Source organism: Syngnathus scovelli, chromosome 4 (assembly GCF_024217435.2).
Source record: "Syngnathus scovelli strain Florida chromosome 4, RoL_Ssco_1.2, whole genome shotgun sequence".
Taxonomy (NCBI): Eukaryota; Metazoa; Chordata; class Actinopteri; order Syngnathiformes; family Syngnathidae; genus Syngnathus; species Syngnathus scovelli.
In genome coordinates this window covers 19121769-19410126 of record NC_090850.1, presented here as the reverse complement: position 1 = coordinate 19410126, position 288358 = coordinate 19121769, and the positions used below count along the sequence as shown (strand labels likewise).

At 41.9% G+C, this 288358-nt stretch overlaps 5 protein-coding genes and 6 long non-coding RNA genes across 14 annotated transcripts in view; 7 read left to right on the top strand and 4 right to left on the bottom strand.

The window, feature by feature from the left end:
• Nucleotides 1-74271, bottom strand: part of LOC125966950 (uncharacterized) — a 145986-nt gene extending 71715 nt beyond the window's left edge. The window contains exons 1-2 of the long non-coding RNA XR_007480626.2: nucleotides 74023-74271; nucleotides 22293-22396 (exon numbers count right to left, since the gene is read on the bottom strand). This is a non-coding gene — a long non-coding RNA (uncharacterized lncRNA). The remainder of the gene's footprint in view (nucleotides 1-22292; nucleotides 22397-74022) is intronic.
• Nucleotides 74272-76930: 2659 nt separating this feature from the next.
• Nucleotides 76931-80003, top strand: LOC125967272 (uncharacterized). The gene is made up of 3 exons (XR_007480691.1): nucleotides 76931-77235; nucleotides 77999-78091; nucleotides 79459-80003. It is a non-coding gene; the product is annotated as an uncharacterized lncRNA (long non-coding RNA).
• Nucleotides 80004-117990: 37987 nt separating this feature from the next.
• Nucleotides 117991-123723, bottom strand: LOC125966871 (uncharacterized). The gene is made up of 2 exons (XR_007480556.2): nucleotides 122267-123723; nucleotides 117991-121689 (listed from the first exon to the last, which is right to left on the bottom strand). It is a non-coding gene; the product is annotated as an uncharacterized lncRNA (long non-coding RNA).
• Nucleotides 123724-123802: 79 nt separating this feature from the next.
• Nucleotides 123803-126655, top strand: irx5a (iroquois homeobox 5a). Its single transcript, XM_049717370.2, has 3 exons — nucleotides 123803-124406; nucleotides 124850-125282; nucleotides 125668-126655. The coding sequence occupies exons 1-3, from the start codon at nucleotides 124110-124112 to the stop codon at nucleotides 126351-126353; spliced, it is 1416 nt and encodes a 471-aa protein (XP_049573327.1). The 5' UTR covers nucleotides 123803-124109; the 3' UTR covers nucleotides 126354-126655.
• Nucleotides 126656-129677: 3022 nt separating this feature from the next.
• On the bottom strand, nucleotides 129678-239452 carry LOC125966874 (uncharacterized). Its single transcript, XR_007480559.2, has 5 exons — nucleotides 239299-239452; nucleotides 239025-239156; nucleotides 144579-144798; nucleotides 142044-142089; nucleotides 129678-133337 (listed from the first exon to the last, which is right to left on the bottom strand). It is a non-coding gene; the product is annotated as an uncharacterized lncRNA (long non-coding RNA).
• LOC125966873 (uncharacterized) lies at nucleotides 184958-188610 on the bottom strand. Its single transcript, XR_007480558.1, has 2 exons — nucleotides 187865-188610; nucleotides 184958-186184 (listed from the first exon to the last, which is right to left on the bottom strand). It is a non-coding gene; the product is annotated as an uncharacterized lncRNA (long non-coding RNA).
• Nucleotides 207628-212247, top strand: irx6a (iroquois homeobox 6a). Of its 3 annotated transcripts, none has more exons than XM_049717369.2 (7): nucleotides 207629-208018; nucleotides 208827-209085; nucleotides 209972-210081; nucleotides 210303-210598; nucleotides 210831-211478; nucleotides 211554-211656; nucleotides 211841-212247. In XM_049717369.2, exons 1-7 carry the CDS (start codon nucleotides 208005-208007, stop codon nucleotides 211842-211844), a joined length of 1434 nt encoding a protein of 477 aa, XP_049573326.1. In that variant the 5' UTR covers nucleotides 207629-208004; the 3' UTR covers nucleotides 211845-212247. The 3 variants fall into 3 exon arrangements, with proteins under 3 accessions (XP_068506641.1, XP_049573326.1, XP_049573325.1); XM_049717368.2 differs by having other exon boundaries at nucleotides 208777-209085; XM_068650540.1 differs by lacking the exon at nucleotides 211841-212247 and having other exon boundaries at nucleotides 207628-208018; nucleotides 208777-209085; nucleotides 211554-211660.
• LOC125966872 (uncharacterized) lies at nucleotides 239421-241241 on the top strand. The gene is made up of 2 exons (XR_007480557.2): nucleotides 239421-239952; nucleotides 240173-241241. It is a non-coding gene; the product is annotated as an uncharacterized lncRNA (long non-coding RNA).
• Nucleotides 241242-247468: 6227 nt separating this feature from the next.
• On the top strand, nucleotides 247469-255762 carry mmp2 (matrix metallopeptidase 2). Its single transcript, XM_049718205.2, has 13 exons — nucleotides 247469-247767; nucleotides 247854-248080; nucleotides 248651-248799; nucleotides 249367-249495; nucleotides 249590-249763; nucleotides 249998-250171; nucleotides 250697-250870; nucleotides 250945-251100; nucleotides 251179-251305; nucleotides 253202-253338; nucleotides 253802-253961; nucleotides 254031-254140; nucleotides 254781-255762. The coding sequence occupies exons 1-13, from the start codon at nucleotides 247633-247635 to the stop codon at nucleotides 254882-254884; spliced, it is 1956 nt and encodes a 651-aa protein (XP_049574162.1). The 5' UTR covers nucleotides 247469-247632; the 3' UTR covers nucleotides 254885-255762.
• A 708-nt stretch (nucleotides 255763-256470) lies between these two features.
• Nucleotides 256471-263933, top strand: lpcat2 (lysophosphatidylcholine acyltransferase 2). The gene is made up of 14 exons (XM_049718363.2): nucleotides 256471-256776; nucleotides 257002-257144; nucleotides 258784-259001; nucleotides 259155-259267; nucleotides 259358-259418; nucleotides 259768-259826; nucleotides 259909-259943; nucleotides 260058-260112; nucleotides 260296-260378; nucleotides 260451-260576; nucleotides 260643-260796; nucleotides 261084-261182; nucleotides 261563-261704; nucleotides 262399-263933. Exons 1-14 carry the CDS (start codon nucleotides 256666-256668, stop codon nucleotides 262566-262568), a joined length of 1569 nt encoding a protein of 522 aa, XP_049574320.1. The 5' UTR covers nucleotides 256471-256665; the 3' UTR covers nucleotides 262569-263933.
• A 917-nt stretch (nucleotides 263934-264850) lies between these two features.
• slc6a2 (solute carrier family 6 member 2) lies at nucleotides 264851-287654 on the top strand. 2 transcript variants are annotated; one of them, XM_049718276.2, is made up of 16 exons: nucleotides 264851-265017; nucleotides 267233-268809; nucleotides 269082-269490; nucleotides 272406-272537; nucleotides 273784-274021; nucleotides 276608-276746; nucleotides 276813-276947; nucleotides 277997-278100; nucleotides 278865-278989; nucleotides 279078-279190; nucleotides 279843-279971; nucleotides 280839-280938; nucleotides 282481-282581; nucleotides 284841-285008; nucleotides 285732-285803; nucleotides 285895-287654. In XM_049718276.2, exons 3-16 carry the CDS (start codon nucleotides 269193-269195, stop codon nucleotides 285916-285918), a joined length of 1878 nt encoding a protein of 625 aa, XP_049574233.1. In that variant the 5' UTR covers nucleotides 264851-265017; nucleotides 267233-268809; nucleotides 269082-269192; the 3' UTR covers nucleotides 285919-287654. The 2 variants fall into 2 exon arrangements, with proteins under 2 accessions (XP_049574233.1, XP_049574232.1); XM_049718275.2 differs by having other exon boundaries at nucleotides 264851-268458; nucleotides 268693-268809.
• Nucleotides 287655-288358: the final 704 nt, after the last annotated feature.

The window sequence follows — 288358 nt, the reverse complement described above, 5'->3', positions numbered from 1 at the left end:
TATGTTTGCCTGTGTCAATGAAGAATGACACGTCGGCTGACTGCTCATCAATGCTTCATAGGTTAGATCATTATATCCAAAGTGACAGCAGTACACAAGCACGGGGGAGTGAGGCTTGCGAAGATAAAGATTGGCAAAGTGGTATTGATCCAACACCCTGGAGCTTCTTCTGTTACCATATATATGCGTGTGTGTGTGTCCAAGATGTAACCAATTGTTTCATATTTTGACATAAAAAGAAAACTATGTCACAATAATGGTCATAAATGGCCATTGTTGTATAGATAAATAAAATCATTTGAAAATGTATTTTTACGACACTCTCATTTGAGGTTTTCATAAAGTTTTGAAGACTATAAAATATTTTCTTGTGAGAATTGAAGTGCATATAGGCAAATAACAACCTGTATGCCTGTAACTGTGACCCGAACAACACCTGTGCACTTTAGCCATGAGTCAGAGATTTTATTGCAAGCTGAGAAAAAAAAAAAATCCTGTCAAAGTTCTTGTTGGACTGGCTAACTCTTCAGCTGTCCATCTCAAGTGGGTTGAAATAGGAGCCGGCCTCAAACGTCGTTTGATCTTTTACTGGTGGGTCAAGGCTGAGATGACACATAAATGAGGGAGGAACACATTTTCATTTTGTCAACCTGTTTTGTTTTTGTAAAGAAAGACGAGCGCCTCAGGTGTGATGTGATGGCGTTTGTTTTGAGTTGCCACACGACCTGATTGACCCAACACGTTTAGAAGTTGCCGGGAAAAAGTGCAAATTTTGTTATTGGTTGATGCAAAACAAACAACTTGGACTTGTTGAGGTGGTGCCGGCGGGCAAGAACATCAATGGGGGAATTTGTGTGTGTGTGGACGGGAAACCCCAATTTAAAAAAAATGCCCATATAATAATTATAGGAATATGATGGCAGCCGTTTTTTCAGATTAAGTTGATAGGGAAATATGTTACCAAATCCAAACGTCAGTAAAAACTCACTGACAAAAAGAAATTCCCAAAACAAGAAAAACAAGCTAATGGAGTTTAGTGTTTGTATGAAACTGACATAAAAATGCCTTTTCTCCCCGATAAACGAAACACTTTGGTGACATCTGAACAGCAATGTCACCAGCCGCCACTTCTTTCATGCGCGCGAAGAGCGTCGAATTTTCGTCTCCGCTACCGGCTGTGGAGCGCTCGCAGAGAGATGAAGAGCGAGCATCCTCCGCCGTCGCGACACAACAGCAAAGCGGCAACAGTAAAGACTTGGCTGAAAAAAAAGGGGTGGGGGGGGAGCAGTCTGTTTACAGCTCAGATTTCCAGAACCAGTGCTTGAGGTGCACAAAGCTAGCAAAAACACGATCATTACGGGGGGCGCATTTGTACTCAATCGCTGTACAGAACATCTCCTTTTCTGAGTACCCGACATCACCCCCGCATTGTTTTGACTACAGAGGGGAAAAGCCCGGAAAATTGCTCGCCGTATCCATCGCTCAAGTCTTTTTCTTTCGATATTACACCCACTCCACCCAGGTTTTTGATCTGAACTTGACAGTTGCCTCAGAAGCGGCATGCTGCGTATCACAGGGAGGAAAATGAGCGTGCTGAATTCAGCAAGCTGTGAAAGGTGAAGTGGGTTGGAGAAGGGGGGGGGATCCACCTAACCCCCGCCCCACCATCTTCCAGAACACCCCAAACATAGAGTGAAAACAAATACATAAATAAATAAATCAACAAAAGGAGATGCGCAAGCAAGAGGGGGGAAAACATCGGCAAAAAATTGCAGCAGGGAGATTTTAAATTGCGATGGTATCAATAATTCAGCTACCTGAGACACTGTGTTTTTGTTCACCATAAGGTTTGACGCGACTGGCAGCGGGAGTCAAGATTAGGGAGACCTTTTTATTATTGATGCAACGGCGCGTAGCTCACATCTGCTGTTGCCAACAACCCCCCCCCCAAAAACGGCACACAGGCATTCATCCTGCAAAATGACTGCGACACACTTATGTGCCTTGAGTGTTCACACACCAATCACATCATTAAGATCCAATAACAAATGCTTTCACAAAAATGTTCAGTTTTGATTGCCGGTGTGCTTTTCACAATCTTGAGTTGCAAAGGCTTGTTATGCCGAAATACATTTCAAGGGCTTTTCCAGACTCAAAACCTCAAACTCTTGATGGATAGGTGTTTTTGAAATGTTTTAGCCCCTTGTATTTTATTAGATCACAAAACACCTAGCTATATATCACATAATGTTGCTCTTTTTATTAGACTGTTTTACAGGATATGTCTCATATGCAGGTGTTGCTAATAAAGTGGCAATATGAAACTCCCAACTATGTATCAACTGTCCATCCAATTAAACCAAAATGTATTGCTGTCTTTAGTGTTGAAAAAAAAAAATGTTAGATTGTGTTCAAGGTCTATTTTACTGTCTGGGCAAGCTAGTGGCTAAAAGGCAAATAAATAAATAAATAAAAATTGGCAATCACTTCGGTTGACTGCGTTGACATTGAGCCTTTAGGACAATTTTCGAACAAAGGCGCAGCCAGGTAGGTGAAGAAATGAAAAGCATATAAGCTTTCTTGTTACCTTGACTGGACTTGCGGCACAGCACAGATATTCAAAGTCCTTTTCTATGCCTCACTAATGCCGTGTCAGTACCAATGCTCACGGTTAGCATCACTCCTCCCCACCTTCATCAGAAACTTGGCCGAGCACAAATGACCCTTACCAGCGTACCGGGGGCTGGCGTGAACTTAATCACTAGAGCAAATTGAAACCACTTGCTCTGCACTATTTTTACAGGGGTAAAGCATATGCCCTTAGTCTACACTGACTGACCTCTGCTTTTGAAAGGATTCGAGGCCTGCAAAAAAAAAAGGTTGCTTTGCTCATGCCATATTTGGGCAGAATTCCTGCCATACCCCACGGTTATACTTGACTGTTGTGATCTTCCTGTTGTTGACATATAGTGGACACAGATATAGAGGAGTCCACGGTGTGTTTGTCATCGGGAAGATTCACCTCTCTTTGAAGACTTTCCTCATGTCTGCAATAAAAGCTTCTGACCCTGATTATCCGTTTCCAGGACTGTTTCCTGTCAGAAAGACTAGTCAGCAACCATTAAAAAAATTATGGACAGTAGGGCTGTTTTTCAGACATGGGAAAATGTAACGAATGTTTTTTATGTTTGTTTTGAATGAATAAATGGCTGATGTTTAAAAAAAAAAGGTTTTCTCTCCATCCAACGCAGCTTGGTTATCCCTCCTTCTCTAAAAGTAATTATATTTCATTAATTGGAGAATGTACTGCGACATCATTTCACAGCAACTGTGTTGGTCACGCATAAACTGCTTACAAAGTGTGTATGATCAAAATGAAAGTGCTTAAAAAAAATAAAAACACACTTCTATTTCTTGGTTGTCATTCGGCAATGAGTCATTGAAAGACAAGTAACTGTCAAAACTCCAAACAAAAGAGCAGAAGCAGGTCGACAAGGACCAGGCTAGCTGTTAGCACATGTTTACCTTTTAGCACGCTTTTGTTCTCAATCCCAGCGCTCAGAGGCAGGATGTCAGAAGGTATTGGCGGACTTGTGCATGGGCTCACCGTGATCTGCTTTCACTCAGGCTTTGTCACGTCATCGTGTTGTTGCACAAAAGACATACATGTTCGCACAAACACCCTTCCAGCGGCTACTCCTTCTCAAGTGTTGGAATTCCAGAGCACACGGGGGCACCCTTATAAAATCCCCAATGAAATCCCCGATGCTGGTTCCCGCCCCCGCTTCTCAATCGTAAACAGGCTAGCACGTAGCGCGACTACCGCACCCTTAATAGCTCTTCAAATAATACGTAGGTTTGATTTACGGAGGCTGTAAAAGTCTTCAAAGTGCAGTGTAATCTTTCATTAGGGATCTCGATGATGATGTCGGCCATATCTGTTCTTCATTATGTGATCGCTCTGTGTTTTACCTTTTCATTTTATGGCAACAGAGATCATAAAAACAGCCTTGTTAAAGAAACACCCTCTCGACATTTGGATTATCTTGTTAACACACACTATGCGCTAGTGTTTTGTAAAATATTATGGAAGGTATTAAAAAAGGTTAATACGGGTCAGGTATAGTCAAAGACTTGATTCGGAACGTGATAATGTCTTGATGACAGTAATCTCTGAATGTTTGGTCACTTCCTGGGAAGGATCTAGGTTGGGTGTGTTCAGGGTCCAGCCCATGACACTGACCACCGCATGTCAATGTAACAAGAGGGGGGTTCCCAGCCAAGGTATTTGACCCACATCACCTTTGACCCCAAGATGATTGAAGTGGCGGCTTTCCTTGCTCTGGTGCTCTGGCCTCGAGACAAGGTGACGAGTCCTTTAGGAACTCTCTGGTTGCACAGTTTTTGAGACAATGTAGAAAAGCGCAAAAAGAATGGAGAAAGGGTGGGGGGTAACAGGCGCCGGTCTTTGTTGGGAGTGACGTTGTAATGCGTCTGCCGAAGCTTAGGCCTTAAGACATTCCGCCCAAGCCAGAAGGAAGGCTCGGCCATGCTGTGACCTTGAGTGGTCTTAATCGTCACCGTGACTGCTTTGCTGGGGGGCAACTTCGGGGTCAAATAACCTGGATGAGTCACACTTACTGCAGCAAATAATGATACTTGATTTGCTGTTTGTTTGTTTGCCAACATTCAAAATATGTGTGTCACAAATGAAAATTCTGAATGAATCATCTGCGTTTGTATGGTGCTACACAGCATTTTCAGTTGTATTCTGCCGGCCATTTTTTTCCCCAAAGGAAGTATTGCTTTTTGTGAAATTCCCCCTTAATGTTATTTACCCCTTTTAGCACCGATACATCAATTGTCATGTTACACTTCAACTAAGCCAATAATCTCTTTTAGTTTTCACCTTGTGTATGCCTCAAGGTCAAACGACTTTTCTCCCTTTAGTGGTCTCAAATGTTACTTTGCTGCTCCCGGGGTCATGCCTACTAATCCCCAGTTACTCAAGTCCTGCTGGATTTCTCCCAAGGGCGGCAGAAACCAGATCCCCAAACCCCCTGAAGCTGGCCCAAGATGTCCGCACAGATAAGCATCCTGAGCTCACTCCCAGTCAGGGGGTCTTAGGCAAGAATTCAGAGACACATCATCACAAATCCATTAAGTCTGGCCCACTAGTTTAACAACAAACCCCAGCTGCAGCCACTACACCTTTTAAACCTTGCCAGTCCCAGGAACTTGTCTGGAGCAGGTACTGGATCCGACCCCCTTTAGAGCTCTACATTTTGGAATCAATGCGGAGAGTAGGTGTGGGAATCGGCCAATTCAAGCAACTGGCTATTGTATATTATTGCTATTTTCCGCCAACAATAACATGGCAAAGTATGAAGATGAAAGGAAAACAAACACTAATATTTCAATAGCACTGATGTGGCCAATAATCTTTTGAGCAAGGAAACAAGATACGTTCTTTCGGGTGACAGAAAGTAGATTGTGCTGTATCCTCCCACAACAGCGCAACCCCCCCATCTTCTATATGTGTAAGTAGCAAAATACCAAAAGAGAGAAAACTCCACACACGCTACTCGAGTGAGAATAAGTAGCACGGAACTCCCAAAATCAAAATCAAACAAAATCAAAGCACATTGGCTGTATGACTGAATGTTCTTTTTTTTTTTTTTTTTTAACAGAATGTGTGGCTGTCTTTTTTTTTCCAAGCTGCAATTGCATGTTGAATTCAGCTTGTGTGGTAGAGGCCACTTTAAGTGATGCTGCAAATAAAATTGTCTGTTTGAGGCCACGCTGCATCATGCCTGTGGCCTTGGCAAGTGCGCGACGCCTGCATGGGAGGCATTCGGCGGTTGGGCGACAAAATATAGAGAGCGGCAGCCGACTACTCTGTCGTTTGCGGTGCGGCGTTGCGCTCGTAGTGCCGGAGCACAACACTTGTGTACATCAACCATAAGTGGGAGACTGCACTTCATTCTTTTCCCACAATTTAGGCTTCTGTGCTGTGTTTTGCCTCGTTCAACTGCATTGTGTTTGTGTGTATTTGTCTTGAGAGTGTTGTAGCCTTCAATTAGCACAGCGTTTAGTGGCCATCTTTGAAACCATGATTGTGGAACAAACAAATCAATCCAGAGGATTTCCCCAACCATTTGGCTGAGTGTTTTACTATGTGGACCATAAAATTGTATTTTGGGTCACTCATTTAACATTTTTATTTACTGTTGCTATCAAGTTTATATTTGGTTTATGAGTGATAATTAAACACCTTTTGTGAATGCTATTATGTTGCATTTTTTTAAGGACCCTAAGTTTATGACAAAGTTCCATTGCAACATAACTCAATTTTAAAATTTTGTTATTTGGTGCGAATGGTGGTATGTTTGCTTTAACCGGTAAATTTAAATAACACTAACTATTTTGGTTACCTCATTGCATGTCGTTGAGATAAAAGTACAAATTGGAAAAGCATTTCATTCTATGATAAGATTAATAATCTGTTTTGATTAAATTTAAGAGGAACAAAATACAGGTGTCCCTCCAGTCATGATGGTTGCAGCATTTTGTTGTCATGAATTATTAGTTTTAAGACTTCTAGTGGGGAAGCTAATCACAGGAGTAAAAGAGAATTTTTATATTGTTCTGATTATTTTGTAGTTATGGCCTTGAAGTTTTTTTTTTTAATCAATGTTTCCTCTACTTAAGACTTAACTGTCATGTTAGCATTGGTTAGTTACAGTGTCTGTTGTGAATTATATTTTATGTCATAGAAACGGTTGGTTGTAAACCAAGGATCCTCTGTAATTAGTGTCTCATGCATTTTTAGGGCAACCCTTTGACTTGACTAAAGGTTAGAAATATTTTACAGACTCCAAAAAGTATGTGGTTTATCCTAGCTGAAAGAATTACATGTCAAAATTTGGATACTTCCCCTCATAATATGCCAAAAAAATTTCAGGACAAATCACAACAATGTGGTGGCCTCTCATATTTGAAGAAAACTCCTCCACACATCATGTTCTAATTTACCAAATAAGGAGCGGAGCAAATGGGGAGGGAAAAAATATCAATAGCAGCAGATCAGTAACCCTTCTGCCCCCAGAGTGTGACCGTGAACCCTTTTGGACACTGCTGGGTGTTGAGGCCACACATGTCATCAGTGGTGTTTCTTGGATTATCCACAGACAACTTATGTAAAAGTTTTTTTTTAAACTATGTATCTACCATGGAAAACTGTAGCAAAATGGTAAGAAATAAAGCAAGAAACATGTAACTGAATAACTCCCACAGTGTTGCTGCCCAGACGATAAACACGGACTCACAACATCGTGGAGAGACCACATGACAGAGTCTGGTAATGCTAATGCTAGTTCTTGTTAGCGGTACCTTGTCCGCATGATGTTTTTGCTAGGAACTTGTTTCTAACATGTGGAAGGACCGATTCCACAATGTTGCTAATGCTGTTTTGGTTAAAAACAAGCTGAAAATAAAATAAATAATATAGTGTCAACAAACACAAATACTGTACATTTACGTACTGTTACACTTGTAGTTATGATGTCTTTGATTCATATCGAAAATAATGACGACCTGATCAATAATTTCAATTTACAAGCATCCTTGTGACCGTGCATTCTTCAGCCGCTGTACAAAGTACTTCAGCATGTGCTGTTTGTAACCTTGAATTATTGTGGCAGGATGATAAAAGATGACATGCTGTAATTATTTACTAACTATCTGTAGCTCATACAAAAAATATCTACACCCTACTTTTGCATCCAGTTTAGGTTCATTGCAGTTACTTTTAATGGTAGACCCAACAAAATGGAGAGAGTGAGAGGTTAAAAGTAACATGAACAGTTTTTTTTTTTAAGTTTATCAAAGGATGTCACACATGTACAGTGCATGTACAGTCTGGATGTTCAATATGTTCTACATTACACAGTCCAGGTGATTCCCGGCCTCGGAACACGATCTCCTCCGGGCCACGGCCCTCGTCTTGTTAAAGCGGCGCAAACCCGGCGTGGATCGAGTTTAAAAGTAATAAAAAAGGAGCAGACCTGGCGGCTAGGTGCGATCGGATTCCCGCGAGCCACGTTCCTTTTCATGTGCACGCGGCATTCAACGAAGCGTTTAATTCAACAAATCCACGGTTGTGATCCAGTCCAAATGGACGGGGGTGCTTACTTCAATTTGTACCAAAGCATCTCTGCGTGATCAAAGCGTGGCCGCCCATCCCCAACATGCTGCTTAAATTAACACTAACACCACAGTCCTGTATTTGGAATGGATTACCAGCGGTGGAATTCCTTCACACACATATGGTTTCAATAGGGCCGCCATGCCAGCTTCACATCTTTAATGGGCTGACAGGCAACTTTGGTGCAAACTCTCTCGACTCTCCAAACTTTTTTTTTTTCGGGCTGTCTCACACACGCCGTTTTTTTCCCCCTCTACTGTGAATTGCAGAGATTCTGTCTGAAGTGTTCTCAGCATGCTGCACACATCAGCTCTCTGGGAGGATGTCACTTCACTGCACTGTGTGCGCGCGTGCATGTTTTAGCCAGGAAGTAGGCAGCCGTACTCCACGGTAACTAACCCAACTTACTGAGTTACTCTCATTTTCTTTCTCCATTCTCGTCTTCATTTCATTTCCCACACAATTTAATTTCTTCCTCCATGTTCCTCGTGTACGCATACTTTCCCGCCACCATTTTCTCTCCAGAAACCACCTTCACGTCGTCACCACTTTCAGCACATCATTTTCTCTTGCACTTCTATCCTCCACTTCATCACTCATTGGTTTTCCATCTCCAAATCTTCATCATCGCCTTCATTTGTCTTTCACTCCTCATGTTCACTTTCACTGCCTTCCTAATTCTTTTTCTCCACTTTCTGTCTCTTCATTTACCCTTACTATACTCTTCTTTGGCGTACTCCTGTTTTGATTTTTTGGGAGGTGGGTGGTTAAGATTACTTGCTTTAAGTCTTGCCAAGCAAATTTTTCCAGTTCTATTAAACAAAATATTATTAATATTACTAAATTTAAATAATACTAATATGACTAGATTTAAAAAAAATAATAAACTAATATTACTAAATATTACCACATCTAACAACAAATTTTGATTTTTCAAGGTAAAGCTATTAGTGCGAGTAATGTGTTGTGGGCGGTTTCAAGTGTGTAACACATGCCGACTGGGTTAGCTGGACCGGTGTTACTAATGCACCTCGGGAGTTTACACTAAGATTGAATCAGCCGTTAGGGACACTCGTAGTGGAAAAAACATTCTCATAACTCATAAGACAACTCATCCTGGCAGAGCGCCGAAGAGTGCACTACTCACAGTACTAGTGTATTTGGAAAAATAGACTAACGGCTAGCTCTTCCTTATCAGTACTTGGAGGCCACCAACGCCAAGTAGTGCAATTTTGCCTTATTGTCACTTCAATGCACTGTTTGTGTTTTTGTTCCAGGAACAAACACAATCCCGCCAACGAGAATCTTTTTTCGTTGCCTGACTGCTCTCCATGTGCAGGGCATGTGAAGGCCATGGGTGCGGTCGTTCTCGTGTGCGTGTTGTTAAAAAACCTCTCTCGTGTCAGCGTTACATATGGCGGCGTGTGCTCTTCCTGGCACCAAAGTTGGAGATACCGCACCCCTGCACTCCACTTGTTTGGCTGAGCCGGGTGTCACAGGCATTAAAGATATAAACGGAACATCACAACGAGGCGCAGATCCTTCAAATTTCACTTAGGGCTCTCGGGGGAAGAGTTCACAATGTGACATTTTTTACTCAGCGTCTGCACTTTTTATTGCAACAGGCATGAGGCAAATCAGAATAGCGAAGGCAGCGGGGGGTCGGTCGTCGGGTGACTTTTTTGCGGGTTGGGGGGGACGTCTCTCCGGGAGTGCGTTCAAACTCTTGCAGCTCTATTTCTGTTCTCGTGCAATTAGACGGCTCCCTGAAGACATGGCGATACATGAATACATTCTTGTCAGCGTGTCACTCCGGGAGTGCCGTATCGTATAGTGCCGGCTCCAGGTGTGTGTGAGCGTTTGTGTTTTGTTTGCGTTTGAGTGTTCGCTTTATGTGTCGTATTATATCATTTTTATTCCGTCGTATACTATGTTGACATATTTTAAAGCACGCCTCGGGGTAGGTAGATATGTCAGGTGAGGTGGCGTTCACCACTGTTACGTGATATCGTGATTTATGTGGACACTTAATGTACACTTAAAAGTTTGCAATGTAAACGAGTCTTGTTGAGTATCACCGGACAAACCAAGAGCTTAGATAAAGATAATTTATTTTTGAACCCTGATTTGTTTTGTTTTTGAGCAATTTTTACAGGAATTAATAAAATAATGAGCAATCTGAAAATTTGGTGACATAAAATGCGGGCGATTATCTGAAGCCATTTTTTGTACACAGAGTTCCTCCTGTCACTTTTACTAATAAGATGACCTTGTGCAAGCTCTCGTCTTTATATGACAAAAAACAAAGTTGGTGCTTCCCACTGTTTATTATGATAACAGAAAATATTGCCATAACAGTAATTAAAAAAAGTTTTTTTTCGGCATCACTATCAATATTATATTTACTGGTAGCAGTGATGTAGTGTTCCATTTCTCTGGTTGTTACCAAAGTAAGTCACAAGTACAAGAACATCAACCTGACACATAAAATTCAAAGCATATTTAAATGTATCAGTCCCGCCATAAGTAAATCCTACTCGTCGACTTCAAACATCTAAAAGTATTTTTTCCTGCATCGTAATTTATGCATAAAGTGGCTTTTAGCAGGCAGCAACAAAGTGACTTTGATAAATGCCCCTTAATTTATCGTCTTGCATGTGAAATCAAAGTGGAACATCAACAGGCTGCGTACTGACCAGAGAAATGAGATGGTGGGTGGGGCACTCTTCGCAAAAGTGATTTTTTACTTTTTGTCTTTGTAAACTTTTCCTCCCACCTCCTATGCAGACCTCGGGGTTAATCAGTGGCATAAAGGTTACGACGTACGCTTACTGACTAATGGCAGGGTGATGCGCGGAAATGATGTGCGTGCTAGTAACGTGGGAGCAAGACACAAAGCAGGGTGGGAATTTTGTTGAAAAAAAAGTTCATCTTTGCTCCAACATACTTTAGACAGGTCTTTGACAGGTTTGAAAAGGCCCTTTAATGGCATGTTTATATTATTCATGTGTTCATCTTTAGCTGCTAGTGCTAACAGCTAGCTCCCAATTCAGCTACCTACCTGATGTAACACTGTTAAAAATCAAATAAAACTTATTATTTACACATCCTCATTTTTCTTTCATTTTAAGAGTTTTAATATTTTTCTTTAATTTTAGGTTAAGTTTTGTCTTCTTTTGTATGACCAAGAAAGGCAGTTAAAATGCCACATGAGGGTTAAATGATGGCAACACTTTAATCCTAGAAGGTCTAATTTATCTTTTGTATTATAGTATATTATCATACTGTCAAAAAGTTTTAAACTTGGAGCAAATCACAGAACAGCTTGCATTCGAGCTTGGAGTTGTGTATGAATGTAAGCTTACAGACCCTTTTGTTGGCAGGTTAATGTTCGCCCAGCTGCATGTGAGCTGTCACAGTCCCCCCCCCTCCCCTCCGTCCCCCTTAAACATGTGTCTAGCCTGGACATCTTGCTCATAAGCAACTCCTTGAGAAATGCACACCCACTTGAAAAGACAAAAAAGGCGACCTAACGCTGCCATTCGCAAGCTGACCTCCGACGCGACCTCTCGCCTGTTTGCTGACATTTGCGCAATGGAGGCACTTGAACGAAAAAATGGAGGGCAGCCGTGAAGGCAGGGGGGTAAGAGGAGTAAGAAAGCCGGAGTGTGGAGAAGGGGGGGGGCGGTCGGCGTATGGGGGAATGCGACGTTCTGATGGATGAGGTCTTCTCCTGTTACATTTGGAGAGAACACAGCTGTGAGGAGCTGTTAAGTACACGCAAACAAGCCGTCTGCTTCAGACAAGCCTGCCGGGCACCCGGCCCCGCATCCCACTTGTACCACTCTGACACATGATCACAGCCAGACAATACATGTGGGAGCAGAGCGTGCTCCGTGCAAAAAGTGAGAAATATTTCCAAGCAGAACAAACCCCCACCCCTCCCCCCCCCCCCCCCCCCCCCCCCCCCAACCACCCCTCGCAAACACCCCTCAATACCGCTGGGACCCCACTTGGTATTATAATTCATCTTGTTTCCCTTTGTCTTTCGCCGTGTGTTTGCGCGCCGTCGTGGGGAGGGAAGACGAGTGAAGGGAGCAAAGGGGGCGCTTTGGTGGTTTAGTGACAAGGAAATAGGTTGGGAATGGAGAGAACATCTGCCAGCGTGACAGTGTCACACTCTGTCTAATGCGTTCTGAATAGGCACGGCTGTCCCGAGCTGTGTGAAGGCAAATTGTTCTGATCCATATGCAGATTACAGGAATTAATATGTTGTCTTTAAAGCACAAGTAAAGAATAGTAGTAACCCCCCCCCCCCCTATAGAGTGCACGGGTTACTTTCCCTATGGTAAACGCAATTGGACAGCAATAAGTCAATGATTGTGTTAGACAGTAGTACAACAAAACTAAATTCAACGTTGTCTAAACATTTAATTTCAACATTAACAGCAAGTTTAGAAGTAAACAAAATGTGTCCAGGCTAGTCCGCTATAGGATTATTAATCAACACTGAAATGCTCTACTTTTTAGTCAAATTTAAGTTATGTGTGTGTGTGCTGGACTTTCAATATTGAATTAATTATGAAATAATTTTAAACAATCTTTATTAATCATATCTAAACAATTAAAGTGTACAGGTGTCTTAATAAAATGTCATTCTTTGGTTAAAAAAACAACAATAAGAGCAACAAAGGATCAAGTACTATAGCACACATGGCAACCTCTTGTAATAATGTGGTTGAAATGAGGTTTTTCTATTCCTGTGCAGTTAGCTGGATATAGATTTTCATTACCATGATGATGACAAAGATTGTCGATTGGACGTGCCGAACAAACAAGGCCTACTATAATCCAAGTATGTGAAGAGAAAAGTAAAGATAATTTGTATTTTCATTAGCTGGTTGCTGAAAAAAAAATTGCCATTAGCCTACTTCTGCAAAGATTTGGCTAACCTTAAAGAAATCTCAGATTGAGTGATTGTCAAACTTAAATGTAAATATAATACTGTTAAAACCATAATACCATTAATAAATACTATGTAGTTGACATCTGAGTAAGTTATCATGTCAGATATGTTTATTTGAGTTTACGAGTTTCCAATAATCTGCATGCATTCACATGCATGTGGAGTATTTCTTCAGTGACATTTTTTGTTTTATTCCGTCACTTGTGAGCAAATATTGAGATAATGTGATTTGGATGAGTCAGACATTTTGGCATGTGACGATGTAACGACTAAGCGGCCACGTCGGTCGAGTGTGTTGCCATGTGGGGACGTGGAAGTTATACGATGGCGACGCTTGCGGTGTACCGCGAATAAGCTGACAAGCTTCACTTTTCTTTTTTTAAGTGCCGGACAAATAATGCATAAAGCCGGTTTGGATCAAGTCGTGCCGGGAACATGTGGCATTGCGCTGGAATGAGTCATACTCATGACTCGGAGAATCACGGAGACAGTGTGCTGACAGACGGATGTTGCGGTGAAATGTGGATCCCAAAGACAGACGTGCAAAACCCTTTGTCGGATTTTTAGTAATAATACATAAGTGTGAGTGAAACTTCAGACTGCTTGGCTAATGGGGTAATGGTTTTTGTGTGTGGTGTGTGTGTGTGTGTGTGTGTGTGTGTTGTGCTGATGCAGCACTCATCTCTGCTCTGCCACAGCTGGTTGTGTTTTGTGTATAGCGTTCTTTTCTTCCTCACTTGATTTGAACTGTGAACTTTAAATGACTTCTGTTGTGTACATGGCAGCAGTTAGACTAATACTGGACACATAATGATTATTACAAGGGCACAGACTCACTCCCCAAATCCCAATTTGTTATTCTTGTTGACACTAACGAATTACTTACAAATCAGAATCATATTGTTAAGTCCGTTTTGGCCATAAATCCTTGCTAGCTGGGATTATTCGCCTCCTTTCGAGCTAGCTAGTTCGCTAGCTGGCTATACAAGCTAGGTTTCACTTTGCTGGATCAACCTCAGCGATAAATACAAATATTTGTTATTTTTTAAAGTGAGTTCTGCTTGGCCCCAGTTGCACTTCCACCTCTTTTTGAGTCTTCAATTAACCTAACGTGCGCGTTAGACATAACCTCTGAACGGTAAATCGGTGAAGCTGATAAGGCAATCTTTGGAGAAAGAAGAGGACGCGTAAAGTTGCGGACAAGTTGATGTCAGCAGCTGAGGTTCCAGGTCACAGGATACACTATTGTTGTGTCTCCATTTATCACAGGTCTCGGGTGAAAGAGTAAGCCCACTTCCTGTATCCCAGCACTTCACACTCAGCTGAACTGTTCTGCAGAACCATTGCAAACAAAGACAACCTTTGCACAACCAACAAAAAGAAAATAAACACGTAGATGAATAACGCACGTGGGGGGGGGCAATGGCTAGGAGGAAACATTATTGTATAAATAGCGCCCGCTGTTATTTTTCCACAACGCGGCGGTACAACAGCAGCTACGTGCTGTTTGGCTGCGGCCTGAGGGCGATGAAGGAAATCCACGTTTGTGCTTCTGTCATGGCGTCACGCTGCCGACTGACGACTGATACCACGGCAAGTGCCGTCTTATAATTAAAATGAATTGCATTTCGTTAGCTGTCCTTTTATATTTGCATCTTGTCGTAGCTAATATGCTTTTTGTGCAATACGTGCAATGACAAACATGAATCATATCAATGAATTCTCACTCAAATGTCCTTTAATCACAATCTTCTCAGTGTCATGCACTTCTCCAGATATTCATTTGGCTCAATTTTATCGTGGAGAAACATTCTGGGCAAGTTTACGCGAGCATAACCTTTGAAGTGACACTATGAAATAATAAATCCTATTAAATATGAATCACAAGGGTGATGTCAACAGTGGTGGCTCTGATTCCCATTTTGGAATTTCAAGAGCAAACACATGCGATCGTTCTCTTTGCCATATCCCCCACCATTACCGCCCCCCCACCCTTTCATCCCACTACTTCACCTCTAATTGAATATGTTTCTGTTGTTGTTGCCAAGCGAACCCGCCCCGTCGCCCCCACCTACTTCCTCAAGCACGTAATGCATGCAGTAAATAATTCAAATGAAATTAATTTTACAGCACCTTGTTTCCACTAAGCATGCCAACATCTGTTGTCGAGTCACAAGTTTACATTGTTGGTCATTACTTTCCACAATGAGCAAAATGTTTTATTAAAGCCCAGTGGGAGTCCCTCTAGGATCAGTCAGACCCGACGGTGCTGCTGACTGAACCCTCCCTGAACTCTCGACAATCAGAGATTGGCTACGGCTCGACTGGGCCGGGACGCCTGTGTCACCCACCCCAAAAATAGACCGCCATTTAATATGATGGAGGCGTCAGGCGCGCTCGCTCCCTCCAAAAACCGCTGACCACAGACAAACTGTGCTTCTGCTGACTTTTGAAGACCTATAAATCTAACCCTACTGTCATCTTAGATTGCTCAACACACCAACAGAACTGTCAAAAACTGTAATCTCATCTTGGATGCATGGTTTTTATTTCTAGCTTCTTTATTTTTTGCTCTCCCTTATTACTGACGTCACAGACGTGCATGGTAAAGGCGGTTTGTTCCGAAATCTCGGGATATGTGTTTACATCCGCACTGATGGGATTATCAACAGACAAAAAAAACACCTTTCTCATTCTGATTCTAGTGAAATCTTAATTGGAATTTTCTTGTTCTGATCAGAATATTCTGTACGTAAATTAAGCGTTTTATTCCAATCGGGCTTTTATTAGGAATAAATGTGTCCATTTAACCTTAGCAAGTTCCTGCAGTTTGTAAGTTTCAGCCATGGCAAAGCACATTTTTCCCCACAAAACTTTGGCCCCAAGATCGAACCTAATTATCACAATGTCAACCTTTTGAGGCCATGCTATGAAACGAAAATGCCAAAAATGAATCATGAACCATTTTATTTGTAAATACCATAAAGAACACATAACATTACTTTATAATAATGCTTTCCACTGGTGCTCAATGGAGGAAGTTAATGACATCCATTGTAGTAGAAGGAAACATACGAACACATTGTATAATATGCTAAAAAGATGTGTGCGCACATCCCAGCGTGAGAGAAAATGAACAAAGTTAAACACGTCGACTCCGCTCAGGAAATAGGCAGTTTACTTGCAACAGTGCACATTTAAACAACCCTTCAAAAGACGGCGCATTTTATATTCATCAATTTTAGTACTTGCGAGAAGGGAGGGAATAAGCAGACTGTGATACATAAATTATTAAAAGCAAATAAAATATATCAGGAGATGAATGCGGACAATAACCAGTGGCGGGGTGTGAAGTTAAATCTTTGGAAGCAGTGCCACACGCTCAAGTCTGCGTGCGGGCTTTACCCGAGCAGAAAATCAGGAACTTGGCCAGGCGATGGGTGTACTTTTGTTTTTTGGATGCACCTTTTCTCTGTAGACTTGGCTGTAAAATGTGAGGGGACCCGGGACGCACCCCTGAGGAGCTCCGAAGTGCTCATCACCTCAAAGCCCCGCCCCCCCATCTTGACAGGCCCGGCTGCTGGCGAGCCGCACCAGACTGAGTGGGTCGTCCGCGCTCTGGGCCTTTGCCAGTAACAGATGTGCTCAGACAAATGACTAATTGAAAACCTAAAACAAAATCAGCAGCTTGGGCTATTTGGCCAGAGTAATGACGGGCGTGCGCCGATAAAGAAAGCGGGAGCAAACACACACACATACACACCCCTCTCATCAACGGCGCCATTAACAATCATGAGCAAAGATGAAAACAACGCTTGGTTTATTCGGCAAATGAAAGCACATAACTAGATGCTGTCCCCAGAGTCCATTTCCAATTTTAATAATACATCAAGGAGCTGCCGGAAAAAAAAAAAAAAAAAAATCTACCACGACGCAAGCCAAAGCACACTTCTTCATTCAGCTTCAGCACTGGGGAACAACTCCCATGGCTAGGAAGTGAGCAAACGCATAAAGGTACCCAACATGATAACTATTAGCTAAATTAAAAGAGCCATTAGAAGACTACTGTCTGGATTCACTTACAAGCAAATAAACACACAAAAAGATCAAATCTACATCTTTTGGCTTTTGCTCACCTTTTTTTTTTCCCGTCCTCAACAGCCTGAGCTCGCCTCAAATTATGTGCATGAATAATAAAACACCTTCTAATTAAAAACTGTTGTTAAATATGCAAAAATCTAATCATAATAAGATTGCGCAATGCCTCAGAGTAAAAGCGTATTATAAATTACTTAGGAGTGCAAGTTGGCTTGACCCAAACATCGTATTTTGAAGGCTATGTGCAATTTTTCGTCTGGGGCATATGGCGTTGGGGGGAGGGGGGGGGGGTACCTCTGAAATTGTTTGTGTACTCGCACATGCAGTCTGTGTGTGTCTGTGTGGTGCATAACATATGTGTCTGGGTGTTAGCGGGGGATTAAATGTATGCAAATACAGTATATATGATGTCTGGCTCACTGCTTCTTCAAGGGGAAGGTCTTGCATGTGCTTGATTTAAACTTGAATAGTGTGACCTGAATTCATCGAGTTTAATTTGATGATAAGCAGGTGAAAACTAAAATGATCATCAATTTACATTGGTCGTCAGACATCAACTTTGCAGTGGCAGCTAAGCAAATAAATCTCCACGCCTCTCAATAAATCCTCTATGTTTGCATCTCATCATCGATCACGACTACTTTAGCGTAGTCCTTTGATTGAGCTGTCTTCACGTCAACCCGTGACAACGTCTTTGTTGGCGAGATAAATAAAAATAGAATTTTTCCACACTCCGATGACAAATGTAGATATGAGGATTGTCATTTTGTACTCCGAGCGACAGTAGTAACTAATATTGATTTTATGTCATGTTACAACCTGACTGTGATTTTCTTGTTTTTTTTTTTTTGGGGGGGGGGGGGGGTGTCTTATCATAAGTACCACAAAAAAAATGTTTTCATCATTCATTTTATGAATAGTACACTCTATAAGAGTTCCGTTTATGGTTAAAGCTACGTTCCGTCCCAACGTGTACCAGTACGAAAAAAGTCATGCATGAGAAAGTCTGTTATGGCTCTTGACTGGTCTGCACAGAATCCAGACCTCACCAAACACCTTTGGGATGAATTAAAGTGGAGACAAAAAGCCAGGCCTCATCCAACATAAGTGTTTGATCTCATGACTTTTGGACTCCCCTAAACGCTGAGACAAGCCTTTCCAGGAAAGATGAAAAAGTTCAAACTACAAACAGTAAAGTTGAAAATTCAGGACATAAATGGGTTTGATTTTGACCCAAATTGATGTTGACCTGAACTATACACACAATGTTGCTGAAAAAATATCAAAATTAGTAGTAAAATAAGAAAGGCTATTATCACATTTGCTGTTCTGACTTTTACTAGCCTATTCTAAGCTACTAATTTATAATTCACTTTATGGACCTGAGTCTTTCATTTGAATGAAAAGGAATAAATAGCTTTGAAAAAAAATTTGGATTCTGAGATTTTCATAGCATGCTATTGGACGTGTTTATTCCATGTTTGGCTAGTCAGCAGCGGGGGAAACAAGGTGCGTATTTCATTGGCACTCAATAAGCCTCAGCCATGTTTATAAAACTTTTAATGGGACTTCATCAGCTATTCAAAGCCATGGCACACATAAGCCCCCATTTCTCTTCTCCTTGCTCGTGCCCCTGACCTTCCCCGCATCCGTTTGGGATGACTTTGCATAGGGTCTTTATGGGCAAATAAATAGCCGTGCGCAACGCTATCCTTCGCACATCACAATCCTGATTGTTTTTATGTTTTCACCATAAACAAATACTTGATGATGAGGGAGCCGAATAAATCAGTTATATGAGAAGCCGAGTCAGACGGCGAAACGGATTAATGAAGCAAGCGGCGCTGGCACAAACAGACTTGAAGGAGGATCGGGATTGTAGTTTAGGTGAAGCAAAACTTTCCTTGAAAATATCCCAATCATATATTTTATCTTTAAGCTACGTCAACCGCCGTAAACTAGTATTTGGCATTTTATCCATTTGCATTTAAAAATGAAGTCTCGTAAAGAGACACTTATTGTTCCAACATTATAATTTGATGCCGTATTTACCTGCAGACATATCGGACGTTTGTTTATTCGTTACAATCCTCACACCGTTTGCTCATCAAACGAGCCAAGCGCACCCTTGATGTGCAGACTTTGACACAGTTAAATGTGGTGACGTCAAAAAGCCTCATCCAGAGTCAACAGTGAGACTAGAAGGCGTCTTTGATGGCGAGGCATCATGGAGAAACAAAGGCCTTTTGGTGAAGGAAGGATGAAATGCGTTTGCTATGCGTATGCGGCGTGTTGCTTTGTGTTTGTGGCTGTGACAAAAGCAAAGAAACAAGGGGAGTGAAATTAGATGAGTGTGTGTTTGTGCGGAAGTCATTTTACTCAAGTCTCACGTTCAATCCTTCATGCGGCGGATGAAGCGGGGGGAGGCAGTTCTTTAGGAAATAAAATCGGCTTCGTGCAAAGCCAATATTAATTTAGCTTTTCCGTTCCAATGAAATGTTTTTGTTTTGGGAGGAAACGACCAAGCGGTAATGAATTTCTCCCCCTTCGTGCCGCCGTGTGGCACCATAATTTAACAGAGCCATTGATCACACCGCCGAGCGTATACCCAAGCGTCTAGATATTAAAACGTGCAACTTTTAAAATAAGATCATTTTGCCCGCTTTCAGCGCTCGAGAAGAAGAGTTTTTATCACGCCACGAGACAGACGGCATAACTCCAAATGAGCCTGTTAGCAAAAGAGATATCAGAGCAGCTGTGAGTCACTAGCACGCGACAACGCTCGCGTTTTCAAAGCATCCATCAGCCGTCATCGCAAACCCATCGTCACTTTTCAACATTTCTTTTGTGCCGCAATGTTTACACGGCCGCTCTCTTGTTGTCTGTGTGATCACGGCTTGCTTTGGCACCAAGTTGGCGTCAAATACGCCGCCGTTTGTCGACTTGAAACGACATCCCTTCAAAACATATCATATCACTTTTGTTGTTGTTTTGAAATTAAGTTTTTAGAATCCGGGATGTATTTCGGAAGTCTTTTAATGTGCTGCTGTTGTTTGCTTGTCATCTTCTCAGTTTTACACATTTATGAATCACTACATTAGCTTTGTGGACAAACAACTGGAGTGGCAAATCAAAGCAATTGGAGCAGTTTTGGAGGAGTTATTTGAACTAAATGTCAAGGCACATTTGTGGACAACAGAAAGGCATTTCTAAATCTCAAACTTTTTTGGACTGTCAGTTGTGAAACCTGGCTATGTTCACGATTTACTCCTGTGATGCACCACCATACAAAACCACTAATCTAATTCCCGAAGACATAAACCTGAGGTAGCGATGGTACCCCCTTCCATTGTCTGGTCCAAGAATAGGGGCCCCTGAGCACCTGCGAGTTTCATTTGGCTCGAGTAAATCGGCATGACAAGCAGATGATCAACGCAACAAAAGCCTCTGCCTAAAGGAGAGAAGTGCTCTTCAAAAGCGTTCGGAACATTGGAAGGAACTCATCTGCTTCCAGTTGACCAATTATTGTGGCTTTTTTTTTTCTATAGTTTGTCAGTCAGTACAGAGATGAATGAGTCATCTCAGCCTTTGAGTGACTTGTGGGAAAGACTCACACAAGTATCAATCAAGTATCATCATCTACATCAGGGGTGTCAAACTCACGGGCTGCATTGTCGTCATAGTTTTCTTCGGAGGGCCATTATGACTATCAATCAAAATAAATGTATGGATGGCTCGTATTATATACAGTGTAGCGTACATAACAAATGGACGAAAAAACAGTTTTTCAAATCTGAGAAAAGTAAAACAATTATCAAATATTTTTAAAAAGATAAATAGTAAAAAATGCAATCTCTCAATTTTTTCAAAAATGAAGACAATTTGCAATTTTAGCACTGACATGAATTTGATTTGTCATCGCGGGCCAAACAAAATGATGTGGTGGGCCGTATTTGGCCCCCAGGTTTGACATAGGTGATCTAAATACTCAAGCAAGAATAACTAAAACTAAGACTTACATTTGCTACCAGAGAGGAATGGGAGATTAATTCAAGATCACAACATTGCAGAATTACTTGCGTGTTTGCAAAGCAGACAGATAGAAGAAGCTTGTCCAGACAAACTTTAAGCGCTGTAAATGGAAGTCAAAGTGCCAGCACAAAAAGGCTGCTTTACAAAGTGTTTTCTGTTTCAGGCATGCATGTCTTTTGCGTAATTCACGGCCCCGCTGTTTTAGGGCATTTTAGATTAGCCCGCGTTGGCCGATATCTCATTCCCTGTTTCGCTGCACGAGGCTCATTAAAACCGGGAACGAGCCGCCTGTGTCACCGTCTCATTTGGCCTAAGATGCAGAAAGCGCCAATCAAGAGATTTGGAGCTGCTTCACAGCGTAGGTACATTAAACTGGCAGCAGATCAAGTCAATGCACGGGGGTGTGTTTGGCGACACTTACGCCCAATAGCGTGACTCGCCTGTGTGAAGTTTTGGGGGGAAAACACCATTAAAATATAGTGCGGTAATGACTCTGATGTCGTCAAGAGACAGAGAAGGGGGGGGGGGGTGATGGTGCGGTTAAATGCATGAAGGCGTGCTCGTATTATTTTCACTGTGTGTTGGATCTATGGCGGCAATTATGCTTTCATTTCCACTCAAGTGCACTGTGTGCGGTACCAAGCATCAACCAAGTCATTAAACCAGAGTTTGGACTAAGGAGCAGCTGGGGTTTTGAGTTTGTGAGTTTTCCGGAGGTTTATGGTCCATATTTGGGGAAGACACTTATGTGAATGTGTGTTTGGGGATGTGTTTTCATTCTCTGAATAAAGTCATTGGCAAGAACAATTTATGAATTTAGTACACAACCATTTTTATCTTCAAACAAACTACAGTTAGAATTATGTCAAGCTAACATTAGGATCGGTTTAACAGGTACAATACGATATATTATTATGAAAGTAAGTATCAATTGACAGGAGTTCAGCTATTCTATTTTAGTTAAAAATATTTTGACAAGTCACTCCTTACCTTAACTTCAAGGCCTCCATCTTGAATCCAACATTTTCCAAATCCTATGACAACATGGTCACCGTTCCTTCTCGTACACTTCAGATCATTTGCGTTGTTGGTTTCTGTAAGGTATAAAGAAGGTAAGGAACAGATCGTTCGATTCCATCCTACATTATGCGTTAAACATGGTGAAGGCAGTGTTGGCCTTTAGACGTGGCGTACAGTAGCTGTTAATAGAGCAAGCTCACTGGTGATTATTGATCGTGTGGTTACTGAGCCAAATCCTAAAAAATGGCAGAGGATGGCTAATGATCCGAAACAAACCATGATGGCAAGTTAGAATGTGAAACTGAGTCTGTCACATGATTTAAACCCAATCGAGCATGTTTTTCACTGACTGATGACAAAAGACTTGGCAGCAAGAACCATAAAAATGACAGTATTAAAAAAAATGTTATATTCACAGTTGTGCAACCTCTGAAAATGGCATTTAGCATAAACTCCTAAATAGTAAATGACATTTTTATGAAACCTGTAAAGTACTAGACCTAAATTACATGTGAAATCTTATTTAAAATCTGCTGTGGTTGTGTATAAACTGTAAGGCCCGTCTTCCAATAGTATAGTCGGTGCTGATATTCTCTGTATCGTCCACACAATTTCAAAGTAGTTGTTTGAAGGTCAAATCACTACATATCAACTCGTTTTTGTAAAATCACTTACACAGTTTATGCATGTTTGCGTTTGTGCTGCCTTGAGCCTCCCTTGTGTTTTGCAAGTTGACCTCACAGTGTATGTGACCCGTGCGGGTATACAGGACAGTTTACAGGGAAGCGAATTGGGAGGACGCCAGCCTTCTCATTAGCGAGGCAGATGTGAGGTCGCTCTGACCAGATTGCTGGCTCGCTTCCTTATAAAAACAGCTCACCAATGGCCTGGCCTGAGACCCGCAGGAGGTGGTGGGAGGGGTCATGGAAATGTCCTGTGTTCCTGACATATTGTAAAATAGACTGGGAGGTGAGGAGGGGTGTTAGGGTGGAGTTTTGTTCACCGGCACCTTCTCACCACCCTCATCTTTGCAACATCCTTGCACAAGAAGGACGGTCAAAAATAACACAAGCGGAAAACTGCAATGAGCTGCTTACTTTATCCCTGCCGGAACCCTGCTGGGATGATTAGCAAAATAAACTAAGGGGAGAAATGAAAGCGAGATCTAGGGAGGGAGCAAAGGTGGGTGAAGGGGCAAGCAGGACCAATTTCACACATATCTCCTTAAGTCTACTGGGCAACATTTTTGGTCCAAAGAGTATTTATTGACTGTAATTATGATGCTATTGCTGGAACTGACCTCCATCATAAATCGAGGACCTCCAGTAAAGTTTTTACTTTCAACATTGGAGTGCATTTAAATGTATTCTGCAAGTGTGAACACAGTCTTAATTGTACCACCTGTTCTTCTTTAAGGTTACATTTAGCAACGAGGGCATATTTAGTTAGTATTTAACGCGTTGGATTTACAGCAATGAGGTGACCAATAAAGTTGAACAGCAATGAGTCATTAAGAATTAGCACTTGGCAATTTTTGCATTATAACCGCTCATTCAATTCATGAGGAGGTGGGGCAAGGGGGATAGTTGTTGGCTGACTGAGCTAATGGCTCTTCAGCCCGTCTGTGTGTGTGTGTGTGTGTGAGGCAGGCGGGAATCAGGTAGACAGGTCACGCCGTCACATGGGGAGCAAAAAAAAAAAAAAAAAAAAAGAGGGGTCAAGGGTAAATAGATCGCCCTGGCCGCTCTTTTTGAGATGACAAACACGCGCCCCTGCCAGAAGGGAACCATTAAAAATAATTTACAAAAGCTTTATGTTGGCTGAGCTCTTTTTGATGCAGCGCTTCCCCTGGCAATTAGGAACGTGGCGCTGCTCCAGCCATATGGCCGGCCGGGCAGCGGGCCGTACGGCTCAAGAATACCTGGGTGGTTAATTAAGAGCCGTTGCCAGGGCCATAGGAGGCCGGTTTTAGATCTTCCACTCTGCTAACACTCACTTCCTCCTGCATGGAGCCTGTCCACGGTGACCCGCTGTTGTTTGCTACCCGCTCACAAGTCGCCACCGGTGGGGACAAGGGAAGCCGACGGTAATTATTTGAGATAACATCCCCAGAGCTGAGATGGTGAAGTGTGTGTATGTGTTTGTGTGTGTCCATACTCCCGGGCGCAAAAGGTCAACATTTCCACTTTCCCCGTCTCGTGCGAGCGTAATGCTTCTTTAGGATGGAGGACAACGTGGCTCAGTTTTTCATAAATACCTCATTTGGCATTCAGACGTTTACCGTCGTCTGCTCTCGGCCGCCCAAGACCAATTTGAATAAAGTATTCTCACTTGTCAGGCGGCACTCGCCTCGCGGGTGACTGACATGTAGATTTCTCAGGGAAAAAAAATGTAAATCCAAATGCACCGGTGCGTTAGAGACTATAGTGTGATGAATAGAAATGCTGAAATGTGTTTTATGATCAGGACACAAACCCGCAGCAGAAAAATGAAAGACGAAGCACCTGCTAAGTTGCTAATTTGCAATTATCATTACGCTTCTAACTAGCTACTAAATGACTGTGCTTCCTTTCAGGAATAAGCAACATCTTGCAGTCATATTTTTAACAATATAATGTATTTCACAATAATTATGACCAAACAGCAGTTAGCTTCATGCTAACACACAATGGCAGTTCTCACTAAAAGGCTCATGGAAATAGCATGTTTGCAGGCATTGTAAATCTATGTGAATATATCAGAACAATTCAGTTCTTGTATAGTCTTTGTAAAAAGTGTGTTTGTTTTTCCATCTGTTTTTATTTTTATTTAACAAACTAATTCTGGTTCCAAAGAGAATAACAACTGGACAGTACGATTTTTGGTTCTGGGGAATAGGCGGCACTTCTGACTTAATGTAGCTGAAATTTACATTGTTTGTTGTATGGTGTGTTCATTTTTATTTTTTTCTGAGTAATTAAAAAGATATACATCACAACTCATCATAAAAAGACATTTTTTGGCTCCTCTCACCGTCTATTGACCTGATTGCTGTGTTATCACTGTGGCTGTTGTCATAACATATATCTTTGACCTTGGCTGAGGTCTTCACCAGCCCTTCTGTCTAAACATATTGATATTCATAAAAGCGCCATCACTCTATCAAACTGCGAGACAGAGATCTAATACAGTACAATGAAGCAATAATGAGGAATTTTCTCTTGTTAAAATGTCATTTATGTAATGAATAAAAGATGAAGGGTTCAGCTGTCCCCGCTTTGTTCTCAATCACTCTGTTTTTTTTTTCTCTCCCCCCCCCCGAGCTCGGGCCAGTATGCTAACAATAGCGTCATTGGCAGACATTGTCGTGATAATCAGCCAAAATTGCCTCATGTTTCCGCTGTCTAAACAATCATTAGCGCGTTTGTTTTGTTCATTCGTTTCGCCTCAGCCTTTCATTTGCAAGCACAACAACATCGACGGCGGCGACAGCTTTCTAATCGAAACGGGTGACGTGACTTCAGACTGTCCTATGACACCGTGGACAGGCGCGTTTTGCGATTGTGTTCGGTTTGATTTGTCATTGTGTATCTGTGTCTATGTGTGTGTGTCACGCCTCCTGCTGACTCTTCATCTCATCACCATACTCTTTTCTGGCAAATGTAAATGGTGACATGATTATCCTGACACGGACTTCAGCAGGAAATGGGATCCTCGACTTCACGGTGACTGAAGAAGAGGAGGAAATGTTACGGCAAATGAGGCCGGATTTACACTGTGCACCATTCCAATTTAATACTCATATTGACTGTCTATTTCCCAGCTACATTTCAAGTGACACATATCCAATTTGGTTGTGTTTACATGAACAAAACACATGAAACAAATGCCAATACCCAAATTGTATGTAAATAACTTCATAAATGTCAAAAGTCAAAGACAACATGGATTAATAAAGGGTAAAAATTGTAGAAAGAACTAGAGTAGATCCAAAATATGAAAAAATATTTATAAGTAGATGTGCCTCTCATATTGCATGTTTAAATCATTCTTGAACTTTAGACACGGGTGTGTATGTTAGCAATGGCTGTATTCCATGACACCAAGCTAGCATTAGCGGCGTATATATCAAATTTGTGTGTTTACACTGCACTTGCGTTGACAGATATACGATATGTGTCTTATTTAGATCCACATTTGGAAGCGGGCTGATTGTGATCTAAAGATATATGATCCCATAGTATTTTTTTTCTATTGACACCGCCATGACCCATATCCAAAGTGTGCCATTTGAGCGCAAAATAAAATGTCACTTGAACCATGCAGTGTAAATCCATTGGTGTCATCTTCTTTTCTTTTTGATAACCTCTCCTCTGCATGTGTGTGTGTTTGACATGCCCACTCCTCCAATGACAACAAACAACATGGGCTGTCTGCTTCCAGTTTTGGCCCGTCTAAAGCCCGAGCGTGTGAAGCCGGGGCTGATAAACGAGACGCTGAATAATTGGACATTTTCGTTGCGGGCTCCCCTGCTTCACATTACAGTGATAATGAAGGCCCTTGCTGAATATGGTGATAAGTGTGTGCATCTGTCATCCGCTGGCGTGTTTCGGCGCATCTCTCCTGAGTCGGGGGGATTATTGCGGATAGATGATTCCTCCAGCCCCCTCGTTATCACCGGATCAAACAGACGTGTAACCCGCAGTTCATCACGCCATTCATCCTCCTCTTTTAAGACGAGCTCTGGAGACCGCGTGAGCAGAGGAAGGATGCTGGGAAGTGTATACAAGCAGTCGGTTTGAGCGAGCGAGCGGGCGCTTAATGCCGCTGCGCTGGGACCCTTTTGCATAATTAGGAATGTTCATGAATCTGGTTTCACATGATGAATAAGCACTCAAGTGTCGGTTAGTGTGAGGGCAAGTGGAAAATGCAAGGGGGGAGCACAGTGGTCCAGTGGTTAGGTTTCCGGTTGTGGCCTTGGGAATGTGGACTTATCATGTTTGGGTATGACTAAAACAGGGATGCCCACACTGTTGTGCGCACACACGAGTGTCCCCTAGGGGGTTGGCAGTTTAAATCCCTCGTATAATAATTACACATTTCCTGTACATAGCACCTCACATAGTTTTTCCCCACTAAATAAAGGTTTAGGAACATGAATTTCCTAAGTAGATAACAATAATACCTCAAGTTATGAGCTTAATTGGTTTCATGTGGCGGTAATTTGAAATGTTCATAAGTCAAGGTAATGGTTTCTACTGAAATGAATGGAAAAGCAATTAATCCATTCCAGCTGCAAACTTACATTATACAGCACGTGCCTTTATTTATCCCACTTTCATTCACATCCTTGAACAATTTAGAGTTTTCAATTAACCCAATAATGATGTTTTAGAAGTAAAGAACATGCCAAATCAGACAGAAAGGCCTAAGGCAAGATTTAGACCCAAAACCTCTTTGGCCCGGTGGCTTGTCTCAAACCTTGAACAGGATAAACGGTCTGGAGATAACAACAGAGTGCAAGCGGCTCCTTTAAATATTCCTCTCATATTTTCCATTATTGCTGTCTGGACTGTCTAGACTGCAGTTACAGTCCATGTTATGGTGTGATACTGTCTTCACATGTCCTCATTACGAGTTGAAGGACAGCCGCTTTGATGCTCATTAGCGAGCACCGGCGTGTCAGTGGTCGAGCTGGCCGTGATGTCACCCTCTCCTGCGTACACCGCCACCCCGAGACAGTTCCTCTTTTGTCAGGGGCCCCTAACGAGGTCATCACTGTCCCCGAGACAGGGGTCTCCCTTACATTTGACCCCTGTCCCTCGCCGCACTCTTATGTCAACATCTCCTCCCGTCACCTGCCCGCCACCGGAGTGGTGGGGGGGAGCTGTCACGGAAGTGCGCGGCCAGTGCGGGAAAGGAAGGCTGATGTCTTTTAATGAGACAGACGCACAGGGCCGCGCTAATGTCCCCGCCTTCGTTAGGCAGGACCCAGCTGCAGCCTGTCAGCCCTCTTGTTAAACCGGGCCCTAGTGGGACGGCGCGGGTAGGGCAAGCGCCGTTGTCCCCTCCCTCGTCTGTCCGTCAATTGGTCATCCTCTGCCTCCCGGGGTGGGAGGCGAGTTCTGGCTGCCTGATGGCGTGATGCTGTATGACACTTCTGTACTCTGTCGCTTCCTCCCCTGAATACGAGGAGGTGGTTGGCTAATGATGCGCCGGTAGGGCCTAGGGGGGCGCTCGGCTGCATTTTGTTTGCTGATTAGAATGCGGCGGCGGCGGCCTTTGTCAACACCGATGTCAGCCGCTGTAAGGACAACGCATTGTTACCGAGGAGCATAATTAAATGTGTTTCCTGTGAATGTGCCACCTGTGTTGACCGGGCAGTCAGAGAGTCACCTCCTACTCCCACCGATGTTTACTCGCTCTCTCCTCCCACTTTACTGTTGGCGCTGGCACAGCCTCAAAGGTGTGTAAATCCAAGCAATGCATACAAAAATATGTAAATTTATTTTCAGTGGAATACACGATTTATATGAATGCATTCTGCTGGTATAATTTGCGAATTATCTCATCTTTTGTTCAAACAGCTTTATACCTGCCTTTTGCAAATGCTTCCTTAAAATTATATCATTTTATAAAAGTATAAGTTTCAGAAGAAGCCGCCTCACAATAAATAAACAAATAAATACACAAAAAATAGATATTAAAAACAAACTAAATGAAGGACTGTACTTAATACTTAAATAACACATATATAGTATATCTTGTGATTTGTAAAATAATTATATATATATATATATATATATATATATATATATATATATATATAGATTGACAAAGATCTAAATTTTATAATTATGTTGTATTGGTGGTTAACACATTTGTCTCCCAATTGTGACTTTTGATGCTCAACTTGTAATTGTAATTAGGACTAGCACTAGAGGAGATTCAGTGGATTGCATTTATTGCTTGGCTCAAGAGCAACTCGACAGTGCTTGCAAAGCACACATCTTACTGCAAACAACCAGTCCAATTTTCTTCTAAACTGGATTACTTGGAATTATAGCTTTGTTGTTATTCCATCAGGAATATATTCCTCCTATGCATATCCATTTTGTAATTATAAATGTTCTTTTGTCAGACCCTGTTGCAAGCAGGGAGCGATGTGAAACTGAGCCCATTAAGAGCAACAGCCCTCATCAGGATTTGGACCAATCAGAAATTAATTGGCCCCATGGCTGTTTGAAGGCGGCATGGAAAATAACTTCTAGGACAGTATCAGTGACTTCCTCATGTAAAATATGTCAATTTTCTTTACTCAAACCAGTCACAGTGATAATGACCTCGTGGTGCCGTGGAATAGTGTGACAACACAAATGACACTACACTGTGTGCTAATGACATGGGATGTAGTCGCCGGGTAAACACGGCAATTAAACAAGAGTCTTAGACTGGAGTGGGGCGCAAACGGGAAGCCCTCACAGACCTCATTGAATCTTTGTCTTAGTCCCCCCCCCTCCAACCCCATTCGCTCCCGCTCTCTTTCTCTGCGAGACATTTGCATGCTGAAGGCATAATTGGCTGGCCTCACAACGGCGTTAACGGTGGCAGGCTTCCGAGAATCAGGACATCTCAATGCACCTCACACTGTCACCAAGGCTTGCCGGCTGGAAGTGGCGCCGACACAAACACGGCAAAACCCTCCCCACGATGGCAGCAGTGTCTGCTCCCACTCAAAACTACGCTGCCGTGACTAGATGGAGCTGAACTAAGCACATTTCTCTACCTCGGCGTGCACTTTCTGAAAGTTCTGAATTACCGTCGGCAGGCAGAAGTTTGGGAGGGGGATTTCCGGAGAGGATGTTTTGAGAGTGGAAATTGATGGATTAGCTGCAGCACTTTGCTGTTGAGTTTGGCTACGGGGGCCAGCATTAGAATGCCCCGTCACTTTGAAGTGGCACAGTTGGTATTGCACAACTGACTCAAGTCAAATCTTCTGACAGTTACCATATGAAAGGAGAAACACTGAATTGGCGAAGGCGGGCATACCTGGAGGAGCAGCACAATGACGAGATTTTTTTTTTACATTCCAATTACATTCCTATTAATTCTTATTGACGTCAATACTGTATATTATGATTGGGTTGAGATGTAATGAAGATGCATTTTGCATTTTTTTTGTTGAGGAGGGCAAATGTGTTTCCATTCATTTCAATGGCAAAAGACGATTTAAAATACGAATGTTACAAGTATAGGTAGAAAAGTAATACAGCCGAGGGTTCCACCTAGGTAACATGACATTTAACACCAAATTCCCCCAATTTTTTTTTAGGAATGTTTTTTCTTATATATATATAATCCGACAAAACTATTGTCAGAATTAAATATTGACAGATCAAACACATCAGAATGAATACACACCGTATGACACCAATACATAAATCACGGTGATGATACAGCGAATGCACAGGTGCCCGAAGGTGATGCTGCCAGAGAGGCCGCCGCTCCCTCGCCCGCCTTGATGGAGTACCCTGGCGGAGCGTTACCTCAATCACCCGTGGAACAATTAGCAATGCTGAGCAGTTTTGCAATTAAAGGCCCCCATAACTGTCACATTGGCCCAATTTTAAATCAGCAGGAGTAATATCTGTTTTAGAGCAAAGTTTAATTACAAAGTAAAGCATTAGCATGGTGGTGATTAGCATTTTTTAATGATGTTATTATTAGTTCCCCCCCACCCTCCCTCTACTAAGGCCTGTGGGCAAGTAGTTCTTTTCTATGTAGCTGTCACTCAAGTATACATTCCCTCCCCTTCCTGCGCGTCGATAAAGAAGTTTTTTTTTTCCTTCAGCCGCTCGAATGAATGAGCACCGGTGCCAAGAGGAATAGTGTTTACTTCAGGCTTGACATTCTCCATCAAACCGCAGCATACTCTTGTGAACAAACAGTCTGTCTAAAATTCTAAATAGGCTCAGTCCAAACGGATGCGAGAGCCCAGTCAAGGCTTAAATCATCTCTCCGCCGAGCTCAAAAGGGACGCGTTGGAGCCAGAAAATAGAAGGAGCCCGGCTGATGGAATCTGGCGCAAACACGTTCCCACCTTTCCAATCTTATTTTCGTCTCTCGCCTTCTGCCTGCTTCCCTTTCGCGGGGGCTTAGTGTACTTTTTGTGTCCCCGGTGCGTACAAAGTCTATCAGAATGCATTTGTTTCAGGGAGCCTCCATTCACTTTCAAAGGGTTAAACAGACCATTCAGCGGCCTGTCAACATTCCCTGGCCCACCGCACGGAAAAGTCTGCTCGAGTTTTGTTCCCCGTCTACACTTGTCTCCTCGGCCCGTTGTTGCTTGTGTCATGTAATATCCATGACAATCGTGTTGGGCTTTTCAGGGGGCTCTGTAGCACTCATTCTGTGGGGGCCACTTTCAGGCCATAAAGAGCTTTATTTGTGCGGATTTGAAAGAGTCATGTGAAGTGCCCTCCAGGCTGGAATCCTCTTCAGCGGGTCACCGCCGTCTCAATGGGGCTTCGCTCACATCAGTACTGCCCTCACGTCCGTGTGGAACAACATCAACGCCACGGTTGCAAGAAGTTCTTAAAGTCCCCTGAAAGGTTCACTGCAGGCGGAGGCGAGAAGCGAGGGCAGGAGGTAGTAGGTGGTGGGGAGTTGGGGGGGGGGGGGGGTGCTGGGTAGAGCCCAAAGCACACATGAGCAACATGACGGAAAGAGGAATGTTGGCTCACAGGTAAAGAAAGAGCGCAACCATTTGGAGCACTAACTTGGACATCTGCAACTTTGGATTCGATTACGTTTTCTGGATTGACAATAGAGGAACTGATTGACAACAGGGAATAATTAATAATGTTTTCAATAAGAAAGTTGAGAGATTTTAGGCATAGCCACTATACCTCTTAGAGTTCTGTGAATACATCTTGAACCTTCCTGTACTGAGTTTCCATGTTTTCTCTGTGCTAGCTAGCTTATCGTTCGTTACCGTCTATGCTAACAGGAAAGCTTAATGATATTTTGACCCGAAATTCCAAACTGTCAATCAATAGTGGAATTCTACATATCTATAGAAAGAATATAAAGCATGGCAGCTCAAAGCCAATCCTTAAGAAAAAAGGAGATCAATTTTCATGGACCATATGGAAGTTCTGTTGTGTGAGCCTTTGCCGCGTTACACGGCAGCGATCTAAACAGCCTTGCTGAATGGCCGACGTTTGCACAAAGCCCCCGCTCAGCTAACTCCCCCTGACCCTCAGCATATGGGCTTCCATTCCAAACGTGGCTTTTCACAAACACGACCATGCTGCCGGGGCCCTTTGGGACTTTGATTTGTTAATGAATTGCTCTATTGACTTGAATTTTCACTTGCTTCATTAGAAGACACCAACAACATGGCCATCTTGCTTTCTTTTAATTCCAATCCTGAGTGGCTGCTCGGAGAGGAGGATGTGGGCAGGACGAAGGAGGGGCTCATTGTATTTTTAGAGTTAAATCTGCAGACTTGTCATCTGCTTCACCCCTCCCTCGCCCATTCTTCAGTTTAGCTAATTTGTATTGTGGCAATTTAGACAACTCTTCAGTGCTCAGTGATGCAAGAGAACAAACCTAATGCCCCCATTCCCACCTCCCTCTACACCCCCCCCCCCAACTTCCATCTCAGGCCATGGCCCAGGACCAGCCTCTTCTAAATCTATTTCCCAGTCCCTCCCCAGTCCTCATTACCATATGGACACAATAATGGTTGTGTCAGGACGATACCTGCTTTACAAGTAGCAGATTATTGTGTCCCCGCCAGTGTTAACACAACAAGTACAAGCTCTCTGTCTGTGGCCATTCCACCGGCTGTCAGCACTCATCCATAATGGCCATGTCACACCATAACACATGGCGCACAAAGACGTATGACCCTGCAGCAACGCGCACAAAGACATACAGGCTGCTCCAAGATGTGGTGAACATATGGCCTCGTGCAATATAGGCTCTCCTCGGCGATTTACTATGGAGCCAAAAAAAAAAAAAAAAAACGCCTGCCCTTTGTCCAGAAACTGATTCCCCCCCCACCCACTAGCACGGCTGCTAGGACTCACAGTGGCACGGTTTTGCACCAATTACACCACACTTTTACCAGGAGGGCCATCTGCATGCCAAATGGACCAGTCTGGACGGGCATTCTGGTCTGATAGGTGTGAATATCACAGGCCTAAGAGTGTATTAAACACAGCGGGGGGCTTGTATGTGTTTGTGTACACATTGGCCATGCAAATGTTTTACCCCCACCCTCCTCCTCCTATAACACTGCAACAACAACAACAAACACATTCCTACCATTTTGCGGTGCCCCATCAGAAACAAAAGCAAGTAAAGACGGTCCCATATCTAATCTGGTTGAACTCTCAGTGGCATTTGCACACATGGACAATTTCAAGGGACTTCTACTAAGTCAACAAAATTGGTGTGGGTGTGTGCGTGTTGCTGCAGTGTCTTCATACGAGAGCAAACAGATAGCCTTTTTCTACTATTAAGCCATTTTGCAGAAAATGGACGAAACAGAATATTTTTTTACGCACCAACTCCATTACTTCTTCATTACTCCTCCAAAAATTGTGTGGTTTCAGTTTGTTAGTTCACAGCATTAATGGGGAAAAAATGCTTCCTCATGATTTCACGACACTAGATCATAAAGTGATGGTGCATTTTGTGATGACTGGAATCATTTTTGCAACCCTTTTTCTTCACATTGTTATAATGGAAAAAATTTGAAATGGGCAGACAGAGGCCATGACAGTTTCCATAATGACTTGATTTTCACTTTCATGGTTTATTTTAAGGTGGCACATCGGCCTTGAGTTTACCCACCAGAGTGGAGTTTGTATACAAGTGACATATGGATGCTTCTTTAAACCCATACAGACCCGAGCAAGATTGATAGCATTGAAAATTTGCAATTTATATATTCATTTATCTAAATTAGCTTTGTTTGGACTTTGGCAGGACTCTTGGTACACATGTTGCACTGTAGTTATATTACACCAAGGGATGTTAAGGTGGACTTGCTGTCCTCGCCACCTTCCTGTAACTGTACTGTATGTGCAAGAAGGCATCGGGTCAGCCGGAGGAGCTTCCTGCCATGCGAGGCTGCGCAGAAGCCTGCTGTGCGGGATTTACATGGCGGCCGTCCTCTATTGTCTGATGAGAGGATGTGCACCGGTGTTGTCTGGGCTCCGAGCCGGGGACACACTGAGTATGACGCACAAAACACTCTCACTCAGGGTGGAGCGTTCCACTCTCACTGAGCTTGTGGCCTCGCACAGCAAGGTTGCCCTCAAATTTGTTTTAATCTCAATCAAACAAAACAGGAAAAGGTGTGTTTATGGAGTATTTTTGGGGAGTAGCTTTGTATCTAAAAATATCATACATAAATATAATAAACCCGCAAATAGTGCTCGCACTGCTAATAGACACTGTGCCACAATTACTAAGTTGAACAAAAAAAAAATCTGGAAATAAATCAGTTCATATAATTATTATCTGTATCATTATTATCTGTATCATTATTATTATTATTATTATTATCATGATGATGATTTTTATTATTAATATTATTATTATTATTAACAAGGACAAATTTAAATGTGATCCTATTTGAATTCTGTTACTAACCAAAACAGCAGCACCTACCTTCACTACTATGTGGAGTTATCGACACTAGCTTAAGATAAAGACAAATCCCCATAATTATACCCCAAACCAAGCTGAGGTCTCTTGTGATTTGTTGATGGGAAATTCGAATCATATTTTCACCTGAAACTTTGGTCGAGGTCCGAATAGGATGCTCCACTATAGCATCTCAATACAGACAAAGTTGATGGGAAAAGACTCAATAACTCCGCCATGCCGCTACGTTAGACAGAATATTTATCCAGTTCGGGCACCTGCTGTGGGAGACATTACCCATTTGTAAGTATTAACATGGGCATCCCCCCCTCAAACCCCCACTTCCACTCTGCACTCTTAACTCCCTCCCTCTGTGAGTACACTGTCAGTCATGTTGCAGCCTTTTAAATGTCACCCACTTACCGCGGCGAGCCGTCGACCCAGCTTGACAGTTTTATTGGGAAACGACGGAGGGGAGACTGAGAAAGAGGCAGAGTCGAGTCGAATTAGAATAATCAGACTGATGTGATTAATAGGAGCGCCATTGTGGGCTAATCACGTGCAGCGATCATCACGGCGGCAGACTTCAAATTAGCAAGGCCTCACCGTGAGGGCTTTGATCTGGCGGGCATCAAATGGAGCCCGGCGTCAGGTTGTCACTTACTTAAAGTACACCTTCGCCTTGACGGCCCGCCACCGTGCTAAAAATAGCCTCCGTCAGACGAAACATCACAAAAGATACAACGGAGCAATGGTGGAGGCTCCTCGGTAGAAGAAGAAGACATGAAAGTGACATCGGCCCTCAAGGCTGCTTGCTTATTTGTGTCTTTTCAAGTCCACTTACAGGAATTACCGTGGAATCATTTATCAACTCTTCCCTTTTGTCTGCCTTTCATGCAAAACATCTGGATGAGATTTAGGTTGAATCTTCGTGTGTCCTCTTTTGTTTTTCCGGCAGGCCAAGAAGGCTGACTGTAACGGGATTGGCACGCTTATTACGACGGCTGTGTCTCTCCGCTGAAGTCAATGGAGACAGGGCTCAGAGCTTAAAACAATAGAGATGATGAAGAAAAAAAAAAGGTTTTAAAAGGAGGCTGTCACGGCGCTTATGCAGCTGAGTTTTTACGCCAGCTCCGGCGTCATGGCGACGCTCTCGCCCGTCCTCCTTACAGGAATACTGACATTTTCATTAAAAGGTCAGCCATCTTTTCATGTTTTTTTCCACCCCGCCGCTTAATGCGAGTCGAAAGGTGAAAGCGAGCCAGAAAAGGAGACGTCAAGATACAAGATCATAAAGTTAAAAGAAATATGTGAAAATGATCAGTTCGTGTGCAGCTCTTACCTCAAACCTAGTTTTGAATTACACGCCGTGAAAGACTTGATAGCGCATTTCATCTCGTTGAAAGTTTACTCATATAGTGTCTCTTTTGAAATAGATTAAAATTGAAATATGTTTATTTATTTATTTGTTATTATTTTTATTCATGTATTTATGTATATTTATTCTATTTTTTTATTTATTCTACCCCCGCCAATACAACAACTTACAGGCTGAATATTTACCTTTAAGGGGTGTGGCCTAATGCATGACATCAGGAAGTAGTTGCTAGATAAATATAATCAACATATAGATTCGAACCCAGAACCTCATACCCTCGAGGAAGTTGTGCTAATCACTATTCAGCCAAAAATGCTCAGAATATTTTTTTTCAATTCTTGCACAATTATATCATGTATTTAGTATGATGGAAGAGTGCATCCTTGCCACTGATTTACTTGAAGGTTGTTTATAACATTCCTTGTTAATTAAAAGGACCAACAATCCTCCAAGCCTCAAGACTATGCACTTAATTCAGTATTTATATGTTAAATAATTCCTGGGGATGTGAGGATTCCCATTACGAGATAATACTTTGAAATGAACGCCAAAATAAAAGAGGGAGGGACAAGTGGGGGCCCTCTTAGTTCTCTAATTTACTGTGTCGACCGTGTGAAGTATCAGGATGCCCCCATTTAGTCGTTCAAATGAGGGATGTACAATTCCTTCCTCTGAAAATGGATTAAAATAATTTGGCTGGAATAATCATTTAAATAGCAATAAGGAGCCCGAGTGTATCTATTGAGCATAAAGTATAAATTAAATAGCTTATTACCGCTTTTCATTTCCTTGAGGGAATCATCTCGACTGCTTTTTTTCTCTCAGCCCCCCCACCCCCTCCTGCACCCCATCCTCGGAAGACGGGCTAATTTCTGCTGAAGTGAGGGGGGAAAAGTACATGAAAGTCTCCTGTTCTACACAGTGGATCTCATTCTCCATGCCGTCCATATTTCTGTCTGTCTATCCGGAGATGTGCGCTAAAGCCTCCTTAATCTAACCGCGTTAGGAGAGTAAGCGAGAAATCGTAACTGTGGCTTGGTGCGATTGGTCCCTGAGTAAATCCCAGGCCTAATCTTCCGCGTCGTACCTGTCAGAACGCCGGCGACCCTCTGCACTCGCATTCCTTCGCATCTTGTCAATATGTTGCCGAGAGGAGTTAATTTCATCACCCTTGGGAAAAATGAAGATGTGCAACGGGCATGGTGTGGAAATGTGTTGTAGGCGGAATGCGGAAGGGTGCTTATTTTGGTGACGTCATGACGGGAAGAAGCTGCCCAAGACTTGTTTGGCCCCAACAGCTGCGTTTACCCGCAGTAATGCACCGCGTCGGCCCCTCTCCCCGCTGTCAGCGCACCGATCGGCTTTCATGGATCATCTCTTATCTACAGAGTCTGTCACTACCGAGGAGGGGCTCCTGCCATGGTTCACAGAACACAAGCCCCCTGATTTTCGCTACTGTGCCATCCTATACTTAATCACCCTCATCTCGCCCCCTCGCATGCAATCCGTGTTTGCGTCATTAGTTCCAAATGAGAGCCAAGGGGGGTTGTTGGTTGGAGGATGGCCACTATGAAGGGAAGGAAGACGCTTTCGTTTATTTGGACAGATGCACGCAGGCCCATCTCTGAACTTGTGTCAATGATCAAAGGGGCCGATGATGTAGAACAGATTCATGGGCCATGTCTTATCAGCCCTCCAGCCCTGCCCCTGCTCCGGCCATCATCCATCACGCCGATCCCCTCGTCTGTCTCGCCGCGACGACGGCACCCTAAACAAGGTGCATTCATCACTGACGCTTGCCTCTTATGCCAGGTGGCTTCACGCCCTCCAGGCCGTGGAGAGTGCACTCAACCCTCACCTCCAATACAACCTCTTTGGGGCAACGTATTAGTTTAGTTTGTCTTTATTTGGTGTACTCGATTCCAAAAAGTCCTGGCATGCAGTCATACTTCGGTAAAGTCTTAAGACTAACATTTGTCTATGCTAACCGCTACAAAGACCATAACGCTAATGTTAAGGCCAAACTGTTATAAATAACAATTGAGTAGTGACCCAAGGTCATGAAACTGTTCCTAGACTGGGGGGGGGGGGGGGGGGGGGTCCCATTCAAATGTTGTTTAGTTTGTTTAGCCATTTGTGTGTGAGCTAGCAAGCTATTTCCTGGTTTGTAGAGGACAATGGCCGGACAGTGACAAGTGAAAATCAACTGGTGAAGTGACAAACAAAAATTCTGAATATTGATCATTTTGTTAAGACTAAACTTGGTTCTATTATTCCAATGCAACCTTGTCATTTGAGTCTTCTCTGTGCGGTTATCTTGTCTTGCCTCTTATTGATCTAAAATGGAATGCAAGGCGCTCTCAGACAATAACAGGACCAAAAATGGCTTAAGTGGTTCTTTAGTGTCAGCAGGCTAAGCAAAGCGTTTCGCGCAGGCTTTTACAAGGCCGACGCGGTGCCTTTGTGTTTGCCAAAATAGTTGACTTAAAACAAATCCCAAGTGTGACACCAAAGGGTAATGGCTGCACACTCACGAGTGAGTAGAAAAAAAAATGTGGCAGTTCAAAGGAGAACACTGTCTTTTCTCTTTTGTTTTGTTTTTATCCACCAGACTGTACTTTCCTTCAAAAAGTTGCAGAGGTGAAAGCATAAAGATTTTGTGCTGGAGTTTTGTCAGGTAAAAATTAATTCAATAGCTTGTTGTGGTGTGCATATAATGATCATCCAGATCCTCAACAAAACTGAATGGGTCACTTCATTAGGGACATTTCATGACTTCTTGGGAGGTTTGTTCTCACTGAGCTTAGCAATGACGACCTGGAAGAATTACCGTTATATTACTCCTCATTCCAGTCTCCGAGGGGGGGCTTTAGTGTGACTGAGAATGAGGTCGACATGTCAAAGTTCACTGTCATACCATGCACCGTAAAATGACAGCATGTAAGTGTGAAAGTCAAAGTCAACTCGAAAGGTGAATTCTTGGGCAAACAGATGTTGACAGCAATGTTATGAGTTCAGCCCAAGGCGACGCAAACAAACACTTGACGAAGACGTTCGGGTGACAGCCGGACGTAAGACGACATTCAGACGAGGCTACCGCCGTAATGAGATGGCAGGCGGACGCACTTCAATATTTCTCCCGTATCCTCCATGGGAGTTGTGTCACCTTGCTTTCGTCCTTGGCCTCTGAACTGTTAATAAGCCCATTTGTTCAAATGACAGTGGCAGGCAGCATAAGCTACCCCCCCTCTCCTCCCCTCACATCCCCTTCTACCACCTCATTCCTCAAAGCAGGAGTCAGTTATCCCCTCCTGGCGGGGGTGAACGGATATCACTCCGACTGCTGTGACAGCTCCACTTTAGCATATTCATGACGAGAACGATTTCATTTCACAGGTGTATTAAAAATACCCCTTACCTCTAAAACGGCCATGCATGAAAACCGTTTGGGGTGGAAGCGGTGAGGAGGGGGGGGGGGGGCAATGTAAAAATATAAGCACGCATCAGAGGCCTGGGTCAAGAACCTTATTTCACAGTGACACCGCGGGGGCAGTTTGGCAGCGGTAATGTTTGTCAATTCGCCATCGGAGAGCAAGAGGCCCGAACCGAACGCATCGTATTTATGGCGCACTTTTGTGAATACATTACCCCCTGTCACGGTGAAATAAGTGACATCCTTACACACTGCTCCAAAAAAAGGGGGTAGATAAGAGCCCAAAGTAATTAGTACATTCATCTTTTTTACGATATCATTTTTCAGACGTATATGATCTCAATGTAAATTAGAAATAAGGAGGAGATCAGGGGCGAGGAAAGATGAAATTAATTCATGAAGCGGGTCAAGCGCCCTATAGTTGCTGCGCAAAGGGGGTAGGCCAGCGGTAATTTACGGTGGCTCTGCCACTGCCACACACCTGGCATGGACTGATACCCCCCCACACACACACACACAATAATGCTGGGCCTCCACTCCCACTTCTTCAGATTTACAGAAACTGAGGCGTGAATTATTAAGTTATGAGTTCCTTCCAAAACAATAATGTAAATAATCTACTTAATCCGCTACTGAATAAAAAATAACCATCAATCCAAGATGAATTAAAAGTGCTATAAGTCCGCTGTAAATAGTTTGTTACTTCTATAGTCATTTGCACGCTAGTCATTTAGCTACATGCTATTTACATATATAGCATCTTCACATAAAAATATATTAATTTGAAATGTATTCCAGACTCCATCGCAGTGAGCCAGACATTGTGATGATAACCATAGAGGAAGAATTAGAACTAGCAACCACAGATGCTCCTGTCATAGTAGGTTGTATTTTCTGTTCTATGGTTGTCATCAATAAAAATAAGTCATTTTTTTCATTATATTTAATTTCGTTTAAAATTCAAATTTAACAGCATTTGATCGTGGAGGTCCCACTGTATTGGCACTTCATAGATTGCTGCAAGGACCCATTACTTCAGTCCAGACTAAAAACAAAAACTTCATTTTGTCATCACAAGACCAGTGACAGCCTTGCACTGCTTTTCAGTCAGTTTTAACATTATCTCCCGTGTGCATATTATAACAAGCAGAATGTGAGCGGAGGAGATTAACGCCTCGGAAAAGCAGATGCGGAATTTAATTCTCCCATCCACCATTGCCCGGGAAACCATTAAGTAATCACAACATTTTCCCTCCATTAAATTTGCGGCTGGTACTATGCACACAAATGAAAGGGGGGTGCTTAGGTGCAAACCTTGGCCATTTTTTATTGACTGTAACATCGGACCTTGCCTGCAGGCTCCGATGAATAAAACTGTTAAATAGCGTGCCTCAATCTGTCAGGAAATGAAAAGTCAGGGAATGGGTAAAAATAAAATCTAAGTTAAAAAAAATGTTGAGATGTGTTCAACGCGATAAAGCTAGGTGGAATAAATGAGAAAAATAAAATAAAGATGTGCTTGATATTTCTCCATTATTTTCCAGTCATTTTACTCGACTGCAAATGATTTTTGTCCCCAGCAGCTACAGATAAGCTTCATGTGGCGAGGAAGTGGCTGAATTGGACTTGCTTTAAACGGATTAAAAACGCAAACACACCAACCTACAGGTACCGAGTGCAAACGCACACACATGTATTGACAACCTGGAATGCATACAGTAAGCGTGACTAATTACTTATGGATGGCTATGCGAGGAATTAACACGGCCTTGAAATGATATTTAATGTTAACTCGGCGGAGCCAGCTGCAGGAGCCCTCCGGGGGATAGAGGTCAAAGGGGCGGTCCGCCTCTATAAACGAGCACTTAAGGGCAGGGGAGAGGGTCCTGCTCTGATTAATTGGCTAATTCATTAGTTTGGTTAAGTCGTTTAGTGAAGGGAAGAAAAAGGGGGTGAGATGAGAAGGGGCCCTCTAACCTGAGGGGAGCTCCGGCAAAGACGAAAGGGAGGAAGACTGTGGCTAATGCCAGATAACAACATCAAATGAAGTGTGAACTCAATATTATGCGGCACCAGCGCTTCCAGGAAAATGAGTGAAAGTGACTCCACGTAAACAAGCCGCGGAGGTGTACTGCTGAATTTGACGGCCATGTTCCTACACGTGAACAACTGTGAGGACTGCTGAGGCCAAGGCAAAGTGCATGGCGGCCATTTTGAGCTAGCTAAGATCTGTGCAAAACATGCATGAAATAGTAAATAAATGACTTTAGTAGTGGGTGCCGCATGGGTTACATTTCAAGAGAATTTAGATAAAGGAATAGGAATTTTAACTGTTTGTGTTCTAAAGTATCACAGTATTGTGAAAGCATGAGCTACCTGTTAGCTATTAACCAGTAACGAGGAAGTAGCCAGCTAACTAAAAAAAAATGGGCAAACAAATATACGTTCAGAGTTTGATTTAATTCCATTCATAAAAGTAAAAGGTAGTAAAATTGTTGTATTTGTACTTTTACACATTCCAGTCCTGACTATATTTCATGTAGACACACCCCGGGTTTTGCACACCGGCCTTCTCTATGTCACCCTTCCCTGCTGAGTATTTAGATAAGCATTACTTCAAAGTGACTGCCATCATCTATCATGCTCTTTGGGTTATCGGACCGTTTGAAGCTACGGCTTTGGTCAACGAGACCGATTGTCGAGCCAGCTAAGATGTGTGAACATGTGTTTGCATACTACTCTTTCATGATTATACTTAGAAAGGCATCTTTACACCGTGCATTTACATGCTGGTGAATTCATCCAAACACACGTGCATGCTGATTCGTACACCTGGGTAGAACACAATGGCGGCCCAATGTGTGTGCCAGCCTGTTGCTTTACTCCCCTCCATTGCTGTCCATCAGATTCCACCCAGGGGATCCCAATTCTAAACCCTCAGGGGCGGGTGGGGGGTTAACAGGGCTGGCGATCCCCCCCACCTCCCCCTCCCTTTCTTCACTCGAATGCCAGGATCGGGTTTGGGAATGGCAGCAGTTTTTGTGTACAGTGGACAGCTGGTACATTCCAGATAACAGCTGAATTTCAAGCGACTACAAAAGGCAACAAAAAAAGCGCATGCGTTGGGTTTTAGCTTCCCAGTCAGGCCCAAATTGTTTGTATCTACAAGCTTCCGCACAATATCGCAACAACAGTCGCTAGTCAGTCATGTGTCTGGTTCTGCGGATACACTAAATGGGATGTTGGAATTGGATAAGCTGCTAAATATGCATGATGGATACTGACAGGCAACAACAGTTGGTGCACATCAATGGAATGAGATCCAGTACAAAATGCCATTCATCTCTCTATTTTCTATACTTCTTAAACTCATTGGGGCCATTGGTGAGTGAGAAAATTCCAGCTGACATTAGGCAAAATGAGGTATACATCCTGGGCTGGTGCACAGCCATATGGACAAACAACCATTCATATAATTTCAGTGGTAGCTGATTATTTATTTATTTATATTAAATTGTATTTAATTTAATTTTATTTTATTATTTTATATTATTGTATTTATTTATTTATTTATTTATTTATTTTCTAACTTGATCAGTGACTGCCAAATCCTGATCGTGTAAAGCCTAAGGAACAGTATTGATCACCTGCTCCTACCTCTTCAACGTGCTTCACCCCCCTACCACTACCACCTGACCCACCCCTCTGCTGGGGTTGTTCACTGCAGCACTCCATTGTGAATGTCACAACAATCAATTTCCACCAGACACTCAGTGAGCTCATTACACAAATCATTCAAGTGGCTCACATTTGTACCGGTCTGGTTTAACTGAGACAAATGACTGATGAGTTGAGGAGGGGGCCTGGAGGGGGCCAGCATGCACCCGAATGCCTCATGTGAACCCCTGTGGGTTCTTGTTTAAAAAAAAAAAAGCTTCGGGATAGGCACACACACAAGCATGTGACATCAAGAATTCACTTTCTCCCGAAAATAATTCCTCGCCGAGTCCCTTTTTGAACCGGGTCAAAGCCCTCCCACCCACCAGCGGCAACCCAGAAAGGATGAGAAAACTAATGACTACAATGGAGTGTTTGCATTTTTCCTGGGCCCTGAAAACCACAAAGAACAAGGCCGGTGACAAGCTCCATTATTTGGTCGCTCTGCCAGTGAGGAGACAGCTCCTGCTGAAGAGATGAAAGGAGGGAGGGGTAGGTGGGAGGACAGGAGAATGGAGTATGTGTGTGTGCCTTTGGAGGGCTGAGGGAGTGTCAAGAGGGCCACGGAGATGGCAGGTGATGAGGATGGTCCCCGCCCTCGCTGCCATAACCCATGTCGCGTGGAGTTACGGGCCCATCAGCACAAAGACAAATTATCGCGGGGGGAATTTCATGGACAGGAAGAATCTGTCACCTAGTGGAAGCCTCCCCCTATGAGGGACTTCACACCGCCATTATGAGCGCCTTGAAAAAAGGGAGGGAAAATTCACTGGGAGGCTGGCGCCCAGCACCACCACCCTTGGTGCCAAAATGGATGATGAGGAGGAGGTGTGGGTCAGAAGTTAGAAGGGGACTCATTTTACTTTTAGTGTTTCATAAAGTCTCAAGCAAATGTACTGCTACAAGAAATATGATGTTTTGAAAGAATTAAAGTGGATGCATTGACTTACTGTAGTTTTGGGGTGATTTTTTTTCTCATTGGACCATTAATTGGATCATAAAACTTTACAGGTACTACTACTCAAATAATATCATATATGTTCTAAAGAAATTATACCATACCACAATATCAGAATTTTGTCCCTTCCCCATTACAGTGGTGTATTGATATTTTAGCCCTCCCAACTAATTTGATCTCAAAACAAAATATGTCACCAATATTTCACTCTGAAAACTGTAAAATATTCAGTATATTTAAAAATATATAGAGAGAGATAGAGATAGGACAATACCAAATATTATTTCCAAAATGACCAAAAACGGGGTACAATGGCTTCTAAGGCTACATCTTGTAGCAACATGGCTAACAAAAGTTGGGTTTATTTTCATTACCATTTGTCATTTGGAATGCAGAAATATGAATACATCCGTCACACTAGTCTATTATCAAATGTTACCGTCGGAAACAGCGTCTTTGTTCTCCGTCACCCTTCGTGCGAGCCCAACATGCGTAATCATGCTCGATATTTTCAAACCACGGTGTAACTACAACAATTTATCCTCATTCAGAGTGTCTGCATGTATCCAAACATCTCCAGCAATAATAGGGACAATGGGGCTTTAAGTTGTTCATGGAGAGAAGCCACGTCTATTGTGCTCAAAAGATATCAGTCCAATTCAACCATTATGACATTGCCTTTCAAATTTGTCCCGGCTGACACAAAAAGCCCGGCGGCCCCTTTAACAAAATGAAGGAGGTGGGATGGATAGAGCGGGAGGGATTATTCTATCCCGTCAAACTTTCAACCTCACTGCCTTTCTCCTTTTTCAAACTTGGACGGGCCTTGTTTTTTTGGTGGTGGGCCCCCCTGCTGAACGGCACATTTTAAACACACAAGTCCCCTATTGGCTGGATTAGCCTGCTCGCTGCATGCGTGCAACCAGTAGCGTTGCATGCTAACTGGATCATGTTCTGTGAGAGGAAAACACAAGTGTCCCTAACTTTTCTCATGTCACTACTCACCCCACCACCCCTCCCCACTCACCCATACAATGAGGTTTGGGTACCGGCCTCGATTTAAAAGAGCCCCTTTGAACTGGATTCATGGCCCATTTGCATAAGCAGATTTGGAGGGGGGCGGGGCTTGAAGCCGAATGGAGGGCTACTGCGGCTGGTCATTAATATGCCAGCTAATTCAGCACATTGTAAGCCCATTGATGCTTCACTAAAGGGCAGTTATCCCATTGCCATTGTTTAGGCCAGAACCAGGCTCAGCAGTTGTTACACATTACATAGTTAATTGATTTAAAATCTGCCATAAACCGCACAATGAGGGGAGATGTGGCGACCGGCTGATAGAGTAACATGCTGACACTCTCAAGGCTAATATAAATGGAAGCATAATAAAGGCGTAATAAATGTGCAGCTTGTGAACATACGACCATTTCCTCTAGTGTCATCACTATGAAAGCTAATCATAACGATGATATTAACCTAAAAAAGATTAATAAATATGTAATTAATGTTGAACTAAGCACAAACCAGCTGGCTATGTGTCTTTCAGTTTCTTACCAACAGAAAAATACAGACTCCAACTGAACCCACTTTTGCTGATTTAAAAAGTACAATCTGTGCTTTATGAACATTTAATAAGAAAATGAAAACATCTTTGCTCATTTTTGTAAGATAGATAATTAGTTTAACACTATAACAGCCAATAGTGTTACTATAGCAACTGTTTCTTCACAAATGTGTTTTTTTTGTCCACCAACATTCACTAAGTTTTCATCACACTTGTAAAATGACACCTATCGAGCTCATTATTGGGTTTCATTTTCACATAATTTCCTCAGGATACCGTCGCACAAAACCATTACTGTTACATCCCGTTGCGAATGAGCCTGCCATATTTTGTCACTAAGACACACACACGAACACACGGCACCAATTAGTGGCTGCAACAAAGCCTGACCAAAAATAAACACTGCACTATTGCATACTTGTTACAACAATGCCATGTAATCCCTGGGATATGCTGAACAATATTAGCTTTTCAATTACTCCTCGGGGTTCTTTGAGTGGCGGTCTTTTGAAACCAACGGTCCCCACCACCACCGCTATACCACTACCAACACACACACACACACACTCGAGGCCTCCATAGACCAACATGAGAGCCTCTCTGCTACACTTTAGATGCAAGATGATGATTATGATGATCTGCTAATAGAAGAAGTGGCGGTCCAAGTTCTCTGCAAGATGTCCCCGCACCCATCTTTTGCACGAAGGGGCCCCCTTACACCATTGTCTGTTGTGTTTGTGTGCTGCGAGGGGCCTCTGGGTATTCTTCTCCCATCCCTCTTCAATCTCCCGCCCCATGATAGGGGCCACATCAAAGCTTGGGAGGGGGGGTACCCCGGCTTTGTGGGCCAGTGGTCCCTTGACTCTCAACATGTGGTTTTGCAGCTATGGACATCGGCACCTTTTAACCCATTCTGTCCAGATTAGGCATCGCCTTCAATTGCGCATTAGTGAAACTATAGTAACCAATAAGAAGCTTGTCGCTGAAAGGAAACTATGTATCTTGTCGCGTTGGAGCTGTCGGAACATGGCGATCCCTAGACAAGTTCCTCAGCGGGATTTTTGGCTGCCTGGGTGGGGGTTGCATGGGCGGCCCCCCTTCTTTTCACAACATTTTTGACAGTCATTTATATTCAGCTCAAAGAGGGGGGAGGGATTTGTTGTCCGCAGGGTACAAGGCATTTAATTATCTGCTTTTTTTTTAAGTGTCCAGCCAGAGAGTGAGAACGTGGACAACAAAAGAGAAGGGGAGGTTGCTCCACAAGATGGAAGACTGGGAAATAAACAGGAACTTGTGAGGTGAGTCTCCCTGTGGTGGTCATCGCTGGTGCCCACAGAGAGAGGAAGGGCAGAGCAAGGAGGGCCAAGCTTATGTCTTCGCCTGCGAGGTGGAAAAACTTCCTGCTGAAATACTCAAGGCTCCCCCCTATCAGTCGTATCCTTGGCTTGAGATCCCCGAGCTTTAAAAGGAGCTAAAGACTCAGACATCACACAAGCTTGGCTCCGGGAGCAACCGTGGTTGGCTAGCTAACTCCAGAGTCCCATCGAGGGGAATCTTCAAACATTCCCAGGTCATCTCCCCTCAGAAATGCTGAGGCGGCTCAATTCGAGATAAACTGTTTTGCTTTGTACACAAGAGATTAAGCAGGCCACAAAATAATGTTTCTTTTTTGTGTGTGTCACTTGAAGCCTCTCAATCAGCACCAGGCTCACTATGGGTTATTATCAGCATGATTGATTTTCTGGCTCAGTCTTGTCAGCGGGAAGTTGGGAGGGGGGGACGTAACGCGCTTCCAAGACGGGCAGCAGCTTGGCCGGACGCTGGCGAAGGGTCTTGGACGAACCTTCTGTGAGGTTGCTCGCCCCACCACATGGAGTGCTCTGACAGGGTGACCCTGCGTAAACTGGCAACCACACACCGTCTGCTTGGCATATTTGGCCATTTAGCTGGGGCGCTTGCGGAGATCAAACGGGTTAAGATCGGCCCTCTCGGCGAGCGGGGAGAAAAGGACATCAAAAAGGTGTTAATTTCACTTCCCCACTTTTGATTAAGTCAAGCATGAAAAGAAATGTAATACTCTCAAGTGGCAAGGGTTTACACTATTGATGCTGTTACTTCTGCTTCAGGAGGCCCAATCAGCCGGCGGGGAGCTGAGTAAACTCAGCCCCGAGTTTTAGGAGAGGCCAGATGGAGGCTTTTGCTGTGCCTGAAAAGACAGCTTAAGAGCTCGCCTCCTCAATCCCACTCAATACTGACTGTGTGAAATCCTGGCCCCGGCCAATGTCCCCCCACCCTCTCTTACCCCACCCGTCTTCTCAAAAGCTGGTGGCTACCACCATATGGGCTTGTTTAAAAACTCCCACAGGCTGCTACAAAGCACAACAACACAGTTTTCATATCAAGTACCAGAAAGAAAAGACACCCCTTGACTCTTTCCTCGCCTCGTCATTTGAAAAGGTTGCCTGCTCAGAATAACAGTGCGCCCGACGCAAAGTTTTTTTTTTTTACTGCTACGATGATTAATGGGAGTCACCCAGCACAAGCCAGATTTCATATGTTACAAAACAAACAAGACTGGCCGACTGCAGGTTTGGAACAAACAGGCTAACACAAAGACGTGTCAGCTGGCTTGCAACTTCCCATCACAAAGTGCACGGTGCAGAATGGAATGGCTTTTTTTTGGGGGGGGTGTATAGACTTAATAGAATCTTTAACCGCTCCGACAATCCACTCCCGTGGAGTTGCATTAAGTAGATATTGTAAAGGGACAATGTCCTAAATAGCTCAACATCAACCTCATTAGGCATGCAGGCAGGGCCCGGGCCATTTCATGGTGGAAAGCTATTGTCAAGGCTCACCCCAGGTAAGCATTAAATTGCAAATGATACCCTGAAAGGCGCAAAGAGAGGAGTGAGTGAGTGAGAGACTATTCCAAACGCACACAGAAAATTGTTCTCAGGACGAGAGACAATGAAAAGGCAGTTGGTGGAGCTGTTGCGACCGTAAAAAATCCAATACATCACCCACTTTATGGGGAGGAAATTCCACTGGTCTCCAGAGTGTCTTATTTGTAAGCAAAACCCATGAAGGCCAAAAAAAAAAAAAAAAAAAATGGAGCGAAAGATTGATAGCGGTTATTCGTGGCTATCAATGACTCTACTACACCCTTGCGAGAACAAGATTAAGACAAGAGGGTGAAATAAGGTTCGGATTGATTCTGAAGAAGTAGTAGTGGTTTGTAGTGAAGAAGAACTCTTCTAAAGTTTTCATCAAAATCAATCTTCCGTTAAATCATTAGCCAAAGAACTTTGGAGCCTCTGCTTTATGGGATTGATAAAGTCTCGCTAAAGAATGATGGTAGAGGGAGATTCCATCCATGCGGTTTCTGGACGTTCGCTAACACTAGCAAGCAGTTTTATGGTTTTTGATACCTTCGCAAAAACTCACAAACCTACGTCTCTCAGTGGGATAGTGGGCTTTAGATTCATCGACATCTGGGAATTGTCCGTTAAAGTGCATATGAGTGAGAATGATTGTTTGTCTCTGTACCTTGTGATTTGACTGACCACCAGTCCAAGGTGTAACCTGTTTGTCACCTGAAATCAACTCCTTTTAGTTTCTTTGGCCTCTTGCAAACTTTGCAACAAGATCTCACCACAATAGCCAGAGACCTTAAAAAGCCTTTGGATCATGGGGTTAATAAAGGGCTCTCTGAAGAGTGACACTAAAAGAGACGGCACCCTGTCAGCCTTCTTGGTGAAGGATTGGCCCTTTTGCAAATTTCTTGTCACCGGAAGGCGTAAGTGAAAGGACCCCCGAGGACAGTGCGAGTGAATTAAAAGTATGGATGAGGGTGAGCATGCTTGCGATGGATGACAAGCAAGGTGCTCCCGAGGCAGAATTCCATATGTCTTCATGAAGTGTTTACGCAGGGGGCGCTAATAAACTCGAGGCACAGCGATTCAAACAACAATTTGAGTCAAAGATGGATTGATATGCTATTTTGGACTATTTCATCCAACTTTGCTTTGCCCAATTCTTTTAAGTTGTTTCGTCCAAAAAAGTTGTTACTTTATGTCCAGCAACCCAAACGTTTGTGTCAACCGTCAATATTTTTTTTGTGCCAAAATTAGTTTTTTTCATCTAGCAGTTTTAAAAGTGTAGTTTTCGGTTTATTATTGCGCAAGGTGTCTGTATAAGTGCTGAGTGGAACAGTCAGAAAACTCGTGATTACTTCATTTTTCACTTTGGACATTTCCAATTGTATAATTTCTATGGTGCAATATCTTCCACCCACGTGTCTTTAACATTAGTTTAAAAAAATCTTCCTTGTACTCCTTTACTTATGGATGTGTATACCAAAATAGTATAAGAACAAAGGATTGGCGACAATTACAAGTACATTTTACAATTAATCCTGTACAGGTGAACAATCACAAGCTATAATCTGCTCCCAGGAGCAGCATAGAATGCTGCCTTCAGGGCTAAATAAAAAAAAAATTATGCTTGGTGTTTGCGCTTGTGCTTTAGATGTAGAATTATCACGCAATTACAATATAATGACACACATTAATTGTTTCAGGGACCGTGCTGGAGGCATTAATTAGCACACTCCTGGTGCTGTGTCCTTGCAACTGTTAGCATTTTGATGGGCTAAAAAAGAAAAGAAGATAAAAAAAAACACTAATATGCTCCCGCAGATAAATATCCTCTGGCGAGTAGATGTAAATATCAAAAAAACAAGGGCAGGTATTCATGACAACATCAGCAGGGCGGGAGGCAGAGCAGGCATGCTGGGGGAATTTATTATGGGGTGTGTTGTGAGTGGATGCATCTATTTAATTATTATTGCTGGATCCAGCCATAAAGTCAACCATAATTTCAGTGCATCTTGTAAAATAATAGCATGTTGTTGCTAGTTTTACAACTAAGTGCTAATGTTAGGCTATTAACGTTAGCGCTAGTAGATTACATTAAAAAAATAGAATTATTTTTGCAGGCAAATCCAAATGATACTGTTGAAATCGCTGCTTGCCGACTCTTATTGGATTATGTAAAGGGCACCCCTATCTTCTCAAATGCAGCCATGGTGTTTAGTCTATGAGCAAAGTCAGCAGGAAGCCCCCAGTGGGCGCTCTAATGAAAGTCACTCGGCCGTCCAGCAGAGAGGTCGAGCTTCGACACCTGGCTGAAAACCGCGTGGGACCGGCAAAGCTGCATGTGTGCGCAGCCTTGGAAATGCGGGCCGGGGCAAGGAGGTGCGGAATTTTAATGTAGGTGACAAAACAGCATCACGATTGGCCAATCACGACTTTGGAGGTCTGACACATTTCCTGGCTGTGTCAAGCTATGTAACCATTTGCATAGTCATGTGAGTCCATCAAAAATCAACAGGAATAATTTTGATCTCCAAGACGAGCTATGTACTAATTAGCGTTCGCTTGAGGCTATGACCAGACATACGTATTTCTGACACGAAATTTGAAAAAAAGAGTACAATTAAAAATGATATTCTATATGAGAATTGCTTGCTATGACATGAATGAAACCCAGCATTGAAATGCAGCTGGCATACATGTGTATTGCCACTAAGGCGCCAGAGGATGGCAGAGCAGTTGATGAGACTTGGCTCCGAGCTCTGGCTGGTGGATTCAAAGAGAGGGAACAGAATCGGAGGAGGGCGGAGGGTGGGCTTAGAAAGCGAGCCCCGAGCCCCATTAAGCACCACAAAGCCTACTTTTTTTTCAATTCCACACCTCAGTTTAAATAATACCGCACTCTACGAATACTACGAAAGTAAAGCGAGCGGAAAATAAATCCAGCTACGAGTGGCATCTGGCATCACATTTTAAAAGGTAACTCAAAAGATGCTGTCAGGATGTTAGTGACAGTTGTGACACTAATTCTAAGAATCTAAGACGCAGGGATATGTATATATATTTTTTTAAATATTGGCTCCTCCGCTATCCCTTTCCATCCGTCATTTGGTTGGATAACCATGCAGCAGGAATGGAGAGGTATAAGGCAATAAAAGAAGGATTTTTGAGAAGATCTACTCTCAAAATGTTTTCTTCAAAGGAAAAGTTTGATGAAGTCCATTAACCACTGTGGAACTTTAATTAATTAAAGGTTTTCAAAATTTTGAAATGATTCAATAGGAATTTATACAACAAATATAGCAAGAATTATTCAAGGGCAGTGCATGGAAGAAGCGTTCAAGCTACAATTTGAACTGACAAGACTCACGCAAGAATTACCATGTGAGCTACATTTAAGATTTTAAAGGACTAAAGCACTTCTAAGATTTTAAAGGACTGAAGCACTTCTAATGTCTAAAAATGTCATTTTGTCTACTTTCAAGTGGATCCCTGAACAGTGAAAACTCTCAAACATGCTGAGCAGTCTATTCCAGTCAAGTGCCATTTCTAGAGACTTTCCCAGCACATTAAAAATACTTTTTTATTATTCTATAAAAAAATCACATATGCTTAGTTAATAGATGCTGGAAAATCTAAAAACATTTTTTTGTTGTTTTATAAGTGCTAATTGAATGGCTTCTAGTGCCGGTCCCCTTCGAGCAAAGGGGTCCGCGATACACGGGTCTGATCTTCTTAGCAGCCGATAATGCACTGCGCTAATGAAGAGGTAATGAGCAGGCAGGCCCATCCCCGCCAATCTGTAAACGGTGAGCCGCCATGGTGCAAAAGTTTACGTTCCCAGGACATGGAAGGAAGAGCACGGCGAACAAGCTGCAGCATGAAAGCTCGGGCCCGGGTCGGCCGCATAGATCTGTGGCCACAGAGGGGATTACAGACACCTACTTCCAGCTTAGGCGGGACTTTTTGAAGTTTGGGCAATCGGAGGGGAGGGATCCCTTTGGCAGAGTCCTGTTTGATTCTGGTGGGAGTCCATCTCTAATCCCCCTTTCCCGTTCTCACCTTCTGCCTGATCCACTGCAGCCTCTCATCCCCGCGGTCCGGGATCATTATCCACCTTGGCCGAGGGGGCTCCCCCCTCATTAATTTCCCTAAGAAGATTACAGAGTGTGGGTTTGTTGTTGTTGTTTGAGCCATCTGATTTGCCTAAGCCCTTTGTTTTTTCATCTAGTTTACACTTTAATGCCCCCCGAATGAGTTTCAATGATGGAGAGGGATCAACCTGACCCACTGAAAATGCAGCGGAGAACTTAAGAGAAGATCGCCCGAGGGGGAGGAGGTGGTCGGATGAAAGGAGGAGTACGTCTTACTTCTCTCTATTGAAGATTTAGATGTTCAGAGGGAAAAGACAAGCGCTGATTTAACCTCGGCTCATCTCCTCGCCAGCGGAGGTAAACACTGGATGGGAGGCCGGATCACTGGTGAGGCATCAGTACTTCCCGGATTTTGGAAGACTCAATGTTCAATCACGCATATACCGTTCTAACAACACACTCGAAATAAACATGTAATTTCAAAGAACTAGAATCAGAACCAGGTGTGTGATATATACCTATCAATTTATGGCACCAGCCCAGTAACACTGGATCAATCGACCAGAGGTTTCTCGGACACCCTCAGGGTTGCATGCAGCATAGTTTGAGGAACCCCGCAGTGGATTAATTAGGACCCCAGGCCCACTATTACCCTGGTGGGATTAAGCGGACCAGGCCAAATACCCCTCCTGACAAATGAATCTTTGGAGTGATGTGGTCACTTGGCGGGCCTGTCTGGACAAAGCCGGAGGGGGAATTAGTTTGAAAATGACCACTCGGTCGCTTCATCTTCTCCTGGTGACATCTCATTACGAAGATGAACACAGCCTGACCCTGGCTCTGGCGACGTTTGGCAGTCTGGTATGCCGACGTTCTACTCACCCATCACACATCATTATCAGCTATTAGGCATGGTGAGCTGAAGGTTACATAATCAATCCGGCTTTTTGAAAGGTAAGGAGGTGGCGGGTGGTATTTAGAATCATTTAGAATCATACCCCTACATTTAATTGAAGCAAATTATATACAAATTCAATTGAAGTTTTAGGATTTTTTTGGGGGGACAAAATAGTCTTGATTGAAGTCTCCAAGAACATCTTCCCCGCTACCCCCATTAAAGAATCCAAACTGTCATCTAAGTGTTAACAACCTGGCAAACTTACAATTTGTCAAAAACACATTCAAAGCCATGAAAGGAGAGATCAAGGTTACATAAAAGTGAACCAGGCTGAACATAACCTAGCACAAAATCACCCCCCCACCTGAGTCCGTAAACTACCCGCTTCCTATCTGCAGCAAACAATTCTATACAATTAATCTGACAAAGCCAAAATGTAATTGATTGATAAGACCCCCGTAAAGAGGACAGACGTAACCTTGCTGGGCTTGCATTTGTCTGCTTGCGCAGACGGATGGAGCAGATGTCATCAGACCCATCAATGGCCCAGACATTATCAGGCGACGGGATCGGTCGATTTGGCCGGTGTGGTCGTGGAAGTGGCGCTTGTGGTGGGGAAAGGTGGAGAAGGTGAGCGGGGTGATGGGCTAGATGAGCTAATGGGACAATCTTGTACACCCCATCTTCATCTCGATCTAACAGGCGGCGCCCGTGCGCACTTTAAGGTCATGCTGACTTCACTCTTTTCACAATGAAATCTTATTTGTCTCATCTACATTGTTGAGTGGCAAAAGCTGTCTGGATCCATAAATTCATACAAAAAGAATAAAATTCCTGATAGAAAAGCATGAGGGAGGAAGGCGTCAAGTGGGGAAAAATGAAAGGCGGGGCTAAACCACATAGGGCCTCAGTGGCACAGGGATTCAGCAGCCGGTGGCATCGGCTCCCCTGGTGGCGTCACACCGTCAATCCTGCAAATTTGCTATGAACTTGATGGAAATTTAATAAGTGTTCACCGCAGCTCGGCCCGTTTGTAAAGGGGCCCCCTCTTAGTGCCGGGCCAAGAAAGGCTCTGCTGACCCCAAGGGGCCTCGTGCTGCTTGAGCCAATATAGACCATGTACGTCCTGAGGGGGAATAATATGCGGGGCTGACCCACGTCTGTTATATCCCCCCTCCTCTTAAACTCCCCTCTTTTCCTTCCCTTCAAAGGCGCTGCTGCTCAGCTGCCACTCCACACAGCTTTCCGAGTTAAAAGCGCAGCCATTCCCATTTGAAATGGCTGCCTTTGCTCTCCCTCGTCAGCCTGGCTCACTCTGGATGCGCCACACTGAGCGGTGCTCTGCAATGACAACTAAATAGGCCCCCTAATACCACTTCATAAAGCTAAAGGAGTATCCTCCAGGCAAAAGCTGTAAATTAAAGGCAAAGACGTTGTTGGCTGCAAAGTGAACCTTCCACTCAAATGACAGCGAGTCGCTTGAGGAGCGCAGGCTAAATGATACCTTAAGCACGCATGATTTATAGATGCGGCCCCCCGGTGACAAAAAAAGGATCTCTGCTTTATGACGAGTAACGCACTAATCCAAATTATCTGTAGGTGTGAATGGTTGTCCATCGTGCTCTGTGATTGGCTGGTGGCCAGTTCCTTAACTTGGACACACACTATTTCTGAAAACATCTTCCTGTTGATATAACAGGATTATGTTGATATCATTCTTCCAAACTTATGCTCATCATCCTTCCCGTGTTGTCGTGACAGACAAACAAGGTTGAACCTTTCCTCAACAGGAGACCTCCTCCTGGTAGATCAGGAATCACAACACGCCTCAGGCACACGCGTTCCCTAATCCCTGGCATTTTGTCGGGTGTTCCTCCACGCGCGAAGAGAACGAGCAAACGCGGCCATGTTACGGCATTTTTGGGGGTGAGTCAATATGCATTATCAAATCAATCCAGATGAAGATCTGCCCATCCCTCTAATTAGACGAGGTGACTGGAGATTGATTTTTAATTGCAAAAGTAATTACATGGAGCAGATATCCAGTGACATTTGATTATCTCTGTGATTGATTAAAAGGCCTGGCTGCCCGGGCAGATCGTCAGCCGCCGGGATCTGGAGCAAAAAAAAAGGGGGGAAAATTAAAAAAAAAAAAGAGAAAAGTTGTCTTGCTTGTAATCACAAGTGTCGTGGGTGAAATTACAAAAGGCAAACATCCCCCTTGGTGGAAAAGGGGGGCACCTTTGTGTCACCATAAAAAACAAAAGTTACTCAATGGATTTAGGAAATGTTCACTTCCAGTTTGTCTTGTCACCTCATCATAGCTGGAGAGTGGATGAAGGACAGCACAGGGGAGGGGGGTGGGGGAATTGAAGGAACACTCTTCTTATCTTCTCCAGTGGCCCCTCATTCATCTTCATCTCTTGTCATCTCTTTGCAATGGCTGCCTGCGCTCGCTCATTGTTGTCCGTCCATCGCCAAGCAAACAGCTCCAAAGTGTCTTCGCTCCCTTAAATCCCCGCCTCACTGTTGTCGTTTCTCCTCTTCTTCATCTGTCATTCATTTTGGGAATCCCTCTTGCCAAATGAAGGATGACAAGGTAAACCCAAAAGACGGGGAGGGGGGGAGTACGCCTCAAGTGTGGATGGCATTAAAAGCCGTTTATGTGGCAGTGATGGACGGGCTGACTGATAGCACTTGGGGAATGAAATAGACACGTCACCTGATGCACGCGACGGTAGTTGGACCGCGCGTGTTGGCAGATGAATTCTGAATATCGGACAAACTGTGGGTCGAGCTTCAAGGTAGCACAGTTTAGATTTCAAGAGATGTTTACATCGGTGGATGGAAGCAAAGTCATATGTTCCACCAGTCTCTGTCTTTGCTTTTTAACTGACTTCCTCAGGGTGAATCACACAGTGACACACACACACACACATCCATCTGGAAGACATCATCATGGCCTGCGTGCCCACCAGTGGGGACAGGCGTGTGACAGGCGTGCGCACACCGTGGCCTTACCATGTGTCTTCCCGTCTCTCATCCCCGCCATGTTGCCTTCGGGGGGGTAGGACCGCAGCGCTGACAGCAACTATAATGAAGCCCCCCACCGTACCTCCTCGTCACATATGCAGAGAGGTGAGAGCCGCGGGGAAAGTGCCACTCAGACGCACACCAGGGCCTTGTATGGAAAAGACGCCCGAGGAGCGGCTGGATAGCTGAATGCAAATAAGGAGCACAAATATGTGCCCAGCTAAGTGCTTAACTACATCAGGGTCTCATTTTGCCACTTCTCTTGTGTGATTACACTGATATGATGCCCCCAAGTGATTAAGGCTGTCCGTCAGATTGTCCTTTCCTTCTGATGATAGTGTCCACTGATTAAAGATTGATGAACAGAAACTTAATTATCACTAAAAATATTTGTTTAAAATAAGACAAAAGTTTTGATTAAACTACTAATACAACGTTTTGAAATGTAAATGTGAATAAATAGTACCGAAAAGGGATGCTTTTTTCCGACTCAACTCTTGATTAGTCACTGATACCAAGTACCGACACCACTTGTAGTTTTAATACAAAAATCCACACCCTCCCTGAAAAAAATGACAGATAATGTTAAATTTAGATCTACCTTTTCCTCAGAATTGCATGGAATTAATTTACATTTTTTATTTCTATTTTCTGATTGTAAAACAGCCACAAGAACACGATACTGACATTGGCCACTGCTGCATGTACCGATCCATTGAATAAGGCCCGCTGTTGGCCCAACACTCGCCCATCCCTAGTACAGATACCTGACAAATCTCCTCAAATACAATTATGAAGTATTTATACTTTGTTCCATCTTACAACTAGTGAGAAGGAATGATTTGACCCAACATGGCACACGCACAGAAACTCAGACCCGCCAACAATGTAGCTTTCTATTACACCATAAAGAGTCGCGAAAAAGAGCACGTCTTGCATGGCCTCAGCGAGGTGTGCTTGGGTTGCGCTGGCCACCTGGGCCTTCTCCCAATGAGACCAGTAATAAGGGCAGCACTTATCAGGTGTTGCCTCCAGCCACCGCACGCAAACACACACGCAGCGGCATGCTGGGAGGAAAAAGGGAAGGGGAGGGGAGAGGGCAAGACGAGGGCCCACCCCAGTCAAGATGTAATTAATCACCATGGAGCGAAGAGCTGTCAAATCCCCAGCTCTCGTGAACTGATAATGCCCCGACACAATAGAGTCCGATGGAGATGAGATTCTTTTTTTTCCACCCCTGGCGATGAAAATAAAAGGACAGGAGACAGGCGAGAATACATATTTGTGTTCTTGAACGTTCTTTTTCAAGCTGCGTGTCCCGATCGATACTTTCCCTCCGCAGTATTTTTTTTTCAGAGATTGATTTGCTCCCCGCATTTGTTATTAAATCCCCATCACATTGCTTCTACCAGGCAGACAAATGGAGGAATGACTCAATAACTCATCGGATATTAAAGTCATATTCTCAGCCGTTCAACAGCTAAATGCTTCAATAGTAACAGCTGGAGTGCATTATTTAACAAACAAAGGCGACACTAAATTACATTTTCTCAATACGCGGCAGTCAATAATAGACTGCAATAGTGGTAACCTCAATTTTGTTTTGGTTGGTTTGTCAATTGCTGTTGGCTTGATCAGACTCAGTGTATTGAACAGCTTTTTGTACTGAGATTCTTGTGTGACTGGTATTGAGCATCCGTTTATGTTGTTTGACAAGAAGCCCGGAGTGAAGCTGCAGACCTCAATGTCTGTTTCCCAGGCTAGCCACTGACCGGCTAATATGTTTGGCATGTTTTACATTTAGTTTATTTGTTTATTTTAATACAGACTGCTGACTCAATTGGACTTTAAGTCTTTAATGTCAAACTTTTTATGAACAAATGATTCACTCTTGTTTTTTTCAAGTGGGAAAAACAAATTTAGACTTGATAATATATAATTTTTTGGGGACAAAAATCCCTCTCAAGCATCTAGATTGCAGTAATATTAGAAAAACAAGGATGATAAATTATATCATTTATATGAGTGGGCTTGTCATTTAAGTGCAGCCCAAATATAAAATTTCACAAGAGCGACTCTGTTTGATGTCCATTTTTCTGTTTATTTTGACTTCAACGCTGCTTTTCCCAAAAGTCAGTGCTCTGCCATAGCCAGAGTTCATGACCTCTACCACGGGTGTGTTTTGCCACTCAGGGCGCTAAGCATCGGCTTTAGGGGTGGAGGTTAAAAAAAAAAAAAAAAAAGTCAGGTTGTAGACACGCCGCCTGCCAGACAGACTTTGGAATGTTTTCTTACACGCTTTTAAACAAGGCTTTATTGGCAGATTGGGTGTCAGGAACAAATAAGCGTGATGGGCGCTCCAGAATGTGTGCTTGATAAGAGGAACAAGGCGTCCACAATTAGAGGAAGGGCCTAGGGCAGACATGAAAGAGCTGCTTTGGACCCGGTCTGGGTTCTTATCGGTCTGACTGGGATGATGATTAGAAATAGGGCACACTGGCCTAGTTAAATAAATTCTACCGCATGTGTCTGATGCTGTTGTCTATAAAGAGTCTCAGTACAAGTCTGCTAATATTTTAATACATTGCTCCAGAATCAGCAAAACAAATTCTAACAAACCCGGGCCCCTGCTATCACTCAGCACAGTATAGCCAGGTGCTAACTGGACGTAAGCATACATTGCCGTATTTACAGCGTGATAAAGACAAATAGCCGGCTCACAGTTTGACGTCATCGTTTCCCCCCCAGAGTCAAATTAGCATGTTAACACTGACAGCGAAGCTCATTCTACCTTTTTTGTCCGAAGCTCGCTCTCTTTGGAAGCTCGCCAGGCTTCCTCTTTATTGCTGTGACATAAAGTCAATACTCAATATAGTTCTCCACAGCCCCCGGGCACGCCGACAGCCGCTTGTGTATAAAGAGTGTCAGCGAGTTATTCTGACCTCCTACTGTAATCATGACCTTTCCAATAACGCCACTCCCTCCGTTGAGCCTCGTTCACCCCCTGAAGGCTTCTCAGACTAAACTGCTTTATTCCCAACCTGCATTCACAGCTCAGCAGCTACTGTTGACACACACGTGTATGAACGCACGCACACAAACACACACACACACACTATGACATTATGAGACCCAATACAAGAGCAGAATCAAATCTACTTACACGTGTGTACAACCACAACCACACACACACGCACACACACACACGACTTGCGTACTGTATTCCGGGGCACATGTAAGCGGTAATATCAGGCGCAAATGAAAGGGAAAATGATATGGCATGCATTTCATTCTTTTGTAAGATTGCGTCCTCGGGTCATTGACTAAATAATTAGGCGATTGAAGTGACAGATTAAAGGCAGATTGGAAGTGACTGTGAAAGCAGGATAATGTTTCCCTAATCAGCCCGGTCGGGACCAATGCAGATTGTGAAATTTTCCAGCTACTTCCTAAGAAAAATGCATTTCACTTGTGATTAGGGATGATTAGTGTGTTGGTGGAAAGGGAGAGGGATGGAGAGAAGGGGAGGGCAGGTCAGGGCCTTTTGCTCCCGGGGCTCCACCGTACATGCACTCAGCGTGACTGGATATGATAGACCTGGAAATAGTTTAAAAAGACTTCCTCGTGGGGGAGTGTTGATTTAGGAGAAGATAAGCTCTTGAAAGAAGAGCACATCCTCGAAATGAAAAGACTTGCGATGTGAGTCATATCCCATAAGGCAGGAAGTGGACATATATGTTCTTATCGCAAGCTTTCAACCAGCAGATTTACGTTTGCTTTCAGTGCCACCAGGTACAACTCTTCTTTCCTTCTTTAAAAAAGTTAAACACAGAACAGATGTAAAATATAAAATACAAGGTGATCAAAGGCAAAGCGCCCGGGACAGATATGCCAGCAAATGATGATGAATGACTCTCTGCAGGATTGTAAGCTGTGCACAAATGTTGCAAATTACACCCAAAAAAGGTTTTAAAGGCTACGGGGACGAGGAGAGAGGCGAGCAGACATCAGGGAGCAACAACAGTGTCCAAAGTCATCAGGATGATCCTACGCAGAGGGCCGCCGCCATTAAGTTCCTACAGCGCGAATCACAGCTCGGACAATGTGTAATTGATTTCCCGAATGGCTCGAGAGTGCAGCCTCCTTCTTTTCTCTCTGGTGAAGGGTTTTTTTTTGGGAAAGGAGGGGGTTGTGAAAGTTTCGCTTTCTACTCCCGGGCGTGCGGCCACGACTGCATGACATCATTGGCTTTTGCACATTTTTACTTTTATCTTTGAACGATATATTATCCATGTGCTGGCCTCTAGCCGCCGCGGATCAAAGGCACCACGTCGCGCTGAAACCTGACTTTGCCGCAGGAAAAAAAAAATCATCTGTTCGTTTCCAGAAAAATTCTTCCAAACGTACCTTGGACGCAATTGAAGACGACGCGGGTGTTTTTATAGCCAACGACTTCTGCAGCCTGCTGCAGGTGTTGAAATGGAGACATTTTGAAGAGCTAACATGGCAGTACTTAGCTTGTGTTTACATGACAGTAATCAAATAAAAACAATGAAGCTTTTGAAACTTGCACGAGTGGCCGATGTTTCTTGACATGCTCAATGTATAAAAAACTTTGGTCATGAATTGGCACGATATAGCTAAAACCGATTTGAGTAGTTGGCGATGCCAAGAAACTAGCGTATAACACAAACTGCTTGTCCTCCCAAATTAAACAGACAAAGTAGTAATTGTGCGGTGCACCATTTTTAGCAGAGTTGGGCAATTCAAGTCACAAGACTTGATTCTGGGGTGGTGGATAAAAAGATGTGTGACTTATCTCCACCTAATATATTCAATATACGTACATTTGTATTAATTATAGTTCAACCAAAATGAAAATCAGAGAGCTGTCCATAGATGATTTTTTTTAAATATTCCACCCACCGTGTAATAATTATGAACGTTCTATTTGACCCTACTTGACTGTAAGCATGTTTAAAAAATAATATTAAAAAGAAACTGCTGCAGGAGACCTGCTATTACTTTATTTGTGCTGTTTCAAGTAAGAAAAAAAAACATTTGGATACACCGACTTTTGATTGGAGTTTGAATACCAACCAATTTTTGAATCCCTTTCATATGTCTACATGTTTACAGTAACGTACAACATTGCATAGATGAGAAGCACAGCCGCACATTCTCCCTTTTATCAACGCGTGTCCTCTTTAATCTCTTAACGCTTCGTCCTGCGTGATCACCGGTTGTTTAAGAGCGTCACGCTCAGAGAGAAAGCAGACAGAGGGACACATGTTTGTGCATTCCCAAATGAAGTGTGACCACAGTTCACCTCTGAAAGGGGCTCGCGGGAAAGGAGGGGGTGTCGTCATTATGGGTTCTGACGGCGGGAGGGCGCTGTGATAATTTGATGTGAAGGGGGCTGATAAATCACAACGTTTGTTGCGTTGGCTTTAGTATCTGTTTATGTCTCTACAAATTGACTTGCGCAGGAGGGAGGGAGGGAGGCTGCAGAGCCGCTCGACACCTCCCCCACCCACCCACCCGCGACGATTAGTTCAAGGTGGGGAGAGTTTGGATGGCAGGGCTTCCATTGGCCATCTCCTCTCCCCGCCAAGGGAGAGAGCCAAGGACATGTGTAAGCAATAAAGCCCAAAGAGTCCGCCTCGTACTGAAAGGAATGCAGAACCAAACTATAAAATAATAATGGGCACTGGGGCGGGCAGAAGGGGGCATCACCAGAAACATCTGGGAGGGGGATTTGTCACGCAGGGGCCTTCCCGTGACCCTCGGACGTCCCGTTAAAAAATAAAAATAAAAAAGGCAGCGCGCTGGCACCACATCAAAAGGCTGTCCCGGGAAGGGCAAAGGGCGGCTTGACCTGGGCGCTAAGCTGCCGCTAAGCCCTCTTTTAAAGCCGGAGAGGGTGGAGGGTGGAGATAATATCATCAACACACACTTCCTGTGCCCTAATCAAAAGAAATGATAAAAAAAAAAACTCCCAGTGTAGACTGTAAATACAGAAACGGGCTGGAGATATCGTTCAATTGTTGCACTTGATCCAATGAAGTATTATCCCAAATGGTTGTTTTAAACAGGAAGTGAGATGTAACCAACGTGAAAACTAGTGCTGTGCCTCAAAATGGAAAAAAGACAATGAAGCTTGAATTCAATCAGAGAAATTGACAAATCATTCGGAATATCCTGATGAGGAAAGAAACCAGTGGAGCAAAGTACACACATGCCGATTTCTACACTATAAAAACTCAAAATTTCAAGCCGTCAAACGTCAATAACATTTTAGATTGGGCAACTTAGCTCATGGCTTTAAGTTTTACCCAAGAAACCTTGTTGTGCTAACAAACACTTGCTCTAAATGCCAATGATTTCATATTAATGTTGCTCCAATTTAAATTCCTTTAGTTCGCCCCGTCTTACATTACAATGTAAAAATGACAAACAGCAGTAGCAGAAGAAGAAATCCATCAACGTGCTAAGGCAGTTTGACCCAGGTGCTCATTTAAAACGAGAGGAGGGCAGATGCTCATCCCTGCACGCTTCCTGTGTTGCAACAAAAAGCAATGATAAAAGGCTCCCAGTGTAGACAGTAAATACAAAAGCGAACGGTAGATAACATTAACTCGTTGCACTTCTAATAAACTAACATCCCGGAAGGCCGTTCTAAACGGGAGCTTTTCAGCATCATCCCAAATAAAACTACAATAGGGACAATGAGACAGACAGATGGAGTCCTAAGGCATTTATCTGCTTTAAACGTGTTTTTCTTTTTCCTTCTCTCCACCCCGTCAGAAGCCGCCGACTTATCGCCGGCTTGTCAACACGGTGACACCATTCTTTCAAATGAGATACTAATGCGTTGATCTGAGCGTGCCGCGTCGCTTGTCTGAGGCGCTGATCAAACGGCCTCGCTGCATCCAGTTCGGCGTCGTCGAGTGGGAACCGTCACAAGAAAGGGGAAGAAAAAAAACGCAAGAGGAGCTGCGACAAAGCAAACAACACAAAAGGGGGCGGGGCATGATGAGAGATAGAACATTTAAAAACGGAAGCTGATGTATCCCACAATGCAATAGGACAGGAAATGCTCCTAGAGAGGAGCCACGGGGGCTCGCCACTCCCCGTTGAGGGTATGCGTGACAAGAATATTGACATCATGTTGCTCGGTCAACAAGCACAGGTTGATTGATGAAGACAAACGGTCGGGCTGAAAGCCAGTTGTCGGCTTTCCCTGGGAGAGGCCATTTTCAGCCTGCCTCCGCTTCCAACGGAGTGTAAAGGGATATGGGCGCTCTTAAGGCGGCTCAAACTCAATGCCATTCACGTCAATCAAAATACACGCCGAGCGTTGCGTCAAAACTGGTAGAACTCCAAGAACTTCACAACAGTTCCTGACACACACAAAGTTGCTACACGAGAAATGAAAACGCAACCCATCGGTTGTCGTCAATTGTTCATAATACTCGATTTGTATGAATTTGTCCCAGACTATTGCTGTCCATAATGTTGCTTAAACACAAAGGGAATTAGATTAAAACATTCCAGTGTTTTCCATTTAAAAACCATAAACATAATCCCCCCCATTCCCACACATTAAATAAAAGCCATTTTTAGGGCTATGGCATTTCACCAGACATGAAAACACGACTTTCTCCTCAAGGTGCCGTTACTGTGTTTTCATTGCGAGACAACTGTTTCCATTCATCTTAAATTCACTGCAGCTGTCGAAAGAAAGGCGTCTTTGATTTAGTAAATATCTCCGCATATCTCGTGTTGGGAGCATCAAAGAAATGTGAGCAGATATCAAAGCGTCCTGCTGGATCGTCGAGCCTTTGGCAGCCGGGCTGTACTTTCCATCTCAAGTGTGAAGCGCACTTACAATGTTGAAATGAGATGGCAAAACTTTTTTTTTTTTTTTTTGGACCAGAGTGGCAACTCTTCCCAAGCAGCAATGGACATAATGGGTCTGATTTTCCAGGCCTGGATGAATGTTTGCTATTTTGAACTGTAGTGATAAAAAGGCGGACATATTATTCTGGTATGCCGTGGAAAGAAAGGAGGGAAAAAGTGTCTAATTATGTCCCATACAGATTTTGACCTTATATATGGATTTGTTTCGGAATTGAATTACTTTTGAGAAGTAATTAAAAAAAAAAAAATCTTACATACTGTTTTGATGTGTTCTATTATTTATACTTTGGCATGGAGTGTTTTTCAGACAAATGTTTCCTGTAAATACAACACCATAAAATAGCTTAGTCACCCCAACTTATAAATATGAGTTATGTCCTTCATAAATTGCAAACTCTGTAATGTGAATCTAGTCAAATTCCAGAATGTCAGATGTCGAGGTTTGTCATAACTTAAAGCACAAAATGGTTGCCATATTGATGTTTAATGCTGGACAAACTTCTGAAGTGTGTGTCTGCATGTGTGCGTGTGCATGTGTGCGCGTGTTGGCAAGAGAGTTTAGTGGTGGGGGGGTTGTTTTCCAAACTCAGACAGTGGTGGGAAAAAAAAACGTTGGCCACAAGAGAAAGACAGTAATGTACTAATTCAGAATCTGATATCGATGACCCGGGGAGGAAACACAACTAAAGCGCTTTAGCGGATGATTGGGAAATTGCGGGAAACTGTGCCACCATCTGCTTTGGAGACCAATGCAAACCACAAGACAGTAGTCTGCAACATGCTCCTCAAGATGGCTGTCACTTTACTTCAGGCACGACACAGTGACATGAACATCGCAGCCTCGGGGATATCGACGGCGGCGGTGGGTTCGGGCCAAGCGGCTTATCCCTCACGGAGCTTACGGGAAAAGCTTCCAGGAACACCGTTTGCTATTTCAAAAAGATGGCCGCGGCGGGAAATCTGGCTGCCAGTCGGTAATAATATATGATGCTAAACTGCTCCATTTATGTTCGTGTCCACACGCCGATATGGAAGAGATCACTCATTGTGTCCCTCAAGTACAACATGTTCTCAGTTGTAGTTTCATGGACAAATAACAAAAGATCCAACATCAAATAAAAAAGAAAGGAAGGAGGGGAAAAAAGGTATTTGGCTCTTTGGGAAAAGTGTGGGGAAACCCAATGCGGCCTTCACTGGTGGAACCATTCTCCGCACTTGGCACACACATGAAAGCAGCTTCTACTCCGCTGAAGTAATGGCACGTACATAGACATGCACATACTGTATATGCGAGGAAACACACACACACACACACACACACACACAGTGGTGTAGACGCACCCAAGCCCAGGAAAAGAAGGCCTGTCATGGACACGCAGGAAAGGGAGGAAGCTCAAACAACTTTTGTGTCAACGGGAATTGAGAAAAACAAGAGTTGAAAGGCGGTCTGCATGAGAGAGAGAGAGCAAAAGTGGGAGATGAATTCATACGCTCTGTCAGAACGCATCAGTCTGTCGAGGAAATGTGGAAGGGAGCGCTGTCACTTGTCTTGCTGAACACTACACACTCGGAGACACTGGAGAGTCAGGAACAAACTTACTCCAGGTGCTAAGAACTTTTGATTTGGACAAAAGTTGTGATTGGGACCAAATACAGTATGTAGGAAATGGAGTTATGTGAAACCCCCAATGAAACTTAACCATCCATCGGCAGCTGGGGAGCCCAAGTCCGTTTTTTCGCGAGCACCTATCAAGCCCGTTTTAGACGTTTGCCTCCTTCAAAATACCTGCGGAATTGTCTTGAAGTACCAACCACCAGATCGATGCCAGTGGTTATGAAAAGCAGCAATACAGTTTAGCTCCAAATATTTACTTAAACCGTCATAATGTAAAAAAAAAAAGTCATTAAACTGAAGGCAAAAACATTTTGTCTTATTCACTGCCTGCATTCCAAAGCGGAATCATCCATCAACTTCAGCCGTCGACCATGGAGGCTAATGAGCAAGGGAACAAACATTTGTGATGGCAGCAACAACTAAAGAAAGCCTGTCTCCAGCACAAATAAATTCAAGAGGAGAAGAAAAAAAACAAAACCCCAAACAATAAAAACACTAACTGCCTTGTATAAAGAAAAGCCAAACAAAGTGCACTTGTAAAATCAACAGAGACTGAGACTCGGAGCAAAACCACATATGTGCAACCCAACTAAATAAAACATTGCCAGTCCATCCTACTTTGTTTTCTTTCTTTGAGTCATGCGAGAATGTCAACATGTGAAATTGGTTTAGTGACCGTCAAGCAAGTTAAAAAAAAAAATCCATTCCAACATTACTGCAGAAATGTTAAGATTTCGTGCAACGTGCTTAAAGTTTTCTTTGGCTTTTTAAAAACACTTCAAAATTAGTCTTAACAAGGTCTTTGATGCAAGTCCTATTCACAAATTAGCCTTCAAAGTTCTGTTTTGTTTGTTCCTGTGAATAATAACAGTGAGCAGTACGTTCCTTAAAATTGCTCAAAGAAGTTTACAGATGAATTCAGATTAAACATTTCCTGTGCCAGAGGTGTTCCAAGTTGGAGGTCAACCAACATCGCAGAATGGATCGCCTTGTCATTGTGGTTGTCTCCGTGGTTCAATTGTATAAACAGTCCTAAAATTCACACAATGAATGCAGTTATTTGCCGGCTTGAAATGATCCCACATCAAACGGAGCTGAGCCAAAATGAATTGCAGAAAATCATTTGAGCCAACATTTAGCAACGCAACATTGATTTCGAATGTTACATGATCAACTTCAGCAAAACTGACAGTTTTGTGATTAAGGATTGGACGCTCATAAATCACCGCCATCACACACACAAGACAGACTTCTGTAAATCTGTAAATAAGGAGTCTCTGAGGTAGACAAATTAAGAAAGTGCTTCTTTTGCCTTTAGCCAAAGAGACAAAAAAAAAAAAATCAGTGAGGACCAGATTATCCAGAAACCTCCAGGGCAGCTCTCCCAAAAAGAGCAGATAAAAGAGCTTATTAATAGCCCCAAAGATTTACATGCACTAAGTGGATGTTTATGTTGGAACTTGCTGCTTATGTGTGAACATCCAACCACTGTAAACAGGACCATTCATGTCCCATTTCCTTTACATCACAGATATTGTTTCCACTGAAAAATAGGCGGCCGCAGTTTGAAAACACATCATTTGAGTTTTTTTTCGTGTTTTCTTTTTAAGTGGTTCCACAGTTCGCTGTGCCCGAGGCAGTAATCATTGTCATGCACTTCCTATTCTGCCTCGTGTCGTTCTGTTGACTTTTGCGCAAGGAGACGAGGAAGGCACATTGCTGACATTATTTGGACCAGCACTAGAAAAACAAACATGAATTCTACAAATGGTGGCCGGGTGGTGTTTATTTACATATAGTACCTGTCAGAAGTTTGGAAACGTCTTCGGATTCACATGGTCGCAAACAAACTAACTGAAGACTCCGACAATCGATCAAGGTGGAGGGACTTTGATTTTGAGCACAAAGAAACTAAATATGTCACATGCACAAGAAGCCAAACAAAAGTGCAAATGCAGCAATAAAACCAAAAAAATGATCATGGCAAAAAATAAAAAATAAACCTCCATGTAAATCACTGGTAAAAAAAATAAAATCAAAAGTGTACACTCTTAAAACTGCTGGGTAAAAAATAACCCAATTTGGGTTAAAAGTTGGAATGAAAATAAAAGCCCCCCAAAAAATGTTTTTTTATTTTTGCAAAACAACCCAAATTCACCCAACTTCCTAGGTCGGTCTAATTTTGAACCCAAGGATGCATGTAAAATTGATTCTGGTGTTCTATGCAAAAACTGTGAACCCATAATATGACAGTATTGCATTAAACATTGGGTAGACCCTCACCAACCACATGAATTGCGGGCAATGTGGGGGGATTCACGCGGGAGGCATCGGGCCTTTGCAGTAACCCCGCTTGCCATTTATTGGACAAATATAAAATTAACAACAGCCGGGAGTTGCATTAGTGAGCCAACACTAATTTCCAATTTGAGGTCAGTTGTACGCTATAAACATTTAAAAGGTGTTTTAAAGAGGGGAGCTGGCTGCCTCTTTATTCGAAACAAACTTTTTTTACTTAATCAGCATACTCAGCTCATCCTTATGTTAAAAGTATAGGAAAAACCCAAATAACACAACAGAAACTTTACTGCTAAATATTCAAAGACAAGAAATTACAACATGTAAAACTAAGCCATCCTTATGTTTTAATTTGAGAGTGATAATATCTTGTTAGTTTTTTTTTAAGCTGTGTGATTGCTATTTTGGTTCTGCCACAATGTGATTTAACTTGTATGTAACAGATCTGTTTCACGTCAAGACTGCCGAGGTGTTAATGGACTGGTTGACACAAGCGTCATGTTCGGGATTCCAAACTGGAGTGTTCTCCCTTTAAGTGCATGAGGGCCACCGGCAGCTTTGTTCCACCCAGAACATCAAAAAGGGGGGCAACCCGAGCTATTTGAACAATGGCTTGGGTCTATATTTAGAGGAAGTGACGGGTGAGGGGGATTGGGACGTGTATGAGGTCAGCGCCAGAATGCGAGGCACATCCACGCTGCCATCCATCAGCGGACCAAAGAACACAAATGCTCTTTCCCAGGGTCGGTAACTTGCTTCTACCTGTTTAAGCCTTTTCAGTCCGATGACATGAGAGGCATCCTTGATCACATCATAGAGAGATTAAGCTCCTGTATCAGAGATCAGGCTAAATCTGTTCATGTGGTCTGGGGTTGGGCTAGTCCTTAAACGCACCAATGCCCGGCCGGGCACCAAGCCACGAGTGGTGTTTTGTTGACTGGTAGATGAGGCTCTGCTTTAATCAGAAGCATGCGGGGATGGTGTTAAAGTTCCACGCTGGAAGCTCTCAGGTGAAAGATGAGCAGGGAGAGAGGTGTTGTCTTCATGTTAATTAAAACTGGCCCCAAGATGCGCTAACCTCTGAAATGGACGACGGCACCGGCAGCACAAACGGTAGCCATCAGCTGAGCGCAAGCGCACGTCAAGGGGTGCCATTAATTTAATCAGGCTAAGAACACTGTCTAACCGCTTAAAAGCAGGAGGGGGGGGGGGGGGGGGGGTCTGCGGGGGGAAAAAGTCTGTTTCAGTTCAGATGACTGAAATGGGTTTTTCAAAAAAAGGCAAAGAGGAAATTGAAAGGAAACAAGCGTGATGGTTAATGCGTTAAAGTCCACCTTTGGCTTACTAAGTGCAATGATCTCATCGTGCATCGATTGCGGCTTTGATGACAAAGCATGTAGGGGAAAAATAATTTCCTGGATTGCCCCAAGTGATTATAAAAAAGTATCTTTCTATTAAGGGTGTAACGAGAACCGATTTGAATGGGAAAATCAGTTTAAAATCCAACACAATTTCAATGAACCAGCTGTTGGCCCGATCAAAAAGTTGTCCTGCTGGTTGTACCAAACTCCATGGTACCTCAATGTCAACATTTGATTGATAATCAATTCAACACGATTGCCATCTTTCTTAAACCATTTAATCGATTATTAAAGCCAGATGACTGTCACCTACTTGGCCAAAACAGTCCTGAATAAAAAATGAATGGTCTGTAATGCGATCAATCACTTAATGGTCTTTATTAGTCCCGCAATTGGAATGTTTGCAGTTTGAGATCGATTCAATCTGAAATATTGGGCTAATTAATATATCCACACTTTTATTGTTCTTCCAGGACTGCTGAGTCAGCACCAAGTCCACTTTCACCGCACAACAAATCTGGAGTGAGCCAAGAGACGGTCGGTCCCTGAAGCCTCTCCCGGGACTACAAACAGCGGTTCTTTTATTTACCCAGAAATCCCATCCTCTGCAGCGGCTTCCTGTTCCCTTGAAGAGAGACATCCTTTCCTGGGGGATCATCTGGATGAAGCAGACGCAGGCCGCTTCAGACGGGCCCGTGCCCATTTACAATAACACCATCATGCTGTTCCTCCCAGCAAGCCCACCCTGGAAAACGCCAGCCCCATCCCGAGGCAGAAGAGGCAGAGCGGGAGGCCTTCTGCGTTCACGCTGAGACAAAGAAGGCCTTGCTGGAGGGTTTGCGTGAGAGGAAACTCGGCGGCAGATGCAAATGAACTAGCGGGAAATAACATTAAGGGGGGGGGGGGGGGGACATGGACACAAAGGCTGGCGTGGCACTTGGGGAAGTCTCCTAAACAAGCGGACCTTTTGAAATCTCGACAGCAGCGAATGTCAATCAAGCGGTCAGCGTTAACAATGTTAGGCCAGAACCAACCGAGCTTAATGCCACACCCCCTTTGCAAATCTGGCACGCCAACCCCCCCCCCCCCCTTGTGACCACATGAATCTGACTAGTGACAGCTCGCCATCCTGTAATTTGCCAATTTGCACGCGTGTCAAAAAGCCAGGCGGTCGTGAATGATGGCCGCAAAGTGGGGATCGGCCGAAAACAAGGGCAAGAGATCAGAACCGGGGCGGGGGGGTTGATAATCAAGATGACGGGGTTGTGGACGGTGAAATACATTTTTGCTGTGTCTTCACTACATGGCCGTCATTTTAATGCTCTAGAAGTTAACAACAAGAATCGATACATACTATTTTTAAGCAAGGAGGGTCTTCGGGTCACTTTTACCCATTTTTTGGCGACTGAACTCTCGTACTTAAAAAGACACAAAAATCTTTTTTTGATCTAGTCAGGTTTTTTCCGACTCATCATTGCCCGTTCCCTTCCCTCCCAGGAACAAAAACACATTTAATGGCCATGTTGGCTCAAAGCAGAATAGACAATGAAGCGCTGTTTTTAAATGTGATGGTCATCGTGTTGTTTGTTGTTTTTTTATGTCACAATAAAACCACAATTGAAAACCAACACAATGAAGCCATGGCAAATAAAAGTTCTAAAATAAAAAAGAAACGCCTTGAGAGGTCCAAAGAACAACTTCATCCTATATTTTCCCCCGGTGGGAAAATAAATACCTTTTACGCTTGTACGTGCATGTCCACATACAGCTTTCACATGATGCTTGTATAAATCTCTATCAGGAAGCCAGCCAAGCTCGCGGCCTCTTGCTGCCTGAAAGCCATATAATAGTCTCAGGAACCAGAAACACATTTTCTGCTTAGTTGGCAGCAAATGTCTCGTGATGGTCTGGGCTGGATAACTATGACTGTTATTTATATATGATTGGGTTAGAGATGAGGGGGGACGAAATAGCCGACAAATGCATGTAGCTGTTACAAGATAAAGTAAACACAGATTGGAAGCAAAAGAGTCTGAGACAAAAGCAAACAAGTCACTATGGGAATTGTCGCCTACTATTGCAGGAATCCGCTTGCCCGCGCTGCCCTTTACACTTGTTTCATAATGTTTAACTTCTCCACAACAATCACCATCACTGATTAACATCTGACAAAATCAGTGCTCCTCGCTGTTAACTGCAGGAGATCCTTAAACCATCCGTGAAAGTGAAAATGAGAAGCAATTTGGTTGAACACTTGACATTATAATGGCTATTTACCACAGCGTTATCGCGCTAAAAGGCTAGCCCTTTAAATGTCTCACAAAAGTAATCTCGCCGTCGGGTACAGTTCATTGAATTTCCTACAGTTGGCCCTCCAATCTGTCTTGCGTTATTCCGAGCGTGAGATGTTAGCGGGTGGAAAAAAACTAGCACAAACTTGCTTGTGGTTGTGTTTTTTTTTTTTTATTTCTTATTCAAGGGTCAGGTCGTAATGTGACTATCAAACAAACATGACTGTTGACTGTTTGTATTTACTTGAGTTAAACCATGTGGTGGATGGTGAAGGTCATGGAAGGGGATTAATGCAGAATTGTACTATTTTTATTTTTAGATAATATCTAATAATAATTTATTATTTATATTTTAATTTATTTATATTTTAAATATATTATACTATTTTTATTTTATTTTATATTATTTTAATAGTAATATTTTTAGATATCTAAATAAATGGTTAATTTAAGGAAATATAGTCAAACGTTAATCCCTAATGAACATCACTCTACAAGCCACACTGTCAGACTCCTGGTTGCTTTCCGTTATGGTAATTGAAGCGAGGGATCTGTACGTTTCAAAGACTCGCGCAGGAAAGGAACTTGGGTCAGAACCTCCGGTTGAGTCTCCATTGGAAACTCAAAGGCTGTCAGAAACTTTGCTCAGCAAACGCAGACCCCCACCAACCTGACACAACCCCTCCGGGTATGATCAAGGATGTAGCCCAACAGACTCGGTGACCTGCTCTGCCGGGCCTGAACACATTTCGGGTTGCGGCGGCAGCTCGATGCCGTCATAGTGCTGAGGGAACGGCACAGTCACTGGATATTACCCAGGGAGTCGGACTGGAGAATCAGTTTCCATTTCACCGTGACCTTTCTCTGGTCCCAACGGTGGTCAGCTCCACTGCTACCTCCTTCCTCTCAGATCCCCACTGAGCGGCCTCCGCCCCCGCTTCAGTCTCCCTCTCTCTCTGTTCATTTGTCAACCTATCCATCTCACTTTTTTACTAAGCTACGACAGAGTGCCGCAACCCCCCCGACAAAGAGATCGCATTCCCATAGCTCATCTATCTTCCCATCAGCTGTCTACACAGTTACTCGGTGTGTTAACATTGCACTCGGGTGCAGGCGAATAATGCGACTGATGAACGCTATGAAAATCACTTCTGAACAACTCCATATCCAACTTGCGGCCTGTTGGAAGACAATCAGGTTTCGAGGTGTTGACTGTCAACTGGGATGAGTCAACTGGTATTTTTTTTTTTTTTTTAAACGAGCGCTGAATAAATGATCACATTGTATTTTGCAAACCAACAACTGCTGGTGTGTTTTGAAAAAAATACTGAGATGTCATCCAGAATTTCTGGCAAGTTGTTGGTTCAACCATGACCATCATGCAAAAAATGCCTCACTAGTGGCATCATTTTATCATTTTGTTTGACAAGCTAGCAACAGCAACAACAACAGCCGGGCCTGAACATTTTTGCAGTATTTTGCAGTTTAGACAAACTGCATACCTTGGAGTAAGACTAAGGCGTGCCTAATGATTTCTGAGGAATGTAACCATGTGGCCAACATCACAGTTGCATTTGGATTATTTGATTTTCATTTCCAGATAAAATAAAGAAACTCACCCTTTTGCAGGCAATGGTGCTCCTGTTGATGTTTGACAAATTCAATCGATTATGCAGACGGTGTGTAATCCAAAGCCTTATTTTTATTCATAGTCTGACTTTGTAGTATTTAGAAATGTTATTTTGTATTGGGATCCACTATTTTCTTTTGTTTGTGTGTTTATTTCCTGAGTCTACTTTGGACAAGACTGCTTCTCTTTGCTGGTGACTTCCTGTTCTTCCCAATCAGTCCCCGCCTTCCTGCTTCATCTGTTTGTCGTTTGTCTCATTAGAATATTAAGGTTCTTGCTTTGACTTTGGTCTTTGTTGTTATTTGAATGATGTCCCAGAATGATGTAATTGTTTGAGGAAAATAATAATAGTTTTTAAGAATATTAAACCCAGGCAAAAAAAAAAATATATATATATGTTTTTTTTCACCCATCCATATTGTTTGCAGCCACAGATTTTGATTGCCATAATAAAACAGCAATTCTAAAAAAAAAATTAATCATTTTGAAAATGCTGGGAAGTTGTCACACAGGCTGACAATCTGTTGACAAACAAGTGCCACATAAAATATATTGATCATCATACAACTTTGAAGAAATACCATCTGGCAAGCAAACTATCATTACCTGCCACACCCATGCAAAGAAAGGTCACGGGACAGTGGAGAGACACCTGTGACATCATCGTCAAGCGGAGAGAAAGACACGGGCTAATCGCGCTAATGTCATCGCACCGCACATGCTGACAAATGAAGCCATTGTGGTGTGATTATCACAGTTATTTCTAGCCTCTTCGCTATGAGGACCATGCATTTGTTACGTTACATGGGGGCGGCTTACGCAGCCGTTTGCCTGTCATTGTGTATTACGAGCAAGCCCATGACATTTAGAAACGCCGGGTAATGGCACTTTGCTATATGCGTCGCGTTATTAAAACGGCATTATTTTGACAGCAAGCCACCATGCCCTGTGATTAATTAGCGGTGTTGAGCCTGGAGGTGGATCAGGCTCGTTTAGAGACGGTACTTTAACAATAGAAATTAACTGACAAAGTATTGGAAAGAGCCACGGGCAATTGTTTGCTCATTAGATCCACTTTGGACAATGACACAGCAATAAAACGGGATTTGTTGGATGTGTCAGCTTGGTGAGGTGGACTAGGAGATATCGCAGAGCACATTCTGGTGAGGATCAAACTTAGGCGATCTTACTCTTGGACTGAGAAGAATGAACCTTGAGTCATGTGACTGCAATTTCAATCACTTTCATTTGTGCGCTGTATTTTTGTAAACCTTTGACGTACATTTTCTTTACATTTAATATCCGAGTCATGGACAGCTGTGAAAATAGAAAGTAAATCCCAGCACCAGTCGGTTTTGTGTCGCACCCGAAACCACTGATTCATAGCTGCTCCAACACAGTTACGGTTACAAATATACAGCTGCGACTTCCACCTTGAGAACCTCTGTTTCTGTACTTGTGTTTATGGTCATACAAAAAAGATGGAAAAACACTACTCACAATTCAAGATATAAATCTTAGTTGAGAAAGAGTAGGAAAAACAAGCAGGAAAAGACCAATAGGATTCGATCGGTCCCCGGCTGGCCGTAAAAAGCAAAGTTGCACATGAGTTATTGAGGGCTGGTGAAGTTATTTCTTTCACTTGCGTGACAAGTTAGTGATACTTAAAACATCACCGGTTCCGTTACTAGATGTTTTATGGTGGGAAATATAAATAATGTCACATCTTTTTTTGAAATCGGAACAATGGTCCCAGAATATTAAAAGGATACATTTTATCTGGAAGATTCTGCTGCAAGATGTGAAGGTTAGTCCATTTTATTATTTGTAGCATCATTTTCTTTAAACACCAGAGCTTTGTTTTGGTTTTAATGATTATTTTTTTTGAGTCCACGGGAAGTCTACAGTGGCGTTGATCTCACTGCTTGTCCTATATAATTGAAAGTATTGTTTTTAGTTGCCGATGTCGGTAAAAGAGTGAGAAAGGGGGGGCTGTACGTTCAATCTCTGCTTTAGTTGAAAGCTGACTGGGATGTGAAGTGAAAGCCCGCCAGTCCAGCAATCCCCAAGAGGGGGGAAGAAACAGACGAGTGGTAGCCTCAAAACACCTCTCCGTTCACTGCCCTCCCTCTCTTGGCTTTAACAGAAGGTATGTATTTTGGGAGAGACCCCCGGTGATGTGATGGACACGAGCGCCGCGTTTGAAATGGAAACCGGTGCATTCTGCCCTGCCAGGGAGGCACCAGGAATATCCCGGTAGGGATGGACGGTGAAAGGAAATGGAACAAGCGAGGGGGAGAAGGTGGGGGGCAAAAAACAGCCGTCTTTATTGAGGGTTTCCTTTCAAAAACACCAGCAAATATCGGAGCGACCCTTCTCCATTCACTAACCTCAATGGAGTACCCTCTCGCCAACCACAGGCGTAGATGGCTTCTTTCTTCTCATATCAACTCACTCATGTATACACCGACGACACATGCCGGCTCAGATAACCCAGAGAATAAAAAAGACATGATAACAGAAATGAATGTAACTCACAAGAAGCAAAGCTTAATCTCTCACGCATGTATGTGTGTGCTGTCTTTCCCTCCTATACACTCGCCATTTATTTCCCCCGCAGGAGCAAAATAGGACGTGATGATGCAGTGCCGTGCTAAAAGGATGATGCATGTGCACCCCCTCCTCCCTATAACTCACCTGGCTCCTCTACAGCAGGAAGTGAAAGAGCAAAGGAGTCATATCCTTCAGCCTTCTACTCATTCAAATGGGTTGGCATCTGTAAACAAGAGCTGCGACTATCATGTAGCGGTCAGATAAGAAAGGAGGGGGGGGAGTCCTCCAGAGAGATGGATCGCAAAGGGCCCAGCACCATCCTGCCACCTTAGGATAATAAACAGCCTCGGAGGAAGGGGTCCAGGGAGAAGGCGGGGAGGGGGGGCAGATAAGAGCCATCACTCACATCGGCCGCGCTGATAAGACGCAGACGCACTCCGTCACCCCCGCGTGACATTTGTTTTTCATTCCACTCCGACGAGGGAGAAGTCAACCTGTTTCATCTCATCGATGGCCGCCGTACTTCCACTCTGGATGTCCCGCCTGCTCAGTGCGTGCCAGCTTGTGACAGCGTTGGCGGCCGAGTGATTGAGTAGTGCGCAGGATACTCTCCAGCTCACGGCTCCAGGAGAGGGAACCCGAAGCAAACGTAAACAAGCCACAGTTTTTCAGTTGTATCTAAAAAACAAACCATATTTTCCAGACTATAAGCCGCTACTTTTTTGGACAAGCTTTGAACCCCACGGCTTATTGTCTAGTGCGCCTTATCTATGAATTGTTCATGATACGTATTTATGATATTGTATGATTTGTCCATATTCTGTTATTTATGAAAATTAAACATGAAAACATCTGTGGCTTATAGTCCAGTGCGGCTTATATACAAACAAAACAGGATTTTCCCCAGATTTTAGCTGGTGCGGTTTATAGTCCAGAAATTACGGTAGTTGATCGTCTAAAAATGGTCAGCTCGGTTTTGGTGCTTTGCCTACAAAAACCACAACCCTAAAGGTAATTCCTTATCCAGATATTTGAACCTGCAGCCCATAGTTTCAGATTTACAGTAGAACTCCAAGTTTGCCAAGTACAAATGTTCCCACCTTGACGACTTATGACCTCATTTTTTTCACATCGTACGACACGAGACGTAAAAATAGCTACTCGCAATGCTAACACTAATAACCTCATGTTACTTGGCTGGGAGGGTAAAACAAGCAGGAAAAGAGCAATAGGTTTCTATCCGTCCCCGACTGGCCATAAAAAGCAAAGTTGGACATGAGTTATTGTGAAATCTCCTTGAACAAAAACTCCAGTTACAAGTTGTAAATGATTCTTTGGAGATTCATAATCCTGACACTGGGCAGTCGCTTCACTTATTTTGTCTTTTAGCACCTTTTTAATTCCCCAAACAGGCCGGCCAATCAGAGGACATGAAAAGTGGACGTAAATCAAGTCGCCCTTGGCTTGCCTCCGCCGAGGTCACCAGCAAGTCACAGATTGAGAAGGTATAAAACGCTAACTTTACAGCTATTCCCAATTGTTATACGTGAAACTTATGTGCATTGTATTACCACTAATGAAGGGGTAAATTTCGCCCTTTACGACTGGACCTTTACGAGGAAGGCTGTAAAACATGAACTTTTTTCTTTTCCTTACGTTGACCGTGTTTGTCACCGATGTTCTGATGGGGGGGTTCAGACTGAGCACACACTGTTTCCATTAGTCAGGCGCTGCTCCTTCGAGGGGGCCACCGTCTGGACCGTGAGAGAGCCCTTGTCCCGTCCGTCACTTCGCACTTGACGTTCGACAGGCAGGGGCAACGATTTCCTGAGATTGCTACAGCGCTAACCACACAACCCTACCCCCCAAAAAATTCTAAGATGTGCTGAGAGATGGACAGAGGTTGACATTGGTGGTCATCTGAATTGACCCTTGAAGCTCGGCAAATATTTTCTTGCTCTGGCTCATTGCGGGATACTTTAATGTGTTACTTTGCCAGACACCAAAGACACGCTAGTTCTCATACAAGGACACTCGAAGTGTGTTGATTTGCTTTTGTTGATAATTTTGTGGGTGTTTGTCCAAGATGGCGGCTGATGCTAGCAATTGATATTGTGAAGGCCTTAATCAGATTACATTTACTTACACAGACACTGAAAGTGAAAAAACATCTGGAAGCAGGACAACCAAGACTAATGATGATATTAAACAGTTGATGTTAGATTAATACAATATCTACAATAATTTCATCGATTAAAGTGTCTAACTATCAACATGATTTTGTACTACCCAAAGCTAATGTTAGCGCTGTCAGCGCGACAGATAGTTGAGCGTGAGAAGATGGAAGGACAAATCAGGCAATTAAAAGGTGAGAAGATGATGTCATCATTTTTCAGGCTGGGGAAAAGGCTATAATCACTCGGAATGAATGGATGAATGAGGGAGGGGTGTAAATGGGAGGACAGGTGAGGAGATGGGGATTGAAATATCTCACTGGGACATTCTGCTTACTTTTTTGTGTCTTATCTTTGCACGTTCAGCCCTGTTAATATGATGATGAACAATATTTCGAGAAGGGCGGTTCGACATGTCACGCCTTGAGGAGGGGGGGCGGCGTGTCTCCTCCCCATGTCCTTCCTTTGTATCACAATTTTTCTCTAAAGACGTTTAAGGGGGTTCTGTGAGACCAAGGGGAAACGAGGTAGATAATCACCGGGGAGAGAAACATACGAGGCTGGGACATTTTTTTCCCGCCCCAACCCCTCCCTTGCCAAAAAACATTTAAAACATTTTCATATCAATAATCAAGCAATTTCTCCACATGCTAATCCATCAAAGCGGGCTGCGGGTTTAATCTTCTCCTTCTTTTCAGGTGTGCCCCCCGCTCCATGGCAGACGTTTGTCCCCACCGTGTGCCACGCACAAAAGCCAGCGCCCTGTCAGCACTGATTGATCAGAGGGGGTGCCGCGGCTATAAAGGAGGAGCCTATCAATGATGCTCTACATCTGCACCTGAAAGGAGCCCCTCGTCTCCTTCGGCGACACAGATAATGAGAGCCGCGCTGTTAACAGCTCCTGGAGCTCTGCTTTTTTGTCATGTGTATATAAGGCAAAGTGCTTAGCTTTGAGATGTGAGGTGGGAGAAGGAAAAAAAGAACAGAGCGGCCTATGCTAGGAAGATTAGCATAATGTCTACAAACGCTGACAGGGTTGAATTCCACTCACTCGTTTTGAGATTAGCGAGGCTTTTTTTTCAGAGGGGAAATAAAGTGTATTTGCAGAACAATGCGATTTACGTGTTTGATTTTTAATTTTCCGACAATTTTTCGCAGCATGTACAGGATGTTTTTGCCGACGTGTGCATTGTTGGGATTCGAAGTCTGCTGAGCTCATTTTCACGATGTGTCGCTGTGCCTTAGTACTGGATGTTGTAGTTGATGTGTTTGAGTTATTTGTCGAAAAGTAAATAGTGGACATCCTCAATTTTCTTTTTTGTCAATGCGTCTCATTGTGGTTATTTTAGAATAGTGGCAAAAAAATAACTAAACAAACTGCATAGGGAAAACAGCAAGTACCACAATGGATGCTGGACACTACTGCAAGAGGAAGAGCACAGATAAAATGCAGAGGCCTCATTAGTAGCACATTTATCATCTCCTGTCTGTGATTTAAAAGAATGACTGGGTCAAATCACTCTAAATACCTCAGGGGAAATCAACATTTGTCATCGCAAAGCAAACCTGCCTCTTCTCCTTCGTCTGGCATTAATTTATGCCGCTGAAGCGGCCCCATTCGCCGCCGCGCTGATTTTAATTTCACTCCTGCGAAAAAAAACCTTGGCCAACTGTCTCCCTCGATTCATTGCTTGAACACACAATTGTCCCTTTCAATTGGTGGAAGTGATACTAACCATGAGCGTGCCTACCAAGCCCGTCGGCAGACGGCGGGCATGTGATGCAAATGGCCTTTTTGTGCAACACTTAAGCGTGTGAAGCATTTGCAAATGATTCCTCTGATGTCCACAATTAAAAACGGATTACACCCGTGTTGAACCGAACGGGGGTACACGCCGGGAACAAGGGGGAGGATGATGTATTATGAATGTGTTATTAATGCGCAACTCGGCAAGGTCGGCAAAGTCAAGATGTGTGTTGAAATATGGATGTCACCCTCAAAGAGCAGGCTAACATTGCTGCAAGTGGACCCTCTGGACACACAAGTGATAGAATATTGATATGGGTTTTTTTCAGCATACAGTTTCTGTGGACAGTGTAGCCAATGCTAATGCAACAGGTAACAATGCTAATGCTTGCACCACTTAGTGATCCCAAAAAGGAGCGACGTACTTGCAGAGTGAACAGCTGTCAAATGCCAGTTGAGGATTTTAGCAGCAATGGAACAAAGGTAGGAAGTAGAAAGAAACTTTAATAAAAGGTGCCTGACATGAAAAGGACAGCTCACTTAGTTTCAAACTTTCCCCTTCAATGTGGGCCAGATGATCAACCAGAGCACTTGTACAAAGTAATCAAGTTTACTTAGTTCAGTGCACAAGAAGAGACGAGAATTGCGGAAAGAGGACCTTCACCATGACAACACTGACATCCAACAGTTTTGTCGTTTCTTGCCTCACCAAAAACACTTACTGGAGCTCCGCCCCTTTATTGACCATGTACCGTAGGGAGTTGGAGTCAGCGGTGGCTAGTTAATCTCAAAATTTCTTAGTTTGTTTTGAAGAAAGCATGTGACTAAGCTCCATAAGGAATGTTTTAAATTGTAAAATGCATAATATCTGCTTTAACTGAAACCAATCTTACTGATTGGTGTGAAATGTGAGCACTTGCGAGTATGAAAGGTAAACAGTGTGAGAAAATGACAATAGATAAATAGCTTGATAGCAGACAATATTAATCCTGCAAGGGAAAACTGGGTCTCCTTGGTGTTGTTTTCACAATTTTAGCAGATTGCTATCTTAGCTTGCGCACCACCTGTCTTTCTATTAGCTTTGCTGAGTGGGGATAACAAAGACTTAAGAATGATGAGGCACGCCGTGAGGAAGGTGGCCAAGAATGCAGACGTTGAACAAGTCCTGAAAGAAGCGCAGGATGGTGTTGAAGCACCACCAGAATGAACGTTTATCTACTTCATGCCAGTTCAGATAAAATAGTCTGCCATATGTAAATAGCAGTTCAATAATGAATGCACTTCCTCTGCTTTTATTTTGCTTTAAGCCCGCCGCAGTCACACTCTGGCTGGCTGGCTGGCACCAAACGAGACACAAATTAGAGGACGTTTTAAAGGAAATATTCAAAGCGCCGCCTGCTTGCCGGAATATCAGTTATTATTTTTGATGTTGCAATTTCTGACACTTTGATGCAATCAGCGAGTAGCCGCGGCATTCAGCCCTCTCCGGGGAGGGAGCTGTCAGGAGTGAGAAGCCGGTTGGGCGGATAATTACGGGAGATCAAACCTCGCTAGTTAGTAGGCAGGGACGGGGAGGCAAATGCCAAAAACCAGCCAATGTTGCGCAAACGCTTGTTCAAGGATATCCTAATTGCTGTAAGTGGTTCCTTCAGGACTGGCACTTCAAACATTGGCTGCTGCATGATGTCACTGCTCTTCACCGCCTCCACTTCACTCTCACAATAGGCAAATAGTGGGGAGGGGGTGGGCACACCACAGGACAGTGACTTTCCTTTGTCATGATGTGACCCACAGCAGTAGTGGAAGGTGTAGGGTACACACATATCGACTGTCAGGACAAATTTTGCCTTGTAGAACCACGCTTCCTCTCATGGTCTTGGATCTACGACAGATATCTAGTTTGGGGGACGGCCTAACAATTATTGGTGACGATATTGGTATGTGTTGGTTATCTTGAGTCCACTAAACTAAGAACACAAGGGAAAAACACATTCTGGTGTTGTGTGGCAGAGCTCACATTTTAAAAATTGGAAAAGATAAAAAATCGGAATAGGTCTAGCAGGGTTCACTGTTCTTCATAAAGAGTACAGTCTCATTCATATGCACAACAACTACTTGAAAATATCGTTGTGTGATCGCCAACATGATCCGACAAGGGCTCATGTGCCCGCTAATTCAAAGTGAGAATTTGCTGCTCTCTGTCAGTACTATTTCCAAGCTACCTTTCTCTCTGCCGTCCTACCATTTGCAGTTCAAAGCAAAGGAGAGACGAAGGTGAGAGCAATAAGCAGAAAATCAGTCAGAACAAATTGTTGGACGGCTGTGGCATGTCTGTCCGTTTTTTTGCCGGAGGAATGACCCAATCAGGACAATCCCCGAAACAAACTAGCGAAAATAGCTATTGACTAAACAGACACACGTCGATTACGGGAACTTGAAAAAGAATTTTCGACTTGTTTGTGTCTGCCTTGCAGCGACATCAAAAGAAAAAGTCTGCAATCAAAAAGACAGATTTCAAAAACAATTTCCAAGAGGGCCTCTCGAACACAATCGCGGTTAACCCATTGAGTCCAAGTCGCGCTCATTCTTCTCTCTGTGTTGTGAATCTTGAGGGTCATTGATCATCTCATTTAATTCCGCCTCCAAAAGAAGGCAATCCTTTTCACACAGCTCAGGAATTCAGACGCCCCCACCTTGGAGGCACATACACAAACACGCTTGCGCTGTCAAACATTGTAGAATGACCGCCTTTCAGCTATAAAATAGTAAAATAAGGTCTATTTGGTTGAAAAGGGATCATATGGGGTGTAACTTTCCACATAGAGTGCGGAACAGTTAACATAACAAAGCTTCAAGTATGTGAGCTAATGGCTCCTCATCTTCGACAAGTGCCTTGCTGGCTTTTCAACCACCGTGGCACTCATAAATCTGTGAAACTCACTTTCTCTTTCAGATACTGAAAACCACAATGTCATTCGCAGAGTTTACACAAGGCAAATTCCAAGAGTAATAAACCAGATTTAGAACGAGAAGACGTAATAGTGCAGTACAAAAAGTCTTATTCAAAGGTCCCTCCTAGGATAGGTTGGCAGGGAAGTGCGGACTTCAATCTCCCCAGCCACTTCGTCCAAGTCATTGAGTGGGAACTGAACCCATGATGCCTGCATGCGAGTCAAGTTTGTGAAGCACTAAAATTCACTCGCATCTATAACTGAGAGAATTGAAAAATGTTTTCGACAGCATTTCTAGGGAATCACACATTTTTGCTAACTTCTTGACAGGTTAAAGAAGTTATTCTGTGGTGGCTTTAAGGATGAGGTCATCCTCCCCCACCCCCTTCCCACCGTCACAGCTTATCTGAGATGCCGGCCTTTCATGTACTTTAATATGAAGGCTGCGGGTCTATCAGCCGGCTGTCAACTCCCTGGGGCCGGCGGTGGTATGGCCGTCCAACATTCTGCCACTTTGCCGCTGATGGACCTGATTAATTCCCCCGAATGCCGGTTTGTCTTCCTGCAGCCCAGTCAATGACTTCATTCAGCAGGGTGAGGTCACCAGAGGCACTGGCAATAAAGGCGCCTGCACTTCACAGTAACGACAGCTCACTTGGTGTGCGGCTAAGAAAAAAAAAGCCTTCAAAAAAGAATGAGGCATACAAAAGAAGAGGAAAACATCCAAGTATCTTTGGCTCGGGCACAGCAGTCTTTTAGTGGAACCTTTTTTTTCTCCTCCCTGCTTGCTATTTTGCCAGATGATAATTGGCAGGTCAATGAATTATTAGCACACGGTAGCGACAGAGAGAACACAGTCCCTTTCTGGCAGAATTGCCATTAAATGTAACTTTTCTTTAAAAGTACAGCAGTTTCATGTGGCTGAAAGGGATTATTGAATACAAAATAAAATGGCTGCTTTGAATCCCAAGTTGGAAAACTTTTTACCGGTGTGTTAATAATGTGTCAATGTGATGAACAAGCTCCCAGTAGTCGTCCTCCACTCTCCTTGAGTCATAACTGATGTGGTCTCATATAACAATAGTTATCGTGAGGCAAAGCTCTTCTTGAATATGTCAAATAAAATTTATGTTGTTCACTTTTATTTTGAAACTCAACGGTGATCTCGGGAATTCCCGGCAAACGTAAAGGGGGAAACGTTGCCAACTTACGAGCGCACGTAACTCACTTTCACGCTTATGGGATTGTAATAAAATGACAATTTCTTGAAATGCGCTATAAATTTACTGGATTGCTCTTGACGTCGGCGCCACCCGTAACGGTTGCCTCCACTCTTGCAAGTCCAGTCAATTCATATCGTGCGGTATCACAAATCACAGCGGGGCCCTCCCATCAGCCCACGAGGAGTAATATGGCACTTGGGCGGCCTTTCGTCGCTTTGGGTTAACCCGGCCGACACGGGAAAAATAGATAGCCTGCCTACCCATCCATCCTGCCCACGGGATGGAAAGTGGCTGGAGAGGAGGGGTCGGGAATGAAACGGCGGCCCCGGTCATGATGCACGGTGCCGTGAGCCCATAAACCAGACCATCGGCTGACCTCTGAGGCACAGAGGGGGGAGAACAGGCTGGGCCTTTACGACCATCACCAGATTTAACAGCCAATAATGACTGGAATAACCGCTTAAACCTTTACGGACCCTCACAGCACTCTGGAGTGGTGACGGCGGAGCAAGACGGGAATAAAAGGCAAGCGAGAGCCTGAGTGATATATTCAGCCGCTGCGCTGACAGCGGCCATGTTTCAAGCAAAGAGAAAATGACAGATGCGGGAGGGGAGCGCAGCCTGATATGTGCGCACGTTTAAGTGGAGCCAACTGGCTTGTCCGCTCCCATTCCTGATGAATGCGTGGCAGGGGGACGTGGGCCGAGCGTGAAGACAGGAATGATGGCGGAGAGTAAACAAAATAACACGGAAAGTACGCCGTTAAGTTTGGACGAGGTGCTGAATTCCGTCTAAATGTGAATTTGTGTATTTGTTTTGGAGTAGGTTAGATGCAGTGAGGCCTAATGAGAATTTAGTAAGAAAAATTGCATGTCACTATTCCATGCATATGTTGGAACTTTCACAGTGATGAAATGATGTAGAGTCAAGGCAATATATTTTCCTGTGAAAATTTATACCGACACATAACCAGGGTCAAAAAAATAAATTCAAAATAAAATAATTAAATAATTAAATACATATATATGAAAAATGAATCCATATTTGTAACGAGTAGAATGACAACTAAAAATAATCAAAATGATTACTAAAAGTGTTTTTATTTATGTAATAAAATGTTTTTAAATAATTTGAAGCACTCACAAAATCACACCAAACGGGAAAGTAACCCTGAACTGCTTGCCAGTCAATCGCTAAGAACTACTCACATCCACTTTATGGACAAATTTCTCAAGTACAGAATCTACAATGGTATTGCCTCCATGATAAAGCGCAATTTGAAAGTGAAGTATATGAAACATCTTTACTGTTGAGTTAAAGTGGAATTAAAAACAAAATACAGTCTGTTTAATAGACCTTTGCCTGCATCCTGCCGTCAAGTGAGTTCCAGCACACTCTCATCCTTTTGGACTCACATCATAAGGCTAATTCATTAACTGTTGGCAGCAAACTTCGTTCTAATTTCCAATAAACTCTCCAAAGCTAATACGCGCTCATGAAAAGGAGGCTCGCTTCACAGGCTGGCATGTGTTCAAGCGACATATGCTCACATAATCTCTTTAAAAAGCGCCGTCCAAGTCCAAATTTAATTATGTAAGAGCACAAACGGAATCAGAGTGCCGACACAGCAGAGCTCTGATACGGAACACTGTGCCACTTCCGACGCCATTCTGTTCATTTGTTTATTGCTCCAGCCCGGAGTCCACCTAAGCGTCCTCGAGCGTAGCCTCGCTCCAGGATTAGATTGTCCTTTTAATACACTCTCGTCGAGATATATTTCTATTGTTAAATGATCCCGTCGATTTTTAATAGTCTCTCGAGCCATTACATTTGCTCTATTATGTTTTAACACACCAACTACAAAGTCTTTTAAGTTGATTTTATTTTTGATTGATTAGGATTTACAACCAGGAGTGGACAGGAGTGGTTTCAAAATGGCCGCCCATGTTGGGATAAGCAGAAATGTTTCAAAGGGTTAGAACTTCAGATCTTGGGTGGTCACAGTTAGATTGTTGATAGGGTTTAGATTAGGATAGTTAAGGGATAAGGTAGTCTTTGTAAGGTTAGGAATATTGTTAGTTACATATATTGTTAGCTAAGAATATTGTTAGCGGTGCATAGGGTAATGCCTAGAGAGGTACGGCTTCCGGCCTATGTCGCGTTAGTCCGCTGAGGATTTCAATTTCTGTTCCAAGTCGTTGAAATGTTAGCAAGGCGCAAACACCCCTCAAAACACTGCCAAGGAGGTGTAAAAATATATATACCATCATAAAAATCCCCAAAGTGTCTCCAGCGAGGACTTTATCCGAGATACCAGGTCACCTTTTCTCCCTGTAACCGTATCAATAAATCCCGTGACAAAACTGCATATCTTAAGCACCTTACTGGCGACTTTCCGGGCACAGTCTTCACTTGGCACGATAACATTGCGCCCCGCACAATGGTCTAATCTTCATGGCACAGGTAGCACCGGGATTGTCTTGGATGTGCACTCTGGTTTGTCCCGGCATTAAAGCCCCCCTTCTGTATTCCCTTTGTGCCTTTTTAACCAATAAATTAAAGAGGATTTCAAGAAGGGAGGGGGTGAAATACTCTGAGATAAACAAATCAGGCTAAATAAGTTGGAAAGAGTTTCGCAAACTCATTCCCTAATCAGAGGGGAGCTGCTTAAGATAACCGTGGTTGATTTAAACATTTTCTTACACAAAGAATGCGGAGAAGTGAACTAAGCTCTTGCGGGACAGGATTCATTTTCTTCTCTTTTTTTATAGCAGATGCCACAACTGTTTTGGATAGTTGACTTTACTATTTGTATTTATAGGAGCCAATAAGATTGTGAGTAAATAAAATGAAATTGTCAGGGAGCATTGTTTGTAGATTATATATCCAGGTCAGTCTCTCGCTTCTGAAATCTTTTAATTTTTTAATCCGTGCAGATGTTTGTTTTTTATGAAAAAAAAAACTTTCTCAAATGCATCCCCAGATGAACATTGAAAGCGTTCTAAGTAGCTGAGTTGCTCTTCGACAAAATACCTCAAAGCGTTTGAGATAATACATGTGGATTGAAATGCAATCTGCCTCTCGCGTCTCGCCCAGATAAGTGAAGCACCCGACAAGACCTGACTTCCTCGTCTTATCTGGCGAACACATTTGATACCGGGGAAGTCGACGGGAAGTCTTTCGGAGATTGCAAAACGCATCCGATACGTTGCAACATGGCAAAACTTCCGCCGCCCTTTTGTAAACAATGTTGCTGTGCTAGCTTGTGATCAGTCAGCTGTGGCGTTCTAATGTATGCTAAGCTATTGTCATCATTTCATTTGAGGGGGAGATTATTACGAACAATAACCTTAATATTAATAGCCAAAACTGCACTTGAGTAGTCTATGCAGAAAATTTAAGCCCCCCCCCTCCCCATTTTATGCCCTCTCCACCTACAGCATGAAAATATGTACTGTTCATGTTACATCCTGAGGCTACGTAGGCCGCGTTCACGTTTAATTACTGATTTCTGATTTTAATATCAGTAAACCCCTCAAGGATAATCTCTGCTGCATAAAAGGAGAGGAGAATGTGTTAAGTTGATGTATAAAGTGGTAGAAAGATCAGAATTCGATAAATTTCATTGAGTTATAAAAATGTTGAATTTGGTATTCAAGTACTGAGAAAGTATTTTATAGACTCGTCGTCAATGATGCCAACTTCCGAGTGGATTTTGGATTGATCGCATGGTTCTTCTTAGGAGCTGGTGGCCGAGACCAAAGATGTACAACAGCTAGTGTTTGTTTGGCTCCATCCATTACAATAAAACTTGTTGAATTAAATTCTGTATGTGTCAGTATAATAATCATTTTATTTATTTCTTTTTTTACATTCAGTTCATCCACTTTCACTTAATTATGTATTTGAATAGTACATATTAGTGTTTAATATTACTATTCTTCCTCCAACCCACAGTGTGGCACTCTGACTCTCACTGTCTTTTCTTTTCTGAGCCGCCTCCCTCCCTCCCTTCCTTCTGTTTCACACACCATCAAAAGTGTGCGAGGGTTTAATTACGCTCCCTTGTCGTGGCATATTTTTCTGATTTCATTACAATTGCTCCACCACAGAAACCGTAAATAAATAAATAAATAAATATTATATATATTTAAACATGATAAATGAATGCATAATGGATATCATTTATTATTAAATGCTTTATTCTGAAGAGAAAGAAAATATTTCTATTATTTGTAAAAAAAAAGAAGATGGTAAAAAGACCATTATGCACCTGAGAATGGATGGAATTTAGCATCTCTCTCCAGTATTATATTACAATACAGTTAATCTTCTGTAATTATAAAGCTTTACAGACATTTACATATTAATCTGCTTGGCCGGGCACCATCATGGTGTTTTAAATCAAGAGCGGAGGTTAATAGGCGGAAGAAAAGGAAGAAGGAAGCAACGAGAATAGATAAGAAAGATGATGGCAGTGCAGCGAGAGCAGTCAGTTCAGGTGCGGCCTTATCGTTGGCGCTGTGCGACGGCGAGGACCTTTTCTTATGTAATCTGTGATTTCATTCAACTCGCGTATCAGATGATTGTCTGTGAAAAGAAAAAAAAAGCCATTTTGAGGGGAGCGGGGCGGCGTGAAAAGGATCGCCTCCCCGGCAGCTCACCCCTCCATGTCGAACCAGCCGCATGGCGCCGAAGGTCAGCGGAATTATTGGAGGCGGCACTGAGCGGTGGCGAGCAAGACAATGATACGGCCTTAACCCTCATTTAGAGGTGCCATTTTCCCACCTGACCCCTCCCTTGCTTGCTAAAGTGTTATTTTTCCATGTTATGAAATGTGATAGCTCTCTGGTGAAACAGGAGTCTCCAGTTAGCGAGGTAATGCGGCGACAGCGAGCCCGGGGGGCCTCACATCGCCTCGCCTCGCCACGCCTCGCATCGCTACTCGACAGTTCAATCGGGGTAAAAAAAAAAAAAAAAAAACTGCGTTAACGGCACTACGGAGCCTGGAGATTGCCCACTTAGCTGAGATGATGATAATGTCGCTGTGAATTTCACCCAAACGTATCATTTTGAACCACGGAAGCCTGCGTTGTTCATGTGTGTGTGTGTGTGTGTGTGTGTGTGTCTGTGTGTGTGAGGGGCTGCAGTGCTCAGTGGAAACATTTACAGTCAATAATTGATGACGAGCAGTGATTAAGTGGCCATGAAGATCATGTTCCTAATGCTTGTCCGCCAATTAAAAAGCCAACTTTTACCTGGTGGGTGTGGTATTAATAAGTCAGGTGGAAAAAAAAAATCATAAATGGCGACTGCCTCATTAATTTCCTATCATATTGTCGTTAATGTAAAACGACACAAGTCGGCCGCTGAATAATTCAGTGTTTCATGTGTGATGTTGTATGTGAAACCCGGTCACAGGACAGGATTAAATTTTCTATTACATCATCAAGGGCCAGTGAGTGGGAAATATTGATCATAAAAGGCTTCTTTGGAAAATTTGGATATGATTGTAAAATAATTTCAGCTTAAATTGGGACATCTGTCACTCTTCTATTGAAACATTTATTATCATTAATCAATTTTTGCATGGCGTCCACTTGTCCCTAATCACGTCTAACACCAGAGGAGAGGTTGCCACAGGCTCGGGTTGGACGCCAGGTCGAGATCGTGGTGCCTGGAGGTCCGGGCAGATTGAGAAGGTGAAGTCTTACCCTTCCGTTCAGACACACGACACAAGGCCAATATTCAAAGCAAACGGCGTTTTTTCTAAAGTCATTTTCTTAGCCCCTCTCTGATGATCCTGGTTATTAGGCATGCATATTGAGAACCACCAAAGATTCTGGTCACCCCAAAGGCCTCACATGGTCCCATTTCCCTTTCCTCTTTTCACCGCCTTGCTGTCAGGGAATGAAGAAAAAGAGGAAATTGAGATAGCTAGCAAGGCTTAAGGTGAAGACACGCATGTGCTGTTGTGGAGTGAAAGCCCGTACGTCGACAGCTGTGTCAAGAATTTAGATATTTAGGCCGTAGGAGACACATTTATCATCCAGCTGCTACTGCTGTCCAGCTTGGACGTGTTAGGGTCTATTTTCTCCTCCACTACTTTGAACCGGTAAAAACAAACATTTTGGAAAACATTCATTCGCCCCAAACTTTTCCATCCATTTGTGTTTTTTGAAGAATGAGTCACTCAGAATGAATTAGTCCAAGCTCTCAGTATGGACTGAAAACATAAAAACTGGGAGTGGGCGCAACTTCACCGCTAATAAATCAAACTTATTGATCTGACAAATGAGTAAGGCATGCACACATGCGGCGGAACATCTTCGTGTCGCACGGCCCTCACGTAAACACACTCGGACATCGGGCGAAGGAGATAATTAGCCAGCACAGCTGACTCTTCAAATTGTCCTCCGTCATCCCCCCCTCTGTTTGCCTGCTAATAGGGGCGTGAGTACCCACTTATTAGATGTGATTATCCACCCAGAGCTGTATGTAGATTAGTTTTATTACACCCCTCCCCACCTCAACCTGCCCGCTATTTAGACAGAAAATGTAATTCAATGATGTAACTTAGATATAAATCTGCATTTACAGGGCCGGAGTCCCACTCCAGCACCGGTTGTGACATGTGGGCTGATTAAACTATCAGGCTGACAAGCCCGGCAGCCACAGAAGAGGACAGGCTAAAGTACAAAGGGGCCTCTTATTACAGAAAATCCCCCAGAATAGCCAACGGTGGGGATATGCTAATAATTCACCGTCTCTCTATCAGGCTCTCCATGCGGGCATCGCAATTACAGAAATGCTAGCTGACTAAATCAGGCAAACTTGAGGAAGTCGATGCATTTGAAACCGCAGTGTCTTTATATAGTTTAAAACACATAGACACACTTATCTCAGCAATTCTCTTATCCGACTGAATATGATGACTGGCTTTGGGAATGACCTCCAGGCAAGAGGACGAGGACTTATTCGCTGGTTGCTCCCCCCTGCCCTCCCCTCTGGCTCCCTCCCACCTCCCAGAAAATGAACCTGAGAGAGTGGTGACCTTGCTGCCGGTCTATGAGTGAAATGAGCTACATCTTGTCACCTGCCGAACAAGCCCATTTGAAACCGGGTTTGTTGGCTTTGAAAGGGCTCATGATGGTTGAGGTGATAAGAAAAAGTGCGAGGAGGGGGGGTGCTTTTATTCAGAAAATTAAATAGGAAATAAAAGGCTAGCCTGATAGAAATATGGCCCCGCTGGTGTGAAGTGTATTGTTATAGGACACTTATCATGTGAGCATCAGAGGTGTGGTCAATCCATACATCACCATAGCTTTTTGTGTAGAAGAAAAAAAAATACTAAAGTCACTGAATAGAGCACAAACCAAGGTTGTGCTCCAAAACATCCATCCATTTATTTACTATACCGCAGCAAATCGCATGGCACATGCTTGGTGATGGTACACAAGACCAATAAGTCTGAATATGTTAATGATGTTCAGGAAAGGAAATTAACTTTGAGGCGCTTTTCTTTCCAATGATCCGTCTCTGGGACAGGATTTAAATTTCATTATGTGCACAGATATACAAATCCAGACAGAACACACACGCAAAGTCTGGAAATTTCTCATTTGGTGTTTGTGTGTGGCGAGCTCTCCAAACAAAAGCTGGCATCTCCCAAGGTCTTGCACAAATGTTTGTCTAATGTAAACCACCCTATAGGAGAGTCTAATTAGGAGGCGTCGGGCTGCATGTGGCTGAGGAATCGTAGCCAACTGTCAGCCGATTCAGATCGCTCCCAATCAGTCTGGGAGGGGAGGGGGTCCAGTCGCTGGGGTAGGTAGGAGGGGTGTTCAATTAACGGCCTAAGGTGCAGACACTCGTTGGCCAGCCATCCGTGGTGATACTCGGACCCCTCCCTGTTACGTGCGAATGTCCTGTGGCATTTTTGGGGTAATTAGGCAACTGTGGAGAGCCCCCCCGCAGTTGCTTTAACTGATGCACGCCGGAGAGCATGCTGGCAAAGGTGTCATTACCAAAAGGGGCTCAATATATTCTCAAATAGCAGTCATATCTCAATTAATGGTGGGGGGAATTGGCGACTTGAATAAATAAACACCTGGCCTCAAATAACACACTTCTTTTTATCATGTGAACTTATCAAAATACTTTCTAAAGGTATTATATGTAAGTGTATATGAACAAAAGGATTGCTGGTATAAAATCTAAAAAAAAAGAAACAAATACTGAAGAAAATTGTGTATGCATTGTAGTAACCGCGTGTGATGAACAGTACGTGTAAGTGTCTGGGTGTGAGCTGTGGCAGACAGCAGTTTCTGGCTAACAACACGGTGGGAGAGGAGACTGTCAGGTTTTCTAATTGTACATTTTTCCCTTTCAAACAAACTATTACACTTTTATCTTGACTTTGATAGTACCCCGTAAGCCAGGAAATTGTTGAGTTGGCATCGCCTTCATGCCCTATATTTGTCTTTCACACAAAACAGCGTCAAGGTATTCCGCCAAGTTATAGGTGAGGTATTTTTATTCTTTGGGTAAAACAGCCCTTAAGGACTGTGTTGAAGAAAAAAATCAAACCAATTCATGTTGGTATGGTCTTATTAACTGCACTTTGTTATTGATAAGAACTGAGATTAGAATGAAAAACATTCCTCCGGAATAAAGGCCTACTCTCAAAATGCAGGCTTCAAATGAACACCTCTCTGGTGTTGAGTATCTACCCCCCTCCTCCTCCTCCCTCCTGGCCGCTATTTGAGGAAATATGATAAGCGGGCATGATCGGCTGGAATGCCACCAGGGTTGGACATCCAAAGAAAGGTCACAGTGACCCAGCGTGGGTCGGTGTCATCCTCATTAAAAAAAAAAAAAAAACTCGCTCTAATTAACCGTTAGCGAAGAGGAGGCGATGTTCTCAACCGCAGAACTCTTGCTTTCAAGACCTAGTCGGGAATTAGGATACATGAATAGCAGCGAATACGACTTGAAAGGGGCCAAAGAGAGGGCATGAAAGGTAGCAGTGGAGAGCAACTGAGGTGTTTCTAAACTAGCTCCCCTGATGTTGCTGATTAGTGCATGAAAACTACAAGAGGAATGCACTGTTTCTTTTGTTGTTGTTTTTTTTTTGCCTTCCCCCCTTTGCTTAAAAAACCCACGACTCACTTTGCATAAACAACAACAACAATAGCAAAGCAAGTTCTTCAGTGGAAGACACACAATGAGCTCAAGGGCTGCTCATAACATCTCATTATAGTTAATGAGCGCTGTGTGTTTACAATGTGTAGCTCCATAGAGCTCGCAGTGTTTACTCGTCCCCTCCTCTCAATGGAGATCACTCAACACACACACACACACTGACACACACACACACAAAACAAAGGAGGATTTGTTTAGCCAAGGGCTGTGTTGCTTACCATCTGGATCACAGGGCTCCATCGAGTTAGCACGAGCAGCCCCGGTTCAACAGAAATGCCCTCGATCAAATTGGATTACAAAACCAAATGGAGTTTGGATTTGTGTTTTAAATGTGGTGCACTCTGAGCCTCGAAATGAATCATTAAGTGAAAGGAAAACAATTAGGAGTCATGTTTGTTTGGGGTTTGGTCGCGGTTAGTTGGAATACAGGGAAATAAAACATTAATTCTATGGTAAATGGATATTAATGACCAATTATTATCTTTTTTTATTAATAAAGTAATACAAATAAAGTTTGTACTCCTGTGTGACCAAAAAAAAAATGCCCAAACAAATAGTGAAAACATGCTGACCACAAAGTCAACAAGAACAAGAGATTCCAACGCAGTTCCTCTTTCGTTTCCATGGCAACCACAAATCGAGCTAGGGTGTTGCAACAAAGCTAAGGCTACTCACTTTTCCCAACTTACAAACTTCTTTTATCCGTCGAGCAAACATTAAAAAAAAATGTGAGGAGCAACAAATCTTGTTCCACATCTCTTCGCATCCCAAATGAAAATTTGCAAATGGTTTTCTTTGCAAAAATATCCAGTACCTAATTTAGCCATAAATATCCTTTTCTGGAGATTTTTCATATCAGACATGCCCTACTGCCTCCTACAGTAAAACAGTCACACACAAAAATTGTTCCTCCTAATTTTGCTTAACAGGTTGGAAAACAACAACAACGGGGAAAACAATTAAAGACAAACCCATTTTCCAGAATGTTACATCTCTGTCGGTACAACACATACCTGAATGCACGGCACGCCTATCTGCTAATTAAGCCAAATAACAGATTATCAACACCTAAAATCCGTGAGCGGGAAGCTGCAGGAGAGTTCTGCATGGTACGTTCTCCTCTTAATCACGTTGAAAGGAAGCGTGGCATTCACCAGGCTGATTGAGTCTCACCACCGACGCGTGATAATCTCTCATTCTAATATCTACGCGATGTCATGGCAGTGTGGCATCGGTGAGGACATTCAGACATTTAATGGTGTTTTATTTACAAATGTGCCCTACAAAAAAATAGTTAAATGAATACTATGTACTTTTTAATAGTGGGTTGAGAAAAAATAATCGTCAAGCATTAGAAGATAGCCTTCTCTTTACACTTGTAAAGTGTTAAAATATTATGTAGAATATTGCCTGCATGGTTAATGATTTTTTTTTGTTGTTCTAGCAACATATGATCTATTTCTATAATTTCCTACAGCAAAATTGATTTAAAATGAATTATTTTAACTTTGAAACTAAATATCTATATATGTCAAATTATGAATTTAAACATACATTTGACTAAATGTTTCAAAAAACATCAAACCTTCACTATTTAATTTTAGGCATTTTAATCTGTTGTTCCCCTTTAAGAACCACAAAATAAATGCAAAAGTCCATTAGAACAGAAAAAGACAGACAACACCAAGCCTTCATTTTCCACAACATGATTAAAACATAAACAAACAAAAAAACAAGTTACCAGCATCACTTTCAATGAGCGCTTTGCCTTTCAAACTGCTTTGGTGTCCTGTTAAATTACCATATGAGAGGCTATTTACAAGTCTGCAAAAGAAAAGCATGCTTTTTTTTTCCCACTAGAGTTCAGTCCCGTCCATCGTAGCACTGGAACAAAATGAAAAGGCTGCCTTCGAACTTGTTGCACGCAATTAAGCGCCAGTGAAAAAGACAGTCGGGGCAGTTTAACATTTCATAGGGGCTGTAATTATTCTTTAACTGTTGGGAAAGTGGCGTCCCCTAGGAGCCAATTACTTGAAAAGCGCTCATCACACACGAGATATATACAAACAAATCCTTCAAGCACAAAGTAAATGTTTAAACATTAAAAGGGATGAGCAGAGAACGGAATGGGGGGGGGGGGGTGCGTAGCAATCAGTTTTGGTGGGAGCTAATTACTAATAAGAGCAGCAACCTTGTTGTGTTAGATAATTATGACACCATCTCTCACCTCAAACAACACACTCGACTCATGGCTGCCTTGCTAGTGTGTGTTAGTGGGTGCGAGGTGAAGGTGAGGAGGGGGTAGTGTCACATGGACAGCAGAGAAGAGACGACCACAGTAATTGGACATTAAACAAGATATTAAACAAGACAGTCAAAACTTTGGCATGATTCGCAAAAATATAGCAGAACCCAGAGTGGAAAATAAACAAAACACACGAAAATATTATCATCCATTCTTTTGGGCACATGGTCTAACGCCATGGGTCAAGTTCAACACCTACACAACCTCCACCCTATTTATTTATTTATTTATTTATGTATTTATGTATTTATTTATTTTACATCAGTTGTGTCAAATCTCACTTTTAGTATTGGCCGTTGAGAAATGGACGGTGCACCGCAGATGGCCCCCATGCCACAGTTTGGACACCACTGGTTTAGAGAACTGCAATGTTAGGACTGATTAGCATTAGCTAAATGCATTATCAGGTTTTTATTTTTTATTTTTATTTTCTGCAGAAAAATGCAATATAAATCCAAAACATTATTATTATTATTGGACACAGACCACAGAGTGACTCATTTAACTAAAGAATAAATGCCAATTTTCTTTCCCACTTTAAGCTACCAATACAAAATTCCCCTACAGTCCTGAAGGTGCTGGTAATTTGAATCACAATGTTGCTGCAAACTATCAAAAGAATATATTTTCTGCTGTGGTCAAGGGTCAGCACGAAAGATTTTACCCAAATGTTGCTTTGGCTTAAACACGTGCCTGCTACCCTGTGTTAATCGACACAATAAAAACATAAGAGTCAATATGAAGTTAAAGAGTGGATAATTCTCAAGTGGTGCAATCACATTAACCTCCACTTACTCTCTTACATGTGCTTGTTTGCTCGTCTCTATCGACCTCTTCTTTAATGTGCGGCCGCAGCTAAATATGCGCTAATGCCCGGGCAACACCAGGCAACCAATGATATCATTGTAAATCTGCAAATGTAATTTATTCAGCACTCAGGCGAGCACTCGAGCTAAACGATTATGGCGAGCGAGTCAAGAGCGCTCTGTATGAGATACATATTGATTGGCTTGGAGGTTTTGATTCAATGATGGGGGCGGGGCTACTTCAACTAACAAGATGAATGTTTTTCAGAGAGGTTATCTATTTGGTGTCAAGGGTTATTCCAATATATGTATATATAAATTTTTACCATTACCATTTGCGATCAACCTGCACTAAATGTCACGTGTTCCTTTTGTGCACCGAGACAGCGTTTCCACTGCCAAATGCTCACTTAACACTGAATAAGCACGTTAGCCAATAAATTAGCAGTAACGGCATATAAACAAGACTGTGTGGTTGTTGATCAGAAACAAAGCTGTCTCCAAATCCTATTTGGGCTGAAAGGCGGCCCCGATATGGAAAGTTACCAAAAATAGTGCTAATACAGCTAATAGGATGTTCCACTCTAAATAGGAGGCTCATGTTAATACCCAGATTTCCATTCACGGATGAAAATTGTAGTTTTAAATTACACATTAATGCTAGAGATTTTTAATAATCATATAAAAAAAGAGAAGAAATCCTTCACAGCAGCACACACACGAACGCCCCCCCCCTTAAAAAAAAAAAGACTTGTGAAAAGAGCCGCAGCCTCCCTTTGTCAGCCAATTACTATGCAATCTCTTTCTTATGACTGAATAGCTCACTGTTAGCAAATAATGAAAAGGCAATTATGGCAAAGCTGTGTTCATATTACCCTCTTCATTTTATGCGGGCTGTAATTATTGTCAATCCTGGAGGCTTACTCTAGCATGTAAGAGGCAGCAGGGAAGAAAATGGAGTGGGCTGGTGCATGGCAAATTGGAAATGTCACAGCTACCTACTTTTTTTTTTTTTATATATATATCAGCACTGCTAGACCTCTTCGTGTGTGTGTGTGTGTGTGTGTCCCAGCATGCACTGCCGACGCACGGAGGTGTCCATTAGCTCACACACGCTCACCACTGGGGTATTTTATTTACACATTACCACAGAAACACACACACACACACATGCGCACACACACAGGAGTAAATACCCATTCACAAAACGATGTGTGTTTTGCAGACTCTTCACCTCAAGCTGTTGAGGCGGCAAATAAATAAATAAATAAATAAAAGGCAAGATGAAGCGAGTACACACACATACGTGCACACACACACACAAATTCCTTTTGTCCCCCCCCTCTCCCTAAAACCTCCTTGAAAACAATGACTCCCCAAAGACCGCCAGTTTTCTTCCCCTGCCAGCAAAGTGGTGGATATATTCCTTTTGCCTCGGCCCTCATTAGCTGTCTCCATGCTGTTCGGTAATGGGGAGTGGCACATAAATGATTCCCTTTATAGAGTTTGATGTGGCACACTGAGAGGACCACAGCCTCCGTATGGACAGCACCCCCCCACACACACACACACCTCCCACACGGCGGATGGAGTGGGCTGGCGCGGGGTGGCGCGGTTTTAAGTGTGTGTGTGTGTGTCGCATGAAAAGCGTCTGTTGTCGTCCATTTTAATGGGGTGAGGATGACCCTTTAAAAAACAAACTCACTAGCACATACTGTATTTATTCAATGCTCGCAGCTAAGTGGCATAAGCAAAAGTAGATCATTTGTGTCAATAATCCACAAAAGTTGTTTCAAAATTTACCTGAATGAAAAATGAAAAAAAAAAAAGGCCTCGTGTCGTACAAAATTTCAAACGTCATGTGAGACTTCCAGTGGCCGCAAAAATAAGAATGAGTGATGATGTAATTGGTGAAATGTTCAGATTTTTTATTTTAACCTCATCTGTAATGGACCATGTGTTCATCTTAAAAATCAAATGTGCCCCAAATGTCCGCAAACCGGATCATTGAAAGGAATATCTCCACTGTAATTTGCTTCTAGTAAAAGTCAACAGCAGCCTAACATACAATTTCCAAATCAACTCCATTTTAGTTGTTTCCCAAAATACAACAACCTAAAATTGAATATCGGATGATCTAATCATCTTAACAAAGGTCTAGCGTGAGCGCCTCCTGTCGATTAACAGTAACAGGGTTAATGGCGTGTTCCCCTCCATCATCGCCTCTGTTATTGGCACTCAGTAGTGTTAATTGGACGGAGGACGTCATTACCTCCCTTCCGTGCGGCCGAGCGTTTGCAAATTGCCAAACAAACACGCTTCGTGCGTATTGGAGATCTTCGAGTGTAAATACAATCCACCCCCCCCACCCCCTAGCGTTTCATAAATGTTTCGGGAGGTTTATTAATGCGCAAATGGATGGAAGCGCCCCCTCCTTACCCAAACGTGCACAGTGGCGCAGAGCTGTTTAAAGAGAAGAGATTCACAAATCAGTCGGCGTGGAGCTATAAGCCCGTGGCTCTTGTTCTCTCTCACTCTCACTCCGTTTTCCACCAGGGGAACCAGTGGAAGTGCTTAATTCTTTTTCCTCTCTCGGTCAATGTGTTTGCAATGAGTTCATTACCTGCTCAACCTGCTACTTTGTATGGCGGTAAATCAGGTTACCTGCAAAGCAGGTTACACTCATACAGATTAGGTGAGCCATGATGACCATTGCAGGATAATCACTTATCTTTCAAAAACATGCGCTAATTTTTTTTTCAGAAGTACGAATTGTGTGTATACAAAACTCAAGGTATTCCAATTAGTCAAGTGTCTTCCTGTGAATGCAAACAGGATTAAAGTGACAAAGTCGACACACAATCAAAAATGGAGGACGTACTTCTGAAGCACAGAAGGACGAGTGATTCGCTTTATTCCCCCCCACCCCCACCTTCCAGTTAATATTAGTTTGATCTACCCGTGTGGAGTGAAACAGTTGATTGGCTTGATGTGGTGTTAAAGGAATTTTCGTTTTATGAAATTGTTTCCTCTCTTTATTTTTGGGTTGATTTCAACAAGCGTTTAAACCAACTGATCTCGATGAATAAAAAGAATGTGTTTCAAACTGTGTCAGGTTTAACAGAATATTGAGTGCAGTCAGGACCTCTGTGTCGATAACCTCTCAATGATCGCTGATCGCGATGAATAGAAGTTGACGTTTTGCTGCTTTCTTATCTGGTAGGGAGGAAGTCACGTTTCCATCAAGTAGGCAGACAGTCCATTTTGGAACCTTCTGTTAAAGGAAGAAAAACGGGAATGTTCGCTGGAATAATTGTGAAGGGTCTTCACATGTTTGTGCTCCTTCTAGAAATGTTCTAATGGGTTCAGATCAGTAATCATTTGAGGGTCTTTCAAAATGGTCTGACTTTTTGTATGTTTTCTTCTTTTCCCATCATCTGTACCTGAGACTAAGCTTCCTGACATATTTCACTCCAAAATACCTTGACAGTCAAGAGACTTCATTTTATCGTGCACAGTTTTAAGACTACTTGCTCCAAAGCAAATCCAATTCTCTTTCATGTTTAACAGTAGGTACACTGTGCAGTTTGTATGGGGGGAAAAAAGAAATCCTCATATTCTGTAGGTCAGGCTTTTGTTAGTAAAATTAAGAAATAGCCACCAGGTTGGCACACACTAGCAAATAGTTAATAAAGACGTGCTGCTATCAAACATGCCAACTGATGGCTTGTCCAGAAGTATTACAAACCACTTAAACAGGTGGCCAAAGGTTTGCCATTACAATGCTGAATGTTGCTCTCCTCATTCTGAGCCAGTGTACTTTTATTCCTAAGTCAATGTGTGGTTGCTTAAGCAGAGGGTGGTGTGTAACTGGCATACGGGGGTCTCCACTGTGTTTTGACACTGTCACTACAAGCTATTTGAATTTATGAGGAGACAAGCTAGCCTACGCGTCCGTGTGAACTCGATCTAACTATGCGGGGTCTCTATTTTTGCCCCGCGTATGATGGACGGCTGCCATCTTGGCTCGATGGCACCCGTGCGTTATTTAGAGCTGTTGCTCCCGTCTCTTTGCCCATAAGGGAGTGTCGTTTGGGAGGTTCGTGGCTGTAGGACTTCACACATATGATTGCAAGGCAAACAAGGCATCTTTTCCCGGGGATCGTTTTGTAAACATTGCCTGCAGTGGGGAAGATGGGTTAACATCAACATTATATTGTAGTTTTAAAATTGTGTTCCGGTGTCCCTTTTTTGTCATTGCCATTGTTGCATTGCAGATAAAATATATAATATAAATATGTTTTTATAGTCAGCTTTGAGGTTAAAAGACAGAGGGGCCTGTGGCCTAAAAATAGGACAGGTCTTCGGATGCTGTGCCATAGGCGCACAGGAAGTGCTTTGTTTTCTTTTCTTTTTTCTTTTTTCAAGCTTTTATGCCAATATTTAATAAAGCTTTTGGATACGGTGAACAGGTGGCAGGGCTTAGCTGGCCCGCGTGGTACTAAAGCAAACTTCCCCCACCATATTTTAGCATCAAACAGCAAAATCAACCCGTGACTTAAAAAAAAAAAAGTGCTCATCTTTTCTGCTGTGTAATGCATAAGTGTGCTTGGGGTGTATATATATATATATTTTTTTTTTTTTAACGAAGAGGATATTGGCTATGGTGGGAAATAATGATGTGTAACTAAAGTATATTTTCAGGTATTGATTCTTCAGTTTTAAATCCACATAATGAGAATGACCTCTAGTATCTGCTTCTTCTTAAGTGCAGTGTTAGCACTTTTGCCCCTCTGGATATCAGTGAAAACGGGAACACCATATGTTGTTTACATGTGTTGTAGTAGCAACAGAGGCAATATTATTGTATTGACGCAGCCTTAAGAAAAACACACCGTCAATCCAAACGACTTAAGTTGTGTTTTGTGTATTTTAATATTGGCATGACGCACATGGCCGCTCGCTTCTGGTAACTCAACGCCACCGCTTCGGCGGCCCCACCTGTCTCTTGACGTGGACAGACGAGCTCCGGCTGATCCGTCCATCTTCGGCGCAAATACTAACGCTAATGCTAACATTAGCGATAACATCAGCTACTGTTCTCATTCCACCGCCTCGGATGAAGGCCAGAGTTGACAGTCGATAGCATTCTCACGATGATGACCTAGCTTAGTGTGATATGACTGACCGTATTATGTTAATTGCAGAATGCACAGTATCATCAACAGCTGACACGAGAGTGCCAGGTGGGCAACATTGTGGTTGTTTACGACCTGGAAAATGGCGACATAGATTCACAAGTTAAAAAAAAAAGCATACGTATGAGGAACGGGTTACTAATCATATTGCTGTTAAAGGGGCAATAAAAGTTGATATTTTGTCAATAATTCATTTGATAACTTTGTTATTTTTATGGACTGTAGTAATATTAGTCGTACTGTTTATAGGTATTCGTAAAACAATGTGCAAGTTAGACATTTTATTAAAAATATGTTGTTCGTATGTGTTATTAATTTGCCAGGAAAATTGGTTCCATGTAAAATTCCATTGGATTCTTGTACTGTTCTTGTTCATTGTGTTTTTAAAGGGGGCCCTTGGTCCTTTTAGCCCCTCCTCTCTCTTGTAATTACAGCGTGTTTTTCTTTCGCAACGTGCATACCTAGAATTAGCAAATGAATGTTTTAACCTCGGTGAACCTCGGCAGCGTCGAACGCGCCCGCCTCGACATCACATTGCTGCTAATGACCTTTAGCTGTGCCGGCAGCTTTTAAGTGTGATCACTTGAGTGTATGTTTTAAATGTGTTGCCCTCCCTTGCTGGCTGTGCCTCGGGAGATTACAGTAACGATGGCAATTAGCCCCATCTCATTAGCGAGTGAAACTCCAGAAAGTCACACAAATTAAGGACCTGTTCTAATCTGACAGTCCTGGAAGTCTTGTGTGCGTTTGTGGACTTTATGTGTGTATGTATGTGCATGTGTGTTGAGCTCCAACCTTAATTACCAGTTTGATGATATAGCTCTGCCTACACACACATACACGCTTTTGGAAAAATGGCTTTCAAGTCTGCATAGAAATGCAAGGAGTTTCAAAGTGATTTAAAATCTTCCTGTCTTCCTCCAAGACCTGATTTCTGTCCATAAAAAAAAAAAAAAACAGAAATAATGATCTCGATGTCATGTTTAGATGAGTACAACTGATGTGAGATTATAACCACGGGGTCATCCTTAATGTAAAGTTTGTGGAAGGACCTATTTACTGCTGCTTTCAACCTTAAATGTTATTTTGAAGTAATCACTAGTATTGTATAATTATTACTTGTATTTTAAAGTATTTCTTTGTTTTGTTATGTAATGAGGAGAAAGTCGAGGACCCAAATTCAGGGAAGCATAGCAGGAGTGCAGTTAAAAAAATGTAAATTAATTTGAAGGAACCAACGCTAAAGATGATAACAAATATAATAACAAATACCAAAGCAACTAAAATAGGAAAACAACTTATACGTGTTGAATTGAACAGACAGCAACTGACGTGACATGGACACAGCAAACCAAGCAGAACTGAACCAAAGGAGGGAACTAAATACAAACAAACTGATGGGACAACCAGGAACACCTGAACAGGACGCGAGTTGGAGGAAGCTGATTGGGTAACACAAGGGATCAGGTAATCGAGCACAAGTGACGGCCACATACAAAAGAAATAGTTCCAAATTAAAACTAAAAAAATGATTCACGATGGAAACCATTTCACACGTAATGGCAATTATGCAGCTACGCGTGGTAAATAAAATATTAAAAAGTACAAAATGAAAACCTCTCCGAGTCTATAATCAAACCAAACTGAGCATTATTATCTTTATGAAGGCAGAATTTTTGATGCAGTTCTTTTATTGGATGTGATTAAATTGGCCAAGTGCACTGTATCAGCTCATGTACTGCAGTTTGAACCTTCCTCTTCTGCTTGGTCTCATTAGGTCAGGATTAACAGGGGATTATTGTAGCCGCGGGCCAGTCGCTCTTTAACACTAATATCTGCACGAGATGCCGCATAATTTCATTTTGAACGCCTCCAATGACTCGAACCGGGCGGGGACGTCTGAGCCTCCTGCAGCTAATCAAGGCAAATAACTCAGTGATGGCTTTAATAGCAAAAACGCTTGGGCATGTTTATTTATCGTCCCCATAGGAAGGGCAGGAAAAAAAGCAGTTGACTAGTAGCATAATTGGTTATTTTTTCTTGGTTGCAAAGTGTATAAACAGGAATTGCCAAAGTCCCTTGATGTGGTCGTCACTGACAGCTAAAAATATGCATGTTAGCTTAAATGGCTAATATTGAAAATTAGGCTTCACTTGAATAGGCTTGTCCTGCATTTTTTTAGATTTTTTAGATTTATCCAGTGCTCATTTTTAACAATAACTTCATAAGAATCACTCAAAAGCTTTAAAAAGTGTCAGATGATTTGTATTGTGTTGTGATTGGTCAATCTGCGTTTTGGGGGCGTGGCTTTAACAACTCAATCGCATAGTTATGCTCTTGCGCAGGTTGTTGCGTTTCCGAGAAGTGAGTAAACTTTGATGACTTACTTTGTCGCCTCAAATCAATACGCACTGAAATATGGGAACGCGTTGTCGGAGACTAAATTGCCATTTGTGTTCAGTTGTTTTTCTTATTTTGTTTACGTATCTCGCAGAGCAGGCGCCGAGGCCGCACGGCGGAGGCGTGATCCAGGGTACGCATCACAAGCCGAGCAGCGGGGAAGACTGCTACCTGCCAAAGTGACACAAAAGTGACTAGTAATGACTACATTGTTCCTTTCTTGCCAGCCCTTCTTCATTCACGGCAGGCGGGGGCGCCGTCGTTGAAAAAAAATAATAAAAAGCTGCGGGCGCCCAGGCGTCGCTTGGAGAATTTGAGGAGTTCGTAAAGTTAAAAGCACCTCTATTCTTTCCCCTCCCACCCCGATACTGTTATGATGTTTCCCCGGCTCGTCGGAGCACAACGTTGTTGCATTCCAGGTGAAGTCGTGTGACGGTGACAGGCATCCCGAAGACGTTGAAGCGCAAACAGACCGCTTTCTGAAATGCACTTTTCCCTCTCTCACATACACACTTTCAAGAATCATGTTCAACATAGAAAGGCTCCTGCATTTGCAGGGAGAGAAAAAAAATACAGATGGCACCCTACTTAAGATCGTTACGTCCCAGAAGGTTGTTATTTTGCCATTTATCTGTTGGAGCTTTCCTCAGTGGTGGGGAATAACATATACAACGTCGTACTGTATATAATTACAGTTTAAGGTGCCTTGACTATCAAGTTTGGAAAACATTGGGCTATATTAACTGATAGTGTAATTTGCTTGGTGAAGAAGTGCTGCATCCTTAAGTGAAAATACAATCCATGTGTGCATCGCTTTTTAAGATTCTGACTTATCATCCCATTGCAACGAAAAAAAAATTGGGAACAGTGGACAGTGGTTTATTTGTACGCGGCACAAAGTGACATTTTCAGCGAGATCTTCAAAATATTGTGTATAGTATGCTTTATTTTTTTAAATATTTTAACAAAGTAACCTACTAACAAACTATTAAGCTATTAAGGCCATGAAAAATAACATTTCTATCTAATGTAAAATATGAATTGTTACCTTTAGGTAATACGAGTTATTGTTTTACATCATTTACAAGATGCAAAGAATATCAAAATAATATTTAAATGTAAGAACTATTGTCCTAAATAATACCAATAAAAATGGTTCATACAATATGTCATTTTCCAGAGCTGATCTTCCATCTGTGACGTGACACACGCTATTTACCTTTATCAATATTAATGTCAGGCTAAGAAGGAAGCCACGCTGGCACAATCTGCAAATATAATGCCCCGCCTTATCAATTCATAGCACAGGCCCCGGCCTGCTAAACTGTCAGAAAAATCTCAAGTCACACTTAAGTGCGCCCAATAGTGACTATTAAGATGGCTTGACATAACAGGACGCCTGCCAATAATTGTACGTAAAGATACGAAGGAACCGCAGTCCAGCCATGAATATTGCATGAATTCCGACACAAAGAGCATGCTAAAAGGATCAAAGAAGAAGGAAGGGGGGTGGCAGGAGCGGAGGGGGGGAGCGGCGTCCATGTTGAACGCACCGAACAATATATGCAAGGCAGCCCCACAGTATAGGTCACATGCAAAAAAGAACCAGGTCACACTAAAATTGTCCATCAGTCAGACAAGCAGAACTGATTCCGATGCTAAATAATGGTTTAGATATTCAAAAATTCCATATATATGCGAAAGGCTTCAGTGCACCGTGCGTGAGGGCCTATCGCTACCCAGCCACGCTCCCTTGAGCAAGTTGCCGGGCACACACACTCACAAAGTGTGTGTACAAAACACTCTTATGTTCATCTTAATCACATTTACAGTTGCAATATAATTTTATTACTTAGCTATTATGAACACAATGTAGTTTTAAATAGTGAATATATTAAGAACAATTTATTAACAGATTTATTTGTAGAATCACTGTTTGTATTTGTGTTGTATATTTTTTGACAATTTTGCTAGCCTCTAAATTGCTAAACTCATATTTACTTGTAAAGCCACTGTTACGATGAACTGCTTCACATTTATGTTGCATTTATTCTCGAAAAATGAAACATTTTTGTTGTACTTATTCAGTGTTTCACTTTGGTATGTCAACCTGTGAGAATAAGTACCCCTTCTCCCATTTTTAGATTCCTAGCCAGCAATTTCTAGACAACGCTGATTCCTAGCTAACTAAAAACTCTTGCACAGCTCGATTATAGAGTGATCAACGTTGAGGTTCATTCCTCAAACCTAGTGATCATGTCCAACTGTCCTTGAGGAAGACACTGAAGTTTGTTTTCAACTCAAATATTTGCTTTTAAAACTGGAAAGACTTATTTAGTCGCGTAACGACTCTTCTCAGACGTGACTCGCATCTGTGATTTTATTGAAAAATGTGTCTATAAAGTGAAAAATGTCTACAGTAGAGAAGACCACCACCTTCAAAATCAATGCGATTACCTACTTCAGTTCAAAATGGCTGACACCATAAAAAAGTGTTTCTTGTATGAAAGCTCAGTTTAATGTTCTTATCTTCCATACCATTTATGATCCTGAACAATGTTTTTGATGGCAAAATTTACACAAAAAAAGAAAAAAGGCAGGATGCCAAGCTTCTTTTGTGATCTTATGTTCATTCATGATTGTCATATGCCACTTGCCATTCAAATGTTTTTTTTTCTTCTTTCCACGCTAAATGTCAAACATCTCTTATAGAAGGAGCACAATCCATCTGATGATTCCCCCCCCTTCTCCTTTTTCCTCTAGACCACTCAGATGGAAATGGCGCATGTGACAAAACAGTGCTATTAACATAATAAAGGAATTCCACTTACCAAAAAAAAAAATGTGAACATCTGCTAGGTTGGGCGAGAGCAATGGTTAGCATTTCTTTGAATGCAATTGACGGATCTGATGGCGCTTCGACAGTCATTCACGTCGCCGAGTCTCAGGAGAGGCCAATAATAGGAACGACACGGGATTCATCTCGACACCAGCCGGGGAAAATATGCACGGATGCGTAGATGTGAAAAGACATTGTCATAAAGTCATTTGTTTGAGAGATTCCTCTTTATTTCCCTTCCATCTTACATGGAAGTTAGGAATATTGTGCTAAGGTAGAAAGTATGCCATGCAATCTTGTAAGCCAGTACAAACAACGCAGTAGCGTGTGTGTGTGTGCAGGATTGTTTTAATTTTTGTATCTTTTCGTGCCTACGTCTGGCGCAAGTTGTGGTCTAAATCTATGTATGGGTGGGCTGGACTAAGTTTTTGGTATTTGTACAAGCTGGTGCAGCGTGGTGACTTAAAAAGAAAGGGGGTCCTGCGCCGTAGTGGGCATGAACATAGCCGACTTTAATCACAGCCAATCAAAGCAGCTCTTCTCATTCAATACACATTAGTGGTGTTCTATATTCTTTGACTTGGCAGAAAAAAAATCATCATCATCTCCAAACAAATAGGAGGTTGACCATTGCCCCATTGAGAGGTAAAAGCTTTGTTGTCCGCACAACAAGGCTTTGTCGAACAGAAGTGTCATCTGATAAAAAATAAATCCTATTTAATTCCTTTTTGACAAAAAGGCAAAGACCATCAGAACCCTGTTCAAATATCTGGGACTCATTCTGAGATTAGTTCTTATCCATCAGGCAAGTTAATGTCTCAAGTCGCTAAAAAGAAAATCCAACAGACTTGTGTGTGATGGGGAACATGGGACCAAGGCACAGATGTCCAGGGCCAAAGTCTTCCGCTTGATGAGGACCGCATCAGTTGCCTGCGAATGTATAATTCTACTCTGACCACTGTCATCTGTCTCTTTGAAACACACCCCTCCCTCTATTCATGTTTAATTCTGGTCCCACTCCTCTTCTCTCTGATGCCTCAGACTGGCCTGATGACTTGTGACACGGGAAGCGAATCAAAGTGAATAACAGACGTGCCGTAAAACTACGGCAACGATCCGGATGTCCCGCGTTCATCTGATGGGCAGGCTCCTCGTGATCTGACCTCCAAGACAATGGTTTAATAATAAATATGTCTGAATTAGAGATGCCACTCTGCATATTTAATGTAAATGTATTTCTGCATTTCATTAAAAATGAATGAACACCTCCTGGAGACGAGGCACGGAGACATTTTGGGAGGAGGGGTTGAGACTTTCACAAACCTTTCCAAATAAATCTCTCAGACTGGTGATGAAGGTGCAGCCTGAAGGTTTAAATCCACTCTTTGACACTCGTGAGAACCAACATTACTGATGGGCAACTAAAACTCCATTGCCGCGAAGCCCGGGGTTGACCTGGATGCGTGTGCGGCTAACATCGAGGCTATCACATTAACCTCATCAGGGCTTAAACTGATATATCAATTCCCGCTCGCGTGGATGACTTCAAAGACCGGGCCACTTGGGTTGCCCCTGAATCCATCAATCTCTGGCCGCTGTGGGCATCATCGCCTCCTTCCTGAGATGAGCCAGTTTAAAGATGGGCTCGATTTTTTTCATCGTAGGGCCTCGTGTCTTAAAGCAGATCCTTCGGCACGGACGCTAGCATGCAGCACGGCGGGCAATGTCAGAAATAGGCAGGCGACAAAAGATGAATCATTTCAAATGTTTGTGAAAGCATTTTTAGAAGATATTTGTAAACGATCTCAATGATTGCACAACAGCAGTTGATGAGGTTGCGTTCACGGCGCGACATCGCAAATCGGTTTCAACATGTTAGGTCAATCAAACAAAAACACGGCTCCGTTTTACAATCACAGAATGATTGCGAGCGTAATCACGGCAGACAAACACGTCTTCATCCGTGTTCCCCAATGTCGGCGTAATTACCTTTGTCACAGTAAAAGTGTAATTTACCGTCAGCCGTCCCGGCTTTTACCTCAACTGACAGCCACCGTGATAGCGATTCGCTGAAAGCACCTTTTGTTTCACCTCCAGTGTTTGTATAGAGTTTATTCTTCCTCCGTTCTCTCCGACAACAGAGATGCCGGCAGCTGCCTTTCTTTTTCCGTTAAACTCTCAGTTCACAGAAATCATATCAAAAGGCCTCTCGCAGAGTGCAAGCCCTCCAGGGTTCTGATGTCACATTTGCTGTAACACCTCGCTGATGACTGACATGCGCTTCACATGAGCATGGGAAAAAACACACGCAGAGATTTCTTTTTCCTTGTTGTTTTAACGTTAACTTGTTTTGTCAAAACAATTCCCGGAGAAATTAAACGACACATTACTGAAGTCAAACCTGAAACCCAGATCTAGCACAACAAACCTAATCTACTTTGAGCCACTGCTGTGTCGCGGTGTCCTCCGGGTGTCTCGTCACACCGCCTGGGTTTTCGAGAAGTTTTAGGACAAGAGTCAGTCATGTAGGAGGGAGGGGAAAATCGAGAAATGAGCTGTCTTGTCCACACTTTTAAGTGTTTTGTATAAATAGTGCAAAAGAGAGAACAAAAGTCTTTTTCATACAGGTTCCAAAAATGGCTCATCATAGTTAACACTGTTAAACAGTTAGCATCAGTGCTAAAGCTAATTTCTGGCATTTGGCTTTGCCTTTCACACAGAAGTCAGTGAAGCTGGAATTTTGAAAATTTCTCATCATCTGGTGTGTCCTGATTGTTGGTGTTTTGTTTTTTTTCCTAGCCAAAATTACCCTGTTTAGGGAGACAGGTCTTTCTCATGCCAACATTACTGCTGGGCCAATGGCAGTCTTTTTTTTTTTTTTTTTGATGACCACAGGGCGTAATTTTTACTGGCCCAATAAAATGTGAAAAAAATAGAGAGCACTGTCATGAAAAGTGTTTCAAAAATAAAGTGGTGGTGATCTGTATGACTGTTAACTACTGCCATCTTTTTCAGTGGTGTCCACCATTTCTGTAAAATTACCTCACCTCAAACCTCAACACTGCCCCTATGGTTTTCTGGTGATACTGCAACACTTGCGATGCATCCGTAAGGAGCGTGACAGAAAAATGATACCCGAATGAGCATAAATGAGCCTTTTCCGTCGCTTACGAACAAAAGCTAGCAAATATGTTTTTACGGGTGCAAAGCAGAGAGAAATAAAACGAATGAAAGTAAACGGGGCGGCGCGCCAAAAAGATCTAGGCGGCGGTGTGGGCTCAGGTTTTGCGGCGGCGGAAACAGGCGAGGTATGTGAATACAGATCAGGGGGAGATGTGAGGGAATTTTACAGCAGGTATTGTCTGTCACTCACCCTGTCTGTCTGTGTGATCACTCTGGCTCCTTGTCGGCTGTTTCATCTTATACACACATGTAAAAAGAAACACACACACATATACACATGGACAACGCACACACACAAGAAAGTAGACCTGGCACTGGGGTGTGCCCTTGCCAAGAAAAATAGATGACAGGTGCTCCAATAGGAAATCTAAAAATGAAAAGACGGTTGCTGCTATAAAACATTTCTTGCCTTGTGGATCCCACTTCCGATTTGAAATTTACGGCAATTTAAGCAGAGCCCCACTGTTTTATTCAGTATTTGATTTTTTTTAACTGTAGGTTGTGCAGTTTTGCTAGCCCCACAAAGACCCTCGAACACGCTGCAATTGTTTTATTTTTAGTATGGAACTTTCAGTATTGTAGAGTTTCTTGCCTTGTAGCCACACAGCTACTCTGTAAACAACTACAGTGCAGCTCAGCATCTGGCTAACAGAGTCAAAAGAAATAGCAAATGCATTCAGACTATTTAAACTATTGGTTGCACGTGTTCACATTATTAATTTCATGACACTAACATAAGCTACTCCCTTTTTTAGAAGTTATTACTGAATTTGTTTTACTAATTGTAAAATTTTACCGAGGAGGTTCTGTTGCACGATGCAAGTAGTGTGCCAGTGCTTCTTTAAATAGTCACTTGTGTCTGAAACTCAGCCTGTCGAGGCCACATTGAGGCCAGATGAGCTGCATCATCTTGGGAACGCAAATTACTCAACAGTGTCGAAGCTTCTTATTTTGTTTTGCTTGGGAATGTAAAGACAAGTTAGAAGGAATGGAGGTTATTGTTGTCGCTGACGAGACGGACCAGGATGGTCGGCGTCAAGCCGCAAAATTTCCCCGGGACGCGCCGCGTCCAGCCAAGGTGCTTTTTATGACAGCGACATGACGCTAGTGACTGTCAGGGAGACCAAGAAGTGTGATTTAGTACTGAAAAATATTTCATTGCATGGTTTATTTTTGAAATATTTTCAATAGATGCCCATTTTCCCCCTCAGTGGCCACCTTGAGTGGCTTCGAATTGCTAAAAATTCAGCGCAGACTTTTGATGGAATAAAATAATCTGGGGGTTGAGCTCCTTTAATTAACATATTGGCCTCTGGAGAAAAATATTGCCTGAAGTTGAATGGGCGCTAATTTTCCGCTTGGATTTTTTTTTCATTGCCACCTCCCATCCCAATTCTCTGAGCTTTAAATAATCCCCTGAAACATGGATTTGAAACACTCTGAAGTGCTTGAGCCATGCCAGACAACGTTGTGTCAAAACAAGTAACACAGTGCAACCATGTTGTTATGTTAATTGAATTATTCCTTTCGAATTTTAAGAGACAGAGACTTTGGCTCAGGTTTAGCTTATTGGGGTGACATGTAAAAAAATGTTGCATTAATTAAAGTAAACTACGAAGCAGACGCAAACCACAACTAAGAAAATAAAAATATGTTTTTATTTTCACTGGTCGAGGCAGTCAATCTCCATAATAGGCACCCCTTAAATAGGTGATTTTGTTTATCATCTCCCTCTTGAGTGACTAATCCATGGTGTCCATTTCAATGGCGGCTCTATGGGGTTTAAAATTGAAACGAGAGCTTTTAATGACTTTCAACGCTCTTTGGAATGGAGTTGAAGTCCAATAACACACCTTCCCGTTTAACTTTGAGCCTAAATCCCCGAGCGTGGACAAAAGATCAGGGTCTTACAAAGTTGGGATAACCCTTATTTTGGCTCATTAGTGGGTAACCTGACGCAAGCCGACAAAACCAACAGCTGACGTCTCCGAGCGGTCCGCTTGACCAAAGAGGCTTAAAAAAAAAAAAAAAGTCATTTCTAAAAGTTTGCCATCCGCCGTTACACATCGTTAACACTGCAGCGGAGTCGCTATATTGAGCAAACATGTAATTAAAGTCTGTAAACAAAAGCCCTCGAGTCCTCTCACTGCACATTCCTCTCTAATTTTTTGTCTTTGGCTCTCTCTTTGCCTTTTGACACGTATGAGAGGAAATTCCCTTTTGGCTGCCGCGGCGGTGGCAGGCGTGGACGAAGGCCTTCAGCCTAATTAGAAAACTAAATAGTCAGGAGTAACGCCGCGGCCCTCGGGAGTACAACTGCCATATCTCTTACACGTGTGATGTGGAAGGACCCCCGGATGGCGCTAGGGGGGGAAGTCTCACCGTTCCCCTCTTTTGCACAGCTGTCCACACACACACACACACAGGCTCGATTTTCAGAGTTAAAACAGGAAATTTGTGTCCCGCGCGCTACAACATAGCTAATGCTAAATATTTAATTCCCGCGGGTGCTAATTACAGAGCACTGGCAACACAGATTCACTTTTTTTTCCCTACCACCCCCCAATAACAACTGTAAAAGCAATTTAAGCATTTTTTCAATTAATTAAACACATAGTCTTCCAGTAACCTCTTGTCATTTTGCCCTCAAGGACCAGAGCTAATAAGTGGAAACGCGGGCGCGTGTGTTTTCATCTTTGCAAAACGCTCCGACAAAGGAATTAAAAAGCCAAGACGCGTCATTTTCACGAGACGGATCGCACTCTCTGCCCCGTGGTATTACTGCATGTGTACTCTGCACATATCAGATGACTGCAAGCGGCTGCCATTATGTTATCAAAGCCGCCTCGGCCGAGGAGCTAATCCCTGATGTATTTTTAGTCACAAGTGACTGATGAAGTGAAATTACTATATCAGTGATAAAAAAAAAAAAATGGGGTGGTTCTTTGTGAAAAGCTTTTACAAGATCGCTCTTTAACGCTGTAGCTGCAATCTAAATGAACTTGTACGACAGCAGCGAGCAGCGCCACAATACGTCCGAGATGACTCCGAGGTGAAGCGCTGATAAGGATATATTATGCGTTCATAATACGCCGAAATGATCATTTCGGCTATAAAATGTCCGTTTCCATTGTGCCGGGGGGCTGGCGGAATATGAAAACAGGTCCTCCATTCAGTTAGACATAACTCAATCAGCGGAAGGAATAACGAGGCAAATCTAATCAGGGTTTTTAGTCATTCTAAGTGTGGGCATTTTTTTCAAGGGCAAGATGGACTCCAACTTTCTGTTGACGCCATGTCCTTGCTTTGTGTTTGTTCTCAGGCTTTCCCTCTCATTGCACAAGTGAAATCATTCCTGTATATATAGCAATGTTTTGAATGTGTTCCATATACTATTTATTATTAGTGGTAATTAATACAATGTTAAATGAAAAAAAAAATGTAAAATACATTCAAATTCAATATATGATATGCATATTTAAATAAAATGTACTTATTGAAAACATTTTTAAAAAAGCTGTTGTGTTTATTAGGATGGTGTGGGGATTCAAGTGTCTAAGATTGGTTTGTATATAATTTGACAAAATAAAGCATTATCTATATCACAAATGTCAAAATTTATAAAAGGTTTAAATCAAGAATTAAAATAATCTGAGGTTTGAGCACTATTTCTAAATTGATTAAAGTTTAAATTGATTAAAGTTTCTCTGTCCTGCTTGTTTATTTATGGATTCATTCTTTTACCCACAGATTGTAACTAAATTCTAAAAATCGTGTATTTGCCAGGACTGGAATGAACTAAAGACTCTAGAATACAATTGCAAATAAAGACTAAAATGAAATATTTTGTACACCAAGTATGTTTTGGACAATGTAAATACATTTAAATGGCATGTTATGTATTGATTTGTTTCTGGGGGAAAAAATGACACTATAAGCATGTATGTGTGCTTCCCGCGAGTTAGAACCTCAGCAATGACAAAATCCTTCCAACAAAGCATTGGAAGAACACGTGAGGGCACTTTTCGAAGGGCAAACTGGACTTGAATGGCGCCATTTCAAACTTCCTGACAATGCCTGTTCTTCTTTTGTGTTTGTGGCCCACATGTGACTTATTAAAGAAGGGATACTGGCACCCCCATCCTTCTTGGGGCTTCCCCCCTCCTGTCGTTGCAGCAGATCACAAGCAAGCTGTGAAATCCAGCTAATAGTCATTATGGGATGCAGGCGCTCCCCGAAGCCTACCTGCTTGCCAAGGCGGAGTCGCTCGACGCCTTCGTACATTTGCATGGTGTCATTTTACGAGCAGACTGCCGACGGGATCAGCCGCATGGCTAATGCGAGTAAATAGGAGGGAAGGAAGACGGGGAATTACGTGTCCTGCACTTGGCGACACATGAAAGGAATTATTATACAACAACAGCACGACCCGGTGACACTAAAAAGAGCCGGCAGAATGTGATTTTTTCTCCTGATGTAAAATTAATGAGCACGCAGCTTGGAGATGCCCCCCTCTGTCGCATGTGTGTGAGCTCTAAGAACTCATGCAGTCAATAATTCTATTTCTGATCTCCGGGTGGCTAAGGTTTCAAAGTGGTTTCAAAATGGGCTTCCACAAAGCCGGAAGCACCGATCGGAATTCTCCTCTTTACCTCTTGCTGTTTTGTGTCTTTTTCTGTTTGCTTTTTTTGCAAAGATTTTATGTACAGACAAGATGCATAAAAGTAGAAAATTGTCATATACATGCCAGTCCACTAGGTGGCACTGTCATTTTGAAAAAAGGCCTATTCATTTCAAATTGTGCTATTTGAGACTCGGAGCTCAACAAGTAGTCGGCATGGTAACGGAAACCAAACTCAGCTTTGGCATTACAAAACTGACATATTTTTGGACAGGCTTAGGTGGAAACGTGCTCGAACAATACTTGGCTGTTTCGATCAAATATTTCATGTGCATAGTAAGACACCTGGAAACTCACAATGACAAATTTAAAATATGAGCATCAAACTATTGCAGTGCCTTGAAACCTCAACAAGCAATTTTGCATTAAATTGAACTTTGGGTAAAAACATCCCCCAAAAGTTCAAACAATCCAACTCTTTGTGACATTTGAACTGGTTGATGATGGCGACTGCTCGTCGCTCACCAATGTCTGGAATCTTTTTGATTAAGAGAGCCATAAAAGCAAAATATTTGGAAATTTGTTTCATTCAGAATATATATAATAAAATATAATAATATATATATATATATATATATATATATATATATATATATATATATATATATTAAAAATAAATTCAACTAAATGTCAGTATAATAAGCCTCTGAATATTTTTTTTTTAAATAATGTTATATTACTCACCATTAATGCAACTTCTCGTGCTGCATGGATTTGCAGATGTCTTTGTAGTCTGGTTGGTACTTGGTGAGGTTAAGCTTCATGCAAGCATTGAGACCTTCATCCGTTTAACGTGATCGTAGATTGTTCTTGATGTTTAGAAGATGTGAGAACGACTGCTCACATGCATACGCAGATCCAAACATGGTCAATGCACCAATACTCGACATGTGACAGGAAGCGCGTTCCAAGTTTTGAGAATCAGCTGGTCTTCGGGTTGAAGTTTTTTCATGCACGTTTAAGCATACTTGCTATCTGTGAATGGTTTTCCGTTCCTCATTATTACTAAAGATCCAGCAAAGCTAGGGGAATTATGATCACCTTGCCGGCCGGGTCCATACGCGGAGCTGTTGCTGGCTTGCTTGCACCTTGTTCAGTAGCTCAAGGCACGCTTTCTTTCTGCTGTCTCCCGCATTTTTTTTTTTTTTATTTTTTATTTTTTTTTTTTTTTTTGATGCAAAGGTAGCATGGCGCGTGTCGAAGTGCGGCTTTACATTGCACCGTTTCATCGATGCAATTTTGTCATTGCAAATTAGACACACCGCAGAACCTGCTCCCTCCACAAAGGCGAATTCTTAGGTCCATTCATTCTGAAATGTACAATAATCGTCATCTTTTTTTCTTTTCACCATCTTCCTTGTCGAAGGGATCCAAAAGGGGGCGTTTACCTGTAGGCTATTATCCAATTAATACAATGGACAGTTCCTCCTCAGGTCCCGAGCAAACTAATTGTAAAGGGGGCGTTTACCTGTAGGCTATTATCCAATTAAAACAATGGACAGTTGCTCCTGCAGCCCTGAACAGGATTTAGCCGCAAAAATTGAAGGCTGGATTAAAACAAGTTGTAATATGTTTTATCTGAAGAGTCTAAATCTGCGAGCCAGATGCAATCATCAAAAGAGCCATACCTGGCTCACGAGCCATAGGTTCCCAACCCCTGGGCTAGATGCTGCATGTTTGTCACGTGATCATACAGAAAAGCCAGAGTTCTATTTTCAGAGAGTACAGTTTGTAGTGTTTCAAATAGAAGCAAGTTTTCATTTGGTTTCAAATCCATCCCCATTTACACGCTAGAAAAGCTGTTGTTTGTTTAGTTACTGTACCCGATGTAAGCCGAGCCGTGACCTTTCAATCGACCTACGTACCAAGCCACAGTTTTGGGCATGTCTCCTGGAGCGTACCTCAAAGGGTAAAATACCCTTGCAGATAAAAATGGCCTTAAGTCAACAGCCCTTCAATACTGAAAACCTCCGCTTGCTCAGTCCCTTGGTGAAGAATAAAAAAAAAAAAATGGAAAAAGAGGTTGGGGGTGTTGGGGGGGGGGGCATCCTCCCCTTCCACATGTAGCGTGGCGAGGAAAGACGAGGAAGCGCGGGGGGTCAGGGCTCCCGGTGCTAAGCTGTGAAAAGGCAAAAACGTTTGGCGGAGTAATTACACGCCGCACTGCTCTGGGAGTGATTAGTGATAGTTGTCTGTGCCGAGTGTTTGCAGCTCGCAGCCTTTATGGGGCCACGCTTGCCTTGCTTTGCTAACGTCTCCATTGCATTTGCATCAGGAGACCGGCGAAGGAGTTGCATATGTCAACATAAATAGTGTGAGCTCACCCGACCTGAAACATGCAATGTGTTTTTATGGAGGAGCTATCACAATATTTAAGTTCCACCAAGCTTTTTACTTGGAAATACAATTAGCAAACAAAAAAGGTGAAGTATCGTCGAATGACTAATCTATAGGCCTTTATATACACATTTACGTATTTATTAATAAACAAAATTATTTAAGTGTATGTATTATTTAGTTAAAAATACTAAAATTAATCAATTAATTGTATTTGTATTTATTTATATTTTATTTATATAGTTATTTTATTAGTATGTACCCTATTACTGTACGTCCGATGTAATGGCACACAGTGGTAAATTCAAGTTGATAATAGATTGAGATGAAATGATTGCGAAGAAGAGCATAAATCCTTTAGTTTATCCGTGTAGCAGCTGTTTATTTGATGTTCCAAATTCATGTCGACATTGCATGCACTTGATTACAGAAACAACAAAACAAGTCTTCATATTTTTCTTGAGCTTGCTGCCTTTGAAACAGCTGCCAATAATTACGTAGGCCATCAAAATCGGTCCTGAGACTTACAAGAAGCGTTTGATTCGAAGGTTGAATGTCATGTCATTTAAGCATTCATACCTCTTTGAAAAAGTATATGAAGAGAGGAGTAGGCAAATGATTAGGACAACTACACTCCATCAGAATTGCAAATTAATAATAATCATCATCATTCAGCTCACAGGTCTTAAACTTGTGGCCCGGGGGTCATATATGGCCCATTACATCATTTTTTGTGGCCCACTAAAGCATAAGTCTATTGCTCAAATTTGTTGCTAAATTGTCTTCACTTTTAATCTGTCAAAATAGTGCAAGCAAATCAATTTGTTGTGGATTTGCAATAATGTGATTACACATCTTTATGGTTTCACTGTCACAACAGCCACCTAAGGAACTTAAATGTGGTGACCCAAATGAGATTGACACCCCTGCTTCAGATACTCAGTGAGCTGACTAACTCTCACACGATAATCATGTTATGAATTCCAAATTTTGATTGACTTTTGATTGACTTTACCCAGCTAACCCCACTGTACTCCAAATAATACCACTTTTGAGGTTCCAGTGTATTTGGGATTGTAAATCTTTGAGTGGCACAGCTGAGTGGAAAGAGACATGAAAAGTTAGGGGAAATATCTTAAAACACCAACTAAATATGCACCAGGTGTCAGGAATTTTCTGGTTTGGATGTCGGACAAAAACAATTTTCACTCTTTCGAGGAAGACTTGGCAACGCATGAGAGGAACATCTGCGCCTTGTCCAAATTCATCTGACATTTTCGACATGTTTGACTTTTAAATATTCACTTACATCCGCAATTAGCTCTCGGAATTGAAAGTTTATGGCAAAGACGGTAAACTATCAAGCGGTGAAAGATTAATAAATTAAAAATTTAGAATAACATTCAGCGGTATGTTTTGGTGCGATGATTGGTTGTTACCTACCAACCTACAGACCTTTCTGTAATAATCCAAGAATCCACAAGATGGCGCCAAAGCCCTGGATAATAGGAAAGTAATAATTGGTGTCAAGGAACTGTGTGGTAAGTGATGCATCTTTGTATGTGGGTGATGTGCCAAGTTTAGCCTGGTCTTCATGACATGGACACACATACACACACACACATGTTAAGTGCCGTCTTTCTCCAAAATGTCTTTAAACTAATATTAAAGTGTTATGGATCATATTTTGTGCCTCAATTACTGTTAAAACTAAAATGGGGCACCATGTTGACATTTTTGCCAGCAGTCAGGCACCGTTGAAAAGGCATTGTTTGTGAATTGTTTTGTTTTGTTCAAAGTTTTGAGGGATTATAGTTTTAGCACCACAAGGAGTTAATGAAAGTTGCTGACTCAGGAGAATGAAAAGCGTGCCTATTTGAATTTCTAATGGCATTATGAAACACAGCTGGCAGCAAGCAAAATAGTAAGACGACACCGTATCAAAGAGTGTCCTGAGCAAAATAAACAACAACAATGCGGCTGCTGTGGAATGCAAAAGAGAACGTGACACCACACCTCCTCCAAGCCCAGCAAACCACAGTTTAAAATAATAAAAATCAATTCTGAATTTAAACAAAATATTCTGCAACTCATGTTCCATAAAACTCCCTTTTGAGTTTTGAGATTTTTTTAACATTTTACTGTATCTAAATTAAATTAAATTTAAACAATTTATTTGTGACAGCTAAATTAAATTTAAAATGCAACTTTAAAAAAAATGATGATGATGAAGATGTAATTTGAAAACGTTCAATTGGGTCCCAGTGACGACATCTCGCCACATCCAAGATAGGAGAAAGGGTGGCGGGGTGATGCCAGAGTTCTACCTTGAACACAACAGACAAAAGAACAAAATTAGAAATACTCTTGAAGGTGTCAGTGGCCTGTTTAAATGACAAAAATGGAATGTGTGAAGGTTTTTCCCAGCCTTGTTTTTGGTGACCGTAGTGGTGGTGGGGGGTGGCATGATGTCAGATGGTGGTGGCATATCGTTTACAAGCCCCCTCACATGTCTGCCCTCTACTTAAAGTCAGCTCTGCATTACAAGCCTATTAAAAGCTACTTTTAATTATGCCTCCCGAGCTCTCGCCAGATGAACTTCCTTCGTATGGCATGTGTGCACTTAGGAGTGGCACCGATTTTCTTTTCTTTTTTTTTTCTTCCGGTGGTCCAATTAAAGGCCATGTTGACAGATTAAGGCTGCTTCTGGTTTTGTGCTCCAATAACACATTTAGGGAAGATGATGAGCATGGAGTAGAGAGGGGAAGATCGGGGGTCTGGGGTGGGGAGGGCTAAAGAGTGGGTGAACCCTGAGGGATTAATGTGTTTACATTACCTGGGCTGTGATCTATCACCAACCTCGTCAAATTTCATTATGCCTCACATACAGTATATGTGCAAGCTGAGCGCTACTCTCCTTTTTTCCGATTCCAGTTGGTGCAAATGTGTGCAGTGCGGCGGTTGTTCGCATCTCGAACAACAATTCACATCCATGGACACATTCACACACATATAATCAACACATTTTATGTTTCACAACACAGCTTTTAACTTTTTTTTTACACTTGTATGCAAGTTAAGAAAGTTAAATATACAGTGCAGAATGCTGGCTCACCTTCAGAAATTTCTTACTGAAAATTTTGTGGAAACTACATTTCCATCATGACTGAATCACATAATTTTAGTTGGCACTTGAGTCTTGCTAAACGATGGTTAACTTGTTTTTTCATTTGTATGACAGTTAAGAATGTAAAAAATCACCATTAAGATTATTGACTTGCTGGCAACAATACCATTAACCTACTTTTGAATTTATTATAAAACAAAAAATAAATTTTTAGGGTACTGCTGCTATGTGGTGCCATATTTTGGTTTGGTTTTAGTGTAGCTTTATTTTTACACGTATCATATACATGGTAAAATATTGATTTTACAGCTAGCAAAGCTTTTATGATGGGTACAATATGATTATTTTATTTTCACAATTACAAAATAATTATTTTGCAAAACGTCCCTTGTTTGACTGTATTTTGTCTCTGTCGTGTACGTCTGGCATCATCACATATGAATGCTGACTGCAAGGCCCCGGGAAGGCGCTCCCATTCACACTTGGGCTTCATTATAACCAATCAATATTCATTTAGTCAGCCCACCTATTGACTCCCTACCGAAATAATATTACAGGTCATTTGTCACGTTACCGAGCAAGGACAATTAGATCCTTTATCCTCCCCCTAAAAAGTGGATATTGAGTAAGTCTGGATAACGCCCAAGTGTAAATAAGTATTTTCTTCATAAAACACTATAGGCAGGGAGAAGAAAAATCAATAGCTGCTTCCTGTGATCCATCTCAAGTGAATCAATCATCGTGTGTGCAGCAGGGCGAGCAAAAGGAGGAGGAGGAGGATGGCGGCGGTCTGCAATCTTTGGCCGATACCCCCTAATTTTGGAGCCGCTTCTCATAATGGGGTCATCATTTCATCACTTAGTGCATCCAGCAGTCTGCCATTCAGCCCCATGAGGGTGGGCGGCGCCATCTGATGAACGCCATACATCTTCATCCAGGTCAGTAAAGGAAAGGAAAAGGAGATCAGAAAAGCACACTCTTTCATTGTAATTCACAAAACAGTATGTGTGAGTCAAATTCATCTTCATAGATCTGATTTTATATATTTATATATATATAATCATTGAATAATATTAATCCTCCCTCTAGCATTTCAATGGTCAAATAATTAATGATAAAGATAATACAAATAAGTATTCAAGGCAAAAATAAGTCACATCAATTTAGATCCCCCAAAGCATTATTTTGGATTGAGGGAGGGGCATTTAAGGGAGGGGGGTGGGGGGGGGGCTGAGGGGAACTGTTTTGAATTTCAATTGACTTCCAAATGGCAAAAAGCCCTCAGCTAATACATCAAAGAAAAATTGGTGTCAACTAATCGGTTTAGGACAAAATCCCATGAATACTTCAAGCATTTTTTTTGTGCACCACTTAAAAAAAAAATCACATTCATATTGGCTTCTGATGCAAGAAAAAAGTTTTCAAGGGTGCACAAAGTAATGGATTAAATATAGACTACTCAAACATATCAGCTATCAATTTAGAGAACAAAAATACACACTCACCTGTGTGTGTGCAGTTGTCACAATGACTCCCCACTGTATGATTAATGCAATTAGCATGTATGCAATAAAACTAACTAAATAAAAGGTCCTATTCCGATGAGTCTTGTATTGGTGTCAGCATCATGCTGCTGTGCCGCGCTGTCATCTGATCATTAGGCGCTCCACTCGCTTTTGTTTAGCCCTCCCCTGCTCCTCTCTCCGCTTTTCCCTTCTTTTTGAAAAGGCTGCCTCCATTCCTCTCTGTTCCTGCGTCATCACTCTTTTCCCCCCTTTATTTGCGCTGTAGATTTTTTTTTTTACCACGTGATCACCAGTCGAGCGCACACACTCTTTAGCAGCGCCTACAGCGATCCCTTTCGGCTTAACGGGGACTTGAACTAGACGGCAGAGGCAATCCACACACGCGGAGAAAATACACTGCTTTGAATCATAATATATGATCATATTATATTAATGATAATACAGTCCACCCTCCGAAACAAATATTTTTTACACCATTCGTACGCGCTAAATCAAGTAAATCTGATTAATGCACAAGATTTTTTAATAAAGTATATTAAGATGCATATACTGTTTCTCTTTGCCAAATTAGTTGTGTGGCCAATCTGATAAACAATAAACTATTTAAAAATAAACGGAATGATAATAATGAAAAATGAATGTGTAATAATCAAGAAAATTTAACAAATAAAATAAGAATAAATCTAACAATACGTAGCATAGAATTTCCAAAGTAACAGGCAGATATATAACAATTGAAAATAAAATTGTAGAAAAAATCAAATAGGCTATTTTGTTTTAAAGCATAAATGGACCCTAACGAATGTGCGCAATCTGTTTAAATGCGACGCACCGCTCTCACACACCCTGACACACACTTTGGTAATTACTGCCACACGATCACACTCACGAAGGCGCACGCTTGTACTTCCACTTGAGCACAGGCAATAACACCGCGCACAAATACAATAAGATATATTTTTTAAAAATCCACCTGAATACGCATCGTTGCAGAATCTCAAGCTGTTTTTCTACGCGCAAAAACACGTAAAGTACAAAAACGAATCAGATAAAGAGTGGATCACAAAAATATTAAAGTACATTAAAAAAATAAATCCTGGTTGTGACTCTCTCGAAAGCAGTCGAGTGGAGTGTGCAGAAAAAAATATATATGTATGGAAGAGGAAACAAAAAAGTTGCCAAGACTGGTGTGATGTCGCCATCAGAAATGAGCCGTTGCATTGTTCCACTTGGGGAGGGAGCGTGTGAAGACCAATAAATATATATATATATATATAAGTGAGAAATGAAATAATGTTAGTTAACGCGAGAGATGTTGAAGAGCGAGAGAGAGAGAGAGAGAGAGAGAGAGAGAGAGAGAGAGAGAGAGAGAGAGAGAGAGAGAGGGGGGGGGGGGCTTTGTGCGAGCGCTCACTCCACTTTGCAGTGACTACACCCCTCAAGAGGAGGGAGGCGGAGGAGCACGGGGAGGAGGAGCGTGCTGTGCAGCGAAGTAGGCTCCTCAATTTCCAACTTAGCATCTTGGCATACGCGACTAGATTTTCCCATGCAGGGCAGGCGAAGCCCCCCTAAAAAGTCTGCTTGACGGCCGAAAGCAAAATAGCTACGCGGACACCAGAAGAGAGGATCTGCAAGAACTTTCACCCAAAAAGAAAAAGAGACAACTGGAGATTTTTTTCAGGGGGAGGAGCAGGAGAAGGAGGCAGCAGGTCTCCACACACGGCTGTCTCTATGCGCCCATGAGAGGCTGAGGAGGGGGGGAAACAAGCAAGGAAAAAAAGCTCAAAAGTGGAGGGGAGACAGTGTTAAACTTGCCGTAGCTATGGCGTACCCTCAGGGCTACTTGTACCAGCCGTCCGCCTCCCTGGCCCTCTACTCGTGCCCGGCAGCCTACGGCACCAGCGTCATCTCGGGACCCAGGACGGAGGAGATCGGCCGCTCGTCGTCAGGCTCTGCCTTCGCACCCTACGCCGGATCCACCACTGCCTCCTCCGCGGCGGCCGCCGCCGCTGCAGCCGCAGCCGCCTTCAGCGGCGCTTCGCCCGGCTACAACTCGCACCACTTGCCGTACGGCGCAGACGCGGCGGCGGCTGCGGCGGCTACTTTTACCTCGTACGTGGTGAGTACACGATTTTTATCTTTCAAAACAAAAAAAGTTTCAATTGGAAGTGATCGATTAGGAAGTCATCATAGAGAAAAGTTGTCATTTAAACGTGTGGTGTATTTTTGGAGGGAGGGCGTTGATTAGTGCTTTTTAATGGGCGAAGGGGATGCATGCATTAATTAGCATCATTATGTTCATTTTTTTATTCTAAAATTTTCTTGCACAAGAAAATTGTTTATTTTTTATTATTTTGCCTTTTTTTTAGCGTTCACCCAGCATGTTGGCTTGCTTAAAAATAAAAGCTGACACGTCATATAGTTTTTGAGAAGACCATAGTTTCCATATTGATTTTTTTAAAAACACAAATAAAACCATATCAAACGAATATTAAAGTCATTCAAAACAGCGTTATAGCGCATTAAGGGAGTGCATGAATATTTCTGCATTGTGCTATGCAGAGTTCCCCCTACGACCATTCGACGGGTATGGCCGGCTCAATCGGGTACCACCCGTACGCAGCGCCCCTGGGCTCTTACCCGTACGGCGACCCGGCCTACCGCAAAAACGCCACGCGTGACGCCACCGCCACGCTCAAGGCCTGGCTCAACGAGCACCGCAAGAACCCGTACCCGACCAAGGGTGAAAAGATCATGCTGGCCATCATCACCAAGATGACACTGACCCAGGTCTCCACCTGGTTCGCCAACGCCCGGAGGAGGCTCAAGAAGGAGAACAAGATGACGTGGACGCCGCGCAATCGCAGCGAGGACGAGGAGGAGGACGAGAACATCGACCTGGAGAAGAACGACGACGACGACGTGACCCCAAATAATAATAACAACTTCAAACCCACCGGAGACAAGACTCAAGAATCCTCGGATACTGAAGCAGGTTGGTGGTGCACATGCACGCAGTGGGAGAGAGAGAGGGGGGGAGAAAAAAAAAAAACATCAATTTTTCATCGCAGTCGTTTCTACTCAGGGTGCAAAATTGATTGCTGGTTAATGGCAGTGTATTATTTATAATGGGACAATCGCTTTAAATAATAATCACCTTGAACTGCCCTCGTTTGACTTGCCAGCGCATGAAAGTGCTGCTCATGCAAAGTGTTTAGCACGCCATTTATCTCCAAATGCATAATAACGGTGGATTGGCCTCATTAAAAGCAGAATTATGATTATTGTCGTTTGTTTAGTCGTTTTTTAAATAGCTTAGACTGAATATTTAAATGATTTTTATTACGCATCTGAAGGTTGTTTGCGTCATGCCCTCGCAGATGCCAAAGCACTGCACCCAGGGGACGTAGGCTGCGATCGCTTCAAGGAGGACCCCCTGCACCCCAAGGACGCGGACCCCCTCTTGAGCGACTCCGAGTCTAAAGAACCGGAGGACCCGCAGGAGCGGACTACTGACTTGTTGTTGGATTCTTCTTCCTCTTCCGCCTGCGGCGGCAAGCCTACCACTTCGTCCCCACGCGCGGCGGGGGCTCCTTCGTCGGACCTAAGCCACGCGCCCACCTCCGTCATCCACTCGCCCCCTTCGGCCCCCAAACCCAAACTGTGGTCCCTTGCTGAAATCGCCACCTCGTCGGATCGCAGCAAAAGCAGCGGAGACGCGCAGCAACTGCAGCGGAGCGAGCAGCAGCCTTGCTCGGTCGTCATGGGGCCCGCGTCAGGCTCCCCTTCCCGATCCTCCCCCGGCGTTCTTTCGCGGCCCCTTTATTACGCGTCGCCCTTCTACCCGGGCTACACGAACTACCACGGGGCCACTTTCGGACACCTCCACGGCTCCGGCCCCAGCAGCACTCCCTCCTCCACGGCGCACTTCAATGGATTAAACCAGACTGTATTAAGTAGGGCTGAGGCTTTGGTGAGGGAGAGCCACAGAGTGAGAGGCCAAACGCAGGTAGAGCTTTGTAAAGACCCTCCTTACGAACTGAAGAAAGGTATGTCAAACATTTAACAGCTCCCAATTTTTTTTCTTCTTTTTAATTTATTTCCCCCCAAAAAAACACAGAACAAAAGGAAAAAAAAAACAGTTACGTCTGAACATTATATTCGCTCCCATTCATTGAAGAAAAACTGTTTAGTTTCTCAACGAGTGTAAACGAGAATGGTCTTAAGGCTGCAGCCGAAGTTATTTGTATTAAACATGTATATTTAATGTAGCATTTTTTTGTATTTAAAAAAAATGGACGACACGCTATCTTTGAAGTAAATTATGGAGAGAGGAAAAACTATATAAATATATTTGTGCAGCAGTTATTTTGTGGGTGCAAATGTGTTTCTATAAAAAAAAAGGGGGGGGGGTGCACCTGACGAGAGCGTCAAATTCTATTGCACTTGAGGGGGTACCAGAGAGAGACCTAATTTAGAGATAAAAATAACATTTAAAGACTGCGCTTTGGTCACGATTTCTTTAATCACATCAAACGAATCACATTTATTCTTATTAAAAGTTTCCAAAATAATAAACCGTTTAAAGCCAATTACCTCGCGTGTTTTACGCGGTGCAATCAGGTGGCGGGCCAAGGTAATGAGCTCGATTTTATGCCGAATTTAGACCTCATTACTATTGCAAAGGGAGGCTGTTTTAAGAGAGAGAGAGAGAGAGAGAGAGAGAGAGAGAGAGAGAGAGAGAGAGTGAAACCGTGAATAGTGGCTCCATTAATGCAAGGCGAGGGACACACTCGCTATTTTTAATGGCTGTTTGGACACACACATGCATGCACACACGCACACACAAACACACACACACACTGAAAGGAAAAAATAGGTGGGTGGGTTCTTGTTTGTCACGCGTGTCGTGGAAACTCTTCCAACTCCTGCAGGTAGGTGTCACACTTGCCCCTGATTTCACAACAGGAGGTCCCTCTGGTTCTGGTTCTGTTGGTGCTGCTTGCTATGACATTGGGCTTACACACAGTAATGTTATAATAATAATAATCAATATTATTGCAATGATAATAATAATTTTATTATTATTATCATTGTGATAACGTTGTCGGGACAATAGTATCTTATATCATTTATGAATGATGACAATAATTTCAATAATTTCGAATGTCCATAATTTTAATAATGACTATATGATTGAGCAAATAAATACCAAACAACATAAAAAAGTAATTAAAATATACATTTGTTGTTAAAAACCCCCACCCCCAAAAAAGGACAAGGAAAAAGCAAAACGCATTTAATTTTTGAAGTTATAATCGTAGATGCTCACTGATCTGATTTCTCATAAGATTTTGGTCACAATGCCATGCATGGGACTAAAAGTTCTCCTATGATCATAATAATCTTAACGATTATTACATGGATTGAGACAACTCTAAGAAGAAAATTTAAAGAAATTATTTACTTATTTTAATTCTTGTTTTTGTGCAGGCATAGCCTCAGCGCAAGGCCTTGCGCACGAACGCACCCGTTAATAAATTCGTTATGTCTGTAAATATTTAAAGGATGCAACCAGTATTATGCTCATCATTATAAAAAAATATATATATATATTTGATTGAAATTCCCTCCAGGCTTTTAACATGTCATAGATTGGCTCGCATGCGCGCGCACACACTCACCAACGCGTAATGATGTGTGTATTCTTCTGTCTATTCCCAGGGGCTTCAACTGCTCTGTGTCATGTGCTCTAATTTATTGTCATCATTATTATGGTTATGATTACCTACCGTTTTTATTATTGGAGGGCCGAAACTGCTGCTTTTTTTTTTTTTTCTGTGACAAATTGTGCTTCGCAGAGGGTTATCTCCACGCCCTCTATGAGGTGTAAATCACATGACGAGAGGGGTGGAGGGAGACAGCGTGACGTTTACATGTCAAATTGGTTGGCGTGAACGTGTGCGCAAAATATGCATGATTATAATTAGTCAGTGCAAATTTCCCCTTTTCTCGTTTTGTGCAGATTCAGTGCAGAGTGTACATTTATTAATAATTTGAATTCATTTTTTTACACCTAAAATATATTCCCCAGCTGTAGAATATAATAAAAATCAAACCAATATAGTCACTCTTTAAATTAAAGTGAAGGTTAAAAAAAAGATGAAATGTTAGTATATGGATTGACATTCATAATGAAAAAAAAAAGGGGGGGGATCCAAGAAGTGGAATGTTAAATGTTGCCCTCGTATAGCCTTAAGTCTTATTAGCTGGTGTTATTATCTTTGAAGTGCACACTTTATTACTATAACACCATCTATGAACTGTGTTAACATGTTTTAAATGCCACCAATAATTCACAATGGTTCACTATTTGAGTAAAATTAACCCTTTATATACAGCACTCATCAAAATGATTGGCAAGTGAAAATTGTAACCTCGGAAAATTAGTGTGACACTATTTCTTTTTACTTCATTATAATTTATAATTGTGGCGGTTTGCTTGCTTCTCAGTGTTCAAATCTTGCCTGTGGCCTTCAGTTTGCATGTGCTTAGTTGGGTTTTCTCCCACGTGCCACAAATATACACAGTAGGTTCATTGAAAACTTTCCCTTTTCCATCGTTGTGAATGTTAGTGGTTGTTCGTATGTGCCCTCTGATTGATGGCTGACCAATCGCGGGTGTACCCCGCTAATTTCACCAAAATGGCAGCTCACCCATAACCTTTTGGTCTTTATTATTTTATCACTTTCATTGCCTTTTCCTCCATGATTAAATCACACAGCCTTAATTTGCGTCCATTTAGGCTTAATTTAAAAATCACCAAATGTACTTCCTTGCCTTTTAAAGCAACCATGGAACCTGTTGATGGGCCGGCCGTGTTTGTAACTATGACAAAAGGCGAACGCAAGCATGCACGCTGGGGTGAAATGCAGGCGAAATGACATGACGGATTACTCATTGACTCAAGTGTTGCCAAATGAGGAATGCAATAATGTTGTAATGGAAAGTCTTTAGTTGAATTGAGTTTCAACAGTCACATTTTCGTTTCTATGTATTGTATCAGAGCTGCTGCGTAAAAGGACAAGTTGGATTAAGGATTATGGAATTGCAGCGTGTTGTGTTTTGGGCCGTTAGCGCTTGTCCTCATTCTGGGTCACAGGTGAGTTGGAGACGAAAGGCTGGGTACACATTAAACTGGTCAGGAGCACACATCCACATTCAAGCACAATAATACACAATTTTGATTATTCAATAAATGCAAGCATGCAAACTCTAAACAGAAAAAAATGGAACTGTGAGGGTGATATGCCAGCCATTATTCCGCGAGTTTCTTTGATAGCCTTCAAATTTTCTTGATTACCATGTAGTTCATTTCATGTAGGTTCAATTTGGGTCCCCGAGCCAGATTTTGCACACCCCAAAATTTAAAATAACTCCACACTTAAACTAGGGGAGAAAGAATAAACATGTCAAGGTAAAGTGCGGCCGTGTTAAGTGTGGGTTCTAAAAGCCTCCCGGACATACTGTAAAGCCACCTCAGATAAGGTGGCGGCAGGGGAAAGAGTGATTTAGCACTTTTTTATTTTTTCGCTGCTTTCTCTCGCGGCCGCTCACTCGCTTCACCGACTGTTTTTCTTATTTCAGCCGAGAGAGCTCCTCTGGGGAGAGATTACACGTGTAATTTTCTGCAGCGAGATGTTTTAAGTGACCTCCCCCTACATAAATAAAACATTTGTATGAGGAGAAAGAAGGAGAAGAAGGGGGTGGAAAACATTAAGTGAGAGTGATGAACTATGAAGTCCTTTAGGAGGCCAAAGGGCCGATTCAGGTTGTGAAAACTGACGGATTTAGTTGCAGTGCTGAGTAATAGTAGCTGCTTTTTAGCAATGACGATTATTAGCTTCCCTGCCTCCATATCGGCATCGTCCCCTGATCCAAGCCGAGGGCCTCTGCCCTGCCCTGGAGGAGAACGAGGAGCAGCGGGAAGAAGAGGCCGATTCCAAAACACGCAAGTATACACACAAGCGGTTAACCTTTTATTTCTTTACATTGTTGTTTCCATCCTTCCAATTTCTAATTAGGCTGCAACAGTGTAACATGAAACAAATGCCAACAGATGGCCAAATGAAACTCGCATCAGTGTCGCCATGGTTACAATTCTTTTAGCAACATAAATTGTGCAGCAACACACATAGACAGACAAAACACAATATTATTTATTAAATAAAAATGACTACTTTCACAATTCTTCTTTGTTTATTATGAATGGCTGCATTATACTGCCTCCTGGTGGCCAAGGAATACAAGTCAAAGGGCATGAGCAGTCTGGAGAATGAATGAATGAATGAATGAATGAATGAATGAATGAATGAATGAATGAATGAATGAATGAATGAATGGATGGATGGATGAATGAATGAATGACACTCCTCTTAGCCATCTTGTGAATGCACTTGCATTGCAGGCACCACAACAATATTTTTTTAAATATCTACATATTTTTAACAGTTGTTTTTGAATACACATTTTGAAAAATGGCATAAATATGATTTTTATAGATTAGAAAATTAGGGTTTCTGACTTGATTTGATTCCCGGCACAAAAAGTGTCATTATAAATATAATTTGTGAGGAAATCATTAACGAGGCCATTCAGACGAGACCCCTAAAGATGACAATATTAACGCCGCTGATGGAGATTGATTAAGTGTTTTCTTTCAGCCCCCCTTCAGAGGGGGTCCGGTGAGGGAGGGATGTTTATTTACATTTGCCCTTTTCAAATGATCCCTTTCTTCTCAACATCTGCTCGACATTAGCGCACAGATATGAGTCCTAATGACCGCCGTAATAAAGCCTGACACGCACACAAACACACATCGACTGAGTGTTACGGTACCATAACACACACAATTCTTCTGGGACGTTGCTGCACGCTTCTCCCTCAGCCATGTTGTAAACTAAAGTGGACCTTCTCTGTTGGTTGTAGCCTGATGGATGCAAATGGCCACTTGTGTAATTGGATTAGCTCCCAAGATGGAGATAAACAGGGCAACACATTTTTTTTAAACTGTCCTCTTTCAAAGTTATTTTCTGCTCAGTGTGTGTTAGTCTATGCCTGTGTTAGATTGTGTGTGTGTGTGTGTGTGTGTGTGTGGGGGGGGGGTGTCCAGGCCAGTCCTTCACTCCCACACAATGAGTGGAGAGAGGGATGCATGAAGGCATTAAGGGGCCCCATAAGTGTAATGGTGTCCCAATAGCAATTTAGTAATGTGCTGTCGTGAGATGTCACTCATATGCTGCTCAATCAAAAACATCACAACCTGTTCCTGGTGGTTGATAGTAGAAGAAAAATAGAATTCTAAGACACCAAATGAAGGGTTTTGTGCTTTAGTTAGCTTTGATGGCTTTCACCAGGAACATTTGGGAAAGCATTCAAGGGCTAAAATTTGAAGGGATTTGGAAGTGGAAGAGGCAAAAAGGCAATTGGATGTTTGTACCCATTCTGCTCAACACCGTGCACCAAATGTTGTCATGCGAGGAAATGACTTGAATTAGGTTTTGTCTTGGGTGATATGGTATGACTCCATCTTGTGACAGGTTTGTTAAAATTGCATGGTGGGATCAACAACCCAAGAGTAGCAAGGGGCACTCAAGAGTGTTTATTAACAAAAACACCAGCAGGTATACTTTGGGAAAACTCCGAACCAAAAGCACTAACAAAGATCTGGAGAAACCTAAACTCAAACAAACAAATCATCAAGAGCAAACCAACGTGACAGCGACAACAGTCAAAAGAGAAGTGAAAGAAACCCAAGAACTAAATACAAGCAAACTGACAAGAAAACCAGAAACACCTGGACAAGACACAAATGGTTGGAGGGAGCTGATTGGTTAACGCGAGGGACCAGGTTGACGCACACAGGTGGAAAGTGATGCCCTAACAAGCAAGACAAAAAAAGGCATATGAAACAAAATATGAAAGGTTTCTCATTTTCCCCTGGCAGGGGTTTTGAGTTTTTCCTTGGCCTTTTGGGAGCTTAAGATCGAGGGATGCTTTGAGAATAATTGTCAATTTTTGGCTATGTGAAGCCCTTTGAGACTGTTTGTGATTTAGGGCTATACAAATAAACTTGACTTGACTTGACTTGACTTGAAACAAAACTAAATGTAATCAGATCATGACACCATTTGAACATTCCTAAGCTAATAACTGCTTTGCTGAAACAATTATTTTTGTTTAATGGCATTTCAGTAAAACTGACATGAACAATAAGAAGTTTCATTTTTTCCCAGTCTCTTATTTCGCCTGTGCCTCTTTCTCATGTTATTTGCACATGACTTTCTTGCACTTACTCATAATTGTTAAATAATTTTTACATTTTTAAACACTTTTTACACTTACATAGCAGTAGTAATGTTATCTAAAAGCCACCTGTATCGTTAATAAAGCTTTCATGATGGCAACAGTTGGACTCTGGCAAGGATTATTATAAGTCATATGTCCCATGGGAATAAAAATGTTGAAAAAATTGGACGGCAAATTAATTGTAGTGATTCCACTGTAAAACACAGCCAAATTGAAATGAGATATATTAATGCACATGCCTTTCATTAAGTCCCCCAGATGATTCCAAAAGAAAATTGAAGTGGTGGCTCCAACGTCTTCAAAAAGAGTGGCTCCAAGCCAGTGGGAGTGTGTTGGCTTGCCGCACCCAGATTAACAGTGTGCTTTACAGCCAATAGGTAATCTCATCAGAGCGTGCCTTTAAACAGATAAAGACCACCCCTCACTTGCAAGCCCCCCCACATCCTGCCCTGCCACCCTTCCCTGATGAGTCCAACACACGGAGAAGCCCGGAAGGAGGCTCATGACGGATCGGGCCGAATCATCTATTGACCTCCTTTTTCAATAAAAAAGAGACGTTTCTGGTCTGATGACTTATTTGTTGGTCTTGCATGGAAAGGCCATCTGGATGGAAGTATGCGATCGCTGCAGTAGGTAAGCCTCACCTGCCGGCTCAACTCCTCCTCGTGACGATGCAATGGATCTTTGGGTGAGAGGTGGGTTAAATCACAGAAGACATATTTACAATCTTTGCTAGGGATGTTAACATTCCAGCCAATACAAATAACATTTATAATGTGCCAGAGCTTTGGTAGGTGCTGCTGTTTTGGTTATCGCAATGTGACACATGGTGGTAATAGTATATTGTGTACTATGTCTTGTCACCGTGGGATAGTGGGAAACATAATTTCGATCTCTTTGTATGTCTTGGCATGTGAAGAAATTGACAATGAAGCAGACTTTGACTTTTTTAATTGTAAACATCATATACAAAATATTGGCATTGGTTTTTAAATGAATTTTTATGGTTCTTTTTACATTTTATTTCATTACTTATTTATCTTCTTAGTATTGCAAGTGGCAACACACCCGGTGATTAAGTGAGGCCCAGCATTTACTCCAGCAGAGGCCTCAATTAATTAAATTGTTCTCCAAATGGTCACCAATGACTATGACTTAAGTCAAACATGAGTTTATTCTCAGTAAAAGCAGTTCATTCTGCCCTCTGGGCTTTGTGCTCAGGCCTCTTTTGTGCTTCAGCGAGGAAGAATCCTCAATAAATGGGTGAAAGAGACTCAACGCTAGTAAAAACCTCCTCCTTTTTTGTTATTTGTGTGTGATTGTGTGTGTGATCGGGGTTCACGGTAAAAGCACTTTTAAGTACAGAAAGGTGTGATTTATGAGCTTGTCACGGAAAGCATTGTCGACAAAAGCAATCAAAAAGCACTTACCCGGCTCCTCTGAAGTGACTGCTTTCTCGCTGGCTAATTTGTGTAACTCCCATGGAGAGGCTGGCAAAGGGTTTGATGAGGCATATAATGATGATTAATGAATTTATTGCCTCGCCGCTCATCAAACGCTTGTAGTATATACACTAATGCGCTTTTTCTTTGGACTTGCTAATGTGGCTCGCCAGGCCACGAAAGGCCAGACGTGAGATAATGTCGCCCGGCTCCTCCTCCTCTTTAACGGCTGTTAACCTGACTGATCCGACGGGCATGAGAATGTGGGTAAAGATGAGCACAATTGGCAGTTTGAGACTGAAAACATAAGTACTCTCAATTTGCTTCAATTCGAATCATTTTTTGTGAAACCGCGGTACTTCGCCCACCCAACAATGCCAATGTTTGCTGCTAGTTAGCCAAGCACCTTGACTTACGAGATAAGTACATTTCCTGAGCAACCTTGCAATGTTCTCGTTTGTACTATTTCTGTGTCCCAAGGGATGCATAAAGTTGAGTCAATGTCTAAATCCAACAAAATATCAATAAGCCAAGCTGAAAAAACAAAACACACTCCTTCTCGGATGTTCTCATGCTGATTCATGGTCAATGAATGAGGTCAAAAGTCCTAAATGAACTTTTCTGTCTCTGAATATTTACATAATAAGCCCCTCCTACCCCGATAACCATTGTCCGATGCATCGGAGGCGTTTCTACCCGATTACACAGACTCACCTGCCCTGTGTTCAAATGTGCTTGATTAAGTCCACACTTGTTTGAGCTCCACAAAAGAACGCATGGCAACGACGCACACACCCCAACCTCACTTTCCCCCTCGCCACCACATGCACACACACTCCCCACCCCCCATCATCATCATCATCCCCCTTAGAGATGAAATCCCTTTCTTCGTTCATTAGGATGCTCCCTTAAATACTTCAAAGAGCTGCTCGGCTGGCACAATAAACCAATAAAAGCAATTATAAACCCATATCTTCCAGGCACTCATCTCTGGAGTGTTAACATTAGATAATGAAAGAGTTTGATGACGTGGGATTTTTATTTCCGAGAAAGCAGCCTATACTCGGATGTATGTGTGCAGCCGTAGTTTCAAAATAACACGGCCGCATATCATGAGCCCTGAATTTACGAGTCAAAATTAGAAGCCATATGGAGCCTGAAAGTACACGAGGGGCAAGGAAGAGCAAATGGTTACTGGGCTAGTTACTCAACTGCAGAGTACCAAGCATCCATCAGTGGAAATGTACAAATTTGGGGTTAGAAATGCATTTTTATCATACTTTAGAAGATGATTGTAGCAAAAGTGGCATCATCATTCCTTGCACTTGGGTCCCGAGACTTCGCATCATGCAAAACCCTGACACAAGTCTCAGAACTTCATCTCAATGTACATTGAAGTGCAATCATAATAAAATAATATGTAAAATTATTATAATATAAATGCAAATAATATAATATAATATAATATAATATAATATAATATAATATAATATAATATAATATAATATATAAATTTACCAAAAGTGGTTTGATGATAACCATACAGCAAAATTTGGAAATTAACTGTTCACTAATATAATTCCATTACATACATAAACTACTCTTTGCCTCTTTGGCTTTTTTTCTCTGGGCTGTTTCGTACGTGTTTGTTTTTTACTGAGAACGCGACCAATATTCTTTTGTGGATGTACGCACTATCTCATCTCAGCCTCAAAAATCCTTAAATAACATGCCCATATATCATAAGCCCTAAGTGGGAGTCAAAATTAGAAGCTATAGGAATGGCCCGCTGCGTTAAGTGTTCCCTTTTGGCGGCTGCCTTGGCTCTGATAAGCTCACAGGGGATGGATTTTTTTTTTGTGTGTGTGCTCCTCCTTTTTGAAACACATTGACCCGACGGTAAGCAGGTTCCCGAGCACGTAGGCCAATCACCAGTAAGTTAGAATCACACTGTTGCCTGTGTGAGTTCTCGAATTTGAACCATTTAATTTTCATTTCAACTGCTCAAAAGTCCTCAACTGTCCCGTCGCAGTTGCCGAGCACCTCTTTGGAGTCCTTGACCTGTTGGACAGACTCTCCGATGTGCCGACTTCATTAGCGGGTCAACCGCTTGGGTGCTTGCTCTGTCATTAGTAAATACAAGAGTATTGACACACACATATAAAAACCTTATGCGCATTATGTCATCGACTTAAACTGTTTTATCTACAAGACGGCGCGGCCACGAGCCGACGTGGGGTCATCCGACCAATTAGAACTGTTCCACCCTGAGCAAGTCAATACCGAGTAAAACACTGATTCATTATCAAAATTGCATGGGCAAAAAATGCAAAGTAAAAGGGTAGAAGGAAAAAAAAAGAAAATATATGGATTGGCCTAATATGCTTACGGTTAGACAGTCCCAGTCTGTGTGCATAATTGCTTTAATGTGGGCTATTAAGTCTAAGTGGGTATGATTTTACCGTCTGCCCTACATTCAGGAACATCCTTGCCGTGATCAATACTTATGATTTGTAAGTCAGTGACCATCGAAAGCGTGGCGTGATCCTTTACGCATATGACCTTGTCTCGTTCTTGGGGATATTATCCAAAAGGCACACGGATGCTGGAGGACAAAGGAATGTGCATACCAACAATAAATTCCTCACAATAATGTTAAACGTTTTCATTCAACATCCGTCTGTCCGTCCATCCAGAGAAACATATTCTACAGATTCGACACGAAGCTTGAGTGGCATAAACAAAATACCTTTCTACGGTAACACAAGGTTAAGATAAGTTATCTGTCGCTGGAATCTTGAGAAACGTTTTGGCAACAGACAAACGTGACATGCGATCTCGTCCTCAATGAAAGAGCAACAGTGTTTTAAATGAGGAGAAAGGTCTGCTTTCGTGTTTTTACAGAAGGCGATTGTCACATTGACCATCTCCAAATACAACCCAAAAAACAAAAAACTGGAAAAATATTGGATCTTCTAATCATATTAAGACATATTTCAGGTTTTAAATCAAAGTTGGACAAAGTAAATGCTACGCTATCATGTATGTAGAAAACCGCCAGTTTAATATCCTTTTGAGTCTGAACTGAATTTAACATGCATGTTTTTGGAATGCGGGAGGAAGTCGACATACCTGAAGCAAACCATATCGCCGCTATGCTAACTTTGTTTGTTGTTTTAATGTTGAATGGATGCTGCCTCTCTCACAAGCAAACATTCCTTTGGCACGGTATAATCTCTCCCTCAACCGCAATGCCGAGCAAGACAAAACACAGGAAACCGTCACGCGCAATCACGTTCCTATTCAGTCTGTCACAGCTTCCAATCGTTTTTTAAAAATGATTCCAGCTCATTTGGTAAATTACAGTAAATAAAAAGAGGGGAAAAACCCGTCAAACCCTTCTATTATTATCAAAGGTTTCTCGGTAAAAGTTAGACGGTTGTGAATGTCAATTTTCTCGTTTTTCTTGATCCAACGCAAACCGCACAAAGGAAAGCCTCCGAGTCTTCAGGACCCCCCCCCCCCGCCCCCCTTTCACACACAGTGAACAAAGCAGCGGTGTGCCAAGGATTACACTGTAAAATATGCATGTCCCGATGAAATATGCATACAGCCGTGTGTCATCAATGACACGCTTTCTACAAAGGCTAGACCACATAGGCAGGGAACGCTTGTTTCTGTTTCGACTCCCGTGACTTTAATGGCTGTAGACATATGAAACGGCTCATCGGGGGGAATGATTAAGCCTGGCACGGCTGCGTTTGTTTTATACACCCAAGCGTTTGTTTGCTTTATTTCAGTTAACTCCAAGAATGGGGATAATAGAGCATGCAGCAAACGGGAGGGCTCAGTGCGCCAAGCGGCATTGTTTTAGTATTAAACGCCCCAAATATCTGCAGGAAATAAGAGTGTTTGCCTGTGGATGTGGGCCTAATCGACTCAGTCACGGTGGTTTGACGAGGGAATGTTTTCAAGTTTTAACAGGGTCGGTTCCAGCGTTGCCGCCGCTACCAGTGATCGAACTGCGGTGAAGACGATCCTCGGTCACAGTAGGAAAAGAAGGTTACGTGGGTATATTGACATAATGCGGAAGCTACGAGTTCAGCTAAACCTTCAAGAAATAATATGAAGTTGCTTTTAGAGTTTGTTTATGGCCTATTAATTGTTTGCATGGCGTTTCTATAGGCATCGTAATACCATCCATCCATCTGTCCGTCCATCCCTAATTGCTAGCTAGCTAGCAAATTATATACGGATGATTAGACCAGTCATCGAACCTGGAACCTTATGACGTCACATTTTCATTTCCCCAAAGAAGAGTACTGGTATCATATCTGTACACCGTGGACCAAGTTTGCCCTTTAAATCTTATTTTGTGTCTATTCATTACAAGAGCCTAAGGCCACAAACAGTGCCATCAGATAATCTCCCTGTGACTCCCACAATCATCACAAAGAGTTTGACAAAAGTCAAGTACAAGAGGGTTCAAGCAGATGGAAACTGCGCTCTTGTTCCCTCCAGCCGCCTGACTTCAGGTCTCAGGTGTCTGACTTCTCTTACAAGGTGTGTGTTACCATAATGGGCCAGTTAAGAGGGGCGCTTGTCTGGACACAGCGACTCCACATTTGGAAAGGGTACCTGGACAATTTTGTGGAGACTTGTCTGATGGATAATTGCACAAATAGAAACCGAAACTGTTGCCATTATGATATTTTAACATAATTTAATATTAAAACGGAACTCCTTCTTGAAAACTTTCTGGACATTAATTGGGTTGCGTTTGGGAAAACCCGACAAACGTCTGTGGCCGCACTGTTAACTTTGAGTCAAGTCTTCACAGGCTATTTCCTCCACAAGTGGCGTTATGTCTCGTAGAGTTGTCCCAGAACCACCACGGAGGCCCATATCCTACCACCCAACTCCATCTGTGTCCTCTGGAACTTGAATCATGACAGGAGGTTATAAATACGGATGTAATTTTCCCTCTTCAAAGCAGACCATAAAAACAAAAAAACGAATAAAAGCAAAGTAAGAAAACAGAGCGACCGCAGCATTTACACAGAGCTGCCACAACAGAGGCTAACAGTGGCCACGCTTGCACTTACAAGCCTTTTGGCATGAAGGCGTTCTGAAGGCAGTTCAGATGCTCCAAATGAGTGGGCATGCCTCAAACCTTAAACATATCCACATATTCATGAGAAGTGTAATAACAAATAGCAACCAGCGCTGAAAACAAACCCACAGCCAGACATAATCCATTACGTCCCATTCTTGTTTATTGACGCTACCCATTTTTAAAAAGACAGTGCGTATATCTTAAAGGCCATTTAAGAAAAAAAATTATTTATTTTTTAGCCGCAGACAATGATGACATGTCCCCTTTAAACGGCCCCCTTCTGCTGAATGTATGACTCAATGATAATTACAGTATTGAGCGTTTTAAAGAGGGCCATAATTACGATAATCTAAGCTTTCATTCTCGGGGAGTTTATGTCCTCCTCCACCTTTCTTTCCTTCTCTCCATCTTTCTTCCCCACTGACAGCTGCGTTTCTCGGGAACTACTTTTTCTCTCTCTCTCTCGCTTGTTCCCTCCCCTCAGACTATAATCTATTGCCGTCCTCCCGGTGCTTACATGTAGCTACACGGTGAGTCAGTGCTGTAATTCCATCATTAGCTGGATGATGTGAGTGCTGTCTTTAAAGTGCCAGCTTTGGCGTGACCCCCGCGGGGGCCAGATTGTGGCTTTGACTGATGCCAGTCTATACCCGCCACGCGTCATCCCGGCAATAATGTAATAATAAGCTTTGGGTCCGGCTCTGTTAGAACCTGCCTGGGCTTAAGGGGGGGTCCTGTGGCCATTTATGTGTATGGCAACACGTTTTATGGCTTTGGGAAAAAAGACAGAGACGTGGTTTGATGTTTTCCAAGCTTCAAATTAGCAAATTATGTTGGCACATTTTTAAAGCAAAGCGTTTAAGGACGATTACATTTATGAACTCATCATGTGCTACGTTGAAACATACGATGCCAAGTCACAGAAGACTGGAACCTCTCGACTTCAAAACGAGCATTTCGTTTGTTTGAAGTCACAAAATGTTCTAGGAAATCTAATTGACAATCAAAACGTCATTAAAATATTGACTTACTGCATGAGTAAACTTTTATGCAACATTTTGGGATTCTTCGTAGTCTTACAAGCACGACAATTAGTTAATAATGTCACAATGAGACACAATAAAGCAAAAACGCAATAAATTAATCTTGATGATATGACGCATGTAGAGCCAGCCTAGTTTGTTGGTGTTTGTTTTTCCTCTCTCTTTATTAAAAACATTTTTAAGCGTCACACTACAAATGGGACTATAGAAAACTAAAATAAAAGTAAAAATCACCTGTACTAGTAGTGACATTAAAAACGTAAGACAACAGACGGGAGTGACAAAAACTATTCATCCTTAAAGTGTTTTTAAAAATTCATACAGGTGTAAAAATAAGTTGTATCAAATTCAAAGTGAATAGCTTAGTATTTTAATTTTCATTTATTTTACTGTGGTTAACCTCTGTTTCTGTACACTTATATAACAGTTAGGAATGTCAAAATGTGATAAAAAATCTCAAGCTTGAATTCTGTTTTTATCTTGGTGACGGTTTAAACCTTGAACAAATGGATTACATTTTTCACTGTGGGAAAAAACAAACGGACTGAGTTTAGTTTTATTTATTACCACTTGAACTAAAGGTTGACTGTTTTAGACATTTGTTGATGGATGTTGGAATACGTGCAGTGCAGGTGACCACGCAGGTGCCTGCAATGGGGAATCCGCCCCAGGGACTCAGGTGGACTCGCCGAGAAAGAGAGGATCCCTCTCAGGGGTCCGGCGTTGCGTTTGTTGCATCGGCGCCGCCTCGAGTGCTCAGGTGAGCCTCGGTGATCAATCACTTGATTCCTTAGCGTCAGGTGAGCTTCTCCCATCAATCCGTCAGTCAGTGAGTCGGTTGATGGGAGAGCCTCGGGTGAGGAGGCTGAGGGATCAAGGCGAGTTCCCGCATGTACGACAACAACACTGATCCTTTGCGCAGGTGGAGATTTGTCAAGGGCTGCTTGAAGCTCAGTTGGGATTGAAAGGCAAGTACACAGTGTTGCTTTGATTGTTCTCCCAGTGTAATGATCGTGTGGAACAGAAAGTCCAAACTTTTTCTACTGAGGGCCACTTCATCTTGTGGTTTTGAAACATGCTAATATTGATCCAACAAGCTGGAGCTAAGCAGTTGGAAGGGGGAAAACTGTTTACATTTGAGCTTGGTGTTATCAGAGACAGTCAAAAATGTATAATTTTAGTGTGATAACTATGAATAAGTGTATCGATTTTATATTTAAAAATGTGCGACAGCTTTTCTACACTGGAAAAAAAAGTTTTGAATTTACTGTATTTTATTTTGTCGTGTTTGAAATAATAAAAAAAATCTGGATCCGGATATATTTTTAACACGATTAGTTATTTTATCTTATACTTGCGTGACTGAGTTAAGTATGTTAAGACATTTTTTTTTAATTTGTCTCAGGACACACTTGTGTTGGGAATCACTCAAAATCCCTAAAATTAGCCTTCTAAACATCTATCATTGTATATCTATGTACATGTGTCAACATGCGCTAATCTCTCCTTCTAAATTAGCGTGCAAAGCAATTTTTCAATCATACAAACTTGCAAACCAAAACACTGTTCTGTTACTTTCTCATCATGCTGCAATAAAGCAAAAATGTCTCAATGCCTGAGGGAACTTCTTTTTCTTTTTTTCAAATGTGTACCGTATGTTGAAAGATTTATGTGAACAACTTAATTGTTCAGGTTTGTGTTAAGAAAAAGACAAGTGAGGACTTCTCAGAAAGACATTCTATCGAATCGACTGTGAGCGTGAGGCATGTTTTTGACTGTAATTTTACCTTTGACTTTGAGGCGTCCGTCTGGGAGGCAATGTTTTGACTGCTTCTGTTTTAATGGAGAAAGTGACTGGTGTAAAAACTTTTGTCAGATACGTGTGAGCAAACACATTCAAGTTCATCAGATGCAGTTAATTTTCACTTTGAGCAAAGTTGGATAGGATAGGAAAGCATAGGATAGCATAGGATAGGATAGCATAGAATAGGATAGCATTGGATAGCATAGGATAGGACAAAATGGGCTAGCATAGGATACAATAGCATAGGATAGCATAGGATAAAATAGCATAGCCTAGGCTAGGCTAGGCTAGGCTAGGATAGGATAGGATAGGATAGGATAGGCTAGGATAGGCTAGGATAGGCTAGGATAGGATAGGATAGGATAGGATAAGATAGGATAAGATAGGATAGGATAGGATAGGATAGGATAGGATAGGATAGGATAGGATAGGATAGAAGGCCTTTATTTTTATTGTACAGCAGGTATACAATGAAAATTGGAGTATAAGTCTCACACATCACTAAGTTAATTGATCGCCACATTGATTTGCTTGGAAGTGTCAAATTGACTCAACAGGTCCCACAGAAACAAACTGTGGAACTGCTTGGGAAATAAGATTGCACGTCATTAAATATGAATCACAACCAGGAAAGATCAAGCCAAGAAAAGAACAATTAGCGCAAAATCAATCCCTTTTCCCCCTCCTTTTCTTGTCTTGTTGTTGCTTTATTTTAGCAGCATAATGACGGCTGGTGCAAGAACACACGTAAAGCTGCAGATTTTTGGAAGAAGAAGACAGACAAACCCCCATCTGGCTCATAGCTATGTCTGGATTGCCTTCTGCGCCCCAGATAGGAGTCAACATGTTTAGCGACATCAAAAGAAAAAACCTGATACCTTAAGTATAAGAAGATTAACACTTGCGGTGATCTCGAGCTTAGGCTTCCACCGGCACTTTTCAACACGACTCCGCCAGAAGGGACAATTACTGACGAATTGGCACCGGCGTCGTCTCATAGTTATTTAACAAAATATGGCACACTGTATAAGCTCTCGTCCTTAAGACTTTCCTTTTAAGTCTGGCCCCCCTATCGCTAACTGGCTAACAGATTTGGGGGTGGCTCGGGGGGGTTCGTGATTTGAGCCGACAGCAGGGAAATCTGTGGGAACACTGGGAGAAAGGAGGTGGAAAAAAGGAGAAACAAAAGTAGAGTGAGAGATAGTAAAGGAGAATGCTATCGCTCTGTGGTGATGTTTCACAACTTCGAGCCTGTGTGTCATATCTCAGGGTGGATATTTGTGGTGTGTCTAAGCTCGCTGGTATGCCCCGTGGCTTTTTTCCTCATGCCTTCTACCTCGCTGTGGACGCTGTGTGACAAGCTGAGGAATGTGATATTAGGGAAAAAGTCTTGCTGACAAGCTGACAGCTACCAAAATATGCACAATCTCACACAGAACTAAAAGCAAACAAAAACGGAGTGTTTGTCATTTTAAAGGCATGTTAGCACTAAGCTAGACCTGTTTCTCTATCTGTCTGAATCAGTGGTTATCTTTAGACATTTCCCCTTTGCTACTTAAGTGGCTTCATGTTATAAAAAGCATAAGAAAAAACAAAAAATAAATAACTAAAATAATAGACTTAAATAAAACAACTTTTATAAGAATGGAAAAAATACGGGTAGAAATTTTCATGAAGATATTGCAGATTTTCTGTTCTTCTAATTTCTAGTTACTGATTATAAAATGGCCACAAGAGTCGTGAATCACAATACCTTGAAAAAAGTTTGGTATTACCACCTATACCAATACCTGGTATTGGTACTCGCCCATCCCTCATATCACCTAAAACTAAGTAGCTAGGTAGGAATAAGCCAATCGAGTACAGTTTTTCTTGGATGGTAAAAGATGATGCAACAGCATATTAATGCTATTTAGAGTTACCGACATGTCATGTTGATTTTTCCGCAGCTCATTGCACACCTGAAACAGATGTCGCCACGAGTTCTCGGTTAATTCTCAGCTCCGGTGCTGCACGCTCACCACGGGACTTCTCGGGGGTTGTAGGTAGCACTCAAGTCTTTACACATATATTATCGCCTCTTATTAATCCAAAGTACATGCCGCATGCTTGTACCTACAACAGTTTTGTACAGGTCGCCCTAATCCGACTGTCACCGCCAAAGCCAGAGAGGAAGGCGCCATGGGGAAAATCAGGGACAAAGATGATTCCTTCCCTGTGGAAAACTCTGGAACAGTTTTTGGTTTCTAATTTTATGGTAGTTTTTAATAGTTTAAATATGGATTTGACTCATGTCCCCAGTCCAAACCGAGATTTACACCCCAAAAGCTTAGAACTGTGACTCTGGGATGCCAACCGCTAATCCAATCTTTCTTCTTCATCCAAACTCATCAATTCTAATCGTTATGAACAAACGTCAAAGCGCTCAAGAATTGTAAAAGAAAGCTGCGAGTGATCAGATGCAGAAGCACGAGACACGGCGGAGATAACAGGTGACAAGACATGAGGCGCCACTCACTTGTTGGATCAAGAGGCCGCCGTGGGACAGCGTGACAGACGTCGGTTCCTGACACGTCTTCCGGCGGGGGATGGGGAGGAGACGAAGAGCCGGAAAAGTGAGTGATTTGGTGTTATTTGGGAGGGGGTGAGGGATTCCCTCCAGTGGTTCGAAGAGAAGCTTTAGACGGATAGATGACGTGACCCGAAAGGCGTTTGATCATCTCAGCATCGCTTCCATTCTGTCACAGAGATCCATGCAAATATCACTTAATATTACAGAAGATTTCAGTATTATTAAAGGGAAAATAAGCTGGCTGCTGTCCATGCATTATTCATCAATGGCGGGTGACACAACCTATTTTGTAAGTAAACTGACATGCCCGAGAACAAAGAGAAAGTGTGACGAGTTTCAAAAGGAGGTCGGACAAAGATTCGCCATATGCCTTTACGTGTTAGGCAGAGAGACAATTCCTGAGTGGATCCGAGAGAGGATATCTATCATTAATTGCTTCCGTTCTGCAAGGCAAATAAAGTTATACAAAATTGTACATTTTCACGTTAGCAAAAAAAAAAAAACAATTCAGCAAGCAAAATGAAAACAAACACAGAGCTCACCAGAGCTAACTCTAACCCTAACCCTTACCCTTTGCATGGCTCACCTCACGAGTCCAATCCTGCATAAAGACTCACCTAAGAGGTAAAACTTATTTGAGGACAGGTATTTATTCACAACGGTCCCTAGGTCTAGATTAAGGGCCATGATTCGAGGAAATAAAACGGATGCATACAATCTGAGTCGTTGAGATCCACTCGCAATCATGATAGGCCAGCTGAAATTTGAGTACATCATTATGTCCTTGCCGTTAAGTACAAGAGACAAAATATCCGCCTTTGGTTAATTGGCCGCTTGAAGCAAAAATGTCAAGGCCGTATGGATTTCCTGCCTGCTGAGTAGTCTGCGGCTGTTCCTCCAGTGATGCGAGAGGGTTGGGCGAGCGAGTGTTTGGGTGGGTGAGGGAATTGCAGGAGAAGGATGTGAATAATGCATTACAAGGTATGAGGCTGGTAAGGAGCCGGGGCTCTGGGAATTTAAAAGCATTTGTGTTTGTCACACAAATCAGCGAAGTCTCGTTGCTCTCGCAGGCAAATCCGAAGCGACGGCTCGGAGTTGACGGCAGCCTGGCTTGTACACTTCGACTCTGGGATGAATGAGTGTCTGCTATCGTGTGCATGTATGAGTATTAGGATGGAAACTCATGAAGAGAGAAGAAATATAAGATTTTTTGAAAGCCATACCGCAAATAATCGGAAATGACGTGGAACTTGGTATTTTTTTTGCTTCACCCCTTAGCTGCACCAGTCGTATTTATACGTACATGTGTATGCTTATCAATATCGAGGGGGAGACCACCTTCCTTGGAATTTCTGGAAATGGAGTGACCTTAGTAGTCCACACGTGTCACCAGTGGACCTTCAGTCACATTCTGACTGACTTTGACAAGAGCATGACTTTGACCTTTGGCTTTTGAGCCTTAACCTAATGGAGCAGTATGATGCCCTCAAATGTACTCTAGTTAAAATATTTATGTCACAGAAATACATTGCCATGATTGGACTTGTACGGGAGACTATCAAGTGAAGCGAAACACACCAGTGAGGTTCAGACACGGGAACGATAAGGCTGTTGACCCTTGCTGATGGGGAGGACTTATCGTGCCTGGCTGCCTTTGTTGCTCTGTAGCCTGTCAGAGTGGCAATGTGTCAGTGCACACGGGCCTGCATATGATCATGCGTGCGTGTCTCTCTGGGTGGCAGGACATGAGCAGGGTGGGGGGCTTCTTTAATGAACCAATAAGGCGTGTCCGAGACAGTCTGTTTTTCACCTGGTATGCTTTTTGGGAAAGGATGGAATGACAGGGCGAAGGGATTGGACAAGTGGGTGTAGAGAAACTGGTCTGGTTCTCTGCCAGTGATCTTGGGGTGAGCAGGGGTGGGTGGGTGGTGAGGTTATGGGCGGGTGAGTGGGGGGCACAAAGGTGCAGACAGACAGGAAGCAGATAACACTCTGAGAGATGGAGCCAAAACAGGCTCAGCCTTTTTAGAGCTCCTCTATGAGAAGGAGTGTTGATTGAAGGATTATTCCTTTCAAATTTACATTTAATTTTTTTTCGACAATATCACATTTTGTTCATAAACTTGTTCTAACCTCAACATTTTTTCACTATTTTATGTTTTTTTAATTTTTATTTTTTTTTCTTACAAGATTGAAAGTAGTTGAGTCAATAATATCCACCAATCATAATATGAGAAAACAGACGCCAACAAGTCAAACATTCATGTGAGTCCAGCCAATTGAAAGGACCCCCCCTCACCCCCCTTTCTCACTGACAGGGGTTTGCGTGTTACTTTAGGTAATGGCACAAAGCTGTAGCTGCCAAGTGGAGGCTGGCAGACACATAGCAGACCTTCACTTAAAAGCCAGTGTCCAGGGGTTAAGTGGTCATGGAAACGGGAGGCCGAAAAGTCACAGCTGAAGTTACGAGGCGGTAAAGTCTCCGTCATCAGCAGGTGGGAGGTGAGATGTGGTGTAAGGAGCAGGTGCAACTTGGGTGGGTGGTGAGGGGCACTAAAATTACACCACCGCACTGCTGTGACCCTGCAGGCTTGGCGTGCAGAAAGTGAGAGTTGAATTTGTGGGTGTGAGAAACTCAATCTGGCACGTGTGTGCATGAGAATGTTGTTGTTTTTTTTCCACCCCAAAGGCAAACGGTTGAGTAGCTATTTAATGTACATATGGTGAGTTAACAAAATGAATCAGAGCAACAGCTGCCCTAAACTAACAGCAAAGGTAATAACCAAATATTTGGGTCTGTCATTGTTAATGCACCAGTATGGAAAAACTTGAACCCAAACGATATTTTTAATAAAGTTGTCATTCCGATTCAAATAGAAATGGTAAAGTGCATTATTATTTTTAGATTAAGGTGTCCAACTATTATTATTTGAATTCCTGAAGAAAAAAAGTGGTTCAAGATTATGCTTAATTCAACCCCGTTTAAATAGGGGTGTAAAAATGATTTTGATTTAAAATGCCTTATTACTGTTCAAAATGGGAAAATATTGAGATTTGGAATCACATGTGTCAAATAAATTTATAAGGTGTCCTGATTACATCATATCTACAGACTAGAAGATTTTATTCCCAAAAAAGTACTGCAATCATGATTTATCAACCGCCTTAGCATAAGTTAGTGACTAGCTAAGATGCATGCCGACTTAGTAAGTACAAATTTGGATTCAGTCATTGGTGAAGCAACTGAGCTCAGTCGTAAACGAAGGACACCTTATAATGCCACTTCAATAAAATCATGCCAAAATTCCAATTGGCTTAAACCTTAACTCTGCAGCAATAAAAAGTAAACCCTTTTCACCCATGAGGTCCCTGCATTCCACAGCCGCAAACTGTGGCATATTCTCCAACAAGACAAATTTAATGACATTTTAAAAGAAAAATCAAACAAAAGGTTGTACGTGTCAGAGCGAGGTGCTGGAGGAGAGGAAGCAAGGGATTTTATTTGATCATTACCTTTTTGTTATTTTCAGCCTCAGGAGACTCCGGCAGCAGAAATGAACCACTTCTTCCAAACAAAACAAAAATCCAACAAACAAAAACAAACAAACAAAAAACTGTGGAAAAGCGAGGCGTGTGGAGGTGCGAGGAGATTTGAGGATGAGATGAGGTGGTGTATCGATCATCCATTGACAAACACAATAGAAATTTTAGATGTGAGATGTGAGAGGCCTACATCCATAATTTATTGGCGGGCCAAATGTGAGTGACGTGGGGTGTGGATAGAGGGGAGTATTGATTAGTGGAGGGGGGTAGGAAGGAAGGAGGGATCCGGAGAGACATGAAGGATGGTGGTGGTGGTGGTGGAGTGCTCGGAGGCGGAGAGGCAAAGACGGAGCACGAGAAAGCCATTAAGGATGGCAGTGTTACCAGACACTGGCAGAGTGCAAAGAGAGAAGAGCGCAAAGATTGGAGAAGCAGCAGAAAGAATGATAAAGAGGTCAACAAGCTCCCCCCCCCACCACCACCACCCTGCAAAACTACTCCCACCTCAACATCCCCAATCAATACAGTCATGTCAAAACATAAAATGCATGCTTTTGCTCTTAAGTAAAAGATTTTTAAAAGCATTGATTCAGGCGACGGTCGATGGAAATCAAGGCAGATTTGGCAGCGCAAAGAGGGGTAATAACACTCGGCTGATAATAGCACAACAGAGGGGACTCTGTGGTGTCAGCCTGAAGTGGGCCAACGCAGATTACTGCCAGGAGGGAGGCCGGGGTCAAGGGTCTGAGCAGTGTCTACGCAAGCTGGCTCCGATATTTGTCTGTTGGGAAAACACTGGCGAAAGCCGGGAACTTCCTTTTCAGTGAGTTTGTAGGCAAAAAGTTTTGGCAGGTTTGGTCCTGGTCAATTAAGCACATACTGTAGACCCAACAAAAGTATTGAGTTGGATCTTGGTCTTGAGCTTAGTCTCACTACTTGGGTCAACTCAGTCTTGGCATCAATTTTGGTTGGTTTTCAAGTACTGGTCTTGACTAAGTCTGAACTCCCCAAAGAGTCTGACTTGGTCATGCATGGGTTTGGTTTTTACTTTAACTTGGTCTCGACCTGCCTCAAACTTGCTGACTTGCTCTAGATCTGCTTTGGCCTTGACCTGCTCTCCCATTTCCTCTGGATTGAATTTGACCTGGTATCAAATCCTCAAAGACTTGATCTTGGCTTTGACCTGCCTTTTTCGTGGTCTTTACTTGCCCAAGCATTACTTCAGTCTTGGTCTTGACCCGGTCACAACACCCCAAATTCTCAGTCTCGGTATTGATTTATGGCGGCTTTCATATACCACAGCAACATATCAGTGTAGCCAAGCGACCACTGAAGAGTGGAAAAGACTTAGAGAGGATTTCCTGTGAATGATATGTTGTTTCAACCGAAGATACCCTCCAACCTTGATGTGACATTGCGGCACCCTTCCCTGAATTTCAAGCTGACTTTATTGATTCCTATTTGGCTGTGAGGCTTCTGTGTGTCCTGAATAAAAGCCACTCATCAGAAAGAAAATACATCTAAGGCAGTAAAATTCAGGGTGAGCTCAGTGTTAGAAAAATAAAAAATCTCCACTAATGTGAACGTAAGTAGGGACAGTCCTTGTATCGGAACGTGTGTGTCTAAGGAAAGGGGACAAAGACAAATAATAAAAAAGGGTCAAGGTTCTGTGATTGTAACACGAAACCAGGAAGTGAGCCAACTGAAGATGGCAGCATCATCTTTGTCAACTAGAAAAAGATTCAAAGACCATTTTATTCCCACTTTCATATAAATTGGGGCAACATAATCAACAGAATTCCGTCATAAACCAAAAACCTGCTCTACGTGTTTTGATGGCCACTTCTCATAGCCTAAGATTTTTTGAAGTGCATGATAATGAACACATCGATTGTTTACGGATGTGAACTCCCCACGTAGCCTACTTCTGAAATGCTGAGAATCAAGTGATGAGTTATCTGTAACACCATGAATTAGATTAGTGAACACAGATAGCTGATAGAAGTCAGTCAGCATCAACACATCTCCACGAGCATCTTGTATCATTGCATCGGCACGGGATAATGGCCCAGAAGTGATAAAGGGCCAGGCCACCTCATAAATACAGATGTTATGTTGATATGCGACAGATGTTTCCCAGCTTACCTCGTTCCATTAAAAGCCTGCTGCATCGCAACCAAAGAGCATCTGAGGAACCCGCCGTATGAAAAGCAGCGTCAAGAAAATTCAATTGTGCACATTAGATAGCAGTCTGTCAGCAAAGGGCTGGAATGTAACAACATCAACAAATCACGTCCTGATTGAAATGCACTTAAAACGGATCATGCTGACAAATGTGATTGTATCAGGGCGCTAATGTGTACGCCCTTCCCCTCCTTCGTTCACTTGAAATCCAATGAAATTCAAATATCCTGTGACACTTCCTGATACCATCAGCTGGCCAGTCAGCAACCTGGCACTTGCACTGAGGGGGGTGAGATGATGAAAAAAGGAAGCGGGTAATCAATTTAGGTCAAAGCATCTCTGTGCTTCAACAATGTCTACACAGCGTTTAAAGAGACCGATGAAAGGAAATAATTGTTTTCGATGCTGCAAATCTATTTTTATTGATGCAATGATTAATTTGCCAAGTCATACCATGTATTTTTTTCCCCAGCAAAACAACAAAATAATAAAAATGGAGTCCATAAGTGACCAGCTGGTTTTGATCAAAGCTGTCCCATAATAGATAATAATTATTATAATTATTATTAATTATTATAATTATCTAGAATTAATTATTTAATAAAATGTTTATGTTAACTCTAACCTTTTTTAACAACAAATAGACCGACTAATAAGTATATAAATAAGTATCCAAATATATTTATTTTATAATACATTTTAATAAGCCTATTTTTAGTACAAGAGCAAAACACATACTACAAACTCAATTGCGTAAAAAAATGGAATCGGCCCATTCTTGCTCTGTTTTCAGTGAATCTAATGAAATATTATTAGTGTCTCCTGTTCACCATGAATGGCTATTCACTCATGGATTTAATCATTCAGTGATTTTATTGCACCACCGACAACAACAATAAATGCAATCTTCAAAGCATACAGACTGCAAATCACTTTCTCAGTTAACAAAGCAAAAAAAAAAGCTGCTCAGTGGAATTGTAGTGGGAAAAGCGAGCATAAAAATCAATGTTCACACTTAAAATTTGTGTACACGTATGTCTCCCTCAACGCTTGTATTTTATTTAGTAGTGCATGATGAGAACATTGTAGTTACTAAATTGTGACACAGTATTGAAGCTTACTGCAAACAAAGCTTTTCTCCACAAATATATATATGTAAGCAAACAAAAAATAGCCTGCTGTTATGAAAACAATAACAAAAAAAGTAACACGTTTGCTATTTTTTGGTTCCATTAATCTGTTTGCTTGCTGCTGAGCTGAGCAAAACTCTCCGAGGTAACTCTCTGGAGAGACCACTAGGGGAGCTTCTCGCCCCCTTTTTTTCCATTCCTGCTAAAACTTGAACACACAGTACGAGCAAAGGCATGTCGGTGACACAAAAAGAGAAACAAAAGAAAGAAAATATGAGCTCACAACTTCATTTGACTTCTTACTTTCCCGCTATCAGGTGGTAAGCCCGTTGACGAACAAGCCACAAGAGTACTTCGTGGGCTCGTAATAGGAGGACCTCCTTTATGCATTACACATTAAGATATTTAAGCTCTTTGTGCGCGGGTAAGACTTGGAGCCGCGCCGTGTCATTCTGTGGGGGATGATAGGGAGCTTTAGTCGTGTCTGTATTAAGCGGGATGACTTCCAAAAGCCCGTGTTACAAGCCCTGTAGCTCCAGTCACTTGCCGTGTTGACACCCAATTCTGTCTGGGCCTTAAGCGCCAGATGAGAGCCCCAAATAGGCCTCGCATTAAAAATGGCCTTACCGCAGGGAAGCGCTATTTAATTGGTCTCTCGATTGTAAACCATAGAGTTTCCTTTCATTCTGGAAATAAATCGCTAAATGAACAAAATATATGATAACAAAAAGTAAACCAGTCTAGTCTTAAGAGGTGTAGAAAGTTCAAAGTGTAGAAAGTTCAAAGTTCAATGGACAGATTACAGGATATCTCACAATAATAGAGGGAATGGTGTAGATCAGGGGTGTCAAACTAATTTTTGTAGTTATAGTTTCAACTCAGAGGGCCATTATGACATTCATTCATTCATTCATTCATTCATTCATTCATTCATTCATTCATTCATTCATTCATTCATTCATTCATTCATTCAGATAGTATAGGCTACACAACATACAGAACAGAACTGGTTTTGAAATCAGAGAGGAGTAAAACATTAATAAAAAGTAATACAATTATAGTAATAACAATTGCTAGCAATTTATAATTTTAGTAATGACACAAAGTCATTACAAAATCTGTCTTCATGGCCCACATAAAATAATGTGGCGGGCCATATCTGGGCCCCCGGGCCTTGAGTTTAACACATATGATGAAGACGAAAACTGAGTTAAAATCAAAATAATAGAATGCCTTGTTTGTTTTGCAAGGAGGACTGATTGGATTGACGAACAGAACTGGTTGGATGTGGCCATAATTAATAAAGAATTTCTTACCTTGAATAAATCTCTGGTTCACTATAAGTAAGTAAATTAAAATAGTCACATTGTCAAAGTGTGGCTTTTATCAAACATAAAGATAGCAACATAAGGAAGTGGGACAAGTGTGAATGTCCCAGCACACGTGTCGCCTTCTCTAACGGCAGAATTTTCCTTCCTCTCTCTTTCTCTGAGCATGAGAACACGATTCTCATTCCGTGATAAATACGCCCCATCTGTCTTGTGTTGTACGGCATGATCCAGTGCCAACACTTGAGTCCTTCAGGAGACACTCGGCGTCTGCGTGTATATTATCAGAGTGGGATTGAAGTAAAACACGGCCTTTTTAATGTATCATTTCCAGTCAACACCGTGCCCAAATGAAAACACCTACAAACCTCTGCTTAATTGAAGGCTACAGCTTTTCACATTCAATGCATTTTTTTTTCCTCAGAGGAGCGAAAAGGGAGCACTTTTTTGAAATCAATATTCTCAACTTGTTTTCCAACAAATTAAAGCTGCCATTGTAAAGGCTCCTCACACTAGGGACTAGCACTGAGAGACAGACTGCAGCGTTAAGTTTTAGATTTCAAGCAAGGGGTGGGGGCGGCGAGGGGGAGGGCGGAAACCTAATCCGGCATTATCTAGATGGTGAAAATATATACACCAGAAGGGAGCGGCGGATGCTATTCCTGTTTTCCGTCAGAACCGGTAAGAATATTCAAAATGATGGTGAATAAAAATATCATGACATGATTACAATTTCAATTTTTCCTGTGTTTATCATACATTTATCTTTATAATATAACAATTTGAAAGTGTGTCACCCTAACTTCGAGTTGACATACTTTCACTTTTTGATAGAAACCGGGAATGCCTTATTTCCGTCTCCAGGTTTTGGGGTGGCAAATAAGGTATAACATATGAAACATACTGGGCTTTATTTTCAGGATGTAATTTCACAGACATCTATCTTCGAGTGGGAGGGCTGCGCAACTGTGGGAGTGGTCACTACACCTATGATCCAATCAAAGTGGCTCGTGTCATTCCGTTTAAATTTGGCATGCTAGTGGCGCACTAGCGCCTCGACCAGCTCTCAAACAGAACACAACTCAAGCTCGGATGCTCAAACACACTTATTGGCCAACCTGACTCAAACTTGTGATGTCACACTAAAGGCCATGCCCCTTAAGAGCACAACACATGGATACTATAATATGTACAGTAGTTAAACTTCATAAAACCATTTTACATTTTGAATGCATGGTCAAATATTTATTATTTCCAATGAGAGAAAATATTTTCACAATAACAAGGAATTTATACACAGGACAATTGTCTGCTAGGAGAAACACGATACGTCTACAAGATGCAATGCGCTACCTAAAAACCTCAATTAGCAACATCAATATTTGATGGAATGGCTGCACCGTTCCCTGTTTCCCTTTCCGCCGCCTCCTCTTCCTCTCCCCTCTGGAGCTTCTGCTGCTGATGCGTGATGTCTTTAATTGTTGGCCCAAAGCGCTGGAGACAGACACGACTTTGTTTTGCTCAGTAATGGAAGGTTGTGTCCCGGACACAATATTGAGTTTGACTGTCGTCTACGAGCACGGAAGGTGCACGCTGGGCCTACGGGGACCTTGGAGAAAAGTGGTTGGGGGTGGTTGAGTCGAGGGGGCGGAGCATTAAGTGTTAAACATTAAGTAATAACACCATGTTTTGATGTTGAACAAAAACCTGACCACGTTATATCACACATCAGTTCAGCGAGGAGGAAGGAGTTGCAGGATGGATGTTATAAATTGACGGTCCGGAAGCTTCCTTCTTCGGCTTCACTTTGACAAACAGATTGCTTCCACCTCCTTGGCATCAAGCAGTGGCAGCATCTTCTTTGCCAGGACCCCTGAACTGTCCCAGGAGGTGCCTTCCCTGACGGATTTCTCTTCATCGACTTCTCGGCTAAATTGATTTAATAGCCAACACTCTGGTCCTCCTTTTTTTATTTTTTTATCACGTTCTCCTTTTTCAAACAGTGGCAGGCTCCGTCACGCCCTGCCATATTTCCCCCACGTCGCTCGGGATGTCTGGGCTATTTTCCAGGGCTATTGGAATAAGAACTGACGAATCCCTTCCAAGGTCCCAAGGAGATAATCTCCTGTCATTTCTGATTTGCATAATATTATTTAAAATTTAATGTAATGGCATTAAGTTATAGCCGACCCTCCCTTTCCCGTGAGCCCACATCTGTTTGTGATGTGTGTGCGTGTGCAGGGACAATACGAGGGGAGTTTGCTTCTGATAGGGAAAAAGGAATCCCCCCTGGTCTTTTCTGAGCGACCCCCACCTTCCAATCTGCGGTAGCTAACGTAGACTCAGACCGAGGTCTGCAGAGATAATCAACAGATAGCTCAAAGCAGATGAAAGAGGCATCAGATCTCTACACACACATACACACACGGCGACAGAGCTATAACAAAGCAGTGTGTATGTGCTGTAAGGGGGGGGGGGGGGAGGCAAGGCAGAGCCCAGAGGACAAGAGGGCCGGATAGCTTTCCATTTGTCAGATGTGTACGTGTCCTACTTCGAGGCCTGCGATGGGACTCAATTAGACGGTAGGCAAGATGAGTTGTTAAATGAATGTACAGTATTAATGAAGACAATGGGAAAGGGGGGCACAGAGGGATGGGCTCGCTCGTTTGTTTTGGGGTTGGCCAGGCCAAACGGCTCCACGGCAAAATAATGTTCGGATGATTGGGGAAGTGGTTATGTAACGGAGGAGTTTCTATTACTTAATTGCAGAGAGCATCAGGCGTCTCCGGCGACTGTTTGAATTCTGATTGTTGAGTTCTTTACTTAACAGCAAATGTGTGATTATATGAATTAATGTACAGTGGAAATTATGTACGTACTTTTTTTTCTCCTATGATAGTTACAAAATCTCATATTTGTTATAAGGAATGTGTGCACTAGAAGTGGCACATCACTTGGGGATGAAGTGCTGCCTCCGTAAGTGAAAATACTATTTATTTTTTCTGGTTGTCATCAATGCTCCCTATTTTTATTTTCACATTTGCTTTGTAGCAACCTTCTAGCTAAAAAAAATATTTCAAAACAATTAAGTATAATAAAAATGAGGAGAAAAGACATGAGGAGATTTTTCGTCGTTGTTGGACAGTGACCGTTTGTACTGTCGATGTAAAGTTAAAACTTGAAGGCATGTTAGAATCTTGTATGCACAAGAATACAAACGCACCAAAACACACGCACACACGTAAGCACACAAAGAGCATCTCTATTCTCCATGGTAGAATATTTTACGCACATTAGAAAATAAATTCATTCAGAGTTAATTTGGTGAATGTTTGCCAACGCGGGGCAGGAATACAATGCATGTGAGCTCTGGGAATTGCAGATTGCTTTCCCTCTCCCGAAGGCTTTCCCTTTGTCTATCTATTTGGTGTGATTAAAAATACAATGATGAATGCATATTTCTTCCAGATGAATAACTTGAAGCAGTTGGCAGCAGATGAGTCGGGGAGCAGACTGTTGGAAGTCGGTAAGGCGGGTGTTGGGAGGGGGGGGGTCAGAGTGTAGCCAGGTCACAAGCAACAGACGACTCAAATGGTCACCTGGACGACAGTCCTCCCCTGCAGGGTTGGATTTGCTTATATCCGCGTTAAATCATCAGCGAGGAATGTTTCTAAATGTTCACCAAGAAAATAGCCAGAGTGTTTTATTCGAGACGCAGTGGGCAAAGCCTTCCCGATGTCTGGGGAGGATTTGGTTCTTGAAGGGGAGCGGTTGAGGCTCATATCCCCCCGTCGAGATCCATCCTGGCTGGGCTGGAGCGAGTCTAGAGGGGAGGGGGGGGGCTCCCTCCCTCCCTCCCCTTACATGTCAACTTCAGAGAGCATGCCTTTCGCAGCCTCTGAGCTTTGATACCAAAATAGTTCAGGAAGTCTCTGTCTTAAAAAAAAAAAAAAATGCCCCAGCAGACCACAAGTGCTGGGATGGATGGGGGGGAAAGTGGGAAGATTGATTTAACACAAACAGAATAGGAGAAATACTACTTATAGGATATGTGGGCTTGGTGAAACTTTACACTTGTATACGGTTAAACCTCGAGAGTTTCGACTGGCCACGCAAGACTAAATTATATCATGCAAGATTGAGCTCACTTCAAGATGCATTTAATGACTAATTTTACGTTTTACTTTATACTTTTCTGTGGTCAGTTTGCCTTGCATGAAAGGTTGAACTGAGTGTTTGTGGCGTTTCAAGACCTAATTAGCTTTTTTTTTCTTTGGCTTTGTTGTGACAACTTCAGTATTCTAACAAGTGATGTCAGATGGCACGCCGCATTATTACAACATTTGTTATTGGTAGTTTATCGGCCGCATGCCTGACAATTGTTATTTGGTGGCTTAGAGATGAAGTGCTGCCTTCTTAAATGAAAATAATGATGCTTGTAATTTTTCCAATAGCATCTTTCGTTTTACGGTTTGTGTGTTTGTGCAGCTTTCGATTGTTTCTCTGTGTGATCCAATGCGGTTCGGGCAAAGAGGGATTTGTATCGCCCTTTGAGGAAAAAGCAAAATGGTGTCAAAAAGGGGTCTGTAAACAACGCCGAGCTTTGTCGGCTTTTCCAGCGAGTACTTTTTCCTTTTCTCATCTCTTTGGCACATTTTCCACTCATCTTGCGTTGTGTTGTCCAGACCATTGCGATGAGGATGGGCGGTTCATCTGGTATGCGCGTATATCCGCATCCTAACGACCAGGCTCCGCTGTCGGCTTTTGATCACAACAGAAGGAAATTAAAATCATGACTCTGAATTATGAATCCAATGACAACACGGACTCTGACGGCTCTTTCCAAGCACTGCTCTCCCTTTCTTGTTCTTTCTTGACTTTCTTCTATTCGGCATCACCTCCCCTTCTTTTTTGGCTGCTATCCTATTCTTTAAGAGAACGGAAAGGAGGAGTGCGGCGAGGAGTTTCAAACGCCTATAACACGCAGTTTGATAAAACTGACAAGGGACTCAATTAAGGCCTTCTCCTGTCAAAGCCGCAAGTGATATTTTATTAAGTTGCGCCGTGCCACGCGACGGCTACATCAAGCGACAACATCTGTAGACGAGAAGGCTGCAGTCGTCGGGTAAGAGGGACACGTGTTGCCACTTTTGGGAAACATCAGTCACGGGGCATTTCGGAAAGGACTCCGAGTTTGGAAACTGCGCGAGATTTCCCGCAATGTGTGTTTGGGGCGAGGAAATGGGAATGGCCTGGTTTCCTCTTTAGGTTTTGAACATGCTTAGACACAAAAGACGACTGGTGTCGGCTTTTGTTCGGGCAACAGCGGAACAAGAATGGAGAAAAGAGCGAGAATTGATCACAGACTGAGATTTTCGGGTTTGGGGAAGATCATTTTTGGGTCAACAAATACGTTTCAGAGGGTTGAGTTAAGTATGGTACTCAAGAGAGAGCCCAAGAAGCCAGTCTCACTTTCACACTGCAATTCCGTCAATTTTTTTCCCCCGACGCAAATGTTCATTTTTTTTTTCTTAATATTCAAATTTGTAGCACCGTGTACTTGTTTTGGTGCTGAACATTCTTTCCTATTCGGTCGTGAACAAATTAAAAGTCAGTCTACCGTTGTAGTCATTTGATTTTGCTTTGCATGAGAGACTCTGTAAAATAAAGCAAATGTGGCTTTCGGAGTAACATCACAAACAGGTCCGGTGGTTTACAAGAACAACTGCATCGTATATTAAGAAAGCGGCTTCCTACTTTCGATTTCACTCTAAATAAAAGTGAATCCTTCTGAGAGAGCGCGAGAGAATGAAAGAGCAAACATTGCTCTTGCAGTCAGATGAAACTTTAATGTCTTCCTTGTAATTGGGATTGATCTTGCAGGATGCTGTGCTCGCGTAAAAAAAAAAAAAAAAAGCGTGTCACCTGACCCGCGGGATGTTTGCGCACGGCCGCCTTCATCTTCAAAATGCGTCTGTGTGAACCCGTGGCGGAACTGACACTTGCTGCTACAGGATCTCGCTGCTGCTGACCATACATAGTCTGTTTCATGTAGAACAAAAGCGCTAGCGGAGGGCACAAAAGGATGAAGGTTCAAAAGCACCGTAGGCGTAGGGTTGCCCCGGCCGTGGAAACATGAAACAATCAGCGTACAAGTGTCGGCAGCTCAGAGGACCACGAGGCACCTGCAACAATGCTGCTCAAATAAAAGTGAGTGTCGGTATCGGAGTCGATGAAACATAAAATTGGTGATGAGCGCTAATGATGTCGTCATCATCCCCTCATTCCATGGATATCCAGCGAACTGAATAATGGATAATATCAGCGCACCCAATCCTCAATCCTTATTTAGTGACCTCTACTTTAACTCGTTCACTGCCAATAACGAGCATGGACGTCAAACATCACATTGGCAGTGAATTAATTCATAGACTCTAGGCTGTACAACAAATATTGTTTGATTAATTGTTAAGTTTACCAAATAATCAAACATTTCGTCAAAAACATCATCACTGCAGAGATAAACTGCGAGATGCATTGCAATGATCAGTTCCAGCACTGACAAGCAGCGGTTCTATTTTAATAAAAAGCATAATACCATCATAAAACAATAATCTACCCCCCTAATCCCCATCTTCTTTTCTAATTTCTGTCCTCCTTTCAGCTCAGGTTATTTATGACTGATGGATGTGTGACACAAATGAAAGTTGTGGCGTGCGCCATCACGCCGTCGCCTTGATCAGCGTTTGAAGTGTTGCAACGCCGGACGTGATGAGATAATACCTGGGAATGTGACATTTCCATTTGCAAGGACGTGTGTTTATTTTTCGGCTGCAGGAACTTGATAGGGTATTACAAGTCTGTCATATGAGTGCCCGATGTAAAATTAATTTTGGCATGAGCGCGGTTAAATTCTCACGATATGATTCATGGTGGCAACACTGAGGTATCGAGTGGCTACATGGGAGAGCTTGGCCTCTAATTCGTTTTGGAAAGGTGGATCAATGGGGCAAAGTGGCTCGACTAAGCGTGTTTGGATCTGACCCCAAATTCAGGTAGTCACCCACAAGGGGTAAATATAAATCTTTAACCCCCCCTAACCCTAACCCTAAACCTAACCCTAACCCCTAACCCTCACACACACATGCGCAATCTTAGCTAACCTAAACTAATAGCTGATGCTCCACTGTAAATTAATTTTGATAGATTCAACAATTAAGGTCTGGTTGCCAATGTATTTTTTGTATTACAACTAAATAGAAAAGAGAAAAAAAAACATCTTACGTTGACTGTGTTGTGTGATCGTGTTTTTGTTCCCTGCTACTACCTGCAGGCTGCTGTGTCCTAACAAGCTAGCAGGTGTGTTGTCAGCCCAGGGGCACAGTGTCTGTTGTCGGCCAAGCTTTAGGTTCCCTTACTGCCTTTATTTTTTTCCTCGCAACCAGAAGACGTTCTCAACTCTGCAGCTGCTGTGTTATGCATGTTGACTTGCGATGGCTTTTTTACTTTGTTCTTTTTCTCACACAATGTCACCCTGATGTTGACCATATGTGAGTATTAACAGCAATGCTGAACAAATCAAAGCATGCACAGCGAGTTTAAACAATAAAGCTTATCAAAGCAAGGAAAATAACTAATTAGTTGTGCTCGAGAGTAAAACAATGTACAATAGGCAGAAAATACAAACAAAACAAATCATTATTAACTTTTGCCCGACGACTCTAATTGAACACGCACATACTTGCGGGGGGACGTTTAACCGGCCTTTAAATGTTGCATTCATCAAACGCCACTTAATGTGAACTGACAAGAAGCTGGGCAATCTGGCAGCCATCTGGAAGACACGCCTGTCAGTCATGATGAGGTGAGAAAAAGGGACGGCTGAATTTTGGGTTAACTTCCGAACAGGGACAGTCAAGCGACAAAGGAGCTAGAAAACGCAGAACTAGAAGACGCATACGTTTTGGGTGCATACATGTGGACACGGATGTAATCTAAGTCGTGTTGCTTGTCACACGCAAACATGAGCTCCAATCGGCATTCCGAAAACACAGCTGAACACACTTAACAGAAGACTTGTGGTATGACTGACTGCAACCACTACCTCAGGAATCTTGTTTGCACGCAGCTATTCTGTTGTTCCTAATAACATTGTTGCCTGCAGATGGCTGCGGATATACGCTCCAAACTCTTGTCACAAAGTTCTCCAAAAAGGCAAATGGGATGAAATTACGGTTCATAAATTTAGTTGACAAAATTCTGATTTTTTTTCTTCCCCCCCTCGCAGTTCAGAAATGGGTAATGGCAGCGTTAAGAAAAACAAATAAAATTGGAATTTGATATATTCACATTGGAATCAGCCTGCTTCCATTTGGCATAAAAATCTAATGACATCTGGCAACGCGATGGGTCAAATAAAAATAGAGAAAAAGTATATCAAAACAGTAAATAGTAATCCCTCTATTTTATAATTTCATCTACTTCTTTGTGTGGGCCTCAATTACCTGCATATTTCTGCTATTCGCAGCAGATTTAACTCTTACACGTGATGCTAGCAGGCTAAGTCACTGACGGTGACTGCCTGCCACGCTAACGAGGCGAACAAGAAGCAAAGTGACAAGACTGTGATACAAGCAACTTAGGATTCTTCAAGTTGTCTCCTTGATGCACTTTGATTCGCTCCCTCCAGCGGATAGAGCCATTTTGATTTTTACCCGCCCGTAGCATACTTAAGACTTTTATATGAAATCCTCCAGTCTGATTTCACATTGTTCTCTACCTAAGTTATGTATGACAAACGCCCGAGGCCGAATCACCATCAAAGGAGCTCATGGCGAGGACGCGGAACTTCCAAAGCTTCTAAAGCGATGACAGATGTCACTTGTAAAGCAAAAGCAGGGGGGATGAAAGTGTCGGGGATGCGACGGGGCAACGTGAGGACGGCGAGTCCGTCGTGACCTGCCGTTGAGGTTTAATGGAGAGAGACGAAGCTCAAGCGGCCGTCCGCCTTGACGAAGCGGGGCCGTAGGTCTTAAATGTCACAGCCACCTAGATTAGAAGTTTGCTACCTGGCAGTCCACCAACCAGACACCGGGCCATTCGGGCAGCCTTCATCATGCTGTCACCGGATGGGGATGGAAGTGTCTCCCCCGGTTACCCCGGCGTGGAATTCGTCAGGGTGTACAGAGGGAATAGCTAATCCGAGGACATGAAAAGGGGGCCATGGGCTTCTCTATTCCTTGAGCTCACCTGGGTACTCTCCCTGGTGTGACAGCTCGAGAGGACTCGACAAACAAGGAAGAGCAGTGAGCAACTTTGAAACAAACAGGCAAGTGAGTGCAGCCGAACCAAAACAAACTTAACTCGAGAAATTCACAGAATGCGCCAGCCCGCCCCCCACCACCGCCGCGTGCCCACCCCATCCTCTTCCACTGCTTTCTCCACTGTGTCTTTATTGTGGCTTGATATGTCACCACTGTCTATATCTTCTACTTACTCAGGACTTCAAGTGGCTGTCTGTATTTTGCTGCGCCATAAATTATTCAGCGCCGTGTGTCTCCTTAGTATCTGCGCCTTCCGCTGGGTTGCCATCTTATATCCCCTCCTCTGAAACAGGGGGGCTTTGAGAGAGAGTTTGCAAAAGGTAACACAGGAACTTCAGCTTCGACAACCACTTTCTTAGTCGTGGCTCTTGTCAAGCACATATATTTGTTCCGGCACAAGGAAAATGTGTAAAAGAAAAACCGTAGCGGGGGAAAAAAAAAAGTTGTACCTGAATACGACAAGGAGACCAACAAGCTCTACAACTACATCGACAACAACTTGGACGAGAAGCACAACAAAAAATATTGGCGGTGCGGCTGAGCCTCCAATGTTGAACACCGTACTGTACGCTTCGTTCTCGTTACGCTAAATTTGGCAACGATTTCCTCGCATAGCAAATCATGTCGAGGGATTGTCACGATCACAAAATGCTTTATTAACAAGTGATTTTAACCAGTATACCTTTTATGTGATGTAAGTTCATAAGACAAGTACACATATTTCCTGGTCAGGAATTGTCAGATGCTCAAGGCATTATGAGCAAGTGTGTTATCCATGGATTGTCCTCCCACAACTCTCATCCTTTCTTCAAACGCCACGGGAACTCTGTGTTGGTTGGTGGACACCTTAAAATGTACATTTTGTGATACCAGTCCTGGAACTTATCTGACACAGCGCATATCAGACTGCACAACATTCCTGTCCAGATATACAGAAGTGACTTGATCTCAATTAATCACACAGGAAGTGTCACATTCGATCTCCTCTCTGTTCTGTCATCCCCCTTTTGCTCCTCCGTCTACTTTTATTTTTACTCCTCATACACACTCTACATGCATAAGCTAACCGAGCCACATCTCTGCCTCGGAGAGCCCCCTTCCCCTTCTTTTATTTAAAATACACAAGGGTCTGAAGCTGACAGGTCAGCTGGCATGGGCCAGTCGGTCCCCACCTGTCCCCCGGCCTCTTCCCCCAGAAGGCAGAGTGCCAGAAAATCTGCCAAAATAGGATGAAGCCTTAGGCATCGTATCCCCAAAAGAGCCACCGTGTTTGCTCTGCACTACAATCACAGACGAGAGGGTATTTACTTCAACACGCTCCACAACAGCACATATAATGAATGATTGCTTTAGTTTTAACAATCATGATGTGTGATTCTGTCATCTGATACAATTTAGAAACTATCCACCTTTATATACGATCTAAAGACTTAGCTATCCAGAATGTGAATGTCCCCAAACTCCAACCATGGTACATTTGAACCGTCCTTCCATCCAGCTATCTATTTTCCAATGGTGAGTAGTTTTATTTTATTTTAGTCTCGAAAACAAAACATTGTACTCAGTAGCCAGGGGGAAAAAACTAACGATAGAGTTACAGTCCCATCAATATCAAGCAAAAAAATCCATGTTCTGGAACTCAAAGGATTTCTTTAATAAGCCTTGTCAGTTGAATCTATGGGTAACTATGATTAAACATACCACATATGTATTTTATTCTATTTGCAAGTGCAGATCAAAAACGAGAGGCAGGGATGTGGCGCACTGGATACAGCAGTCGTGTCGTAGCTTTGTCTTGATTTATCCTGATATATCCGTTTCTGGTATTCCCTTTGAAAAGCAAAAAACTTGCATCTTGTGAAATCACACACAAAGTCGGCGGAGTGTGTATTACACGTCGTTGTTCCGCCTAGCTGTTTTTTTTCCATCCCGTATCAGTGTGCTCAAGGTTTTGTGCTATATGTTGTCAGAAGTGGAAGTAAGTGGAAGGGAAATTGAGATTTGTGTCCTCATTCAATCCATACATGATAGTTGATGGTTTAAGAAAGTTGCTATTGTATTTGTGTTATTGTTCCTCCAACTTGCAAACTCTAAACTTAGAATGTCAAACTGAATGACGCTCACAGGAAACAATGAAAAGTCAATCTGTTACAATCTTTATTAACTGAGAAGATACTAGTTTAGGTAACATCTGGTATTGACCCAATTAGAAAGTTAACTGGCTGAATTAGTTCTTGGAGGTGGCCAAAGCTGAGATTTGAACAATATGGGCCGGAGCAAATTTTGCCGTTGTGGGGGTGAGCACGGCAAGGCAACTCCTCTGATTGCCAAAGGAAAAGTAAAGCACCCTTTTGAGCTTACTATGGTAAAGTCTCCTGAGATATTTTTTGACTCCTCACGAGATGAAAAGTTTGAACTCCACCATTTGTTTGTATTGGTTGAACTCCAAATCGTACCACTTTTGGGTGCTTCCGCTTTGGAGGTGTTTGAACACTTGCAGCTGTTTTTCCTCCATTACCTTCAGAGTCCTCATTAGTGTTTGGTTTTTTGGAAGAAGACTACAATGGAAGGAGCTTAAGAACTTGAACGGGAGCCCAGGGAAAGTGATCTAGGAAGTCGAGGTCCGGGGGGGGGGGGGGGGCTTCGCGAGACCTACATAGGGACCTAAGGAGGAGGGGAATCCAACATCTTGGGAACCAAACTTTGGGGGAAAGGAGGAAGCGAATGAAAGGTTTGCATTCCCCAAACAGTCAACCCCCCCTCTGCCAGCTTTCTACCGCCTCTTTCTTCATAGTATAAGACAGAAAGGGGAGAAATTGTAAAAATGGAACAGTGGGATATGTATTTACTATGCTAATGAAGCCCCATGTGTTTTCCACAGGTGCAAATCTTGTTAATCATCCGTAGGTGAGTGAGAGCTGCTCGAAAAGAAATCTACAAAGGAGCTCAGCGAGAGGAGCCGCGCCAAATAATCAAATATGCATCTTGGATAAAACACCGTGGAAAGTAGAAGTAGCACTGTGGAGACATTAACCTTTACCAGCGAGGGAAAATCTCAACGCAAGCTTAACTTCTCCCCAAAGAAAACTTCAATGAGTCAGTGCGCGTAAATCATGTTTTTCTTTTTTTGTATTTAGGGTTCAGGTTAGGGTCATATACTACATATATATATTTTTCAAATTAATATCCACCATTTTATCAACTACTTCAGCTTCATCTTTATCAACTCCAATACATTGTGTGGGCCTTCTATGGTCCAGCTGTTTTGACAGATCTACTGTAGACCCAGACTGGGTAATTATGAGCTACAAAGCTCAGTGACCTTGTCAAGATCCCCCTGCCCTTTCAGGCAACAGGAGTGTTTGGCAGGGGAGGGCGGAGGGGGGTGGGGTACATTCTGTGGTTTGTCTGGATGCCCATGACACACACACACGCATGCATGGACACACAAATACCTGCAACGTTGCGCTTCTCCAGGCAGGTTAAAGGGCTAAAGTCAGTGACAGAAGGGGATTTTGAAAAAGGAAGAAGGGAGGGCATAATATGCAGTACAGAGAGAAAAAAAACAGGAGGGGCAGATGAATAGGGGTCACAAAGTGATGCAGGGGTTAAATGCCACAAATGCCATGCCTCAAAGCCTCATAAAGACAAGCTCTGCAATGATCCCAAGGTCAAGCCGTGCACCTGTGTAGTGCTCGCGGCAATGCTAGCATGTGCAAGTGCTTCCACTGAGCCTATTAGTGAACACTGTGTGGAACAAGTGGCTGCACAAAAATAAAGTGGTGGATTAAAGATAAATTGATTATCCTGTGCAAAGGGGAGGGGGGGGGGGGGTCGGACCACTTGGGATCGACATGGGAGAAATGTGCCTTATTCAACGAAAATTAAGTAGTGATGAAATTAGGAAGAAATGCTTTCTAAAATATCCAATTTGCTTGTACAATTAAATAAATGGATTAGAAAAGTAACAGTTTGATCTTAAACAAAATAGCTACTCTGTACTATACTATATATTTTAAAGTCAACAAGCATCAGGCAATAGATTATGTTCCATGAGAGCAAAGTGCCAAAAAACAACTAGCAAGGACCCCAAAGGACTGGCCAAACTGGGGTCAGTTGACCCAGCAGGACTCCGAGCATGACAAGTAAAGTTCTAAAGCCCTCCTTGATCGCGACAGTGATTAAAAGATCCAGAATTATCCTGATGGCTAAGTCTTCAATTAGAGGTTGTGGAAGGAAAGATCTCAGCGCGTGCTATCTTCAGGCTCGCCCAAATTAGAGAATGGACACGAGGACTTTATGCTTAAAACATGAACTGAACACACCCTCGCATGACAGGCCCTAAAAACAGCTCCAGAGCCAGACAACCAACGTCTGATCCGTTGATTAGGTCCAATAGGCGCTAACGTTGTCGCCTAAACCATTATTGTCTCATGAACTTAACAGGCGGGGAGGGGGAAGGGCTGGGGGGGGGAGCCTTCAGCCAATTACAGGGTGGCATTTGTGTTAAGCAGGAGTGTGTGTTATTTGAGACAGCCAATTAAAATCACTTATGGCTCGGGTAATATCCAGTGATTTAGACTGGGGGGGATTATCCTCAACGCAACATGATCTCATTCTCTTGCACGCCAACACACACACATACACACACACGGGAGCTACAGGCTTGCAATGCACACACACATTTCAACACACACGGCAGACAAATGACGAGGCAACCTTGGCCCGCGTTGGTGCGCGTGCTTTTGTCATTCCCAGACAGGCAATGATGCGGCTCGCTCGAAATCGAGACTATTGTCATTAACGACACGTGCTCCCACATAGTTGATTGGATTCGCAGCCACTTGCCTTTCGAGACCTTTTAAAAAGCCGTTAATGCAAAACTGACCATTGTACCAAGTAATATCTTTACATACCGACAAGTGTAAAAATACAACTGCTGCTCATCTATCCACATCAACCCAATCTGGTCAGTGAAATTCAGTAAAGAATGATACGAATCACTTCCTTTGTAATTTTTTAAATATCAAATTAAAAGAGGAGTAGGATGAACAGTAGTTACACGATCTCGCGCTTTGCTCTTGGCATCGGCGTAAGCTTCTGAGCATTTGAAATGAGTCATTATACCGCTTATTCCCATGCTTCTAGCAAATAAACTGTCATCTTACTAGTAGTTATATATTATACGCAGCCATCTCAACCCAGCATGAAGCTCGGTGCACTGAGGATGACACCAACAGTCTGTGGCCTGTGTTTTCCTTTCACCTACTTGTGGCTTTACTGTGCTGCCAGCACTGCCATTAATTCTCCCCATGGGTCCTTGAAGGCATCTAGAGAAAACCCAGTGAAATGCATCTTAAAACCTCAAATGGACATGTCGGTGCGGGCTTAGCTGGCAAAGCAGAATGGATCCTTTTGCTGCATATCGGATTAAGGGATGCTTGTACGAGTTTTGTCGGCTTAATGTGGAAGTGCAACGTTGCGGGGTTGTTGTGGTGAACTGTGCGGTATGACTGATCCTGTCACGAACGAGGGTAGGACGACCATGTGCGACACTAACTTCTTTATTTAAGGAAAAGGGAAGTGGGACACTGGAATAAAACAAAGCGAGCAAACTGGCAGGAAGAGTGGTTGAGTCAACAGGCAAGCTAGGCAACGGGAGTCAGAACAGGAAATGCAGAACCGGGTAACAAGCCAACAGGTAGCAAGTCGGCCAGGAGTGACGGAAATGCGGGGTATAAGTAGTTAACTTATACTTTGTTTAATTCTAAAAAGAAAACATAATACAAAATAAGTACCACCATTTATTTAATGGCGTTAGTTGGTTAGCCAAAGGCTACGAAAATTAGTTTTATGCCCAGAAGTGATTCAACAGTGCCCCCCCCCCAAAAAAAGTCATGTTAGTGACTTGTGGGAGGAGCCAATTGTTAAAGCGGTGTTTAGATTTGGAAAGGAATGGACAGACTGTTGCGCCAAAACAATGGTGAGACTCAGTTGTCAACGTTGCAATAAAACAAAACAGCTGAGCAGCACAAAGCCATCTAATCTTTGTCATTTAAATTTATCAGTCTAAAAGAAAATCACGGTGACATAGACACTCTGTGACAACATTAATCCAGCAATTTGAAACCATCCGTTTGCAAACGAGCGTACAAAGAGCAACGGCGTTCAAAGCAAAGTGACCTTTCCGATGATTAAGCTGAAACATTATCATCATGTTCCCATGTCCTGTGTATATTTTTTGTATTCCCCGCACAGGATCAGAACAACTGCTCTGCCAGTTTTGTGTTGGCATGGACAAAAGCTCGTCTATGATTTCAACACGGAGCTCGCCGGGGCCAAGCTGGCCGGTGCCCATCTGGAGCGGGCCAAATTTCTGCCTCGCTCGGGCTCAATGCACACTGGTGATTACCGCGAGGGTCAACGGCAGTCATGCTATGGCGGTTATAAATATAAGCCCCGACGTGATGGCTGTTGTTCCTAAACAGAGGTTTCCCCGCTGCTGTGGGAACACAGCACAAAGGCCTCGTTGGCCTCTGAGGGCAAAGAGGCAACGCCTCGGGTTTGTGCGGCCAGCTGTTGGCTCTCTTGCCAGAGGAGGATCATTAGGCTGTGGAACTGGAGAACACGAGCGCACGTAAAGAACTGCTGGCATGAAGAAAGATTGATTGAGGAAGTGATATAAAGGCTGGAAAAACTGTCAGGGAAACAAGCCATCGGGCATCGAATCAAGTTGACTTTGTAGATCTGCTGTTGAGATGTTCACATGGCTTTACAAGACAGTCTGACTTCAAGAAGCATGGAATCATTTTGTATTAAACAATTCAAAATCTAATTTTAAGGAAAAAAATTGATATTGTATGCACCCTGTGATAGACAGGCGGGATAGGCCACAGCTCACAACATCTCTGAACAGCATGAGCAACTAAAGAGCACATACAAGCTTAATGTAATTAGAGGGTAAGTGGTTGAAAAAAAAATGTGGTAACTCTCTCCCGTCAACTCTGCCATGTTGCTCACTCATCCATCTTGGATCATCATCATCACGCCACGGGTGGCCCTCATCCACTTTCTCAATCTGTGCCCATCATATGGCTCATAATGTCCAACCTTATATTAGCATTAGCATGGAGGCTTAAAGCGACTAATGCCGCCAGCTGTGCTCGGCTACTCCCTCTAAAAACCGCGGCGGTGGATTAAGGAAAAGGGAGCAACATCAGGGGGCAGGGCAGTTTGGGCGGGGTGAGGTGGCATCCCTGGGGGGTAAGCCGGACTGTGGTGCCCTCTTGTGCCAAGTCATTTAATATTTTTGAAGGACTGTGGACATGAGAAATAGTAACTGCATACATTTCCTGTTTGATGATACCATTGGTATCACAGATCCAATTGTAAAATATTTGATAGTTTTCATGCTTATGTCCTTTTCAGGCTCAATTATATTCACAGATTACTTGTAGCTTTACTGTACAGTAACTCATAAGCTTTATTTTTTTTGTTCGTAAAATTGTTGGAATTTACTAACTAAAAATCAAGTATAAGTGTGTCCGGCTTTACTCTACAAGCTTACAGCAAAATCTATATTAAATGTATATTTAAAATGTATCAACTCCAGCTTTACATGCAGACTGCCATGATAAAAGGTATAGCAAGGCGAAGAGAGTGTGAGAACGAGACAGAGAGCGAGAGAGAAAAGGGCAGGGCTGAGCTGGCGACACTGCCTCCTCGGTTAAGTTGATAATTGCCCTCGGTGATGTATAAAAGATATCCCACAGAGCCTTGTGAAACACTATTAGCAGGCATGGGCTGAATTGTTCATGAGCTGCCTCCAGATGAGAAAGAAAAAATGTCCAAGATTAATACGATTCTCCTTTGAACGCCATAATCATGATGTGATGTATGTGTGTGGGCCCAAGTGTAAATTTAGATTTTTAGCCCTTGCCTCTGAAGACTATTCAAGTTTTTTTTTTTTTTACCCAGAAAGATAATCAATTCTAAAATACTATCCAATGTGGTGTAACAGACACGGGAAGGCCCATTATCATTGTGCCTCATTTTGGCTAAAACGAGTGGACACATGAAATGGCCCCCGAGGAGCTCTGCACAAAATGGTTGCTCACGAGGCAAATCGTGCGTGGAGATGATATTTTATCGCCGAGCGACATGGAAGTAAGTGGCCTTAATAAGGTGAATCTTCGCCTTCGTAGGCTCCTGATGCCCATTAGAGGGCTGAAGTTGGCGAGTAAAGAGACCACAGAGGACGAAGGAGAACTATTATTACATCAGAGAAATTAAAGTGACGAGTCAAAACTTAAAGAAGAAAAACACAAGTGTCATGCATTGTATCATAACTAAAATTTAATGGACAGGACCACCACAACGCCTCATGGTGGCAAAAACCCCGTTACACATTTAATTCTCTATCAAACAAAGTTTTAATTTCTAATTTTACTAGATTGTTATGGGCTGCCACACATTTATTTATTTATAATTTAATAGATTTGTGTTCTTGAATTATAAATACAAATTCAAATCCCAGTCAAATTATTGGTAGCTGGATTCCTGGGAACTAGTCAGTGGGTTCTCTTTGAGACATTCCATATTGTTAGTACGTAAGTTAAGTATTCTCTTTGTGTTAGTGGGATTCTTCTAGTTAATTTGGCACGTTTTTTTTTTTTTTTATCAACTTCAAGGTAGCTGAAATGCACTGTGAAGATGGATTCTGTGCTGAGCCAGCGTGGAACGATGACAGAAGATAATATGGAAACTTAGTGGTCAATTGTAATGAGGATACGGGTAATTAAAGCAATCTGTGGAGTGACGTTTTAGTCAAAAGTCTTATTCATGACAGGAATTAAAGTCCTGCTCAACTGATTTGTAGTGTGTGCGTCTATTCTTGGATTAAATGCCGTCATGACACCCCCAACACCCTGGCATGAAGCAGAATGAGGGGTGAGAGGGTCAGGTCAGGGGCGCCGATACGACCTCTCCTTTTCCGTAGCAGGGTGTCATCTTCTGGGCAGGCCAAACAATCATGCCTGGCCCCCGGGGCAAAATGGGTCTTGTCGGGTGGCATTGCCAGGTCAGGTTGTAGCCTGGGACGTGAGAGCGAGTTGGCAGGCCTCAAAGATATGCTGCTCATTATTTTTGCCTCGGAAAACTGGGGCAAACAGAGATGCCATGGCAACTGGTATGTGTTTACGGGCGAGAAGGCTTTTGACATTGATAACTATAGTTGTGTTCAAATGAATTGCAGGTCACAGGTGACAACTCCAAAATTCAAGGCGGCAAACCACAATAGTTTAGCTAATGTGAAAATTGGCTTCCACCTATTTTCAATAAAGATAAGATTTTACAGTACTAATTGTCCCTTTTGTTGTTCCCTATCTTGAACATGTAAATAAAATTAACTCAGCTAAATATTAGCTTGTTTTGTTGTGCTAACTAAAATCATTGCCATAAATGTCAATTATTTCAAAGTTGTTCCAATGTAGCTTAGAAATTTGGCCCACCAAACTTGTGTTTTTTTTAGAGTGTAAATATTTTCAACCACATCACATCAATGTTCATTATTATTGTAATGGTGCAATTTTTATTCTTATACCAATTATCAGTTTCAGTAAAATAGTATTTCTCCGTTGCTGCATTTTTACAACACTTGCCAAGTTCGTAAAGTTGTGCTATGGAAAAAAAAAAAACAATCAGCGAGAGCGATAGGTGGAACGAGGGCCGTGTGTCACGTTATCTCTCTGAACTACCTATATTTACCAGTGAAAGTGAATTCTTTATGAGTGCAGAGAAATCAAAGACGGGTCCGATCAAAGGGGATTTAATAAGCTACCCACTGTTTGACGAAATCTGAACTTTAATGTTATGCGTAGCTTTCACCAGGTTCCTCGTTTTTGGGCTGGGGTCCAAGAAAAATTTCACCGACACACTGACGCCACGGTTCTTTAATTTGTTAGTGAGTGAACCACGCCATGTATCTAATCATGTGGTATTCTTTTGGATTTTTTTTTTATCTGAGAGATGGTTCCCTGCTTTCTTTCTTCTTAATATATCTTGTTTAAATATTAATCAACATACTAACTCGCTGATTTTAACAGTGTCATCACTCCAAACTGACTTGCTTGTTTTTTAAATAATCTTAAACCAACCTAGTGCCTACTCTGGAGGATACACCCTGACTCTAATCTCCACGAGTCCTGCGAGTGAGGAGGAGACTCCCTACAGAGAGACCTCAGAAGCTTTGTGGAGTTATGTATTCACTTCCTTGCTCCTTGGGGAATTACAGTAGCTCACTGCACACGTCTGCATGTCAGCTCGTGTCTTTGGGTAGTGACATACACGCTAGTGACTGAACTGCACAACGATGGTGTATGTATATTTTATATAATATTATATATATATATATATTGAATTGCCAAAGTAGGAATAATTGGAGTGGGATATTTTGATGACATTAGGATTAATTATTTAAAAGAGGTTTATCCTCGATCTAGATCACCGGGGTTAATTGACAATAACGATGATTATATCACAACAAATGTAATCAGTGAATAAATGACACCTTATTGAATTATGTTACCGAAAGTCCCAAATGTGATGAAAAATGAGTGAAATCAACACGCCATTGTGGATTTAGGGCAATCGCTGAAATAGGGGGGGGGTTCCGTTCAAGGCTGGTGGGTCGGGGTCGTCATCTATTAAGCTGTGTTTACTGAGACGCCGAAACAACATCATCCATCATTCTTAAAGACTTGTGCTCTGATGGGGAGAATTAGAATGCATTACACATGTCATGCATCATCAGGCTAAACATGACGCTTCTATCTTGCTGTGCGCTTTTGTTTCCTCCGTTGTCTGGCGCTTTGCATCTCACTCATTTTGTTCTTTGTGTGTGTGTGTGTGTGTTTATGTGTGAGTTTACGCTTAAGTGCTCTTACGGTCGTCCTCCCTGGGGCGAGGTATCCATCACCATCCAAGCAGTGTGTGACCAGCCAGGCCCTCGAGCCCTCTCTGTCCCCCTGAATATCTCCCTGGAGGGAGGCGGGGGGGCTTCCGAGATGTCAAGGGACACCACCTGCCCCAAACACACTCACAGAAATCACTATGACCCTCACACTCTCTTAATGCCCTCATTAGGTGATTAGTCCCAGAGGCGGGACTAAAACTAACATGGCCCATTCCCAAATATACCAAAGCCTACAGGGTGAGCGGTGGAGTCAGGTGCAGGTGCAGGGCACAAACACACAATGACAGTCACAGTTGGATGTTGAGCTTATGGAAGGGGGGGATGCATTCATAAAACTGATTAATAAGCTTCTTCGATCACATTGGTCCAAAATGGTGGATAACAGACTACACCAAAAAATGAAACATAAAAACTTTGATAAATCATTGTGTGTTTTGTGATTGGGGATTACCCCAACGCAACATGATGTAAGCTTGTGAAAATTATTTTTTTTAGTGTTGCAAATGAAAGATTGAGTGATGACATTTGATGCATAATTTTCCCCATCTTTTTGTTCGGTCACCAATTTTTATGTCATTTGGTTCAAGCTGTTCTGATGTCGTAATCTATAGTGTGTTATAATGGGAAGCTGCTCTTAGTGTGTGGGCACTTTAAATATGAAAGTTCAGTATTGCAATTGTAAAAACAGGTTGACTTATTAATTCACTCAGTATAACCACAATAATAATACGAGACCGGGCGCAAATCGCCTCTCCAGAAATACGACGAACAAGCTGGTGACATTGCCGTCATAATGAAGTATGAAATATTGATGGCTCGCGATGTATATAGGGTGGACACTGAGACTTGCGGGAATGTTATGTATTTAGAAAACCATAAGTCGATCAGCTTTGGCAGCTCAAACACAGATGAATAATTGACGACATCAGTAGCTATTTCAAAAACATCCTGGAGACATTTCCGTACCGAGAATGATTTGAAAATAGACAACTAAGCTGCATTATGTATACAATATCCAATCATTGTTAACCTGTCGTTTAACGAAACAGCCTCATGGCAAATAATTTGAATATTTGAATTTTCTAAGCCTTGAACCAAATGAATCCGAGCTAATATTACTCTGTTGCTAATGGTAAAGGAGGCCACATACTCCAAAATGACAAGAAATCACAAGTGAACGACTCGGTAGCACTGCTCAACACTCTCCTCATGGCATGGAAATAAAATAATCCCTGTGATCTGCTCAGACTTGTTAACAAAGCTGTCACTAAACAGACCTCAATTGTGACTCGCGTGTGTTACGATTTGCTCTCTATAGCAACACACGCGCGCACACTTCCCTTGTCGACAAAATGTCAACTCTCCTGACATACGGCCTTGTTTGGAGCCAATGATTACCTCATAGCTAATTAATCCTCATTCAATCAATGAGAACTTTTCAGATATTGTGTTATGTCGTGTATGTGTGTGACAGAGTAATCAGAGGAGGGGGGGCGGTAGGTGATGAATGATGGATGGCGCTCGCCAACGTTCTAATCAGCAAGACCTTTTGTCTGCGCTGAACGATTGAACGGGTCTTTATTCCTCAGACCTTCCGCTAAATTGTCCCTTTAGAGCAGTAACAAGTATTTTTCCGCCATTTCCAGAGAACCCAATAATAGTCGGATATCGCCGCTACTGAGCCACACGACATCCCTCAATCAGGGAACGACAATCAAATCTTGTTCTTATCACTTTAAAAACAATTTTTGTTACCATGCTACTCCAACATTGAATATATGTGTCATGGACTTTGTGTTACTTTGGCATCCATTTTAAAGCAAAAGCTTGTCGTGGGAGAACTGCTCTATTTATACTCTCTCATCTGAGCAGCACAAAACCACAAGAGGTCTGCGCATACATCTTCTATCAAACAGCCAAACAGCCGGAAAATTAAAGATGCTTGTCGCCACACGTCTTCTATTCATTAGCAACACTCGAGGAATTGTCGTCCCCTGGTAGGCTCTCTCGAGTTGTTTACTGGACGCACTTTAGAGGCGTTCTATCAATGGCCTGTTTAAAGGAGCACTTGTATAACACAAACAAGACGGCCTCATTTCAAATGTCCGGGCACGGTTTGTGTTTGTTAGAGTTTGTTTGCATTTGAGTAAACATGGACGTCACAAACATTTTATGAAAATATGAGTGTTCTACTTTGTCAAGGTTTTTTTTTTTAAAAAAAAAAAATCTGAGTAATTAGTTAGCCGGCATTAATAAGTGAGGGGAAAATCTGTCGCCTTGTGGTTTTTTTCTCTGACACTTAAAGGCGTGCCAGAGAAATAAACCAGGCACATCATAATATGTGTATGATTTCCATTTTAGTCTTTGAACAAAACAGTAGTTTGTCACTTGACAGCAAGTATGGCAGAACTTGGCCTGGAGAACAAAAGAGGGCTTGTTCCAGAGGACGATTGTTGTGGCAACACAACTACACTACCGTAATAAACTTTGGCGCTTGTGCAGAGCTATATTTCTTTTCTTTCTAGCACAGCAGCTGCTGTCACACTTTTATGATGCATGAGCACAAACATCTCTCCGTTGACCATGACTTGGAACATAGAATACCAAAAATGTGGAAAATTTTGATTTAACGGAGAGGAAAATGTGTCCAGTACACTCAAAAAGCCCAGTATACGGTTTGGGTAGATACGGATATACTATGCTTGTGTGTCGGCCATCTTGTCAGGGGCGAGTTGCCAGTTAGAAATATCAATATTCTCATGTATATTATTGCATTTTCAACCGTCTTTACCAAAATGGCGCCATGGCAATTATGTTTGCGTAAAACTGTCAGAAACTGTTTACTGAACTTGTGTGTGCCATCATTAAGGTGAGCCTTCATCAAAAGGAAGCACTACAAAAGCTGTCGATGCGAATCAGACTGCTGCAATCATTACGTTCATCTTTCAAGGCCATTTTTCTCCCTCCGGAACACAAGCCGGAGGTTGATGATTCCGCTGGAGTTTCTTGGGATGCATAATGACGCTCTCGCAAAGATGCAGTCGCACAAAAAGCTACGCCCACGCGGCGCCATTTGAACATAGGTTGGCGAGAGAACGATACAGGTGGCGCCTCGCGCGGGAGGACCGACTCCACATCAAACGATACCTCTGACACCTCTGATTGCTCGCAAATGATGACGCGCAGGGATCTTTTGCCACTACAAAGGCACAACAAAAGAAGCGACATGAAAGGGAAGTCAATAAACATAGGGCGTTTGATAAAACATTTAGTTTTAGCGTCGAGTACAGCGCAGAGGTTGGCGCAGTTTCCCTGTCAAACAACACAACAAAAAGATCAGGTGAAAACTAGCTGACAAGACTCCGACGTTGTCCACTAATTGGAGATATGAGGGCAAGACAAGGAACTAAAATATAGTGTAGGTATGAAAGTTCAAGAAGATTATCTCCTCTCGCTATGTATATATGTCGCAAAATAACAGAATCAAACAGACTCGATTCGATTCACTTTAAAATAAGCGAACCTTGGTCCCCATTTTTCACCTTTTATTGGAGACGTGTGAATCCCAGAATATCATTTTTTGGGGGATTGTTCACTTGTCTATGAATACACACAAAACACATCGAATTGAACAGAATCGAATCGATTCATCTTAAAATAAGCCAACCTTGTTCCCCATTTTTCACCTTTTTTTCACCGTGTGAATCCCTGAATATCATTTTTTGGAGGGATTGTCCACTTGTCTATAAATACACACACACACAAACACACACATATAAATATACACGCACACACACACACAAACAGACACACACACACGGTGACTCACTCACAACACTCATAAGCACTGTGACCAGTGTAAATATATGCCGAAAAAGCAATGAAGCTACACCCAAAGCAGCAGCAGCTGTGCCGGTGACCAGGGTGAGAGCAGCTGTGCACGATGTACAGATGTTCACCGTCCCACAGCAGTTGTCCGATTTATGGCCGAACGCAAACGTCTGCACAGGAGGACGGTGAACGCAGACACAGAATGGAACATGAGGTCACGCTTAAAGCTTTAAAGTCCCACCGCACCTCAAACTGCCAAAAAAAAAAAAAAAAAACATCCAGTGAACACAAGACAGACGATGACTAATCTGAACTGCCTCACTTTCAAGTACTTTGATATCTATTTTTTTATAATAAGACATGACTACATAATGAAGTAATGGTGGGATGTTATCCATGTGGAACACATAAGGGTTGTATTTTTTGGTTCTTGAGAGTCAGTGAGTAAAAGCCAACCACGTTTGTTAGTAGGAGCCAAAGATTACTTTGACCGAAGTCTGTTAAGTTTGTTTTTCTTTTCTTTTTTTAATCGTTCTCAAGTGTTCATAATTATCTGACTGCATATAAGCATTGTGTTTCCCCACGCGTGAATGTGTGCATAACACACACACAGACACAAACACACAAGGTGGTGTGGCATGAATATTTTGCAAGAGTCTCCCTCGGCACGACGCGCCTTGTAGCTGGAGTTGGGGGTGGTGGTCGGGATGTAAGGTGCGGGTGGGGGTACGCGCTCTAATGGGCTACCAGGGGACCTGACACGACTCTCTTGAGGCACTTGGGCTCCATACATTGTGAACCGGCAGCCTTTGTCAAAACGAACACTTCCTCAAATATTCCTTTTCAATTCCATTAAGTCCAAACACAAAGCCACATCCAATTAGGCAAAGCGGCCCAACTTTGTATGAGCTCGATCACAGACAGATGGTTTAGGTTCTGGCGGAGAGTAATCAAGGACATAACATTTGTGATGAATTGAAGTAGATGTTGATTGTGCGGAATTGGGTGTTAATTAATCACGTCTTTTAGTTGGGACAAATTGAAGTGCAATACATGAATGCAACCAGCAGAGGTGCTGTTGAAACAATCTCGACTGTCAAGAGTCCCAAGTTGAGATTTCCACACCACTGTGGACCATTAAGGGTTCCTCTAACTAGATGGTAGAAAATACAATTAGCCAATGTGTTCTCACTTGATGAAAAAATAATAATAATGACGGATGAACTATGCTAACCTAAATTGAAGACATCCAGCTGTCTTCCTACATGCACGTGCATCCTCTCTGCGTGTCATTGAAGTTACATACATTTTGCGTGCCTTCTCGCTATTGAGTGTGTGCACTTCACCTGGCCCTTTAATCAGAGCGACACAATAGCAAGACTAAATCCGCTTTATCTCCACACAATCAGATTAGAGCGGATTGCTTGCTCCGCTAAGCACCACCAAAAAAAGAAAAAAAAAGGATCAAGATGATTTGATTAATAATTTGGGATAGTTTTATCCTTTAAGAAGCATAAATTGTTTTATTCTTATTCATTTATTTTCCATTTGTGTGTGTGTTTTACTCCGCTCATAGTTCCTAAGGCTAACAGAGATTGAAAGATTATCTCCCGCACCTGGGCCAAACGCTCTCCTCACTTACCAGCAGTGTTGATAGTCAGTACTGACAATGACCAGATGGGGGAGCCATAGCTGTTGCTGCATACAATGGGATGGGGGAGTGTGGGGTGGGGGCTAATCTCATCCAAATAAACATGGCAGCGGTTGTCAGCTTTCGCGGGCAAGGAGGGAGGGTGTGCGCGATAGAAGCAGGTCAGGCTAATCATGCATATAATTGCATTTTGACATTTTGGGCTACTGGGACCAGACCTTTGGATATCAGCTTCTCCTCCGAGCACTTAAGTGATTAACAAATGAAAATGTGGCGCTGAAACTTAATTAGATATTATGTTTTATCCGTGCCTATGGGGCGGGGTTGTAAGGTAGATGTTGTCGGTGGGTAGGTAGGGGGGTAAGGTTTGTACTTCACAAGGTGAGAGGAGGAACGGTTCATTGTGGATTTACGATGGGGCATCTAGATGTTGGCGGTTTATTAAGTAGTAGCAGATTTGGTCTCTTTGAATTTCAGTTTTTGGCTCACACCTATGTGGACATTAATAAGACGAAATTAGGTAATACCAACTGGAACAAAATGTCTAAAGTACAGATATCTGTATTCAGTTGAAGGGAGTAAAGGTAAAAAGTCAGCATAAAAATAAATGCATTAAAGGCGAAGTCAAGTCAAAACTGATCTTTACAATAAAATGTTTGATGCAGCTTTTATGGGCAGTGTGAAAGTCTTATCTTGACGGCAACTGTTTCACGATAAAGCAAGCTAGGAGGTGTCAGTGAGAGTGGAGGTGGGAGGGGTGGGGAGATGCTAGCTCTGGAGGGTCGAAGTTGCGGAGGTGGGAGGGTGGACCACCGAGGACTGTGTCTCAGCTGTCAACTCTGTGACATCACATATGCTTCAGTGTCCGAGCGGCACCGTGCTAAATGACAACCAGCCCTCCCTGCCTCGGAGTCGACGGTTGTGCACGTCTGTAGATGCACACACACAATCACCAGAATACTGTACATACGTGCCAATCCCAAAAGGCACACACTCGCCGTCACTTTTGCTCATCTCCTGCATTTTGCATAGGTGGCACTTTTCATTATTCAAAGCTTCCTTCTCAGGATGCACGATGCACATGGGGAGGCGACATGCACTCTCTCCAAACAAGGCACTTCTTAATTATGCATGCACAGACTACCAGCAATGCATTCGAGTGTGTGCGCATGTGTGTGACTATCCGTGCAATGGTGCATTTTGTACCCAGGTGTTTAATTGTCAGCGGTTATCTAAAGAACAATCATGTTGTCGGGGAAAATGACTAGATGGTTGCACGACACTGAATAAGTGAAGATGAATATCTGTGATAGTCTCTGCAGAGTGAAGTGTTTACACTGTGGTGTTACATATATTTTATATTAGTGGCTGTTGCGTGACTGCTCATTTTAATATTTGTATTATATCAGAAGGGTTGGACTTTTATGAGTCATTGAAGTTCAGCCCATGTCATCATAATTCACAAAACAAAAAACAAATTGGATTTTAAATTTCCCTTAAGAGGCAGCATTATATGTAATTTAGGCGATGACAGCAGATTAAAAGTGATTTCAACGGCTTAATAGAGTGCATTCGTACGTCGGAAGAAGTATTTTTTTCCAGTGCGGACATTAGAACAGTGAGCAAGTGGCAGCTCAAAGGTGCAGCAAGACAGGGATTTTCAGCTTGATTGGGTTTTGGTCTCAAAGTAAAGGGATGAATTATTTATTTTCAGACTTGAATTTGTGTGCACGCGTATAGACGTGTGTGCTTTTGTGTGTACGTGGGCGTAAAAGCCAAGACGGAGGTAAATACTTTAAAACATTCTCCCTTCAACTTGAAAAACAACAACCTGCAGGGTCAGAGTGCAACGTTCCCAAAAGTGAAATTCCAGCAATTATTCACAGGAGATCCGCAGCGGGTGCTCAGGGCAACATGCCCGCACCCTTGAGTGGGCAGAGGAGACTGACAGTACCATTATGAGACGGCCCGTGTGACAGATAAATATTTCAGACACAAATAAATAAAGGATGCGCGGCGTTTTCCTTCTGAATGACTTTTCACAGTTGAATGCCCACGACCGCTTGCCCCGGGATCTCCTGACGGCAGTGTCCCCCCACCCCCCCACTTCCCTGGGCTCAATACAAGACCCTCCAACAGCTCACCAGCCCCTCCCATTTTTGGATACATTCAGGTAAAGATGCTGCTGCTCCATTTCAGGCTACAAAGAAGCAATTAATCGAACGTCGCTGAGACATGTCGTCGCGCTTTTGTGTCTGTGCTTCTCTTTCACGCTTCTATTGTTGCCCCTGTAATTACTATAATGTGCAGAATATGTTTAAAATTGCACTTCCAATAGGGGGGAGGGGGGGATAGTGATACCATGGGGTGATAGATTCTGTCCTGAACTTGATTTCATTGACTTGTACATCAAGTGTGGTAAACGTCTGTGGTTGTAATAGGCCTGGTTAATTGTCTCCTTTGCCAGTCCTAATAGTTTATTGATTACTTTGCCCGCTATGTTGGGAAAACATCATGATAATTCAATTAGAAGAATCCGGGTGAGCTGTAACTGTGGTTAAGAAAATAAAAGTGAAAATGTTACGGTGTGGTAAACTTGGGAACTAAAGTGACTTTTCCAGAAAATGACATTCTTGGTATGCTGTTAAATCTAGTTACAAAACCAATAATGAAATTTTTTAGTATGTCAACAATATGGATGGAATTGAAAAACGGTTTAAGCTAAAACAATTTTTCTTTTTTTAAAAGATACAAATGCATTGAATCGAAGCGAATCAAATCATTCCACATATATTAAATCACTTATACCATTTATGGACGTACATTTATCGTATCATTTTATTCCTTATCTTAAATGGAAAAAGTCCATTCAAATGTATGACAACAAGTAAGTAATTCCATCATACCCTCTCAAACTGAACATTGAATCGGACGGAATCCCACCAAGTTAAACCAAATGGAATCATTCCACTTTCCGATCAAACTGTCCTTGAATCGTTCCACGCCTTACGTATCGAAAACCAAATTGAATATTTTTTTTTTGTACCTGAGACAATTACCCAAGACAGGTTTCAAATCCTGAGAACAGTTCGTCCTTGTAGCTCATTCTTTCACTTTCTCCCACTCCCCTGATCTCTTTCCCAACTCTTCCTCTTCCTGGCAAAAATTGTTTGGAGTGCTGTTGAGCATTGAGATAAAAAGAAACGCTAAAATATTAATGCTGGCTTGCTTTGTTCTGGCGAGCGAGGAGACGTTAAAAAACCAGGTCTGATTCATTAGCCGAGGTGTCTGCGAGGAGGTCCGCAGAGGACTGCCACATCCTCGGAGATTACCTCGTTGCTCCCCCCCTCCCTCTCCTGGCTCCCCCAACTCAAACACACTCTTTCAATCAAATAGTCCTAAAAATTCTTCTTTTCTCTCTCTGTCTATGATCATCCACCACTTTCATTATTCTCTTCCAACTTTCAGTTGTTAGGTTCTGTTTACCTTCCTTCCACCATTACACGTGTTCTATCTGGTGCTGACCCATGAGGATGTTAAGAATGTCTCTACTCAACATTAGAACATGAAGTAAACAAACCCGAAACCTAAAAGACTGGGATGCGCTACTCTCGACTTTTACCCTCGGTGACTGCTTTGGAGAGGTAAAATGCTTCGGATTCGTACGTCTTTGGATTGCACAGGGGGAAGATTGTTCCGCAGGGAAAGACCAGGTTGCTTCCTCACATCTTTTCATCTGAGCTCACCGTTTCCCTGTGAGACACAAACGATCAAACCGTACTGAGTGGACGCAGTCCCTCCGAAAGTCGAAGAAAGGAATGAAAATTCCGAGCTTGCTCCAAATATTTGCCCAAACTAGTCCCTTGTGAGGAAGGTTCATTAGGATTGTCCTGAAAGAAGACAGACACTGAAGACTGTTTCAGATTTTAAAAAATATATTTTTATGGTATTTGATCAATTTTATTGATCACCTAAAGGGGAAATTACCGCACTTAAGTCACAATTAATCAGTAACATAATAACCATACCAAATCGATTCTATGACTCCTGCTGACTTGATGCCACAAAAATAAAACAGCAAGGAGATAAATAGAAGCAATCAGATTTAGTAAATTTATCATTTTTTTTGTCTTTGTGAGAAACATGTGCAAGTCTTGTGGATTATTAGGTTGGAATTCAGAACAGATGTACACAAGCTGCAAAGTCTGTTGTGGTTTATGTGCATCCACTGAGCTTTGTTGGCATTCGCTGCTATTCTTGTTCAAATGGCTTGTAGTGGTCCGGTGGGAAGCCAGGGAAATGCGGGGGACACATGTTCAACTTGTTTTCTGTGTAAACAAGTCTTGACAACCTTACCTGCTGGAAGAGCGCTACGCTACGCTACCACGACCGCAAAAAGCCAATGGAGAGGGTTTATTATAAGACAGAAATAGTTAGGAGATGAGAATTTCAAATGAGCATTGTCGTCTTTGCTTGAGGACTTATGTTACATCATGCCACCTGTATTTATCTAGAATCTGTTACCTCCGTATGGTATTATTCCAAGTGGGAGTCAAAGAACTCATATTTTGTCAATATTTTTGCTTTGCCCATCTGCAATACCATGATGCAGTAATGATATTTTTTCTTTGCTGTAGGCATTAGAATTTTATCAGTTAATTCCGTCTCAACTGTCCATAACAAAAATGGGAAGCTTGTCTAACAATATGATAGTATGGAAAGAGGAGTTCAGAAAATTCTGGTCGAGTCCCCCAAACCTTACAAAAATAAACAAAATCACAATTAATGGATTGGTTGCTCAATAATTAGATATATATGCGGGAATGAAATGTATCAATGATATTTTGGCATATATCTTGGCATTTAAAATTGTCTTGCAAATACCATTCATCCATATGTTCCGCATTATTTCGGTTCACCTTAATTCTTAATAAAAAAGATAATAGAAGGTCGATACTTTCCAAATAATAGTCACCATAGCAACTGCATTGTACATTTTATAGTTTCACATGCTTGACTCAAACGCCCGGCAGTAGTACAACTAATGTGCAATCTTGCTCCTTAATTCCCACTTATTATTATTCTCATGTTTTGGGGATTCCACACACTCATGCCCCTTGTTGTTAACACACATACTACCCACACCTACACACAACCTGGTCTCTCACACAAGCAAACAGATGAGCCTCTCCAAGCTCCAAATCCCTTTATTAGCTCTCTTTGTGAAGAGGCTGCAGAAGTGGCCGGCCAAGTGCTTTCGCTCGCTGTCTAAAACCTCCTAAAGCCTTGTCCCGCACCCAATGAAAGGCAAGTGCAATCTGTACCTAACCCTGTTCCCATATGGGCCAGCCTGTCACGGGCCTTGTCTGCCTTTGTCCCGCGGATCTCTGAGGTCCGAGACCCCGCATCGCCCTGCCTAGCTCCAGGCATTTATTAAATATGCACCTTCCAGTTGCTATGAAGAAAGATCCCAGACCGGCTAATCTCATCACAGGCTGGGGACTCTCCACATATGTAAATCTACATCTGTTCCCCCTCAAAGAAAGAGACTGGCTAGGATTATCTCGCGCACAAGCCTCGGCTACATACACATGAGGAAATAGAAGCTAGCACAAACACTTAAGTTTATTTCACGATGCAACTACCAACCCATGTCAAGACCCCAAAGATGTTTGAAGTAGCCCGTGATGAGCCAAAACCAAGTTTTGTGTCACGGAGTGGGACAAGGCGGACCCCTGCCTCAAGGCTAAGGGTTGGGCCCTGATCCATAAAGAATAATACCAGAGGCTCAAGAAGCTGGCGCCATACAGAGAGCGACATCCTATGGTGCCTTGGGATATCATTATACATCCATGCAACAATGAGATTAACTCGCTTTCTGGCCTGGACCTGCCACGTGGAAGTCAGAGGCAACGACGGCTTCATCAGGCATAACTGACTGACTGATAGATGATCGCAAGAGATGAAATATGAAGGGACAATTTATGATACAATGATAACCAACATTTCCCATGGTCTAACTAAAAACTGAGTAAAATAAAATGGAAGCAAAATGATCAAACATAATATTAAATACAGTCATGGCATCATATTGTCATTTTGTAAACTGTTTTGTACCTTTAAGCATTTCTCAGTTGATTTCAGTTCAGCAGCAAGCTTACAGGATACCACACAGCAATAACGTTGGAAGGCAAAGATGTTCATGGGCATCTAAGTCTCGCTACGACGGTTTGTTAAAGTATGTCTTTTAGGTCTGGGTAATAAAAAATAAGGATATACTCGAAAAACAGATTGGTAGGTCCCTATCCGTGTCTGAGTTGTACATCCTCTTTACATTACTAAGAAATTTCATAGAGCCAAAAAAACCTGTTGAAGCTGACCATTTGTATTAAAAGTAGCATTACTGAGTCATGGCTTGCCCGAGGGCTGTGGAAAAAAGGAGGACGAGGTTTTCCCCAATTTACCCTTACGTGCATGGTGATACCACATCGGTTGTCAAGAAGCATTAATCCGTCAATCAAATTTGCTTGCTTAAACCTGTGTGAAATACTTCTCACTATGCCGAGACAGCAGCCATTACACATTGTTATGGTGACAGTAGCAAATGTCATAAGGTACGATTTTCACCTGAATATTAATGAATTTGTTGTCATATGTACAGCGAACATTTTTTTTTTTACCATTAGTCTTCCAGGCAGCATTAAACTATTCTATATGGCACTGCTATGGAAATGGTAGTTCTGATCCATCACGAGAATATATTCAAAACATAAATACTTTTACCAACATGGATATTTTCAATCACCAAATCCAAACGACCCGATTTTTTTTTTGCACTATTCAACAGAACAACAACCTACATACTGCGTCACAGAAATCAATCACATTACAACACTTAATTTAATTCACGTTAAGATGGGCCGTGTATTATTTTTTCCCCACACAAGCTGGTATTGCTTAATTAGATTTAAAAACCAGAGCCCCGACACAAAGAAGGACCATCTGACATGACACAACGGTACGGCTGAGACGTGTTCGATAGATCCGATTTGCATGTTTAATTAAGCTATCAGAGCTGTACCACGGAGACGTGCGGAACGCTAAAGCCGCAAAGTCAACAGTCCCTGTAATAACGCCTCCCTCCCGTTCAGAAGGGGCTGAGTGGGAAGGAGGAGGGAGGAAGGCAGATTCACTCGCTAATTTAGTGAAAAGAAATGCGCAAAGCTTTTCATTAGTGCCCTGTGAAAGGTAAACTCACACTCCAGCCCACTAATTAAGTCAGGCCTCACCCACGAGAGAACAGAGAAGAGGTAAGGCGGAGAAAAATGAAGAGATATAGAAAAACTCAATTTGGGAAAAAAAAAAAAAAAGTGTGACATGCTTCATGTGGGGAGGTACGGCGATAACGGCTTCGCCTTTAATCAGGTCGATTTTGAAAGTTGCCAGTCCACCACAGGCCTCATTAGCTCGTCCCTGGCTGGCATCATTGTTCGTGCTGCATTTGAAATCCACCAAAGAGATGGAGATTTGCTTTAATCCGGGGCCCATCAAAGGTAACACTGATGCTGACGCTCTCTGGATTAGGCCGATCTTGAGAAGGGAGAGTGGGCGGAATTAGCGAGAAAGAGAGACCCATCCCCGAGAAAAAAAAAAAAAAGGTGACAGGTCTCAAAAAAAAAAGGAACACTAGCACCACTGATGACACTTTCAAGCGGAATTTGAATAATCTGGATGGTCTAGGTTACATAATGATGCCATGACAATTTGGGCACATGTGGCAGCCATTTTACGCGGTGCAGGGATAAGCGCCACACCAACCCTGCATTTACTTTACTGCCGATTTGGGAATATTTGCAATTCAAAATGACTTTTTAAGGTAAAAAAAAAAAAAAGAATATTTCTCATCTCATAAATACGGGATTGCCGGGAAGGACGGCGGGACTTAAATCACACCGAAACGATTTGGTGAGGTTTTTTTGCCTAGTTCATATATTTTTTTAAAGATTTAATAAAAATACATAAATATAAATTTTCTGAATGCTTCCCACAGTAGAAAAAGTTTTAAGTGGTCTGGTCATAGGAGGACAGGTTGCACACAGTGCTCGGTGATAAAACAAGGCAAGGCTAAAATACTTTTATCGCTTTCCAACTATATCTGGAAAATATGATTCCCCTCCTCACGAAGGGAGAACATTACTCTCACAGTAAAGATTAGGTTGATAAAAATACGGAGTGACAGCTCATCTTTATTTATGAGCAAAGCCACTGCAGTTTGTCTATCCTGAGAGGTGCTGAAATGGAGTCAACAATCTGTTGTTTTTTTGGAAGACCGTCAAGTATAGTGAAGCAACTGAACTAAAGTTTGGCAGTCGGATGTCGAATTGAAGTTGAGCAAATTCGGAATCATTTGATATCCTGATTTGTTTCCCTTAATGTGCAATCATAATGCACTTTATATCCCAGTTAATTTAGACTGCACTTTATAATCCGATGCACCTCATAAATCTGAAAAATACGGTAATTCTATTTCAGAGATAATTTAGAAAAATTGTGAAAAAGTTAGTTTTACCATTAACAGCATACCTGTTTCCTGTTATTTGGATGGAAAGAAGTAATTCAAAACCCAAACTGAGGGTTGAACATAATAATGGGCAATCCGCTGAGGATTTCTCTTGACTTCTACTGGACTACTGTGCATTGAGATTGTCTTACTGACACACAACACGCTTATGGCATGTTAAACATGACTTTCAGGTGTCACTGAGCACCCCTACACAATGCTCTGGATTCGCAGGCGACTTAAAGGGCCGGGCAGAGAGCTGAGGATAAGTAGGAACGCTGAGGAGGCCAAAGACAGCGTGGGTACCGGGGCGTGAGGATCACAAGGGGAGCCAGGTTAAGCCAGTTAAGGGCATTAGACCTCCAAGATGATGAAAGGGGACCCTCGCAGATAAAATTGAAGTAAATCTAGCCTAAATCCTGGCAACAAAGGGAGTTTAGAGTTTGCCATTGTGGAGGCCAGAGTAAACAGGGAGGTCCTAGGGTAAGCCTTCCTTCACGGGGTAACAAAGACAGGGTTGACGAACTGATCTTAGCTCAGTAGGCCAATGTTAGCACACAGATCACAGGGTTAGACACACTCAAACATATCAGCTGCGATTCAGATGGTCACATTGTGCTCTTGGGATTAAAAGAAGCCATAGTGGTTGTGACACTCTTGCTAGCTAACAGATTTTGCGACGGAGCAGAAGTAAAATCAAGACGACGTACCTTGGAGGGCGCTTTCCTCGCGGATTGAACGGTATCACACATCCTGACATGTGGCTTTCATCGGCTAAATGGATTGAGATTGCATTGTAGTGTGGGGACAGATGACGAATGGAGCCTCCATCATCATTTTCTTCAAAGAATGAGAACATTTTCCCACAAGGCCACTGGGCAATCTGACAACAGGATGCGATTCGGCGGGGATGGGAAAAAGAAAAAAATCTTCCTTGTTGACTTTGAGTGCAATCATCTTGTTAATGGCTCTAATTGAGGCCTCATCATACCCGTCACACTCCAGCTGAACTTAGCATAATAAATGTGTGTTCAATTAAAAGCCGTCAAGTGCTCACAGCCACTGCAAAAACAAAGAACCTTCTACTTCACTCGTCAGGCCCATGGGCCTTGTTTCATTCACCTGGCAATCATATTAAGACGCTCTCATTTCTGACCCGCTTCAAATTATCTCCGGGAGAACAAAAGACTACACCTCGGCATTTGTGCCAAGATGATTGTTCTTCCTGCGCAGAGCCAAAAATGTTGCTTTTGTGCCTGAGAGGTACTAAAACAAGTGTCAGGAACTATTACAGTCAAGTTCCAAAAAGGTTAGAGGCCCAGCAGGCATTTGTGTCAGGTCCTAAAACAACATTGCTTTGGCAATTATCAGCCAAGGAAACCATAATAGTGCTCACACAACAGAAGAATGCAAAAACAGATCAAGCTGTTCACCGGCAGTAATACCGGAGCTGCTTTCATAGTGACGGCCATCATGTGGGCTGACACCAGCAGCTGAACAAAATGAAAGATAACGACCGCAGGCTACCAGGTGCTTCTTTCAAGCACGTGCAAAGCAATAAAAAAGCTACTGTTGGATTTGGCGGCGATAAAAAACACATTTTTCTCCTCCTAATTATCTTGTTTAATTTAGTGGCTAAGTGATAAAATGCTGACTCCACAAGTAAACATTTATAGGCTCTGAGAACAGGCTAATTTCAACAAATGTTTGTAAAGTATGCTGTAATTCTTGATTTTTTTTATATTTTGACATCAGAGATGTTATTAGACAGGCAAATTTCATAAATCGTGTGCAAATCATATATTGAAATATAAATTCACTTTTATCAGTTGAGAATGAGCAGATATTTACTGATTTGGACATCACTGGAATCACTCAGTAAACCAGCTTTGGAAACTGGAAAGCCTTTGGGTTTTAGGGCCTTATGACAAATCCGTGTGTCAGTGCACACTGCACACAGATTTGGGCTCCAAATGAGCTACAGTGAGGTCGAACGGCTATAGACGATAAATAATATAGTTGTAGTCGGCCATAGGCAGAGTTTGCCTGTCAGTCCTGCTGGCCCAGAACAGCCTGAGGTTATCATGATGTACTGGCACATTTGGTCGGAGTGTTTGACTGCTTCACCTCCTAATCGTGCCTCCTCCGGGCAGCGCTCTCTAGGGAGAACCACCATCCTTTCCTTTTCCTCTTCCAGCACACTCAGACTGAAGTGTGGATGGAGGGCACTTGTTTGGAGGAAAGGTTGTCTCAAAAATAAAAGCTTGAGAACATCACATGACCACACCCAAAAGTGAACCATGGTGGACAGGGATAATGGTTTGTGAAACCAAATGATTAAGGCAAAAAAAATAAAAAATACAACACAACACATTGGAATAGGCATAAAAAACTAAGTTAAGATTTTATTTATAATGGCTTTCTATTATACCCATAGGAAAACCTGGAGAAAAAAAATCAATGGTTGACCACAGTCCCGGAATGCATTGTGCTTGACTTTCCGCTTGATTTCAAAATTGGCTTTTGGTTTAGTTCACGTTTGGGGCCTTTGAAACAATGTTTCCTTTGAGAACATCCTGCTGGAAAAGAAATCGTAAGACGTGTGAATTTCAAATGACTACACTCCTCACTTCTATTGTACTGTATGTCTATGGAAGGCCCTGTCTTCTTTTTTGAAGTTGATCTGAGGCTAGGTCCGCCTAGATTCTTACCGCTTGTAAAAGAAGCGTGTCGGCTAAAAGAAAAGACACTCTTGTCCACCTGCACAAACTTTCCTCTTAGAGTCCAAAAAAATTTGACAGCTCTACTGGAGAAAGCATCGCGCAGACAGTACGAGTGAGCCGCAACAAGAACTCGGATACTTAAATCATGCAGGAGGGTGGGCAGCTACTCAGGAGGATGAATCAGAATTTTCAGTGCATGGGTATACACTCTAAATATGAATTATTAAGGGGCTATCATACCCTCATAGTATGAAAATAAATCGAGGGGTGGATGGAATGAGAAGGGTTGAAGTTGTGGACTGGAATACTGATGTGGCGAAAGCTCCCTGAGGAGCGAAAGGTACTAAAAGGCCAGTAGGATGCCTACTTAGATCTCTTGCACCGTGTTCTTGAGCACAACAGAGCCATGACGTCTAGTGATGACGCACTTTTAAATTGGAATCCTTACGCAGAGATGAAAGACGTCTTTTGAAAGCACACCTGAGGCTAGTAACAAAAATATATATGTAATTTATTTGTTTTATATATATATATATATATATAGTCTCTATTTCCCTTGTTTGTGATGTACTGGATGGGATTTTACGGTTGCTGCTTTCCACATAAAAGAGTCTGGTATAAGCCTGTTAAGAGAATATCCAGGAGCGTCTTGCAAGCTGAGTCCCAAAGCATTCAAACTACACAAAACAAAAGCCTCAACTGCTGCTCATGTTTGACCGTCTGCTTTCACTTTTTGAGTTTACTGAATTTTTCCATCTCGAGCTCCACTTTACTTTTTCATTTCAGGCAAACTGTTAACTGTTAATTTGAGAAGTTCTAAATAATGAGTGATTTAAGGGAACGATAAAGAAAAAATATGTTTTTTAATTTTGTTGTTGTTGCTATGCTTAACAGGATTTCCTTGTAAAGGGTTCTCTGTGTATCTGTCTTTTTTTACCTTGGTCTCGAGTACTGCACCGTAAGAGAACTTCCGAGAAAGTCGCCCTAATATACTGGTAAGACGTGATTTTACCTCATTACAGGTGATCCAAGGTAAACCAGCCATGTTGAGGTTGAAACCCTAAAGAAACGTGGACTTCAGAAAGGCTGCAAATTAAGATCGACCTCATTGATAGGAGCCCTTAATCAGCCGCCTGACTCGGGCCAGCTCTGAAGAGCCGTGAAGGCTCTTCATTGGAGGAGAGTTTAACATCATTGCGTGTGATTGACTGGACTCTCGAACATTGTGCGTTAAGGGGGCTCCTGGGGTTAGATTGGTCAGACAGAACAAGTACGAGACAAGTGAGAGGAAGGATGAGAGGAAGAGGAACAGTAAATAGATGGTCCAGAGAGAATAGAATGTTGGTCTAATGGGGCCTCATCACAGTCTGTCTGTCAGTCTGGTGAAATGAGGTCTAACGGGGTTCTAATGAAGACAGCTTTACACCAGTGCAGAAATAAAATGGTGAAAGATTTGACTCAGAAAAAGTCATTAACAACTACATACAATTTTAACAGGAAAGTAGTAGGAATGGGATAAGTATAAAAAGTATTTAGAGTGTTTCAAATCTAACATGCAAGGTCGACTGTACATGAAAATTGAAAACATAAAAAAAGTCTACATTATTATAATAATTATATACATTCTGTATGTGCTGCTGTTTTGGTTAGCAAAGGTAACCGTTGAAAATGACTGGGAAAACGTAGCCGTCTACTTCAGAGCGATTGGGAGGTACTAACGGGAGCTTATGATTAGGTATATAAAAAATATCTAAACTATACATTTTCCTAAAAACTATTCTTTAAGGGCTTTGCTGAAACCAATCCGAACGGCATCACAAAAAAAATGGCAAAAAGCTTTTAAGTTGATTTGGATGAAAACTCAGCAGCCAATCATCCTCTATGTCCAGCCCAGCCCAGTAGCATTGCCTCGGGACACACACAGCCTCTGGGTGGGACCTCACCACAACTTGGCCTGCCATCTCCTCGGTAAGTGCTTTGTCACAAGTCTGCCAGGGGGCTTCAACATATGCCACAAACTAAATCCCTGGCGTATGCCCACGGTAAACATGTACACTGCTAATGGAGCCAAGATTGCAGGGTGAACTTTGTCTGTCTAGACTTTTGGTCCACCTGCTCTTCATCTCAAGGGCTTCACGGCTGAAGGACGCAAAATTTTGTCATTCACTTCAAGTATATCTAATTTTCTTCTGTCTAGAGCAGTGTGGGCATAAACAATTGTTTGGGTTGGTTGATTTTACACTACAAGGATGGGTGAAATGTGTCTTGAGAAGAATTAAAAGTAGATAAATCCAGCATGTATAGATCATTGACCAATCAATGGCGACAATCGGCACAACTATGTATTATCTGTTCCGTCCCAGTCTATAATTACTTTTGCCCCTATTAAAAATTGGACATATGTTTCATGGAGGAATGAAAAGTCCCAGTCTGTCTTATTACTGCTTGATAAAGTCCATTCAAGCGCCAGGCACAGATAAGAAGAGCGCTACAGGGAGCGGGACTTTATCATTTGTCTCAATATCATCGGGGAAGGGAAATGATGAGCTTGCAGCAGCGGTTTTCAAATGACTTTTCCCAAGAACTCGTTCACTTTAAACCTTGAAGATGTTTAAAGGATTGGCAAATACCACTTACAGTGGCTGTCCAGCTCATCAATGTGGACTTCTAAAGCGACACCACGATATGTTCTTTATGTTGGTCATAGTAAACCCACTCATGCTGTCAATCAATATACTTACATATGTTTTCTCTACTTTCACACCGGTCTTGTGTCGGTCATAAACACACAAGGAAGAGGAAGTCCTAGCCTGGAAGCCCCTAAGCTTCCTCGAGCCTATTCATAATTGATAAGTTCAAAAAATCGATCATATAGTGTATAACTAGTCATAAAATATTGAAATCAGCTCCAGGGTTGTGGATTAACACTCGTTGATTTGTCTGGCACAGAGGAAGTATTTTATAGACAGTATTGCTTAAATTATGAGTAGCCTTTTTCAAGAATGCAGTTGACCTGAAAAAGTGTCAAACAAAATGGCGGCTATATTGATAGAACTTTGGACACAAGGCCGGAGTAGAACAGATGAATCGGAACTAAAAACCACTGAAGGATACAACGAAAAGTGTTATCAGGGGTAGTGAGAGGTTATTATCTTGGGTTTGTGAAAAACAAGTTTGAGTTCTTCCACTTTTGCTTTTATGCCTTTGAAAGAGCACTTGAAAGTCTTTCAGAGGTGAGCAATACGGAGAACCAGGGCAGGGGAGTGTAAAATGGCTGCCTCTTGAAAAACCCAGAGGTCCACTCGAGCAGAGGTCCACAGTGACTATACTACAAGACATTGCTCAGGATTCTTCAGTTAGGATGAGAAGAAACTGAAGATGACATAAAAAAAGCAATGCAGCAAACTGAACTGAAAAGAATAAATAAGATCTTTATTTACATTTCAACAGAGACATTCACCTTTCCTTAACCTAATCAATATCCTGACCCAAACTAACCCTAACCCTACAACCCGATAGCTAAAATAAAATGACAAGACTATTTCCAACATATGAACTCGTTCCAGTGGAAAACAATTAGTCCCACAATCCTGGTTTGTTCATATTTTGAAAACCTATAAAAACTAATGCGTAGACAAAGAATTGATTGAAGCTGTTACGTCCATCCATTTTCTATAAAAAAACTTAATGACAAAACTTATTGAGTGAGACATTTCTTTCACAGTGCAAGACTTGATAGTCTCCCATTTGTGGAAAACTCACAGTCAAACTTAAAGTGCGTCCATTACGAAACCCAAACGTGGTTAATTTATCATACTCTTAACAGATATTAGATACGATCCATTTTTCGGCGCTTTAGTCTTTTTCTACCATTAACACATCAAAACAGCAGGCCGCCTTTGAACCCTCGGACATGCAAGCGCAAGTTAAAACTATCAATTATAGAAATCGTCTTGAAAGCTTGAAGTCAATTCTCTGTCAATGGAGTTCTCCATGGCCAAGAGATTAGAGAGATGAGCTAAAGCTGAGAGAAGACTCACGAGCTTCTACTTGATCAAAGTGAAGGTATTTCAACATCACAGTAACACCAACACCACTAGTTTTTTATTTCTAAGACTCAACACCTAATATGGTGACCAAAGAGAATAGATGTTTACGCTTTAATTCTATAAACACATTTTTACAGTATAGCCTATAGCAAAGCCACACCGTACCAATGACACCTTCAATCTTTCGCTCCCCGAAAGCAGCTGTTACGAAACAATCATTACAAATTGATTGCAAAATAGCTAACAATCATGATTAAATCATTAAATTCTTGTCTATGATTGGGAGAATGGGGCGAAAATTAACTTCCCGCCAACCTCATTTTTTCTCTAAACACCAAATAATGATTTTCTGCCAGTCTAATTACAAAGCCAACATCTGATCACGGCCGCATCCAGAGGGGATTATCACATGCGCCGGTATTAGACCTCATTACCAGGCTGAGTACAGAATTATTACATCTTGTAATTGGATGGTGAGATTTATATACAGATCAGGCCGCTTTCTGTAAGATTGTAATTACAGGCTCCGTTGGTTAGCTACTTATCACTCAGCGGTGGAGTGCCGGAAATCGCGTTTGATTAACCTCTCACCCTGTCGACGGGGGCGGGGGAACACCGCTGTAGCTTCCATGTCTGTTTTAGGAACAACAACATCAAACAATTTATCGCCATGTCGTTCTCTTTGCTGCCTGATTACATCCCACAGCTGGTGTTCTGCCGTGAATCTGAATGGTGCGGAAATGATCGGCTAACTCGCCACTTATTCGGGTTAAGCTTAAAAAGGCTGTTGAGGTGAATCACGGCGCTACAATTACCTGATAGCCTTTCAATGGCTAAGAAGGAAATTACCCAAAAAAGTACGGGCGCTTGTAGCTATATATTTAACATCAAACGCAGCGTATTTAATAAAGAAATAATATAATTTAGGTCCCATAAATATATCAAATTTTTTTATGTTTATGTTTTTTCCAGGTACAATTGACCAAAAAATTAAGATGGAGTTACGTCAATGTAGCCTGGTTTGTCTTTTTTACTCCTTAGGCATGTAATATATTCTACCATTGCTCTTAATATATTATCAATTTTAAGAAATTGTCTCGACTGGTGTATTTTTGTTTTGTTAATGTTAATAAACAGCAAAAACAGGACAAATGCATCCACTCGAAATGAAAAAACGACAACAGGGGAATAAAAACAAGACATGCACACGTTGTAACGTGAAGCTGATGGACAACGCAAGTCATTTAAGGTGCGGCATCCTGCAACTCAGCAGGAAAAGCCACAATCCGACATGTCGGGATGACACCGCGGCGAGGAAAAACGAACGCATCAGCACCTCCTCTTCGGCGCACAACTCAGTTTCTCTCTCCCCAGCGCTCGGTTACAATCAATACAGGTCTCCATTTTATGAGACAAGGAGTTAACTTGTTCAATTATGCTGCAGACAGCTCTATTCTTTTGTAACAAGTAATCTGGATAGTGAAATCAATAGTGACAGGCTTATGGCACGCTAGCTAATTACATATTAGCTCCAGCCAATGGCGATGCGGCTCATAATGGAGATGTAGTTCCACTTCATTATGGGAAAGACTGGGGAGGGAGGGGGAGGAGGGGGGGATCAATACCAGCATAGACCCACACATGTTAAAACACACATGTAAAGGGTCTGCTTTTCTACACCTCTGCTACTTCACAGGCTCCCCCTTGGGACCATGCGGAGATGTCTGATGGCAGGCAGATGGGGCAAGGGGGGCCTTTGAGGGTCCGGGGGTCACAACCTCCTCCACCCTTTCTGAAATAAATTACACTTCCAGTCGTGCACACAAATGCGGCACGCTCTTTGCCAAACTGTCAAGAAATCAGGAGGGTAAATATGCCTGTTTTTTTTTTTTTATCAACACACACCGATGCACACAATTAACGGCGCACAAGGTCACAGTCTGAATCAAAGGTTGACGAGTAAGGAGAAAAGGGAGGGTTAAAAACAAAGAAAAAAAAAACTCATTAACCTTCTGAAACCGGATGGCGGATTTGACCTCTGCAGCTAATTATGAATGAGACTGCATATCTTCTTTTGTTTTGAAAAAAAAAATCTTTCAATTCATTTCTTCCCATTATTGTTATCAGCGTGTAGGATTAGCTGGGGACTAAAGGAGATGATGCCGTCTAAGCCGATGTCAACTGTACAATTACGCATGCGTCCCTTCTGCGAGAAAAATGTAGATTAAGATAAAGCAACTCGAGGAAAAACGGCGACGCAAAGCCTTTGATAATTAAGACAGATACAGAGTGACGCTTATAAAGACCTCCAAGGTCGAACGCTGTGAAAGAAAAAATTTGAAGTTCGACCCCGAAATTCCAGGAAGCGGATGTTTCCTGGAATTATGCCATTTCGAAAATCATGAATACACTCAAGCGGGTTAGCCGACAATCGCCACGACAGGAGCATCGTTTAGTGCTAGCAGCAGAACAATGAGGCGACACGAGAACACATCTCAACCACATTAGACCCGAGTCCAATTAAATGCATTTTAATCTAAATATGCCTCAATATGCTTTATTGTTCTCCTGTAATTTCCTCGCCCGCTATTCCATATGGAGCTGCCGGTTATCAAAGAAGCAGACTTTATGACTTGTGAAACACTGCAGCTCATCAGTCTTTAGCCATTAATACGCCAGAGATGAATGGCTCGGTAACGAGGGCAAGGGCCCGGAACAAATGCCGGGGATTTCTGGTGAGAATGTATTTAAGACTACGTACGCGCTATTAGCTGGAGGGATTCAAGCGTCATTAGCACCGAGTGGTAAACAGGATTAAAAATGTGCAGAAAAGTACACATGAGCATGCCCTTCATCGGCAATGATGCATTAAAAATTTGTTCACAAAATGGAAACATCACTTGTATGCTGAAAATGAACTGCTTTCTTGGTTTTAAGTTAACTAGATTAAAAAATTCGATTAAAACAAGTCGAGCAACAGCGGCCACTCCCGTAACGTCTTCCCGATGTAAGCATATTTCTATGCAGAGGGAAATGAATCATTTTCCACCCCGTCAAATTCAGTGACCTGGATGAGGAAGGGTGGAGATGGTCAGCCCAGGTGGGTTCTGGTGAAAGGGCCAAACTGTTTGGGCTGGATGTGGAAGGAACCATAAATCAGAAACAGCGGGAACGAAGAGCAAGTCGGGATTTATAAAGACGTCGCGCTCGGCCGGCCCACTTGTGGACGCCGTGATGAATTGGCGAGCACATTGCCAAGGCAAACTACTTCATTATGGCATGGCCCAGTGGTCATTAATCTCCCCGGGAGGCCGGCATCCTGAGGGGATCGCCAGACCAGAGAATTTATTCAGGCCTGGAGGTAGCCATTTCATTAGCCATTCAATCTGTTCACTCTCCCCTCACTCACTCTTCCGGCTTCATCTCTCTCTCGGCACGTGTTAGCCATCACCGCCGTTTAAATAAGCTCTTTGGTGACTTGTCTTTATTTTTACAAGATGGATTCTCCTAATGTTGTCCGATTTGTTTGTTGAGGTTTGACGTACCGGTACTGAAAGTAGCCATTTCAGCAACCTGCAGGTCGTCCCACAATGGCTGCCATGAAATGTCACAATTTCAATGTTTATTTTTATGACAGTTACTTGGCTCTCATTCAGGAAACAGGTGGGAGTTGTTTGTGCAAGGAAAAATACTTTAAAGCAGAGTTCAGCAAATGTTGATAGGATGACAATTATTTTTCCATTGTAGGTTTATAACATCAGTCTTGACATTTTTAAAATCTTTTAAAAAAAATCTGTTCCATTTCGACATTACAACAAACGGGTTTGAAGTATTTTTTGTGATGGGGTGAGGAAAAGGTGAGACAGAAGAGGGACTTCCCAGAGGTAAACAAGTACTGGCTACTTGGAGATGTGTTATTGTGCTGTTACATGGGACGAGAGCCTCGACCAACATGTTATGGGAGGGCCGACATGCACTGTTGAATTATTAACAACCACTAGTCAACACGTACATAGCATCATAACAAAAGAGCCACAACTGCTCTGACCAAACACAAAACATCCATCCATTTTCTCTGCATTCTCAATCCCAGATGACTTAGAGAAGACCCGATCTAGATTGCTCCTCGGACAACTGCAGAAAAACATAACATTCACTGTGTTGGTCATTTGGATTCTTTAATTTATACAGAGTAGGCTAGCTGTAGTAAACCACACACACACACTCACACACACACACAGTAATGACATCTTGAATCTCCAGCTGTGAGGCAGACACCATAATGTCACATTTTAACCACTCTCCCACCAAAAACAGAAACACTAAAAGCAGAATCGATGTTGAAGACGAAACGTCAATAACTGTCTTCAGCCACATGACCAAGGCGGTTTTGTGTGAAACCGCCGACACGGTCCAACAACATCAATGCATGTGCTTTATTCTTGTCTGACAGACACAAACATGAACATAACATGACTCGAAAAATGGTGGTTTCTGTAGTTCCAAACTCATGTGACCTAGCATTTTCAAAAGTCTTCATCTCTATGTGTCTCCCCCCCATATCCCTAAAGGAGTCGACCATATATATATATGTGTGGAATAATTTCATCAATGACGCCACGTCCCGGTGGGCCCTTTCCACTTTAAACACTTAACGGGTTAAATAAATAATGACGACTCGCGCGCCGCATGCGCTAACGTTAACCAGCCACTAGCTGCGGGTCCCACAGCAGCAGGAGTCCTTAAAGTGAATCATTCGCTTCCGCTAAGGCCAGCGCGCCAACAGATTATGGGCCTTTAAGTAGCAGCCGAGCCTGAAATGTGACTCTGGGGCTCACCGGCGAGACCCCCTTGAGGGAGATGCAAGGACTAGTAAGGATAGGCGATAAATCTATTGATAAGAAGACATGCCGAAAGGGTTCTCTAGGATATCAAAGACAAGACATTAATGGTCTTTGATAACCACAATGTATCCCAAGTTCAAATTGACATTGTAGTTGCTCAACCTTGAATTTGTCTAAAAACCTAAGATATAATTTCTAGTTTAGATCTATGCTTTGTTGTCAAGTATAGACACACAAAATGTGAACACAGTCAAAATGAATCTATAGCCAAAAATCTATTTACTAGCTATTCTGTGTGCATCGTACCTTCCTTATCCTTTCCTTCAAAGCTGATAATCGTATTAAAATATCACCATTTAATTAAAAACAATAGTCAATAGATATATCCCTAAGTCTTAAACGCACCGAAGTTTCCATCTTTAATTCGAGTGCACCGCACCACTTGACCTCTGGTGCCATCTCATTGTAGCGAAGTAGAGGCAAACATCCAATCCCCCCACTGAAATGACACCTGAACGTCAATAAGTGGTCACCATCCATCCATTGTGAGAGTAAAAGCTCTATTGATTTCCTTGCAGATTAAGCATACTGCAGGGAGCAATTAAAATCCCAGGGATGAACATGGTAGCATGAATAATCTCGAATGTAGGCTGGTTCATAGGATGCATAAAGCCTTTAAAATACCTTTACGTTTGACATGACGGCGGAGAGACGATAAATCTGTGCCAATGCTTGTAAAGTGTGTACAAATGTGTGTAAAGGTACATTAAGAAGCGTTAAAAACACAGCTTTGCTTTCCACTGAGGCCATGTTATTTTCAATTACATAAATGACTAGGCTAAAATTATAATAATGTCAAACTAATGAGTCTAATTATAATACAACATGTCTAACTTTAACTAGCTTTAATGACCTTAGTGGCTAGGCTGAAAAAACTAAAGGCTAACTTAGCATTAGCATTTGTTCGTCACTACCATTTACCGTACTAAGTATATTGACCCAAACAATAGAAGTTATTATATCGAAGTTCTATAAAATATAGCTACAAAATAGTTACTGTGGACTTATAATTCTTATGTATTGAAGTTTATAGACATGACTGTGTAGTTCCAGTATTTACAAACACACACAGACATATTTGAAGTCGTTTGGTCGTTCCCGCTGTGCATCAGTGCCCAAGCTCATGTATCCTGATGGCACTGATGATGCGTCACGCAGTCAAGTCCTATGACCTCTGTGCTATCTGCCGGCTTGAGGACCACTCTGATGGATAGACAGGTCTGCAAATGAATCCTGAGGCAATGCCGAATGTTAAAACACAGGACAGCCACCTGCTTCACCCCCTGTTTAGGACATTAACTCGGTTCATTACTTTCCCAAATTTCTCACATTTTTTTACCAGACATTTTGGTTTTCGATCAAGATTTGCTGTTACACAGTCCAGTGAACACTCACAGATTCCAATTTGCTGTGTTTATACATTACATACATTAGCTCCAATGCTCATATATTGTCCTTATTTACAGATGACGAACTGATCCAGTTCAACTCCCCAGAGGATATCTCAAAATAAATCCGATTCCAGAATATTATGGTCGTTCTGAATCGTTATTGTCATCCATAGTTATCAAGTCCTCATATTATCCTTGCAGGTCTACATTGTGGTTACACAAGGCAGTAAATAAAGCGAGGGTAATCAATAACAGTCAGTGATAAGGGCCTAAAGCAGCTAAATATGAAATACAACCTAACAAAATGGTATGGATTTCCAATGAGGCCACGTGACACGGGCTGCTTTGAAATGCAAATTAACTTATGCTCAACGTCCTTCTCAAGCCTCGCCACCTATTGATCGGCTAAAACAAATTCCATTGATCAGTGAATATTTAATAGGGATAATTAAATCTCTCATGGAAGTACTTAGAGGCCATTTTCAGCCTCACAACCCGACACCTGCCTCAGACACACTTAAGATTCAGTATGGCGCTCAATTAGGAATAACAGATAATTGAGTTAAAAATAGAAATAAAGTCTGTCGAAGTCAAAGTGGCGCGCAAATTATAGATTTTTTTTTGTGGCTAGCTATCATATCCTGACTATTTTTTTAACATTTATTAGATCACATTAACAAACAATATGATTATAAATAAAGGGTCATTTTAGATAACGCTTTAAAAAATAAATGTAACGTAAAATGTTCTGCGATCTCTAAATCCATCATCAACTTTTTTTTTCCTTTGAACATCTTCCATATTGATTCCAATTGTTTAATGGCAAATGTAGCCCTATTATCTGCAAGAATGTAATTTCTCTTAAGAGCCTCCTCATCTGAATGTGAAGGGAGGGGTAAAAAAAACATCCCCTTCATCGAGCGACATGATTTATGACAATAGCAGACGGGCAAACAGGAAAAGGTTGCTGTCAGGATAGTATGAGAGGGCAGCTCTTACTTGCATAGAGCGCTGTTATACAAAGTAGCAATCAATAGCCCTTTTATTAGTGACTGCAATCAATGTACCTGTGACTGAGTGGGCCAATTAATGCTATCGACCCGCGGGACAAGAAGAAAGGAGAAGATGAGTGCGGGGCAAAGGGGAAACACGGCACGGGAAAAGGACGGGCAGCATCTCACTCAGATCCTGTTTTCTGTGGAGTGTGTGTGTGGGGGAGAAATTCCCACAGAGTCTGCCGCCGAGGGCGCCCTGACAGAAAGCAGAGGTCGCATATCTCCCGAGAGGAAGCGAAAGTGTGTGTATTGGCGTGAGGGGCGGGGAGGGGGTCCGGCAGTCTACAAACAACCCCCGCTTCCCTCCCCGTGCCATCTCTGGATGATGAGATGAGTCGGACTGGGAATGCACCGCTACGAGTCTTCTCACCGCCGCTTTTGAATGGTAATGAAGTCATCGGGTCACCGCTGTGCTGGCCCAACTCGAGGCTCCCCAAGAGAGTGACCAGAGTGACACCTTTACTCTGGCTCATGTATTACATCAAATACCAACATTCTGCTCTTCATGCAAAACTGTAGATCTTGTTGGGATTTGCTCTCTCAACATAATCACAATTTTCTATTTTTCATGATTTGGTCAGCTGTGTTTACCCCTACAATGACGCAAATGCCCCTTTTCCAGATACGTCTGTCTGAGGAATAAACAAAAAAAGTACACCAACTTGTGCTGGACACAAAAATAAGGGCCCATCTCAAAACATTAAATAAAAATAATCTGGTCCAGTGTGAAACTGATATCAACATAAAACATGCCTGAGTGGTCACAGAACACACTGAGAAGTGAGAACTTGGACACCATCAGGTCTTATTTTTATCAAAAATATCCTGAAGTAAAAAAAACTAACAGTGTGAAGTACAAGGCCATGGCAGAGGTGCTCTTCAGACATGAACCCCTCTCAGTATTTACACATAGGTTGTCCCGTCCCTGAAGATACAAAGGTCAGGGGTTGGCCGCCTCATGTCAGTTGGCAGTGTAACACTCGCCTATCAGCCTCCCTCTATCAGCATTTCACTCCAAAACACAAGCCTCCCCTTCCTGTAGGAAACTCCGTGGGCCGCCGTGACGACGGCTCGAGAGGGGTGTCAAGAAGACACAACCGGAGCGAGGCAGAAGGAAGGAAGGAAGGAAGGAAGCGGCCGTGGCAAAGGAGGAGCAGGAAAGAGACTGTAGGAAATGACAATGTAGTGATAAGCCCGCGGCAAAGAGCCCAGCACCCTCAGGGAGGACTCGGGGCTACAAGGCTTTAGCCTCAGTGCTCCGTCCGACCATATTCTCCGATGACCCCCGGCCAGTCATCTTATTGCCAAGTATGTATGGACCAGACAGAGGATTTGTCTGAGATGTTGTGTTTATAAGATATAGTTTTTTTTTTCTCCTTGTGGAAAAAGATCAGTCTTCCCGTGCAGTATGAAGACATTATTTCACTGCACACGATCTGTTTTACAACAAAGACTCATCAGTAAATAAGGAACAGAGGGTCAAGCTGCATTAGTCATAAATCCAACTCCAATTTGGGGATGATAATCTTGTCCTTGGCTACCCCTAAAAGTTAAAACTTTCCGGATGCATTAATCACCTGCCAGGCAAAATTGTAGAAAATCCGTCAGGTCATCGTCAAGGTACAAAACTGAGGAAACAGTGGAAAACATGGTATGCTAACATTACGATGCTGAAAATTTCAAGAGTGTTTGGAATTTCTTTTGGAGGGCCTAAAATTAAATTTTATGAACTTCAAGGATTGTGAGGATTAATGTTTGTTTTCCCTTCAAATGCTTAGCTCTTTTGTTCACAGCATGGTAGTGTGCTCTCGTTACATAATAACACGGAACGTAGCACTTTGCGCAGATTTTACTGATTTGTCCTGTCAAACCTGATTTACTTTACAGCATAAATGTGCTTTCTCTTACTTTTGGTATAACGTCCAACAACTGTATGGCACAAACATCAAGACTCTGAACTTTTAGTGGCACTTTGAGCATGTGTTAAATGTTACTCTAATCAAATTAAAATGGACGCCATAAAGCAGGAACAAACAAAAAAAAAGAATCACATTGTTCAAATTCACATGTACGAGGCACGGAGGGGAAAAAAATACCAAACAATTTACTTTCTTTAAAAAATAATTCAATACATCAAAGTGTGAGCTCAGAGCTCCTTGGTTTTGAAATCTACACCATAAATTTATCTTGAAGCCTTTCAAAAGACTTTATTAAAAATAAGCAAACATTGGTTTTGTTTTGCACTTTCAAAGAGTGTTAAAATGTTACTTTCTCTATCAAAGACATTTGCATGGTAGGAAAAATTGTCATGTTGTGTATTTGTTTGGTTTTAATTTGGACTTTAGTTTGTTTTTCTTCGTTATGTTTTTGTGTCTCTTTAGATCATTGTTCCCACCTATTCTCGTTAGCCCCGCCCCTTGTGTCATCCAATCGGATTCCTCAACCACTTGTGTCTTGTCCAGGAGTTCCTCATTGTCTGTCTGTTGATATTTAGTTCTTTCCTTTCTGTTCACACTGTTTGGTCATTTTCATCTGTTCAATGTGCCGTCGATGTCACGCCTTGTCTACACGTCAAGTTCGTTTATGCTATTTATTGTTGAATTGTGTTCATTATGTCTCCATTGATGATAGCCATTGTATTCCTTTGTTCAGACAAATTGAGCAGGTCTTACCTTAACAAACCTTTCAGACAGTTTCGGCAGCAACCTCCGCCTTCTTCAGAGAGTGTCAATGTGACATAGTTTGCTTGTAGATAGATGATGCACGGTTACTCTGCTGCTTTTGAAATTGTCAGTGTCACACTCGCATAGATACTGAATACACACAATTTAAAGTATGTAACAATCCTCATTGCAGTAGAAAAAAAATCATTTTCACCACTATGGTGTTATCGTGCAGGTAGTGTACGATACACAATATACATTTGCAAAACCAAAATGGCGTACTCAGCATTGACTCACAAGTCACTAAACAAAGAACCCCAAGGCCTTGAGATAAAAACCAGGACATGATCAACTGACACGAGCGGTAGAGACTTCTCTCTCTCCAACACACACACACTGCCTGAGAAGCTATTTCCCACAGTTACTGAGTGTGTGTCTTTGTGTGTGACAGGCTACATATCCTTGACACCACCACTGATGATGGCTTTACAGTAGAGCCTAAAGGGAATTGTGCCAGCTAGCACACACACACACACACACACACACGCACACACACACACAAGCTATAGCCACACACACACACACAAACACACCTCCCTCTGTGTTTGTGGTTGTCACCTTTTCCCAAGAGCCCCCGGGGGCCTCTGGGATGCAACACAAAATGCCTTGGGTTTGTTTGAGTTAAACACGAGAATACAAGCCGTCACAATGATGGTGCTACACACGAAACACAGATTATGCGTCTCATCTACGTATTGTTTGGAGAAACGAAAAAATAATATATGGATTTAATTGTGCGCTTTCACAATGTACTTCCTTTTCTTTTTAGTGTCCGATCAAAGCGAGCAACAGAGGAATCTGTCAAGTCATACAATTTGTTGGGAGCCCAAGATTGATGTTCTTTTGAAATTGTAACAGATTGGAAGTCAACCACTATTGTGTCCAACTTTAACTTGCGTGATTCTTTTTCCTCCCTTCTGTCAGATTGATGGAGACAGTGGTATCATTGGCCCTTTATTTCCCCCTTGATGACTTACTTTTAATAATTATTGACACACCCCTCTGACTGTTTATTGAAGCATTAACAGGCCACTAATGTATGATCTTTGTGTTATTATTTCTCATTACAATATTTATTACTTCTCTTTCCACATTGGCTAATTTAGAGCTAATCTCCACGAGTCAGCTCCGTGTGTGTAATAATTCCACATGACGAGGGGCCATTGGATTTATTGGCACATAGCAATTTAGGATGTAATGAGATCACACACCTCCAGGTAGGTGCCGCTCCTTCCCCTGCTAGGTTCATGCTTCTTCCCTTCTGTGCACTTATTACCATTTCATACTGCCACCCCTTCTACTTGATTAAAAAACTCCTGAAAAAGGCTTTGTAGTTGACAAAGTCAGCAGAGGAAATGTATGAAATAGGAGGACCAAGTGCTATTGAGTGTTGACTTAACCTTTCCAGTATTTGCGTTTCTACAGAGTGATGCTTTGATTGAAAGATGGACGCATCGCTCAACCTCATTAGTCAGCTCCAGATGGAAATAGACGATAGGTCACATTCAGGGAAAATGACTGTATAGATGGTCAAGGCCTTTTCTGTTAATGATTGAGGATCACAGTTGGTCAACCTTAAGCATGCATGCTGTGTACTTAAAAATGTAATTGCACGCTTAATTTTTCTTACTAAAAAAGATGAAGATACAGCTTATATGTGCCACTTTTTTTCTCAGCGAGTCAGTATAAATTTGTTGTCTCTGGCGGAGCTTGGGGCTGCAGGGGCACTACCCCGCAAGGTGCCAGGCCAGGTTGACTTTTTGGAATTTTATCCCACATTTCCACAGTCCCCCATACGGAACACATGATGAATGTTCATCAGCATTTTTGGGAGAATTTTTAGAGTTTGTAAAAAAGAAGGTTTTGTAGACCCCCTGCGATCCCATTGGCCACCCCATGCCCCCAGGAAAAAAATCCTAGATCCGCCAGTGGTTGAAATCAAACTTAACGTGAAGCCCCATTTCCACAGTTTACTATGAATCTAAAAAGGGACTCTTTTGTGATTATTAAGTCATCAAGTCCACAGACACAGACGTGTGAGGATTTTTGTCATTGTGAAGATGTGACGGAAGGCAAGGTCACTGTGGCCAATCTGCCAATACAATTAGTGTTCATTTCAGCCAGATTCAGGGAGATGTACGTTGACTGCTGGACATGCATTATGCATAAGTGTCCATGAGTCCATATGCACCCGGGCACTCTTGAGTATGTCCTTGTCGAACCAAGTGCATCAACCAACATAGCGAGCAATTACATTTCGGTTGCTGCAATTTTTTCTCGCTGCCTAATTGCTGATGTTACACCACGTAAAGCAGACAAGATGAGGGCTCTATTTTCATACACTTTACGGATCACCATGACCTGGATGACTGAGAATCTACACCAACAATAAGAATTTCTTCTAGTCCCTATCTGTGCACTTATCAAAGGAGATCTTTATTCCCTCCTCGAGGTGACTCTTCAGTGCCCCCCGAAGAGAAACTTTGTAACTGCAGGCTCAGGGAAAAAGGAGGGGGCAACACACGTCAGTCACAATCATGCCCATGGGACCCTTTTTTTTGTTTTTGACAAGTCCACGCAGTCTCTCACAATTGTGGCTCACGTGATTCCAACTCTGTGCGACGGAGCAAAGTTGTTTGTTTACTGGCGATGTTTAACAAAGCTTTAAATGATTTCTCCTTTCATCATGTGAGCATCATTCAACTAAAATACATTTTCATCCACCCCCACCTTTTATTTAATTAGACTGTCTCTTTTCTTCTTTAAGCGCCACCTCAGATTTCACCCCCAAGGTATCTTTTCACTCTCACTCGTTGGTTAAACAAGGTGCTTGGAGTCATTTGTTAATTGATACAATTACGCACGCAGCGTATAATGGTCACGCTGGTTTCAAGGAGCGCATCAATCACAGCTCTATTGACCTGTCAAAAAATAAATAAATACAAATAACAATCCTACTAAGGGGGTTACCCTCTCGCTAAAAGAGAGCCAAGAAGGGGGAAATGGGAAATATTTTAAATATTTTTTTAAATAGTCGTGTTTTAATAATTTCTGTATGGAGTGTTAGACGTATAAGAGTGCCATGGCATGAAGTGTAGTTGTACATCTCTGTAAACTACAACAAAAGTCATGGAAATTTTGTTTAATAATGATTTTAAAATAAGGATTATGGTTTATAAAGGTAAAGCATTATACCTTACATTATTTGAGAAAGGGTAGGGGCAGTCCTGTCTAAAAGTGTGATTTAACTCTTAACTATTGAAATCAGTGTAGGTAGTTTTTTTAACTTCATCATAAAGAACATATTTAATAGTATTTATACTCATGCTGTTACTACTTGATTGCCACAGTTAAAATAAAAGAGAAGCTGCATTAAAAAAATAATCACAAATAAATGTTCTTGAAAAAAAATAATAGAATATTTTCAAAGTAATAAAGAGTGAGTAATATGTTGCCATGGCGATTAATTGTCCATTTGTACGTGTGTGCACTTTAAGGAGGGAGAGAAGAGCGCATCTTTATATTGCACGCGACTGGCAAAGATTTGATCCGCATCCGTGGTACACCACCGTGGCGTTTCGGGATTACAGTGACGTCACGCTGCTACCCTTGCATGGATGAATGCTAAAGAACTATAGAGGCACAAATAATAGAACAAGCACAGTCCATATCTTGCAAGTCTTACGTTATCCTTTAAGCCTCCTTCGCCTAACATTTTTTTTTTTTCAACTAATGACGCTTAATTTCATTTCTCATCAGATCCTCGGAGGGGATTATTCATTCGTATAAAACAATCCGCGGCAAAGTCTCCCCTCCTATATGGGCGAAAGTCATGTATTATTGAGAGGGGCGAAGAGCAGGGCCGTGCGCGCGTGGAAATGCGTGGAAGTGTGCGGATTTGAAGTGGAATTGGGAGCAATCGATCCCGGCTGCATGAGGAGGAGTTATTGCTGATGGTTACAATAGAAGGCGCGATGTCTTTCTCCCAGTTTGGATATCCTTACAATGCAAGTTCACAGGTAAGACTTTTTCCTCGCTTTTTTAAAAAATAACCTTAAAATGATTTCCTCCATTCAAAAACTTCTCTTGTTTGAAATGTGACATTTTATTGACTTTTTTCACCATTTGCTTGGTGCTTGTTGTGCCATATCGACATACGCACCCTTGTCCAATAACACTGAATTATGAATGAACTCACGTGTTGTCGTTTTTTTTTTTTTTTTTTCTGGTGACAAAAGCGAGATTGATGTCACCACGCGCGCCACGCGTAATTACGCATCTTTTGGATGAACTTCAAAATGATTCAAGAGTGCTCACTGTGACCAAAACTCTCGTTTTTATGATTGTATTTGGATTTTTGATGTGAAAAGTTAGTCAGTGGAAAGTTTTGAGGTCTCAATTGAACGTCAAGTACGAGTTTAATACTAAAATGTGAACAGAAAAGTGTTGGTTAGTTTTTATAGAGTTGTTTGATAATAATAGAAAAAATAATAATTTAAAGACACAAGTTTACAGCCGCTAAATATATCACCCAGAATGTATAAAGTTTAATTTAACCAGCAAATAATGTCATTTATTAATAAAATTGTCAATTACACGGTACAAACTAAACTTGGTAATAAATCAGGAATTGTCATAAAAGTGACTTACCTCCAATAAAGAGAATTTACTTTTTGTCACAATCGAATTGACCCTCATTTTGCTTCAGTTACTTTTGTTTTTTTATTCATTTCAAGACTTTTATCCGACTGTTCTGTCCATCATTCTCTCTGTGCAGTTTTTCGTGTCGGCAAACCCCAGTACGACTTGCTGCGATTCGATTTCCAGGTCGGTGCCGCCCGAAGGCTCCACCGGAGGAGCTCAGACGCCCGCAGCCGTAGCGGCGGCCGCCACAGCCGCCGCCGCCTCCTTCTGCTGTCCCGCGCCTTACGAGAACCGGCTGCTGGCTGGGAGCCGCAGCGAGCTCAATGCGGCTGCTCTGGGGGTGTACGGCTCCCCCTACGCGGCGGCGGCTGCAGCCAGCCAGAACTACGCCAACTACTTCCCCTACGGAACCGAACCCTCCGCCGCTATCTACTCCTCTCTGGTGGGCTCACCTCTGCTTGTTGAGGGGGAGAGGGGGAGGAAGGGAGAGAGAGAGGGGTGGCTTTGCTTGGCTGAATCGATCCATTAGGGAAAATGTGATGACAAACTCCTAAATGCAACCGACTAGGTTTTTACACCTCTAGGGAAAGTTAGTAGAAATATAGAAAAAAAAAGGATCAAATAAATGTCTGGAAAATGACATTTTTTTCCACATAACTGTTAAAAAAACATTCTGGAGGGGGTGTAAAAAATATAAATATAAAAGTGAATATTTTTCTTTCATGTAACCATAGTTGTCTTCATTTACCCAATAAACAAAAAAAAAAACCAGACTCATTATGATTCAATTGTATCCTGCTATATAGATTCTCTTAATTTTGTGATTCATTTTAAACTCTAAAGTTCCAATAAATACAAGAAATAACGATATAGGGGTCCAACTTTAAGAAGTAAAACAAGATGCCGTGAATAAATGTGTGCAAAAGTTTGCTCTAACTTGTACTTAATGAATAAATTAATGTGTTTATATTCTTTAAAGCAGCCATACTGAGTGCACAATTTTGATATTGTGTTACATTATACTGAATTTCCCCCCGGGGATCAATAAAGTATCTGCTAGATAAATCTATCGTCATCGGGTTGTATTAAGGTAACAAAACTGAAAGAACTGCATGAATAATTAAAAGTTTCACTCTTATACAAAATGATTTTCTCTAAATATACTGCAAAGAACAATTTAATTAAAAAAATTGTTTTAAGTAGGCCTATGTGTTTTCAAGAATGACTCTAGAAACACCCAGGGGACAGTTTTATCATTTTATTTCAAATGGAATAATTAAAAAAAGTTGCGCAACATTGAACTATATACTTTTTTTTGTGTGTGTCAGAATCCACAGTACGACATGAAGGAGACCGCAGGCACTTTACACTCGGGAATCAGTCAAACGGCCGCGTACTATCCCTACGATCCGTCGCTGGGCCAGTATCAATATGACAGGTGAGTTTTATGCTCCACTTTCTGTCCACTTTGTGTCATTCGAGCTCAGACGGGCTCGCTTGCCAAAATCTGCTACACTTCCACTTTTCATTAGCAAACCGCACTGAGGTCAACGGTCAGGCTGTTACTCGGATACTTGGCTTCATGTCTTGGTGTATATCGATTTCCAACATGAGAAGGTAGCAGTGTGCTATCACTCAGTCGAATCCTTGTGTGTGCAGATACGGGACGATGGATTTTAACAGTACGGCCAGGCGGAAGAACGCCACCCGAGAGACCACCAGCACCTTGAAAACGTGGCTCTATGAGCACCGCAAGAACCCGTACCCCACCAAGGGGGAGAAAATCATGCTGGCTATCATCACCAAGATGACCCTCACCCAGGTTTCCACTTGGTTTGCCAACGCTCGACGGAGGCTCAAGAAGGAGAACAAGATGACGTGGTCGCCCAAAAATAAGGCCGGCGATGACAGGAAAGACGACATCAGCAAGATTGACCATGACTGTCTCACCAAAGGTTTGTCCCATATCAGTTACATCTGGTCACTTTTTGTTAAGTTAGTCAAAATTTAGTTGCATGATTTTTTTTTTTTTTAATGGAACCCCCTCCAGAATGGTCATGGTAGAGTCTAGAGAGCTATGTTGAAGTTATTTGAGGAACTTCTAAAAGTAGTGCTTTGCCACCCCTCATGGATGATGTTGAATTGTGTTTAGGAATTTCATTTGTTCCAAATTTTCATTTCTTGTAGATTCCAATGAGTGCAAGGAAGAGAAAGATTTACATCTAAGCGATTTGGAGGACATGGACGAGGACGAATGTGACAAGCTGGATGGCGAATGCGAAAAGGGAGTCCCGGACGAGGCTGTGGCACTTTCCATTTCACCCCACAAAAGAGACTGCACCTCCGAGCTTCACTTGAATGTGTCCAACAGCTTCCACCACGCCTTCCCCTGCGCCATCAAACCACCGCTCCCTCCTCTTCCTGCTGACTTCCTCGATCCCGTGGCGTCCAAGACCCCGTCCACCACAGGAACCTTAACTCTATCTCACTTTGAAGCGTCGGACAAGCCTCGGATTTGGTCCTTGGCTCGTACGGCGGCGGCGGGGATCATTCTGAGCCCGCAGCACGCCTCCGAGCTCAGGACGAGCAACTCGAGCGGGGACTGCCAGCTCCAAAGGTTAGCAGGCGCCCCCGCTGTTCCCGGAGGACAATGCGGGCTCATGAGAGGCCTCCAGGAAGCAAATAGTGTCTCCGGTGCTGTGACCCCTTTTCCTGAGGGCCCCCCTTTGCACTCCAAAATCTATGGCCCAGGCAGCTTCAATCACAAAGGCCTCCAGCTGCACGGTCCGTCCTACGCTGCCCTCACAGACACATGCCAATATTCCACAACTGAAGGTGAACGACATTTAAACACAGCACTCAAAAAAAAAAAGCACATTTCTTAAATGCTTTTTTTTCTTGGTTGTGCAGGATTCTCCGGCGCCAAAGCAGCGGAGGCGTCGTCAGACCTCAGTCAAGCGTGTGTGATCTTGCAGGACGACAAGGTCACTGCATTCAGGCCTGTGATGAAGAGGTGAAGTTTTTGTAGTTCCAAAAATGGAAAAATTACAAACATTCTTCTGCACATGAATATCAGCATTATCTTTGCAAAGTCAGGACTTTCAGATCAGTCATAGGTCATCCAATCCTAACACATACGTACTTTTTTACTTTTAATTGTAGTTATTCTAATGATCTATTTCTTTTTCCCCCTTTAGGTGAATGGAGGCCGTACGACAATTAGGAGGGTAATTATGCACTAATGGGCGTAAAGGCCTCAGTGGGACAATTATGAGCGCTGCGTGTTGTAGTCGGAGCAAACAAACTGTGGAACATTTTGCACAACTTTTTGTTTTTTATATGGTGGTGAAGACTTTATGCAAAAATCATACATGTAAAATTGTATGGAAATTTGTTTGTAGCAATCTTGTCTCATTGCGAACTAATTTATTTATTTATTTGTTTTTCATTGATTATTCTGTGTCCCCTTTAAATGTTCTTTTACGAAATATGTATTGTGGCGTGAAAAAAATATTACGTTAAATGTTGTGTTGTCATTGTGTTATAATGTGAACTGTGTATTTCTTTGTTTTTATGAAAAAAAATCATTTTTTCAAAGACTTTACTGTGCGTTGTGATTATTTCAATAGCATTGAAGGGACGTGCATTCAAACATGGGAGATGCACATTTGATCAAAGTTGACCGCCTCCGCTAGACGTGCGTGAGCCGAATCTACAAGTCGTACAAGAAAGGCGTCGTCGGCGCGGTTTAATCACCGGTGGCGTCGAGCGCTTTGTAGCCAAAGCGCGGCAACGCATGCTCAATGATGGCGCGTCCCTCGTGTGCTGAGCTAACTTAGCATTGTGTTCATTAAAAGGTCATTTGTAGCATCAAACCGTTCACACGGCCCATCAGAGTTGCTTTGATTCGACTCTTTTGCTTTCAGTCCGTCTCGTTATGGCTAACGAATAAAAGATCATGATTAGTAGAAGGATGTTAAGATTAAAAAATAAAGTTTTTATGTACTTATGTATATCACACTTGTTAGCTCGGATGCTAATGCTAAATAGGTGTCCTGGCTGGTCCATAAAAATAACAAAAAACAACAAACACAAGCCACTGTGACAGCTCAATGGGTCTGGTGGTATTTTAAAATTAAATAAAGTACATGATTTTGATTGAAGGCACACATATGTAGATAAACACACACATGGGATATTTCATTTTATTGCATTGGAAGAAAAATTAAGACAGGATTGAGATACAGTATCTTAAGCACATTTTTAAATATGGGGTATTGGGGAATGGGGTGAGGGGGGCGTATTATTTGTCCTACATGTCTAATCTGAGGTCAGACATGAAATCTGTGGTAAACTTCCATGTTTCGCCTTAATAAGTTCCTTAGGTAGCTTCAATGCGGATGTGCAAATCTCCCCATTACACGTTCATCTTGGTAAATTACATTTTTCTTATGGGAGGGGAGGGGGGAGAAGAATGGTGGGTCAGAGGGAGGGTGGGGGGGGGGGTCTCCACTCTTCATAATCCAAAACAGATTTGCCATAATCTGAGAATGAGGCACAAATGTGCAAAAAGAAAAACAAGTGAGGGTAAACATCAATGCTTAAATAGGTTTGACAGAATTATTAATCTGTGACATCTCTCGTGAAATGTGATGGAGGTAAATAGGGCGCCACAGCGTCGCCCATTCTGCTGAAGTCATTGATCTTTTGAGGGGGGTCATAAACTTTGCTCTTTTCCAGTGTCACAAATCACATAGTTGGATTAAGCCGGTTAGAACCATTGTACACTTAATTGATGGAACATTAAGACTTCTCTGTTCAATATTCTGCAAAGGTCACTGATGGGGTCCAATGTACAGAAGCTGGTAGATCAGGAATGTTTGATGTGATTAATCAAATATGATTAGATAAATTACAAATAAATTCATATTTTCTATTGATTTTATTTATTTTTCATTAACTTTTTTTATTCATTACTATTTTTAAAAGAATAAAATAAGATTTTTTTTAAATAAAAGTATTTTTTTATTGCTCAGAAACTACTCACAAATTTGTAATTGACAACCTCATAATACAGTTTAAAAAAAAAATCATGGCCAAAATGTGAAATAAAGGTCCGGAGCGGAGCATAATGTGGGAACAAGAGTAAACTATTGACGCATTTGTCTTGCTCCCGTGAGCAGGGTCACAGAGGGGTCGCGGGCACTTACACAATGACTGTTTACATTGTGTGGAGGAATGATTCATGTCCACTATGGGTTAACTTCTGACAAAGTGCTCTCAGTGGCATCCATCATGACCCATTGAGGTCTTGCTCTTAATGAGCTGGTAGCCGCCGTGTAAAAAGAATCGGAATCATTGTGACTCGACAGCGGCGGCCTCTCGGTCTAAATAGTAAGCCTGCGTAACAACAACAACAACAACCTCGGAAACAATCGTTTCGGTCGAAGTGCCAACCGGGAGGTGCCATTTGATGTGTCCCACGCCGGGCAGCTCGGGCTCTCTGGAGTTCAATGTGTACCCTTCATTACATTTGTTCAATGCAACGAGGATGCCATATTGTTTGGGTTCATGTCTCTCTCCGTGGAATTTCAGATTGACGATGTCGCTACAAGGTCCCCGCTAATGAGTTTTGTCAAAGACAATTACGAGCCCGTCGGAATGAAAAGCTGGCTTTGTACGCTTTCCGGGGTTGGATGTTTTCTACCCCGTCTTTGACCCGCTCCTCGTGTCCCAAAACATCCCGGCTTTCATTCCAGAAGTAGCGCCGGCCTCTGATCTACTCCAACACCTTTGTCTTTGCCACATTTGTCCATCGACGTGACACTAATTGAGCATGGCACAAATTAATGCTGGTGTGCCGCCATTTCCCAGGGACCGTGATTCGCGTTTAAACCCCAGCCCCCGGTACGCTCTGCGGGGCGTCGTTCTCCTTTGGCCTGCTATCTGACCTCCACCAGCAATTCAAATCACTGACAAGATCTTTGTAAGCAGGTTCATAAGTTAAGCAAACGTCTAATTTATTTCTTAGTTTGGATCAGGTGGAATACCAGCAAAGTGGCCAAACTCAAGACTCGCAAAGAAGTAGTAACTGAAGCTTGTATCTGAAATTATTTTCTGACAGCCTCTAACCATTTCTTTTTATCCAAAATTATGCTATATATTGGTTTCTAGAGAGCTTTTTAGTCGATTTTAGCCCGTCACACTCTTTCCCTGTTGTCAGTGGAAGCAGCGAAATGCAGCGAGAGGTCATTTACGCTGCTCGGACTGTGTAACTACTGGAAGGAGTGCAAATGGTTCTCCGGGGACGCTGCAAGTTTGGATTGCCGTGTTTTCTCTAAAAACACGCACAGCGGCTCGCTTGCAGACACTCGGCGAGTTCAGACCGCTGGCGGGAGCCAATAGAGCTAAGATCACTCCCTTATGAAAATATAGTTTCTTCCCCTGCAGGAGTCCTAGTCTAACGTTCACGGTAATATTTTTTTTAAAGAAGTCTATGTAACATTTCTTGTGGAACTGGTGAAGAAGTCAAAAGATGCTTTAGAAATGCACAGGAATACGCCCAAATATGTTTTTCCATGACTGTATGCCTTGAAAAAAAAAATCTGCTATACGGTTTTTGTATGGACTCGCTGGTGGAGGTAAACAAACCTCTCACACAGTAAAAAGCAAACAATCATAAATCTCAGAACCAAAGAGGCTTTCATTTCTCTATTTAGTGTTAAACTCCTGTTATCTTGTTTGTTGGGTTATGTTTGTCCGTTTTGCTGCCGTTGACCTTAGCGAGGATGCCGTCACGGGCATCAGCATAATCTTCTGTGTCATTTTAATGCCCTTTCATAATCCCCGCTCCACACACACATCTTTTTAATCTCAATCGCTCCTTCTGTTTTTCTTCCCCTCAATGTTGGGCATCTGCTTTCGCAACCGGGGAAACATAACATAATAAGCAAAATTGTCCAGCGCCGAATGTTGGTCGGATCATTTTATAGTAGTATGATTTAACTGTTAAGGTTCAACCTCGGTCAAAAGTCCATTTTAATAGCGGTGATTTAAGAGTTGCTATAAATTCTATATTTATTAAAAACACGTTACAAAAAATGGTGATGATTTAAGACGGCTGGGACGAATTAACGGCATTGCAATTCATTTCAATGGGGACTACTGATTTGATGAACTGAGACAACCTTGGTCAGTCGTTGAGTGAATCAAACTTGTAAATCTGGGTACCACGATAAATAATAAAGTTATCTTGAAGACAAGAGTGGGGGGAAAAACAGCGTCACAATGTTTTTACTCATTGTCATAGTTTTGATAAGTGAGAATCTGCTGAGAACGTCATTTGGCGAGCAGACGGCAAAAGCCTCACAATTGTCTCCAATTTATGTCTCCGATTTCCTGATCCTGTGCCAACACCACCAGCGCACATTTGATGGCCGCAGAGCTGCGTTTTCCTCCACTCCTCCGAAACGACTCGGCGGTGGCACCTATAACGAACTGCCTGGACTACCCGCGACTCCCGCTGTATTAGCTTCATTGGCATCACCGCAGGCAGAAGAAAAGCTTACACATAACACAGTATGGTTGTCGACAGCACTTTTTTTCCGCACTGTTTTGGGCTTCTTGCTCTCATCGGTGTTCCGGAGTCCCTAATGGAGTTGCCACACCTGCTTGATGGCTGTATCGACTCTGCTTACTGTTACTGCAGCAAACGTGCCAAGGAAATGTGAAATCAGCACAAACACTTTGACGGAATGTAATCATACATTCTGCTGGGGGAAACAAATACATTTGAATGTAACATATTCAAATATATTTGAAAGGAATTGTATTTGGTAAAACTTGTTTAGACAGCATCCTGGTTGTCAGGTTGTGCCACACTTTGACACTATCGTCGTCAAAGCTACTTAGGTGTTCATAGAAACGCACTGAGTGATGACCTCACAATGACTCAAATCACAAGCAGCCCGTGTCGAACACAAACAAACGTAATTTACGACACGCGGCCGAGCTTCCCTGCCAGTAAATCAAACGGGCCCTCCTTTTAAAATTTGATGCATGGCGGCTGTCGTGTGTCTGTGGAAACAAAATGGCTTTGTTTATGGCAAACAAACAAAATAAATGGGTCGGCATAAGCACCATCAAGACGTAGGCCGCAACTAGTAGACGAGCTAAAAACGCTTGTTTGCGGCTCTCGCGTGCCAGCGCTTGACGTGATTTTGACACAGAGGCGGCGGCCACGGGGCAGTCCCGACTTGCTCTACATTCTGCAGCAGCGAAGGTAAACAATGAGCAGGAGGAGGAGGAGGAAGAGGAGAGAGGGCATACAAAGACCACACATTCTCCACTTTCCTCCATTTATAAAGGCTCATAAAAACAAAAGCCTCTATTATGTCTCCTGCAGCCCGGAGCTACAGCAAAGATGGCGCATCATGATTATTTTTATTGGCCCATCTTATTCCAGCTATGACTGATGCCTGTAAATGTTCCCTTTCACACTTCCATGTGCGCTGACTGATACTTAAGCCCTCGCTGACCTGTTCCGAAGGAATCTAGACCCTTTATCTCCCTGATGCTAATAAATGAGACTTCAAAAAGGCCCACCGTGCTCGCATTATCTAAATATAATAAGTGACACATTGCTTTGGCTATCAGTCATCATCATCAGGATACACAAGCAAGAGCAATGACTTCCCTCTGCTGGTCCGAGGGAAAACTACATTCAAGTCAATCCACAGTTGTTAAAAAAAAAGATGTAATTTTCATTTGTGTGCAATTATCAATTAAATAAATTGCCATCAAATAGTGGTTCATATTTTGTTCTGCAGTATCTATAAATGTAAATACTGTATATGATTTACCAATACACATTATAAAATGTGTAATTAGAAAACTAATGCATGGAGGAGTCTTTTTAGATATAGCTGATAAAACAATTGTAAAATATTGGGTTAAGAATTTTTTAAATATACAATGTAATAGATTTTCAAAACTAAGTAAAGATTTTGCATTGGAATATACTACTGTGCATCCAGTTGTAAAATTTAATGCTGGACCGGTTCACATGTTCCTTTTAGGGCCCCATTTGGGCCCCCTTGCCATCAGTTTACAACCCCTGCTTTAACTCATGCTGATAGTTTGCGGTTTGCCGTTGGGGCTTTGCAACAATAAAAGAATGCTGCCAAAGACATTTTAGCGCTCGTGTTAGCACTTCAGCTCACTTAGCCTCATCGCACTCGTCATTTTCTGCATCTGCTCCGAATTTTCTGTGGGGTTTCTATATCGGGCCCTTTGCACCGGATGCCAGTGGAGCGCATATTAAATTTGTTACTAATTTTGAACTTGGCATCGGTGCCCATTGAACTGCCGCCGCTACTGCTGCCACCGACCACAACACAAACAAAGCATGTGGAAGAGCGGCTTTCAGTGTACGGCGCACTGTAAATGTTTAGACTTTTTCAAAATAACTCTGTGTAATAGAATTAGTGGCCATGAGGCGCCCCACTGCATGTTTTTGAGGTTTGGGAAACATATAGTGCAGCCTTATAAAGCTTTTTCTAAAAACAAATCACATCATGAAAGGTACATACCAGGCGGACGGACGGACGGATCAATCGAGCGATAGATACTTAACTTTTATTTCCAAGGTTACTCTCATGCAACTTTACTCACTTTTCCAACGCTTTAAAAAAACTAAACAGATTCAACACATAATCTAGCAATGCCCTTGCCTTTTTGAGGTGTAAAATAATCATAAAACAACATCCTGTTCTCATGGACACCTTTCATTTCCCACCTAGATCATCCACAGAGATTTTGTGGTGTGTTTGTGACCAGTGTGAAATCACTGCTATTAGCGTCCAACACAGACGCATGTGGATTTTAATCTGCAGCTTCTGATGACACGTGCACACACATATATCGCACAAACACACACTTCAGAGGTGAATGGAAGTGAATGTTGTTGAACGTGTCACCCATGGAACTGCAGTGACCTCTAGAGACAGCTCCCTCCACATACAGTGAGCAGGCCTGCTGAGGCGTTGTTACACCCAGAAGGCGAGGTGTGGGGACGTGAATTCGTTCGTGTCACCCAGGGCAAACTTACAGTGAGCAGGCTGGAGACCTCATTTTTGTCTCCTCGAGTGGCATTTATGTATGAAAAACAATCAACGACATATCCCCATCCCAAGTTGAGGTCAAATTTAATCCATGTTGACATTTGACAGCAATTAAAAATTCCCCAAATGTTTTGTTGTCATCCTGAAATGTGATGACTTTTTGTAAATTAAACCCAAAACACACTAAAATTGGATGTCATGATTAAATGTCACGTTAAATTTGCTCCAATGCTACGAAAATAGAATTTTAAGGAAGCTCTTTTTTTTTCTTCCAGATCACAGCAGGTATGGTGCACTTGACAGAACCGTCACGTTTTTGTTATTATTTCTATTGACATACTTCCGAAACTCTACTTAATCACGCACCACAGCGAGTCATCCTGAAATGAACTACTTGAATTACAAAATCATTGTTAAGTAGGTAAATATTTATTCATGCAATGGGTCAAGTAGGTGATCCTGCCAAAAAGGTGAGGACGTGCTATGCCCTCCCCTCGCCTATAGCGTACAGTAGCGGGGTCGATGCACAGATGCCCTGAGTGGTGCCATACGGCTGATGGTTCATTAGAGCTGCGAGGGAAGACATGAATCAAAGTGGGAGAGGAGAGGAAACAATCAATCTGCCTAATGGGAATTCCCTGCGAGGAGCACGGGCCAGCCGTCCCCCCCCCTCGCATCACGCAGCTGCAGACGCTTTTATACGTGACCCACCACCCCCTCTTGGCATCCCCAAAAAGACACCAAAGAATCCCCCATAAGATGCTATTAGCACAGTGGGTGGGATGCTCCCGTCGGGTGATGTGGTCTCCCGATGCGACACCCCTCGCACATATGTCCTCATCCTTCACGATGTGGGCCGCGGTAAAGGAAGTGATGGGATTTACGGCGTGGATGGCGAGCATATGTTCGTGTTTACAGTGCGCAAGGTCAAGGGCGGGACATCATTGTAATGCTTTTGGGTGGAATGTTATTGAGGACTACTCATTTAGTATTTGCTGCCTTCAAATCAGAGCTACGCTAACCAGAGGCTAATCTTTGAACCGAGCTTGAAGGATAATGTTCCAGGCAAAGGAGAGTAAAGTCTTGTTAGCGTCCATGAATCAGGCCACCCGCTGACATTATTTGAAAATTGCTTAGTTGCATAGAACTCCCTTTAGTGCTGAACGGACTTTCATAAAATTGATTTTCCGAGTACAGCCTTTTAGCAGCTATAAGCTTGAAATATGAACCCTTCATAGCTGAGAGCATTTCATTTTTTTTTTTTGTGGCTCGGTGACTAATGATCCCGAGGAAAGGGGGAGTGCGTTTGAAATTCTCCTCGGCGAGCCATTTCCATAATTAAACACTGCTAATTATAGAGCTTCGGTTGACTTTAAACAAACACTGGCTGCTTTTCACGCCTTCAATTAGGAGATCTATGCAAATGGTGTGACATTGGTGCAGATGTCAACCGTCACTGTTTTTTCCAGGAGAGGGAAATCGGTACAATTCCTGACACGACAAACGTCAAATTTCCCAATAACTACGTTTGTCTCGATGTTTTCTTTCACTATAACGATGGTTCTCCATGTTACTGTGAACTGAATTAAGAGCCCACTTGTGCCAAACACTTTGCACGAATATCAGATAATCTCATCGATTCGTATATCGATAAGCATGCATTTGTCAGCATGATTGTGTTGAGCGAAAAATGTTTTCATGTTGAATGAACCATTCAGCAGCGAGACTGCAGTAACGTAAACATACCGACATTATCGTCAAAATGTAAATCACTTGCGTTTTTATGTTCCTCACAATGAGGCCTTGCAAAAATATCAGAATTTAAATATTTGACCTAATTTATGAAGATAAGTTAATCAATGGTGCTGTTTATGAAAGAAGCTAAAAACGCTGATTTATTCATACTGGCATTGTTAGCAAAACAGATTGGCAGAGAACCGACCTGCATTTCTGTATTTCTTACAATGAGGAGTCACCGAAATATCAGATGATTGAATGTGTATAAATTTATGAATATGTATTCATTCTACATCCTGTCTGGAAGAAAAAGCCGAGCAACATCAACACGTTGCGGCAGATAGTCAATTTATCTAGCCTTCGACAGCAAGCCACTAGAAGCCATTATATCAAACAAATTATAGATGAAGATTTGTTATTTGTTCAAGTCATTTCAAGTCATTTGTTAGAACGGGAGCACGACCAGTAATTCACACATCAACAGCGTTTAAATTATTAAAAAGATGGAAAATCATAATTGGCCGTATATCTCACACCGCCATTCTTCTCTGCCCCGGATACTTGACATTCAGTGTGGGTTTGTAATGTAAATGACATTGGAGGGGGTAGGGGGTGGGTGGGATAAAATCTTAACACTGGAAAGTGATTGACTCGTGAATGGATGCGTGGCGTCTACAGGTGGCGGTCAATTATCATTTGAATAATCGAGTATCGGCGCGCTCCACTGCCGAGTGTGACACATTTTTATCTCCATGCATTTCAATGAAGTCTGAAGACCGGTACATAAAAGGTTATCACCTAGGAAACATATTTGCCCAGCCGCAAGTTAAACAGGCGGATGAGATCGGCATAGATATTCAATTTAACCAGTCAACCCTGACCTATAAATATTTTAACAAAAACCCCGGTGAGGATACCCCCCCTCCTCCTCTTTCACGCAATTCTATTTCGGCAACGAGAGATGTGAGGAAGGACGTACGGTTAGAAAGTCAAACCCAATGTAGCTTATCTATTAGGAGGATTGTTTAATGCATCTGCCCCTCGCCCGAGGGATGCGCCTAAGCTTGAAAAAGGGACAGATTTACACTAAAGGGGCCCCCCGAAGTTGAGCTGGACTAATCTATAAGTTGTGAGCTGACAAATCTGGCCTGACACGACGGCGCGTTCGCAAGTAAGGCTCGCGGGATGGGCATTAATCACAGCGAGAGCTCGGGCACACCGGGGACGCCTCAAAGTGAGCTGGAGGTTACACGGGCGAGGATTAATCAATACGGGCCCATCACCGGGGCGCACCGGCAGCACTTAAAGGCCCCCCCCCGTGGTACGCCAGGCATCACGTGCTCCGCTGAGGCGGGACTGGCGCTCGAGTAGTCACAGAGAAACAGTTCAGAAGTAGTTCATGATGGACCGCAATTTACACATAGATGTTGTATAGTATTTACTTTCTCACTTTTGAAGCAATAGTGTTGTCATCCATCCATTTTTTTGTACCACTTTTGTTAATATATAAGCCGCACTGGACTATAAGCCGCAGGTGTTTCAATGTTTAATTTCCATACAAAAAAGATAATATGCACAAATCATACAATATCATAGAATATCCAGAGATAAGCCGCACTGGACTATAAACCGCAGGGTTCATAGTTTCTGCAAAGAGTAGCGGTTTATAGTCTGGAAAATATGGTAATCAGATTGAGCCATGAAAATTGGAAAATTCGTCATTTTGGAATAGCATAAATGCTAATGTGCCAGATCAGCAATTTTATCAAGACCAAAACATAGCTTGATAAAAAGGATTTTCGGCTACCTTACATACTTGTTGATCTGAATTGCTCCAACTAGATTATGCGAGACACAAAACCAGCCCAGCCATCTCTGTACTTTTCCGAACAATTTCTATTGTCTGCTTCCCGCATGGATTAGCTTCATATCTGAGCTCTCAATTCACCGCCATGTTGCGATGACACAGTTGTGAGGCGACAAAGGCCGGTGCCACCCGCTCGTCCTTCGGGGATTCGACTCTTCTACCCACTCACCTCGCTACCCACCACCCTCACGTCCCAACAGCATATCTGTCAACCCCCACGTCCACCCGCAGTCGACGAGGGCCGCCGTAGCAGAAAGCAGACAGTGTAGCAGGAGGTGAAAACTGCAGCTATTTGTCAATGTGGCGCCCGTGTCAAGATGTCATGCCCAGGGACATCACCCCCCGTGAAACTCCTCCCACCCATGTATGTGCAGCTGGCATGTTAGCAGACGAGACAGGCCTTATGGTTGCATGCTGTCAAAAGTGCTCCAGTCTGGCAGTAACTGAGCGTTTCCTCTCCCTTGCTCTTTATCCATCCAGCGATCACCGCTTCTTATCCACTCCACTCACCCGTCATGAGCAATTTTTCTCCCCGCAGAATATTTCTAGGGCTGCTTGTTTTTATGGTTCATCCGCTAAATCAATCTTCTTTATCTGTTTTGCCCTGCAAGAATGGAAATGAGATTTTTGTTTTTTATTGCATTTCCTTGAGTTACCATCATTTTTTGCCTCCTTGTTTTTTATCGTCGTAGCATCTTTCGCTATTCTTGGTCTTTTTCAGTAAAATTAATTGGAAAATTCGAGAAGTGAATGCGGTTGGGGTTCTCTGACAGGAAGTTATAATACTGTTATGTATAATGCTGGAGTATTGATTGATTGAGTATCGATTTTTATATATTATATATTGCGTACTACTTTTGTTACGATAATAATGTCTTCATATCAACATATTTTCCAAACTTGGGAGTAAGCCGGAGAACCCAAAATTCATACAAGCCCAGGGTGAACTAGTGATGGGAAAATTTGCTTCATGAATCAGTTTTCATATTTTTCAACCCAATGTGACGAGATTATAAAACTGATCAAGCAACATACGAAATGTTAAAAACAAAATTTACAGTACATTATTAATGAGCAGCAAATTCATCGCCCCGGTTTATCTTTTAGCTCTTTTTGGACTTTTCACAGTAGAAGTGAAAAAGTGCAGAGTTAGGGTTAGGGTTAGGTTTAGGGTTAGGTTGTGAGATTAGATCACATTTTTTATTCATAGTTGGTTTCATAACCTTGTACGGCATTTCAGAGTAAAAATCTTACTCGGCCATACAAGATTGGCTTCTCTTCTGTGACAACTTTGACAGCTCTGTAATTGCTTGGGTGCTTTGTCTCTTTTTCAAGGGACGACAAGAGGGTGCGCTCCCTGCCTATCAGTCCCTGTTCTGTCCATTTTTATTCTCCAATTTTACCTCTACACCCCAGCCCGAGTCCATCTGCTACTTTTGTCCCCCCTTCAAAAAAAAAGAAAAACAGTGGAATTCCCAGGCCTAATTAACAACTGCACCCTCACAGACGGCCGAGGGGGTGCACCACCTTGCTTGCCTCAAGAGCCTCTTTTATTAAAAAGGTGAATAAATTAGTAGACTCAGCTTTTCTGAAGTTTCGTATGAAGTGTATTTATTTATTTTTTTGTATGTTTTTCATTACAATTTTACATACAGACTTGTTTCTAATTATTTGTATCAATTATATTTTATATTACATATATATTTTATTTATATTTTACATACTTATTTTTAATTATTTGTATCACTTATATTTTTATTTGAACCTATTATGTGTGTCTGTCTCACATTATGGAAAGAAATAGCACTTGTCTGACAAGGCATTATCTTTTATGAGTATAGATTTTTATATCGTTCTTTTGCTGGATCTCATTACAAAGTGGATGCGTGCCTAATGAAAAGGCAGCCACAAGCATCGGAGTGGAATTGGAGGGTGGGTTGTGTGTTCTTTAGTGCCACCATGCCGTGCCTCAGCCAGACATCCTGGACAGATCTGCGGCCGGGCCTCACGCCGATCTGCTCCGCAAGCTCACATCAAAGTTGTGGTGCTGGCATGTCCGACTCAGCGCTCTCTCAAAGGCATCTGCTGAGCACGTGGATGGTGGTCGGCTGGGAGGCAGCTGAAAGATTCATGGGGCTGGATGTGACATTAGCTAACTGCTTGATTGATGACCCTCATGAGTCACCATTGGAGACCAGCTTAAATGTTGCAGTGTGGTTTGATGGCGCCATAGATAGACTCTGATACAATATGCTTTCAGACCAAGGATAGCCACCCAAGGTAAAAAAAAAAACTCTAAACATATCCATCTGACTCCAGCCATCCTTCCATTTTTCTATTGGGTTTGTCCTCATTAGGGTCAGGGAACTGGAACGTATCGTTTAGGATGGGAGACGGACAAACCACGGACTGGTTGCCAGTCAGTTGCAGGGCATTGTACATATTCACAGCTGTGGACAATTTACAGCCTTCAACCTTGCTTTGACCTCATCCAAACACCCGAGTAGCATTTTTGACTGTCTCAGAGTGCCATAAATTTTGCAGTCATCTGCATAGCAATAGAAATACACATTGTATTTATGTAGGACATCTCACAGCGATGAAATATACAATGAAAAGTAAAGTACCAAGAATTGACCCCTGGGGTACTCCACAAAAAAGGAAAAAATAGCCACTCTGTATAGTTTTCTTCTGCTACAGTATATTGATCAGTGATCACTGTAGCACAACATTTTAGAAATAATATTCTCATACTACCAAATGAGCAACCTCCCTTTGCTGATTGTCATTTGGTTGTGTTTCCCGACAAGCCAGATTTGAGGAACAGCCTGCATCATTCACTCCTGACATACTTTGCCGGTTGATGGGGGCTCCTGTGGGCCCTCGCAAGGGGGACCATCAAGCCCCTGTCATGAGTGGAGGGTTGGTGGGGACACAGACAGCACAGGCGGTGACCAGGGCGGGTGGTTGGTGCTGGGCATCTGTGACTGGCACTGGCATAAGAGCACTTTTCATTTCATTTCCCTAAACACACAGCGCGATGGGCAGCCATACAAGCCGAGGCACCACAACACATGTTAGGAAATATTTTCTGTGTGATCTGAGCTGAGTTGATACTCTCGTGACACTTTGGACAGCGACAACATGGAAGCTGCTGAGAATTCTCGAGAGACTTTTGCAAATTCTGTAGACACTGATAATCAATTTCCAGCTACCGAGAAAGCTATTTCATACAAAAGACAAAATATATTAATGTGCGATATATTCCTTCAAATTTTATTACCCCATTTGTTTTATTCTCATTTTAATTTTGCATTTATGCCACTCAAATTCAATCTGATTTGAATTTAAATTGTTTTACATTTAAAATTTTAAAAGTATAGTAGTGTAATATAAAATGTTTGCATCATTAAATTAATACTATTTAAAATCACTTGATTTATTTCACTTTCATTTTCTGATTGTTATGCAAAAAAAAAAAAAACACATCCGTGAATTGCAATTCCAGTGTCAACACTGGATAGAACAAGAACACGCTAGCTATCATTTCATCCTCTATGAAACAGTATGTGAACACACAACTTTGAAAAAAAGGATTGTCTGGTGGAATACATCGCAGTCTCCAACCATGCATTCCGACTTAAATGTATAGAATACATTTAGTTGTACCTAATGATAAAAAATGCAAGACATTGCTCCCGAGCTAGCTAACATGGCGTGCATACGTGTTAACATGCATTAAAATCCGTAAAACACGCGTCTCCCTTTCTTCCCTTAATGGTCGACCATTAAACATTCATTAAACATTCATTAAACATTCACTGGTAATGACAAAACCTGCACCAAGTTTAATTGGCAAAAACATCAATAAATGAATGCTTCGAACAATATAATTGATATTAAAACTTAAGGTAGACGATGCTTTGTCTATTCTGATCCACTATTTGGCCAACTACAATAATTTACGTGCCTAACTTTTGTTTTGAACAAGCTTTTCTGTTAGCTGTGGTATTTCAAAGACATAGTATGTCATGGGTTGAATAAACTGAGAGCCTAAAATAACACGATTGGTACCGATACAAGTCAGAAGTTTTCCGAGACCATCACATCCATGAAGGCTAATATATGGAGACAGGCTGCAAAACACACACACATATACACAAATACACGGACAGCTTGACACAACTCTCCAAACACCGCACCGCACTGAGTAGTGAAACCTTAACCTCTGTTCAGAACAAAGTGATGGCGACGCAGGACCAGTTAAGAGGGAATCAAAGGGGAGGGGGCTGCGATTTAGCAATTCAAGGGGATCAAATGCTCGCCTCACGAGGACGCCGCGTCGGGTGGAATGAAAGCGAGCTCTGTGGCGGCGCTTAAGTCAGGCGAGACACCCGCTGAGAGGGAGCAGTCAGGCCTGGAGGAGCCTTCACACTGTCAGGGGTCAACCCCCCCAAAGCCCACCTCCCTCCTGCTTTCCCCCACCTTGCAATTTCTCAGCAGGTACAGCAGCCAGGTAACCCAACACGGATGGGAGGGATCACTCGCTGCAGACAGAGCGGCGGAGGAGGCAGGGGCACTTTTTTTTGTCATTACCGTGATGGCATAGTTACTTATTTTGATGTTTAATATATATATCTTGAGTATTAATATATGTAATATGCATTTTATATATTTGTTTTATATCTTCATTTTAGTAGTTTGTTATTACTTGGACATGCACCAAGTTGAACCTGGTGAAAAAATGACAAAAAATTGTTTAGATATTAATTTATATATTTAAAGTTCATTCTTTAAACAAAAAAAAGTAATCTTTTTTTCATTCAGTAATATTTTTATTATGTTTGCATTTAAACTCAGCCAAGATGGAAAACAGACGCAGGTGACAACAATGCAAAAAGTATCCCGCCTTTTACAAGGTTGAGCGGAACAAATCCAATTTATTGCGACGTACTAAATTAGGCCAAATAGGATATTGTTCATAATTGCAAGCTAAAAGCTTCCCCGCAGAGTACAGCAACAATGGCTTTAATTCCATTTTTTTTCCCTGCTAACCTCAAAGTAAAACCACACAAGGAAAAATTTGGCATTGCAACCTACGGCGATTTTGGGTGCCAGTTTTTGTCTTTACGTGCCAAGACAAATCATATTAACGTGTAACCAAAGAATACATTTGGCCTCAAAGCGACTGACTGGTGCCAGTAAACTTCATTAAAGAGAAAATGCTTTTAAGGGACCTCTCCTTAATGAGTGGTAATTATAAATAAGCTCCTTCGTGGAAGCCCCCCCCATCATGGGTGGGCTTGCCAACCTGAAAGAAGGGTCGGCTCCGATGACAACTTTGTCGCTATAGCTTGCAAAATGGACAAAGGGCCATTTGTCAACATGCTTAAGCAATAAAAAGCTAGAACTGTGGTGCTGATGGACGGAGAAAAAAAAGTGACTGGATCAAATTTAAAAAGCATCAAAAAGGGGAGCGCTTGAACTCTTGTGAACACGTAAGACGAGACGATTACAACTACAATACTATTTAATGATAGCAAATACCAAAACGGCATCGAAGCAGGACACAAGGTTGAGCTTTGACAATTTATAACTGGCGGAACAATAAATTCACTGCTAGTTCGACAATTTTTCCTTTATCGTGTTCAAGTTGCTGAGAGAGATAACAAACATATGGAAACAACTCAAGAGGTTGCAAGTTGTCTTTAGTACACAAACAGGAAGTCATCTGAGACTGACAGTGACAGGAAGTTGATCCCTTCGCCTCTCAAAAGGCGTTGGCGCCTCCTGACATCTTCCCTTCATTGAAGATGCCAAAGCAAGCGCATTTAAAGACCACAGTGACACGTGAGCACCCCAAAAGATGCTAAGTAGCACGCGCCAAATGATTGTTTGAGGTTCATCTCGCCTCGGAAGAGATGCTAAAACGACGCTACGGGGGGAGAACGACGAGCTGACAGGAAGTTCAGAAGACGGCGATGATACGCGCTGATACGACAGCTCGCACCTGTGATACCTGCTTAGACAAACCCTCTGACGACTAGCTAAGCGCGCAACAACACGGATTTGTTTGACTTTCTCCGAGTCTCCCAGCCTCTCTTGTTGATGCTAAGCTACAATGTTTACACGAGCCCCTCCGGGCTATTTTCACTTTCCAGCAACCAAAATAGCAGTCAACCCACCCCCCCAAAAGACAAATGTGCATTGATGAGGATAAAAGGAGAAAGGGACAAGACAAGCTTGGGGGATTAGCGGCCCTAAAACTCAAGTGAAGCACTCTCTCCCGTCTGTCTTGACGAGGGGGTGTGTTTTTTTTTCGAGGAGGTAAAGCCTAAGAACAACGCTTGGTGAGGATTAGGAGGCGCGTGGCCTTGTTTGCTTCCAATCAAGTCGGATTACAATAAAATAAGCGGCTTCGACACATTGTGAGGTTAATTGTGCTCTATTGACCCGTACCCCAAAGTCCATTCAAAATAGTGTTATGACCAAAATATGCAAATGTTTTACATCGGCATCATGTATCAAATCTCAAAACTTAATTCACTTGTCATTGTGTGGGGACTGTACTGACCAAAGGTCCAAGGTGGTCCACGAGAATCTTAAAAGCGGGCCTAAATATTTTTCGAGCCGGGTATATGGACTCTACTTTGAGGCTCACATGAGAGCTCCTTAAAAGGTCTGGCTGTATTGTGGAATTCAAAGGTGAATGAGGTGCATCAAGAGACATCTGCAGACCCTTCAGAAATCCACAAGCCCGTCTTCTTCTACTTATTCCCTTTTCCTCTTTCTGCCTCAACAAAGAATAAAGGGAAAATTCAATAATGCCTTTGAGAGGAAGGATTACCTGAGGAGACACAATCCCCTCCTCCTCTTCCTCTGTCTCCCAGCATCCCTCTTCTAGCTCCTTGCACTTCCAAGCTTGGCTAAAGACAAACATCAAAACTCCTCTTTGAAGCCACGACAGGCAATTAACCTCCCCGGAGTCCGACGGTACAGATTGCTTGGGATGTGTGACACATTTCAAAAGGGTGGGGTCAAATCCAGCTTGTTTGTTTGTTCCTTTTTATTTATTGTTGATTTCTTTAATGAAGTGGCAGATTGGAGACAGCCCATTTCTGTCAGTGCGGGAGAAGTAAAGTAGGCTAATTCTCAAGAGGAAGGTCCTCGCTTCACCGGAGGAAGTATTCCTGAGCATTTGCGATGAACAACGCGGCAGACAAAAGGAGCCCGACATCTCACCAATGTTAATGAAGTTGTGGGCGCAGCCATGCAGTGACAACGTTGATTATAATTTCAGTTAAAAAAAAAGAGGGGTGGGGGGGTTGGTTATATAAATATATAAATACCAAATGTCTCTGTTAAGTGGACTACGTACCAAAAGTATTTTCTCTTACTTCATAACACCCTGGATTGGTCACCAGCCAATGATGGGATACGTATAAATGACCAGTCGTACATAAAATTAAAAAACTAATTTAGAGACAAACTACAAATATGAAAATCTTTCCGTGTTGATGAAAATAACCAAACACCAGGTGGGCAACAATAGAAAATAAAACAAAAAAAATTACCCGAGGCTGATTTGAGACAGATTTGTAAAGAATTGCCTTTTTAGCGCCCCCTCTCGGCTGTTCTTGGCAATGTCGGATGTCACACAAAAATAAACTGGTCCAATTGCATGAAAGCTTTGCGCTCATTTTCAATTTTAATGAGTTTGCCATTACTTCTCTTGTCTTTTCTCCTCCGACAAAATGCACGTGTGTTTTCGAAAAACGTCTCACGCACTTTCGTCAAGCTCGGGGAAGACCGCGCCGGATCGCCTCGGGCCACAACCGACGCACCCCCAACCCACCCTGCCTTGTTACCCTTCCGTATGCACTCCTCTAAATATGAGGACAAGTGCTTCCTGCCATGGTGCGGCCTTCCCCAGGTAGTGAGGCGATGAGGAGACAGCTGTTCTCTTCTTCAAAGAGGGGCGGCTATAAAAAAAAAAACTAAAAAAAAAAAAAAAAACTAGATAAATCATTCAGCTTTTGATCCACTATGCCACAGAGCTGCGATCACAAATCCCTTTTTTCCGGGCTCCTTTTGTTTCCCAAAAGTGAGAGCGAGTCGGGCTGTGACAGTAAATCCGACTTCCTCTGCAGGATTTGTTTATGCGGCTCCATCACTTGAAGTCGTCAAATAGGAAATGACGGCTGTCATGCTCCCTTTTAGGCAAGTTTAGCGGTGAAAGTGGCTCACTAAAGTCAGGGAATAAGATTATTATTGACTGAATTGGTGCGAGTGCTTTATTGTTTATCGCGCATGTTTGTTTAATCAGCAAACAAAACATACATTTTTGTAATCAAAGTTGATTATTTATTATTTACGATATATTATATTCTTTATGTATTATTTATATTATTATTTATTAGTACGTATGTATGTCATATTCACTGCATGTATTTTTCACGAAGGTTTTGGTGTTTGAACTTTAGGAAATTTTGTATGCCAAAACAATGATGTTGGACATTTTAGCTTTTTCTAAGGTTTTCTGGGGGGGGGGGGGGGGGGGGGTAGAATTATGAATTATTGCTAGGCGTATAAAAGATAAATGTCACGCTCTTTCCTGTTGAAGAATCCATAAGTTCAGTGTGATTAATAGTCAAAAGCGACAAAGTGACAGCTTTCTTTGTTAGCGTGTAATTAATTTATTCATTCAGCACTTCTTGTCTCATACAGAACAAAACAATAAAATTAGAAATTTGGCTAATACATAACTTGGAGATTCTTTTTTTCAGACTGCAATAATTGAAAAGCCAATAATTCAATGATTCCGGGTGCAGTCTGGCATTAATAATCTTTTTATTATTTAGTTCTTCGTTCCCAGCACAACAATAGCGCGGCGTATAATAAGATCAAAGCGAGCGAGCTAATAATGGGCGAGCTGAGGAGGAGCAGAGAAGGAGGCTTTTACACTATGTCAGTCAAATGCTTTGAAATGGCGTCTAATTCCAACTCGCTCTGTTTTTCCTTCACATCAATGGCGCCCGGTGCCCCCGCCGACAGCACAAAACTGTCTATTCTGTTCATGTTGAATTGTTTCATGATTACGTCCTCGACCACTTTTAGTAGTACTCGTCGTACATTCTCACTACACCGTTTCATTTCTAAAGATGATTCGCTTTAAGTATATTTAAAATATCTTTACTTTTCCATTTGTTTTAATTGATATTCACATCAAGGGAGGGAATTTGGGGAAGAAGGTCAAACACGTATCCCGGTTGTGTTGTTTGGTCGATCCCAGCAATGGGATATATTGGATAAAAAAAAATTTTGGGGTATGTTTCAGCAAAATATAAAGAGCTGAACTGACTAGAAAAAATGTTACTAGTAGAGTTTTTGTGAGAAAATCCCAACGTTAGCATAGTCCATAACAAAGCAAGTCCGCTAGCTAGCATATGTCTTGGTTGTCTTCCACTGTGCATTTTCTGATTGGGCTATATTAGATAAAACCTGTTTTTGTATGTTTCAGGAACATATAAGGAGTTGAGGTGACTAGAAAATATGTTACTAGTATAGATTTTGTCTGAAAATCCAAACATTAGCATAGTCCATAACAAAGCAAGTCCGCTAGCTAGCATATGTCGTGGTTGTCTTCCACCTTGCATTTTTTGATTTACTCGTTTTCCTAACAAGGCCGGAAGGGAGAAAGTGGAGTCGTGATCTCGGGTCCCAGGAGGCAATCTGAGAAGCAGAAGCTCTGGCCACTCGCCAGCACTAACTGTACTGTCGCTCCACTTCCCGCTGAGACAACATCCATCTCTCTCATCAAGGCCGACACTGCGTTTATTCCCACATTCATTTGTCATGTCCCCAATCAGCCGGATGAATGAAAACGCCACGGCCATGATGGATGAAGGTTCTAATTAAGATGAAAACAAAAGCTCCGCTCGTCTGTTTAGCCAACATAAGAGGTGTTGTAGTTACTGTCACTCAGATGCAGGTCAGGTGACAGGATGTCGAGAAGGGTGTGTGTTTTTTTTTCTTTTTTTTGGGGGGGTGATGATGCTTTTGTTTGTTTAAAACAAAGAGTGTATGGCACAGAATTGTATCTGAAGGAAGTCCCCTCGGATCTGAGTTATTCAAAGGCATGCAAATGACACAACCATGTGCTGCTTTACAAGGGGGTTGTGTTCATTTTGGATCTGCTTAATTGCTTCATTTCTAAAATAACTCAACGCTTGTTTACTGGCTCGAGCGAACGGGAACACGGAAGCTGCATTGCATTTGATGCTTCTGTTTGATTTCCTTTATTGTTTCGGTATTATTCCACTAGCTGCCACTCACACGGAATGCTGTTTAGCATTTAAATTGTAGGGATGTTTTTTTTTTCTCAAGAATTCGTAAATTAGGAGTTTTGGGGCCATACCGACAAGAAGAAAAAAAAAACTGTTTTTCCAGATACCAATGTAAAGTGTGTGCGTTTGTGTGTGTGTGTGTATCTGAGAAGGTGTTGACAAGAATGTAGGAAAAAGCAAACGCATTGAGTGGAGGAGACGCTGGTGGAAGTTAATCATCTTGGTCAGATGCAGAAAAGCCATATTGAATTACAGACACACACACACACACACACACACACACACACATACGCACAAAGCATCAGTGGAAGTGAGCCATGCGTGACACGCCTGTAGTCCCTTTTAAACATGCAGCAATGCCAGCAGGACTTTCAGCGCTTTTTTTTTCAATCATTGAAAGGAATCAATTATTGTCGATGCAACAGAAGCAGCCAAGCGTGTAACACACGACATATCAGCGCATTGCACTTTGCAGACTCGAAAGCGGCCATCTTTTGTCACACCGAGTTGCATCAGCAGACATTATTCACAGTTAATACACGCCCCATACATCCGTTCATCCACACCGGATACATCAGCAAAAGCTTCATTGTTAAATCAGTGTATCATATTTACTCGCAGGAAGTAAAAAATGAGAAATGGCAGTTATTTTCAGCTTTGCTTCAATCAGAAAGATAACCCACAAATGCCAATTTCATAATCAGCAACAGAGTAATGTAAGCATGACCAATGATACAAGATCAAATAAATTAAATTGTCTAAAGAAAAGGTTTTCATGCATGGACCTAAACTGTGAAAGCCAAATACAAAAAAAAATCCAACTGAAGCTCAACAGTCCAGATGGGACTGTGAACATTTGTTCCCCTCAGTTGCCGTCCTAATGTAAGCCCTTCAAAATAACCCCAATATTGCCTAAATATTCTTATTATGTACATCGCATAACCTCCTCTGCTTCTAATCATCCCCCAGAGCCGCGCTTGAGCTTCATATCGGCGGGGACACGCGTAATCCCGTGTTCGCCTGAATAACACATCGTGAAAAAGAACACAAAAATATAAAAACATCATCCCGAGTCCCAGAGTGGCAAATCTCTTTTTTCGTGTTCTCCCTGAGTGGACAAGCCTTGTTATTTATTTGGGAACACGGATCAGAGTGCCGACTAAGGACTTCCTAAGGACAGAACCGCTGTTTTCACATCATATCCGGTGTATACAAGCTGTAAAGCAACGTTGCTAGAACCCGAGGCCTTTGTTAACACTTGTTTATTGGGCCTTCTCTCCACCAGACACACTTGCAAATATTGATCGCTACACGTTTTTGGACATTGTCCTTGTAGCCAAAACATCAACCTGGAAAGAGAAAGATTGACGGTTGTCACTGCTTATTTGGGATAGCAACCACAGAGTAGCCCATGAACACGGTCACATTCTTTTTTTTTTCAAATTATTCAATTGTTACTAAAAGATGGGAAAACAATGGAGTGGTCACATGATATATGTTGTATTAGGGGAAAAACAACCTTACTTGACAAGGACAATGCACATTAATGAACACGTGTTAGCTATGAGCTAAATGAGCTAAACCACAAAAGATACGTCTCGATAGCTTATAAAACAACTGTTTACTTATAAACAAAATATGGAGTTTATGAAAGCCGTTCTTGTTTTAAGAGCTGCTTTGCTGCTTGGCCGTCTATTATTGAGCTCACCTCATCTGTCAACCCAAACAATGAACAGACCATACAAAATGGATGACTATATAAAAGTGCGTATGAGCAAAATGGTTTAGTCTCAATGTAGGGGGGGTGGCAGCCATGATGGATACGACACCGTGTGCCAGATTTATCTTAGGAATGGAGTAATTAATACCCGACTGGAGCTCTGCACTCATACTGATAGGAAAAGAGGATAAGCAGAGGGAAAGGTATGGTGACTAGAAGGTATGCTTGCTTTAGTCAAGGTTATGTTACAAGTATGGCGAGTGATGCTATGTAATGGCGTCCCCTATTGCAAGGTGACCCCAACAACAGCTAATGGTGACTAATACACCCCATGCGCAGATATGTAAGAATGCCGGTGATCAATGCGCCGCATTACTTCCTTCTTTCTTTGTCCCCTGACATCAGTTTGGAATAATGTAGATTTTAAATTCGACAAAGAGAAAGGGCATAAAAACTCAGTTTCAATAGAGCGACTTTCCATTACGTGTTCAAACTGCTTTTTCCACGCAGCACCACCTTCATAATCGGATGTTCCTTTTTTCTTTTTTTTTACTTCTGACCTCACTTCATGCATTTTTTTTTTTTTTTTTTGCAAAAAGCGTGGGTGTTATTTAGAGGTTTCAGTCATTTTGGTGCCATCCCTTCACACGCCACTACCCTTCAGCCCGCAAAGCACACCTCCTGAGTTTATTGTGACACAACAGGCTGCGTTCAATTCCATGCCTTCTCGTAACATATACAATGACATGCACCAGTGATATGTAGAATTTTTTATTCATTCATTCAGCATTTTTCCAAAACTACGGAAACAATAATCACAATAAATTTGAGTACATTTAGTGCATAACCAGCATTAGAATAAAAGCAAGACATTAAAAGGGTCATGAGAACTCTTAATAGTCCACATTAGCTGAAATGTGTTGGCACACTGTGCTACTTTGTTATAATTGCAGTCATTAGGCTGTTTTTTTTTCCTTTAATAATAGGCTACAATCCCCAAGGTCCCAAGGTTTAGCATAATAATGTTGTTTTCCGAAGGCTGTGCTGCTCAGACACTCTGATAGCAAAATTTCAGGTACCAGTGTGATGAATAGCAAAAGAAGATCCTATTCATCCGTCTTCCTGCGGTTTCGTGCGGCGATGGCGCACCGTCGAGGTCTTTGATCAACCAGGCGGAGACAATTCAACCTGCAGCCCCTCAACGCCTTGCGGCACGCCGGCTTTACCTGCTGCTAAGTCAGGTATCACAGCCGGGGACCTTAAAGAGGCTTTAACCTTCCCGCCTCGTCGGGCTGACATTGATTCACGCCGGAGTCGCGGCGTGGATTTGAGACCCTGACGTAGGAACCCCCTTTCATGTCGGGCTGTTTATGAGAATATGAAAACGGCGTTCTCGACCCGGGGCTTGGGGCCTGATCTCCTATAGCGCTCAACCGCCCCCACCGCCAAGACAGACCCGACCCCTCGACGAATCTCATGTAGCACACTTAATACCCGTAAGAACATGGCGCGCGACGCTCCTCATCTTTGGTAACAGAAAGGAATTTGAGAGCAGATTAATATTATGAACAGTAATATTCCCCCTGTGGCATCTGCATGTGCGGCGGATTACAGGGCTCCGCCGCGATTACCGGCAGGGGGAAGAAGGGTTACAAGTCCAAAAAAACTTTTCATCTTCACCCTTGGCACAAGAGCGCACGCATGCAAAGACATATAACAGTATTAGCTAGCAATAGCATGCGCGCTTGCTGGCTTTATTAATATGCTCCGTATTTTTAGATGTACAGTACTTTTCACCTTTTGTGGTTTTCTTTATGTCGTCGTGAAAGTCAATATCCTACATTGCTGCGTATATTAGTGCACATATGACAAAACACTTGAAGGATGCGGGACTTACTTTTATATACTTCACCTGCTAAAATCAATCCAATGAAGGTCAAGATTCATTAAGCATGAAAAGAAAATTACGACGTGCGCTATGTTTTAACTGTTCAATATCTATCAAGCCATGCAGGAGAATTTCCATTTTGTGTGTGGTGGGCTTTGATTGTCACATCACCACACAATATACAACCTTGTATAGCGTACACCGCGACGGTAAATCAAATGCTGTCCTGTAAAAGTGAAGTCAGCGTTAATTACAGAAATAAAAGACTAGCATATTTGTCGCTGTCCTATTGTTAGCATATCACGCTGTCTCGTAAGTCCATCTATTCTCCGTAAGAAGATTCTCTTTGCAATGTAGTTCCTGAATGTTAAAACAGACCAGTGTCTGGACAAATGTTGAGTAAACTATTTCTTGAGCTCAGGTCTGGGTTTCTCGCTCGTGTGTGCTTATGATTAGCCTATCAAAAAAGGAAGCATACATACACCACTAATCTCCCATAGGACTGCATTAGGGACCCCTCAGGGCTCGGTGTCAAGCCCACTCTGGATATTAGTTTTCATCGAGGGGCTAGGGGGACCTGCCAGGGTTTTTGTTGGTTGGGTCGCCTTAAACCTCATTATAACTACTTGCCACCAGGCTGACGCCAAGCCACGCGTGCGAAGCGGGTCGAGGAAATCCCTCTCGGGAGTTGTCTTTTTGACGCGAGACTCTGCAATTTCCTCGGCACCTTTCGTGTGAGGATAACACTCGGCCCACTGTGGGCCATGTGCGAGCAATAAGTCAGGCCTAATGAATGCCAGGCGCTGAGGGCGAGAGAGGGCAAGAGGGGGCCTAAGAGCGGGGCCTCTCGTGTCTGAAATTATCCGCGGGGAAACGCTCTGACACGCTGTTCTGCTGCGTGAAACGAAAAGAAACAACACTGTTTCCATTTAGAGTTAAGTCGGAATCACTGCGCGCCAGAGATCGCACACGTTTGTGACAGATAAGCGGCGGGGCATTTCCCGTCTTTAGCCAACCGTGTTGACTTTGTGGATTCCTGCTCGGTCTGTGGGATTGAACGGAGGAAGGAAGGCAAAGAGGCAATGCTGTGTGCCACCACGCGGAGTCTGAGCTCGTCAGAAGCTCATAAGCCTCCAGTTCAAAGAGCAATCTGATAGGAAAGCTGCCTTGGCAGCGGTTTCCTCCCATGTGGCTGCCAGGAGACGGCTTCTGTCGGACTGCGCCCAGTAGGCATCAATTAGAACGCTGAAGGGTGCCATCCACTCACTTACAACACATGCGGCATTTGGATGGATTGGAAAACAATCGTGCAGGGCTGGACAGTAAAAGTGGAATCTTGGACGCCACAGGCTTTTTGAAAACTCTTTTAGATGTATATATGAGTAGTATATATCTAGAGAGAGAGAGAGAGAGAGAGAGAGAGAGAGAGAGAGAGAGAGAGCGAGATTGGACAGCAGTATTGCCTTCTGTTTGTAGGTTGTGTCCTCAAGTGGTCAACTAAAAGAATTGCAAGGTCCTAATCTTTCTTTTGCTTAAATTGTCAGCATTTGATATCAAAAATAGGAATAAACCTTTATTTTATGTTTTTATAGTTACGTTCTCCACTTTATTTAGCAAAAGTACATATGATATGATCATGCGTGGCTAAAACAAAACAAAAACAAACAATGAAAATGTGTTTTAGGTGTTATTTGTCGTGGTGTTTTTGAATACTAAGTAAATATGTAATGTCACTTACATATTTGATATAAGACAGCCACAATCATTTTATGATGGTTTTTCTTTGTTTCCCCAAAACAAATTGATCAAAACCTAAACTTAATAAATTATTTTAAATCATGTTTTATGTGACAGCCAATCAGTATTCCAAAATGTGAGGGATACATACATTGTCATTTCCCCTCCTCCCAATAGACCACATTATAATGCATGAATCACAGCTGCTTTGGCATTGACAGGATTAGCATTTAGGACACATGATAGAAAAACCATCTGTTACAGCTCTAAACCCTTTCAAATCCCCTGATCTGCCATTGACAAGTTTTGGATCTGCAATGAGATATAGAGATTTGAAACAAAAGCATTTGAAAAAAAAAAATCAACAAATAAATATTTCTCATGTTATATTATTGGGATTTACAAGGAGAAAAGCATTGCGTGCCTCTATTCGGGAGGACATAGAGACAATTAATACAAGATCAGGGAATGGAGTAGGAATGGAGAATGTGGCAGAAATCAATACTTTATTCTATTTGCATGGCTTTGATGGTGCACATGAAGAGCCACAGATTAAGATTACTACTGACGCGTTGATCGTTAACACTCGTTCATGAGCCGCCAGCACTCCCGCTTGTCTAACGCCTTAGGAAAGACAAGTGTTTTACATTGGCCTGGTTAGAAGGGCAGGTTCAAAGAGCGTGTTAGCAACAGGATGAACAACATGCATGGTCATGCAAAAGTCAAAAAGTAGAAAGAAAGAAGAAAGGAAGCACACAACATGTGCGTCCCATTTGGCGTTCCTCAGGGTTCAATGCCCAGCCCATGAGATGTTTTTGTTATAGATTTCAATAAATACCTGAGAACCTGCTGTTCTCAAACATTACTAAAGATAGTCATAAATAATTGCTGGTTGTATCAGAACAAGACATATGAAAAAGGACATAAAACAGTCAGGGTTAAGAAGAATGTTGTACTGTACTCACTCCGAAGCGTCTAGTATTTTACCAGCTAGACAGCGAGCCAACGATGCCCCAAATAATCAGACTTTGTTGTCTTTAATGCTGATTTATTGAGGAATGGCCTCAAACCATTGCCCTCTTAAGACCATCGTAAAACTGAAATACAATAAGAAACACTGCGTTAGACAATCGTTAGCTTGTAGCATGTTAGCTAACGTAACTTCGATATGTAAATAAAATTAACATACAATCGTTTACACAAGTTCTAATAGAAAAAAAACAAGTTCACAAGACTTACGGACAAATCGTTTTGAAGAACATCAACGTCGTGCATCCACCGGAAGTAGAACTGACGCCGTTAACAGATCTAGTACTGTGAGCGTCCACAGGAGGGCGGAGTTAACTAGTAAACAGAAAATGATGACGTTGCAATACAAAACCTCCAAAGGGCAGATAATTGTTTTACTCTGTTTATGTAATTACATATTTTGTCCAGCAAGGGCTTTCAGCTTGGTTATTGTGGGGGAGAGGGCTCAGTTCAGTAAGTGTAGAGCTGCAGAGACACACAGATTGTTAACTAAGTCTTACTCTGTCGGTATGTCTGGGTTATTATTTTTTTTTTTTTTTGTAATGATTAAAGCAGTTGTGTCAAAGAATGAACAGACTCAAATGGATTAAGTGGATAATTTATAGTAACTGCACGTAAGACGTAACTCGCAGTAAATTGCATTAAGCTTAGTAACGTTTCTCCTGACTAACGCATTGGAATTGAAATTTTGGAGGCAAGAATTTAAATGTACAATAAAAATATTAGTACCATCATTACAAGGGGCACTGTAGGCCTATGTAGTGTTGTGCAGTGGAGCTAACTAAGTCTAGCAAGTTGAAAGGCTTTAATATTTCATCATAAAGCCTGATAAGGACACAACTACAGAGGAACCTACAGAAGAAGGTATGGAAGCTGTTGGATTACAAATTAATTTTTAAAAAATGTGGAAGATGTCATTGTTTGTTAAAGGGCTGTTGCAACAAATGAAGTCAAATAGAACGCAACCAAAGCTCAGTAGTGTTGGTTTGAACCAATGGCTAATTTGTTTAGAGACTTCAATGAGTGCCTGGAGATATATGGAAGACTCAAATGAAGTCACTGACAATGTCTTTCTTTCTGATAGCGTATCAGTGGCAACATTGACGAAGCCTTGAACTCACAAGATCTAAGTCAACTTCTGGTCATCCTTTAAACTTGTCAACATCATCTGCTGTATATGCATGCTTGAAAGCGGAATTGGAAATATCTGCGCATCAGAATAGGAAGCAAAGTTTAAAGCAGCCGCACTGAAACAGGAAACTAATCTTAAAGCCGCAGCACTGGAATGGGAAGCCAGAATTGTAGCACCTCAAGCAACTGAAATGGAACAAGAAACAAAGTTTAAAGCCACAGCACTGGAATGGGAAGTTAAGATTGAAGCGGCTAAAGCAGCAGAGATGGAACAGGAGGCTAAGTTTAGAGCTACAGCTCTGGAATGGGAAGCTAAGATTGAAGCAGCTAAAGCAGCAGCACTGGAACAAGAAGCTAAACTTGAAGCAGCAACACTGGAATGGGAGGCTGAGCTTGAAGCAGCTAAAGCAGCAGCACTGGAACAGGAAGCTAAGCTCAAAGCAGCAGTACTGGAAGTGGCAGCATTGGAACGAGAAGCTAAGCTTAAAGCAGAGAAGGAAGCGATTGATATTCAGACTTGTTTAGCTGCTGCTGACACAAGGCTCAAAGAGTTGCATTTTCTCGAGGAATCCAATGATTCACAAAATGACAACGGTGTCGTATCACAAGAGGAGCAGCTAAATATGAAGGATGAACCAGACAATTCTGGAGAAGTTGTTCCACCAATTCCTATTCAAAACAATGAAGCTTAGACTCAGGACATTTCAAGAACTTAACACCCACACGCCGAGTTACATATGAAGTAGGCAGAGGTGTCAAATCCATTTCCACAAAGTAAAAACTCTGCCACAGTTTGACTTTAGCCACACATGCTTTAAATATTGACATTTCTGAAGCTGTTAAGAAAAAATATTCAGTTGATGGAGTGTGAGTAATAGTCCACCATCTTAACTCATTCACTGCCATTGACGTCAAACATCACGTTGTACTGGGCTAGCAGTGAATAAGTTCATGTTTATCACTAATGCACACTTACTGTGAGTTTATTTTTTCTGCTGATGATTAAAGCAGTTTTTTTCAAAGCATCTTCAGAATTCCTTGACAAGCTTCAATTAGAAACCAGGTAATTGGTACCTGTAACTCAAACGTTACGCCATCTTATATTGCCATCGTGTCAAACTCTGACAATCTGTTGAGTGCCCATTCATCGCTGCTCGCAGTTTTAATTTCTATTAATGAAGTTCCTATGGTGTCATTTAATAATGTAGAAGTTTTACTTGCATATGGATGATAAATCATAATAGGCGTGTAATCCTTACCTCACTTCATTTAGTGTAAGAAATAATCATGGGCTTTGTGTAAGGGCAGGATTGATGGAATTTGGGTCAGTGTTGAGCATGTCGGGGGAGCAACCTTTACCCCTGATTCAGTACAAATTGACCCCCTTAGCTACACAAGGCCACATCCTACAATGTTGTTCGCTGTTTTAAACTTGACCTCACACACATAAACCTGCTCCTTACCTCACCCCTACCCTATTACATTAGATTTTGTCTTACACGGAAGAATTACTTTAATCACAATCGAGTTAAATCCTACCATGACCCTTACAGTTGACCTTTATCGTTTGAGGAACCGCATGCCTCATTATAAGAACTGAGTTTTTCCTTTAACATTGTCACCCCATGAGGGATTTATTAAATAATATGGTTTTGAACAAATTAAAAAACTGCCTTGCAATAATTGAAGCTGTGACATCAGGTTAATGTAACGCTGTATTTTCTTAAACCAACATTGGCGGCCACGGATTTTTTTTTATGTACTGGAAGTAAACAAAGGCAGGAAGACATGTATGAATCCACACATGCGCACACGCACAGAGATAATGAAATCAGGTCTCATTGTGCCCCAGATACTGAGGAATATTTCAAATATAATAATAATAATAATATGTTGGATTATGGCTCCATATCAGCTCTTGTGTGTGCAAGGAACGCAAGCCGCCCTTGGTATCAACAGGATCAGTGGATTAATCACAGTGAGACACACACAGATGGTCAGACAGGCAAAATTAGAAAAATATGCAATATGAATACATTTGTCCCACGTAATACCAAGTGTGATTCATCTATCACGAAGATGTAATGGCTTGATGCATTGGTGTACTTAGCATAGAGACAAAGTTAATTTCTTTATAGGCCAAACATTCCCAGTGATATTGCACGCCGCCGTATAAACGATTCTTCTGGGAATATTACGTAAATTAAATGAAAGCCATCTATCTAGTGAGCAAAGCAGCCTTGCGCATTAATTCATTTGTGTGCGGCACTCGGGGAGCGCTTGGCATGTTATATATTGTTTCATGAAGGAATACGGACTGTACGTTTGCATGAGTGCAAAGTCGAGAACAGGGTTTTGCATCAATTTGTGTTGCTTGAATGAGATATTTTATAAAATGTTTTAAACAATATAAAATATGTTGCTGTTTTACTTCTTGGACATTTTTAACTGTCGTACAAAAAAATATTTGACTCTTCAAATACCACCATAATGACCTCTGTTATAATAAAGTAGCTTTGTAGGTTTTATTTTGAACTAGGTTTTATTTTATTTTTATTGTAAATTTTTAGATTGCTTTACATTATACACGGTTTGAACATTGAGCATTGCGCTTACATATTATAAGAAAATACAGAAACTATATGGTACGCTATAATTCAATCAATATATATTGCATGTTAAAAGTAAAATAAATACTGTCCCATTTTCCCATAAAACACATTTAAATCAAAATGAGTTAAAGATGGCTCCCAATTAATTAAAATAATTTAAATACTTTGTAATAATGTGCAGATTTTCATTATTCACCGGCCAGTATGTATTTTGTCCATCCTTTAAAAATATATATATATTCTTCATCCGGTTATTGAATCCTGTGTTCTCAGTTTGAGGCGACACAAAACATGTTGACACAGACAAGCAAATTCCCCCATTTGTCGGATCAACAAGCTTCCTGAGCTGTACCGTTGACCTGCTCAACCCTCGAAGGCATCGCTTTATTCTTCCAGGAAGAGCTGATAGTTTGTGATGCTTTCAAAGAAACTAGGAAGAGGACAACTAAGTGAATCCAGCTGTTGTTATTGTTGTCTAGGAAGCCGAACGCAAGCTCTGAAAAAGATTTTTAGATCCCACGGAGGCTTGGATTATATTCTCGGGCCTGCTCGTCGTCTTTCATGAGTGACAGGGAAAGATTTCCCCCGCGGATGCACGGTTATCATTTCGGAAATGTCTCATCCATCCATCTGTCTATGTATGCACCCCAAATACATTTCCTCAATTAAGAATTAACAAGGCGCAACTATTAAAGCCTCACAAAAACAAACAAGACCTCCCTGCCGAATAGGACGCCAGCCCATTTTTTTTCACCCCCTACTAACTGCTGTCAGCGCCTTGCCGCCACATCGCGTTCCATTTCCGTCCTGGACGAAACATTCCACGTGACAACCAAATGGATTTACCTACAAAAAAAGAAATGGTGTAGCATTTTGAATATTTCACAATTACTAAAAGCAATCTCAGTTAGCAATTCATATTTCATGCCTATGTCCTCACCATCACAAAGTATCTCTGAGGCTAATTTGTCTATGATGTGAGTAAGGCATCAATAATTGAGTTCCTTGAAAGATTGCACAAGCAAAGCCCTTGATGACACCCCCCTCACACACACACACACACACACACACACACACGTACGAACAGACTGTTTGCTTGTCCTCGATGGGGACGACCCTCTTTTTAGACTAAATAAATCTCGGAAGTACAACCAAAATACAAAAATGGGCAGAGTTAAACCAGATTAGAAACCCTTTGGGGTTTTGAATCTGGTTTGACTCCGGAATCAAAACTCATCACCAACTATGTTTGCTTAGCTTGAGATTTCGAATTATTTTCACAAATATATTCTTTCACTATTTTTGTCCGAATTGTCTTATCCAAGTGTTCAATCAACTTGACATCCTGATAAAGTTTTAAAGTTTCTGGCAGCGAGTGCAGGCCAGCCCCCGTGTCCTACAAACACACACAAATCATTTACACGCTGTACTCATCAAAGGCAACTTTCCTTCATCCCCGCCGAGGCCCAACGTTGAGCTTCCAAATCAACCTCCCTAAGCGCCGAAGCCAAGGATACGATCCGTTTTTTAAATGCAGCTGTTGACCTATTATCGCGATACCATCAGAGACCCCCTCCATCTTTTCTGTAGAACGTTGTGCGTTTGCTGCATCGGTGTTTACAAGGCACGCTTGAGGGGAAAACAGAACGACGCCGTTAAACGAGGCAATCGGGCTAATGTCGCTGCGGGCCTGGCGCGCAAACAAAAACAAATTGTCAGTCAAATGGCGCCATTCTTTGATTCGGCGACACAACGCACAACAATGATTACCTCGGCAGTGTTAAACTCCTCCCGTGTCTTGCCGGAATCATAAATAAAATATGCCCGAGATAATGGATTTACTGTATACTCAATAATTCATCATCCAGTGATATAGTGTGTATCGCTGGGTTCTGTAACACAGCGCTTAGCCAAATTAAGTTAGCATGAAACAGATTTATTGACAGCTTGTTGCAAAGTTCATTTACTCAGCAGCCATTGCTTAATTACTCCTGCGAATGGAGAAACAAACAATGCCGGCAGACTGTAAGATTCTAAAATGCTCAGTGTCATGAGACACTAGAAAACATTGCATTCTTTTTGTCTCTGTTTTGTATCATGTTAAGTTAAAACATTTTTTTTTTTTTTTTTGAATAGGAGCTTGGCCAGGTCAACAATTTGACACAATTTCTCCATATTATTGTTTTGTTCAAACTGCACTGATAGCAAACTGAATGTTTTTGTTTTATATTTTTTTTGGGGTGAGGTGAGGGGGGTCATCTGTTCTTTATAATCCCGAATCGGGATGTGAATGATGTCTTTCCAAACTGCAGAATGAATGGACAGCCCTGATATGGAATCCATGGAGGTGTCCCATCCTATCCAATGAGTGAATGATGCCATATGCTCGTTCAGGGTCATCCAGTCCAGCACATCAACAAATCAGACCATTAATAATAAGAAAGGGTGGCTTCTTCCAGGAATGCCAGCAGGATGGCCACAAATGGGACATTCTGGAAGTAATGCCGGGTCAAGTCATTGGGCTCCAGCTGGCTTGGTATCGTCATGCCCCCTGCCTGTTTGACCCCCGTCCAGCTGAACAGACTTCAGGCCTGGATGTAAGACCCCCATCCCCTCTGCCCCAATCCCCCATCAGTAGCTGAAAATTATTGCAATGGGATAAAATGAATAAATTGCAAGGGAAAATGGAAAATTAACCCCAAAAATATCATTGCACTTTTGATTATGGAAATTGTTGATGAGCGGGATTTAAGAATGGAGCAATTTACAGGTTATAATTTGCCGACTAGTGGCTTTTACACAAAATTGCTAGAACTGTCACAATTCCGATATTACCTTTGCGAGCGTAAAATTGACAAGTCGACCTCATTCAGTGTCAGGAGGTAGCGTTTATACTGAACAGGCATGTGGCATAATGCCTACCTGGGATTGTGTATTAGGTGTTGATAAGTAGATATCAGCTCCACTTGAGTCTGCCCCCTGTGCAGCAAATAAATACAAATAAAATTCAACATCTAAACACATGTATGCTAAAAACACAGATTGTTGGTTCCTACCTGAAGAAAAACAATTTACATGCAAATCAAAACATTATCTTCTCCCTGCAGAATAGTATTCATATGCACAGATATGTTCAGTTGCAGTTAAGCCTAACTTCTCTCCCAGTTTTTATTGGAAGAGGCAGGAGGGCCTGTGTGTATTCATAGGCAGCCATTTTGAAATTCCGGTCTCTGCGAGGGATCAAGCCTTTTAAGGGATGGCGCACATGGAATAAGTGACAGTCTAGATGTTGTCTGGTCAGGAAATTTAACTATATGTAGCATGGCTAAAGCGGAAAGGGGGGGTTGCTTTGTGTGATAAACCACTAAGTCCTGTTTGGGGCCTGTTGTCCGTCAAAAGTGATTCATTAGAGAATCTGAGCTTGCTGTGGTGTGTTGGCAGTAATATGCCACAAGAGCGGAAACAAAGTGATGTCAAGCGGGAATGGACGTAATTGGAAATTTATGCCAAAAATCTCGACTTCAATGGGACGGAGACGCTCCGGGGCTTGGATTTGGAAGTGCAAGGCACACGTTGGCCACTAGAGGCCAGTAAAGTTGCATTAGAAATAACTTTACAGTAAATCTCTGAATACTGTATTATTATTCACGCAGTTGTTTTCTCCCACATGTTCTGAATTATGATAATTTAAACATATTTTATTGTTTCTGCCGTTACACATATGTTACAGTTTTTTTATTTATAATGTATGTGTATTGTAAAAAATTCATATGATTAGATTTAATTATTTATGAATAGTAAATCTAATTCCAAGATGCCCTCGATTTTATTGTCCCTCGGGTTGAACTCAGAACTGTCACATAATTGCATCTGCTTCATAAAAATTTACATCAAAAGCTTCAATACTAGTTACAATTTGTGAACACACAACCTATTGAATGAGTAACGGTGTTCAAACTTTAGACTGGATATTAATTTAGCATGGATATTAATAATCATATATAAACACTTTTTATTATTTTGGCCTCAGTGGACATTTCAAGATTATTTTTCAATTGGGCTTTTCCCACTTTCCGCCACCAGATGTCAGTGTTTGAGCAATTTACGTACTTGCTCGTTTTTGCCGCCAGGTGTCAGTGTTGCTCATAAAAACGTGTGGCACCGAAGTCAGGGTTTATAAAAGCATCAACTCAACTTTTCATACTGTACAATTACGTGATGTTAAAAGTTTCAAGAAGGAAGTATAAAGAAATCATATGTTGAGTCACATCATTATCAGGGCAGTGAATAAAAATATTTCTAAAAAATAAATTATTAGACAAAAGTACACGATAGTCAGAAAACATTTAATCTGTGATTATGGTCATATTTTTCACGAATGCTATCACTGGTATTAGTGGCACTTAACATCTGAGCTTGTTACTTGCTTAAGAATGGTGCAAAAGCATTTCATAATACAAATACATTTATTATGATTATCAAATGCATTAGCCAATTGTATAAACAAAACCAATGCAACAACTAATGCAAAGGTCCGTATGTGGCCCTTCCAGACATACTTTATCCACCCCTTAGATCATCATGCCTCCCACTTTCAGCTCTGCTTTCGTCACGGCTCCAAGGCTGCGCACAAAGAAGGAAGAAAAAAAAAGTGCCTGTGTAAGCAAAAAAATGAGAAAGCGCTTGAGGTGAAAGGAAAAAGAAAGAAAGAAAAAAACTGCAGAAGAGCAGAAGCTGCACACACAGGAGGACCTTCGAGAAACTTTGAGCAACTTTTCAGGACACTCAAAAGGCTTTCAAAATGGGTTTAGTGTCAGTTTTTGTGAGTGTGTTTTTGCTCCATTTCATCCACTTTAAATCAACATCTGCTGCCCCTTCTCCTATCATCAAATTTCCTGGAGATGACACTCCCATAACAGACAAAGAAGTTGCTCTGGTAAGTTTTTTTTTTACTTTTCTTTTGCAATCTCTTTTTGTGCAACTTTGTAATAATTTTCCCAAAAAACTTCCTCTCTATTATAGCGCTACCTGAACACATTCTATGGGTGCCCGGAAGACCGATGCAACCTGATGGTGCTTAAGGACACCTTGAAAAAAATGCAAAAGTTCTTCTCCTTGCAAGAGACTGGCGAGATTGACGCCAAGACTGTTGAGATCATGAAGAAGCCCCGCTGCGGTGTGCCAGATGTGGCCAACTATAACTTCTTCCACAGAAAACCACTGTGGCAGAAGAAAGACATCACATATAGGTCAGAGCATGAACTTTTCTTCATTTAACTCCTTTAATTGTTGAAATTAAAAAAGAAACTAATTGGATTATTTATAATATGTTGAGGGTTGTTAAAATTAAAAAATATTGTTATGCTAACATGTAAATAATGTAGAATTTATTGTGTGGTGGTATTTATTCATCCACCATGTTGGGGAGGATAAGATAGGCTTGGAAAAGAAAATTTTGTCTGTATTAACCCCCCTCCTAACCCACTTTAACAGCCCCTCCCTCAACATTCCCAAACAGCCCCCTCACCACCATCCACTGGGCCGTGAAACTGTTTTTTCTTTTTAAAACCGTCATTCTTATGCAGTACTGATGCAGGTGTTGTGTTTCGAGGTTTACAAAAATATTTGGTTTCTCCAGATGAGCGGTTTTATCTTCCAAATAAATAAATCAGCATTTTTTTTTACCACATGATTCATGCCCCCCCCCCCCCCCCCACACACACACACACTCCCCCCTCCAGCCAAATTCCTCTGCAATCTCTGTTGCTTTGAGATAGTGGTTGCTTCTTCTTGTCACCATTTTATTTTAAACTCCACAGAATCCTTGGCTACACTCCGGATCTAGACGAGGAAGTCATCAATGATGCTTTCTTCAGAGCCTTCAAAGTGTGGAGTGATGTTACACCGCTGTCATTCAGTCGCCTCATGGACGGAGAGGCTGACATTATGATCAATTTTGGCCGCAATGGTATGTCAATAAACGCAGTCCTGTGTTTTGCTGGATCATCGTCACAGTTACCACAAAAGCAGAATTTGAACATGACTTCAATCTTAATAGTCAAGTTTATTTCAGTCCCCCTTAATCACAGAAACTTCTCGAAGAGCTTCACATGCCTTCAGTTGATAAATATTCTCAAAATCCCCTGTTCATAACCCCAAAGGGAAAACTCATTTTTTTTACCTGTCGAACTTATTTTTGTCGTGGGCCGCATCATAGTCGTAGTTTCCTTCTTCAGGCCATTTTGACTGTCAACCCAAATAAATGTATGATTGTCATATTATATACAGTATAGGCTACACAACAAACTGACTAGTAAAATCTGTTAAAATGTTTAAAAAGATGACTGGTAGTAAAAATTGTGAGTAACATCTTAAAAGTCAAGACAATTTGCAATTTTTTGTATTGACACAGTCCATGCACAATTTGTCTTCATGGGCCAAATATAATTACACTGTGGGCCAGATTTGGCCCACAAGCCAGAGTTTGACACCCCTGCTGTAGATGCTTATGAAATCCATACTGTGTTGTCTACAGAGCATGGCGATGGTTACCCATTTGATGGCAAAGACGGCCTCTTGGCGCACGCCTTCGCACCCGGCCCAGGAATAGGCGGCGACTCCCACTTTGACGACGACGAGCAGTGGACGCTCGGAGATGGCCAAGGTAGAACTTTGCCAAAGTTCTGCATTTTGTTTTGCGACAGGTGACCCGAATGAGTTTCAGGCAGTTGAATCCTTTTGATTCTTTTTCAAAACAGTGGTAAAAGTGAAGTTCGGGAATGCGGACGGAGAGTTCTGCAAATTCCCCTTCCTGTTCCAGGGGACCGAGTACACCAGCTGCACATCTCAAGGCCGTGACGACGGATTCTTGTGGTGCTCTACCACTTACAACTTTGACGACGATGGCAAATATGGCTTCTGTCCTCACGAATGTAAGTCATGGCCCGAAAGACCTAATGAATGACATCTGTTCTTTTGTACTGAAAGAAAGGAGATGTGAGACTTTGCCAGGAAAGAACTTTTTTATGTGGTTTTGTAGGGGAATCATTTTCTTTCCAAAATGTTTGCCCCACTTTAGGAAATTGTCAAACATGTAATTGTGCCTGATTGTCGAAATATACCGTACCCGGTTTAACGCTTTGTTTGTCTCAACCTTGACATTGCAGTGCTCTTCACCCTGGGTGGAAATGCCGAAGGCGCTGCGTGTAAATTTCCCTTCACCTTCCAGGGCGACAAGTATGACAGCTGCACCACCACAGGAAGAGATGACGGCTATCGCTGGTGTGCCACAACCGAGAACTACGACCAGGACAAAACCTACGGCTTCTGCCCCGAAACCGGTCGGTGGTGCATTCTTCTTTTGGATTTTATCGGTTTTGTTTCCAGGACTGTGAAGCGTTGATCGCCCTGATGGGTGCTCTCCTCTCCAGGGAAGATTCATTTGAGGGTTTCCGGTGTTGTTCATGGTCTACCAAAACCATGTGAAAGTATTTTGATGTGCTCTATTTTATGATAGAGAAGAATGACCACTGGGATTCTGTGTGGTTAGTACTTGAAGTGAGAGGCTTCTAGTTTCCAAGCTTGTTTCAGCTATGTGAAAGTTCTCCACTAAAGTATTTGTTATGTTATGTTATGTTATGTTATGTTATGTTATGTTATGTTATGTTATGTTATGTTATGTTATGTTATGTATATCTGTTTTTAGCTGTGGTTAGTCTGCCTCATGGTTTTGTAGTTCCAGGTTTGAATCCCAACTCTAGACCTTCCTGTGTTTTGTTTACATGTTCTCCTGCTTCATATGTACACCATGTCATGTTCTCCATAGTGTCATAACGCACAAGTTTGTGGTTCTCATCAAATCGCAGCCATGTCAACCGTGGGAGGCAACAGTGAAGGGGCCCCCTGTGTCTTCCCCTTCACCTTCCTGGGAGACACCTATGACTCCTGCACCACGTCCGGGCGCAGTGATGGCAAGAAGTGGTGCGGTACGACCAAGAGTTACGATGATGACCGCAAGTGGGGTTTCTGTCCAGCCGAAGGTAGTAACCAACCAATGCATATCCTATCACTCAATATTATATATTACATATTTGATCACACAAATTGTTTTCAGGTTACAGTTTATTCCTGGTGGCTGCTCATGAATTTGGCCATGCCCTTGGTTTGGAGCACTCTGATGACACTAATGCACTGATGGCCCCCATTTACACCTACACAAAAGACTTCAGACTCTCTAGCGATGATATCAAGGGCATCCAGGAGCTATATGGTGGGAACCAAATGCCACAAAATCATAAATTGATTTTAAAATAGCCTAAGGAATGACAAAGGTCTGTTCTATTTCCAGGCATTCCTACTGACAAGCCTCTACCACCAACCCAGGAACCCGTTACCCCCATGGACATCTGTAAGGAGCCCATTACTTTTGATGCTGTTGCCCAAATTAGAGGAGAGACTTTCTTCTTTAAAGACAGGTAAACGAAATGAAATATGGAACATTATTTTGGACCAACTTGGATCCATGTAACCAGATTTGGTGATGGGAAAATGAAGCTTCAAGATGCTTCATGAACCAGTAGTGTTAAATTACAACAAGTGGTTCATGAAGCGCGGCTCGGTGGCGCACTGGGTAGCACGTCCGCCTCACAGCTAGGAGGGTGCGGGTTCGATTCCACCTCCGGCCCTCCCTGTGTGGAGTTTGCATGTTCTCCCCGGGCCCGCGTGGGTTTTCTCCGGGCACTCCGGTTTCCTCCCACATTCCAAAAACATGCTTGGTAGGCCGATTGAAGACTCCAAATTGTCCCTAGGTGTGAGTGTGAGTGCGATTGGTTGTCTGTCTCTGTGTGCCCTGCGATTGGCTGGCAACCAGTTCAGGGTGTCCCCCGCCTACTGCCCGATGACGGCTGGGATAGGCTCCAGCACGCCCGCGACCCCCGTGGGGACTAAGCGGTTCAGAAAATGGATGGATGGATGGATGGTTCATGAAGCATCTTGAAGCTTCATTTGCCATCACTAGTTGCTACAAACACTGCACCTTCTCATTCTGCTCCATCTAATAGCCTAACATTGTGAATATGTAGATTTGAGCGAGTTTTTATTGTTGTCTATTATGATTTTTTAAAATTGCTACTTTAAAATTTTATGAAGATCTAATGTTAACACTATTTGTTTACGGGAAATGGTAAGTCCAACCACTTGAAGCTGACGTTTTTTATGTTACGCGTTCAAACTAAAAACAGCTTACAATACAAATAGCTGTGTACATTGCTACGCACGAACCGCTGTGTAAGCAATTACTCATGCTGTTTATGCATCAGTCTTCTTGAAAATCGTGCTAGCGGTTGAGCATTTGGCTGACGAAGAATTCTTTTGGGGATGCCAAAGTAAATACAAGCTTTGATATTTAGTTACTTTGATACCTACTACTCTCTGGAGGAAATAAGACAGCCTGACCAAGGAATGAAGTTTTTCTCCTGGACAAGCTTGAGTTTGAATCAAACCAGAATCCAACTCGGAAAATTTGCTTTTATTTCACTACATTTACAGAGGATCAAATTCTTTGTAGGCCTCAAAATCGTTGGCTCATTGTTTGGAAATCAAGCTGTGCTGAAACCTGATTCCCCGTGACTCATAATGCTGAAACGTCCAAGCAGATTTTTAAGGTTTAACAGTCTGATAGCCTCACCATATTTATTTCTTGAGTGTACGTATCCTGTTTGTGCATTTTTCTCTCATACTAAGCAACCGTTAGACATATAAAGATCTTATCTATTGCAGTTTGAACATGTTTATTCTTCAAAGTGCAGTAAAATATTTTTTTGCTGGCCACTCAACCCCGTGTTTACACATTCTCTAGTTTTATGCTCATTCCTCGCTTTTATTGGTATCATTTATACTTTTTTTCATGCACAGTTCTAAGGTTATTTAAAATAATAGATGGATTGTATGTTGTGTTTTTCACTAAGTTCTGGAAAGTCAGAGTATTACTGTCACACTAAAAACTTTAGGAACTTGCAGACAGATTCATTAAGAACAAAGTTAGATCAGCATTGATGGCTGTATTTCTCATTTTGATTTGGCAATTCTTCCTCCCTGGCATTCTATTTTCCTTTTGAAAACTGGGTCAGTGGAAAAGCGTTTGGGAAGCGGCCGTTGTTGTTGTTGCGTAGCTGTATTGCGAATCCGGGCAAGAAGGGTCTTGTTCCACTGGCGCAGCCTCGGGTCTTAACGGGAACCAGATGCTCGTGAATCACGCCTTTGTGGGCTGATGCGACCACAAGTCGAACAAGCCGCCCACCCCCTTTTTCAACTCTGTACTCTTAGCCCACCCTCACCTCCCGCCCTCTTTTTACCTCTTGTCTTTGTGCCAGGTTCCTGTTCAGGTCAGTAAGCTTCAGAAACAAGCCCAAAGGACCCATGCTGGTGGCCACCTCCTGGCCTGACTTGCCCAGCAAGATAGACGCCGTCTATGAAAACCCAGTGGAGGAGAAAACAGTCTTCTTTTCAGGTTTGATGAATAAACATGCTGATTGTTGGAATTTTTCTTTTTTTCATTCCAAACAAATACTCCTTAACCACTTGGATGACTTTGCTTTTAAATCGTCAGCCATTTCCATTTTCTGGAATTGTTGGTGGGGATATCCCATGTGCCAATTATTAGTGGTTCTTCAAACATTCTTTGGGCTTGACTAAACTAAATAAAATAATAATGTCCTTGGACTAGGCTGAGCTTTACATAATATGTGTCTGCTGTAAAAACATGCCTGGTCTGGCTTTAGGTACCATTCAAGTAATATTGTGCATTTTATGTTAATTAGGGCATTTGACACAATTTCCTTGTTCAACAACATAGATTGTTATTATTTTGGGATGGTTAAATCTCCTCATTGGAGAAGCTACACTCATCTTGCGTTGTCATCCGGGCTTCATAGTTGGTTATTTTTAGCTATCATTGTGCTTTTGTCATCCAGGCAATCAATTGTGGGTGTACAAGGAGCACGAATTGGAGAGAGGCTACCCCAAGAGACTCGACAGTCTCGGCCTGCCAGCCGACCTGGAACAGATTGATGCCGCTTTCAGCTTTACGAAGAACAAGAAGACTTACCTCTTTGCTGGGGAGCAATTCTGGAGGTGAGGAACAATTTATTTGTCGTGACCTCGATTTTTTAATCGTTTTTACTAAATCAACGTGACTTGCAGATATGATGAAAAAACAAAGACGATGGACAGCGGTTTCCCCAAACTTATTGCTGAAGCTTGGAATGGCATCCCAGATGGCGTTGATGCTGCCTTCAGTCTCAGCGGAATTGGTAATTGATGATTTTGTCCCCCTGATGTTTACTTTACGTGTAGTTAAGTGTCATTAGATAATAGTGAAGTTACCTAAAAAAAATAATTGGGGGATATTCCTACTTCTACCAAATACATTGTGACCTTCAGGTGACATAAGGTGTCTGCAAATCCATTCTGGATGCAATGATGACCCAGTTATGACTACACGACCAATTCAGTACTTAAAGCAGTAGACAATGTATAAGTCAACTAAACTATATGTAATGTTAACAGGACAGGATAAAAGCAATACAGGCAGGGTAAGTTTCAGGAATGGACATCGGTGAAAACCACCATGGGCCTCCCTTCTGAATGGGAATGTTTTGCCAGCGACACGTGACCAAGGTTTTTTTCCATTGCGGCTTTACTAATCTTTATAAAAGTGAGTCTGTGCAGCAGGACAGACGAGCCCCTGTCTGCAACATTTGGAGAAGCCTTAACAAGTGTGGCCACTATGCATCAAGTAAAGTGGGCCAATGTCAAAACAGATCCATCCAAAGGCGCTGTTGCTCTAAATTGTATTTCATATTTAAAATTAATATAAGCAATATAAGCAAGTCTCTTTATGGAGTGTGTACATTTTTTCAGTATTTTGTGCTCTTTGCTCATCTTTTCTAGATTACAGCTACTTCTTCAAAGGCAACCACTATTTCAAACTGGAGGACAGCAGCTTGAAGATCGTCAAGTTGGGCGAAGTCACAAAGGACTGGCTCGGCTGTTGAGCACATCACCTGTGATGAGGACAATGCCAAACACTTTATCATACTCGACCCGAGGTCGCTGCGGTGCACGCTACGTTTTAATCCTGCCTCGCAAGCCTCCATTGGACTTTCTATACAGCGAAACACAGTTAGGTTTTAATGTGTTACGTTTCATTTGTCAAGCCCATGCACATTTACTACGTCTTGTACTCTTTCTTTTGTATAGTTCTTTGGTTTTAATCCAGTTTTTTAACAGCGACATCAGGTATGTCCACACTAAAATGAAAACTTTTTTTTTTTTTTTTTTTTTACCGTGATGAGCTTGTTGTAAACGGTATGAGGATTCCACTTTTGGCTGAGATAAAGTGTTTAAAGTAGTTTTTATAAGAAATGTATTTGACTATAGTTGATTTGCTCGTGGTTGTGCACTACATTTGAAAAAAAATGACTTTTGCACAATCTCTGTGACCGAATATGGTGCTTTAGAAACTTTCTTAAGGAAATGCACGCAATGGAGTGTCAAACTGAAGGATATGTTGTGATCTTTTAATTTGACACTCATTTGTAGATACATGCATTTTTATATTCTGTGTAATGTCTGAAGTAGGGGAGTTTCCAGGAATATGTTTAGACAGCCATTAATTTCCTCTTGTTTAGCACTTTGTAGAAGCTTTGAGGTTTTAGTTTGGTACGGAGGGACTGAAGGCACAGGTTGGCCCTTTAGGTCTTGTTTGATGCATGATAAAATCATGACAAAAGTACCGCTGTAGTATTGCAAAAAAATTTATTTGTTTTACACTCAACTTGTTGATACAGTGGTAGTTTTTTTTTTTTTGTCTTGGTTGCCATGCTTGTGCACTTTTTTACTGTCATTAATAAAGATGGTCATTATAAAGTAATGATGTGAGACGGATGTGATTTATATATATAGAGTAAACCAAACCGAAGATGGCAGAAACTGAAAATCTGTCCCAAAACCTTTGACCATAACCATCCATGCTGTTTAATACTTTTTTTTTAAATACAGAAAACTGCCCCACCTTGTGGAAATTTTAGTACAGTACAATAAACGTGATATTTTTTTATTTACACTAATCGTTTCTTTAACTCATATTCGCACAAAAAAAAAAAATGTTTAACCTTTGCGAGTTTACATTTGTGAATATGAGACTTTGTTAGAATTATAATGAGATGAGCAATGGTATTGTTTTTCACGTGAAATGTCACACTTTAAAAAGCCAAAACGTACATTCTGCAAAGTATACTCGAAGTTACATGAGACATTATTCACAATAAATCTGCAAATGTACTCCCACGGTTTACGGGTATGAGTGCATTTCCAAAGCAGAGGGAACCCTAACGCTAACCCTAACCCTAACCCTAACCCTAACCCTAACCCTAACCCTAACCCTAACCCTAAATGTAGCATAGGCCAGGGTAACATTGATGAATAATTTTTCATGAAACGTCTTTCACCCTATTTGATTATTTATTTTTACGTTTTTTTATAACGGAAAATGTTACAACTAGTTATTAAAAATTATTGAAGAATTATTTTTTTTATTCTTTGTTTAACAATCTGTCAAATCGGTAAAGAAGGGGAGGCGGAGCTTGAGTTGGGTCACTTCCGGGATGGCTTCGGCTGTCTGTATTGCTAGCATGAACGCTGAGGTTTTCCGTGTGCAATAGGAAAAAGGAGAAGCAAAAGAGAAAGCGGTAGATGAGGCCCTCCGACGCGGAAGTGAAATGATAACATGAAGCTGCTCCTGTAACTGCACCGTGCATCTTTTTCCTGCCTCGCGATGCCGTCTGAACGCGTCTTCGCCCTGCCGAGGCAGCAATCACTGCTCCTGCCTGCTGTCATCAACCCTTTTGTGCAGGACACCAAACTGTCCAAGGCCACCATAATCAAAGTGAGTGACAATGGTGCATTAATATCAATGCAAAGTAGAATTAAAAGCGTGGCCACATGCGTAGGATTGATTGCATGTCCCCTCCGGCCTCTGTAATCTGCTTTGCAGTGTGCACAGCCAGAACAATAAGAGCCTTTATGTGCTGCTTATTGATCTGGATTTGACGCATGGAATGTAAAGATGGAATGTGTCTTTCCTGACACAACTATTACTGTGTTTGTGCAGTGTGTCCTCCAGGGAATCATCCTGGTTCCTCTCCGAGCCATCTTCATCTCATTGGTCCTCATGGTGACCTGGCCAGTGGCTGTCATCATCACCTTCAAGCATCCTCTGAAGGGAGCAGTAGCACCAATGACAGGATGGAGAAGGTAACCTGGTTAATGGTTGAGGGAAAGAAAGCAGATACTTGCATATTTGTTGACCAAGTTTGCAACTTAATGTACTCATTCGGGCCAAAAAGGAAAAGTACCATGTGGATGTTATCATTAGTGGTATGAAAATGAAGCTTCAAATTTGCTTCATGAACCAGTTGTATTTTTGTGACTCCTCTACATGTACTTCGAAAAAAACTAATTAGCAACCATGTTAAGAATTATGATGTATAAAAGGGGTAGGAAAAAACAAGCAATAGCTTCTTCCTTCTTTTTTGAACATGTTGATTTATGTGCCTTATTGGCATAACATGAAATTATGTGAAAATGTGAAAAAATGATTTTGTGTTAGGTCGATCTTATGTTCAAAAATAAACTTCAAACTACATGACACAGCTGGTTTAAATTGAGCGATTTAAGAAATGGCAGGTCAGTGTACTTTCAGCCCAATGTGCCATGTAGAAGAGTCCCAAAATACAACAACTGGTTCATGAAGCAAATTTGAAGCTTTATATTCCCAACAGTAGCTATCAGCACAAAGCTAGCATCTGTGACCATGACATGGATAACCTAAAACCCAATGAAGGCACCACCAATACTGAACGATGTATGGTCTCTATATTATTACTTTTCACATTATTCAGAGTAGGTCTGGAACGTATCCTCGATGATACACAGGGTCTTACTGTACGTTTATAGACGGAAATTAGGATTACGGCATTCGGCAAACATCATTCAGTATGATAGCAACCCATTTAAACCGCTGTCCTGCACAATAACAATATCAACGCAAATGCATTTTCTATACCGCTCATCCTGTTCAGGGTTATGAGAACTTGAGGCGTATCACAGCTGACTCAGAAAAAGCAGACACACCCCTCGGGCTGATCGTATTTACCGGTATTGTAGAGTCACAGAGAGCCTTTCGCTCTTATTTTCACACCTTCACTGATTAGGAACTGGATGCATGAAACATTACACCATCAGTGACAACACAAGTGATCAAAAGAGTGATGAACTCTTCCTGTCTCGCATTACATTACATTCCAGTTGTTGAAATAATCCTTTTGTAATATTTTTAAAAAGTCATTTTGTAGTCTCAAATGGTCATTTAAAACTTTGGTAGCGAAAAAAAAATCTGTGCTGTTAATCATTAGAGGATGTACTCAATTTTATGAGCTTGTTCTCGGATTTGCCTTCCAAACCAAAAATGCCCGCCAGGCAAAGCAGCGTATCATCAAAACAAATAGATATTGACATTGTTTGTATTAAGTGGTTTTCTTTTTTGGGGGGGGGGGGGGGGGGGGGGGGGGGGGAGGAGATCATATCTGCACCAGCAGTGTTACTTTAGCTGACTTCCTAGAACACGGGACCATAAACCGTTTGGGTTCTTGCACTGTTTATTTTTAATTCCTCCATTATCTGATTGCCTTAGTCAAACAGAATGTGAACGGTCGAAGCAGTTCACTTAAGCAATGAGGAAGTGAAGGGCGGATGTCAAAAGTGGTTGCAGGCTTAAATTGTACAATGTTTTGCAATCCTCATTGCAAAGACATTGGAAATGATTTAAAAAAAAAAAAAGACCCTTGTGGACTTCACTCTTTGGATGCTAAAGAAAAATTCGTGCCATCCGCAGGCTGATGTGTCAGAGCGTCATGGCCGCCCTGGGGAGAGCCTACTATTTTTGCATGGGCTTCCGGGTGGTCGTGAAGGGCAAACAGGTGGGCAGCGCCGAGGCCCCCATTCTGGCCGTGGCCCCCCACTCCACTTTCTTCGATGGCATAGTGTGCATCGTGGCAGGCCTGCCTTCCACTGTGTCCCGTGTGGAGAACCTGGCCACGCCCATATTTGGCAGTGAGACACTTTTTTTTGTTTGTTTTTATATTATATTATATTATATTATATTATATTATATTATATTATATTATATTATATTATATTTGGGATATAAGATGTTGGTGGAGCAGCCATGACACCTCTTTTGTTTTCTTTTATCTTTTCTCGCAGGGTTCGTACGCTGCCTCCAGCCAGTACTGGTGTCCAGAAAAGACCCAGACTCAAGGAAGAACACCATCCAAGAGATTGTTGGCAGAGCCAAGTCAGGAGGTCTCTGGCCGCAGGTATAAAAAAAAAAAAAAAATACACCAATTTAAGAGTTTGACATAGAAGCTGGTTGAATATGTTTTTTGATTTACTGATTTGTTCCCCAGGTTTTGATATTTCCTGAGGGGACGTGTACAAATCGTTCGTGTCTCATCACATTTAAACTAGGTAAAGTATTCAAATCATCCCTCCTTTTTCCTGTTTGTACTAAGTTTACTGGTGAGCTGTAACCTCTGATGCATCTTGGCTTAGACCCCAAGATGTATATAAATAAAGTAATGCGAATATCCAAACTTACTGACACCTCCTGAAAAGCTATTTAATATAGATGGCAGCAAAGCACTACTTATACCTAATCAGATCACTTCAACATAGTTCCATGGCACCAAGATGCCTCAAAATTGTGAAATTGTGAATTATGAGTATGCAGGGAACATTTTTTTGTCAATTTAAAATCTATGAAAAAAATTCTCCAGAAATCTTGACTTTTTTTCTTTTCTTGCATTCTTTCCTATAGGTGCCTTTATTCCAGGTGTACCCGTGCAGCCGATCATCCTGAGATATCCGAATAAAATAGTAAGTTGCAATTGCAATTTAGGACGACATATGGTGTGCATCCCTAACCGTGTGTCAACTGAACATACGTGTGCTTTTCCAGGACACCGTAACATGGACTTGGCAGGGTTTCAGTTCGTAAGTGTTCTCATTACACCAAATCATCTTTCCTTATCAAATAACAACCATGCACATAAAATAATTTCTTGATTTGATACATTTCATGACACCTACTGATTAAATCATGTGCAGGAGGACATTGCTACTTCTAACGCTGTGTCAGCTGTACACCACGGTGGAGATCGAGGTAAATTAGCCTTCAACGTAAAGACGATAGACAAAAAGTATGTTGAACAAACAGAAAAAACTGTTGCATGGTGGCTTTTCATGCACAATTATATTTCTGTAATAAATATGTGGATGACTATTGTCAAAATGGCTGCGGAATGTTTAGATCATGTGACCTTTATCATCTTGTGTTTTTTTTTAGTTTCTGCCTCCTCACATCCCCACGGAAGAGGAGAAAAAAAGCCCTGCTTTGCTCGCCAGCAAAGTCAGAGACATCATGGCCAAGTGGGTAAAGAAACACATGCAATGAGTCCAACTGGGATTTTTTGTACGTATCGTGCTAAACGACGCCTGCAGGGCTTTGGGCGTTCCCGTGACGGACCACACCTACGAGGACTGTCGTTTGATGATCTCAGCCGGCGAGTTGACGCTACCAATGGAGGCCGGCCTGGTTGAATTCACCAAAATCAGTCGAAAACTCAAGTAGGACGATTAGGAGCTTGGCTTTGAACTGACACATCATGAACCTGCTGCCTTTTTTTTTTGTAGTATCAAATGGGACAACGTGAGGAAAGAATTGGACAGTTTTGCTGCCATGGCCACTTCCTGTAAAGGCGGACGCATCACTATCAAGGAGTTTGCCAGCTTTCTAAAGCTCCCTATCAACCCTGCCCTGGAGGAACTCTTTGCGCTCTTTGACCGGGTATAACAATTTATATCTTTGTAATAAATTTTGAATTATTCACAAGACATATGGCACAATTTTCACCTTTTGTCATAATACTCAAATAGGCAGGTCAAATTTTTGGTGTTTAATTTCACACTAGCTAGGTGGACAAGTCAATCTATTGGTATGCAGCAGTGGCAGAGCTAGAAGGGGGGGCCACAGGGGCACTGCCTCCCTGAAATATGCTTTGGCCAGACCAGATAATATAAATGATCTTAAAATGATTTACTGTCTCTACTTTCATGTGTATGGTTCTTTCACAGAATGGCGATGGCACCGTAGATTTCAGAGAATATGTCATCGGCGTGACCATCTTGTGTCGACCTGCTAACACTGATGAAGTGCTGCGTATGGCTTTCCGGGTATGTTCATTTTGCGATCTAAAATGACGACTGAACGTTATTCCACTGATGTTAGAGGAGCGTAGATGAACTGAGACGACTGAAAGCCGAGCGTGTGGCTCTGCTGTGAAATGGAAGCAGACAGCCGCATTCAAAGACATTTGGATCATGTCACGGTAATAATCTGTGTCTGCTGCCGAGCGCCTTGGGAGTCTTGGGAGTCAGTCTCGGAGTCAATTTTCCCCTGACCAGGACAACAAATGTGGTTTCGGAAAAGGACTGCAAAAAAACAATAGAATGCTATTACAAAGTTTCACTTTCAAGATGAACTTGCACAGGAGAAACTTTGTGGTATGTTTACCTGCACAGGCGTATCATTCAAATATTTCGTCTTGTTTTAGCTGTTTGACACTGACGAGGATGAGAGAATCACCCGGGAGGAGTTCACAGCGCTGCTGCGCTCCGCTTTGGGCGTGTCTGATCTCAACATGGTCAAACTTTTCAAGGAAATTGACGCCGACTCCTCGGGGTTTATCACATTCAGTGAGTACGCAACGTTTATCACTTCTGGAATTTACACTGGTGCATTGGGATATTAGTTTAATTCATTGCAATAGGTGGATATTTTTATATTGTGATATATTATCTGTCTATATGTGTTGCTGCACCGTTTATGTGCGATTTTCTGTCACTTAAAGCATAACGCCGCTACATAGATGCTATTTCTTAGCCCATCTTTGGCGTTTCTTATTTCTAGCGAGACAAAGTTGGGTGGTTGTTTTAAAAACTAAATGTGTTTAGTAAAATTTTGCAATATAGTGAATCATTGCAGTTTTACGCTGGATAGAAAGTGAGCGCTGCCGCAAAATAACCCAATTGAATTACACCCCACAAAAAGTTTTTGTCTACAAGATGGTGTGAAAGATCTACTTGTGTTTTGAAGAATAAATCAACTCACTCCAATGTAGATTCCTGACACCAAGATGTCACCAGATGACATTCAAACAATACTAAATGCAGAACCCATGACCATGTGGGGTTGATTTATGTATTTAAAAAAAACATTAATTGTCTTTAGGTGCAAATGTGTGTGAAAATGTGTCCTCCAGATGGCAGCAATGTCCACCAAAAATCAAATTTTCCAGTCTTGACTCAAACTCTGAAAATAGTTCTTCCATTTGGCATTTCGTGACAGGTCCGCAAATAAATTAGAAAATATTTTTTGGGGATCCCTCAGGTGAATTTCAAAGCTTTGCCACAATCCACCCGGAGTACGCCAAGCTCTTCACCACCTATCTGGAGCTTCAGAGGTATCAGGCAATCCAGGAGGCCACGCCTGGCGAGCTGGAGCTGAGCGGTGCGGGCGAGAATCAGGAAGACAGCATCTCGGACAAGAAGGACGACTAACCCAATTTGTGGTCCGCTCCTTTTCGTCGCAAGAACCACGTCGCAGGTCATGTCGCTTGCTTTTTTTTTAATGGACATTTTTAAAACGCTTTTCATTCCAGTCTTAGTAGTGCCTTAGAGGGCAGACACTAATTTCATGCGTTTTGGAGCACCAGTCAAAAATGTGTTTCGTCACAACACTCCCCCTTTTCTTGTACTTGCTTTGTTTTGTCCTTGAATGTCTTTGGGCACAAAAAATGGCGGAAACAAGAAGTTTAGTCATCAGTAGACAGACAAAAAAATGTCTCAAGAACAAAATCCTGAAAAGACACAGGAAGTGAGCCATGCTGGTTTGAAGCCAGTATTTTAGCCATCTTGGCCATTTTTCTTCCCACAGCTTGCTACCAAACTAAGCAAAACTGAGGTTTGTTTTAAAAAATCCAGCCTTTAAGCCTCCTTTACTTAGCAACATGAAATTCGGTAGTGCGACTTTTATTCAAATAAGGAAACAAAATAAATATAGGCAACATTTTGATTTGAATAATTTTAGCAAATAATTAGATAAACAAATTCAAAATAATTATTACAAATAAAATCAATCCATTTGTTGTGTTCACCCTCAAAAGACAACAAATTAAAAAAAAATCAGTGTTTGGTGTTTTTAACTGTTAATTATTGTGCTTTGGCTTGCTCTGTGCATTATTCCTTGTGTGCTTTCCACCTTATGTGACTTTCTTTTGAGTTTACCGCTCCCACACCTTCCTTTGTTTTACATCGAGGCAAAGGGTTTCAGCGTAATTAGTCTACACGAAGCTTTATTAGATTTCCAAACTAGCAGATGTTGTATGTGTGTACTCAGGGACAGGGACCTTTGTAAGACAGCTGTATAATTAGCCAGAGCTTTTGCTTTGCATGTTCTGTTTATTTGCATCCCCGCTCGACTTGCTGAGACAGCACTAAGTCAACTCCAGCGCAAATAAAATAGGGCAATTTGTGAGCAAAAAGCCAAGGAGTGTATTCCGGAGGGCGTTCACACGAACAAACAGTTATGTTTTCTGTTGTTTTGTCGACTTTGCAAATTTTGAAAGTAAAACAAGAATATGTTTAATTAATATTGTTTTGCACACACAAAAAAAACTTTTATAATGAGGCACGCATTGACTTAATGGGCTCTGTCATTCAATGAGTCACCACATGGTGGCAGCAGTCATCTGGCTTGGTTTTCTTTATATTTGTATACCCCTCTTCAAGCATGATATTACTGTACTCCAAAAGACATGATCTTCATTTCAATGTTACAACAAATGTTTATATTGTGAACACAAGAAAATGTGCAATTGTGACATTTCATTGTGATTGTACTAAAAATAAAAACATTGAACGAGTCACGAGTGACTCCTCCTTTTATCCATCAATATATAAAGATTATAGCAAATAAATACCTTCTTGTGGCCTCCTCCTTTTCCCTAACAATTTAAGAGAATAATAAAATAAACGCAGTCCTCTTTTTGATGCCTCACCCTTCCTCCTATTTCCCATCAATTTACACAGATATACAATAAATGCCCATCAATAAAAATATTGAAAAATGTAGTTTTCCCTTTCCCATCAAATAAACAAGAGTAAATACCCAACCAAGACAGCGGCACTGTAATGTGATGAGTTGCAGATTGTAAAAGCATCACTATTGATCTGATACCTTCTCCATCTGAAATGAAGCTTCAAATATGCTTCACGAACCAGTTGGTTGGAACCCTTTGGTTTAAATAAATGGATTTAAGAAATGATATGTCAGTGCCCTTATATCCCAATTATGAACAAAGACTGCCATCTAGAAGGGTCATAAAATACAAAAACTGGTTCATAAAGCAAATTTGAAGCTTCATTTTCACATCACCAATGCCCTGTGAATATTTTATCCAGTGTCCATTTAAAATCCAATAATTCAACATATAACGTTGGGTCCACGTTTCACTGTGCATGTCCTTTGCACGTGCACCAGTGAGATAAATGTTTTTGGGGCTGGTGGCTTTATTAAAAGCCCCACCGCTAAAACAAACTTGTGAATTCCACCCTTCAATTGGATTTAACCTTTTCAAAGCGTCTCATTTCATTTGGATCCAAGATGATGAGATCAATGGAGGCACGTGCCTCTTGTCCCTTTTAAAGACGCTGGGACTTGGTCCTGTGTGCCCCCCCCCCCCCCCCCCCCCCCCTCTCACTAACACGCATGCAGGCGCACATACGCACACCCTTAGCCATCCTCCCTCTTACATTGTATATTGCTGTATCCATTTCAGCAGTGCCTGGGGGCTGATCCTGTCGCAGCAGATTGTGGGAGATACGCACCCACTAATGTGATTTGGTGGCAGGACCTGGCTGAGCAAGCATGCAGCCTCGGTTAGGAGCCCACACCGCGCACGGGTATCGAACGTACGGCGAAGACAACGGGCCGGCCCGGCGAGTAAAGGTCAGAAGAAATAGGGCTTAAGTTTTTGCTAAGCACTAGAATTCATTTATACTGATTTCCAAATGAAATTTCAAAAGTGGCACAATTTGGAATTCAGTAAGAACAGGCCTCAAAAGTTTCATATGAAGACTTGAGCTCAGCGAGACGTCTCAAGTGGGTGTGGCAGCTCTCTGTCAGGATGCTGCAGGGGAAGGAAAGGCTGATGTTTAAGATGTATTATTAGTAGTGAACTGAAAAAGTGTGAGGTTAATTTTGGGGGGTTTAACTGCATTATGATTTAAAATCAGGATGTCATCATGAAAACATTACATTCCACTAGGGTGGGTATTTTCAAGGGAAAGTTGCAGGAACAGGAACAAACTGTTATTATATGTGCTCTATGTCCTTGGAGTAGATCATTCCTTTTTATGAAAACAGGATGAAGTCTCAAAAACACGCACAGACGTTAACTAAATTCGTAAAAAACATTTTGCTAATATTAGCTGAGCATGTAAATTATTGTCGTAGAGTTGTTAAAGATCTTTATATGTAATATAAACATGATAGGAACATTCTGGGTTGATGTCTGTAATGCAAACTATATCAACGTGCCTACAAGTTTAGGGTTATATTGTTTGCTTTGTGTTTGCATGTCACCTCAGAGATTAGCAGCTTGTTAGCAAATTTGCTCAATTTTGATGTTTATAAAGTCCCCAAAGTCCCAATGATCATCGTCACACACACCTCTGGGTGTGGTGAAATTTTTATAGCCTGTGAATGGCAAGCAAATGTAGCAGTAAGGCAAGCTGTTCACACCATTGTAAATGAACTTTGACTGGTTTAGTGCTACCTTTGGTACCAAAATGCTTGTTTTAGCAGGTTACAATCAAGGCTAGCAATTTAGCATACCTCATTAGCTTACCAACGCTAAAGCAACGAAAAACAAGATCAAGCGAGCTTTTGCCCTTCTGGGTTGATGACATCCAGGGATCATCTCTCCCTGGAATTAATGCCAGTTTCCTTTCTTTTTGTCCCCCGAAAGCAAAAGACAGTGTGCCGTGTTTTATTATTATTATTTTGTGTCCAATTTAGAACACAGGCCTCATGAAAATCCCCTTAACTCCTGAGGTCTTGGTCTCTGGCAACTGTTTGGTAGGGCTCATCAGGGAGTTCCTCTAGACCTCATTGTTAGGTTTCCTTATCGTGCCAGATGACACCTTGTTGATTCTCTCCCTACATAATTCTCTCAGCGAAGTGATTGTTCCCCATTTCCTGCGTGATGGCTTGTCCAAACAGTGAAGGTCCCGGCCAGGGCAGGTCCGCATGAAACGTCAGTGGTGTGACGGTGCTAGCTGCACAAGAGGTTTATTTTCTTGCCCCTGTGCTTTGGGTGGTTCACAATTGTTTGATTGGTTCACTTGTTCTTTGGACGAAGGGCATCAACGGACTCATCAGTGGTTATGTGTATTGGCAGTGTGAAACGGTAAATCACAATTTGGCTTACCTTGCTTTTAATGTTGGCAGGTTACGTAAACTAAATATTATGCAAAAAGGCACACAAAATCAATCACAACTACTGACTGTTAGCATTAAATCCTCAGATGAAAAATCCCAAGAATCCAAAAATCCGCAGATGAAAATGCATGCTACATAAATGAAATATTAGATAAACCTTTTCAAATTTATGATAATAGGTGCACCATCAGTGCCGTATTTTTCGGACTAAAAGTCACTCTGGAGTACAAGTCGCAGCCGCCGTAAAAATGAAATGACATTTCTTTATCTACAACTTTATTCTAATCCGCATTTTCAACTCCCCCTTATGGACTACCATGACCAAGATCTGGACTTGATCTCCTCAGATATCCACGGAAGATGGGTTTGGCGGACAAAATTCTCCCAACGCACCTTTTTTATCAATATCCAGAACAAACAACGATTGGGAAAAATGTGTTCCCCTTCAATCGTTGTCCCTCAAGGATTCTGAGTTAATTATCTGAACAGTCTGGGAAAGAACGCCAATACTTGAGAGGAAGTAGCTTCTCCATGTATGGAGTATAAAATCCCACAGACACTCCAAAATCCTCTTTTGCGTGCAAGTAAGGATACTCCTCACGCACGATGTGGGTCAATACGGTAAAAGGCAGAAGGTTGTGACTGTAGCTGGATGCACCAGAGGTTCATGGTGTGACTTCTGCGAGGCTACGTCTCGTTTCATTACCTTCTCATCTTGAAGGTCAACAAGCCGAGCGACTAAACCTTAAGAACGGGACAGACAGACCGAGGAGTGCGATCGAGGTAAGGATGAGTTGAAATCAACTTGACTTTTAAAGCAGCAACGGGAAAATGTTACGGGTTCAGTCAGCGCAGTCCAGTCGAAGTTGCACCCGATGCCTGCTGCCAAATGTCCAATATGCCAAACAAACAGAAGTCATCTTCTTTTCTTGTTACCTGCTCCTCTTCACTGCAGTTAATCAATCTCCACACAACACAACAACCGAGCCTATTAGGCTTTTATAAAACAAACCCCCCGAAGAGCAAAGAGGACAGTCATTGACTTTAATGGGATGAACTGATCAAGCATATCTAATAGAAATCATTCCCCCTGGCAAAAGCTGATGTGCAATTGAATTACGTGTGGAACACAATGCTTTTACTGCTTCTTAGAAAAAGCCTAATCTGATCACTTTAGTGCAGAGAAGAAACAGATAATGTAAACATTATTTTTTGCAAGTTTACTTGCATGCAAAATTGGAGTTAGAATTTGTGTAATGCTAAATGACAACTCAAACGAAACGCTCTGATGCAAACACGTTTTGCGAAGGGTGTATTTGTGTTTGTATCCTTAACTAAACTTAGTTGTAATATTGTGTTTAGAACCAAAGTTGGAAGCATCTGTGGAAGTTTGTAACGAGTAGAATGGCAACGATTAATCGATTGATCGATAGGTAATCGATTAGCAAATAAATGGATATCTATTTTTTATGCTTAATTAATCGTGAAAAAAAACTTTCATTTAAACTATCTTGGTTCAGTACAATCTGCATTCCCACCTCCTTGCTTTTGGTTTCTCAAGCAAGCACTATATAAAATAAAATGACCAACCGTTTTTCTTTTTGTTGGGTTATCTTTAATCACTATTCGTGCCGAAATAAATTGATTTACTTTTTGATTAAATTATATACTGTATTAATGGCATGAAAACCCTACACCGTAGGGGGCAGTAATGAGGGGCCTTGGGGTTGCTCGAGGGAGGCGGTGGGTGTGTGTGGGGGGGCTATGCCGACATTTGCCCCCCCTGTCAACACTGGGGGGGCATGATTGGAATCCAAGGAGTGGAAACCTGGACTGGCCAAGGTAAATAGAAATGTTCAGAATCCAATTAATATTCGCATGATTTAAAATAATAATTGTTTTGACTTTCTAGGTTGGGTGCACGTGACAGGGGGTGATGGTGCAGCGGTAAAGACTCTTTCCATTGGCCTTTTATTAACCTAAATAAATGTAAAGAGTTGACAGAATGCACATGATGCATTCATGAGAACCTGAGCTCTTCATGCGCAACAACAAAATAAATAAACACAAGAAAAAGCGCACCCAGTTGACAGTGGAGACAAAGTGGCCAATTATGGTACATCACGTGGATGGGAAACCCGGTTAAAAAAAAAAAAAAAAAGGTTTTTTTTTTTTTATTAGCGTCTCTGGTTGGATGAAGGCGAGTCTTAAAAGTTTCTTCAGGATGGGCCAGCTCCCTTCAGACGCATCCAGAGCAGACCGACACCGGCTCATGGAGACTTGTACTTAAGTTACCAAGTACGTACGTGCTTTTACGCCGACCGAACCTTTTATTGGCTTACCCCAAAAACTTTACGAGACATTTTTCTGGGTGATTTTATGAATTGAGTAGTTTGTTTTGGTGCAATTAAGAAGTTATTTATTGAATATTGAGTCATTTGTGTCTTGTAAAAGTATGTAGGAGAAGCTATAAATGACAAGACTCGCAAAGTGTATTTTTCTCCGTGCGTAATGGTGCAACTTTTACGCACGGTGACTTAACCTTACCACACCTCCTTTGCCCTTCGCAGCCCATGTACGCGAAGGTGTCGCCGGCTTTTTTCCCCGTGGAGAGCACCCGCCCGCTCGCACACCGCCCGCACACCGCGCCGAGTGGACCGTGAGAGCGCACCCCTCCAAAGATGAACATCCAGGTTGTGCCCGAGAACAAGCTCTCGTCGGTCGCCCCGCTAAAACAATGCAACGTGGAAAAAAAGGAGGTCGAGCTCTTGTTGCTCAAGGACCAGAACGGCGTGCAGTACACCAGCTCGTCAATCGCCCCAGCGCCCAGTCAATCCCCGGGGATGCCAGGGTCCAACACCGGGGAGGAGCGGGAGTTGTGGGGCAAGAAAATTGACTTTCTGCTCTCAGTCATTGGCTTCGCGGTTGACTTGGCGAATGTTTGGAGATTCCCTTACCTGTGCTACAAAAACGGAGGGGGTGAGTACATACTCTTTCCATGCATGCAATTGATAAATAGTGCACCATGGGCTGATCTGGTGGAGAAATTAATTTCCAAATGATGAGTTTGCATGCACAGTGCATTAACAATTCTTAGGGCACCTGTCACCAAATAGAGACGTGGATGGCTGTTTGACTTTTATACGCACTCTTTCGGTTTGTGTGTTAAAACTAATAATGATGTTCAGGAATGTAAGTGACAATAATATTTCATCTTTATCAAGTATGTGCTTCAGTACGTTTTACCAAATGTATTTTGACTCAATTCCAGTGATTTAAAACTAATGATTCTGTTTAGTGATGCATAACTGTAATTTTTCTTAATACAATAATAATGTGCTTAACAATTTTCTTTTTTTTCCCTCTAAAACACTCAAATTGAATATCCATTGATAACAATAATAGATATAACGTAGGAAACAAAAATCATCCTTTAATGGCTTGCGGTACAAAAGAAAATTTGAATCTGTTCTTGGTCAGGGGGGGCGACAAGAGTTTCAAATAACATGCCGGGTTGTGTGTATCATTCCATACAATGCTTTTAGTCTTTCTCGCCAGTCTGTTTTTGCAAAACTGTTGAGTGCTTAGTAGTGAACGATATCCGAGGGAACTCTTTGGGCAGACTGAAGGGAGTCGCACAGCATTTCAGTCACCTCCACTCCCACTGTAGACACCACTTGTTCCGGATGAGCAAACAGACCCCGCCCCCACGGGTCTTCTAAGTGAATGTAGGAAGAGAAGCTGAGGGGGGTCCCACCTCACCAGACTTGTTGTCTCGCCATGTTTCCGTGATAGCCATGACACAAATCCTCATGTGGGTGGTGAATATTCACAATCAGCTTGTTGATTTTCACATTTCAAGCATTGATGAGGAGTGAGACGGAAAGAGGAATCCGTACAAGCAATATATACCTCATGATAATGTACATGCTGTAAGTTTATGCTTGCCATACAAAAACAGTTCACTCAACAAATAGTGGAAAGAGAGAAGCACCTCGAAGGATTGAGCGTGTGTTTTATTCAGGCCATTATGTCTTAAAATATCTTTAACCATCGACATGTGCCTCCTGTTGAACACCAAGCTTTGTTTTTGTTGGCTTCAAATTCTGAAGAGGATTTGTTTCTCCGTCCTGCGGGAGCGAGATTGACGGCTTTACAGCTTCACTGTTTTCTTGTATCACAATCTCTTTTACTAAAAGCAAAAACTTTGCCTATAAAAATAAAAGTTGCCATACATGGTGGTTTGGCGCAGATACGTGATGGTGTATTTTTTTTTCTGGACAAAAAACAACTAGGACTGTTTTAAAAAATTCAAATAATTGGGATTGACAGACAGACAAGTAGACCTATAGATGGAGGAAAGGTGAATGGACAGAGAGCGCCTTTTAGTCCTTAAAGGCAAACAGGAAGGCAAACAAATTGACATAAAGAGGTTTGATTTGACAGATTGATGTACGGACAGACAGACAGACTGATGTATGGATGGGCGGTAAATAAATGGACAGATTGACATAGGTTAGGGGTCACCAACATGGTCTCCACAGGCAACAGGCTGTGACCCCCAGGACCACTTAAGTAGCCTGAAGGCCTGTTCTAAAAATAGCTCACCAAGTCAGTCGAATTTGTAATGTGGTGAGCTACTGTTCTTTTAATGACGTTATTAATCAATGATATTATCAATAATTAATATTCATGTTAAGAATACTGATCATGCGAATGATTTCTCATAAAAGGTGGACAAAAATGAGGATTATTTTATGGACAGACCTGGTTGATCGATCGATAGCTAGATAGATAGCTAGGTGGATGGATGGATGGATGGATGGATGGATGGATGGATGGATGGATGGATGGATGGATGGATGGATGGATGGATGGATGGATGGATGGATGGATGGATCGGGTGGGTGGATGGATGGAAGGATGGATGGACGGATGGATCGGGTGGGTGGATGGATGGATGGATGGATGGATGGATGGATGGATGGATGGATAGATAGATAGATAGATAGATAGATAGATAGATAGATAGATAGATAGATAGATAGATAGATAGATAGATAGATAGATAGATAGATAGATAATTGGACAGACAGATGGACGGATGGGTAGACAGGTAGAAATATTGCAGACAGATTGCCAGAAAAATGGATGAACGAACAAGATAGACGGGCAGACAGAGTTTACAAACAATTGGAAGGATGGACGGAGGAAGGACAGACAAGCAGACAGACAGAACGACGGATCGATATTGACTCGAATGCGTGTACCAATGGGACCTACAGTAACTAGACTGACAGACAGCTATTGATTTAAATGCAGGTAGTCATTGCCGTGTTAAAAAGTGAGCCTTAAAGCTGCTGGGTGAGCCATTAAAAGTTCATCATTAATGACACCTTGTGCTTCTCTTTCTACCTCGACTTACTATTGACAACTTTGCATCGGGTAGGGTGGGGGCAGCATGATGTGTGTGTGGCCCCCAAGAGTACTCAGCTCCGCCACCGGACTGTCAATCATATTAGCCCGCGGCAAAAAGCTATTTATTACTCTACATAATGTGTCGTTTGCAACGTGAGGGAAAATCCAATTACCGGAGATCATTTCCTCGTAGTGCCGCGTTGTGCCTTTCCTGCTTGCACGCACGCATGTTGACGTTCCCAGAATGTCAAGATGGTCACCTCTCCAACATACAAGCACATCCAGCTCATTCTATCATCAACGTGTTGCCTCTAATTATCACGAATGGCCTTGTTCCGTTATTTCCTTAATTCTATTGTCCACCAAATCACTGTGACATTTCCACATCGTTATGTCACACATCCACAGGGTGCTATGCTCACTTGATTGTCTTTCCCCCCCCCCCAATGCAATTATTTCTGTTTTCCTTTTTTCAGGAGCTTTTTTGATCCCCTACATTCTTTTCTTGGTCATCGCGGGGATGCCATTGTTCTACATGGAACTGGCTTTGGGCCAGTACACAAGGGAGGGGGCGGCCACCGTGTGGAAGATCTGCCCCATCTTTAAAGGTGAACTGGAATTTGCACCACACACTGTGCTCATTCATAATCATCATGTTATTTACTTTGACTTTTGTTTTTTAAAGAGATGGAAAATAATAATGATACAAAAGTTTAGACAGAAAATGAGAGTAAACTAGATTTGCACTCATGAGAACATGGACAGAGAGCCAAACTGGGCTGTACCATATTTTTCACTTTGATAAAAATATAAGGTTCCATTGTGATGCAAAAAATTTAATTTTGAAGAATTAACTCATGTGAAAATTTTAGAAAGCATTTTTTGGCCATCATTTTGTCAATCAGGTTACTTCCTGGTTCATGAAGAAAACAGGACTGTACCATATTTTATTTTATTTTTACTTTTGACAAAGACAAAAGCTTCTGCTTCAAATGGGAAAAAAAAATTGTAAAGCGATACATTTATGTTTGTCAGGTTTTATTTATTTTTACAAATAGCAGGCTCCCTGTTGATGGAGTATAACAAAATACGACTCGCCCATTTTTAAAAGGTTCCTTTGTAACAAATGGCAAAAACATGTAAATATCACGACCGAGACCAGTGTTCATTTCCAGCCATGTGTTTTGAGCTTAACGCCAGACAGCGGATTGACCGGGACTGCTGCTTACTTTCAGTTCCTGTTATTATCAGAACCGTGACAACCAGCCCACCATGTTTTTGCCTTCATGTCTAGTAGCGGACGTCAGGAAAGTCACTATGTTTAGATGAGGAGCATCTGCAGGTACGGCCTCATCCTAAATACACACGGGATGTGGAACTTAACACAAAGTTGCCTAACCCTTCAATTACTCTGAGTCTTGTTTGGATCTATTTGCAGTCCTGTTTTATTTTTCATTTACTTCTTTCACACAACATGTAGACTCTTTTTTTTTTAAATATGTTTCATATTTATGCCATATTTCAGGAAACAATGTGGTGTGAATAACACCAAACATGCTTGATGATGTAAACCGTATGAGTTATAGAGTACCCCAAGAGCAGTGATCTCTAGCCAACTTTACATCATCTTTTCAACAATTTTACAAAAAATGAGACAAGCAGCTTCCATTGGCAGTTTGGCTATGTGACGATGACGCAAACCGGACTAAGCTGCGTGTGTCTGTGTAAATACCAAAACAAAATCTAGTCTACCCCCGGACAAATTAGACCGTGCCTTGTGTCAGACTTTTGCTAGTCCTAAAAATAAAGTCAAGAAACTAACTACCAATCCAACGAACTTGCCTTGCCCCACAGGTGTAGGCTACACCGTGATCATCATCGCCCTTTACGTGGGCTTCTACTACAACGTAATCATCGCCTGGTCACTCCACTACCTGTTTTCCTCCATGACCCGCGAGCTGCCGTGGCTCAAATGCGACAACCCTTGGAACAGCCCCAACTGCACCGACCCCCAGAACATCAACAGCTCGGTCTTGGGCAACGGTACCTCGTATGCCAAGTATAAGATCACTCCGGCAGCAGAATATTACGAGTGAGTGACTTTTTAATGTTGTGCTATTTTGAGGAAACTGAAATCATTCTTTGGAACAACCTTGTTCTTTGACAAGCGTTTGCAGGGAGGAACTCAGTCTTCTTTCATGAGGTCACCATTTTATGGTGCTGTCAATTGAATAAGTGTCATTACAAGGTGATTTGTGTTCTCTTGTAAAACTCAGACTCTGACTTATATGTTTACATAACTTTAGATATCGTGATACTCGGGATGCAATGGCAAAAACATTATTGGCAAAAAAAGTCGTAATGAAAGGAAAATAAAAAATTGTGAGGAGAAAAAGTTTAATGTAAACTTAAGATAAAAGGTTCATAAGTTGTTGTCCTGTAAATAGCGCAGCACAGATTGCCCAACAAAGTAAAAAAATAAACAAGACAGAGTCAGCTAAAGACTTACAAAAAAGCTTGGCACATCAGATCATCTCTGTGGATGAATCTATAATAATAAATCAAACATTAAACAAGAATGGATGTTATCAGAGGACACAATGAATATCTGAAATTTGCAACCAAGCATCAGAATTTTCAATAGCGCTAGCGGAAAAATATTCTGTGGATGAATGAAAACAAAGTTGTGTCATTTGGAAAGAAAAAACAAAATCTAAGTGTGGCGAAAGCAAAGCACAGCGCTAACTGTGAAGTATGGCAGAGGGGTGCATCATATTTCGGGACCGCTTTGCTACTATAGAGCCTGGACGCGTTGCTATCATCAATTTTCTCGAGACATTTTGTAATACAACTTCCTTCCTTCTGTTTGCCTCGAGCATTTTTTTTCTCAAGTCATTCGTTTCAGCCTTGACCTGAAATGACCCGATATTAATATCGCTGAGATAGTTTATGAATAACCTTCTGAAGAGGTCATCGTTTTCACTCGTTGATAATGAAACCCAGATGGTCATTCAAATGAGGTTGACCTGATTATGAAAGACAGGAGTTGTTATTTCCCCCCCCCCAAAAAAAAAACCTTATGGCAACAACAAAGCCATCATCAGATTGATTAATCTCGGTCAAATTAGATAGAACATCTAATTTCTGTTTTCCCTTAACTCCCTCCAATGTTTCGTTTGAAGACTCCGTTCTTGTTCCGTTGTTCTGTAATCACCGCAAAAGACAAGGCAGCATACAACCGACTCAATGGCATCATTGAGAAGCGAGCGCAGCAGCAGAACCGGATCACTGTGTGATGATAAGAGAAAATGTGCTTAGAGTAACTGGGCCAAAGGGACTTGAATTGATGTTACCAGCGAGCGTTTACAAGCCGCACGCTATCAACGCTATCTGCTGGACAAGGAGGCCTTGGGGCATTGCAACACCGACACACTGCGTCCAGGTCAGAGCGTAGGCTGCGCATTTATCATTCCAAATGAGTCTGTGTCCTCCAGTGGCTATCTGGCTCCCAGAGGTTCTCCTTCCCCCCCCACACACAAAAAACCCTTTGAATATATAATCAGCTCTCTGATAAGGCCACATAAAAGTGGACTCGAAGTCCGCCTGGATGTTGTTCTGCTTGTTTGTACTCGGCTCGGTTGTTGTGTTGGGTCTCGCCGATTATCAGGACCGCATCACATGCTGACTCAATTAAATTTAGAGGATGGGAAACAAACAGAAGAAAATATATTGAGGTCAAAAACAGTCGGGTTGTACATCTCGACGGGCCGTCTTTGGCGCCCGTGTTTCTGGTCTGTCTTCATCTTGAGCGTTTCTGTCTGTCGGGGTTAGAAACCGGTGTTATCCCGTCATGATAAGACTATTTTGGGGGAGTTATCAAATCCTTAATATACTTTGAGGTATTTGTCCTTCAGAGATAAAGAGGGGAAGAGATTTCCGCTACAATTTGACTCCCTCCTCTTGAAAACACGCAAAGATGTCAACAGAGAGCGATCGTGTCAACTGCGGTCGAGATCTTCATTGATTGATTTCAGAGTCTTTTTCCAAGTCTGAACATCTTCGAATGTACGAGTAGCGTTAGAAGATATATGTTATCGTAACAGATATGACTCCTGGCGCAAACGGCATTTAATAATGATACATTCAGTTCATTGCAGTCAAAAATACCTTTCATTTAAATACTTCTACAACAGTTGGTGTCTTATATATTAGTATATAAAACAATTGAGCTAAATTCCATCTCCCCATTTTTCCCACGGTGTAATCGGCTATATTTCCAGCTAAAAATCTTATAATGGGCCAAGACATTTATTTTATGGATAAAACAGATTATACCTGAAATATATTCCAAGTATCTGCCATTGTGCAATCAAGACCATATGTTTCATAGTATTTCATATTTATCATAAGTTAAGAGGCATATTGTGTGGTAGTTAAATACTTGTTACGTATTCAACAAGATAATGTATCTTGACAGACAGTACATCATCCACATATAGTTGACTTTCGATCTTTCCAAGAAGGAAATCTGGAGTTTGCACTTAAGGGAAAGAAGCCGGAGATGGTTTTGATAGCTTCCTTCTGGAAAGAATTTTACAATGATTTGGATTGTGTCTGAGGCAATTTGTTGCCACTTAAGGCGTCTTGTGAAACATCTCATTCAAACTTGAAAATCCAGACGCGGCGTGCTGCATCTCCACGAGAGCAGAGGCATCGACGATCTGGGCCTCCCTCGCTGGGAGTTGTCATTGTGCCTGGTGGTGGTGGTTTTCATTCTCTACTTCAGCCTATGGAAAGGTGTCAAGTCCTCAGGGAAGGTATTCAAGCCCACTTCACTTTAATTTTACCGTTCCAATTTAAAATGTTTCCTGGTTTTCCTTCAGGTGGTGTACATCACGGCAACCATGCCCTACGTGGTCCTGTTTGTGCTGCTCATTCGAGGAGTAACCTTACCGGGCTCCATGGATGGCATTCGAGCCTACCTGCACATCGACTTTAAGAGGCTCAACAATCTGGAGGTCAGCAAAAAAAGAAATCTGTATTGGTGGCACAGGCAAATTTCATTAAGATTTATTTTTTTATTTCTAAGATTTGATCAAAATGAATAGAAATCTAATTAATAAAACAATTATTTAACATATGTATTGAAAAGGAATTTAAAAATACTAAATGCGTTTGGAAAAAAAAAAGTACTTAATGCAACAACAATCTCAGCAGTCTTGATAACATAAAAGCTTGGTGGGACAGTTTTAAAAAAGTCCAGATTTGACATGTTCTCAACCTTCATGACAAACATCCAGCCAGCATATACTGTCTAACTACCAGCAAACCCAAAGTTACTTAACAGTGGGGCCAGACATTCAGACAGCTCATTCAGAGACACATTATCCAAATTAGGCAGATAAAAGATTTACTTGTGGTTTGATTTTACCCTTGATCGGCGAGCTGGTAGTCCAGAGAAACAGCTAAGCTATGCAAACAAACAAAAAGTACATTTTCCATCATATGTCACCTTTTGCTTATGCTACTGGTGAACATCTTCATTTATCATGGCGCAATATTTACAGGCGGTTTAAGACACAAACTTAGAAAACCATTAAAATGTCTCTACAGAGAATTTCTTGCGTAATTGTTTTTTTTTTTTTTGCACACAAGATCTGATCGTATTTTCTTATGTAATCCTATTTGTTGAGTCCAGTCTGTAGAGACTCTTTCCTTCTGACTTAATCAAAGTTGTTTGGTCCTGAATCAAGACCTCGGGGATAATAAAAGCGAAATTTCCAATTAAATACTGCAGATAAAATCTCTCGCTCACTGGGCTGACTAGAGAAAAAAAAAAAAATTACTTGGAAAAATTGAATTGACTTGCGGGACAGTGAAATTCATTACCACATGAATCTTTGTAAGCAGAAAAATACTTTTTGTTTTGTCACCCAAATATGCTTTCATTGGTTCAAATTTTAAATTGATTTTCTTTTCACCGAAATTTCTTTTTTTGGGAATGTGTTATTTATTTAAATTGGCGAGCCAATAAAAAGCTGCCTTGTATTGTTTATTTTTCTACTAGGTGTGGATCGATGCAGCCACTCAGATATTTTACTCCCTTGGCGCAGGATTCGGGGTGCTCATTGCCTTTGCTAGCTACAACAAATTTGACAATAACTGTTACAGGTAAGCATCCTGAACAGAAACACACTCCTTAAAGGTCCATCTTAGATTTATAAATATGAACCCAGCAGCACAGTATAGCGGGAAGCACAGCTGCCTCACAGGCGAGAGGTTCTGGGTTTGAATCTGGTCTCAGGTCAGCCTGTCAGATGTTTTTATGTTCTCCCTGTGCTTCCTCCCACATGCCAAAAAATTAATTTTAGATAGTCTTGATGACTCTTAAATTACCCAAAGGTGTGAATAGACATGCCAATAGTTGTTTGTCAAATGCGTGCTGCGATTGACAGGCGACCGGCCTCTCACCTTAAATCACAATTTCAAAATAGACGAATTATTAAACACTTCATTTTTTAACACTCTGGTTGAAATCATGGTTTTGAGCTTGTTTTATGGAAATTAGCGACTTACCCCCCCCCCCCCCTCCTTTGCGTGTTTTTTATTTTGCCTTGCACATAGTGTAAGGGGGGGATTTCAGGGTAAACCTCTTTTTGATAAATTGACATTTTTTACATTTTTAAACCTCCGCTTGATGGGTGTGTCGGCATTGCAGCCAACATTGCTCTTGGAACCAATCTGTGTTCCCAGCTGCAGGTCAAAATTGTTTATGAAGATATAATTTTACTTTTCCAAAATAAACAGATGGAACGCTTGATTAGAGACACCTAACCATTGGAATGAAAGACACTTTCAAAGTAGAAAGGTTAAAACAGATTGACATTGTTTGGACTTTATTTACAATAATATTTATGGTTGTTTTGTCTCTCCAGGGATGCTCTGTTGACCAGCACTGTCAACTGCGTCACCAGTTTCTTCTCAGGGTTTGCTATTTTCTCGGTGTTGGGCTACATGGCGTACAAACACGGGGTGAAAATAGAAGACGTGGCGACCGAGGGTGAATAAATGCATCAAGCTGTATTATCAGAGGGGATGCGCCTTAGTCTATGCGTTGTGTTTTAAAATGTTTGCTTGTGCACAAACAGGTGCAGGATTGGTGTTCATCATCTACCCAGAGGCCATTTCTACCCTCCCGGGGTCAACGTTTTGGGCTATTGTGTTCTTCATCATGCTGCTGACTCTCGGCATCGACAGTTCGGTGAGTCTCGACCGAGAACTCAAAATGGATGTGAATGTTAACAAATGAACCAGTTATAAGAATAATTGTTGCAGCCCTGTAAAATTGTATCTAAGTTATGTGTATTAAAGGCTATCTGGAAGGAAGCAAATTTTGTTTACTACGAAATGACTGATAAAACTAACCCAAAGCAGCTGTGGAAACACTCTTGATAATTCATGCATCATTCCAGCACTTCATTTAAATGTCAAAGTTGGTGGGATGTCTTGTTTGTTTTTTGATCTCAAAATGTCAAGATCATTTGGAATGGGTATAATAATTGATTAGTCTGTCACATAATCTTTAATATTTGAAAGAATGGTGTGAAATGGATTTTCAATGTCTGGAGACAGTTAAGAAAAAAATTAGGTACACTGTTGATTCAGTTTTAGCTAGTTTAGCTAATATAATAATAAAAGCATGCATAGTTTAGCTAATATAATAATAAAAGCACGCATGCAACTCCTATATTAGATTTAATGCTAAAAACGCTAAAGTAAAGTGTTCAGTTTTCTTCATTTTTTTTTGCTCTGGACAATCGACAACCCAAATAAAAACTGACCCAGGATCTGTTTTTTGTCCCTATCCTTCGCCTGGGTCAAAATAATAAAGCGCTGCGTGTATTATTCATCAGATGGGTGGCATGGAGGCCGTCATCACGGGCCTGGCAGATGACCACAAGATCCTCAAAAGGCACAGGAAGCTGTTCACCTTCGCCACAGTCTTTTGCACTTTCCTGTTTGCGCTGCTTTGCGTCACTAACGTGAGTATCACAAGGTTCATCATCACCTAAATAAACAAATGCTCGTCCTGCTTTGATAACAAAATTTATTGTTGCTGTTGCTTTCAGTGGAACCTCTCAATGTTTCAATTCAGAACCCGAATATGAAACCATACCTCATCTTTGATTTTGGGATTTCTTTTAGCACTTTGAGATTCCTAAAGGGATAATAAAATGTTTAATACTAATAATAATAATTGTAAAAGATTCTGCCCAGACTTGAAGCTCTAACCCCATTTTGAAACCTAGATGGAAACCCAAACTCGAGGAAATGAATAGTATCAATGCCTGTTAATATTCTGAGAGCAGCCAAATGCTTTTTTTTTTTTAAATTAAGATTAATATATCAACATTCACCCATTTGTTATTGATTATCCATGAAAATCTGCTGGCTTCAGCCACGTATCAAAACACGGAAAAACAAACTTGTCATGGCGACTTAAAAAAAATTCGTCATATCTCATGAGACCTAGAAACGTCAAAGGAGCTCCTTCAAGGGAGCGATCAAAAGAAGAACTCTGATGAACCGGTTAGTGTTTAATGAAAAAGGCATTCAGGATGCAAGATCAGCTTTCCCATTCCCCCCACATCAACTTCTGTAAGCCTTCCAATGGTAACAAAATTAATTGTTTGGCTTCTGTTAAATAAATCAGTCAAATGATTAGAAAAGTAAGCTAATATCTTCTTCTTCCTGCTCCTTCATTCACATGAGATTTGGAAAGTAAGATACAGCACAAGTCAAAGTGCCCACTCACTAAAACGACTTCTGACAAGCACCACTGAGGACTCGCTTGTGAATAATTTGATCTTTAAAGAAAAAAACTAAATATATATTCTTTATCCCTTTAGGGGGGAATCTATGTGCTGACTCTTTTGGACAAGTACGCCGCCGGGACATCCATTCTCTTTGCCGTGCTGATCGAGGCCATCGGCGTGTCGTGGTTTTACGGTATGGAATTGTATTATCGTCCCCCTTTATGAACGACCTCACCGCGTCATCTGTCTTGTTAATTAAAACGGGCGGAAATTCCGACCGCGGGTGCCGATGGAAACAACAACAAAGTGTTTTATCCTTTTAATGAAATGTGACGTTCAAGAGCTGCACAAATTGTGTTTACCTGTAAATGAATAGATTTGATTGCGATGATTTGATGCGGTTTGTCAAGAACTGCTGTGAATGATGTCAGAAATATTACTGGTCAATTTGTGTTGATTCTATAATTAGATAACAATCTAATCCAATCAGCTGTTTTAAATTTGCTACTCTTGCTTTTTTTCCAATTAGCTATAATCAGCTTTTTTATATTGAGTTGTTCACCTTTGCGTGACCCTTCAGGTGTGGCCCGGCAATACACAACAAAAGATTTAATGGGGGTCCTTAATGGAAATTAGAAAGGAAATTGCCATTTTCCATTGCCTGATTACAAATCTATGTTCTTTAATTGGGTTTGGGAATTGTCGATTTTGATGCAGACGTAACAGTAGATTTCAATTATTCCAGTTATTTATTTATTTTCAGTTCTTCTATCCTCCAAGCAGATAAAAGAATGCAAGTCAAAATACCAGACATAAAGTGTGAAATAATAAACCGTACCCAGTGGCTATGAAGTCAACACACACCCATTCAAATGTCAGAGTTTTATGATATGAAAATTACGCCTACTCATTTGTGGGAAAAAAATTCAAGAAGTCAAATATAAGCAAAACAACTGAGACGTGATTGCATAAGTGTACATAAATTATAAAAGATGATTTGGCTGTGTTCCAAATTAACCAATCATGTTCCAACTCATGTTAAAAGGGACTCAGCACAAAGTTGTCACAAAAAAAACATCCAATTTTCTAAACCAAACAAATCTCAGATGTTCTTGTAAGCTTTTCCAATACAACACAATTTTATTTATGGTGCACATTCAACAACAGCTTGAGCTGTAACAAAGCACTTTACATATAATAATGGGACAACATAAAAGACAGTGAAAACAGTCTAATTAAGCCACAAATTATGTTTTAAGTGTTAATATCAGTAAAGTCAGTCGAAAACCAAAGGATAAAAATTGGACTTTGAACGAGTTTTAAAAATGGACAAATAGGGAGGGCTTTCCAAATAAAATTAATTCCGAACACACAGCCACATGACACATCTCCAGTCATAACAGGGTGTATACTGTTGTGAAACCAAAATATCTCAGTTGTTTAGTTTGACAATATCCAAAAATATTATTTTCAAATAGAGTTCCACAGGTTATAGATTATCATATTTTTCATGGCTATGATGATTACAAGGTGAGATGTTCAAATCTAGAAGTAGGAGACGGGCGGTAAAGCCAAGTAAAATCATAACAAAGAATATTTTATAAGGACTTGATTATTAGCAAGCATGTGCCAATTCCATCACGTCAGCTTAGATCACATCTGGGGTGGCTTTGAGGGTTGCCTGCTGGGAGCACAGAAGTTGGCTAGGAAAAAAAAAAGTATCATCTTCTTTCAGGCGTGGACCGCTTCAGCGAAGATATTGAGCGGATGATGGGCTTCAAGCCGGGACTTTATTGGAGACTGTGCTGGAAGTTTGTCAGCCCTGCTTTTCTATTGGTAAGAGAACTCGTTCAGTTTCAGTGAGATCTGGTCATTTATCATTTTGAAACCTAATGCAAAATTTTCAAATTTAATTGATTTTATAGCTATAGTTGAGATGGCTCACTGCGATTCTTATCATTACTGTAATATTGAAGCTATATTGTACTGAGCAGCGAGGAGAGAAACTGAACTTTCCTGTGTTAGCTAGCCTCAAAATTTTCCATTTTGGGGCGGAAACAGGGCAAAACACTGAGATGAATACTTTTCAAGATACGTGGAATCAACCGAAATATGGCTCCAGCCTAGTGAGGACAAGTGCTATATAAAGTGGATGACTGTAGGAATTATGAGAACTATTTAACTACTGTTTCATTTGTTGGTTCCCAGAGAGTCACTTGACTCTCAAGAAGACGACGTGTAAATTCTTCTCTTGTTGTCGAATGATTTATAGACAATAATGAAAGCATTGTAGCCCATTAAAAAGTGAAGCTCACATCACGTTGCCTCCTTCAGTAAAACAACACTTTGGCTAGAAATGAATGCTATGATAACTTCAATATTTAGTTTTTTTTTGTCCCCCCCAACTACCACCCATCGTTTTTGTACTTCACGAAAACTTTTCCTGGCACCGAGTGGACTCTAAAAGTCACAAACCCACACCAAAATAAACCATTCTGGTGTTTAGTTTTTCTTTGTGTTGTGTTGTTCATCATATCAAAAGAATATCACCGGATATTGTATCTCCTAAGTATTTATTCCCTCCGGGGCAGTTTTAGAAGAATGTCTTTTCCATCAAAGAAAAGTTCACGCAAAGCCAGCCATGAGCAAGTTATACATCCAAAATAGATAGCAAGAATTGCTATGAAGGTGAATCAAAATGTTTCCATCAAAGTCTGAATCAAAACTCAGCACTCTATTGTGAATCCAAAGAAATAACATTCCTGTTATTATAAATATTGAATGTACCGCAATTTCCGGTCTATAAGCCACTACTTTAACTGAAATTTGTTTTTCAGGCGTCCAAAAAATAACCTGCCAAAACTCACTCAAGAAAATAATAATTGTCCCAATCAGAAGCAGGTTGACAGATGGCTGTCACCATGGCCCTATCCAATTCCTTCCTCTTAACCCTAAAAGTGTATCTTCCCCCTTCCCCTAACTCTTCTTTGGAGAGACGAAGAAAACGGGTTCAAAGAAATCCCCCCGAGAATTGGGAACATACTCCATTTATTTAGATCAAAGACTATTTAGCTCCGACGCCGTTTAAGCTAACGCTGTAGTGCGCGTTTACTTTAGCTAACATACGGCGAAGGTCTGCGTATTACTATGTACCGCTATCCGTTTGAAGACCTTGGGTAGATGGTTTGGAACATTCTTAAGTGATTTAATGCTTTTCCAATTCACGCTGTTGTATATGAAGAACGTCATTGGAAGCAAACCACAGCCGACACTAATGTACACACCAGGACAGCTCTGGCCAACCTTCTGTCTAATGCACTTAACACCTTGACAATGCCCAGGTAAACACCCACCAGTATTACAGCCCCCACCTCTGTCCCCGAGCCAACTTGCCTCAGGCAGACACAGTGCAGCTCCAGTGCGTTCATAACTCATTTATCCCCCTCGACCTTCAAAGGTCCAAACTACTGGAAAAACGCGGTAGAAGAGAAAAGCACTTTCAACAAGTGGACACGATTGTTGAAGCACTGAGAAAAAGGATGATATGAACTCAGCTACTTGAAGCATGCTTTACCCGGTACACTGTACTTTTTAATAACTGTATAGCCAATATTATTTTATTTTTGCTTATTGGTATGTTTGTTGTGTTTACTCTGGACTTTTACTTTGGAGTTGGCCGGTAGCGCTCCACCGCCGGTAGCGCTCCACCGCCGGTAGCGCTCCACCGCCGGTAGCGCTCCACCGCCGGTAGCGCTCCACCGCCGGTAGCGCTCCACCGCAACTGTGGCAGCTAGCATGACTGCCATCTTTTTAGCTTCAATTACTAAGTTACATAAATCAGTAAATACAGAATGTGCCAACCTTTGTCTTCATCTTAATGCCTTTTCTCTTGAAATATGCACTTGTGATTGTCAACTAACGCCAGGAATGAGCTCCCAGTCCATGATTAACAGCCATATGGCAGTCAATATGGCAGCCGATATGGAATTTAATTCAATTTAGGGTATCAAAGCTCAGCATGGCAGTCTTTGAAAAATGTAGTCATATATTCCACTGGTGACAACACTTGACAAATTCTCGTCCTTCCCTTGGCAGTTTGTAGTCATCGCCAGCACGGTGACCTCATCAGGCCTCAAGTATGACGATTATGTCTTCCCCCATTGGTCCAACGTGTTGGGATGGGGTGTGGCCATGTCCTCCATGCTGTGTGTACCCATCTACGCTGTGTACAAGTTTTGCAGTGTGCCAGGAACCTTCAGAGAGGTCAGTGAAACTCATTTCACCCTGGTAAATAGTCATAAACACATATGGGGGCAATTAGTGTGATGTTTGATAAAACACGTTTACAAAAGATGTTACATAACGGAAGCAAGCGTAATTGCTCTTACGCCTACGCTTTGAAGCTGCTGGGGATGTTCCCCGTTGAAAAATACGACCAAAATAATTTTTGTTCGCTTTCGGATTGAAGCCTTCAAAAATTTACGATGGCAATCATCAAAGTACCGGGAAATTGTTTTCATCCGTTCTGTGTCAGCGTCACACTGCCGTAAATGCGGCCGGGATCCTCACTGGCACTTCCTGTTGGCATTCTGCACTGAAAACGTTGCTTCTCTGAGGTGTCATTTCCTCTCCCTATCAACCCACCAATCAGTTTTTAAATACATCCACCATTCGCGATAATGGGAATGTTTGAAGATCCTAGCACAAATGTTGCACGAGAAGGATTGATTGCATTCCTTTTGAGCCAGTAAAATAATCTTCAGAAGTCTGTTTAGACCTCACTTTTATTGGATTTCAAATACAATTTCTACATAAGAAATGATGGAGAATATAATTGTAATTTAGCATACTGTATTTTCTTCCTTTTAATATTAGAGGTAAATGAAATTTTAGTGACACACAATAAAATTTTCCGTGATGCTGACAGCTTGAGCAGCCACTTTAATTCCAAAAGGTTTCACTGTATACATTGTGATTGTTTTGCAGAAAATAGCCTATTGCATCACTCCCGAACACGAACATCACTTGGTAGCAGAGGGAAACATACGGCAGTTTAAAGTAAGTAGTTGTTTTGCCTGGAAATATCTGCCATTGTTTGGAATTCTCCCGCAAAAATCCCCAACTTTTTCTTTTTTTTTCCGTTTCCCAGCTCAGGCACTGGTTGGCCATTTGATGAATACCCTGAGAATCATTCGTGGATTCTCGCCATCGCAAGACAAGAGGGGCCTTTTTTTTAAACCCAGTTGTATCACTCTTGTTACCCAGCTAGTTTTTTTTTTTTTTTTTTGTCAAGCACTTAATATGAAAGTACTCCAAAAGTTGTTTCACGTCATTAAACACGTACTTGTAGACAATGTTTAGTATCATTCGAACCAACTTCAGGAATCTTGACTGTTATCTCTTGCAAGACACTGAATCAAAACCAAAAGTTGACAGACGACACGCTTTTTGTTGCCTTTTTTGGCCTCATGAATGTTATTGTTGTTCTTATTTAAGTTACCATATTTGCATTTTTTTTGTGGCGGGGGGGCTTATCTGTGCCTTAATCGAGTAGGAAACTATTGTTTGTGCTTTTTGGGAGCAGTTTGATATACATGTATACATATATGTATCTACATGCGAAACTCCAAAGAGTAAAAACAAAAAAAACAAAAAAAGGTGAAAACTTAAAAATTAATAAATGGTGATAACTGTTTAAAAATGTTTTCAATGAAGGTGTCTTAAGGCCTCTCTGAAAATAAAAAATATATGTATTTATGCTACAAGAATACAATTTGTCTATGATAAATAGCTGCAAGATTGCAAGGTGAAGGACATGAGGAAAAATATTTCTTGATTATTCCCAAATTATAATTTTGATTTCACATTTTTTCCCCTTTCCCGGGACATTTTATTCTAAACAAAATTCAATTTTATTCTCCAGAAATGGAATAATATTCTCATAAATAAATATATATAACATTTCATTCTAGTTAGCCCTTTTACCCCCCCCCCCCAAAAAAACTTCATGATTAGCAAAAAAATGTATTCTTGCAATACTGACTTGATTCTTGTAACATAATTATTGATTTTTCATTGAGGCTCCAACACATATTTGTACTTGTAATGTTTTTGTGTGTTGTCCTACGCCTGTGAGGCTGTACAAGAGAGAGGCGAATGTATGTTGGGCTTTTTAAGTTTCCGTCAAGCAGGGTTAACCACCAAACAGACGTTACCGTACCGAAATACGCATAAATTGTCAGATCAAGTATAACCATAACACTACTGTACTGTTCATCGTCATTAGTCACCATGAACCAAAAACTGTGTGATTAAAAAAATAACTTTGTAAAAGTATCCAAATCCCACTCAAAAAATGCCCATTTTGGACCCCCGATCCGTAGTTTGAGGAACCTGTTATTAGTATGCTGGATCGTCACGCATTTTCAATTTGTTCTTTTAACTGCCATACAAGTGCCATGATGAAATTTAATCTGCTTGTTTCATTATTTTAATTTATTTTTTTTAAAGCTGACTTTATGAAAAAAATGAAGCCACAGAGTAAAAAAAATATATGTATAAAAATCCAATTATATGTGGAATACATAAAATATAAAGATATATTCTTTTGTTATATCTAATCTTGTATTAATCAAAATGGTTTATAACAAAATGTGAATGTAAAGTATTTCAAATGTCCTAAATGTCATATCATGTGTGTTTGATGTGTAGCTAATATTAAAAAAAAAATCCAAACTATTCTTCAGCGTAATCCTGGACTATGGAATATGGACTCTCCTGGACTATGTTTACAAAAATAGTGTGTATAATAATAATAAAAATATCCTATGATGTCCTGTTGAACGTGAGTTGCAAATATCTATGAAGACATAGTCACACGATCATAATAAAGTATTTCTTCTACACTCACTTGACTGCCATTTTAGGTTGTTTTTATATACTTAATAAAAGGTCTAGCCACCTCATTCCCGGCAACAGGAACTTGCCATGATGTTTTGTTCTGTTGCTGACTGGGCCTTTTGTAACGGATGACTGCTGTGCCTCCTTTTTTTCAGTCCGCTGCACTTTTGTGTGGGCTTTCATCAGACTGACCTTTTCCTACCATGATAAGGCTTACAATCTCCATTATAAATCCTGCAGATTTATTCTTTAATTGATGCACCTCAGCTTTGTCATAAAATTCACCGAAGGCGTATAATATAAAGTCGTGATTGTACGTACACAGGTAGAAGAATTTTCAAGATATTTCTAAATTGGTCATGAAAAATAAAACCAGAATGCATATCCATATAGAAACTTTGAAGCCTTCTGATCGGTCAATCTTATTTTCTTGATGTCGCCGTTTGGCTTCACAAAGGTCAAAACAGCTTCAACGTTAGCCAAATGTGTTAAGCCGATCGAAGTCGATGCGCAGCCAGTCTTAATTGGCAGCCTAATGTGATTGGACCAAAGCAGGCTCGTTCTTTAACATCCTTCTCCATTGTGACCGCTTGTTCCATCCGATTGATCCAATTTTCAGGAACTCATCTCTCTCATTGTGTTGCCTTTTGCTGGTTTGCTGTGTCAGCAAAACTCAAGCTCAGTGGATTTTACCAGTAAGGAAAATCTTTCAT

What these genes read in the sequence shown, in the direction of transcription:
- irx5a (XM_049717370.2), top strand. Translation starts at nt 124,110, where the DNA reads ATGGCGTACCCTCAGGGCTACTTGTACCAGCCGTCCGCCTCCCTGGCC. An exon ending in CTACTTTTACCTCGTACGTG is followed by an intron (nt 124,407 to 124,849) that starts GTGAGTACACGA and finishes TGTGCTATGCAG; the next exon opens with AGTTCCCCCTACGACCATTC. An exon ending in ATCCTCGGATACTGAAGCAG is followed by an intron (nt 125,283 to 125,667) that starts GTTGGTGGTGCA and finishes ATGCCCTCGCAG; the next exon opens with ATGCCAAAGCACTGCACCCA.
- irx6a (XM_049717368.2), top strand. Translation starts at nt 207,953, where the DNA reads ATGGTTACAATAGAAGGCGCGATGTCTTTCTCCCAGTTTGGATATCCT. An exon ending in CCGCTATCTACTCCTCTCTG is followed by an intron (nt 209,086 to 209,971) that starts GTGGGCTCACCT and finishes TGTGTGTGTCAG; the next exon opens with AATCCACAGTACGACATGAA. An exon ending in CCATGACTGTCTCACCAAAG is followed by an intron (nt 210,599 to 210,830) that starts GTTTGTCCCATA and finishes CATTTCTTGTAG; the next exon opens with ATTCCAATGAGTGCAAGGAA.
- mmp2 (XM_049718205.2), top strand. Translation starts at nt 247,633, where the DNA reads ATGGGTTTAGTGTCAGTTTTTGTGAGTGTGTTTTTGCTCCATTTCATC. An exon ending in CAGACAAAGAAGTTGCTCTG is followed by an intron (nt 247,768 to 247,853) that starts GTAAGTTTTTTT and finishes TCTCTATTATAG; the next exon opens with CGCTACCTGAACACATTCTA. An exon ending in CTTCAGTCTCAGCGGAATTG is followed by an intron (nt 254,141 to 254,780) that starts GTAATTGATGAT and finishes CATCTTTTCTAG; the next exon opens with ATTACAGCTACTTCTTCAAA.
- lpcat2 (XM_049718363.2), top strand. Translation starts at nt 256,666, where the DNA reads ATGCCGTCTGAACGCGTCTTCGCCCTGCCGAGGCAGCAATCACTGCTC. An exon ending in CCAAGGCCACCATAATCAAA is followed by an intron (nt 256,777 to 257,001) that starts GTGAGTGACAAT and finishes GTGTTTGTGCAG; the next exon opens with TGTGTCCTCCAGGGAATCAT. An exon ending in CAGGAGGTCTCTGGCCGCAG is followed by an intron (nt 259,268 to 259,357) that starts GTATAAAAAAAA and finishes TTTGTTCCCCAG; the next exon opens with GTTTTGATATTTCCTGAGGG.
- slc6a2 (XM_049718276.2), top strand. Translation starts at nt 269,193, where the DNA reads ATGAACATCCAGGTTGTGCCCGAGAACAAGCTCTCGTCGGTCGCCCCG. An exon ending in CCGGCAGCAGAATATTACGA is followed by an intron (nt 274,022 to 276,607) that starts GTGAGTGACTTT and finishes TTGAAAATCCAG; the next exon opens with ACGCGGCGTGCTGCATCTCC. An exon ending in CGCTGCTTTGCGTCACTAAC is followed by an intron (nt 279,972 to 280,838) that starts GTGAGTATCACA and finishes TTATCCCTTTAG; the next exon opens with GGGGGAATCTATGTGCTGAC.